The following is a 288,358-nucleotide window of genomic DNA, read 5'->3' on the forward strand; positions in this document are numbered from 1 at the left end:
ATCAGATTCATCCGAGGAAGTCATTAATGGGGCCCAAGACAGACACAATCAGATATGTGGCTGGTGTCAAACGTGTCAAACCGCATAAGAATTTGGGGCCTTTTGTGCTAGTATAGCGTTGCGAAGTGACGCTATAGTGGCACCGACAAAAAATGTGCCAAGTGACATGGTCACTATGAGGCCATTTGTGGCATGTCCAGTTGGAAGGATACTGAGGACGAGGACAAGTGAACCAGAGATGGTATGATTGCAATGGGGCACATGTGTGGGACATTGGCCCCTTCTGAAAGGGAGTGGTAGTAGTCTGTGACAGTTTGCTTTCACTCACTGTGAACATGCCATGGCAATCATGCCAAAAGACTGTCTCTGGTTGTGGTCAGTGTACCCACCATTTTTTTTTTTGTCAGATTCAAATGAAGGTACTACTCCTCAGAGTTCTGTAGCACTCTTGTTTCAATCAACTAATATGCTACATATATGTACAACATTTTCTTTTCTATTGTAAAAATGTCATCGCTGTCTCCGTTAGGTTGTCGAGATTTTCGAAATGAAACCCTTTAATATCCTTCAATATTACTCAAAACAAAACAAAAACAAATAAACAGGTATAAATAAAACAATTTAGCTAATGCTAAATGCTATTTTGGTTGCAGAGATGGCATATCCAGGTCCAGAAAGTAAAAAACCCTGCCACAGTTTGGCTTTAACCCGTCGTGCTAGCTAGCTAGTTACCTAGCAGGTAAACAAGCACCCAGGGAGCTAGCTAGCAAGCACCTATGGCTAAAGCCAAACTGTGACAGGGTTTTTACTTTCTGGACCTGGATTTGCCACCTCTGCTTGGTTGGCAGTTCAACAGCACTAAGCAAGTCAATGCACACTGCACCATCCAACTTTTTTTTTGCTCGGTCCCGGCAGCTATGCGAAGCTGCCTTTGGCGTTTACTTTGTGCGCCGCTTCCACATTAAAACATTCAAAACTTGCCGCCAAAAAAACTCAGGTTATGTTGGGTCTGATCGACGACCGCAGCATAAGGCTAGAAAGATTACATTTCATGATTCTTAAGCCCGTATCCCACTGAGGGGCGAACTTCTACAAAGCTAGCAAATGCTAATTTCTTGTCAGGGTTTGTTTAAGGTCACAACGTTTGCTAAACGTTTACCAACAGTTAAAAAAATATATATATTGTTACAATAAAACACAACAAGAAAAATCATGAAACCATTGGGCGTTTAGAGAACGTTTAGCAAACATAGCGTCGCAAACGTTAGCCCCTCAGTGGGCAGTGGGATATGGGTGTTAGACATGCAAGCAGGAAGTAACTCTAGTTCCGGTATGACGAAAATTTGCCAGTTAGCGATTAGATTATGGATTAATATGCATTTCTGATGTAAAGTTTATACTGTAAATCCATGGATTATGTAGTTAGGTTAATCGTATATGTTGCTATTATAACGGTGTGATTGGCATAAACATGGCCCAAACAATTGGCTTGCTGACTGGACAAAAAAAACAAACATATGTAAAGCAGGACAAAACAATGGGGCTGGTGAAATCCACAGGGACTCGGGACACAATGTTTAAAAAATAAATAAAAATAAAAAATAAACAAGACTGATCACCCTAATCTCCTTCTCTCTCTCACCCTTAGTAGAATTGCAAACCAAGTTTCCTGCTCAACATCACGTAGCAAGAGAACTGTGACACTTATGTGATTGTACACTCAGTTATCCAGAAATGATCAGTTATCCAGCGTGGCTATTGCAAGTCAGCTATGACTATACCAATTTCATACACAGAAGTTTCTTTTTTGCGATTCCAAAAGGGCAGTATGGACAAAGAGCGCGATTAGCACGTATCTATGCACAGTTCACACGCAACCCTAATGAGGGCAAGCACTGGATGATTCCAAAAGGTTACACATAATCTCCTATTGCTGTAAAAGTGACTAAAGGTTGCTCGTGCCTCCAAGCGTGAGCACGTGCGCCGTCAGCTCACCACACTAATGCAGTTGATGTAGTTTTGGGCGTTGCGTTGACAGCAAATGTGTCATTATGGTCATGTCTCCACTTTCACTTCTTCTGGTTCTGAGTGAAATGAACTGCTGTTTTCCTTTCAGTGACAATGCATGAAGTATAAAAACAACATGACTTCACCCTCGCTGGGAGCTTCCAAGTCAAAGAAACATAATTTGGCCCACAGCTGACATTATGAAGCATTAAACTGGATAAAGAGACTCAGGGAGAATGAGAAGATCTACGGGTGAGTGGGAAACCATTTCTTTGGAAACACAGTGTGGAAACAGTGATGTCATGACAGCCTGTTTTTTGGTGCATACGCACACTCACACAATAGCATTGTCTGTTTAAATCAGGACTATAATTGACAAACACATTTGCCAGCCCTCATTCTGACTGAGATGTTTAGACAAAAGTTCAAGACAGACTGTACAGTATGATCTGGAGTTCACAAACAACCACAAAAGCCTGTTGGACCTTTGGAAGACCCTTAAAAAAAAAAACAATATACCAAATGAACACAAACCGCGATTAACAAAATCCACCTAAAAACATTCAGCTTACAGTTGATATGACAACCAAATACAAGCCCACAACCCAATTGGCAGTCCTTCGGCGGTGTGTAACTCAAATACTCTGAAAGTTTGTGTGGCTCTGCTTTGACTAAAGTCCAACCATTGCACAAGATTCAAACCTCTGGTCCTCGTTCACGTCTTCAGCCTCGTCTTTACACATGATGGGTGAGCAACATGAACAAACCATGACGTCTTCTTCTCTTGAGAGAATCAGTCATTCCTCAACTACACGCAAAGAATCAAATGAAACTACAGATTGTCATGCACTGTGTGTATCATTTTAATCATCTTCAGACATAATCATGTTACGCTGTTGCTGTAACTGTGAAGGTCAATAAAAAGAAAATAATTAGTTGCAGTCAAAGCAATTACTGTAGTCTGACTGAAGACTATAAATCATTTAAAATTCAACAATCAAACTGAATTTTCAAGGAATTTTACCATAAACAGCCTTTTGTGAGCCTTGAGAAATTTATTTATTTTTTTTTTGGGAAAGCCATTAAAAACAAAGAGTTATCGTTGTGGTTCCTACAAACTAATAACTCTTTTACAAGTGGAATATTCCACAGAAAAGACAAGAAAATTTGTCTGAGCAGTAGTGATCGTCACTGGCTTGTGTGTATTAACAAAACAAGTGTAAGAAGTTGTCAGGAATTCGGTGTACCTGTAGGTTGCACATCTGCATTTCGATTAACGTGCCCTTTTTCAGCCTCCTAGCAATAGTTTTTTAAAAAAGTTATCATAGTTTAATATGTATTTCCCTTCACACATTTCCTCAGTTTTTTCTAAAGGCTTCATATTTCCTCAAATGTTTTTCTATTGTTTATCTTTCTTTGGATTGTTTCACTTCAGAATTTGACCTCTGTGATCCCTCTCATGTTTTATTCTCCTAATGGGTCACGCTTCTTTAAACATCCACAAACACGCACACGGAGAACTTGAGTTCTATGCTTTGTGTTAGTGACTTTCATGACATTTATACAAAAAAGTGCACAGTGTTTCTAAGCCAAGAACCGGATCATATGACAACAGATTGGCCCTAAAAAAAAAAAAAAAAAAAACCTTAGGAAGGCAAAAGAAAAAAAAGAAAAAAAACATTGCATTGTGTTACTACGGAAGCGTATCGCATTCACTTGGGGGGGGGGAAAAATAATTTTTTGGGGTTGCTTTGTTTTTTTGAGTATTGCTTTTTTCTTTCTTCTGTTTTTCTGAATTTTTTTTCAGTTTTACTGAATTTTTTTTTCTGTCAAAAAAATATTCAGAAAAACAGGAGAAAAAATTATTCAGAAAAACAGGGAAAAAAATATTTGTAAAAAAAAACAGGAAAAAAACATGTAAAAAAAATGAAAAAAAATATTTAAAAAAACAACGCTCCCCCAAAAAAATTTGTCAGAAAAGCAGGACTTTTTTTTTCAAGTGAATGCAATACGCTTCCGTATGTTACTACTTGTTTTAAAGAATTAAGTAATTTAATTACAATAAATTTCATATCAATTTAGAAATAATAGCTTTTGACCTAGCCCATCCTATTTGTATAGAATTTGTCCAGCAGGGTGTACCCTGTACATGTTGGCAGTAAATCACAGGGCAGTTTGCTAATCTGTAAGTACATGTTTAAAAATGTGGGGTCACTGTTCAAGTCCCACTGTGGACAAATTGTAAAAATGGCAATGAATTGTTGGGGAGATGCTTTGGTAGTCATGAGTCTGAACCAGTGATACAAAAAAATTGTGTCATATTTTTTCGTCACAAAACTTTTTTTTCGGACGAAATTTTAACACAAACTAAAATAGAAACCATTCATTGAGACTATAGCGATAACTAAAATTCTTGGAAACAATTAATAAAGACACTGTTGTATTAAATGTGCATTGCATGTTAAAACTACAGTAACAAATAGGTGTCTTATAATTTTCTGTATAAAAGTTAAAATGTATGCTAAAAGAAAATATCAACTAAACTGTCAATTTAGTTGACTAAAATTGTTCGTTGTTTTGTGGACTAAAATTGGATTAAAACTAAAATACAATCAGATGACTAAATTATAACTAGAACTTTAATTAATTTTAGTCAAAAGACTACAACTAAAACAAAATTATTATTTTTTTGTTAAAATTAACACTGGTCTGAGCGAACAAAATTCACATGTGAGGTTCCACAAGGGTCCATTCTTGCACCACTTTTGAAAGAAATGTTGGTTTAATTATTGACTCAGATCTGAATTTTAATTTCTAGCTTGCTTTCTGGCTACTAAAGTGCCCTTGAGCAATGTAGTACTGCACGACACCCCCAACTCAAGTAGGAGAGCACTTTTTAGCCCTTTTCACACTGCACTCACTCAGTGTGAAAGTGTCACTAGGCAATGCAAAATGACCAGTTTCCAACATGCCCATATTTGAAAGTGCTGACGTATTTTTCATTGTTGCAAAAGAAAACCCTGTCTTTGCTCATTTTAGGAAGTAGGAGGGACACAAGCTCCTCTCTAATTGGAGGCGCTTGTTTGACGTCACGACACCGCCGCTCTCGAATAGAAAATTTTCCAATTTGAGGTGCCATACCACTACGGCAGAAGACCGTGCTGCTCAGCAACGCTCCATTCCGAGGTCTCTGCACCTCACTACATACACAATCAATGGATTGAACGACGACATGCTGCACCTTGTTAAGCGCAGTGTGAAAAGGGCTTCTGTGTGTCCCTTTTACGCTGACAAGGCATCGTTACAACTTTGAAATTATGATGCCTGTTATCATGATGACTACAACTTCTACTATACCGAACAGCATTTTTTTTTTAGATATTCCTCCCAGGCCCCCCAAATTTTGCACCCCTTTCCTAAACAGGTTCTTTTTGTATTAACTGCTTGCATGCTGACCTTAAAGTGCACAACTTTCACTGTGTGTTGATGCACTGCGGCTATATGCATGCTTTGAGAGCACAGACTGTGATTGTTCTTTCTGGGTGTTAGCTTTCGGAGCAGGAAGTGCACACTCGGGTCAGGGGGGGGATCGAGGCACGCTCAGTCTGCCCACATCTGTTCAAATAGCAGAGACCCTCGAAGTCGCGCAGGAAATGTGTGTGTGTGTGTGTGTGTGCGACAGAAGCCATTCTTTGTGTGCATGATTTATAAAAGTAATTGACCTTATGCTGTAAAACAGCCGCCTACAGTAAGTAACAGAGGGAGATCTGTCGTGTATCTGCTGCAATGGGAAGCACTTGCAAGCACAACGCTGACAAGGAACATGAACCTATCAATCTACATGGCCTCTCATTACTACTTTGAACATTTGGATTCTCTAAAACAACAACAACAACAACAACAATAGGATTTTTGGTGAAACATGGAACGATAACCCTTGAATATTTTGTTTATTATTTTGGTTGCTTGACGTATGACTGTTGATTTGACCTTTGAACAGTGCCAAAGACATGAGACAATAAAAACAAAAATTGTGTCTTGGTTAAATATTTTATGTATGTATGTATAGGGGCGTGCAATTAATCAAAATTCAACTACAATTTCAATTATTACACTCACGATTACAAAATCAGCAAAATTGTCATAAAAAAAATATGAATGCTATTTTTTCATTTGATTTCTTTTAATTTACACATTTGCACCTTTTTTAAATTTTAAAATAACAAATTTAATACATTTTGTTTCAAACAAAAGGAACTTGCATGAATGCAGTGTTTAAAATATTTTTATTTGTCTTAATATTTTTTATGTTTAAACATTTTCTTGTTTTGTACCAAAAAATAAATGATCGTCCTAATTGTGATTTCAATTATTACTAAAATAATTGTGATTAATATTTTCTTCATAATCGAGCAGCCCTATTTATTTATTTATTTATTTATTTATTTATTTATTTATTTATCTTGTTTAATTTAATAAAGTTTTTCCAGTTTGCCTCATTATTTTAGCCAACAGACATGTGGTTAGAACCTTCAGCATTATTGTTAATATGACAATTCCCACACACCCCAAAACCCTTCAAAATTAAGTAAAGAATGAAAAAAATAACTCTACAACGCATGGAAACAGAAAACAGAAGACAAATAGTCAGCGTCAAAGGCGCATCTGGATATAAAATGACTACAAAGTAGACGGCTGCACGAAGAAGAAAACAGCTGGTTGCGATTCCGTTTTAGTGCTTAGTGATTCCCACATGGTTTGTCAAGTTTTACCTTTTCTCACCAACTCTCCAACGTGCATGTTATGTTATGGTCATATTAAAACATTTTGCATTGATGAATAGATCGGTCATTTTAGTTTTGAATTTGGAAATGGGATTCAGCTGCTGCTTTGTGGAAGTGCGGAATTCAGAGGTGGCAAATCCAAGTCCAGAAAGTAAAATCCATGCCACGGTTTGGCTTTAGCCCAAGGTGCTAGCTAGCTAGCTCCCTAGCTAGTTCTCAAGGTGCTTGTTTACCTGATAGGGAGCTAACCTAGCTAGCTAGCATCAGGGGCTAAAGCCAAACTGTGGCAGTTTTTTTTTTTTTTACTTTCTGGACTTGGATTTCCCTCCTCTGGTGCGGATCTATTCTAGTGGGATGCAAGGCCCCCGGCCACCCCAAAACTGAAACCTTAAAACTATTTGCCTTAACAGACTTGGTAAAGAACCAATGTCAAGAGCTGAGTATTTCAGCACACTTCCATCATCTCAGTCCAACTTTGGAAATGAATCACAAAAACAAGACGGAGAGGAATTGACTCACTTCGCATTAAATTGTCTTCATTTGGGTCTTCAAAGAGGAGCGTTGTGGTTTCATGTGGTGAATCAGTACCCGATGTTTAACGATGACAACCGGCGTACATCCAAGCTGCGTGGCACCATGTCGACATGGTAGCTGTAACTGTAACACTATTAACATAAACAGGGCCAGACATCACACACACGAAAACACATGAAGGCTGCATCATGAGATTTTGTGACGGCAATAAAAGATGTCTGCAACACGCCCCGTTGATTAATGCTCCTTCCCTGAGTCCGGTGATGGGTTCATAAGGGTGGAGGGAGCAAATGTTGAGTGAGGGAGGAAAGACAGGCTTTCAGTAAAGTCAGGGCAGGATGAAAAAAAAGAGGACATTTAAAAAAAAAAAAGAGTCAATAAACGGTACAAGATGTCATCAGTGACATGACGAAGGAGTGGCCCGGATGAAAGTGAAGGATGCTGAGTGAATCATGGCGACACCCTGCCTAATTGTGGGGAGATTTGACTTGATGGAAAACTAGGTGGAAATAAGATGAGACTGACTCCAAAATGTTCATCCACCCATCTTCCCTACCGCTTATCCTCACGAGGGTCACGGGCGTACTGGAGCCTTGATATGAGACTGATTGTACTATGCTGTACAATAATTAGCATAACATATACAAAAACAAAGTATAAAATAAAAATAAATAAAATATTAAGCAAATAAATAATACAACTAAACAGAGCTACCTGAAACAAGATGACAATTTTTTTTTAAAACAATATGAACTCGAATAACTACATTCACATCTCTCTCTCTCTCTCTCTCTCTCTCTCTCTCTCCCTCTCTCTCTCTCTCTCTCTCTCTCTCTCTCTCTCTCCTACCGCCTCTATCAACCGTCAATTGCACTTGGGGTCCCCCTAGTGGTCGAAAGGCCCTAAGCAGATGCTTATATAATAATAATGGATGGATGAATGTGATATGTTGTGAATGTTTTAGTCTCAAAACATTAATGTCATGTTTAAAAAATATACAAACATCGAAACATCTGCAGGAAATACAATTCATTGTTATTGGTGTTTTTTAATTTTCCTTTGTTGTTGTTGTTTTTTTTACTTTTATTTTTTTTTTACTTTATTTATTTATTTTTTAATCTATTGTTTTTTGGCAGTTTTGGTTGTCCATAAAACGAATGCCACCCTCAGCAGTGGAGCAAGGATGATTTTCAATTCTAGTTATTTTTATGCTACCATAATCGTCCACTAGATGATAGCATTACTCCATCCTGACTGACATAGCATTAAATTGGTTAAATCTTCACCAATTGATCTTGTCGCTTAATTGCTATTTATTTTTTTTATTCCACAACGATTTGATAGGTTTCATTCCTATGTACATAATGATGTTTCACAAATACATCTTATGCGTACATGTTTTTCGCTGCATTGATTATTTGAAATTTCACGTAATGGGGGCATAACTTCTGTAATGACCCATATACCGATTATGTGCGTCTTTATTTAATACATGTATAAAATCCAATTTAATTTATATAATCCAAGTTAATTTACCGACACATGCAAAAACAACGTCGTTTACTTTATAAAATAATCGATCCTCTGCTATGTGCCAATGAGCTCAACCTGAATGCGAATGTGGACATTGAACTATTTTTATGAATGAGTGGCACGGTCCTCGTGACGTCATTAGCCAATGAGCCGCACCTGCAGCCGACTGCAACAACAAGAGGTGCCCACGCGCTGGTCGTGCACAGCCCACAGCAATCTCAGCTGGCAGACTCCAGGTTCGCTCGCCCACGCAAGCACGCGCGCACCGACGGATCACGTCACGTCTGAACGACCTTTCGAGCACGATGGCTTTTAAAGGCAGCAACGGCGTGGCAGTGGAGAGACGCGCAGATCTGGCGTCCCTCTTCTGCATGATCGGGCGACACGGGCCGGCCGTGGCTCTGGCCGTGTTCGCCATGGTGTCCGTGCTGGCGGGTTTCGTCATCTACCGAACCGTGAGGGGGCGGAGGAAGAAGAAGAAGGCAACCGCAGGGGAGACGGGCCGAGCCGAGGGAACGAGCCCCCACACCGAGATCGTCGAGGCGCAAGCGTGTGTGGCTTCAACAGGTACGCGTACCAATTACGTCATGGTCACGGTTAGCATTGGCTGAAAGTGTTTGTTTTCCTCACAAAAATCGAATTCCAGATTCACTTAGACATGATGTACTTTTGGGGATTTGCTTGCATGGCCTTAAGCCTATTTCCCCCCCATGCAGCACGTTTTCACAATTATTTATTTAATTATATATATATATATATATATATATATATATATATATATATATATAAATGTTTATTCTTTATTTGAAGTAAATGCTTACTCTTAAATAATCCTAATTTTGTCAATTTTTAAAACATGTATTTAAACATACAAGATGACAATTTAACATAAATCCATGTCACACCACCTCAGTCTTTTCTCAACTAATGTTGCACAGGTGAGGCAATTCATCAGGAAAAAATATTTGGACTCAAAGTTTCCAACATGTCTATAAATGTGCAACATTGTTGGCAATGTTGAGCACAATAGACTCTGTGAAATGTCTTCGTCATACAGAACACAATGTAAAAATGCTTTTACTTTTGATTCCTGTCAAAAATATAAATCGTAAGTTGCGAGAAGGAGTTGGCAGAGAGGTCGGAAAAGTGATTAAATATAGCAATATATGCAACACTGACTGAGCCTTTAAAAACTATCTCCACATGTTTTTTTGTGGAAACAGTGCGCTTTTAATAGAAGCCACTGCCCCATAAAGTCTATCTAAAAATAAAATGATCCTTTAGCACGCTTGATTTAATCAATAAAATCCATTAATTTTACAGCACTGATGCAACCTGTACAAAGTCCATAAAGGCATGCTTGGATGGGTCTGGTGGGGAAAAACTAACACAGAACCCTGACATTAACCCCATCAAACATCTTTGGGAAGAACCAGAACATAAATTATGAGCCAGGCCTTCAAGTCTCTGGCCACTGACCTCACAAACGTTTATTTTATTTATTATTATTGTTATTATTATTGTTTTGTTTTGTTTTATGGTTGTTTTTTTTTGGGGGGGGGGGGGAGATTAACACAATTTGCAGAAGAGATCAGATATGTTTGTTCATATAGTGTATGAACATCCATATATGGCTTACAAATAAGCAGAAGTGCTTTTGTGCAATTTATGGGCCAAATTATTATTTACAAAGTATGTATCATATATTTGGATTTAGAGACATTATTGCCAACCAGGCATTCACCTATTTTGTCTGTTTACTAGACAAATGTTTAAGTAACAATTCATGTGGAGATGTATTAATTTAGCATTATCAGTTACTGACCATAAAGCAACGCTGTTATAGTTAATAAAACAACAAAGTAAAATTTGAAAAAAAAAATTCATAAAGTAAAAATGCTTAAATTTTTTTTAAACTGAAACTGTCTTATATTTATAAAACTAATTGTATTTATTGTAAAAATGTCCTTCATTTTCGTCAATATCATACATGAGCTTTCTGGTTTCATTTTAAACGTAGTTATTTTTGTATTGCTATAGGTCCGTACCGAAGAAGAAAGATCAAACAGTCATTTCAAAATTGTTTACCTTTCCTTATTACACAGCAGGTGACCTTTCTTTAAAAAAAGAAAAAAGATATTGCACTCAACAAATACTCCATATATTAAAAAAACTAATACTAAAACAAAGCATAAAAAAAAAAAAACTAACCTGCTCAAAAAGCTAAGTCAAAACAAAATAACTATCCCCCCAAAAATCCACAACTATTATAACCCTGTTGAGAAGACAACCATTTAAAAGCACCTTTTACTACCCATTAAAATGTTTCAGATTAAAAATTACAGCAGAGTACAAATTTAATGTTCTTTCATGTCATAGATGTTGATGATGTGGCAAAAGAGGATGATGACCCTACTAGTGGGACTCTCCTCCAAATCAGACGTCGCGCTGCTGCGAAGAGCTTGTCACCCTGCGCATCTGATGTCCAAGCACCGGTCAACCAAATGGCTCCATCGCCACACACGCAGCGAGTGGAGTCTGTGCCGTCATCTTTCACAGAAACCCAGTTGTACTTGGAGGAGCCCAGTCAGAGTCGGCAAAGTGTTGTGGCGGAAATACAGGCGGAACCTGCCACCGTTTGCCATCCATACACGACAGATGCCGCGTTTAATAAGGACGAAGGGATTTCAGAAGGCAGCTTGAAGGAGCCACAGTCTAATTGGGATCAGATTTGCCAAGAAGAAGTAAGAACTCATTTACTGGTTTGTTTGGTTGTTGTTGTTGTTTTTGAACTCGTAAAATGACACAAGTCAGATTACTATCCAATTGTTTCGAATGTTTAAGCAGATTTACTGAAAATGTGCGATAATGCGTTCTATCTGTTTTTCTTTTGCGAATGTTGAGAAGGAACTCCGCCGCTGTAGGTGGCGCTATACACCATAGTGATCCACTCAGAATTTAAAAGAAAACCAGGAAGCCGTGCGTTAACGTCGTATGAGTTTGCTTTTGTAATTCTTGATAGACCGATAGTGTTTCTTTGCTGTTTTCTATCTAAAATAGCATTAATATTCGCTTCATTCCAAAAATATTTCTGTTTCGTCGTCCCCCTAAACATACCTTTATCGTCCGACATTGCTTTGGGACTACAAACGTACATGTGACGTAATATCCGGTCAAAACGTGCGACGTTTATGCGGTTATTTGCAAAACCAATTTCTATCGCCAAAAATCACATTTTCCTTTTTTGGATACACTTCAAAATCCACCCCCTCTAACCGTAAAAACGTTTCTTTTTTTGTTGAATTTTGGGCCCTTTTTCGAATTTCTAGTGTTTTCCTCCAGTTTTAATTTCACATTTCTTGAAAATTCAAATAAAAATGGGTGGATGGAAACCCAACTACAGACTCTATAATTGTGACGTGAACTGAGCTTGTGCTGTTTCAGTAAAGAGAGGAGCAACTGACGTGTTGGTATAGTAGTAGGGTTTCCGAATTTTCAAGAAATGTGAAAATAAGACTGAATGGAAATTTAAAAAAAGGGCCCAACATTCACAATAAAAGTTTTTACAAGTAAAAAGGAAAATGCGAATTTTGGCTGTGGAAACGTGTTTTGCAAATAAACGCTGACAAAACACGTTGCACGTTTGTAGTAGGGACAGCAATGTCAGATGATAAAGTTGGTATGTTTGGGGGGGATGACGAAACAGAAATCTTTTTGGAATTAATTAAAGAAGCGAATATTAATGCTATTTTAGATGGAAAACAGCAAAGAAACGCTACGGTTTATCAAGAATTACAAAACCAAACTTGTACGACATTGCAGTCGCTTCCTGTTCTTCTTCTTCTTTAAAATTGCTGGTAGATTACATCTCTTTGGTGTATACCGCCACTTACAGCGGCGGAGTCCCTTGTCAATATTAACAAGCGAAAAACAGATGGAAACGAACATAAGTCGCATGTTCGTTTTGCACATTTTCAGTAAATTTGCTTTAAAATTTTCAAAACAATTGGATGGAAACCCTAAGCCATGAACTCCGGTTCTTGAGAGCGGTTGTTAGACATCTAAAACGGGCAGGACTGTGGCTTTCGAGGTCCGGAGTTCCCTACCTGCCCTAAGTCAGCCACTGCAGGAGAAGAGTTGATTGTGTTCTGTTTTTATCTACATTTTATGCAACATTGTCATGTTTTCCTCTTCAGGTATACGACGCAGAACACCAAGAAGACATGGCTGTGAACACAGATGAGGATAATTCTGACAAGCCAGCCAGACAAGAGGAGGAAAATGCTCAGGCTTCGTCAAGTAACCCAGTGCTTGAGCAAACCCTTCCCTTGAGAGAAGATAAAGATCATGACAAATTAGATGACGAAACTGCAGAAGAGACTGGAACAGTGGAGCACGACCTAGGAGAATATATTTCAACAGACAAGAGCCCAAAGAATGACTTGGTGGAGCTGATTCACCACCAAGATGGTGCAGATCCGAATGTGTACTCCTGTGATCAACTTGCTCCAGAAGTGGGACAGGAACACGCAGTCACCAATCAAGAGCAGGAGAAAGAGGATGACGGCCACAGTTCTCTGGCCGATGAAGCCACTGCAGAAGATTTAGATGGCTCAAGCAACACAGCTGTTTATTTAGAGGCTCAGTCACCACAGTTGGATCCAGAAATCCTGACTGATTCTAAAGACGAACACAGTCTGACAAGCGACCAAGAGATGGACCTACTTCCTTACGAAAGTGGACTGGTAGAGAGTTGCAATATTGTTGGCAGCAGTGAAAATGATGTCAGTTCAAGTGTGCCAGTTATGGTTGATAACGACATCCCAGGTATCGCCTCAGAAGCAACATCCCAAATTGACTCGAATGTTCAAGATGAAACACCAATGCCATCAGATGGCACTGATGCTGTCTATGGCATTACTGAAAAAGGTACAACCTTTACAGAAGGTGAGGCACCTGTTGATCATTTCTGTGAACCCGAAGATCAACAAAGTGTTCAAGAACTTGACAAAGATCAGTATGGTGACAACATTGAGAAGTCCAAAACTTTTGAGGAGCCAAGGTTTGACTCTGCGGGTGAGAGAGATGCCAGAGAAGACGCCTCTCATGAGGACATGGTGTCTTCCGCTCAAGACCAACGAAATGAGCAAAACGTTGATGATTTTTCCTTTGTCGTCACCGCTCCTGCTCCTGTCATGACCAAAGATACGACGAACCAACCCAAGCTTCAAATCTGCCTACCGCTCTTTGAGCCAAGCAAACTGACAGATGACAATATATCTGGTGGCGGTGAAGAAAGTGGGATTTCCAGCATGGCAGTCAGCCCTGAATTGCTCGATCCTGGGAGTAACTTTGGCACCATTGAGATACCAGCGATAGATCATGAGTCACAGGCTGAGGCTCAAACCTCCCTTTTGCCGGACGATGCAACTCGATCAGTCTTGGAGAAAGATGTGGTAGCGTATGAGCCTCACGCAGCTCCGCTGCCAAAACAGCCATGCAGTCCAATCGTAGAATGTGCCAACGTTGAGCCTTTGGCGGCAAACGAGGACATGTTTGGCCGTGTAATTGAGGAAGGCAACCAGAGAGAGACAGACAAGTTTACAGTGCCGGTCCGAAGTGATGAATGGGAAAGGCAGGCAGAAGTGAAAGTTGCTGAGGTTTCAGGTGATAGTGAGAAATTGGAATGTAAAGAAAACAAAGAGGCACCGATGGAAAAAGATGAGGACTATGTGAAGACTGAAATAAATATCATGGAGGCAACTATGGACCATAATGAATGGATCACAGACGGCAACCCCAACTTTCCCTGGATGAATCTCTCTGAGACCCACACAGCAACCCAACAGCTTCCCACTGAAGAATCTAACCACCCAGATTCAGAACCTCAAACTGCTCCTGAAGTCAAACAAACTGACAGATGTGATAACAAAAGCAAAAAAGTCAACGTGACCTTCCGCATCCACTACCTCACCCGTTCACCGTTCCAGAATTTGGCAGTAGCTGGGGACCAGCGGGAGCTTGGTAACTGGAAGGAGTTCATTCCTCTGGAGAGCGCCGAGGATGGACACTGGGCTGCCGTGGTGAGGCTTCCCGCCGGGAACCACGTCCAGTGGAAGTTTGTGGTGGTTGAAAACGGTGAGGTGTGTCGCTGGGAAGAATGTGGCAACCGGCTGCTTGATACAGGATGTGGCAAAGACCTGCTTGTGCACAAACTGTGGGGGATCCTGTGAGAAGTGATGGGGGAAATGATCACCACGACTGTTTTATGCTGATGCCAAGAAGTAAGACCTACGACATTATATTGATATGGTAACTATGTGACATCGTCTTCGTGCGAAATAGAAATTTTCCACATTTAAATATTAACACGGGCGGTTTTAAAATGGGGCTAGAGGACGAGTTATGTAATTTTGTAAGGTTAATGATCGGATCACCAGGTGGTTTCACAAACAAATGCAGTACGTCACAATGGTGCGTTCCAACTCGATGATAGTAAAATATTTTCCATTCAAATTAGATGTTGCTACCACAGCATTTACAAGTTCAAATGTGGCATTATGCACACTGGCGAAAGGGCAGTATAGCTGCTGTTCTAAGGAATGGCGGTACAAGCAGTTTATTATTTTTAGGACGGCAAGCCTGTATTGTAACAAGGCTTCCCTAAAAACTGTTTTAAACCGTCTAGATATAGTACTACTCTTGTTCAAAGGCAATATCGGATTTATGCAATTAGCAGCTTTTTAAACTGTGCAAGTATAATTAATTTGGCAATACTGTTTATGCTGCTGGAAAATACCCCGTGTGAAAACGTGCAGTTCCCTTTTTTACTACCACAATAATCAAAGCAATAACTGGTGTGCATCAATGGCCAGATATTGTAAACTAGAAGTGTGATGCTGCTTTTTGACCAAATGCATGTTTCATCGTTGCTCTAGTGCCTTGTAAAACATCAGTTTGATTTTTTTTTCCAAGTCATTTTTAATCTGTCTTGACTATTCTAAATATTATGCAATGATATGTTACTACTGAATGTACCTTAATAAATTTATATGTGGAAATATGTTTCAGTCAATGCATTTATTAAAGGCCAGTTATTTGAAAATTCCTGTGCCAGTCTTAATTTTTCAGGCAAGCATGTTTTCTGAGTGCATGTTAATGTGAGCATGGAGTTTGTTTCTTTTTTTTTATTTTGAAAAACAAAACTCAGATATCAAAATGTCTGTTTATACTTGAAAAATTCCTGACATAGCTTGCTGAACGTGCACCAACTGCGTCCCCGCCCTCTTATCCAAAAGCATATTTTTAATGGTCTATCGAAGTTATGTGTTGCCTCAGTTTTCAGTTGTAATATCACTAATCAACACTAGATGGCAGACATGACTTGAGTTTATGTTGTCCAAAACTACATGAGTAGGCCTAATGTTTTGTTTTTTTTGTGGATTTGCAATAACATGCAGGACAAACATAGTACCTTAATAACATAAATAAATAAAAAAGTTTTTATTTTGTTTGAGGGGGCACAATAAGTTATTGCACTTTGTATTTGTTTGCTGTTAAGCAGTTGTGTGCCGTCCTTGAACAAACTTTTTTTATGCATGCATTTTTGGATTACCCCCACCCCCTCCGTTTGTTTGTTTTTTTAGTTATAAAAAATGTTTTTCAGAATTTTGTTCATTTTTCCTGAATATTCTTTCTGTTTTCTAAATATTTAAAAATATATATATTTTTGGTTGTTTGTTTTTTAATTGCAGATATATGTATTTTTTTATTCTGAAAAAGGAGATTTTTTTTTTTTTTTAATAAAGACAATGTAAAAAAATACTCCAAAAAAACTTGACCCTCCCTTCTAAAAAAAGCAATGCGCTTATCTACCCCACACTTGAATCCCCCCAAAGAAAAGAAAAAAAGATCAACACCTTAACTTTGGTAATGTATCCAGATGGTTAATTTGTAGGTACTCAGAGGGAAACTTTGTGACAAGTTGTATTATGCCAGCTTGTGCTGAAGGTTAAAACACTTTATTTTATTTACTTATTTTGATGCCAAACTCTACAAATCATTAATATGCACTGCTGTGTTTGGAGGCTGTAGAAGGCTATATAAGCATATGTAACTATGTAATCTTGTAATGTAAAGACCGAATATGCAGTCTAAAAAAAAAAAAGACTATAAATTTAATGTCATTGATTCATTGGCAGCCAAGACAGAGTGAAAGCACACATGGAAAATAATTGCAGATCATGAAAGCAATCAAGTCCTGCTGAATTAAGATACAAAAAAAAGCTTCCACAATGTCCTGCTACTTTTCATATATATATTGCTCTGAACTTGAAACAGGATCCCTGTGGTGCCTCCACATTTGGAAGACCTTTCCTCTCCAGTGTGACTAATACGCACGTGAGCCTCCCCTTTGCTTTTGAACGCTGAACCTTTTGTGGGATCAACAACCTGCACCTCTTAGCCAAGCAAGGACCCTGGGACGGGTCTGACCCAGTTTAAATGACATCAGCAGGACTTTGTCCAGCAGTTTCCTTGTTTTTCAGTCCTAAACAAGCCTACATATTTATCAATATAACATGGAACAATATGCCAATATAAGGTAGAAATGAACCAATGAGGCTGCATTAGCTTCACTTTGATCAGGAGACGAGCAGTTATAATGTTGGGATCAACTGATAAAAAATGACAGGTGGCGTACTTCCAAGTGTAATCTAAATCAAGATTAGCAACTGCCAGATTTTGCTGATAAAAGTGTGGTTTAGAGATCTTCACATGATATCTTGGGTCTTCTGACATACAACGCACTCCTTCGCCTGCTAATGTGTCAGTACAGAGTGTGCGCACTTTCTAAGGTTGAGGGTAATCCTTTATTTAGACCTGAGGCTTACAACTGACACCACTTTAGTCTCTAGTTATTCGTCTCTCAATATCACACAGACACACTCATCTGTCAAACATACTGACAGTGAAGCCGCTGCCATAGTTTGATCTTAACCCAAATGACGAACACAGACCCTGACCCAAGACCTATGCAAACACCTTCGCAGCTTAGACACTCCCTAGGGCAGTGGTCCCCAACCGTCGGGTCACGGACTGCTACCGGGTGGCACATGGAGACTAAACAAAACATTTTATGGATTAACAGAGTTAGTTGTATTTTGATTTAGTAATCTTTGTAAAGCGGGACGTTCTGCACTGACTAAAACAAGAACAAAATTACGGACTAGGCGGGACATAACAGATTATTTAGCTTTTTTTTGTGTGGCTGCTATAGAAACATTTTGTCAACAAAAGTTCAGCATCTGCTCCTCCCAAAAATCCGCCAGATCCCTCCCACCTCTAACCCTAACCTCTACTCTACTACTACAACTTTCAAAAAAAATTCTTTACAATAATATGTTCTATGCAGCCCCACCAGTCTAAGTACAATGTCTTCAGTTTAACATTGCGTTTGGGGAATATGCGAATAAACGTAAATAGGTGAAATTAGGTGAGCTGTGATTGGTCGTTTTCTGATCCCTGAACAAATATATAATTTTAACCTATGGATGTTTTATTTTTATTTATTTATTTACTAGACTTGTGGGATTTGAGCCAAAAAATGGCTCTGCTTTTGAGGTGTGATAATTAAGTCACTATTTATTTTATTTTTTTTACTTTTAACAAGTGGCAAAATGGACGCTCCCTGACATGGATAAAAACAGGTGTGGATTTAACTGTTTACCTCATGAACGCAATATTAATCATAATACATAATATAATAAGAAAATTTTGGTGTTGACCTCCTCTTTAAATTCTGGTATTTATTTTACTTTTTAAAATAAACTAAACATTACATTTTACAGTGGCTGCTTGAACTGTCTTCACTGTAGTTAACATTCATTACACTATTTTGCATTATTTTTTAATTTTATTTTTATTTTTAACACTTTTAAAGTTGTTTTTTTTTGTCATTAGCAGAAGATTGCAGCCTCTTGCTGACCAATCAGCCAAAGTCCGACCGACTGCCAAGTGATTCTCCTGAAGTTGTATCAACTTCAAGAAACCAACCTGGTTGCATGTTCCACTTGACTCTTGGAAAATCTTATATGAAGGGTGGACACATTTACTTAATTCACGGAACGTTAACCTGTTATAAGCATTATTTTGCATTTGTTGCCTGATTCCTTATTCGTTGCAAAATATTTTAGGCAAGAATATCATTTCAGAAAACTATATTAGATTGGTTGGAAAAAAAAAGACACAGAATCTGTTAGTGTCATGTTTGTGGTTAGGATGGGGCTATTTATAACACATGCCGGCGCCCATTCCTCCCCCCATGCGGCAGGATCATGCGGTGACCTTCACTAAAGGATGGTGAGCCATCTGACACAGCACTGCATGGACTTCTGGGAACATGCATGCAATGTCAACTAATGTCATTGTAATTCAAATGAGAATCCAAGATTATACTGCCTTGGTTTTTCTTATGACTATTTTTGATTTTTTTTTTTACAAATTCAAACGATCATTTTATTGCCATTGCTTTAAATCAGATTACTGCAGAACATATCTCTCATGTTCGCTCTTAGCAATTGACAAGCCGACCAAAAGCTCTTCTGGATCTGTGCCATTGTGGGATTGATACTTGTTCAGTCCCACAGGACACTGCAGCTAAGCAAATAGTGTGATGCAATACACGTGCTACAGGAGGTTTGACAAGAAGATACCGTACACATCAAAAGTGATTGCATAGCTACATTGTATGAATACATACAATATTTTGCACTTGCTTTTTATTTTTCTCATTTCTATAAACAATGGATTTGTCCTTGTGACTGACGTGAATACTTTGCTAGAGTCAATATTACTTAAATATACTACAAATATTTACAACAAAGTAGGCTACGCTTCAAATATCACTTTAGCCAACTGAAGCAATAAGCAATTTACTTTTGTGAAAACCTATTTACTGGTTAAGTACTACGACAAGTACTGTTACTACAAATACTACAAGTATTGCTACTACTAGTGGGCCTACTACTACTGCTATTACTACAAGTGCTACAAGTACTGCTATTACGACTACATATACTTCTACAAGTAATACCACTACTACAAGTACTGCTACTACTACTCTAAGTACTACTGCAAGCACTATAAGTACTACTACTACAAGTACTATTCCAAGTGCTACAAGTACAAGTTCTACTGCTGCTGCTGCTCCAACTACACTAATCCATCCATAGCTTTGATACAATTTAGCCAGTTTGCGTAAAATGAGGGCCACAGATGCAGTGTTCCTTTAAAAGGTACCAATTTTACTGGCTCTGCTCTGAGAAGGTAAAATTAGTTTCAAACACAACACTGTCCCTTGGTGGTACTTTGCTTGCACTGCAACTGGTAAACATGTTTAATGTAATAGCTCCTTTTAAACAAAGTCAAATGAATATATGAATAATTACATATCAATAATTCAGAATGACAGTATATGTGAAACAATCTTGTAATTAATAATCATGTAAACAAAAATCTAACAAAATGATAGAAAAACGGAGATAACTCAAAACGCACTTAAAATTACACCTTGGAATGGTGGTAGTTCAATACAAACAAAAACAAAATAAACAATTGACATGATGTAAATTTCAAATTCATTTGCCAGCTATAAACCACAGAACGCATGACAAAATAATTTAACAAAAATACACATGCGCTTGACTGAAAAATCATATATTTATGTTGAATTGAATGATTCAATGAGAAAATGTGCAAAAACGACAAACATACATCACCTCCCTAATTAATACATGTTGCTTGTCTGCTTCGGCTCATCCCAACTGACTTTTTTTTTTTTTTTTTTTAAGAACAGCATTAGTATATGTATACATACAAATACTGTATGTCTCAGAACCCATCCATGCAGTGATTTTTCTGATGCTCATGAGCCCCCACAATGCAACCTTATTGCGTTTGTACCTTTTAACTAGTGGTGCATTGGCTGCTCTGCCTCCTCTGTGATAGTGCGGTAGTGTTGTGGCTGGTTCTGTGCTAGCGGTGAGTCTGTATGTTTGAACAAGGCGGGACGATTCTTTATAGGGCGCAGGAATCTTCTGGATGTCACCAGGTCGCCGTAGCCTTTAGCGTGAGAGAAAGCGTAGCCCGATCGCCTGGTGCTGATTCGCCTGACCGGTGGACGACGAGGAGCAGGGGCCGGCAGCGTCTCCTTACGCAACTTATGTCTCACCTGTGGAGAGATAGTAATTCCTTTGATTTTGGGATAATATGTCTACATTAGTACTAGACATTATATATATTATAGTATAGTATAGTATAGTATTAGTATTTAGCTCAGACTAGCTTTATTTTCCGTCCAAGAGTATGGAAACAGGGGGAACCCTCCTGTTTTTCTGACATTTCTTTTTATGGAGCTTTGTTTTTTCTGTGTATTTTTTTTTTTCGTTTTTTCAGATTTTTTTCCGTTTTACTGAATATGTTTTTCTATCATTAAAAAAAAATATTTATAAAAACTGGGGAATCAATTATTTATCTATATATTTTTTAAATTATTATTATTATTTTATTTTTTTTAACCTCTGAACTCCAAGGTATTTGTTGCATACTCGTCAATGGCGGACACTTTCCCGCATGCAATAAATACGCTTCCGTAAAAACTTAACTGTTAGCTTACTTAAAATCGATTGACCGATCGATTGACATGTTCGTATGCTGAGCCAGTCAGTGATAGAGTTAGGTACGCTGAAGGTATGCGGGAAAGTGTCCTCCATTAGCGAGTCTGCAACAAGTCATTTGGAGTTCAGAGGTAAAAAACAAACAAAAATAATAATAATAATAATAATAATAATAATAAAAAAAAGATAAATAATTGATTCCCCTGTTTTTCTAAATATTTTTCCCCCTGTTTTGGGCATTTTTTTTATGATAAAAAAACATATTCAGTAAAACGGAAAAAAATCAGAAAAACTGGTGGGGCGGGGGGGATAAATAAATAAATAAATAAATACACAAAAAAACAAAGCTCCATAAAAAAATGTCAGAAAAACAGGAGGGTTCTCCCTAAAATAAATAAATAATTACTCTGAAAAACAGAGCACCAGCTTCTGTTTTTCTGAGTATTTTTTAAAATTTTATTTCAGTTTTTAAAAAATGAGAATTTTTCCTCCATTATTCTCATTTTTTTTCCTGTTTTTTAGACAACCCCCCCTTTCAGAATTTTTTTTATGCCAGAAAATAATATTCAGTAAAACAGAAAAAAATATTCTGAAAAAATGAAATAAAACACACACACACACACACACACACACACACACACACACAAGCAAAGCTCCATGAAAAAAGTAGTCAGAAAAACAGGAGTTCTTTTTCCCAATTGAATGCAATACGCTTCTGTGCTGCAAAAGACATAAGAAAACAAAAACAATGACCAACAGAGGGAGACAGAACTGATGAGTCACCCAAAACAGCGCCCCGGTTTCCCGGTTTAAGCAAAAGCATAAGGGAAGGAAGGGGAAGGCAAAAACAGCCCCAAACTATGTTCCTGTAATGGAGGAGCACAGTATGGATTTGGGTGAAAAAAAACCTTCAGCAAACAGCCACATGAATACAACAGACAGCAACTTGAGTACTTACTGTACTTGCACAGCTACGCATAACGTAATAATTAAATTCAATACTTTATCAAGATCTTGAATGTGTAATGTGTGTTAACATATCCTATAACAAACTAGAAATTATGTTATTGACGTCTAATGTACGTACTGACTTAACACGTTACTGATATTGATCCCCTCAGTGTTGACATTCCTATTCTGCTCCCCGAGATGTTACATTAGTTACTGATTGATCAGGATTTTCATACCTTGTCATTTACGGTGGGACGAAGCTGAATGACAGTAAAACGGAAAGCCACCACTGGCAGACTGCAGAGGAGCGTCGTCAAGAGTATAATCAGCCACACATTCGGCTGGTTCAGAGAGTTCCTCGCTGTACCTGCGGTCCCAAACGCACGGGTGAAAATATCAGTAAATTTTTTAAAAACTGTTTTATGAGTATTTTATAACATGAACATTCTCTTTGCGTGACTTCTGTAGTGACTTACCAATGAAAGGGAATGTGGAGGTGAAGATGAGGAACATGCCGTTGCTGTACATGGTGAACGTGGTAGCAAAATACACTGCAAGGCTGCCCCACACAAAGAACTGGTTCACAGCCGTCCAGTAGTGGGTGTCTAGACACAGCTGGAACAGGTTGCAAATAAATATGAAGCAGGGGTGTCAGGCGATTATTTTTTTTTTTATTGTAATTAATCGCATGACTCCAATAGTTAAACTCACAATAAATTACAAATGTTATACTGTATCTGTTCTAAATGTACAATAAAATGTACAGTAAAATATTTTTCATTAAAGTTTTCATACTCTTGTTAATAATTGAAAAAAATGTTAAATAGAAATATGGCTGCATCTTTTAGTCATTGATACAGTAATTTCATTTTTAAAAAAAGAGTTAAAATTAAAACAATGTACTGTACTGTAAAAAACAAGTGTGATATTGATTTGTGTTGAGGTCATTTTTTCTGCCACTAGATGGCATAATTGCATTTGTAAGACGTTGGTTGGTGAGCTGAGTGAATTTTTCTTTTCATATTAGGAGCTATCTAATCTTTAACATAAAGTAAATTGTGAAATTCTGCACATTTTTAAAATGGTAAAATACAACTTGACCCCAGTCTCCACAAATATATGCATTATTATTAGAGCTGTTAAACGATTAAAATTTTTAATCAGATTAATCACATCTTAAAATTTTGATTAATGATGATTAATCGCTTAATTAAAAAGGCTTTTTTTTATCAAAAATTTTTGCCCGCCAAATTTGAAGAGCACCTGTAATGCGTTAATTCTTTTGACATTAAATGTTATGAGGACGTCTTCAACATTTTTTGATCCACTGCACACTTTCATCCTCCTCTTTTTCTAATCACTTAATTACTTGCATAATTTAAAATGAAAAAAAAATTACCCCAGTAGTTTGACATGAACAAACATTCTGAATGTCATACACAAACATTTATTAAATACTTTACTTTAATGCATGTAGTTATTTTTATTGTTCAAACACAACCTGTGCTACCTTTAACGTAACCATCCCCTGTCAAGATAAAGGATAATTTGTGGTCAAAATTAATAGTGTGATTAATCTGCGTTAATACATGATTAATGTGATATTTTGTGATTAATTAATTAGTTAATGTTTTAACGTTGACAGCATTAATTATTAGTAATTTATTACTGCTAAATTTTGACGTGGACGTGTCTGCTACGTTTCAACTGGAATTTCCCCAGTACAGGTTTGCCAAGTAAGGGGCGATCATTAATCGCGCATTTAAAAAAAAAATTGTGCCGTTAAAGGAACTTTAAATTAAGTCAAAGTTAACACACTAATTTTGACACCCCTAATATAAAGGTACAAATTTATTCATGATAATATATATTTTCAATGTGTATTTTAAGACTATATCAGAGAACAGTACTTATGATTGATGATAATTTTGTTGACAAAAAAGTACAGGATTGCCAATTAAGGGGCGATCATTAATCGCGCGTTTTAAAAAAAATAGTGGCGTTAAAGGAACTTTAAATTAAGTCAAAGTTAACACACTAATTTTGACACCCCTAATATAAAGGTACATATTTATTAATGATAATATATATTTTCAATGTGAATTTTAAGACTGTATCAGAGAACAAACAGTACTTATGATTGATGATAATTTTGTTGACAAAAAGGAGTTGAATGACTTAAATGAACTATTAAATGAAAAGTGCATTTCAAATCCTTACCTGGATGCTGACCACTATAAGCAAACACGTCTGTGCCAGTAAAGCGAAAGACTGATAATCCGCAATTTCTTTGCCGTCGTCTCGGACGGTGTCATGCATAGCCGCCCATGGGATGAAGAAGAGGACGAGGGAGCTGTAGCAACTGTGGATCATGCAGCGGACAAACACTTTCTTATTGAAGTAAATATTCAGAGGTCCCGGTGAGTAGAGGTGTGGATACTGGAAACTCCAGCGATCATTAACATCCTGCAAAAAAAAAAAAAAACATCTTGTTGTATGATGCAAGTGTACCTTATAAGGTAAAGACTGTGATTGTTGCATACCTGGTCAAAAAGACTCATGCCTAGGACTGGGAGAGCTGTGTACACTAGGTTGTACAGGGTGATGAACCACTCGTCATACACAGTCTAAGAATTATAACAGCAAAAGGTCAACAGCACAATATAAATATTTTCTGTAATTACGATTGAATGCTTTGTTTAAAACCCTTCGATAATCATCACCTCATTGTGGTGAAAGTATTGAAATGAGCCTAAGAGTCTATAATGTTGGGGCCTGAGGATGCCTTCTGGATCCCAATGGAAATTAGTAAATGATGAAGTGTGAGTCCAAAGATTTCTTTGAATAATATTACAGAGAGGAACTGTACCCCATCTGGACATGGGGCAACAAGGCCTCACACCTTTACTCGGTGGGGTCGGTAGAGTTCAGTCTGGAGAAATGCCGCTTGGTCTCACCACTGAAGAATGCAAATAGAAGTATGGTGCCATTTTGCGGAGTGGTTGAGTGGCAGGTGCCTTGCCGCTCTACTTTCAACCAGGGCTTGATTGGTAGGTTAGAAGACTATCTTTGTCTTCCACGTGTTCGTTGTTGTTCGGGTAGAGAGAATCCTGATTTTCTGAATACAGACTGGAGATCGGTGAACAGGTCCTTCGAAGGATTTATTTCTACAGAATATTCCGGACACAAGCGGGTTTACAGAAGCACAGCTGCTCCTCGCAAGTGTTTCTTTTCAGCGGACTCATATCATTATTATACTATCTTGAAAAAATATTACAACTCCTCCTTATTTACCAGATGGCTTGTACTTGCTGGATCATGGAATGTCACCTTTCAGGTGGAAAATGATCTTTAGTTTGAGTGAAGTCCCTTGGGGTACCTTGGTATGGGAGAAGGCATTCCTTCTGTGGATGCCGTCATTGAATTGGGGAACTTGAATGTCCATGTTGGCAATGATTGTAGCGAGGCATGACAGAGAAATAGCTTCCTCGACCTGAACTTGGGGTGATTTCCAAAAGTAAAAACCAGGATGCCAGAAATTCGTTGAAAATAAAATCGCTAATGCTAATGCTATATTGGTTGACAGTTCAACAGTGCTAAACAAGACATCATCACTATAATCCAATATTTTTTGTTCTGTGCCGAACTGTGCTGTTTACCTTGCGCTGGTCACACATTGGAAATATTTCCCGAGAAAGCTTATCTTAGGTTGTGTGATAGACAATTGACATATACACGGTAAAAAAGTAAACACAAAAAACGGAACGGTGGAACGGGATATACGTAATATCGGGACAAAACAATGAGGTTGGCAAAATCTGCCGGGACAAGGGACCCAAAGCCTCAAAACGGGACTGTCCCGGTCAAAACAGGATGTCTGGTCACCCTACCTGAACTTGAATACTGTTATGATACTGGACTTCCGTACAAGATTTGTCTATGGAAAATAAAAATCTTAGACTTGACTCATAGAAACCTTTGCAGTTCTACAACTCTGCAATAATGTGTACCCATCTACTGTATTATACTAAAAAGACAAAACAGTCATCAAGAAAGAACACTTAAATGTTCCTCACCTGTGCTGAGAAACCGCAGAAGAAGGCATACCAGAAATGCACGAAGGTGAAGGTAAAGTTCTTGTAAAAGAAATATTGTAGAAACTTGCACATGCGTAGATATGACCAGCGCCCGTGCACCAGCAGGAGACGCTGCAGATAGCGGAACTGGGCAAAGGAGAAGTCACTGGACAGAACAGCCTGCATGCCCTCCTGACCACTGATACCGACACCAATATGTGCAGCTGTAAATCAAACAGGAGTGAGTCAAAATGAATGCTGATCTTTTCTTAGCATTGTTGTATCGTCTGTGCAGGAGTTTACCTTTGATCATGCTGACATCATTGGCCCCATCGCCAATGGCCAGAGTGACCGCCTGTTTATATTTTTTGACCAGTTCAACAACCTGGGCTTTCTGTAGCGGAGTGACCCTACAACAGATCACTGTTTGGCACATGCATGCCGTCCTTAACAGTTCCAACTCCAAATCTTTCTCTAAGGCAAAGGCCTGAGGACCCAAAGGAAGAAGAAACCAAGAATTTCAGTTATGGGTGGCGAAATCAAGTCAAATCATCCTTCTCTGTAAAATATTCTTTGATTTAACTCATTCACTGCCAATGACGGCTCTAGACGTCAAAGATCCATTTGAACTTTTAATGGGGGATGAAAAACCTCTTACCAGACTGTGTCCATTTATGATAAGGGCGTATTCTCCCTCCACTTTGTCATCATGCACAGTTTCTTTCTTTTCAAGCCAGAAGAGGCCAGTACGAGCTTTGGTCACAGTCGGTGCATCTGCTGCTGTTGGACACATTTTCCTCCTTGCAGATCTAAAAACAGCACGGCATGGAAGTATGACTCATGTAAAACATCAAGTCCTGTTAACAGAGATTTTTTCAAATATACTTTAACTCACTTACACGAGCTCCTCTTTCACTCCTTCAGGTGTATTTGCTGCCACAATGAAAATGTCCTTCATTTCCTCTCGCAGCATGTTGCAGGAGTAGCCAATATTCTCAGCCGTCTCTGATAGAAATTTGGATTTGTGAAATGTAACAGACACATTGAGATTACGGATAAATTATGCATAAAGTAACATAATAAGATACCAACCCTGTTTATCTCCGGTCAACACCCAGATTTTGATGTCAGCTTTGGCCAGCTGCTCGATTGTCTGAGGGACACCATCCTGCAACTTGTCCTCTACAGCTGTTGCTCCCAGAAGCTAAATTTTTAAAAGTTTTGTAAAAAAAAAATGTAAGAATGTTTTTTTTTTAATCTTTTTTTTTAGCTTGAGAAAAGCCAGATTAGTCAAGCAATAGAATCAGTAAGTGTACCAACCATCAAGTCTTTTTCAATCTCTTCATACAGTTCATCGAGTTTCTCGTCTCTTCCATCAATTACAGTGCTGGCCTCATGGTGGCGCTGCATCCACTCCTTAATATAGTGCTCATCCAAATGCTTGTAAGCGAGAACCAATGTGCGGAGACCATCACCTGCATACTCCTAAGGTTAGGGTTTAAAAACATCAATGATGATCAAAGCTTGACATTTCTCTGGAGGAAATGAAAACTCACATTGAGATGACCAGTGGTGACGGCCATTAGTTTGTTACAGCAGGTGTGGAGCCTCTCGTAGATGATGGTGTCGGCTCCTTTGCAGTATATTGTAAACTTCCCCTCAGGGTTACGCACTGTAAATCATCATCATAAAATAATATATATTCACTTCTTGTGAAAACTTTGGTGTTCCACCACATGATGACACACAAAATGGTGATTCAATGGTGAAATTAATGTACATATCATATTTACCACTATCCCAGCTAACTTCGGGCAAAAGGCAGACAACCTGGACTGATCACTAGTGATCAACAAATGAAGTTTCATGAAGCACTTGTGATACTTTTTTGGACTCCTCTGGAGTCTCGGTTTAAAGATGCAGTGGAAATTTAATCCATTTCCATTGCACTAGCCTTTATATTTAAACTAGGAGCACCGTCGAGAGCAGGGTTCACCAATTCCGTTCCTCGAGGTCCAGAATCCTGCAGGTTTTAGATGTTTCTGCCCATTAGCACACCTGATTCATATACAGTAAATTCTGCCGAGTAAATTTAGAGTGGGACCAAATAGACTCAGTTTTAGACTAATATTTACACCTGGAAAAGAGTAAAATAAAAAATGGAGAGGAGGGGCGGGGGGGGGGGCTCACTCAAGGGTTGAGGAATGAACTCATGACCTTCAGCTTGGGAGACAGCCGATCTATTCCCTGAGCTACGGAGCTCCTGCTGTGTGTTAGTACATCACTCGTGTTAGCTGGAATCTTCGCAACTCAAAGAGATTGTTTTTGGTCTCTATTTTTTTTATATAAGCAAAAGGTAGGAGGGGCATAGCTCATATGTTTTTAGTCTCTTGGATACAAGCAAACAGTAGGAGGGGTAGTGAGGCAGTCTCCCAAGCTGAAGGTCGTGAGTTTGTTCCTCAACCCTTGAGTGACTTTTGTTATTACTTATTTTGAAGGGCTTTATTTTACTTTAAAACTGATCTCACCTATGACTGACATCCTCTTGCGCACATTATTGAAGTCTAAAACGGCCAAAAGTTCATATATGACTTGTTGGCCCATTTCCACAACTGTGATGGTCTCCGGTGTGCGTGAACAGAACACAAAGCCGAAGTTTCTTGCAGCAGTGACCAGAGCACCTTCATCAGGGGACTGAGCCTGGTAGTGAAGCTCCCCTGGTAGCAAAGGGAACATTTCAAAAATTGTCGGCCCATATGTTTAGTATCACACTCAAGACTGTGATAATAAAGAATCTCACCCTCTTTTTTTTCTTCGGGCATGACAGTGTGGCACAGAGCCAACAAACGGAAGAAGGCCTGAGCCTCCAAGTTGTCCTCCCTGACCGTTTCTGCCAAACTGTGGTCATGGAAAATGAACTTTGGATCGGCCAGCTTGTTCCACGAAAAGTCCACCCTTGGTGTCTTCTAAAGACAGATAGACGCTTGTCAGGAATGACAATCAGATGTGATCCAATGAAGTGAACAGTCACAGCCAATGAAGACATGAACTCACCTCTGTTATTTCCATTCTTTGCCCTGAATAGTCTAACAGTTCGCCTGAATAAAAAACAACAAACCATTAATATCTTTTTTTTGTCCTGCATGCTTTTAATCATTTTCTCACCATAGTTTTTGCCATTGATGGAACACTTATTGAATGTCATGATGTTCTGAGTCAGGGTCCCAGTCTTGTCGCTGAAGATATATTTGATCTGACCGAGCTCTTCATTGAGGGTGGTGGTCCTCGCCTGAGCAGGAGTGTCATTCTTGGGATAATACATCTTCCTATCCCAGTTAATGTAGAAACTATTCCCAAGACGGATGATCTCCACACTGACATATCAAAGTTAATCGTGAGACAGTGGACAGTGGATCCTCCAATGTTGTTGTTTTTTCATGAGCTACAATACATACCTGACATAGAGAGATATAGGAACAACCGTGTTGAGGACGATGACATAAGACCAGAAGGTGAGGAACGATGAGAGAGAAGCATCAACACCTGGTTCCCGAGGGAGGAACACAATGAACGCTGAGCCTTCCTTCATTTCCCAGATTGCATTGCCAATGGTCAGAACAGAGCACATAGCGGCTAGGAAGCCAAAGATCTGATTGGGGCGGACGTAAAGGCATACTTATTTGCAAGAAATTTCAGGAGTCAAAAAACGTGCATCATATGCAAATTCACAATGGAATGATGAAGACATGAGAAAACACAAGGTCTCTCAGAAAAACCAGAGCTGGCAAATCCAGATCCAGAAAGCTACCGGTGCTTCTACTCAACCGGTAGCTAAGAGAATGTTAACCTGCCGGTTGAGTAGAAGCATTGGGTGAAGTCGTGGTTACATTGGCTCGTTATTGACGGATGCCCACCTTTCGGCGAGAGCTTTATGACAACGAAGCCTAAAAAAACTGCACGGACTGCCCAGCTCTGCTCATTAGACTGTGCCTGTGTTCCTATTGAACAATCAAACTTTTAAGTCTAATGTATTCAAATATATTTGGTACACTCTAAAAACAGTTGGGTCAAAAATAACCCAAGTTAGGTCAAAAAGGGACTGACCCAACATTTTGATTTACTTAGCATGGGATGGCGTGGCTCAGTGGTAGAGTGGTCGACTCACAATCCAGAAGTTGTGGGTTTGATCCCATCCCATGCCATTGTGACCATGTGGAAGTATCCTTGACCAAGATACTGAACACTTAGTTGCTCCTGATGCTTCTTCATCAGTAGGTAAATATGTTGTCAAATGTAAAGCACTTAAGGTGGAAAAGCGCTATATACTGTAAATGAAGTACCATTTTCTAAAACAAAAAGTTGGGTCAAATGAATTACCCACAAAACAAACCATTTTTTGGGAGACCGACCCAACATTTTGGATAAATTATTTGAACTTAAAAAGTTGGGTCAAATGAATAACCCACAAAACAACTTATTCTTTGGGGACCGACCCAGCTCTTTGGGTTATGCGTGTAAACAAAAAAGCCGGGTGAAAAGAATAACCCAAAACCCAATTTTGGGTTGTTTGGGTTTTGGGTTGTTTTGTGGTCTATTCATGTAGACATATAAAATAAAATAAAATACAACCCAAATGTTGGGTTGTTTTATGTGTTATAAATTTCACCCAAATTTTTTGTTTAATAAATAACCCAAAACGTTGGGTTGGTCCCTTTTTGACCCAATTTAGTTTTTTTATTTTTGACCCAACTGTTTTTCCCAGTGTAGACAGTTACATAGCATTTTGTAATAAACAGAAACTCACACATAGCACCAAGACGTTCATAAGGTGATCAACGCTTGTGCGTTTGAACGTGGTCTTTCCGCTGTTCTGCATCAGTTTTGTGTCCGGACCTGACATACCCAAGATGCAAACCGTGAGAAAAATATCTTAGGGACATTTGCATCATGTGTTTTATGAATGCGAATGATGTAAGGAGGGCTATGAATGGTCAGCGCCCGACAGTAGTTTACCTCCAAAGATAACCAGCCCGAAGCACCACTCTGTGTTTCTCAAAGTGCATCCACGTAGAAGCACTTTGTCATTGTCCAAAGAGTACGTTTGTCCATTTACAGTGAGTGTCCCTTTAAATTTGTCCAGGCGGTTGTTTGGGGGTTCGCATTTGACTTCGCCTGAGAAACATCGAGGTGACGCGTCATCTTTGATGTCACGGTCACAGAAGTGTCACTCTCAAAAAACAAATCATTAAAATCTTTACCAGTGAAGCTGCCCAGGGCTTCAATGTTGTCTCCCATTTCTCCAGTGACAGTCAGTGCCTGTTTCACCTTCAGATTGGTTTCACTGGTGGAAATCATGAAGACATGAGAAGAATGATGGGGAAAGAACCAAACAACGATACATACAAATTAAATTTATATAATGTACTCACCCATCTAGTTCTGCTGTTTCCACATAGACCAAATTTAAAGGCTCACTGCTCGAGAGCAAAAGAAGGTCTGCCTGAAGAAAAAACCCATCAAAATCAAGAAGTATTAAAGTAAGAAGACAGTTAAGTACAAAAAATTATCATGTCTTGAGGTCAAAGCGTCACAATGAACACATTTGATGCAGCAATAGATATCTATGAATACCTAAAACTGTTATTGTTGTGGCACTTACTGTAACAAACTGGTTATTTTCCAGTTTAATCACATCTCCAACTTGAACATTCATCCAGGTTTCACTTTGAAGTCTGCCAAATCAAAAATAATATTCATTTACATTATTGTATGATTTAGGTATAAAAATGACATTTTTAAATTTAAGCACAACAAAAACTCACAACTCAACTTTATTGATATACCGTAAATTACAACATGCCGTGTAGTGATGAATAAAGCTCATTGTAGTTTTTGTACTCAATGTGCAATAAACAAATTTATAACAAGAAAAAGTTGAATGACTCACTCTCCATCAATGAGGACGCTCACTTTGCGGTTGTTCACTTGTTTGTCACTGTTGTGCCTGTTCTGTTTGATTTTAATGACAGAAAGAGCACAATATGTTGTATTCGTTAATTAAACACTGCTATTGCTTAAGAATAAAAAAATAATAATTATAAAGTCAACTCACAATGTCATCGGTGGCATCTTTGACCGCTGTTATAGAGAGCACCAAAATGAGAGGGACGGCTGTGGTGAACCACGAGAGCGAGGCAATTTGTGGGATGAGCTGTAAACACACACATACAGTACGCCCATTCATAAATTAGATGCATCTATGAATGCTAATGGCTAATTTTGGCTAAAGCTAATTTTGTTGGCCACCTCTGCTAAGATTAGCTACATTCTTTGTTAAAATGAATTATTAATACTTAAATATAATCAATATCTGTATCAGTTTTTTTTGTGTTTTCTGAAAGGAAAAAAAAAAACTTAGACCATTATTTCTAGGACATTATTTCGGAGAGTGGCGTTGTCCTCTGGACCTCCAAAATGGAAGACAAGCACATACAGATCATGCAATGGAAAACTATACATTATTGGCAACGACTACACTCTCATATTGTTGCGCTGCACAAAATTTTTTAATGACTATATGCTTCTTCATTAAATCCTGCAGTTGTATCTAACATTGTGGTTGTTTGCACAGATGTGTTATCTAGCTGATTAGGCCTACCTGAAGTACAAAGAGGAAAAGGAAGTAGCTGTTGGCCAGCCTTCGGAACTGCTCGAAAAGGTTAAGTGGCAGGAAGGTGAAGATGTTGTATTTGGACGTCTTGATGGCATTATTCTAAAATGGGAAGAAGTAAGACATGAGTTCCATTCCCCATGCATTATTTCTTCAATCTTGGGTACTCACAGCGTAGTGGTAGGACAGGTTCAAAGGTCTGTCATTGGCTTGCAAACGTCTTTCCTCCTCTGATGGTAAAGAAAACGGAGTGCCGTAATTTATTCCATAATAGTAAATAACGTTTTGACCAATAAAAAAATACACCTAACCCATTAAAAAAAAAAACTTATCTACCTCTCTTTTGCTGTTGCCCACACAGCTGACCAAAGTAGGATGCCACTGATCCCATTTTATCTCTGTTTCTTCATATTGTACAGCTGAGGGAAAAACAGACTTTATTATACTTGCAAAAGAGCTATGCAGAATGCTGAAAGCTGAATACTTATGGCATCCGAGATTTGCAATGTACATTGTTTGTTAAATGCAATAACCGTATCAGCAATTCTGCCTTTGTTACGGTAACTACAGCGTAACATGACAACAATGTATCCTACTTCTGTATTTTCTTGTCTTCCAATACATGAGCCAATACACCGAATTGGTGCCATTTGTGGCACCTGTCACTTACTCAAAAAGCAATAACTGCTGAATATCCTGACAGGGACAGTCAAAGGTGGCACTTTTGAGCACGATTCAAGAACAAGCATTTCAATTTATGGGGTTTTTTCAGGACCGAATGAATACAGCCACTCCCTACTCAACCCTTTGCACCGAAGTAAAATCTATATGACGGATTGTTTATAACCACAAAGATTACACACGGTGATATGGCCATGTTCATTTTCTTCCCTTAAGTCTGATTCATTTATTTTTATTGAACAAAGAACTTTTAGCATAAATTTAACAAAATTTTCCCCCATCACAACACACAACACTTAAGCTTAGCACAATTGGAATGGCACGGTTTACTTTAGATGAAACAAGAAGACATACCTTGAACAATAATAAGACTGATGTCCTTTAGGGTCTTCTACGTTTACAGAAACATGGCTGAAAGAAAGAAAAACTTACCCGGACTCAAAGGCTGGTCCTTGTGTGGACTCACTTTGGACGTCAGGCTGGTACAGAATATTGAATCAGGCGGTTCTGTTGAGTTTTCCAATAACCGGATGAAAGCCACACAGGATGGAGCAGGTGGCTTGAGAGAAGCCACCAGTCGAGGTTTCGGGTTCAAAAAGGAAGAACTAGGAGCCGGGTGAGCCTCACTGCTAACCGCTTGGGTAAACAATAAAGTGATCTTTGGACCTGGATGGCGATAGCGGACGGGCAGTAAAACAACGGTAGAGATGAACGGCTCCAGCCAATCAGAGCAGACAATGTGGGTTTGACTTGACTAAGCAGGTATGCAACACAGACTGAAATTAGCACCGAACAAAGCAATTTTCATAATTGTTTATTATGGCTGATTTTTCCATCCAGAAGGTAAAGTAAGGTTATTTGAAAAAAAGAACATTTTAATGTTGGAAAAAAAAAAAATCTAAATGTACCCATTCAAGTCTTTTCTGCATTCCAAAACTTGAGAACACTGTAAAAATAATGAAAATTAATAGATAATAGTTATCAATATGCAGCCACGGTATATATACATCTGCATGTTCCAGATCAATTGCATAGTATGTATAAAATGTGTTAATAATAATAATAATAATAATAACAATAATAATAATAATAATAACATCATAAATTTATGTAAAGTGGCACATTTTAAAGAGCGCTTACCTACACAACACTGGCCTCTGCCGGCACTTAAGCTGCGAAACGTTTAACTCAGTGGGTCAATGCAAAATGATTAAACAGGTCATTAGACGAGTGCAGATTATAAACATAGTCAGACGTTTTATTTCACAATTAAAATTAAGCTCTATACAAATGGAATCACTAAATAATGGTAACACAGTACACCACTATGAGTCAGAGTGTCAAGATAGAAATGCATTTTCATATATGGTATTATTGAATAATGCAAATACTGTGTTTGTGAACATTTATATCTATTTATCTAATTGTTCATCTCAGTTTTGAGGCTAGTTCACCTTTTTCAAGTAAAACAATTTATTGCATATTAAATCAAGTTCAAAATTAAGTCCCCAACATAGTATTCTAAGTGAATTCCATTTGTCCAAAAAGTATATGACTACAATTTTACAAGAAATGAAGCATGATACTACACAAACAAACAAATTAGTTGGCAAATTAAATCATCTTGTAACACAGTTATTTTTACACAGTTGTAATGGTCCCATACACGGCTTGAATTAGCAAATTGCTTGAAGATGTTTATCTCATCTAAATAGGTCAAAATACCTCAAATAAAACTTCCACTTGCACATCAAGATATCTTAAGCTTTCATTTATTATTCACATGTTGCATGTGGGATGGAATATGTGGCTTTAAAGACAAGTTAGACAGAAACATGACTCTTGGTTGGTACATTTATTAGCTGAAGGCCTTAATGCTATGCTAGCAGGATTTCTGTTATGTTTTCTGATACATATGCATAACTTGTTGGTGGCAAGGTATAATTAGGTCATGATGTGCAGCATAAATGTCACTGTTAGACGAGAGAGAAAACGTTATCAATGAAGTCTGTAGTCTATGTAATCATTACCTTGCCACTCGAACATGGCCTCAATAAGCTGCGCTATCTACAGTATTAGCTAGCGCTACTTTGGCTATTGCTCTGACTCCCTTGTAATTGTTCGGTAGACTTGCGGCTGATCTGTTTCTTTAAACGAGGCGTTCCGACTCTTTACAGGACGCTTCAGCAGGAATCTTCGCGATGTCACCAGGTCGCCATAACCCTGAGCATGAGAGAAGGCGTAGCTTGACCGCCGAGTGCTGACTCGCCTGGCTGGCCGATGGCGACCAGCGGGACTTGGCAGTGGCTCCTTACGCGCCTTATGTCTCACCTGTAGATAATACAGTCACACTTAATATTTTTGAACGCTCTTAGAGAGCTACAATTTGGAAATTGGAGTTGTTTTTGGGAAAATTACAGCTCATGGTGAAGATTATGAGATTATGAAGTCCAGGCAGTGAGGGACACTAACGTTAGCCGAATGCCACTGGACAAACATTTGCTAGCACCTATTAGTTCTTGTTATCATAGGGTTTTAGTGATGATATTTTTTTTCTGCTTAAATGTGAGGGGAGTGTTGAAAGCGTTACAGTGACTGTCATACCTTGTCATTGATGGTGGGCTGTAGCTGAATGGTCATGAAACGGAAAGCCAGCACGGGAAGACCACAGAGAGTGCATGTCAACAATATTGTCAGCCACACGTTGGGCTGGCTCAGAGAGTTCCTTGCTGTGCCTGAAGAGAGATACCAAAATTGGCCACTTCTGGACATACAACGAAATGCTAATTATTTTCATTAGCATGTTAATAATCACTGGGCGTGTTCTTTGAAAATAAAATGGCAACCGGTTTGTCTATAACAAAAAGAGAACAAATGCAGCAGCAACAGTTCTTGTTTCAGCTCCAAGTTACTCACCGATGAAGGGGAACACAGAAGTGAATATGGAAAACATGTCGTTGCTGTGCATGGCGAACGTGGTGGCGAAGTAGAGTACCAGGCTACCCCACATAAAGGACTGGTTCACAGCCGTCCAGTAATGCGTGTCTAGACAGAGCTGAAACATTGAAAAAAAATGTACTGTAAATATTAGGTAGGAAGTAGAAAAAACCCACAACTTTGGAGGTCTTACTTGATAAATGAATACATAAGGATAGAAATGGTATCAGTTGTGGCCTGGACAGGATGGAAACCCTATGATATGTTGAGAGTCTTCTGCCCAGATTTAGTTATAACTGTTTTAGTTTAGTCATAACTGTTTTAATTTCCTCAGTAGAGCTGGGTGAGTGTTTAAATTATGTTTGGGGGAGCTTCCTCTACTTCCACACCAATGGGCCATTTGTCTGGGGTTGAAGCAAATGTGTTAATATGATTTCTTTGTAAGTCTTATCTTATGCTAGGTGACGTCGGGTCTGAGACCTACTATATTTCCACATCAAAAGGCCATCTGTCAATGTGTATTGAATGCTGTAAAAGTCTGTCTTGGCTGGGACCTGGGGGCTGGTGGCTGGGGGGGGGGGAGAAAGGGGCTTGGGGGAAAAGGAGGAGTTGTAATACTTTTTCAAGATAGTATAAGAATGATATGAGTCCGCTGTAAAGACACACTTGCGAAAGGACTACAGCCATTTGTCTGTAAACTTGCTTGTGTCCAGAATATTCTGTAAAATAAATCCTTCGAAGGACCTGTTCACCGATCTCCAGTCTGTATTCATGAATCAACATTCTCTCTACCCAAACAACAACGAACACGCGGAAGACAAAGATAGTCTTCTAACAGATACATTATTTACTTCTTCACCTGGATATTGACTACAATGAGAAGACACGTCTGCACCACTAAAGCAAAGGACTGATAATCGGCAATGTCCTTGCCGTCGTTTCCGACTGTGTCGTGCATGGCCGCCCACGGGATGAAGAAGACAACCAGGGAGCTATAGCAGCTGTGGATCATGCACCACACCATGGCCTTCTTATTGAAGTAAATGTTCTGAGGACCCGGTGAGTAAAGCTGAGGATACTGGAAACTCCAGCGATCATTCACGTCCTGCAGAAACACAAAGGGGAAGTCAAGAAGCTCGGAAATCCATCACAAGTAACCAGTGTAATTGAATGTTTTCATTGATTTAAGAACATTAACTTAACGTCTTTTTTCTATAGAGATCATGACGTCACATGACTTTTTCTCTAAACACGCCCTCCTGCGTAAGGAAAGTATTGGCGCAGCGTTAATGGGCTACAATGGCGTGGAGGCCTAATACTAGCGTTTATCCGTCAACTTCCTGCCCAAGAGCATTGACACTCAACATGTAGGATTGCCGATGAAGTGTCAGGAAGGCTTTTTTTTTTCTCAACCTGGCAACACTGCTACATGGAATTACCTCCTCTTTTGCTTTCAAATCTGATCATACAAAGGCTTTACAAGTTTGTACAATCCGGATTTATTTACCCATTATGTGTGGTCAAAATGTCATAGAATTTGGCTGTTTGACGCAAGTGTTGCAGTGTTATTTATGTACGTTAGCAACTGCTAAATCAGCCGCGGCTGCCGTCATTTATACCATGAAAAGTTTTCTTTATCAACTGTGTAATAGCTATTAAACCGTAGCAGCACAAATGAATGAAACATTTTGCATGTGGTAACAGTTAGCATCTGCTGATTTAGCCACCATGTACAAAGTACAACATTGGCTACACATTGGTTCCTCGTTTGGTAGCCTGGAGCATGCTTGATCGTTTTTTTTTGTGTGTGTGCCTCTTCTCGTTGTTGCAGCTGGTCCACAACAGCTGCCAATTATTGTTAAAGTGTGGCGTTTGCCGTTTACTCAAAGTGGCAGATGCGTTTTGGTTGCGGATATTTTGGGACGCGTGACGTCAACGTCAGGATCTCTATTCATAGTCAGAGCGGTACTGATTGTTTTGTCATATTGGCTTTGTAATACTTTTTCAAAATAGTATAAGAATGCTATGAGTCCGCTGTAAGGACACACACTGAGGGAAATCATACTGATTGAGTGTAACTTGGCTGTGTCTCAGAAATTTCTGAAATAAATCCTTCGAAGGAAACCTGATTCACCGATCTCAACTCTGATTCTGAAAACAACATTACGAACACGCGGAAAACATAAGGATCGTTTTCCAACAGGATCTCATTAGATTATGCCATAACTAATATAGAATGAGTGCATGATGCTAAAATTGCATACCTGGTCAAAAAGACTCATGCCAAGGACTGGGAGGACGGTGTACACTACATTGTACATGCTGACAAACCACTGGTCATAAACAGTCTAGGATTTAGAAGAGATAAATGTCACAAACATGTTTATTGGACTTCTGCCGCATAACACATAATGTAGGTGATTTTTTAAAATTAATTATATAATGTTCCTCACCTGTGCTGAGAAACCACAGAAGAAGGCATACCAGACATGCACAAAGGTGAAGGTGAAGTTTTTGTAGAAGAAATAGTGTAGAAACTTGCACATGCGTAGATATGACCAGCGCCCATGTACCAAAAGGAGGCGCTGAAGATAGCGGAACTGGGCAAAGGAGAAGTCACTGGACAGAACAGCCTGCATGCCCTCCTGACCACTGATTCCGACACCAATATGTGCAGCTGAAAAACAAACAGGGGAAAAGGCCAAATGTATGCTGATCTCTGAACTTAGAATTATTGTGTCACCTGTGAGTGACTTTTTACCCTTGATCATGCTGACATCATTGGCCCCATCTCCAATGGCCAGAGTGACTGCCTGTTTGTATTTCTTGACCAATTTAACAACTTGGGCTTTTTGTAGTGGAGTGACCCTACAGCAAATTACTGTTTGGCACATGCATGCGGTCCTCAACAGTTCCAACTCCAAACCGTTTTCCAAGGCAACGGCCTGAGAACCAATTTGAAGATGAGGAAACCAGAGATTTTGGTTATGGCTGGAGAAATGAGGTCGTCCTTCTCTGAAATGTTCTCCAATTGACAAACATAAGGGCCGATTAAAACCTTCTTACCAGACTGTGTCCGTTTAAAACAAGGGCATATTCTCCATCCACTTGGTCATCATGAAGAGTTTCTGTTTTCTGCATCCATAAGAGACCTGTACGAGCTTTGGTCACATTTGGTTCATTTGCTGCTGTTTGGCACATTTTCCTTCTTGCGCTCCTAAAAAGAGAGCAATGCGGAGATGGAGATGTTGCTAACTTTTGGTTTGTGATGATGGTACTTGACTAAATATGTTATGCTCATTACAAACAAGATAGGCAACAACTTCAGAAGCTTACTGAAGCTCCTCCTTAACCCCTTCTATTGTACTGGCGGACACGATGAACACATCCTTCATCTCCTCTCGCAGCATGTTGCAAGAATAGCCAATATTTTCTGCCGTCTCTGGCGGAAAACAGATTTTGTGAACATTAATTTAGGAAACTGTAAAAAAAAATAAAAATAAAAAATTGGGCAGAAAAAAAACCTTGTTTATCGCCGGTCAACACCCAGATTTTGATGTCAGCTTTGACCAGCTGTTCTATTGTCTGTGGGACACCATCTTGCAACTTGTCCTCTACAGCTGTTGCACCCAGAAGCTAAATCAAATGGTGATAATCAGGTAAGAATATGTATATGAGACACAGAAACTTCACTCTTACTTCCTTGTCAACCTTAAGTATGACATTGCACAAAAAATCTAAAGATTAGGCTTGGTTAGAACAAAGACTGTCGAGAAAGGAAGCTAAATTAAGAAGTTTGACCTTAGCTGCTGCGAACATATTGTGTTAGGTAGAAGTCAAGGTTTAATTAAAGCATCAGTTAAACCAACCAACAAGTCATTCTCAATCTCTTCGTAGAGCTCATGAAGTTTCTCATCTCTTTCTTCAATGGTGGTGCTGGCTTCATGGTGACGCTGCATCCACTCCTTCACATAGCTCTCATCCAAATCCTTGTAAGCCAGAACCAAAGTGCGGAGACCATCACCTGCAAATCCCTAAGGTTAGGGTTAAGGACAGGAATTACAACAAAGATTGGTTTTCCATTTAGGTAAAAATAAAAACTTACATTGAGGTGTCCGGTGGTGACACCCATCCGTGTGTTACAGGATGGGTGGAGCCTCTCGTAGATGATGGTGTCTGCTCCTTTGCAGTATAGGGTTAATTTCCCTTCAGGGTTGCGCACTGCATATCATAGTGAGGATATGAAGATTAGAGTCACAGGGTGAGCTTGAGAAACTATCGCTGTCTTAGAGTGGGAGGTGGGGTACACCCTGGTTTGGTCGTCAATTGCAGGGCAAATATAAACAAACAACACATTGACACTCACAATCAGACAATTCAGTCTTCAATTAACCAAACATGCATGTTTTTGGAATGTGGGAAGGATCCATCCATCCCTGCAAAGCAAGAGGTCTCACCTATGACTGACATCCTCTTGCGCACATTATTGAAGTCTAAAACAGCCAAGAGTTCATAGACGACTAGTTTGCCCATCTCCTCGACTGTTATAGTTTCCGGTGTGCGTGAACGGAACACAAATCCAAAGTTTCTCGCAGCGGTCACCAGAGCACCTTCGTCAGGGGACTGAGCCTGGTAATAAAGCTCCCCTTGGAGGATCGGGGACAGAGCATCAAACATACTTTGGATTACAACAGTAGACTGACTATGGAGCAACGAAAAGTTTGCTGACCCTCTTGTTTTTCCTCGGGCATCACGGTGTGGCACAGTGCCAACAAACGGAAGAATGCTTGAGCATCTAAATTGCCCTCCCTGACAATTTCCACCAGATTGTGGTCGTGAAAAATGAACTTTGGATCGGCTTGCTGGTTCCACGAGAAATCGACCCTTGGTGTATTCTACAGGACAAAAAGACGTTTCAAATGAGCTGGACAGAAAAGCAGAGGTAGGCACTTCCGTCATTCGTCAATTCCCGTCAATGAAGATGCCAACCTTTCAGAGAATGCTTTAGGACGCCGTTGACAGTCTTCTGTTTTGATTTAGAAAAAGGGAAAAGGAGGCGTTGTAATACTTTTTCAAGATAGTATAAGAATGAAATGAGTCCGCTGAAAAAGACACACGAGCGGAGAGGAACTGCAGCCATTTGTCTGTAAACTTGCTGTGTCCAGAATATTCTGTAAAATAAATCCTTCGAAGGACCTGTTCACCGATCTCCAGTCTGTATTCAGAAAATCAACATTCTCTCAACCCGAACAACAACGAACACGCGGAAGACAAAGAGTGTCATTCCAACAACGCAAAGACTCATAACAATACACAGACTGAGCATTGACTGAAGCGGGTTTGCGTCTCTCGGTCGGAGTCAGTTCAGACGGTCCTTTGTGTTATAAAGCGAAAGTTGGGCATCGTCAATGACGGGAATTGATGATTGAGGGAATGCCTACCTCCGAGGGAAAGAGTATCAGCTCTGGGTGTACGAAATGATGAAATCCCTTAACCCATCTCACCTCTGTTATTTCAATCCTCTGTCCTGAAGTGTCCAAGAGCTCCCCTAAAATAACAGAAGAACACAAGCCGTTATTTATTTATTTACTTACCATAATTATGCGCGTATTTTTGAATCGTCTGCTCACCATAACTTTTGCCATCGATCGAACACTTATTGAACGTCATGATGTTCTGCGTCAAGGTACCAGTCTTGTCACTGAAGATATATTTGATCTGACCAAGTTCCTCATTCAAAGTGGTAGTCCTCGCCTGAGCTGGAGTGTCACTCTTGGGGTAATACATCTTACTGTCCCAGTCAATATAGAAACTATTCACCAGACGAATGGCTTCCACACTAACAAAAAAAAGTGAAGGGTAAGACAAACAAAGTGTCTTAATTATTCACTTATCAGTACATACCTGACAAAGAGAGACATGGGCACCACCGTGTTCAGTAAGATCACGTAAGACCAGAAGCAGAGAAATGATGAGAGAGGAGCGTAAATGCCCGGTTCTGAAGGGAGGAACGCAGTGAAACCTGGTCCCTCCCTCATCTCCCAAACTGCGTGACCAATGGCCAGAACGGAGCACATGGACAGCAGGAAAACAAAAATCTGATCGATGGAAGAAAAGAGCTCATGAAGCGAAAACTGCCCACTTGGTCGTTGTTCTGGCGGACATAATTTTTGTTAACTTTTTTGTTTCTGATGTGTACGGGTGTGACTGGAACTCACACAAAGCACCAAGATATTCATGAGGTGGTCGATGCTAGTTCTTTTGAACGTCGTCTTTCCGCTGTTCTGCATCAACTTCGAGTCTGGACCTATAAAAGGTAGGATCTTATGTTAAACTGAATCTATACAGACATTTCACATGGTCAGAAAAATTGCAACATAGGAAGTGTTGGAATGACACTCTTTGTCTTCCGCGTGTTCGTTGTTGTTCGGGTTGAGGGAATGTTGATTTTCTGAATACAGAATGGAGATCGGTGAACAGGACCTTTGAAGGATTTATTTTACAGAATATTCTGGACACAGCAAGTTTACAGACAAATGGCTGCAGTTCCTCTCCGCTCGTGTGTCTTTTTCAGCGGACTCATATCATTCTTATACTATCTTGAAAAAGTATTACAACGCCACCCTAAACTAAATCAAAACAGAAGACTGTCAACAGAAGCAAGTTCTCTTTACCTCCAAAAATAACTAGTCCAAAGCACCACTCTGTGTTTCTCACGGTGCATCCACGTAGAAGCACTCTGTCATTGTCCAAAGAAAACATTTGTCCGTCTACTGTCAGTGTCCCTTTAAAAGTCTCCAGACAATTGTTTGGTGGTTCACATTTTATTTCCCCTGGGAAACATATGAGGTCATCTTTATGAACATATTTGGAAAAGTTGAAATATTAACAAATTATCCACTGAAGTTGTCACCGTTGAACCTGGCCAGCGCTTCGGTGTTGTCTCCCATCGCTCCAGTGACAGTCAGTGCCTGTTTCACCTTCAGATTAGTTTCACTGGGGGAAAATCAGGAGGACTTTAGATTGAGATTTTAAAATATATTTAAAAAGTATATGCAAATATTTCAGAACAACAAAGGATCATAAAATTAATTTTATATTCATTAGGCTATTCAATTTCAGTATCCTAAAAAAACGAGCATCTCCCCCATACTAGAATGGTTTGACCCAAATTGTCACATGGCAATCACTTGAAAACTTTATTTAAAATTTTATTGATTTATTTTTGAGAACAGAGCTTGAGATGACACTTTATGTTGATAATAATCTGTTTGTACACAAATTTACTAATAATAAATGTATTTATTTATTTGTTTGTTTATTTATTAGTTATCTGTTTTTATTTCCAAATAGTTCAACAGACCACATAAATACAAAGAGTTCCAAAATTTTATAAATCAGACTATGATGGCACAGCACTGTTTTTTATTTTTTGGATTGTTTTTTTCCCCTCGATTACAAATGCATTGCGCTGGATAGGGGGTACTTGGCTGAAAAAAAAAAATTCACAGGGGGTACGTCACTGAAAAAAGGTTGAGAACTACTGGCCTAACTGGTGGTAAAATTCCTGTTTCCTTTTTTTTCACATGCTATGCTTTTCTGCTTGTGTTTCAACAGTTATATTGATGGGATCGATAATTTCTTTCCTTGTAGATTAGATTCCATTTTGTTTGAGTCGTCCCTCTGCTTAATTTGCTTAACTTAATTTGGATATTTTGTATCTCCGAATTATTTATTCACATCGAAATTTTGTCGTTGCTGTTTTATGTTTTGTCATATAACATATAGGACATACCCGTCTAATTCTGCTGTTTTAACATAGACTACATTGAGAGGCTCACTGCTTGAGAGCAAAAGAAGGTCTGCCTGGAAAACAAACACACATAAAAGAAAAAATCTGAACAATATTAAACCCTGGAGAACCCACGGGGTCAAATTTGGCCCCTATAAATTCTGCTACTCAAATAACAAAGATCTTTTTTTTTTTTCAGCAGTGATTTTGTCCCTGTGTTCTTGTTTCCATTGGCCAAAGTGTGTTTGTACATTCAAAATCCAGTTCTAAAATGCAACAAATAAAACAAAAAAAATATGTTGTTCAATGTAGCTGTGTATTTGATTGATTATTTTCTTAAATTCTAAATAGTTTACTGACAGTTTTTGTTATTCTGATTTTGATACCCCTAAATCCCAACGGGTCAAATTTCGCCCTAATCCTAAATTAGGGAATAAAGGGTTAAAATTGAAAAAACATATATTTTGGTGTTCAGTGAACTTATAGCAGTCATTTAATGTATGATTCATAATTTTCCAAAGAAGAAAAGGGTTCTTGGGTTCTCCAGGGTTAAATACTGAAAATGCTTCAACCACCAAGTGATTTTTGCGACATATTGTGGCACTTACTGTGACAAACTGGTTATTTTCCAGTTTAACGATATCGCCAACCTGAACTTTCATCCATTTTTCAGTTCTCAGTCTGACCAAATGAAAGTATATGAACAAAATTAGAGCAAACACTTTTTTTTGGAACATACCATGTGAAAGAGTCAAATAACTCACTCCCCATCAACGAGGACGCTCACTTCGCGGTTATTCACTTGATTGTCACTTTTGTGTCTGTTCTGTCAATGAAATGCGATTAACATATAGAACAGGATGAAGTCGCAGTTTGCTGTATAAAAACAACACTGCTCATTGTAATATTGTAACTTCTGCTTACTATGTCATCCGAAGCATCTTTAACCGCTGTAATAGAGAGCACCAAGATGAGAAGGGCAGCTGTTGTAAACCAGGCAAGCGAGGAGATTTGTGGGATGAGCTGACAAAGGACAAACAGACACACACATGTGATGAAAAGTCATAATTGCAGGAGCAACTGAAAACAATAGTAAGCCTACCTGAAGTGTAAAGAGGAAGAGGAAGAAGCAATTGGCGAGTCTCCTGAACTGCTCGAAAAGGTTAAGTGGCAGGAAGGTGAAGATGTTGTATTTGGACGTCTTGATGGCATTATTCTGAAGAAGGACAAAGTGACAAATGAGTTCCGGCGCTGCTATGTCGTTTCTTCCATTTCACTCACAGGATAGCGGTAAGAAAGGTTGAACGGTCTGTCATTGGCTCGCAAGCGTCTCTCCGACTCTGTTGATGAGGAAACATAAAAAAGATTTTTCGTAAAAACAAAACAACTTCAAGAAATGTCATAGTTAGTATTTGAACAATTACTGGAGAACCCACGGGGTCAAATTTGGCCCCTATAAATTCTGCTACTCAAATAACAAAGACCTATTTTTTTTTTCCAGCAGTGATTTTGTCCCTGTGTTCTTGTTTCCATTGGCCAAAGTGTGTTTGTACATTCAAAATCCAGTTCTAAAATGCAACAAATAAAACAAAAAAATTATATTGTTCAATGTAGCTGTGTATTTGATTGATTCTTTTCTTAAATTCTAAATAGTTTACTGACAGTTTTTGTTATTCAGATTTTTTGAAATGATACCCTTAAATCCCAAAAGGGTCAAATTTCGCCCTAATCCTAAATTAGGCAATAAAGGGTTAAAATTGAAAAAACATATATTTTGGTGTTCAGTGAATTTATAGCAGTCATTTAATGTATGAACATAATTTTCCAAAGAAGAAAAGGGTTCTTGGGTTCTCCAGGGTTAAGGAGTACTAGTTGTCCATTTTTCCTCTAAAATGGCGTTGACATAAAACAATCAACATGTGATTTTTAGTAAAGAGGTTCATCTTGGTACTTCTGTCAGCAAGAAACATACAGTCCATGTCATTGTCCAAATATTTCTGCAACAAATTTTTAGACCAACTTAATGTAGTCAATTCAAGATAGACTCACCTTGCTTAGTCTGCTGGCCGCACACCTGACCCAAGCAGGACACTACTGATCCCATCTTATCTGTTTCTCTGTATTAAATATGTGGAGGAACATGATTATTGTTAATATTTATTAACTCATGTTATTGCTAGATAATAAATAAAAAAGTGAATGAGGATACGGAAGCGTATTGCATTCACTTGGGAAAAAAAAACTCCTGTTTTTCTGGCTTTTTTGGGGGGCTTTTTATGTTTGTAATTTTTCTGTTGTTTTCTGAATATTCTCCCATTTTCTGAATATATTTTAATGACAGAAAAAAATATATGTTTTTAACAGAAACATATTTTATTAATTTATTTTTAAAGAATACAAAAATCATGAAAATATATATTTTTAATGAAACAAAAATATTTAAAAAACTGAAATAAAATATTCAGAAAGACATAAAAACAGAAAAACTGAAAAAAAAAATTCAGAAAAACTGAAAAATATTTAATAAAACAGAAAAAATGCTCTATAAAAACAACAAAATCAAAGCCCCCCTCAAAAATTTACTCTGAAAAAATACACAATTTTTTTGTGAAAAAAGTGAAAACAATATGCTTCTGTATGAGGAGAGCATCAAACTATTACCTGAGAACTTGAAGATAGAAAAGACTAATGTTGGGCAACTCCCTGCTCAAGCCTTTGTACCAAAGTTAAATCTTTGACTCATGATTTATAACGAGAAAGATAATGGTGGTGATATGATTACAGGTTTTTCACTCCTTGTGTCAGAAACTTTTACATCAATGCAATTGTTCACACAAGTGCTCACAGACGTCATTGTCATTTTCTGAAAAGAAAATACCGTAATAACTCGTAATTTAAAAAAAATCCAGTGCAATACCTGCAGAAACAGTTAATGTTCATTATTATTTAGAACTGACAATGAGTTTATATTATTTTTCTAAATATTAACAATTAGAAGTAAATATTTTAATTATTAAATTTAATTTATTATGTATAATTTAAACCATGGGTATAAAAAGTGTCGAAGCCTGCATTTCGATTAGTTCGATTTCCAAAGAGATCACAAGTCTGAATAAATCAGTGTCATTTTCTGTACTTGCATGATATCATGATGAGCGGGTTCTGCTGGGGCTCCCAGCTGGATGAAAGGCACGCAGGATGGAAAGGAGGTGATGAGGTTTTTGGTTGGAAAATTAGGAGCTGCAATCCCAGAGAAGCCTCCCTGCTAAGAGAGCGAGTAAACAATGAAGCAATCTTTGGACCTGGATGGTGACACAGCATGGGCAGTAAAACAACAGTTGCGTTGAATGCCGTGGTTAATTTGAAGCAACAATCTTGGCCTTGGCAGGGAGACACTTGGTGTGAGTGTGCATGCTCATAATAAAACGTATCGTTTTTTTATCAGTATCATTAAAATGTCATTTTACTTTTCTGAATTAAATGACCACGTGAGCAAGTTTGTGTATGCCATATCCACAGGCTTACTGAAGTCAGGCTATCTCAGGCATATCTTCTTTTGTGCCATTTTCTTCACATTGTGTTATTGCTGTCACTTCATGGTATATTGACGTCCAGAAAAAAAAGAAAAAAAAAAAGGTATATTGACATCCTGACATCAGAGGTACACAATTTATTTGAATTTGGAAGTTGAAGTCAAACCCAAAATTTTCTTTACAATATGTTGAACGAGGCCCCACAAATCTAAACACGGCATTCTTATTAATATTGTTTATGGACTATTAATTAAACAGTGAAATCCACCCATTTTTATCCACATCTCAGGGGGCAGCCATTTTGTCACTTTTTGTTGACTGAAAATGACATCACAGTTACCCAGGGGTCAGCTAACGATCTATTACGGCTCACCTGTTTTCTGAGTTTCAAATTCCACAAACAAGATTAATCAGAATGCCGTTTTTAAAGTAACAGGGCTGCAAAGAACATATGTTATGTAAAAATGTGAATTACAGAAATGTGCAAATGTTGTATTAAATCAGTCTTAATAATGCAATTAAGCTTTACTTTTAGAATAAATTTGTAAATAGTCCAATTAGACCCCAAAAAGCGTGAGTTCTACTGTAGATGTTAAGTTTAATATTAAACGTTTTTGCTAGTTGACGCACTGTAAACTTAAGTTGTCGTATTAACATTTTACCAGTAGAGGGTGCTAATATACATATGACTGCAGTGCTGCAAGGCTTGCGGTGCACTTGCCTTGACATGACGGGGGGAGAGGGGGGGGGGGGTGATTTCAGGGGGGTTTTGTGGAATCTCAGCGACCATAAAATTGTGACAACCACAGCTTCCCTCCAATTAGGTTAATGTAACGTTCAGTCATACAACATCCATGTACACATTTTGATTGGCAGATACTTTATAGAAAATTAATTGGAATATTTAAATGGCAACATGTACATGGTGACAAAATCTAAAAAATAAATAAAAATCAATCACTGATATACTGTACTGTACGTGTCACCTCTTGCTGTAACACAGTGGAGTTGCAAAACAAAACAATTTTAAAAAATGGCACAAGGAACATGTAGTTTATATTACATAAAATATTTAATCTATTTCGGTTTGACAGGTTATCGTTTGTTAAAAAGTGATTGAGGTTCCCATATTGCAAAAACATCCTTCATTACGAGTGACATTTTGAACATTTCTCGATCAGTAATAAAACACTTTGATGGCACACATGGATTAGTGTTAGCATCAAATGAAAAAACATATCTCACAGTCACATTGTTGTCAAATAATTAAAAACACAATACACGCACATACAAAATACCATCCAGAGACAAAAAAATATTTAGATACAGCATTTGTAGAAACAAAGACAAAAAGTAGAAAAAAAAAAAGAATATCACTTGGAATTCAGGAACGGGCCAAGAGGTAGAAAACCTCACAGTGGATAGGCAAAAAAAAAAGAGCGTGATTTATTAAGGGTTTAAAATACAAACAATCACAGTAAGGCAACTGAACGCATGAGCAGACGACAACAAGATATCAGAGTGGGCGACAAATCTATACCGATTCTTCACATTTTTGGAAACCGAGAAGCTTTCCAACGTTTTTCCTTTCTTTACTATAAAATTGTCTGAAAGCGGTGGACTGTGAAAGTTAAAGACGACATCTCCTAAATATTTCCTGTATGGAAGCATCATCATTTATTGTTTACGCACTCAGGCTGTAACTTAATATGCCGCCCGTCCACATGTAAACCATCATCAAGTAAACACTTAAAATAAACTCTGAAGTTGTGCTGCCAAAAGTTTACGATAAAGGTTTATATATATATTAGTGATGGGAAAATGAAGCTTCATGAACCACTTGCGCTATTTTATTAATCACCGAGATGGTGCTCTTGGTTTAAAGACGCACTAGTCTTCATCTTTATATCAAAACCACCATGAAGCTTCATTATCCCATCACTAATATATGTGTGTGTGTGTGTGTGTGTGTGTAAATAAAATCATAGCGTGTAAAGAAGTTATTCCCTTTACAATTTGTAACACTGCCACAGCAACAACTGTGCAAATACATCCTTAAAATAAATAATTGTTTAAAAAAATAAATAAATAAAATGTCTTCCCTACCATGGCTGCGCTTTGCAAATCTATAGGAATGGTGTATTCATAAGGACTTTTTTTTAATATCATTTATGTGTTTCTACACTTACTGAAGGAACCGGGAATCTTTCACATTGTGTTATAAAAACCTCCAAATGGCACAAAGCACATATTCAACTCACCCAGTGCTAAAAGACACCTAAAAGAGCTTTTCTTCAAATTTGATCACCTTAGACACTGTATGAGACAAAATTGATTGTCATCTTCACATTACTCAAAAGACCGGCGTGGATCTTTTGAGCATTTCAATCGACTTCATTTGACACATTCACAGTTTTGACTTTGCGTGTAAGGCATCAAACTCGGTGGCCAAGGTCGCAGGAGGCCTGGGTGGGTTATGACAACACTATGGAGGAGGGGGTCCTTGAGGATATGGTGTTTGTGCAAATTAAAAGAATAAAGTGAAAGAAAAAAAAAAAAAGCTGACGAAGGGCCAAGTAAAATTTGTGGGGTCAAGCGTGATAGTGTGTGTAAGTGATTCTAATAAGGTGCTACCAAACTTCAGTTATGTTGAAGATCGAGAAAAGTCCGTTTCCTTCCCCCCAGCTCATCTGCCTTCTTCGGCGGATCTAGTTTCCGACTTGAGCCGCACGAATTCCTTGGCCACGTCATCGCTTGAGCGCTGCGACAAGATCCGCATGGCGGTGAGGCCTGTGTCGTCCATGTGGATGCACTGAGCCAGCGGGCACCAGCAGGCGCAGTTGCCCTTCTCCATGATGTCTCTTAACTGGATCACAGACAAGCCCACCACCCGGTCGGCTCGACCGAAGCAGTAGTCCTTGACGCACACTTGCAGCTCGTAGCATTCAAAGCCATCCTGGTTTCCCAGGACGCTGGAGAGAGGGAGGGAGGGAGGGAAAGAGAGTGAGAGAGAGAGATGTGAATTGTTGGTTCAAGTGACATATTTCCGATGTTTTTTTATTTTTTATTTTTAACCCTGGAAAACCCAAGAACCCTTTTCTTCTTTGGAAAATTATGAATTATACATTAAATGACTGCTATAAGTTCACTGAACACCAAAATATATGTTTTTTCAATTTTAACCCTTGTTTTTGAACTAGCTCAGAGTTGCTAATTTATCAAAATATATATATATAAAACATACTCCTAGGCATTCTGCAACATGATATGAAATAGATTAACAAAAAAAAACACAATTTTACCATCTGATGGTTTGCTGAGAAGATGGTTTTGTTTGGATTGATTTCCAGCTCATCTTGTCACCACCACTCTGGCTCATGTAAGTGCAATATTCATCCACTAGATGGCCCCATGCAGGGGTCAGAAGTAGCACTCTGGACTTTTGAAGTTAAATTTGTAAAAAATATATATAAAAATAAAGGTCTTTGTTATTTGAGTAGCAGAATTTATAGGGGCCAAATTTGACCCCGTGGGTTCTCCGGGGTTAAATCGAGGACTTCCTGTACATGCACGTTTTGTTTACATTTTTGGTTTCCATTACTGATACATTAATGTGTTGAGGCGGGTTCTTATTGGACAGTCCAGGGACATGCGGTCAAGGTAAGCAGTGCCTCACTTGCCTACCTGACTACATGTCACAGTCTCTCTTTACACATTTGTTACTTTTATTAATGATGAAAAAAAAAAAAAAGATTCCAGAAGTCATCTCTTCTTTATTTAAAAGCTACAACAACACCTCGGTGTTTAAACTCACAAGTGGAAGGTCTCGTTGAACTTGGGAGACCAACTGTTGTTCTTGGATTTGGTCTGGAATTTACGTTTCTTGTCACTGAGGTGCGGTCCGATCATGGTGAGCTCCACAAAGGGCCGGAACATTCCGGGTGTCTGCCATTTCAAATCGGTGGCTGCCACAACTGTAAGTGAATGCAATGGAAGAACAAGTAAGCATTAAGCTAAACTTTTTGAATTCCAAAATGCCATTCGGTGAGTACTCTGTGACCTTTGGCGGAAACTTTGCGTTCTCCACTTTTAGGATGAGTGTGGAGCTCAACTTGGACGGACACCTCGCCAATCGGGTTGGACACACCTGAACCTATTTGAATGCAACGCACACAGTGTATTAATGACTTTTGATTTTTCCCACTTCTAAAAAAATTGGATTCGAGATGATGAGATGTGGATGCTTTTAGAGGTTGTATTAGTGGTCGGATGTGGGGAGGTGGGAAAGGGTCACATGTTCTATGATGATGAAACCTACCCCTGCTGGGCTGTATTTTTTCATTGGGCGTTAACCTAATACCTTTCCCATTGTGCACTAGCACATACGCAGCACGGGAAATAAAGAAAAGACAGCAACAACTTATCAACACAGTCAAGTGTGGGGAACAACTCATAGAAAAAGCATAAAAGTATATAGGTCACAGAATATAATAGTTTGTAGGGGAAACCATCCTTCTAATTGCTTACCTTGACCATGTTGACTGGTCACAAAGGTCTTGATGAGTGTGTCAGTGGTCTGAGTGTAGAGGGAAAGGGTGTGGCGAAGGGAGGACAGCTCAGCACTCTTCTCCAGGAAGGCCTTCTTCAGACCATTGCCTCCTGCATGGAAATATTGCTGCAAAAAAACAAAACAAAACAAAAAAGCCAAATTTTCACACTGATTATTTTTGCGGGAAGCTGCATCATTGCGGTATGTGGAGTGTATTGACACAGCAATGGGCTCGTGACAAAAAGCACAGACAAATATGGGCTCTATTATTATGTTTGTCTTTATAGATTCATTTATTTTTACAATGGGTGGTCAATTTAAATGACAGAGGTGGCCACTAGGGGGCCACATAGGATCATGCATTTCCTAACCAGCTGTATGACAAATAATATACTACAGAATTTCTAAATAAATATGGACAAAATATGCACGTTTGCTTTTTCTTTTCTTTTTTAAATTATATATATATATATATATGTATATATGAAATTTTTCAACGGGTTTGAACAATCAAAATATAACCACACTGTGATTTTTTAATTTCCAGTGCAAAGGGCTCTCATGCATAAAAATGACTATTCAAGGACGGCACAAAATTGCTGAACAGCAAATTGACATTAATTACAAGGCATCATTTTGTGCTTTAAAAAAAAAAAAATCAACTAACTCAATTTTTTTTTTTAATTATTCACGTACATTGTTGGTCCTCATCAGGCCTAGTATAGGGCAGTATAAAGACCAGTGTAGGAAAGCCATGTCTGCCATCTAGTGGTGAATGGTGATATTACACCTTAAAAACATACAGTGGACCCCCGATATTTGTTGGGGGGACAGCGAAAATCTGCATATAATTGAAATGCACTGAATCCCAAAAAATAATTAATTAATCAAACCCCAAATTGTCTCTTTTTTTTTTTTTAATAAGGAAAAAAGTAATGAATAAAATGAATCAAAATGAACCGGGAGGGCAAAAAATAAATAAAAAAATCTTCAAAATGTCTTTAATTAATCAAGGAGCCACTAAGAGTGTGTTGGCGAGGGCCACATAAGAGCTGTATCAAAAATTCTGACTACAACAAAGATAATGAATTTTGAGAGACATTAATTATTATTATGTTTATTATTGTGGTTGTAGTTTGCAGTCATGAACAACTATACAGTATCATAACTTGAGCTTTTTCTAATATTTTGACTCTCTCATGACCCAGGCCTTGTCTTTGATCATCTAATGTGCCGTTTACTTAACCAGCTGTTGATACTCCACCTTAAGTCTTTGTGCCATCTGGAATATTGAATAGTGCAGGTGCTTCTGTGTGAGTTTGCTGCAGGTGTTCTCAGTTCCTCCCACATTCCAAAAGCATGGTTAGTTAATTAATTTTTATTGGGTGTGAATGAAAAAGTGAATGTTTGTTTGTTTGGCTAGAAAATAGGACAGGGTGTACTCTGTCCCTTTCTTGGCATAAAAAATGCGACGAACGGACAACAATGAAGTAATATAACCTGGGTTGGCATCTAAACCGCAATACTTGATCGAAATTCATGTCAATAAATGTTTACTTTAAGTTAAGTCTTTGTGTCATCTGGAATATTTAAATAGTGCAGGTGCTTCTGTGTGAGTTTGCTGCAGGTGTTCTCAGTTCCTCCCACATTCCAAAAGCACGGTTAGTTAATTAATTTTTATTGGGAGTGAATGAAAAAGTGAATGTTTGGCAAGAAAATAGGCCAGGGCGTAGGCAACTGACGGGTGGCTTCACTGTTGATACTGTAACATGATTTATCTTAAGTGCACTCAGTTTAAGTCATCTGACCTTAATCGTGTCCAGTGCAACATCCATAACAGCACACTGCCTCGGAGACAGGCTCTTCGCCTCCCCTGCCATGTGATCCTACACAAAAAGCCGAGTTAGACTACCATAGACAAATTATTCACATTGAGTCAATATATTTACTTACTTTGAGTTTGGAAAGTTGCCCAAGCTCTTTTGCAGCCGAGAGTATCTGGGCACCCTAAAAAATGTGCACCGATAAATGTGCCATTTTTGCAACTCAAATCGATCGCAAAAAAATAAAATAAATAAAGCTTACAAATGTGTCATTGCCCTGGGGGAGGACAATAGTCTTCTCCAGGTTGGTCATCACAATCCTCCACAGCTCCTTGAGCACACGCTTCAAAACAGTCTTCTCACATATGGTTGCAAACAGCGTCAACCTGCAGAATCAAGCACATGAAAGAAAATATGCTTGAATTTCTTGGTCCATTACGCTGATCACACAGTTGAACGGGCACATCATCACACACTGAATTCTTGAGTTGGAGCACTTACTTCCCATCCAGGAAATCCATAAGTGGCCGTAGCATGTTATCCGAGTCGGCCTCCACCTGGTTTTTGGTGTTGGCGTTGAGCGGACCTTTTATCTGATATAGCAGAGATGCCATCTGACGCATGCAGTCATTGATGCGGCTCTGGAAACTGGAAGTTCACGGAAGTCGGCATGAATGCGTGTGGAATTAAGTGGCCTAGGTATGCACTTTGAAATGCGGGCAGGGGCTCGACCTGTTTCCAAATGTACTGCTGAGCTCATCCAGCACGCTGTTCAGCTTCACCTGCAGGTTGTTCAGCAGATCACTTGCCTCGGTGTCCATCTGCAGAAAGAATACACACACAAAAAAAAACCCAAGTATTATCACAATGGAGATAAAATAGAGAGAATGTAAACACATGCAAAGTAAAGTGGCAAATGAATCAGATAAAAATTAAAATATCTCTTTATTTCACAAAATGCTTTATAATGAAAGGTGTTTGTTCTAAAATAAAACGTAATGCTCTAAAATCAAGTGGTACTGAAATTTGATGTAAGCACTTTAAAAAATTTTTTTTATACAATATTCAAATTAACAATAGCGTAAGCTTGTTTTTTTTTCCAGGCCAATACCCTTACAAGTACTCAACTCTTGAGTAGTCACCGATACCAAGTATCGATAATACTAGTACTCTTGATACATAAAAAAATAAAAATAAATGACAGATGATATTAAAGAATTAACTGAATATCCTAAAAAAATCCATTAAATTTATGTCAATTTTCTATTCTTCTCATTTCTAGTTCCTGATCAGCCGCCATCGATAGTACCGATACCTTAAAAAAAAAACAAGTACATGTTCTATTCATATTTGTAACACAGCGCTGACAATTCAGAAATAAATTGACAAAAGGCACAGTGTAATTTCAAGTAAAATAAAAATACATGATTACAGTTGTAAAAATTCCTCATTTTAACATATGAGACAATGCGTACCAATAAATCATGGTAATACTATAATAAAATAATAAGAAGGGAAAAGGAAAAGGAAAATGCTATTACAGCAAGGCTCAAATCATTTTTTTATATATTTTTATTTTTATTTGTGAATCAATAACTTCATTTTTTTTCAAGTTCTGGTGTAATAGAAATGTATTCAATAAAATGTATTAAAATTATTCCTTTACTTGCTCTACATTAATTTCTGGACTAGAAGCCGCAACTTTTTTCACTTGCATTCAACCCTGCGGCTAATACAAAGGTGCGGCTTATCCATCAGGTCACAAGGGGGCGCACTATAAAGGAAGCGCAAGAGCGTTAGGCAGAGCAAAACAAACCAAGTGAGCCCAAATACAATAGGAGAGACAGAACGAGAGCTAGACAATTTGCACCATCATTATGGAAAATAAAGTAGCGGGAACCCGGTGCGGTAACATTAAAAAGACCTGCAGCTCACAATCGGTAGTGAGTAAAAAAAAAAAAATATATATATATAAATATATATATATATATATACTATTTAAAAACCTTAAAATGTAACTTTTAATAATTTAGGCTTTACTGTCGCGACAGACAGACACATCACCACTTTTGACAGCCGTCTCGGTGTTTGATTCTCAGTTTTGCTCTTCATTGCGTACTAATGAGGTACAAAATACAAAATTTGACCTGCAAACTGATGTGAAACTGCGTTTTTCGAGCCTTGCCTTACTATTAACCCAGGCATACAAAGGCGTTATCTTAATAAATATGGTGATGTATGCTCAGATCAGTGATCTTTCATTCTTGTTTTTTTTTAATTATTTTTTTTATTTTTTTTAATCATGATCTCAGCCTTGCAAGAGTTAGGTAGAGTCATAAAAGGAATATTGAATTTGTTTTGCCAGGTGGCACTGAGGGAAGGCTTTAGGGGAGGACTGGCAGTGACAACTAGATTGTTGTGCTTCTTACCTTCTCTACTGGAGTATCCAGCTTAAAGTGGTAGGAATGTTAGACAATGTTTCAGTAAATAATCACATTAAAAGATAGACTGTAAGTTCATATATAATATTGATACCCACCTTCTCCCCATCAGTCTATTGCAGAATAGATTTGAGGAGGGAAAAGGACACATATTAAGAAAAAGGCAAAACCAGTCAGCAAAGGCTGTTACAGAGGAAATGAGTGAACAGATTTTGGGAAAGGCCTTGGAACGGACTGACTGATGACTGTTAGCACCAGAAATGAAAGTTATTACACACCCTATGAAATTCCATAGGGGTTTAGCTGACAATGCATTATGTTTCCGGGAGAAGAAAAAGGATGGAAACGATTCACATGGATGATTTGGGCTACAATTATGACTGCAACAAACCTCAACTTGAATTTTGTCCCCTTCCTCCCTTCCTCCCTCTTCCTCTTCCTCACTCTCCTCAAACTAACAGAGGCGGTAAAAAGATGATGTTAAGTCTTGTTGCCAAAACCAGAATCAAATATTAAGGTGCTTGAAAAAAAAAGTATGTAATTCAATGTTTGCAAATAACTTGCCTGACGTGCTAGTATTCTATTGTTGCACTGGGGGAAAAAAAGAAAAAAACAAAACATCATGACGTCTCCGAAGAAGTGAAATTAATACAAATTCTGGATATTAAAATGACGAAAGCTTAAATAATATGGACAGATTATACGAGGTTTGGGTGTTATTGTAAAATCCAACAAAACATTCCAAATTAATCAAATCATTAGACTCAACCAAAAACAAAAAAAATTGCACAAATTGCAAAATGTCATTCGATACATTATTATATTATGACATCCAATGACATTATGACATCCAATACAAGAGCGATATCAAACCAGAATATTGTTGAATAATTATTTTGAATTTACAGTTACATAGATACACAAACATACATAATTGAAAAGTACAACAACAACGATAAACAAATTGTTAAATTTAACTCCGTGTCAATTAAAAAATAGCAAAAAAGGATGCCTTTTCCTTTCTTTGTTTTTTTTTTAATTTTTTTAAATACAGCCCTTGCATTTGATTTCATAAGACTGAGCATGTGTACCTAATGAAGTGGCTAGCATGTGCCTATCTAGACACAAAGTAACAGCTAACTAGTTATTAATCTAACCACAGTACGCACCGGAGCCAATGCGTCCTCTTTACACGTCATCACCTGTTGTTTAAGCAAGGCAGGGCATGATTCAATATAAACAGTGAGGGAGTGTCACAGGTAACCGTTTAATTTAATTGGCATTTTTTCAGCCAGCCACATGGTGCTTAAAACCTACCTCTTCTGCTTCTTCCTCTTCCTCTTCCATCAACTCATTTTGCTTTAAAAATGTACATTGAACACAATGGTTGAAATTGAAGTTATAATGCCCAACCAACTCACTTCAAACTAACCATGCAAAACCACAAGAAGCTGTACATTTGGGAACAACGCTTTCTAGGGATTGGAAAACGGTAAACTATACGGGAGTACATCAGAGTCCTTCCTACAGCTACTGTACATGTGGAACTCAAATGCAGAAAAATAGTCTCGCTATCTTGTATCACAGGGTCAATTCCGAAAACAACATCAATATATCACAACTATCTAATCCAAGTCAAATGTATACGAAGGTTTACCTGTTTGGCACCCATATACTCAAACATCTTTTCCAACAAGATTCGCAACTGCTGCACATTATTCATCAGGACGCAGGGCTGTACAGAAGCATATACAAGGAGAGAGTGAGATTAGAATAACGGACTAAGAAGATTATTATAGTAACAATTTGGTTTAGTTCAGTAAAAAGTCCACTTACGATCTTTTCCTTGTCAACGTATGAAGGAAAACTCATGCTAAGAATGGCACTGTACTTCAGAAGAACTTTGGCAATAGTCTGGGAAGATGAGAGAGGAAAAAAGTAAACCTTTGGGAAATTGAAATAACAGTATATAAAACACAGTTAAAGTCTTCCTAGTTTATCTAAAAAATTAAATAATTCCCACAAGTCCTAAAATGTTCTCCTTCATGCAACAAACCCCCCCCAAAAATGCTGCATTTTCTTTCACCAACTGAAAAGCTGTTTGAAAAATCATTATGTGCAATAATCTGTTGTCTAGTTGAAATGCAGCATTTTATAATTACCTAGATTAAACAATTTCTGGAGAAATTGTGTGTGAATGCTGAAATGCTGAATGAAAATATATAGAAATGCAGAATCATATTGAATGAGGATGAATGTTTTTGAAAGATATATTATGTGAAATGGTATTGAATTATTTGCAATGAGATATTGATCAATAAAGAATGATCTTGAATGGCAGTGACAAGCATTGAATGATGTGGAATGATATTATATGAATCAGGTAAAATATTTTTGGTGGAAATTGGTAATATGTGAGTGAAAAATATGTGAGTGGAAAATGTAAAATTTTGAGATATGTAAAGTTTTGGAACATTGAAAATTTGTCACAAGGTTAAATGAATGAGCAGAATGATTTGGATTTCAAATGGGAAGTATTTGAATCTGTTATTTTGAATGTCAACAGTATATGTTATGGGGTAAGTTCAGCTCAAACCTTAAATCCTAAACCTAACCCTGATTTTTGCAATATAGGAATTGGGGAAGTGTCGACCATTGATCACAAGGTGAATTGAATGAGCTGAACATTTTGAATTTCAAATGAATTGTTGAATGTCTCATTCGGAATAAATGGGGATTTCTGGGGAGAAAAATGTCGAATTATGGAAAAAAACGGTAAAAGTTTCTGACTGAGAAAAGTAATAGCTAGCGAACCGTGAATTTTTGGAGCAAGTTGAAATTGGAATGGTTTGAATCGGTCGAGAAATGTAGAAGTAGTAGCACGCCAATAAATGGCAAAATTAAAAAATATAATAATAAATATAACGGTAGATTCACACAAAAAAATGTTTTTACAGGGTTACCTTGGAGAAGCGGCGACTGTACTGTGCCATAACATTAGGGTCGGGGCATTCCAGTTTCTTGATGATCTCGAAGCTTTGGTTGAGCTGGGTAAAGATGTCCACCACGGAGCAGGAGAAGAGTGCGTGCTCAGACGTTTGCTGGAACTGCATTGGCACGGGTTCCCGCATGATTATTAAAGCGCAACCTCAAATGTTCAGAAATGGTTCTCCACCCTCTTACCCCATCTTTTTTGTCTCTCTCTAAGGCTCCATGCATAAATTCCATCGATACATCCTCATTTTCATCCAACCACTGCAGCACAAATTGCAAGAACCATCTACGGCAAAAAAAATTACACAATAAGCATTTATAAAAGATTTTTCTCGGATAAATTGTTGGTATTCGTGAATTAGCTCAACGATTACTTACGAAGGGTAGTCCGGAATAACATCCTTAAAGTTAGGTAGCTCCTTGACATATTCATCATGAAGCCATTTCACTTTGAAGTGCAGGTTCATGTAGTCAGTACTTTTACACAGTCTGTGTTTTTCATGTTCTAGAGGAGGAAAAGACACAAAGTGTACAAAAGTCTAATATGTTGGCGTGTGAATTCAAGGGCTAAATAACAAATGTAAAGTAGTAGGTGAGTAGGGTATTCATATAACCAGTAGCTTGCTGTATCTTTTCAAACTTGATGGGAAATGTATTTGCAAAAAAAAGAAAAAAAAGAAAAACACTTTGAAAGTAACTATAGTGCGCCTGAAACATTTTATCCATCAACCAATTTTATTTTCAACTTCTTCCGTTTGGGGTCATGGGGAAAAGGAACCAAAAAAAAAAAACCCAAGGGAGCAGTTTTTTGGTTATTTAATTTTGTGAGATAGATATTCTCCTGTGGTGGTCCACATGGGAATTTATCTTGGGGACATGAGCTAAATTACTATATACTGCAATAGCTGTCACACTTTGGAAAATGGTGTGACTTTGCTATACAAGAGAAATGTGCAAGGACACTCCTGGGAAATATGAGAATCATTTAGATGCCTGCACAACTACATTCGTTATTTCTATGATTCTCTCGAAACTTGCTAATAAACCACAGAGTCACGTACCTTCCATAGCATACTTTATGTCTTGAGCAAACAATGTCCACATGACCTCCGCTGACACCTTCCCTACATTCAATTCTTGAGGAAACCTAGAAAAAAATATATAAAGAAATGCGAAAGATGAATAGAGGAATTTGAGACCAAATAAACACACGGGTTGTACAAAAATACAATGAACCCAATTTAGAAATGTAAAGCTAAGAGGGACGTTACTTATTATACTTAGTACCGATACCTTTAAGTACTTTTGATAAATAGAATTAAAAAACATAATTTTAAAGAAAGACTTATACTTCCCAATATTAATCGCATTTTTTTTTTCTAGTTCCTAATCTCATTTCTAGTTTCTAATCGTAAAATGGCCACAAGAGGGCCATGCCACCGCGGTGGTATTGGCACTGATACCGATACCTGGTATTGGTACTCGCCTATCCCCAAAAGCTAACAATACTAACTGGTTCAGCACGGGTGTGTAGGAGTTCCTGTCCTCATCAATGATGGAGACGATGAGCATAATGAGTTTGGGCCAGAAGTCCAAGTTCTTGATACTTGGGCCATGATCCTCTAAAGAGAGCTCTTCCTTGTTCTAAATTAAATACATAAAAATAAGTCAAAAATAGCCATTCCAGATATTTACATTACAACTGACTAATCATTGCGTGACTCACCATTTCCACAGGCTGGTACTGTTGGCTGTATAAATCATGGCAGTTATTGAAGATGTAATCATAGGTGGAGTTGAGGCAGGCCTTGACACAGTCTCTCACAACTTGGCTGGCTCGAGGTGGAGATTGTAACTCCTGGACCTGAACACCAAATGGGGTAAGTAGCACTGACAGTGACAAGGCCTCACACAATGCCATATTCAGTTTGCCTTTTTTTCCAGGATATATTTATTGGCAAATCAAATAAATCCAAGTTTTTGCCTATACGTTTTATCAACATCATGTGCATGCATGTGTGTGTGGGCTACCTTCATTCTGAAGAATGTGATGCTAGTTAAAAGATCTACAGTGGATTTTAAATCCTGGAGGCGATCCTTGTTGCTGGCAGGGAAGTGGTTCTGTAAAATAAATTAATTTTTATAGTTTAATGTACATAAGTACTGTATGTGTAGAATAAAATGATATGGAGGTAAAAGCAAGAGTATAAAACACACACACATATATACATACATGTACATATAAACAATTTATTTAAATTTAATAAAAATAAAAATAAACATTAAATGAGTAAGTAAAACAAACAAATAAAAGATAAATACAAGTAAAATCAATTCAAAACAATAAAAACAAAGAAATCAGCCAAACGCAAAACTAAAATATTAAAAATATCGGTATTCTCTGCAGTCCTGAGGTTCTCCGGCAGGCCATTCAATAAACGGGGGCCATAAAACTGTAATGCTGCCTTGCTGTGGGTTTTGTTTCTAATCACTGGTATTGTTAAAAGGTCAGTGCCAGAGGACCTCAGGGTCCGCGAGGGTCTCTATGGTAAAAGCAGATCAAATACATATAAAGGATCCAGACCATTAAGAGCTTTATAGATTTGGATAGAGGAGATAATGTACTGAATATCAATTTAGGCCTTATTTGGTACGGTTTCAAACAAATGTTGTCGACTGTAAAATGCATTGCTTTGACAGTTTGGACATGCAGACAGTTGACATACAGTAAATGGTGGAAAAGAGCCATGATGGTATATGATAATATCTTACCCTGTAGGTCGAGAGATCAATACGCAAGGAGTTGTGCAACTGGTCTAGAAGCTTAACAAAGCGTTCTTTCTGTGAAGGACATAATATTGACGTTGTTATATTAAAAAAAATAAAGTACTGGAAAAACTGTAAAACAATACTGTATACAATTGAAACAGAATAGGGAGTTAAAATGTGTGTCATATGGCAGAACAAACCCCAAAATTGGAGGCAGCAAAACGGTCGGAGGCGGACACATTGGTGGAGGCAGTCGTGTGGGCGTAGAAGGCATTGATATTGGCGAGCAGCGTGCTCATCACCGCAGGAACTCCGGGACACATGTATTTAGAAGAGAGGCAAGCAAAGTGCCTGAAAATAGCAACATAGGAATTTTAATGAAAAATTACAAGTTAAAGCATTTTACTATGATTTATGCTCAAGGTGCGTGCTTGTCAGATGCCCATCAGGCCTGATGACCATTTGTGATCTCAAACGTACGTCATGGCCTGGTAGATTGATTCGATTCCGTAACGCATGGCAAACTCATCGACGATGTCTTGCGGCACTTCGTCAAAATAAACCTTCCATGCGTCATCTCCACGTGCTTCTGGGATTTTCACCACACCATGCCCATGGATATCTGTAGAGTGGTGGAACAGGTTCTGGGATGGAATGAAAAAGGTTTAGTCTATTAGTCATAAATTGTCGGCGCGTTGGATGGTAATGTTTCATTCTAGGGAAAAATAGCAAAGACCTTTTAGAGCATTTAAATGTACAAGCCAAAGGTAATCATCATAATCAGTCATCTGACAAAAAGGAGAATGTTAACTTGCTCAAGGGTGGAATGTTGAAAACACCTACAGTAATTTCTGGACTATAAGGCGCACCTGACCATAAACCCGCGCAAGCTAAATTAGGGGAATACTAGAGTTTGTTACACATATAAACCGCACCCGACTGTAAGCCGCAGGTGTTTTAATGTTACCGCACCGGGTTCCCGCTACTTTCTTTTCTATAACGAGGGCGGCGCAAATTGTCTCGCTCTTGTTCTGTCTCTTTTACTATATTTGGGCTCACTTGGTTTGTTTTTGCTCTGCCTGACGCTCTTCCGCTTCCTTAATAGTGCGCTCCCTTGTAATCTGATGGATAAGCCGCACCTTTGTATTAGCCGCAGGGTCGAATGCAAGTGAAAAAAGCACTTATACGATTTTTATGTTTTTTTTTTTTTTAATGCTAGTGCATACAGAACACTTTGATGCAGTCTCTGACCTATGCTCAAAGCAATGGTAGTTAAAACAAAAAAACAAAGAAGGCCAGCAGGTGGCAGCAGAGTATAAGAGATCAACCTGGGCCATGTTGCAAAAAAGCTATTTTCCCCAGTGTTTTAAACTGATTTGTGAATAATGATGTAACTTAGCTATATTCTAATGATAATTGCTGCAAAACGGAAACAGATACAAACATACATTTTTTTCCTGATGAAAGAAAAGACTCAAATCTTTCTTTTGGTTGGTTCCGTGTTTTTATAGCAATATAACGCAATATTTTGTGGGCCTTGCAAAATCAGTCAAAATCCAGTAAAACAGGAGGGAGCGAAGGGGGTTTGCTTCAGTGAAAATGGCTGAGAGTGAATGAGTTAAATCATTTAAATTTGCTTGCATGATATATAAAATACTCCACCCCTACTAAGGTAATTTGTAAAGCTGAAATCTACCAATGGCAGAGCCACCAGGTCTGTGATTAGAGGAGACTTAAGTGCTCTACGGACAGTATCCACTTGGTCATTTATATATCATTTAAAATGATTTGATGCCTAGTTAATTAATTGCTACATTACCTCATGCAAACAGGTATACTGCACATGGTATGGAGCCACCTTCTCTTCCCCCTTGATCTCCACATTGATTTGGAGGCGGATGGCCCCTGACACGGCTGACTTGTCCGTCCTTTTCTCTGTAATTTAACACAAACTCGGTCATACAAACACATATGTGGTGTCAGGGTCAGACAAAACCTGGTTAACACTCTGCTGCTCAGTCTATTTGCATGACATGTCAGTATCTCAGCTTTGATGGATTTGTTGAGCACGTAGCTACTAATAAAAGCTCTCAAATGTGAGGGTGGGGGATACAGAGGCAGTAGGTTGTATGGATCTGTGTCTGTTCACTGAAGACATTGTAGGCGGAGCGCCTTGCGATTCACCCCTGCTATTTGCTCTGACAGGCTTACTATTAGGGGTAATTCATACATGTCGGTTGAACAGTCCATTTCTAACTCGAGCAGTGCTACTTGATAATCACACATAAGGAGGAGAAGCAACAAGGGTGTGGCGTACTTTGGAGCAGATGATGGAGAAAAAGAAGGGACACTGAAAAACCTACCAGTATTTTAATAACTTGATTTCTTCCTTTTCCAAAGCTTTAATAAGCACTCAATAATGCAGATGAAATGGCATCATAGAAACAGTGCCCTGCTATTGTAGGTTGGCTGAGTATGTTCATTTCAAAGCTCTATAGAATGCCTGCTTTCTTGATAGCACATGAGAGTCGAATTCCCCTTTTCCATTGTACTGGTTCTTACTCAATACAGCCTGGTTTCACCCTGTGTGGTCGCTTTTTCAGAATTAGAGCCTTGTCTGATTTGAAATACAACTCCCGAAGAGACCATGTTGCAGAGTGCTAGTTGCTGTTTTTTTTTAAAGAGCAAAACTGTCTGCAAGCACAATAAAGACTCTTTAAGTTTAAAAAGCCAAGGAAAGGCAGCAATTATGCAGAATAATGTGGAACTTGAGGGACAATCCTTCCTTGGGTGTATAAAAAGGTTCCCCAGTCAACTGAGATGTGCAATGAGGTTCAACAAATTAAGGTGGTAAGGTGGAGAAGGTAGCAAGAAGGAAAAAAAAAATAATGTCGGTACGAAGGGTCCATTACAGTATATCTCTTTGCAAATCCATTAGATTATACTGTAGCTTTGTTGCCAGCATTAATATAATGCCAAAAATATGCTATGCGATATACAGTATAATGCACTATTAACTCATTTGCGCCCAAAAACGTATAAACATGTTCTATTTTAATTATTGTCATGGCGTTTTGTTTTTAATGCAAGAGCATACAAAAGGCTTTGATTCAGCCTCTGACCTGAATAGGTCGCTTAAAGCAATGGTAGTTATTGCAAAAAAAGGCCAGCAGGTGGCAGCAGAGTATAATAGATCAACCAGGGCCATGTTGCAACAAGCTCTTTTCCCCAGTGTTTTCAACAGGTTTCTGAATAATGATGAAACTTAGCTATATTCTAATGAAAATTGCTGCAAAACTGAAACATACAAATATACTTTTTTTCCTGATGAAAGAAGAGACTTTAATCTTTCTTTTGGTAGGTTACATGTTTTTATAGCAATAGAACACAACGTTCGGTGTGACTTCAAAATCAGTCAAAATCCAGTAACACAGCCGAGAGCAAAGGGGTTTGCTTCAGTGAAAAATGGCTGGGATGAATACATCGAAATGTCATTCATGTTCTTGTTATGTGTAGTAAACAAACTGACCTAGATTGTACCAGACATCCATTTCTCCACTCAGTGTTCGGACTTCAATGATACTCTGGCCAAGGAAATCATCAGATTCCCTCTTAAGACGCTGCTTGACTCTTGACTTGATGTCATCATCCTCATCCCACACGCGCACCTTGATTCTGTCTGACGAGTTGTGGCATTCACTAATAAAAGGTAAATATATAATACATAAATGTTTTTTTCTGTTCTTTTAAAACCTCAAATTCTCTTATTTGGCCTGACATCAGATATAATAGCTACTCACAAGTGATACTTCTCCTCCCACACTGGATTAAGGTTACCATAGATAGTCTTGGTTCTCTTCTTTGTCTTGCCCACCTGCACGGTGACATACGGATCACTAGATCCTGTCTTATCCTTTGCCTGAAGTCCTTGGGCACAAACAACTAGGATATTGGAGAAAAAGACAGGTAGCCAAGAAAATAATTCAGTATCACTTATTTCTATTGCATGAAATCATTTCTGGTTCAAGTATTTATGGGCATACCTGTGATGGTGACCTTGGCAGACCACTTTGACGTACCATCCAGTACGCTCTGTTTGATTGCCTTCATCTGCTGAGAATGGAGAGTTTTGCTGATAATGAAGACTTCCCTGATAAGTTCAAAAATTTCCGGTTTGTTCCTTTCCCTGATCTTCATTCTGTCCTTCATTGCCATGATGATATTCTGAGTGCGATCCTCAGCTCCATGTTTGGAACTTTTCTCGGCAGCACCTAATCATGACCCAGTTGAAGAATCTGTGAGGTTCCTGCTACTTAAGTGTAACCATAGTACAAGTAATGGAAACTGTACTCACGTTGTAGACAGTCAGCATTCAGCAGTTCGTGACACTTTTCATGACACTTGACACCACACTCCGAACAGCGGACACCTTGCCGTGCAATTCCCCACAGCAGCCCCTCACACTCATAACAGTATGTGGGTGTCGTGGCAGTCCACACCTCAAAGTTATGCGGCGTGGTGCATGATATTGGATAGATCAGCGCTTGAAGGGTCTTCTTGTACACGTGGTTTTTCTGTTTTGATCCAGTTTTATGAAGGAGGTTAGAAAGAGAAAATAGTCTTGTTAACAAAATCATCGCGTGATTCCTTCACATCAATCACATTTTTGCAGCGCTCACCAGCTCCTCATCTTTGATGGAAGATCGTGCAGCCATCGCAGATGCGATACCCGCCTTACGAGCTTGTACAAGGGACTGGAGAACAGGTAGCAACAGTTATATTTATAAATACATACATCAATAACCCACAACCAAGCCAAACTGTGAGATTTTACTAAAATGTTTTGAGTGATGGGGAAGGTTTAAAAGGGTTGTCAGGAGGTTTGCTTTGTGATTTTCCCAAGGACTTTCCCAATGGTCAAAAAGCCCAAGTGAGGAACATTAGTTTAAAGGAACAACTTAAAAGAGGATTACAACAAAGTGTTAAGTTGGATATATAAAACAAACAGCCGCAAGAGTGTTAGTTTGTCCAATGTCAGTAAAATTTGAGGAAAGATGCAAGCTCATAAACACATTGGCAAAATTGTTGATATGCCATTACAGGGAAAAAATGGTCACTGAAATAACTCAAACTGATAAAAGTAAACTACAAATGTACTAAAAATTTACTTATATTCTGGCATTGCACGTTAGATCTGTTCTAAATTTACAATAAAATATATATTTTTCCCCCCAGTTTTTCATACTCCTGTTAACATAAAAGTGAACAAATGTGGTTACCAAATACAAATGTGATTGTATCTTTTACTACATTGATACAATAATTTTATAGTAAGAAAATAATGAAGTTATTTGAAGTTAAAATATATATAGTAAACTGTTAAATCAACAAACATCAAGTCATAGATTTGTGTTCAGGTAATTTCATGCCACTAGGTAGTATTAGTGTTTCATGTTGAACATTAATGACGGAAACAGTGTATTTTCTTTTCAAATACAAAGCAATTGGTATTTGGGACATGAAGCAACTTGTGGACTACAGAGCATTTTGTTAATTGGAAATTACAACTAGTCATCAGTCCCCACAAATGCATCTTTTAAATCCCTTTTATTGTTGCTAAATTGTGTTATAGTGGCTTATATAGCATGACACATGCTGTGAATTTTGAGCTATTATACTCACCTGTTGCTGAGACCGAGCTTTCTGACATTAGGAACATTAGAAATTATTTTTATTTTTTAACATAAGGCTACCAACAAGTTTGCATATGTGCGGAGGAGTGGAATTATTTGTAGAAAAACCTTTAGATATAAGAAAGATGCATGCATTAAAAAAAAAATATATATATATATATATACTTAAAAAATCTCCAATTAAAGAGAAAAAAAAACATGCTGCAGTTATTATAGTTTGAGGCAAGTAGTGTTTTGTTTATCCAACTTGATATTTTACTGGATTCTAAGAACTTACCATAGCCTGACCAGGCAGAGAGAATGCATTCAAGAGAGTTGTGGGGAATAGTTTCAGGTTTAAGAGAGGAGGGAGAGAACAATTAGCAGCTTGCTTTCATATGCGTTTCAATGTTAACACTCTAATCAATCCCAAAACCCCACCACTTAAGTCGCAGCTATTTAAGTTGTGACAAAAGTGGTGGTTTCCCAAATAGAAAGATGAACTCACAAAAACCATGCACTCAAAAGAACAACATGTACAGCATATATACACAACATATACATACATAAAACAGAAATATGCTTCTACTCACCACATCGCTAACCAAGGCGATTGGCTTCTTTTTACGAAGGTCTGGCATGCTGTCAATCCCATAAAGCCCTGGTACACCACTGCTTTCAGACAAATAAATAAATAATGAAATAAATAAATAAATAAATAAATAAAAACAATTTTACCAATATATAGTTTTTTTTGTATAGAAATACAGCAAAACAATTTTTTTTTATATATTTAAATAAATTATATAAATAAAATTCACAGAAAAGTATGTGAAGAAACCACAATTTTCCATCACTGTTTGACTTACCCTGGTTTTACCCAGGCCTGTCTTACACTGGGTTCATCATGACAAACCTGCAAGATTTAAAAAAAAAATTTGAAATTAGACTATTTACGAAGGGCCACAGCATCCAATTAATTTCTGAGGTGAGAAGAGTAATGAAACGTGGATAAGGTTGAGTTTCACCTTTCTGATTTTAGCAGGAATATCATGAAAAAAAGAAATGCAACTGAGTTTAAGCATGACATTTTTTTTTGTTTTCCCACACAGGGATACGTTTAATGATGAAATAAATAATGAAAGACATCTACACAAACTAGACATTTATTGAAAAATTTTATCAAACATAAATGAATCCCTCACAGTCACCAAAATGATTCCACACTTTCAATTCAACATAACGACCTTGTACAGTGTTATGCATCCATCTTTGCAGAGACAAAAGTTAATGGTAAAAACAGAGGTAGGCATTTTACAAAATTTTGCTAGTCTGTCATTCGTCAGCGCTTTGTGCAACCCTCCGTCATCGTCGTCAGTCTGTAATTTTTTTAAGCCAATCCAAAGTGTAATTGTCTGTCAGTTCATCATTTGACTTTAACCGCACTTCTGTCATCACTTCGTCATCACTATTTCAGGACCGACAGACAAAGGTGGGCATTCAGGCAATACTCTCCATCAGTCCGTCAGTCCACCACTCATCAGAAAAACAGGCATCAGTCACTGACGAACGAAAATCCACTTCCGTCAGTGCTTAGGCCGTCTTTTTTATTTTTTTTATTTTTAAAGCTTCTGGCCATTTGTCAGAAAGACGGGCATCTGTCAGTGACGGACAGTCTGTCAGTAGTGACGGAATGCCCACCTCTGTGTAAAAATAAAAACATACAGCGCACAAACAAAAAATCCTTTAATTTTAATACGGAGGTGATAGAACTGGAGTAACCTGATGCTCTTCTTCCACCGCCTCTGTGAAGAAAGCAATGAAAATCCCATTATAATTATTTAAAATCAATATTGGTGAGAGTGTAGATAGATAGATACCTATAATACACTTCTCCTGAGATCGGAATCCTTGAGAACCTTGAGATCCAGAAGACCCCTGAGAACCTTGAGTAGACTGGGACAGCCTCTGCTGAGTCTGCTTCTTTTCTCTAAGAATGAGCTGGAAATTAGCTATGCGTGCTTTGTGATTGGCATCAATAGGTTTTCCAATCTCCTCAACAATGTTGTTTTCACTAGGAGAATTGAAGGAGACTTCATCTGAACTGGGCAATGCATCCAATGGACTTTCAACCTGCACCACTGGGCTATAATGTGGCTTAAGATAAAGCCCAGGCGTTTCCGAATTAGTTTGGCAGTCTTCTTTGCTTGGTAAAATGTCTGTATCACTTCTGTTAGTTACAGTTGACAGAGAGTGGTCAGCCTCTTGATGTAATGCTTGAGCTGAACATGACTGTTTCTCAAATCTCTCGCCATAATCCATGCAGGCTGAGGCCCCACTGTCATCCTTGGTGGGGACACATGGAGTGTGATTGCTGGACACTCCCTCTGTATGACAGGCAGTGATGATCGCCTCTGTCGCTTCATCTGTGTGTGTAATCAGGGACGGAGATGCTTCAGTGATATCACTTTGAAAATCGTCAGGTTTGCACCCATCGAAGTTTTTCAAAGCCCCCTTTAAAGAAGACCTGAAACTGAGTACAGCCTTGCTAAAAGTTGTAATATCAAAACCTACTCTGGAAGAAATTTCTACAGAATGTTGTGACATAGATTCTCCTCCATCATCTCTTGAGATGCTGTGATCTGTCCAGTCCCTATCCAAACTCTCTGCTGATCCCAGTTCAAGAGTGCCACCAGATGATGGATCATCATCGCACAGTGAATAAGGATCCAGGCAGCTACCATCACAGTCTGTCAGCAATACAGTGGAGTAACTCCCACTTACGGAGGAACACATGCCCTCTGCATTTGCACAGGGATCCATGTTGTCATACCCAGAACTCCGTGAGTAGGGGTACTTAACGGGACACACACATGCCAAATCTTTTTCATCCTTCTGTAGTCTTTGGCTTCTGTTGTCCAAACTAGGAGAACATGACAGAGAGTTGTAAGGAATTCCGAAAAGTAATGAGAGGTGTTCGGAACTAGTGTGTGAAGAATGAACTGGTGTGCTGCTTTGTGTCTCTGTACAACAGTAGTCCCAAACATGTAGTTCACTGTTTGCACAGGAGATTTCACCCTCACTCCAACCTCCCTCTCCACACATACTGAACTGTTGATAATCAGAAGGCCACCTGCCCTTCTCCGGGTCAAGACAAAGAATTCCTGTATCTGAGCAGTGACATGATGACAAAGAGTGGTTGCTTTGGTAGTCTTCTTGGGTTTGATGAAGACACGAAAGCTCTTCTTTTGAAGCACAAACCACCCGTACATTTGAGCTTTGCATTGCATTCTCTTGGATTGGCTGTTGGGTAATTTGACTGACAGTCAATTGCTTGGAAACTCCGTGAGATGGTATACCCTCAGAAATATATCCATGTTTATTCCAATCAGACAGTTGAGAAATGTTTCTCATGAGAGGTGATGTTACAGCGTTCTGTCTTCCCAGGCTTCCTCGCCTGATTGTGTGAGTTTGAGGAATTGGATTACAGTGAGGTGCAGCTGAAGCTCCAGAGTATAACTCTCCAATTTCGGTTAGCGCTGCATCAACACAACAAGACACTTCATCCACTGAGCCTCGTACAGATGTTAGATACTGCCTCAGGTCTGATATTTCCTCCTGGATCTTATTTATGCCTTTAAGCTCTTTCAGGATATGATCCACTACGTTATTAGAGCCTTGCTCCTCATCCTGTTTAGCATCTTCATTATGGATCATTTTAATTATCTGGGGTTTAGCATGCTCCACAGCAGAAAACCCAGATTCACAATCAGAACAGTTGTTTAGTTGATTGGACTCCAGTCTATAGTTTTCTTGCGCTATGTGCAATTCTTGTTGCACCATGGTTGATTGCGGAAGTACATAAACTTCCTGTATGTGCTCATCTTGTCCATCGAGGCGTCCTTTGGGGAACATCTCAAAGTAACACTCTTGATTAGATATTTCCATTTGTAGGAAAAAATACGTTGATTCCCCAGTAATAAACCCTCAGATTGGTGAAACCAAACATCTTCTGGTACCTGGCAATATCAGACAAAAGAGAATTAGTTTTATGATTATTGGCAAAAATAGTAGACTCTGAATCACTTGATGTTAGCAAAAATAAAATTACTTTTCCTTAAGAAAATATAAATTAAAGCCATTCTTTTTTCTTTTAAATGTAATGATATAATTGGTATATTGGACTGCATAGAACAGGATTCCCAAACTTAAGATCATGAATCAAAATTAGTCAATGTAATTGTGTCGTCAAATTAAGTCAGATGCTGTTAGTTGTTTTGTTCATCATCAACAAGCTACATAATTACTTAAATAGCTTTACCAAATTACCAAATTCGGGTCATGACATTTAAACAAACTAACAAAAGAAACCCTAGTGCAGACAATATACAATATTCTTCCCTGCAGCGTACAGCTACTCTATCTATAAGGCTAACAACTTGCATGCAGCTGCTTTGATCGCTGTAATTGCAACACTTTGGGAAGACAGCAATTAGATGAAGGGTAATCTCTGTTCTTTTTGCCATGTCCTGTTTCAACTAAACCAGCTGCTCTACCGGATTGCTCTGTTCCAACCCTTTCTAGATACCACAGTTAACACCGATCAGCACAAAAGTAAAAAAATATATATATATTTGACTGCATTATATATTTATTTTCAATTAGCAAACTTACTTAAGCATATCAAATTTTGAATGCTAATTAATGTACATGTCCATTGATTCATGTTCTGCTAACCAATGTTCTGTCTACAGCCTAAAAATAACAGCTTACACTGTATTAAACAGTAACAATTAACATGTTACAGATAATAAATAAAACTTGTCTCATTCAGTAATACATATCTTCTATTACTGAATTTAGCTATATAGCTGTAGTTGATCTACAATTTAAAAAAATACATATATATATATATATAAAATAAATACAAAATCTTACCTTGTAGTAGGAGAGGGAAAATAAAACGAAGAAGAATCACAATCAGCATCGTCACGCCTGATTCATTTAATTGATGTGACTGTATCCTCCACAGGTGTACAATGAATCTGTGCTGTGCCTGATTTAAAGGAAATTCTTTAACTTGTTGATGATTGAGGTTCTTCATTGGTACCACTTGAGTGTTAAGTTAGACAAATGAGGAGAAGCATCACATGATAATGTCGCTATCCCAACCCCCGCTTTTGCATGCTCTCTCTGCTTTCTCACTCCCTCTGGCAGCGCAATTCACCACAAAGATGATTTGAGGCGGTAAGTGTGTGTCGATCCTTAGCTTCATCATGTTTCTCTGTATTATTTGTAAATTATGTATGATGATGCCATAATTGGAGTACAATACAATCTATTTATATACTGTCGTTTTTTTTTTTTTACCTGTCAAGTCACAACCCAGATTTATTCAAGTTATATAAAAGTGCATTGTTCAAAAACGGCCTTGGCAAAGATGTATGTAATAATATTTTTAAACATACTACTATGTATGCCCAAACGTTCACAATGCATTTCAGATCACATCATTAAGAAACTGATGACAACTTCTTATAGTGAAATGAAATAACAAAATTGAAGCCAAAATTTAGTTATCTTGGCACTGATCTCTTCTAAGGAAAGCAATAGTTTGTCTTTTCAGTAAATAAACAAAATCAACGATGCAGACAACAGTGCAACAGTATCAGTATGAACATTCTGAATTACTATAATATTAAAACAAGAAGATCACTTTTGAGTGTTTTTGCTCTCGAAAGGAAGTTGCACTGTGGTATATATATTTTTTTAATTTATATGCCCGTGCTGCACTGATATTCATGTTGACCTGCATTTGACACACTATGAAAAGCATATCATTAGCCATGACACCCGCTAGCCAGAGGCTGAGCTGCACTGTATTTGTTTACAGAGATGTGTGGCTATATAGAAAAGTGAGTGCTTGAATTTTCCCTTGAGAGATTATGAGTAATATATGTAATATATATTCATATTTGTATATAAGTATAGAAAATGGATTAAAGAAAAACTATAACCTACTTCCAGTATGAATAATGACGTAAGGATGGTAACATACTGATAACTTTAAGGAGAACATGAGGGAAAAAAACTGCATACCTCTCGTAGCTGAACTCTGACTTTATTGATAGCCTTCAGCCAACGAACTCTGGATGGAGAAAATGGTAAAGGTGGCCCTTCATCATGAAACCTGGGACACATGAATTTATGAGCATCACTGAGAGATATTACAAAACAAGTATGTTTTTTAGGTATTCGTAAGACATTTTTCTTAAAGGAATCTGTACCTTTGGAGCTTAGACATGTTCTCTGTTGGAGTTTCATTTTGCAAGCTTTGTCTTGTGTCGAAGGACGGCTGAGGGGTAACCTTCTCACCAACAAGAGACTGTCGATTTGTTGTGAAATGTCCATTTATGGAGGGATAGAGGCTCGTGCTGTGATAGGAGTGGAAGGATTCTTCGATTTCTGACCCTCCAGTGCTTTCGTGACCGATCTCACTCAGTTGAGAGCTGGTCTGACTCAGGTTTCCTGATGACCCAAGGTGACTACTTTCTGCTGGACTAAATGGGTAAAGAGAGAGAAATAATGAGTTTCAGAATTATTTTGATCAAATCAAAACTATATAAATAATTATTTCTAAATAATAATTTGCAATTTCTGCATATTTTGAATCTAGCTTTTCTAGCTGAGTTAGATAAGTGGGGATTTTTTATTTTTATTTTCCAAGCATGTTAAGTACAGATTTCCAATGTTGTTCAAACAATGGCCAAATAAATGAATTTGGAAGAAAGTTGTGATGAGTGAGCCCCACTGATCTACTAACAATTATTTGATATACTACCTTATCATGGTCTATTTTGCTTGGCTTGCTCAATAATCTTTCTAAATACTAAAACATGTGTTGTGTATATACGCACAACACACAACCTAAAAAGATACCAAACCTTGAAGGGAGATAGTGGCATGTTGGAAAATATTGAAATATGAAAATTAAAGATACATTAGCACATGCATCTAAGTTTGATCTTACATATGTAGATGTCATGCAGTAGATGTAATGTTCAAATCCTAGAATATTCTATAACTCATACTTAAGTAATCATGATTAATTCATTGAGAATGAAATATGCATATGTGCAATTTATCATTTGTACATGTCTGTGTAATTATAAATCTGAACTTGAGAGTTAATTATTAATATTTACGAGTATATTATATTTATACACAAGTGGTATAAACAAAAAATGCACAAAAATGAAATATGAAAATACAAAACAATGCACATATACTATGGATTATGAATATGAAAAACAAAACACATTTCCATGCTCAAACACATTTTATGTAAAGAAGCAGCAAGCAAGACAGACACCTTTTGTTTGCGTAAGCAATTCTATAGAAGCCCATAAAAAGATGAACGTCAGTTTATAATAAATGATAACAAACAATTGCAATAGAAAATGTATGTAAATTCATGGTTGATTTTGTCCTCTAATATTTTCAAGCAATAAACACAATTCATGAAACATGTATCAATACACAGTGCTTCAAATGTTTTTTAACTACTAATTTTATAGTGTTGCAAAGTAACATATGCTAATACTATTAGAAAATGGTACCCAAATTAAGGCCCAAAGTAGCCGATTATTCATAAACCTTGCTGAATCAATGCGACAAAATTCACGGGCTAGTAACACTAGTAAACAATTAAAATGTAAAATTAAACAAACTAAATAACAAGTAACTGTAGCCTATTATAAATAGGTAACAGAATATTTTATACTAACCCTAAGGTGACAGGAAATAATTAAAATAGAAGAAGATAGTTACCTCTGGGGCTCATATTCTACTGCTCACAAACACTAAATGAAGTAAAATGTGTTTGAACTTGGAATCATGTTTTATAATGATATGAATGGATATTTACTGTACAATGAAACAAAGGCTAGTAACATTTAAATGATAAGTAGGGAGGGTTGGAAAGCTGAATCTTTTTTTTCGGTGGGGGGGGGTGTAATTGCATCATAAATGGTAAGGAACAATGGCATTTATAATGCTTTTACTAGCCTTTTTGTATTCAATAGATCCCTCTTAGATGGGTTGTCCAACGGTTCTTCATTGGTAGTACCTGCAGAAGGGTTTGTTTCTACAACCATTTTGGTATCTTTAAAGGTCAAGGAGGCTGAGGAATCTAGTTCAGGGGTGGAAATGCATATCTGGGGTTTGGCTACCTCGTCTTTGGAACCTACCAAATCAGTTTTTGAGGCATCAGATGTGGAAACATTTTGCACCTGGTGTGTTTCACCACTTGTTGGCTTGCTAATATTCTTTGGTTGAGATGTTATTACTTGGGGAGCAGCTTGCTTTTGTGGCTCTGTTTGCCAGGGAAATCCCATCTTTGTCCGAAATATTGAAGGCGTAGTAGTTTTTTCCTCTTGAAATAAGCCTCCAGATAATGTTTTTAATCCTGAAAAAAGAGAACTGCATGCTTCTGTTTGAGGACCTGCTGAAGCAGCAGATGTCATTGCTGGCGAAAATAACGATCCGAGTGATTTTCCTGCATCACTCGGTGTTGATATGAAACCGAACAATGTTGTAGTTTGAGATGGTTCTGCTTCTTTTTGCAAATTGTCAACAGGAAGAGCTGTATTATTTTTTGGGACAGATTTGTCATCTTCACATGTAGCCTGTTCCTTAGTGAGGATGGGTTTTTCAAGAATGACATTTTCCTCAACAGTTGACATTTCCTTTTTAGTGCCATCTATTTGAGCAATGAGATCACCTTTGCTTGTGGTAATATTTGTGTCCGGAAGAGCAGTCTCATGTGACACTACACTATTACTTGTCATGATGCTAGATTTATCCTGAGTACAGTCTGTTTTATTGGAGTCCACCACTTTATTTGAATCTGTCAGGGTACCATTTGGTGCCAAATTGTCGCGTGTGACATGCGGTTGTGGGGTAGTAATAGTTTTTGGCTCCTGTTCACTTGGCAGTGATTCAGGTGGCTTTGGTTGCTGTCCCATTCCTCTTAATGTAGCCCCACCATTACCCCCAGGAGTTGCCGTTGTCTGTGATCCTGCAGTCTGGACAGTGAGCCCGCCAAACATTCCTCCGAGGAAAGAACCACCTGACTGAGCTGCTGTGGCAGTCCCTCCAAATAGCCCGCCCAGTAGTGGCCCACCAGTCTTTGGAGCATTTGGCTTTGCAGTGGATTGTCCTCCGAACATTCCAAAAAGTGACCCTCCAGGAGAGTGTACAGACTGAGGATCAGCCCCCTTGTTTAAATTTCCGAATAAATTTCCACCTGAGTGGGGAGGTCCTGACTGAGTGTTAGAACCTCCAAAAATACTCCCGAGTAGTGAAGCTCCGGGTTGGCTAGCAGCAGATTGGGATGCTGATCCTCCCAGTCCAAAAAGTGAGCTTCTCTCTTGAGGCTGAGGAGCTGCATCGGTGGACACTATTGGTTTAAAAAGTGAGGACATAAAGCCTGTGACTGTATCTGTTGATGAATTACCAACATATTTGTCCGCCGCCGGTGTTTTTTGTTGTACCTCAACAACGGATGTGGGTACCATCTCTTTTTCATTATTAGGTGGTGATTTATCTTGAGTAGACTTATCTATTGTAATTGTTGTTCCTGCAGGTTCTTGCACTGGAATAGTAGTTTCATATTCAGCATCATTGTCTGCTACGACTGGTTTGACTGTTTTATCACAATGGTCATCTATGTTGCTTTCTACTGGAAGCAGGCCTGTACTGGCAGCTTTCTGTAATGTTTCTGGCTGTTCTTCGCTTTGAGGGACAATGGCAATTGTAGAAGATTCTTGACCAGCTGGAGCCGAGACTGTGTTATTGTCATGAAATGTTTTTTGTACGAAAGATGCACTTAAAGTAGGTTCAGAAAGAATAGTGGTTTTATTGCTATCATTTAAATTTGGTGTAGCTGTGGGTGTGGATGACGCAGGTAAAACAGAATCTTTAAACGCTGAAAGCAAACTTTTATCAGGCAATTCAGCTGGGATTAAGGCTTCAGGTAAATTTTGAGGTGTCTGTGCAGTAGCTGATGTTCCCAGAATACCTCCCACTACAGAGCTACTCCTTTCAGGTACAATCGTTTGTGTGCTAGCCCCACCAAATAATCCACCTAATACCCCACTAGCCTGTGTTGCTGTGGTTGACGCTGCTGGAGCTCCGAATATGCCAGCTAAAATAGACCCTCCAGTCTGAGATCCACCTGTCCGAGTAGCAGACCCACCAAATAAGCCTCCAATTAAGGATTCCCCTGCTTGAGTTCCTGCTGTCTGAGGAACAGAACCCCCATTCTTCGTGGGTGCAGTCTGCACAGTAAACTGCTGACTAGGCCCTCCAAATAAACCACCTAGTAATGATCCTACAGGTTGAGGACTAGATGTTTGGGGTGAAGAGCCTCCAAACATAGCCCCTAATAGAGAACCTCCAGACTGAGATCCGGGTTGAGGCGAGGAAGTTCCAAACACAGAAAATATACTTTTAGCTTGCGCATCTTTAGGCCCTGTTGGCGTTTTCAACGTAGGAGATGGACCTTTTTGGCTGTCACTAGTAGTTTCACTACTAGGCCCTGAAAATAATGAAAGCAAGCCTTTTACTGGATTGTCTGAAATGAATTCTGTTTTTGAAGATGCCTGATCTGGTTCCTTGACCATAGACAAATGGTCTATAGCTGTTGGTTTCTCAAGGGGAGCAAGAGCTTCAAGTGTACTATTTGTGGTTATTTTTGTTGGGACAGCTATACATTCAGAATTTGGTTCTGTTGGTGAAATATCGGTGCATTTAACTTCAGAAGCAGAACTTGAAGTGGTTTGATGCAAAGTTGTATTCCTAGTAACAGACTGGCGTTCTCTTGTGTCCATTGTTTCATTCCTTCCTGAATGTTCATTTGAAACTTCACTAATATGTTCTTGAATGACAATGCTGGACACAGATGTGCTTTGGGAAGACTGCGGTGGCTCTTTGCTAGCAGAAGTAACGGTAGGTGACAATTTAGGAGTTGACTGTGTAGGTGCTCGAAAGTCTGAAACAACAGAGGGTATGGTTTTACGAGGTTCTTTGGATGGTGTTTGCGAGGAATTGGGGGAACTAAACATGGAGAACAATGATTTTCTGGGACCTTCACTTGAGGTAGACAACCCACCCAATATCCCACCCAGAACAGATGTGGCATGTTGCTCTTGTGTTTGAGGCTGGTGTTTTGACTGTGTTTGGGCACCTTTTTGTTGTTGGGCTTGTGGTTGAGCTATTTTTTGATGTGCAGATGAGGTCGTTGGGGACTGGGCTGGAGGGGGACTAGGATCGCTAAATATTGAAAACAGACCCTTCACTGGGTTTTCGGTTGAGCTTGACGATCCAGAAATTATTCCCCCTAGAAGAGAGGTTTGAGATTGAGACTGTTGAGTATTTGTACCACCAAACAATGAAAAGAACCCTGATGTCTGCTGATCTTTCGGAAAATCATTTTTCTGTTGTGGCATGTCATCCTTGGTCTCTGTTTGAGACGGAGGGGATGAGGAGTGTGAGCCTCCAAACATTGTTAATAAACCTTTACCAGATTGTTCGATTTGCGGATAATGTGGAGTGGTGTTTGGTGTATTTGCTTGAGAAGGCCCAGTGCTAGGTGTAGATTGTGCTGGATTTGAGCCAGTTAACACTGAGAATAAACTTTTACTGAATGACTCTTCTTGTGGCGCTGTAGATGATTTGGTTGTTTGAGTTGTAGGTCCAGAATGTGTTGCTGCTGTTGTTCCTGTTAGAATTTCTCCAATTGAAAATCCAAACAGTCCACCAGAGGATTTTGTTTTGTTTTCTTGTGTCCGTCCAGCAATTGATGCAGGTTCCGACTGGGTTACAACAGTGCCCTTGGCAGTGGAACATAATGCTTCAGATTTTTGGGAAAGCCCTTTTTCTGGCCCAGGTGTACCACTTTGGTTCAGTGTTTGTTGTCTCTGTATACCCTTAGGTCTGGCTGTGGTTTGCCTGGGTATATCCTTTTTCTGTGGTGAAGAGGGGTCCGTATTAAATAAGCTGCTAATTGATCCAAATATATTTGATACTCCTGTAGGCTCTTTATCTGTGCCGGCACTTGCTTGTATAGAAACAGCATTTCCAGTTTTGTTTTGCTGATTCACAGATGTCAGAGTCTGTGAAACCTTCTGTGACTCTTGCTTGGGTTCCTCTATTCCAACTGCAGATTTTAAAAAGTTCATGAATCCTGGTTGCTCAGAGTTTTTTTCAACCGTTATATCCACTGGCTTATCAGTGACAAGTTGAGGGAGCCCCTCTTTAATTTGATATTCTTTGGATCCCAATGGCACTTTTGTAATTTCTGTTGGGGTCTGTCGTGGCAATCTAGGTTTCTGTGAATTGGTATGAGATTGTTTTGGGGGACTGGTCACTTGATTTGTTGTTGAAAATGTGGGCAGATATTTTGTGGCACTTTCAGATGTACTGTCTTCTTTAATGATCTTTGCCTTCAAACTTTGTAAGCCAGACGAAAACACATTTTTAGAATGATTATCAGATGCATTATCAGGAGCCCTTTGATTACTGGACGATAAGCTAGTTTTGATTGATTGAACTGTAGTACTTTTGCCCACAACAGATGAGATTAGGGACGAAATCTTTCTGGCCTGACGATTTGGTTGTGCTTCTCCTGGAACCACTCTCTTCCTCCAGTCTTCTTCTGACACCTCATCAACATGTTTCACAGTAACACCAGTGGATGGATGACGGTGTTGGCTAGGCTGGTAACAGTTGTAAAGTATTTGCTGATTCGTTCTTGCAGACGCAGAAGAATTCAAGGAAACGGCAACCTTTTGAGCAAGAAATGTTCTATTTACTTGGCTATTCCACTGAGGACATGATTGTCCCTGATTGTCTTTATTATGACAGGAAAGGTCAATGACATACTTGCATTGATCTTCTGACATGCAGTTGGGTTGCCTTGGATCCATACGAACTTTGTTTAATGTGTAAGATGTGAAATCTACACCTTGCTGCTCTGGTGACAAAAAGGAATTTTCAAACATTTGAGTAAACTGCTCAAGATTTAGGTTCATGATCTGATTTCCTTTTCTGTATGCAGCAGACAAATCTAAAGGGGCATTAAGAAGTTGAGATTCATTGAGATCTTGACCAGGCAACCACAGAAGCTCATCCTCATTATATAGTGGGATTTTAAAGCCACACACTAAAACCATTTCATTGAAAAGCACAGCACTGGGAAAGCTATTACATGCTTGTGCATTTTCCAAAGAATTATCTTCAGGAGCACATGCATAAACATATTCACCCGCTGAATCTGTGAGCAAGGCATAAATGTACTCATGGTCAGTATAAACAAAGTAACCACAGTCACCATCTTCAGCTGGCCACCACATTCCTTGCTCCAAAAGTGCAAGCCACTGCTGATACCATTCTGTATCTTCCAGGTATATTGAATCACCCATGTCATGATTCACATTTGAGGGATATTTTGAATACTTCAAATGACTGAAATTAGAATGACTTAGCTGGATCATGTTATTATCTATCCCATGGTGCCAGTTAGCCGAGTAAGACAAGCTCGGTGCAGTCTCCTCATAATAACCTTCATGATATGCAATTCCATTTAAGCTGTAAGTGCTGCTGTCATTACATGAATGCCATTTCCCAAGTGTTGCTGTACTGGGTTTAGTTGTTAAGTTCAAGATTGCCTGTTCACTGGATGAATGCTGTAAGTTTCCTAGCTCTTCATGGCTATTCCAGAATTTCTGTGGGTAAGAACACTCATTCCTGTTCTCACTGAAATAATACGGCTCAAATTTGTCATCATGACAAATATCCCCTTGCCAGGTGGTAGATGAAGTAAGTGGCTTATTGACCTTTGGAGGACTGTAGGCAAGAGGAACCGCTTGCAATGACAAATTTTCATAGCTCTGAGCATAACCGGAGTCCTCTCCTTGGAATTGAGAATTCAAAGATTCATTCTGAAACTGCTGCCATATTGCACTTCCATGGATCCACTGGTTTTCATCATAGGAGGGACTTATTTGATAAGGAGAAAGTTGTCCATTATAAATGTTTTGGATTGTTGGTTCACACAATGAGGGCATGCTTCCACAAACATATGGTTGAACGGTCTTTACTGAGCAATTTGCATAAGAGTGAGAGCAATATAATTGAGGTAAATTACCGGCACTCAATGATGAGTATGTTGCATGACTCTGAAGTGATCTGGCAAAAGTCATTGATGTTCTTAAGTCTAGACTATCTGAATCAATTGACACAGGTGCACATTTGAAATCGTGCCTGCTTGGTTTTGGAAATAAATAATTTGGACTATCAATTTGGCTGACATTTCTCCCAGAATGCATCGTCAATCTAGATGAGGGATAAGATTCCCCGGTACTCTGGCTTGATACATCATGCTGTGGATGGCCAATAGATTCAATGGGAACATTTTCAACTCCAGAAAAAAAGCTTTGCTGTGCATTTTGTAGTGTTTTCGTCTCACTGTTAGTATAGGTTTGTGAAGATTTCTGACAATTTTTTAAATGTGGCAGTGCCTGTGATGATGTCTTATTTTGGACTGCATATTTGTGATCCTTTTGAGGTAACAGTTGCTCTATTGAGGTATGACAGGTTGTGTCATGGCGCTTAGATGGTGTTGTTAACTTGTTAAACAAATCAGAGAGCATTCCAGATTGATTTGCTGTCTCTTTCTCTTGGCTATTTTCCACAATCGGTTGCTGTGTCACCAGCATTTTGGAATGTTGGTGAATATTTTTTTGTGTGGAGGACTTCAATGTTTTAAAAGAACCACCTGCTTGAATATTTTCTTCGAACTGATCTTGTGGTTGATTTTGTTCTGACTTTTGAATGTTTCTTTCTTGAGCTTGTTCAATGCTTGCTATACTTTGGACAATGCCATGAGGTTGGCTTGATGAGGGGTGTTGTGTGTTTATGCTATCAGCAGATGCAAATTTAAAAAGACCTGAAAAGAGACCACCTTGTTTGGATGGCAGTTGCTTAACTGGAACTGTTTGTTGTCGAGGAAACCTTGATTTACTTGTTTCCTGTTGGGCAATTTGTCTTGCTGTTTGATTCTTGAGGTCTCTTCCTTGATTTGGGCTTTGCATGTCAAGCTGGGTCAAATTGCATTGAACATAGTTTTGCTTTTGAACTGATGGGCAGCTCGAATCTCTCTCTTCTGATGCAAATGTTAGCAACCCAGCTAACGTTTTTTGCTTAGCTTCGCCAGAAGTACTGTGTTCATCTTCGGAAAGGCATGTATTTTGTGTTACGTTTTCTGTTGATGAAAACCTCAGTAAACCAGAGAGAAGCCCTCCTCTCTTTGAAGATGTTTGTTGTTGTGGGGGGATGTGAGTAGAGATCTCTGGGGATGCACTACTTTTGGTCGGTTGGATGTTACGTGAACCCTGCTGTAGCATATTGTCTGACAGGTCACGACTTGTATCAAGCATTTGTACTTTCTTCACCTGAGTACAGCTCGTAGAGGAATCTTCAAGGGTACTCCCTTTAAAAAACCCTGACAAAAAACTTTGATTTGGAGCTTGCGGTTGCATCCGATTATGTGTTTCCGTTGTTTTCAGATTTGATGCATGTTCTGGATGTGAGCTGGGTGACACATTGTGCTTCTGATATGGAGGGTTAGTATTAGTATTTGGGGTTGACCCAGGGGGTGCATAAGAAGGGCTAAAAATGCTAGAGAACCATCCTTTTTCTGTGCTTTTCTGTGGTGTGGCAGATTTTTGCGAAAGGGCATTGGAGGATACAGAAGTTGATTGTTGCCGTGATTGCTCTGGAGTCTTTGGATTTCCAGGAGTAAATACATCTTCACTGGATGCGAACTTCAAAAATCCAGAAAACACCCCTCCTTCTGTTTTTAGTTGTTCCCGAGTTGAGACATTTTCAGAGGATAGCGAAGGTGGTTTAAGCTTAGTATTTGATAATGGATCATTAAATTGTTTCTCAAGTACTGGCTCCTCAGATGATCTAAATATTGGATATACTGCCACAGGTGATGCTTGGTGAGCTGGGATGTGTGGGAAAGGCGTGATTAGTGAACTAATTGACTTTCTTAGATTGAATAAATTGGTGCTTTCTGATTGTACTTCACCATTAGGTTTTGCAGAGCCAGTAAAAGATGCACTGTCTTTGTTTGGTTTGCCTTGCATAGGAGGTTTCTCTTCATAAACAATATTCTGATCAAAATGTGAATCACTATAATAAGATGTTGGCTTTGGCTGTTCCTTATGTTCATCTGAGTTATTAACATCTCCTGATGAAAACAGCTTTAAAGGATTTAACTTTTCCAAAACCGACCTTCCTGGCGCTTGAGGTTTGGTTCCAACTCCCAGTTTGTGAGCCATTACACCAAGAGTACTTTCACAAGCTCTGTCATCTTCACTTTGTAACTTGCAGGATGGTTGTGAAGGCAAAGTGAACACATTTTCAGGGGACATTTCTACAGGAGATACAACAGCTACAGGAGCAGAGCTGTTGGATTTAGGAATAAAGGACAGCAGTTTTGTTATGCCAGACTGTGGCGGATGCACGGTAGACGGTTTAATATCAACGGCAGACTGTTTGGGTCCCCCACCAACTTTGTCTGTTAGATTAATGAATAAGGAGCTCATAGCATTTTTTACACCTGAAATTCCAGAGGGAGTGTGTGATTGACTTTCTCCTCTAGGATCCCTTAAACTGTTGTGGTCATCTCCAGTAGAATCTGTTTTGTTGCTTCCTTGAGATGATAGCCTTGATTTGCTTGATTTAGGAAGAGAACCATATTTGCTAATTTCCTCTTCTTTCTCAGCAAGATATTCGGAAACAGTTTCAACTAGACACTGTAGCTCATCCATTGGGTCAACATATTCGTCGCTAGGTTCTTCTACAGGTGAAAGCACTGCTTCAGGTACCCATCTACCAGTTTTAGGTTTTCTGCACTTTTCCTGAAGACCCTGATAATCGTCCATGTCGCTACCATAGGAGAAAGCTTTGTCTCGATTGCGTCTTGTAATTATTGTGGGCATTTCTTCTGCAGAAATAGGAACATCATCAAAATCTTGAAAAAAATCGTGATGGTCTCCAGAATACATAGAATCAAAATCACACAGTGATTGCATTCTGGTATCTTGCTCCTTTTTGTAAGCCACATAATTTTCTAAGGTGACATCCAGCTCATTTTTAGCCCACATTCTTGTCCTATAAAGAAGGCAATTTTGGTATTGCTGGGGACAGGATGTCATATGCTGCCCCTCTTCCTGCATCATGAACATATCCCCTCTTTTAACACAGAGCATCCCAAGATCTGGGGGAAAAGCCTCTTTGCCCAATTTGTGTGTCTCTCTATTGAGAAAACCTCCTGTGTCTCGGATTTTTTTCTTTCTTCGGCGATCTATCGTGTCATAGCCTTCGGGATAGATTCCAGGCACACAACCAATTTGCTGAGTATTTTGAAGGGCTGAGGTTGTTGGTTCAAGGTAAGGCTTTGCCTTTTGAGCAGTATTTTCTTGATCATCTAAAAAGTCACTCAGCTGAGGCTTTCCTCGCCTTTTGTATTTGCTTTCCCATTCGTCACAACCCATGCCAGAATCTACAGGTATAATTCTGACTCGTCCTTTTTCATTAAGTGATCTAATTTAGTTTAAAGCGATTATATTTTAACGAAAACATTAGGAAGGAGGGAAAGAGAAAAGAACAGAAAAGAAGAAGCAGAACAAGAAACAAAGCAAGCAAAGAAAATATGTTTATCAGTTTGAAAAATGAAAAACATTTCATGCAAAAGTGATGACAGGTTCTGATGCAAAAAACAAAACTACCTGTGTTAATCTTTTAAATAGAATTTGTATCGATTACATCAACTGATGTACAAGGCTGGTTTAAAGAATTGTTAGAAAAGTATTGTTATAGCACAGTAATTCAGAAGCATGGAACTGCCAATGTGGAGTAAACATTTTTGACAGGCGAGTACATTCGAACATACCGGTACTAAAAAAAAAGTATGTTCAAACATACTCGAGAGTAAGTTTGAACATATTTGTAGGCTAAATGCTACAAACTTAGCTTATTTTTCCCATAATGCCACATAGTTTTATTTGCGTATTACATTATGGGGAAACATGCAAAATCTAAATCAGGCATTGCAAATCTAATAAATAAATAATAAAAATAATAAATATAAATAATACAAGTTACGAATGATCAACGTTTTTGACTTAATTTAGGAGCGAATTGTTATAATGTGCGCCAAATGCTTTTTCACTCACAAATGTGCAAGTAATTATGGGAAAATATGCTATGTTTATAGCATGTAGCCTACCAGTACGTTCAAACGTATTTGCGAGTATGTTTGAACGTACTTGTGCATACGTTTGAACATACTTGCAGGTCAAAAATGTTTGGGCAGTTCCACGCTAATCTAGCAATTCCTTTAAAACATTTTTAACACATAAAATCAAATTAGATGCCAGTAGAAATGTGCTTGGCTTTTGTTTGGTTGAATGAGTCAAGTGTACCTGCTTCTCTGGTCTCGGTAGTCCAGTTCAAAACTGTGTAAGGAGTCAGTGCATGAGTCTAGGTGGTGGTGCGACCGAGGCCCAATGGGATACTGGTGCACGGAAGAGTTGGGTTGAGCTGTTGTATGGTAACGTGGCGGCAAACTATTACTAGTCTCACTGCGGTAGTCGCTATCCCGGTCATCTACTGCACTGTCCTGGTCATCCAAAGCTGCAACAAAAGGAAACATGATGGTATGAAGGTATCAAAGCAACACAATAACTTCAGATTGCCAACAGGTTGTATAGGCTTTAACTGCCCTCAATAAGTTTAGTGGTAGAAAATGGATGGTTAAGACAGAAATGCTATAAAACAGTAATTGCATGAATGTAATTATCTATTTAACCAGCACAAAGTAGGAAAGGTATATGACAATGATGGGAATAACGACATTGTAGTAGTAAGGAAAGGCCGGTGTAAAACGGAAATACTAACACTTACACAAGTAATCAATGTACAGTGGACATGAAAAGTCTACACACCCCTGTTTAAAAGTCAGGTTCTTGTTATATAAAACATGAGATCAAGATAAATCGTCAATAAATAAATAAATAAAAACCACTATCATTGTACGACGTATTTGGGAAATATATACAAACTTTCAAGGGGAAATAAAAATAAACAACTAAGGTGATGTGGTTGCACAAATGTGCACACCCCATTATAACTGGATGTGGCTATGTTCAGAATTAACCAATGAGGACAAGCGTATATAAAATTGATGGATGGATCATAATGTTCCACCATTTTTTAATATCACAAAATTCTAGCATTTGAGTAGTGGTGTGTACACTTTTTACATCCACTGTATATGGACAAAATGTTCACGGGGAATATGGAATTAAGGCATGCACAGGGCACTGAGGGTTGGCAAGGGGAGTTTCAATTAAGTGTTGCTTTTACATACTGAGTGAGTCAGCCCATCCAAAATAGTTGCCTGGTGAAAGTGCAAATATAACAAGTAAGGGGTGAAATCAAGGAGATGGGAAGTGAAAATGAAATATTTTGGTGTCTTTGTTTTATTTATTTATACTGAAAGCATTGTTAATACCTACCAATGGCTGTAAAGACTTCAGCTATCAAACTGACACGGAAACCTTTAACAATGTCATGAGGCTGATAGGAATGAATTGGTTTTAGTAATAAACCTTGACAAACGATTTTAAGAATAAGAACGACATTTGTCCATGAAGAAAAATAAATCCCCCAGGTAGGGAAGAACAAATGCATGTTAAAGCCTGTGGAATGAGAAAATCTGAGAAATGACTCTATCTAGAGGCTAAAAGTAGGAATTACTCACAGCACTGGGAAGCTGTGGGAGGCAATGGATGGCTGTCAATGTCGTTGTGAAGTGTGTACTGCAAGTGAGACGAACACAATAACAAGCACATTTGTCAGTACAAAAGTACACAAAAATAGTAAATAGTGATTGGCACCTGGATGACAAGCATCATGCAATTTTTTGTCATTTTCTAAAATGGACTAATTGATATTTAAACCTATTCACAATGTCCTACCTCGTCATGGATTTCCATGGAATTGATTTGTTCCAGTTTGTCTGTCCAGTACTGTGCCTCATTTTCTGGGATATCTAGTGGCAAAATGCACAAAAAAGGTAACCTTTTATTTTGAGTGGAATATTCCAGGACACCACATAATACACCAGCGTTGATTTAGTTTTATATGAGTGGTTTACAAGTCAGGAAATGAAAATGTGTTAGTTTGGGATTGTCACAATTAGTTATGAAATCACAAACGTCTCTCCTGCAGACACTGTATTTGATTTTGTACCATTTAAATTATCAGAAAAATACTCAGCTGAACAGTTAACTGTCTATGAGACGAGAAAAAATGTCATAATACAAAGATGAGACAAAGCAGTTTTTACCAGTTATCAACTAGTAGAAGCTCAAAAATTTGAATGTGATCTGAATAAGGCCGTATAAATGACTCCATCTAGATGCAAACCATCAATGCATTGTATATATTTAGTTACATTTACAAACTTTAAAATGTAACCTAAGCATTTCCCAAACTTACTAACTTATAGGGTATGATTACCTTCCATTAAGAGAAAATTATCCTCTATTATCAGACAATCTTTCAGAAGGATTCGACTTTGCTCAGCACACTAGCAGACATTAACACACCTACACATTTACACACATAGGAGAGACATTTAAAGAATTCCAGCTATTTAGGTTTAATGGCACAAAGCCATCATGTCCTCCTGCAACCTTAAAGGTGCTTCTCCCGGAGAAGAAGAGTCACCAGACAAGACCTTTGGATCAAAAGAATTGAGCCAGACAAGTTGAAATTAACCACCCATACAAAAGTAAAATATTTACTGTCAAGCCAATGGAGAGGAAACCTCCGTGGAAGAAAAAAAAGTTAATATGATGTCACTGTTTAAATGGTTACGTTAGGTTGACACTACATATTCCTGCATTAGTGAGAAGGACACCAGGCTGCATGATGACGTCCTCAATCTGTGAGTCATGCCCCAGGCAACTTCAATACCAGCTGCTGACATTTCAGTCCACTAAGATTCTGTGGGTCATGACTGATTTGCTCCAGGTTAACACGAATAGCAAGGGTTCTACCTATATTACAATAGCCACGTTCTGCAGAGTCAAAGTATTTTGGAATATCTAATAATAATAAAAAATGCCACAGAATAAATGAAGGCTGAAAAAATAAGATTAAAGAAATGTATGAAAACCAAAGTCCACAGGAAGATGACTTGAAATTGATTATCTCACCAAAAGGCAGTTCAAAGCGAGTGTCCAGTAAGAGTCGATGAGGGGTCGGGTTTTTGGTGCCGTATATCTCATCTGCTTTAATCAAGACCTCTGCATCTAGGAGAAGCCATTGACCTTGACCTTCCTGCAATTTGGGATTGAGAAGGACATTTAACAGAAATCAGTCAGAAAATTTCAAAATTCAGGAAGCATCTGAAAGCATGAATTAACCAACTCTGTGACTACCATTTACAGTTTTTGTAAACTACACGTAACCGACACAGTGTGCATCAGGGATATTGTAATTTCTCTAGCACATCTTGTACTTGTTTATATAGGTTTAGAGCTGTGTATTCCCAGTCCGACACACCCTGCAGTACAATGCAACTATGCCATCATGTCAGACAAATCTCCTGTAAGCAACACATAGTTTATTTTACATTATGACTTGGAGGCGACAGCAATTTACAGTAAGCACTTCTCTTTTTTTCACACTAGCTCTGATGGTTGCCTACCACTGAATAACTCTCCAAGATGATAAAGCAAAAAAAAAAAAAAAAAATGGAAATGACGAAAAGTGTATTTAGAAAATGAGAGCTTTGGATTTTTGAAGAGGATCTCTTAAGTCCAAAAATAAGACAACTTTATTATCTTATATTGTGTAGGTCTGACACTGCATTTGGATAATGTATTGTGTAGAGCAGACCTGGGCAAATTACGGCCCGCGGGCCACATCCGGCCCTTTGTACGTCCCTGTCCGGCCCGCGTGAGGCCAATCATAAACACCATAAATTAAACAAAAAAAATTTTAACTTTTATTTTGGAATTTTATTTTGAAAAATGTTACGTCACTACGTATGCACGTCGTAGACGTAGCACTTTTACTCGCGCCAGGTTACCCTCAAGATGTCGGAACACCCCAAGAAAAGAAAAGTTGATAACGAATTCCGTATTGTCAACAAGACATGGGTTGCCAAATATTTCTTCACAGAAATTAAAGGTAAAGCAGTGTGCTTAGTCTGTGGTAAACAGGTTGCTGTGTTTAAAGAATATAATTTGAATCGCCACTACACGACCAAGCATGAAGATAAATACAGAAATCTGTCTGGTGAAGAGCGTGCAATGGAGTCTGATGCATTGCTTGCAAAACTACAAACCCAACAAGGATTTTTCACTAAACTTCACACTCCCAGAGAATCAGCCGTCAGGACAAGTTATGTCATTTCTCACAAAATCGCCAGAAAAAGTAAGGCGTTTTCTGACGGAGAGTTTATTAAGGAGTGTTTATTGGACTCTGCTGCGCTGATGTGCCCAGAGAAAAAGGGCGTGTTTGAGAACGTGTCACTCTCCCGACGCACTGTAACGAGGCGGATTGAGGACATCGCGGGAAACTTAGAGCTTCAGCTGAAGAACAGAGCGGCCGACTTTGACTTTTTTTCTCTGGCTTTGGATGAGAGCTGCGATGTACGTGACACCGCCCAGCTGCTCATCTTCTTACGTGGGATAACCGCAGACTTTCAAATCACGGAGGAGTTGGCAGCCATGAAGTCAATAAAAGGGACAACCACAGGTAATGACTTGTTCAGAGAGGTAAATGCATGTATGGCCATGTTAGGACTGAAATGGGACAAGCTTACAGGTGTGACAACAGATGGTTGTCCAAATCTGACCAGGAAAAATGTTGGACTTTTAAAGAGAATGCAGGATAAAGTGACAGAAATGAACCCTGATCAGAAATTGACATTTTTGCATTGTATCATACATCAGGAAGTGTTGTGTAAGACAGTGTTAAAAATGAAAAATGTCGTTGATGCTGTCACTAAAATAGTTAACTTCATCAGAGCGAGAGCTTTAAATCACAGACAGTTTGTTGCTTTGTTGGAGGAAAATGAGGCTGAACATGGTGACATAAGCTATCACTGCACTGTTAGGTGGCTCAGCCTTGGCAAGGTTCTGAAAATTGTCTGGGACCTGAGAGACCAGATTCAAGACTTCTGTATTCAGAAAGGTCATGACGTCCCAGAACTTTCAGATAACGACTGGTTGGCAGACCTCGGATTCGCTGTGGATGTGACTGCACTAATGAACGAACTAAATGTCAAAATGCAGAGCAAGGGCCTTTTTGTGCATGAGATGTACAGTGCAGTGAAGGCTTTCATGAGAAAACTGCAGCTTCTCTCAAGCCAAGTGAAGGAAAAGATTCTGACCCACTTGCCAACACTTAAGGAAGCCAAAAGATCAGGTGATCATCTCCAGAAGTACTCAACCATGTTAGAAGCATTGCATGCAGAGTTTTCAAGGCGATTTCAAGATTTCAAAACTCTTGAGAGTGAAATGCACATGGTTTCTTCTCCCTTCAACTGCAGTGTGGATGATGCACCAAGTGAAGTTCAGATGGAACTCATTGATCTGCAGTCTGACACACTTCTGACAGATCACTTCAAGTCAGTCTCACTGCTGGACTTTTACTCCGCCCTCAAAGAGGAGAACTTTCCACACCTGAGGAGGCATGCTCAGAGGATCCTAGTCCTCTTTGGATCTACCTATCATTGTGAACAGACATTCTCAGTTATGAAGTTCAACAAATCCAAACACAGATCCTCTATGACTGATGACCACCTCTCAGCTGTCCTTCGCATAGCCACTTCAGACATTCCGCCAGATTTCAATGCCCTTGTTCAAGCCCAGAACAGACTGGATTATTCTCACTGAAGAGGTAACATGAGGTGGAAAACATTACAAGTTATTGTTTGTGGAGATTAACAAATTAAAAATAAATTGCACTGGTTCAATAATTGTTTTTCTTATTTAACCAATACACCACAATTTCACATAAGCTAATATAAATATTTACAGAGTGCTTTATTCTTCTGATTATCAGTACCAGCTATTCAAAATATTTAATTTGAGCATTTTACAATGAAAGAAAGTTGGTGGCCCTCTGACACAATTCAGGTTTCTCATGCGGCCCCCGATAAAAATTAATTGCCCACCCCTGGTGTAGAGTATGTAGACTATGTTTAACCAAAAATATGTGAAATGTCTTTTATTATGTATGGCTATTCTAGCCATTCTAACCTCCTCTGATTGTTGAATACGTTTCAAAGGGATCCAGGCTGTCCCCACCATGGTGTCCCAGATGAGGCCTTTGTTCCACACCTCAACAATGAGCCCAAGATCCAACCGGTTGATCTCACTGTGGAAAAAAATATATAATAATTTCAATATCCACAAAATTAGCTGCACTAAGGGAAACAAATATCAGAAGAAAGTGTAGCCTGACAAGAATCACTACAAGGAGATGGTTCCTGCTTTTGTTAAATATAAGTCCAGTGGTTCTTAACCTGGGTTCGAATGAACCTCAAGGGGTTCGGAGGAGGTCAAGAGACCCACGCGACTTAAAGGATTTGTGATGATATGTCTCGATTGGCCATCATTGGCTGCAGGTGGTTGTGCTACATTGCTTGGCCTATCTGTGCTGCAGGAAATTTGGTGGGGTCAGTAGTCGACTTGTGGCTGTTGTGATGGTACGTCGTGTGATTTCTTTATTATTGTGATCCCTTTATACCAACTCTGTCCAGAAAAAAAGAGAGAGTGATCGGACGTATATATGCAATATGAACTCACATATGTAACAGAAGATATGGTGTTCCGCAGGGTTCATTTCTGGGGCCTTTGCTGTTTTCATTGTATCTGCTGCCCCTGGGTTCTATCTTAAGAAAACAGTGGTGGTTGTTTTAAAGTGCTCTCTAAATATAGAGTTCAATGCTGGGAGTCAGTGTCCTAACTGCATGATTTGCAATGCCAAGTTGAGCAATTCGAGTCCAGCACAACTAGCTAGCTAGTAAAAAGCTGCATAGAGATAGGGAATCGAAGAACATAATGTTTTCTGAATTTAAGGAAATGAAAGCCAGATTCGATGAAAAGGCTACTCTCCCTGTTTGTTTTGTTCACCTGTAAAGTCTATACCTGTCTTGAATTTGAAGGGGGGGAAAAAATCATACCGGCATTTTATTTTTCAATAAAGAAGGGTTCAGTGAATAAACACAGGAAACTGGTGGGGTTCAATACCTCCAACAAGGTTAAGAACCACTGTATTAGTCAAATCCATTCCTGCCTTGTTTTACATTCACCTCACTATTCAAAGGGTTCAAATATAGCCTGATGGCTGCAATGAAATTGGACATTAATTTTCAAAAGGGAGCCGCATAACAAGAGCATTTACATACTCTCATCTGTGGTAGTTTACAATTCGCTCTGGTCCAATCAAAAGAAAGATGAGAGGGATAATAAAAATGAACAGCTAATTGACAAAAAGCACAGGGTTGGGTTGGGGGGGGGGGGGGTATCCATGGTGTCCAGGTGCAGAGATAAAGGCTTTTTGTATCATGTGCTCAAACAAGATAGCGGAATAAATCAGTCATGCAAGGATATGAATTTGAACTAGCAGGCTCTCGTTTAAATTCGCTATACAAATCTTCTGCAATCAGTATTTGGCCAAGTAAACACAATCAACAACCAAACTATTATGATTCATGATAAATATTGATATAAAATTATCATCCATCCCTATGACGTGTGCAACACATGACATCCGAGTTCTGTATATCTGACATCATCATGTATTTGATTTTATATGAGTCAGGTCTTCACGTGTTGGATTTCAATGAACACAGACTCCGGTTACTGGTATTAGAGAGTCTGGAACAACAAACACTGGCACAATGTTGGTGTTCACAAAAGACAAACACCCTCAAATAGCTCTCTGATCACTATGGGTACCTTTCACGATGTACGATGAGGAAAGTAAACAGTTGAATAAACAAGGAGGAATACCACAGTCACAGTTTACTCAAAATACACAGAAGACTGCAATTTTGAGTATGCATACAGCATAAAACATAACGTTGAATATCTTCCAAGTTCATGTACTTACAACATGAAATCTTGTTCCCAGGAAGGCTGATCCCCTCGCACGGTGATTGTCGTGCTTTTGACATTCTGCACCTTCAGAGTCACATAAGTGTTGAATTTGTCTGTAACAACAAGGATGAAATAATACAGTTGGACTCAAAAACAATTCTTAAAAGACCACAAAGAATTTTCTCAACCATTCAAAGGCCCATTTATTGAAGTCAGTCAGGCCATGTGATATTACTGGAATATTTAAAATTACTACTATTACAGTAATTTATGGACTATAAGGCGCACCTGACTATAAGCTGCACTAGCTAAATTTGGGTGAATACTCGAGTTTGTTACACATATATGCGACTGTAAGTCGCAGGTGTTTTAATGTTACTGCACCGGGTCCCCGCTACTTTCTTTTCCATAACGAGGGCACAAATTGCCTCGCTCTCGTTCTGTCTCTCCTAGTGTATTTGGACTCACTTGGTCTGTTTTGCTCTGCCTTTATAGTGCGCCCCCTTGTGATTTGATGGATAAGACGCACCTTTGTATTAGCCGCAGGGTTGAATGCAAGTGAAAAAGGTAGCGGCTTATAGTCCAGAAATTACTGTAAGTATATGCTCATGACTTATGAGCTAGAGATAAAAAAAACTAAATTCCATTGTTCTCATTTTGACATTGCAGCAGGATGCAAAAAAATGCACATACAATTTTCACACCCAGAGATTGCGGTCACACTCAGGTAGTATTACCGAAAGGCAACGAAAGCCTGCCCGTGCTGTTTACACTGAGCGGAATCAAACTTTAAAAAGACAAAAACAAACAAAAAGGAGGTGCACATTTTGTCCTGTTCATAAAGTGTTCACATCAGTATTTTTTCATTGGACTTCATTGGCTGTGCAGTACAATAGATATGTATGCGCGTTTATTTATGAATATAAAAAAACTGAGATATCATGAAAACCTTTAGCAACATATTTCAAACAGCGCTGGTGGCTGCAAAACTCAATTCTCCCATAAACACACACCCAGCCATCCTTTCAGGAACTCTGTTTAAAAAAGCTAAAAGCATAACTAAACTAACCTCCTTGATGGAATTTAAAAAATATATATTTAGAGTAGACACACCCACGCATGGCGTGCACGCACACACACATACATGTACACACATGTGCGCACACTCACACACAAACTATGGGAAAAACTAAGCAAGGGATCAGCTGCTTGGTTGCAGTCTTGTGACACTTTCAGGTTACCCCAGAAACACAATCAAAACATTTACCCTGCCTTCAACAAAGCAGCCAGCAAATAATGGATTTCAAAGACCCATAACAGGTATCTGTTTTTCTTTTATTACTGCCTGAAACAAAAGAAACGACACTGAGGACACCCTGGCAGCAGTCTAAAAGTGCTGTCGTGTCTACAAGAGCAAAAGTGACAGAGCACAGACCTAATCACTGTCTCAAGGGGACAGAAGCCAAAGAAAATACATTATTATAAAAGGAGCCAGGGGGATGCTCGAACCATTCTCTAATTAGATTTATATCATTAGCCTAGGATGTGCCACACTTGGGTTGGCTACCATGAATAGAAGAGATAAGGAAGAGGTTGTATGGATTAGATCAACACCACTTAGAACTGCAGCTGTGGGGCCTTTGCAGCAGATACTGTCTTCTATAGGCTGCCTGCCACAATTAGAAGCGACGCTGACCTAGCACAATGGGGAATGGCAAAAGCATCCAACAAAGTTTATTTTAGTTCACAAAGACACTATATTTTCTCAAAAGTGAAAGCTCAATGTTGCCGAAATGAAATGCTCGACAGAATTAAACTAACTATAACCCTGGTCAATAATAAGGAAGACATATCAATAAATAAATTGACTGTAGGTGATTGTCAAGAAATGTGCTGACTGTGGTGAAATCATTGTTGATGGCAACTAATTGACTGCGCAGGTGACATTTGAGGCACTTTTGATTCAACTCCCGCTTAGGTGTGTTCGGCACCCACGGCATTTACCTACTTGCTGATTTTTTTCTTCTCAATAAAAAAAAAAAGTTATTATTTTGGATTTTTTTTGGTGGAACTAACATCTATTCTTCATGGAAAACACTTGGAGTTTTTATCACTGTTTTATTCAATAATTGTTGGGGTATAAAATGTATCTATCTATTTTTCTTCCTTCCCCATTGGATGGATAGAACAGTATTGCTGGCATTATTAAAGATGGCAAGATGTTGGATTTACTCCCAAAGTTTGTTTTTTTGCTTTTGAGATACTTGGGGTCCTGAGACTGTCCACTTATCCAAGTCATGCATCTCCATCCACTATTGATGGATGCTGTTTTCCCCGCCTTCATAAATTAGTCAGGAAAACTCAGGCAGTCGAAAGACTGACATTTTGAATTCCGACCTCTTATTGACAACGCATTCAACAGAAAACATATCCAGGACGGATTTCAACCTTTGCTGGTCAATTCATCATTCTCCAGTCTGGTTCTGAGTTGAAAACATGTACTAACCCAACAAAACAAATCTCTTATCAAGTTCAAGCTTCCTGAGGTAGTGAGTGGAAAACCAGGCAGTGGCATATCCAAGGTTATTTTAAGTTGGACACATTCATCCAGAAAGCTAATGTTCCAAATTAAAGCCTAAATGAAGGTGTGGGGGAAAATACAAAGCAAACACGTCACACACAAGCCCTGTGTACACAAAGAGGGAGAAAGGTCACAAGTGTTCTGTACTTACGCAGAAACGACAGGACTGCCGGTAATAATGAATTCAGCCTTATTGCTGAATGATTGCTGGACAATAAAAATACAGGTAAATGTATTTCTTTTATCATAGTAGGCTTTAAATAATTTGCCTTAACCGCTGCTTTTGGACCAAAAAACACTAAATATTACATGCTGAATGTACAGTTAAGACCGTATAGTCATATAATGAAAATGTTTAAACGTTTAAAAATACAGGTATATACATTTAAAATACTATAACTGTCAATAAGGTCAGTTACAGACAGAAAGCAGCCCAAGAACATAAACAGGTATATGAAAAGTCTACACACCCTGATGTCAAAAAAAAAAAAAAAAAAAAGATTAAGGTGAATCATCTCAAAACTTTTTCCACCATTAATGGAATCTATAACCTGCACAACTCAATTGAAACAATAAATCTTTAGAGAGTCAGAATAACAATACAAAAGAATTGCCAAGGCATTAAATAATATACTCTAGAACATAGTGAAGAAAGTAGTTAAGCAGAGAAAATATAGAAAAAGAAAGAAAATAGAAAAAGAATTGGACATACCTTCAAAGCTAATGAAAAGACGAGAGAAAAAAATTATCAGGGAGGCTGCCAAAAGGCCAACAACAAGGAGGGAGATGAAGGAATTTCTGGAACGTCTGGCTATTTAGTACAACAATCTCCATCCTTCTTCAATATGTGTGAGCAACGGGGCAGTGTGGTGCAATAGGAACTTGAGCTCACAAAGAAGAGAGCCACTTGAAATTTACCAAAAGCATACGGTGAGAATCTTTTATGGTTCGGGTAAAACATCTTGGCCATAATTGCAAAAAGGTGTAAACAACATTGCTCATCACTAAAACAACATTATACCTGTGTATGTTGTGTGGTATTGTTTTTCTTCAGCTGTAACTGGGGCATGGAGGGAATTCTAGTTAAGCCTGTCTCACTGAACGGCGCAGCATTGTGAGGGTGCGCACATGTAGCGAATGTTGCTTTTTCAGCAGGCTTCCTTCAGTTTTGCAAAACGTTGCAAACACACATTATGTCAGTTTGTTGTATTTTTTTACTTGGCCTCTAGAAAATATTCAATGTTTTCTTTCCAACTAATATCTACAGGTTGTAGTTCACATTAATGGTGGAAAAAAACTCCCATCCTAGTCTAATTTTTTTATACTACAAAAACCTGCCATTCGAAAGTGGGTGTGAAGAGTTTTTTCTATCCATTGCATGTTTACAAAGACAAAAGGATTAAGTGAATTATCCATGATGTTTGCTTTGGGGCAGGTGTTACACGAGGTGTGGCCCAGAGGAGGGAAGAGCCTCATAAAATACACACAAGAAAGACTTACACAGGGTAATTATCAAAAATAAATATCCTTGGCAACAGAGACTGTTCGCTTTAACAAAAGGCAGAGGTCAGTTTGTGATTGAATGTAAAATGAATGTAAAATAATATCACTGTCACATCTGAAGTCGCTGTGACTCTGTCGCTGCTGTTGGATTCTTTGGCAAGACACGTCACAAGGCTTAAAAGATGGGTGTGAGGTTAAACGAGGGATTGGCATAGGTGGAGAGCAGAGGGATTTGGTCTGAGAAGACAACGATCTTAAGTCACATGCTGGCATCGAAGGACGCAAAGGTTACATCATGTCAAACAAAACCTTGACTATAAACACAGCTAATCTTTGCAATAACGAACAGTTTTTATATATAAATACTGTAAATACATAGAGAGAGAGAGAGAATTTTAAATACGTTCTAAACACTGACGGCCACTTGAATTAAAGGGTGCTCTTTACCTTAATGTCTTTAGAGCGACACTCTTCAATAAATTTTCCAAATTACCTATACTAAAATAAGTGCTATACTATGCTAATAGATCAACAAACCAGCTATATATATATATATATATATATAAATAGCATGTACAAATTCCAAGTCTCTATTACAGTTAGTGTGATACAAGCTTCTCAGCAAGGGCTAATCCAGCTCGGACGATTTTACCCTACCTGGCTCACATTTCATCTGAAACCCGCCTGCAAACAAAGCGTTCAGCCTAAAGTGAACATTGTAAATGTGTGACCATGCGGGAAAAAAACAACGTTTGTGAAAGCACTCACCAGAAGGTCCGTGGAGCTTGGCTTTTTTCACTGCAAATAAAGAATGCAGAACAGTTTTAGTTAAGAGACCCATATATAGTGTAAAAATCATTCAAATTCAGCCATCTTGACAAGAGTCAGAAACATAGCTTGAGTCATGGTTACACACGGGTAAGGACTTCAAAAAATAGAAAGGCCCGTTTACAAACTTTACAGTGGAAAAGTACACTTTTATATCGAGGTTAGAGTAGTGGGGCTGCATAGAGCATATTATTGTAAAGAAATGTTTTCTGTTAACTTCCCCTTTAACAACACTTCTGATTGAATACTCATTTGTTTATATTATAGTAGAGCTATAATGTTAGAAATGCCTACTATTGGTCTTGTACTTACTACTGTTTTAATTCGACATCTCGCTAGACTCCCAGACAAAAAGCTACCACACATGCGTATAAACAAAAAGGTATCCACATTTAACTTTTTCTAATGAACAGTGCAGAGAAAGCTGGAAGCCGCAGTCAAAAATATGAATGGTTACGACAAAATAACAACAAAAAGTCAACATGTAGATATGTCCTCATAAAAATAAAAATGAACTCAAAAGAAATCATAAATGCCTTCAGAGCAGGAAAAAGAATTATAATACAAGTTCCTCCACATATTTGTGATTCACAAATTCGCGTATTTGTTGCTCTAAAAGCATTGTTGATTGGTAGTTGTGGTAATTTGTGCGCGTATCGGCCTATATTTAGGCATGAATAACATCTTGACTCAGGAGCAATTGTTATTGAAGCCTGACAACGTCGTTAATATGCAAACAAAGGTTCCATGACCCGGGACACATGATTACATACACACAGCCTTGCAGACAGATGAACAAGCCAGGCTCATGACGTCACCGCAAGCATCATCACCATTCAATATGAAGCTTCATAAAAAATAGAACTGAGGTGAGATGCTTCTTTAAAATGTATCATTATTATAAGCACAAGTCCTCTCGAATCAAAAAGTAGGTTTAATAGAAAAATTAACTTAAGCTAATTTTAGGATCATGATCATTACAAGTAGGCTACATTAAATGCTAGGTATTTTCCAATATGTTACCACAGAGGTTTGTTGGTACTTATCATTTCCTGATACCATGCTATTTTTAGACAATGTAACCTTAAGGTATTACAAAACCAATTTGGACTGTTATCAAAAAATTTTTGGAGAGTTACTGCATGTACTAACATGTATTGATGGAATTAGTGGCCAACATACATTTTTTGGGTGTGGTATAGTTGGGAGAAAAAAAAAGATTTACATATAGCTTTCATTAAACTAGAGCAAGAAGTTGCCCTAATTACTCTGAACATATATTAATATTTAGATCTGCATTTGATTACAATTGAAATACTGTACACTTTTTGCATATCCCTTAACACCAACCTTTTTACTATCAGGATAGACCTGAACAGCTGTGTCACACAACAAACAACTGTTTAACAAACAGACAGCTAACAATGGCACATTAAATAGTGGGGAGTGGATAAGAAGCACATTAGGAAAGGTAACAAAAGCTACAAAAAAAAAAAACTCCTGAAAGTGGTAAAAATGTTGCTTTGGTTTATTTTTAGAATGCCCATCTTTATTCTCTTGATGCAGCGACATTACAATGTTTGGGATTGAAGTGCTTTAGCGGGGATTACTAGTGATTGCTGTGGCAGTGTTCAGGCATATAACCTACTAAACCTCTGGAGCCTTAGATGGCAGATGGGCCGAAACAGGATGATGGAGGCACAAATGACACTTACATATTTGAATGCAACATCTCCTGCTCAGTCAGCGCACACTACTTCTGTTTCCTCATAACTGGGTGGTTCGATTCTTTAGGATTTGATTGGAAATGGTCCCAAAAATAAACATTTTTTTCTTCATCTTTCAATAAATAAATTGAATGAGGGGAAAAGTGTTTTTTTTAGTTTAAGTAATGATGTGATATATCATTATTTATGAAATTCTATAAGAAAAATGCAATTTCTACCAGCAAGGTATTTCCTAACTCGTTAATTCCTTGTGAGTGAAGAGGTGGAAAGGGTTGGGGGACTTTCCACTAAACACTTTCCGTTTTACTCTGAGACACAGCAGGACGAATGAACAGTAGCCACATACTCTGATTTGCATGACGTTATTTCACAGGCCTGAGGGCAATATAGTGGAAACTGATGTTTATCAAGGTCCGTAAATCTATTAAGGTCACAAACCATTTCCCCCTCTTTTTTGTAATACTTCTTCCTTTCATTATATCATAAAATGGAATGTATTTATTTTGTTAACAAGACTCCATTTGGGGTGTTTGCATTGGAGATGTCAAAGAAGGCAGTAGACTGTCAACACCCTTTTGTTTCACTTTCACTTAAGTACTTGCTTCCCTTGACAATACATATTCCAATTAAAACCACATTTGAACAATATTCGGAGCCACTACCAGGGACACTCACACTACAGCAGAGGGAAAAACAAAACAACATTGTGCTGTATTTGCAGGAAAACGGGAACAGGAAGTGACACTATGCTCTCCTAATGCTGCTGGCAGCAGTGCACTTCCGCTGGTGCCGGCGGCTATGATCAGGTGGAGAGAAACAGAGAGCACGAGAGAGAGAGAGAGAGAGAGATAGAGAGAGAGAGAGAGCAACAGATGGTCAAGGGATTACATCCACAATCTCTAAGCGCTCTCCCTGTCTCTGCCTCGTTCTCGCATAATTCCACTACGCTGCTGCTGTTGCTCGACACACTAAACCTCTTCCTGTGCAGTTGTATTATTTCAAGTCTTGCAGGGAGTCAAATTCTTGTCAGAATCATTTTCTTACGTATTACTTATCTGGGCTCACACTCATTAAACACAATGTTTTTCTGACGGAAAACAAAAAAAATTGCTTTTGCATGTTGCACATATACTGTACAGTAAATACATAAGCAAGCAGGCAAATCAAGCAACAGGTACAGTGCTTGACTTGGCAGATTGAAGATACACACATCTTAAATTAAAAAGTTAAAACCTTATGAATATTGTCAGCTCACCAATATAATATACATCACTGGCATTTTGTAGTGAGATCTTTAATGCATGAAATTTTACTTTGGTTTTTGCTATTTGTATTTACAATCCGCAATACTATATAGTACAAACCGTGTGGTTGCTGATGTTATCCTTTTATATATTCAAAATTATTAAATATATTGCAATGTTTTTAGAGATTTCTTTTAGTAATATCATAGAATATGTGATAATTTTGGTCATGATAATGATGGTTGGAAATTTTCACAAATGCTACTCTCAGCAATGCAAGTCATTTCTTATTTTAACTACATGCTAGTCTGTGAGATGATTAAATATTTTTTTGCTTTCAATGGGAATTCATACTGAGCTGGCATTTCCATATTGTGGCGCCAACTAAGCTTTATAAAATAATCTTGATGATGATGATGATGATAATAATAATAATGATAATAATAATGATGATAATGATAACGATAATGATAATAACAATAATAATACAAAACCTGTAATTTAGATTTTAAAATACTACTAATTACTGTAATATGGGGGACGGGTGTGATGTTTAGTCTGGCGGTGCGGGCCAGAAAATTCTGGCTGCCCACCAGCCCTGTAAAGCACTGGGGGAAACCCTGTTTGTCTGTCAGCTGAAAGAGGCTTTAACTGCTTGAAAATAGAAACTAAGATTTACCCCCCAAAACTGTGATGCAATTTGATCATAAAATTTTCTTTTTTTTTGGGTCAACAAACAAAAACCCACAACCATAATTATGCATCATCATCATCATCATCATCATCATCACAGCCACAGCTAATACAGTCTAGCATGTCGCCCCCCAAGTAACCACAACTAAAATTCAACATTAATTGCAGCTGACCTGACAATACAGTACCCACTCGAAACCTCTCACAACAAATAAGTGTATTGTGAAGTGCTCACCACTGAGACAGAATCCAGACACAACCTATAACAATATGCGTCCAATCAGCCCTGTCCTTGATTAACTGTCAGTCTCACCCACATGTCCACATGTTATGTTAAACCACTTGTGTGTTAAGTAAGACATTGCCATGGAGATGAAGCTTCTTGACTAGCAATAAATAAGCGACATTGTCCAGCTGTTATCAGGGGATGAGTCACCACATCAACTCAAGCTACATCTTTCAGTTTATCTTGATCAGCATAACACCTCCCGCCTTTCATTTGCTGAAACAATAAATCAATGGGTGATATAATATATCAAATACAAAAATTGGTTCCATTACAGACAATGGCTCGAGGATTCACTTGTAGCATGTTGCATAAACACTGATCCTAGCTGAAAGTCTACCAAACGTCACATCATGAATGGCCAATGGGGTGAAACATGGCGACCTTTATATGGTTCACCCTGTAAGGAAGTCTATTCTGACTAATGCTATCAACCAGATGAGTGCATATGGATCCAATATAATACTGCCGCACTGCAATTCCTTGTCCAATTCAATGCAGACTCCTAGAATAGTTTTTGACACAACTTTGAAATATTTTTCACAAACTTTCACCTAATAGAATCTGGATTTGTGATTGTGAAGTGGGTTATGTTTGAACAAATGTTATTTCATTTGCACAGGTACAAGGACGTCAATTTGAATCGGATTGACACATTAATATTACTCATCTATATACAAAAGTATTTTGAGGAGGACTGGATTGCACAGGTACAAGGACGTCAATTTGAATCGGATTGACACATAAATATTACACATCTATATATAAAACTATTTTGAGGAGGACTGGATTGTATATTTACTTTTGTTACCATTTTTTAACCTAATTTCACTTTCTCAATACAAATACAGAGGGTTCCGTTTCAAATCAACATAATGTGGACGCTTGTCTATAAAAACAACAATCAATAAAATGTAACAATAATATTTGTAAACACTAAAAATACCATTCTAGCTTTTCTTACGCATGTTTTACACAATCTGTACAGTTTTCGTCGGCATTTAAAGATTCATGCAATGAAGCACAGTGCCCCTCCAAGACATACAGCAGGTTTTAAACCTGTTTAACTTAGAAATAAATAAAACAAAACTTACCTCTTACACAAAGTAACGACATTAGCGCTTCCAACAACAATCCAGTAGTTTCACTCACTTCGGAAAGAAAGCAGACGCTTGAAAGTAATTAAGCGAGTGTGGTATCATGGTACCCGCTAATTAATTAATTGTCATAGTCATAAACCCTTTCGTTTATGGAAACTACAGGTGCAGTACTTTTCCGACAAAGTAAAGCAAATTGCAGAGCAGGACGATTAAAACTACCATAAAAGCAGCCGCCTCAGTGCCAATTGGTGCAAACAGTGGCAGGGGACAGGCGAAATAGAACATGTGATTAGCGTCTTTTTTAGCCAATAGGAACTCAATATTTTCTAAAAAGGCGTGGTTTGACAAATTACTCTGACCAATCGGACTAGGGATGATTAGAGAAGAGACAGGTGACGCAGGCTAAACCAAGATCTGAATAAATCTGTCTTTATATACAATTACACACTATTGAAACGTATTTTTGAATAAAAAATGCTTCAAGTACGATACACAGAAGTCGTAAATGAAAATACATTTTCAAAATATTAACTCTCGAGAAGTCTGAAAACTCGGATGTATCAAAAATAAACTCAATCTCGCCACTCAGTGCATCTAGCCATGTACTACATTCATCTGAGGCACTAACAAAAGAAGAATAAAAACACTTTTCCAGGCGGGGATGGTTACTTACATATTGTACTTCACTTACAATTGAAATATTTTGTTGTCATTACATGTATTTATTTATTTTTAAATAAATGGGTGTTTATGTGCATTTTATTTACCCCCCACCCCCATAACAAGTACACCGAACGTTGTATTGTTGCTTCAAAAGAACAAAAATTACACGTATAAAAGTATTTTTTGTAGGCTGACAAATTAAAATATACTTTTTGCAGCAATCTATCAATATTATTTTATTTTTCATTGATTGCTGCGGGGTAACGGAACAAAAGTTGCCACCTTGTTGTTTCCCGTTGTGGCGGACTTTCTACCATTGCACCCATGATGTAACTTCCATGATAGGTCACAGATGAGTGGGGAGTTCTTGTGAATGGAGTCTAGTTTTATTTAGAAACTCAAATTACATATCATCGTTCATTCAATTTTACTTTACATGATGATACGAACACTGTTCCGCAGTGGCGGGTCACTTCTCCAGGTACATTCAAATAATAGTGCATTTGCTGTTTACTGTGCATTTATCTGACGCGAACGCGTGCACAATTCAAACTCATCGGTTGTCGTACAGGAGAGATGGACTACTTATCCATGAGTAAATTCACTCATTTTGTGACCATTTTCACGACCGAATTGGGCTGGACCGTTAGGATTCTAATTGATAATTTGGTCTTTACCTGATTTGCCGCTCAGTTTGCAGTCAACACGTATCGCCATTGAAATAAAACTTGTCGAACCAACTTGAATGTGCAATTATTCTGCAATCTAAAGTAATATGTATGTGTGCGTGTTTTATAGCAAAGTGGACGAACAGTTCCAAGGTTGTGGGTGTCCCCAGTTCAGCAGCGATGGGCGTCCAGTCTGCCTATGAACACGGTGGTCCTGTTTGTACCCCAGCAGGAAGCGTGGGTGGTGGAGAGAATGGGTCGCTTCCATCGCATCCTAGAACCGGTATTTTTCCACTTTTTTTTTTTTAATTACATTTTCAATCAATTCAGTGTGTGATCAGTGAGTGATATTTTAAGATTGAAACCTCGTAGATTAAGCACTTTGGCAACAAACGCAAAGCAGCCTAAAGCAGAACCCACTTAATGTGTGGTGCAGCTAAAAAAAATGGATTATTGGCTGTGGTAATGGAGCACTGATTACTACAAAATGTATTTGCTTGCAACATGCATGTCTTAGCCAGGGGTATAGTATAAATTCAAAAGATACAGAAACATTTTTGCATCACGTTTGCTTAATACTCTCCTTGTTGACCTTCTGTAGGGGTTAAATTTCCTCATACCAGTACTTGACCGAATCCGCTATGTGCAAAGCCTCAAAGAAATAGTCATCGATGTCCCAGAGCAGTCTGCAGTATCTTTAGGTAAGTAATTTTGACATGTATTTTATGCTGTGCAAACTGTTTACCCCTCGAGCACACACGTTTGACTCAATAAAATATGTTTGGATATCTTTTGCAATTGTATTCCTAATTTGTTTTACAGATAATGTAACTCTACAGATTGACGGAGTTCTGTATTTAAGGATCCTGGACCCTTTCAAAGTAAGATTTTAAAATGAATGTGTCGATTTAATTTTCTGCTCCTCTGTCAATGATTTTTATTTTTTAATGCACATTGTCCACCCCAGGCTAGTTATGGTGTTGAGGATCCTGAATACGCTGTCACACAGCTGGCACAGACCACCATGCGTTCAGAACTGGGCAAACTCACACTGGACAAAGTGTTTCGGGTAATGAGTCAGGACATGCTCTTACATCTAACCTCCTTAACAACAATATAAGAATTATATATATATTGTTTCCTCTCAAGGAAAGAGAGTCCCTTAACTCCAACATTGTTCACTCCATCAACCAAGCTTCAGATGACTGGGGAATCCGTTGCTTGCGGTATGAAATTAAAGATATAAACGTCCCGCCTCGTGTGAAGGAATCAATGCAAATGCAGGTGAGGTTTCAAGGAGATTCCTGAAGTTACCCAAAGTGCTAATATACATCTACATATGTTAGATTTTCTTAAAACATTTTTTTTCTTGAGGGTAAAAAGAATTAAACAACCCTTAATAGAAAAATGGCAAACTTATGTCATATTTTTATTCACATTTCTTCTAACACATTTGCTTGTGAACATGCTGTAATTTGACAAATACAAACATACAGAGACAATCATTAGTGAGTGACCATCATTTTTGCTGTATTTGTTGACCATGTGCAATGTTTTGCCATACAATATTCTACAGGTAGAGGCTGAACGTAAGAAGAGAGCCACGGTGCTAGAGTCTGAAGGAACAAGGGAATCGGACATTAATGTTGCGGAAGGACGTAAACAAGCTCAGATTCTTGCCTCCGAGGGTGAAAAACAGGAACAGATCAACAAAGCGGCCGGTAGGTGCATTCAATAAATCATCTTCCATACTAGCGTTATGGCTATAAGCGCAATGTCAATTACTGTCTATTACTGAAAATATTTGCCTCCAGGTGAAGCCCAAGCAGTCATGGCCAAAGCTGAGGCCAAAGCCAAGGCCATCCGTGTTCTATCTGATGCCCTAGCTGAACAGGTGAAGAGTAGTTTTATCAAGTCTCCTTTAAATGGGTTCAGGAAAATTTTAAACTTCTCCTTGTTCATTTTCTCATGCAGAATGGAAATGCGGCAGCCTCACTTAGCGTGGCCGAGCAGTATGTGTCTGCGTTTTCCAACCTTGCCAAAGAGTCCAATACTGTCCTTCTCCCATCAAATACAGGGGACATTAGCAGCATGGTTGCTCAGGTATGCATGTGAAAACAGACAAGATGTTTCCAGATTTAATTTGATGACTTATGATATTTCCCTGCCTTCAGGCCATGACCATTTATGGTACATTAGCAAAGACAAGTCCGAAGATCCAACCAGGAGAAATGGAGAAGAGTGAAGATGTTTTGAATGAACCGGACTGTAAATAGCGCAGAACACAATCAGTAAACTTAAACAGAACACAAAGCAGAATCAGATGAAGCATAATTCCAAGTATGATGACAAACTATTCTTGCCTGGAGTTGCAGGAGTGGAATTTTCACGGACTCTACTTTTCCAATCATTACTGTCACATCAGCAATTATTCTGATTGCAATGACTTTTGGATGCTGCCCGTGTTTAGATTTACTCTGCATCCCAGCTTCGTTTTCTGGAAATTAAGGCCTCTAGTAATCATTTTCAAGCTATTTTGGTTCATCAATGCGGAAATGTGATTTGTTAAAACTGGGGCAAGACAATTTTAATTAACTCCTTCATAGAAATATAAGTGACAAAGACATTTTTTCTACTGCAGTAGCTTTGAGTTGCAACATGTCCCGAAGTCTCAGCAAGTGGGAGTGTGTGTTTCTGTGGAGTAAATTCAGTTGATCATATTAAAGTACAGTAGTAAGCACCAACATAATACCAAACCATTTAAAGAGGTAAACTTTTTTTTTTTTAAATCGGAAATACTTTCCCTTTATTCTGTAGTTAGTCAATAAACGCTGTGCCCAACATTCACATTTTTATTCAGCCCTTGTCTATGGATGTATTTATTAAATTTCAAATATACTGTATAGTTTTTTGCTTTTTCTCAAATTGTGTTTATACATCAGTATAAGTACTGTGTGGAGTAATTTAAACAAAAAAATATGAAGTGAATGTGAGTGTGCGTGTGCCACTCATGAATGATTAAATGAACACTGAATGCATAATTTGTTTGAAATGCATTTTCAAAATGTTTTGGGGAAAAATATTACTGTAAATAACCCAGATTTACTACTGTTGCCTTTATTCTTAAAATAAGCATGACTGGGTGAAAGTACTCCACATTTCAATACGTTATAGACTAATGCTTCAAATGATCCCTAATTTTTATTCTTGATGTATCCAGGCAAGTGAGAACAGATTATTTTGCAATGTCCACATTGTTTCAAATAGCATAGCAAAAAGGAAAAAAACGTTATAAAAATAATACAATACAGTAAAAGCAAAAACACATCTGTATTTATTCCCTCTTGTTGCACGTGCTGTTTATGACATTCATCAGATGATAGAGGAGCAAAACATATTTTTTTTTACATTGAAAACATTCAAATGGCAAATGGGAACTTCAGTGTTTTAACATCTTACTTTTAGAATCAGTTACTGAAGTCACAAAGTTTGAAGTTCTATTTCGTCCCTCCCGACCGCCAGGTGGCGGTACTGAAACAGCACGGAAATCCCCCACGCGCATGCGTCACTCGAGAAAGAATTCTTAAAAGGACATTGCCAGGGTTCCGATAGTTGTGATCCTCATGCATACAACCAGATCTGAAAGAGAACCAGTTACCCAGCTTCTTTGACCTTCTCACCCGGTTACCTACGGCGTTTACTGCTGTTCTTTGTCGCCGTCGCTGGTGGCCTGTCATCTTGTGGATCGGGGCAGCGGGAGAAATAAATGTATGGACGTTGGAGCTCCCCTTCCATCTTTGCATGATCTCCGCGCCTTATCGCTGAGTGCGGCTTCAAGTTCGTGAGTATGTATGTATGTATGTATGGTGGATGTCAGCAACTGTTGCCGTTGTTCTGTCGGTTCAGCATACGTCGTCAGATCAGATCTGACAGCTGCCGCTATCGGGCTATCTATACGTTGTCCGAATAGCATTCCTACATTACAATGTTCCCGTAAATGATAATAATAATAATAATACACTGCATTAGGCCTACTAGATCCACATTAAAGCTGCATTAATAGAGTATGAAACTTTTTACACTCAACTGTCACCTCTGGACTAAAGTGTTAATGCAACCTCGTTGATGCTCGTATGTGATTAGTGTGTAAGTGCTCTGACCTCATCAGACAGCCGCTTCTTTCCAGACAGGCTTCGGAATGAGCAGTCATACAATTTATATGGTACGACAATGGCTTCAACTTGTCCGGAATCTTATAGAGACCATAGTTTGTGCACTGTAGTACATACTTTTTTTTATATTATTATGTTTTTTTACTCTCGATAAGTAACAAACATGACTACGTCATCACACATCAATGGCTCAAAACCCATGAGCAACACAGTGTCCCCTCGCTATAACGCGGCTCACCCGAGAATAGGTCAGTGCACAGGCATGCAAAGAAATGACCAACAAGTCTGTTATACATCCCTGCAAGACACAATGAAGGGCAAAAACAAAGATTCATATCACTACCACACGATAAAATGTTCATACGGATCTTCCACCAAAGGTTTCATGCGCTCTAAAGTCTACCGTCTTGGCTGTCCTAACCGGAGTCCCGTAGTGTGTGTGCCTGAGGCACCTGAATCCTCCTGTGCCAACCCAACGGCCTTCAAGTCCGCCCCTGGTCCAACGAGGGGGGCAGATTGACTTCCACAAGGTCAGTGTTTTAAACAGCGAGGCGCACTTATACTATAGCGAACATCAACTGCAATATACGCACAAGAATGTCATTTATTAATGATGACATGTCGTTTACAGTGGTTTTATGATGTTCATGCACTTTTCCAATGATAAAAGTGATTTTACGTCACACTGTTGTCATTTTAGGATGAACGGGCTTCCAGTACTATCCCTTCTCTGGATCTGTGCAGTATATTTTGTGGGAATTCACCTGTTTTTGGGTGGTTTCCTGCTGGTTCGGCTGGAGTTGAACCGCACCAGCACCTGCGGAGACATACTGGAGCCTATGGAAGAATCGAGAGACTTTTGTAGGGTACAGCCACGTTTCCGCAGGGCTGTCATCATCATTATCGATGCCCTGAAGATCGACTTCGCCCGTTTTGACCCCAACAACACGTCGCCCCGGCCTTTTGAAAACAAGATGCGTGTGTTTGAGGAGACAACCTCGTCCAGGCCTGCCCAGTGCCGCTTGTACCCCTTTCGTGCTGACCCACCCACGACCACCATGCAGAGAATCAAGGGGTTTACTACCGGATCTTTGCCCACCTTTGTGGATATCAGTAACAACTTTGCATCTAGTGCCATCTCGGAAGACAACCTCATCCAGCAGTTTGGTCAAGTGGGTGAGTATTGGGGATGTTCGATACCACTTATTTTGAGACCGATACGATACTCAAATCTTCAGTACTCACCGATACCATTAGTACATTTGACCTCTCGGCCGAGCCGCCACCACCTGCTCGCTGCAAGCGCCACTGCCGGCCTTCTCACAGCTTCGGGTCGGCTGGGCTCCCGCGAGTCTGCCGCACCGCCGGCCTCGCTCTCTCCGGTAATGATCCTTCCGCAGGTTCACTTACGGAAACCTTTTGTTCATCGTCGTCGCCGCCATTTTTGCATTCCGTGCGCCCCTTCGATTTGTCTTTAATTCCTTCATTCCCGCTGCTTGAATCAAATAAGTAACATCCGCTTCTTCTTCCTTCCCTTGCGGCTAAATTAAAAGTAGCCCGTGCTTCCGCTACGCTAAAGCCTTAAATAAACGAGTACTCTAAGCAAGAAAAAACCCTCGGATTTTTTGTACTCGAGGTGCCTGTGGCGGGTAATAAATGCAAAATAACCATTTAAGCCGTTAGTTCCTAACCGAAAAACGGCCACAAGAGCGTGACCGATACCGGTATTGATATCCATCACGAGCACTGATACCATGAAACCTTGTAACGGTACTCGCCCATTCCTAGTAAGTATTGTGTCAGTATGAATAGTGAGATCCAATACAAGAGGCTTTAGCTCTTTTAGGAGCATGGGTGGGCCAACGTATGTACTGGCCAGTTTCTACTTTTGTGCACCATTTTTAAGATATCAGGTATCTGTGCCTTCTGTCATAATGCTCGTCTCAGTCACATGAAACAAGATTAACCCCACAATCTAGCAGAAATTAGAGAAAAAAACAAAAACTGGCACATACCATAAAAGTTTTGCAAACCGGACCACATATAAAAAGAGTACAAAAGTTTATACACGTTTTATTTATATATATATATATATATATACAGTTTTTCAGTTAATAAAGGAGAATAGGTTAAATATGTGAATAGGTGAGGAATTACTTTATAGCTTCTATACATGACAGTTTCCAATCCCTGCATTCTCTTTTACAGGCAAACGAGTGGTGTTCATGGGCGACAGCACGTGGGAGAATCTTTTTCCCAGGAAATTCTACCGTTCTCTGCCCTTCCCTTCTTTTAACGTGCACGACCTGCACACTGTGGACAACGGCATCCTCCAGAATATCTACACAACAAGTATGTTTTTCTAATACAAACAAACAGCTGTAGGAAGTAGTTGTCTGTTCGGTGCTGTTGCGTTATGTACATGCTTTTATATCTTTCAATTTGTAAATTTGTTGGTTTTGACAGTGATGGGCGATGACTGGGATGTACTGGTTGCTCATTTCCTCGGGGTGGACCACTGTGGTCACAGGTTTGGTCCGGACCACCCGGCGATGGCTGACAAGCTCACCCAGCTGGATGGAGTCATCAGGTCAGACAACGGTGCTACATGCCTGTCATAACAACAAACACTATTATTTTCATTTTCATTTTCATATCCTTTGGTCACATTTTATGGGATTGTTTTTTTGGGGGGCGGTTTGGACATATCTCAAAATAAGCCTTTGTAAATATTACTTTTGTTCCCATTTTGTTTTTCACCTTGTCATCAGACATTACTAATCATGTCTAGAAACATTGAGTTTTTGCCATAGTGAGAATCATTCTTACTGTGATCGTTGCCTGCAGGTCTGTGATTGATCGTATCCAAAATGACACACTCTTGGTGGTGATAGGCGATCACGGGATGACAGATACTGGTGATCATGGAGGAGAAAGTCAGAAGGAGACTGATGCAGCCCTCTTCCTTTACAGTCCTGTTTCGCTCTTTCCTGGACCCCCATCGCAGGTCTGCAGAAATGATAAATGTTTTTAAACCCAAGTGCCGTATTTGATTTTCAATTTGCCACTGAAGGTTTTTGGTTTTATGCAATAAGAAAAAGGTTTTTCCAATATTCATTTAGCTTATTTAGAAACATAAGAGGCAAACATAGCAGTTTCTTAGAGCAGAGACATAACTAGCATACAGCTGGGATTTTCACGTTTTTTTTTTTTGTTTTTGTTTTTTTCAAATCATCTGATCTCAATGATCACATTTTCATATTGCATCAGTGTGGTAAATGAAATATACTACAGTCGTTCAACATTTTATTAACAAGTCAATTTTAAAACTAAATGAAGAAAATGCAGAACTATATAAAATAGCACAGCGACCTAGTTTACGGTCTTGAGTGTAAATAACAAGTATGCAAGACCCAAAATACACTAAACAAAACATTGGAGACAAAAGTGGATTATTTCGTCTCATATGTAATGAAACCGTTTGAGAATGGAAAATTGCTGTTTATGATTTGAATAGATGCTGGTAGGCAGTCTTTCCACTGTCGGCAATTAATAAAGTGCAACTCCCGCCAAAGTGTTAAAATACAGCACTAATTTACATAATTGCTTTTTAAATGGAGCATCACATACTGTAATATACACTGTGCAAAGTTGCTAATTTCTTTAGTAAACAGATTATGTCCTCAAGACAATCAGAGGAGATAATCTGATATCTGTTGTGTTGGACACAAAGACAAATCAATTTAATTGATCAGGAGCCTTTCAGGACATTAAATAGTATTATTGTAATGCTGTTTTGGACATTATTCATTATTTTATTACTGTTTAGGCAAGTGGTTCTTCTGTAAAATTTAAGCTATATGCTTCTGATGTTGCATCTGTCTTCTATCCCTACCTGTAGGATGAACCAGATGTGGTGCCCCAAATAGACCTGGTTCCCACACTGGCCCTGCTGCTTGGTGTGCCTATCCCATTTAGCAATGTGGGCCAGGTTCTCCTGCCTTTGTTTCATCGCCCCGCAAAAGGTGCAGTTGCAAGTCTCAGCCAGCTTGAGGCGCTGTGGATCAATGCAAAACAGGTTCAGTAGACAGTGTGGAGAATGTTGCAACACAAAAAAATTGTTTTCCTTTATTAGAATGTGAGCATTCTGTCTCTGAAGGTCAACCGTTTCCTGATGGTGTATTCTGCCAAGGCCAAAGATATACCACGTGAGAATATGACTCTGCTTAAGGATCAATTTGACAAGCTCTCTTCTGAATACCTCACAGTCGTCAAAGAGGGACGCTCATCCTCCCCCGAGTGGTTGTCCGCACTGCGAGCCTACCTGACCTCTGCCCAAGACGTGTGCCGAGCCACCTGGGCACGCTTCAACCCGCTTAAAATGGCGGTCGGTTTAATCATCTTGGCGCTCGCCTGCCTGACGTGTTTCACCGTGTCTGAAATGTCATCTACGCTTGTCAGAGAGAATCATTTCCGGCTGAAGGCAGCTGTTGTCGCGGCGCTGCTTGTCGGGGTTTGCGCGGCTGCCGTTCAGCTGCTCTCACGGGGCTACATCGAGCTAGCGTGGTGCATGGCTGCTACCGCCTTCACCTCTGAGCTGTTATTCCTCCGCCAAGCCTGTCAGGCCAAGATGTCAGCCGTGGTTAAGAATGACGCTAAAGCCTCAAAGAACGCAAGCTGGAGGATCCCACGATATCTTCTCTCTCCACCTCTGGTGGTGGCACTAATTCGCTTTGCTTCCATGCTCTCTAATAGCTATGTGATCGCTGAGGGTCGAGTCGTGACCTTCTTGGCGTTCTCCCTGGCTCTCTGCATTCCACTCTGTCTCAACTGGAATGGCCTCCTCCTGCCCGCCAACCAAGATCTTTTGAAGCCCACCTCGCTCCTACCTTCACCTGCCTCTGCCCCATCCACAGTGAGAAAAGAAAGTAGCACTCTCTTAGCCTTCTTCGCGCTCCTCGTCGGAAGCCTCTACTTCTCACTTTTCTTCCACGGCTGTCGAGAGGGGCAGGATCATTGTCAGCCGACACCCTTCCTTTCTTCCCTCGCTCGAGTGAACGACAATCAACTGAAGAACCTTTTCTATATCCTCTCAGTTTTCTCCCTAGCCATGTGGACGTATCTGTTGAGAAGATGTCTCCGCCACTATGGGAACCTTAACTCCTCAGGTGGAACTGTATTCACAGCCCGCTGGATCCTACCCTTGTTTTCTGTGTGTCTGGGACTCCACTGGGCCGTTAGTGCCTCACCAGAGGACGGCTTCAAGAATTTGGCTGAGCTTATCAAACTGGCCCAGTTGGTCATACCCAGGGTTGCCTATTGTCTCCTTGGACTGGGGCTAGCCTTGATCTGGCTGGATCCGCTAACTGTGTTTGTGAAGATCAGACCGACAAATATGACGAAGAATGTACCCGCGCCGCCGCCACGCTACCGTGCCAGCACCGGTATCAGCCCCCAAGCCGAGCTTTGTCACCTCATTCCGCAAATCTACCAGCGCATGCGCCGCTCACTCGATGATGGAGAGACCAGCGGGAGCAACGAGGTGGACAATAGACCTGCTGTGGAGGCCTACGGTTTAGGAACGGTGTACTCGGCCCCGCTGCTTCTGTTCTGTGGGCTGCTGGGATTGGGTTTGCTGCAACTGCATCCAGAGGGGATGGCGCTGTCATTCCTCCTGCTACTGTTTGAAATGGGGGCTCTGCTGCACATTCATGCCTCCTCCATAACCCTCCGTGACCTGCAAGGACTATCTTCAGGTGAGTTGGGAATGTTTTCATTAGGGGTGTCAGGCGATTAAATTTGTTTAATCGTAATTAACTAAATGACTTCAATAGTTAACGTTTATTATGTCTGTTCTAAATGAACAATAAAATATTTTGTTCTATGTTTTCATACTCTTAATATAAAAGTGGGGGGAAAAATGTTTAACTAATAGAAATATGGCTGAATCTTTTAGTCATCAATACAGTAATTTAATAATAATTCATGAAATTGCGCTAAAATTAAAGAGATGGTACTGTTAAAAAAAAAAAGTGGGATATTAATTTGTGTTGTCATATTTCTGCCACTAGATGGCATAATTGCATTTGTAAGATGTTGGTGACAACATTCTTTAATAATAAGAGCTATCTTTTATTTAACATGAAGGAACTTGTGAAATTCTGCATATTTTAAAAATTGTAAAATACAACTTTCCCCAGTCTCCACAAATATATGCATTATTATTAAATTTATTACCGTTAAATTTTGACATGGACTTCTCTGCTGCATTGCGACTGGAATTCCCCCAGTACAGTAAGGGGCTGTCAATAAATTTAGAATTAGTGGCGTTAATGGAACTTTAAATTAACACACAAATTTTGACACCCCTAGTTTTCTTTTTCTTTTTTGTGTATCATTAAATATGACACCGTCTGTCACTGTTTTCCTCAGTTGGCTTCAATGTGCCCTGGACTCCTGTCGTGCTGTGGTCCCTGGCAGCCACCCAGTTTTTCCACGCAACGGGTCACCTGCCCACCTTCCCTTCCATTCAGTGGGGAGCAGCTTTTGTGGGATTCCCCGACGGGCACACAGGCACCTTACTGCCGGCCTCATTGGTTACCCTCAACACCTTCGCTTCACATATCCTGTTTGCGGGTACATCAGAAAACATGATTTTGATAGACATTGAATATTGGACAAATTAGGTAATTTGTTATCTAGGGGATGTGATCAATTTACGTTTTGATGTTGGACAATCTGTTTATTTGTAATGGCTGAAAAATTGGACGTTTGAGGTGTCTTATTGTTATCCTGCCAATCGGCACTTTGTTGTCCCCAGTGGGATGTCCGTTGCTGCTGTTTTGGCCCCTGGTATGCGAGGTCCGTGGAAGCAGAGCAGGAAAAGCCAAAGGAGAAGGAAGAGAGGACGCTGTGATGGAGATGAGACTGAGGGAGAATCCTCATCTGTTTAGCATTGCTCTCCTGCAACTCTCAACACGCTACCTCTTTATTCTAGGAGTGCAGGTACCACTATAAACTACTTACAGATCTACATAGTAGAAAAATCATAAGTATTGAATGTAAATGACAAAGTCAAACGAAGTGCACGAGGTATACTATTCTGTGATAAATTGGGACTGTTTGGCCTTGGGTGTGGACTGCACTCTATCTTGTTTATTAGCAAAATTATGCATAAAGGCTATAACAATTTTCACAAAACTGTATTGGCATGATCCTATATCAGGGGTGAGCAAACTTGGTCCTCGAGGGCCAGAGTCCTGCAAGTTTTGGAAGTGACCCTCTTCCAACACAAGCTGATTCCAATCAACAGGATCGTTATCAGGCTTTATGCAGAGCTTGCTGATGAGCTGATTATATACCAACTAACTACTGTAACTAAAATTAAAATCAAATAAATACTTTTGTTCACGAAGTAAAAACAAAGATGCTTTAAAAAAAAAAATAATAATTGTCAATCACTTTAAAAAATGGTACTAGGGTTTTTGTGTATGTTGTAGCCTCATGACAAAAAAAAATAAAATCTACAGTATTCCTTGACTAAAATTGCTTTTGAAATTGTAAACGACACAAAACATTGTTTGTGTCAAATATTTAACATTTTATTGGATTAAAATGAAAATAGTGGATTACAAAGTTTAAACCTCTAAGTAATTAGAGCCATTATTAAACATATCAGTCATACTGTAGTAGTACAAAATGTAGCAGATTTTTTTTGTTTGTTTTATGTTTTGATCACATGTACTTAAGTATTAACATTTACATATTTACATTCAATATTGGGATTAAAGTATACTGATAAATGTGGTCATAATCATCGTGATCTGAAATTTTTATCATTATTTCAAGATCCAAATCCGGATTGTTCGGCCTTGGCAGGTGCGCGTTATGTCATTCCATATTTTCTGCAAATGTCTGTTTTCCTGCTTTCCAGCTCTTTGCTTCAGTGTGTGCAGCTGCCATCCTCAGGAGACACCTAATGGTGTGGCCTATCTTCGCACCCAAGTAAGTGCCTGACTACAATTTCCCGCTCACACAGACCCACTGGTTGTAAAGGCTTTTCGGGATATGGACTCAGTGGAAAGGCCTGGCACTTACACAGGTTTCCACTGTGCACACATTAGAGCACGCAGATTCACCTTGCAGTAATGGACCGCTGTGATACATACATTGGTAGTTACAGATAGTGCTGTTTCCCCAGAGTGACACTTCCAATCGGCATCCATGCTCTGTCTCCTTTCAGGTTGATGTTTGAGGCCTCGGGGTTCCTGGTGAGCTCCATATGTTTGCTGCTTGGTGTCTCATTGGTGCTGAGAGTCGACATGGCTGTCGGACATTGGTTCAAGAAACTCATCCCTGATGTGTCCAGGTAGCGAAAGACACACTGCTGCTTTACCAGTGCAGCCCACTAGAGCACACTGTGCCATAAAAGGAATATGGACAAGGTGGTTAAGTTGTGATGATGTTTTTTTTTTTGGGGGGGGGGTAAATGTTCCTGGTAGAAGTGACATGATAAACACACCTTTGTGGGTAATGTAAAATTACTGAGCCAATACTGCGCACATGGAATGTGTCACTTTTGAGCCAGGAGTGTGACAGGCAGTTCTCTTTTGTGGTCATACAAAGAACACTCCACGTTTTTTTTTCTTCTTTTTTTTTTTTTTTTTAAATATACTTTCAGGATAAGACTGAAGTCAGTCTGGTCACTGCCAATTTTGAACCTTTATTTTAATCTCAAGCGCTCATTGACTTTCTTCTTCTTTTTTTAAATCCATGATATGGAAAGGACAAGAAAACATGGATACTTAAACTACTTTTTGTGAGTTTTCGTTAATTAACTTGACCTGTTTTATGTATTAATCATTTAAATGTTTTCCTAATCAAACATTTTAATTTAACAATGAAATTAAATTATATGTTTAATGTCTTAAATTAATTCATTTTCTTTTCTAATGATGTCATTAAGGGTCATTGACTCCACAACCTTCTAAGTAACTTATTTTCTAAAGGATGTCTTGAATCAGGGTGAAGGGTGACAATGTGTTATGTGCTGCTAAAAGTTCATTAAGCTAATGCACAATAGAGTATTGAAGGCATGTAGAGCTCAGGTTGATCCAAAGAACCAACACTTCATTGCTCAAGCCAATGTATACAGGAATGCTCAGTTTTTTAGAGCACCTATTTGTTGTCACCTGTTATACATTATTATGGGACTGCTGAAAGCAGCACATATTACTCTCCACCCTAGAAAATCCCGAGATTTTTCCGCAAAAATGCAGCCCGTACCGTAGATCGCACCGGGACAAATGAGGTATCAAATGATGCGGCTCGATCTGACTCGATGCGGCATTACTTTTCTAGGAATTCCGAGTTACCATGGCGACGCAATTCCCCAAAAACTCCCAAAAAACTCCCATAGGAAATGAATGGAGAAAGGGGGAACAAATTACAGATCAAGCACCTTTTTCCAAGACACGCTGCGCACGCATACGTTATCCGACCGATACGAATTTTAGCTCATTTTGTAGGAATTTTTCCCATCTTTAGCTCAGTGTCAAAATCTTTTTTAAGGAATGAAAGCTCTCCCCCCTGTGCGGGTTCAAAGACAGTGAGTGAATTAGGCTTCTACCGCACTCTGTTGACCAATTAACTTTAGAGTGGCGGGAAAAAAGAAAAGTCTACTTCTATTTGCAAAAGTTTCACTTCAACTCGTCACCATGGCCACAATGTTTGCTCACTAGACATCAAATTCTCACATTTTGTAGTCACGAGTGTCTTCTTTCAGACAAACTAACTTTTATTTGGCTAAGGTGTCATTTAGTACCTTTATTTTCACTTTAAGCGAGGACAAGTCGGACGAACTCGCCTATCTCTTCCATGTTAAATTCAGGTGCCTTTCGCTCTTCATTTCTGATAAATCATAAGTTTTCAACCTGCTCTCATTTGGTCATTTTTCATCCGATTAAAAAAATGAGAACATGCTCGTGTTCCCCAAACCCTTGCCGTTCTAACGAGCCATTTCTTGAATCTGTATATTGAACCGTTAAGTCGTGAGAGGCTTTTGTTCAAGGGGTGCGTCTCTCATACAATCTCAATGGAATGTGGGGCGCGTGATGGCTCCAAGTAAAAAATGGGTGTGCGTTCTTAAAGCGACAGTGAGATATTTTTAGTTTCTGTTGATTATGGTTAACTTCCACATTTCTTGACCGATTTTTGTCGTTTGAATTTTAAACTGTTCAGCTCATTTACATTTTTTTAAATACATTTTCAGGGACAGTGAAATACTTTTAGTTGATGTTGATTATGGTTAACTTCCACATTTCTTGAGCGATTCCAGTCGTTTAAATTTTAAACTGTTCAGCTCATTTACAAAGTCAAATGACTGTGCGTCAAAGTGCATTTTTCTTAAAGGGACAGTGAGATATTTTTAGTTGATGTTGATTATGGTTAACTTCCACATTTCTTGAGCGATTCCAGTCGTTTAAATTTTAAACTGTTCAGCTCATTTACAAGAGTCAGCAGTCCCATTCAAAATTTCCGCGGGAATTTTTCTAGTTAACATTTTTAATTCTTTATTTCATATATTAACCATGTTAAAATGTTTTATAGATGTGAAGTAGGTGAAATAGTGTTGAACTCAGTATAATTTGACCTTAACCTAAGCTGGCAAGTTGTTTGGTCTAAAATTCCTTCTCAGTGTTCTGTGCGAAAACACATTCTGTTCATGAGAGAGAGCGCGCACTCCCACAACTCTACTACATTAGGAGCTGTCCAGTTCAACTTGTTTGTGAGATCTTGTTATGGGAGAAAGTACGAGAAGTGCCCTGAAAGTATATTTTGTCTAGAGATGAATACAGCTGCAACTGTGTGCTGAGAATTCTGTTTTTCAATCTGTTTTTTTTGTTATATAACATATTTACTTATTCATGAGGGGAGGAGAAAGAGGCATTGTTCTTTCAAATTTGATTGTAATAAAAAGCTCACTCTTCGAAGGAGGAGGGGGCATTATTGACATGAAACTGCTTGGGTTCTATTCAATGATGTGACTGGAGATCTCCGGAATAAATCATCCTTGAGCAGGGACTCTGTTCATGTCTTATCTCATCATTTGATTTATTGGACACACAAAAGTATGGATTTTTAAGATACTTCTTCACACCCCAAATGATGATTTAATCATTTTGCTTGTTGTTGGCTTACTTGTAAATGTTTTTTTGGAGTACAATGCATAATATGAAGTATGAAGAACTAAAATGAGTGACCGATAACAAATCTTTTCTATGTCTTGTTCATGTTTTGTTAGTTTTCATTCCAAGTTGATAAATATTGAATTTCAACTTAGACTTTATGTACTGATATTTATATTTGAAAGGTGCTTTAAAATATGTTTATTGATCAGATGATGAAAGATTTTACTACCCATCAGTCAATGTGATTCATTCATTATTCACAGGGGACTTCCACATTTCCAACTTCAATAATGTCTCATGCACTTATGCACATTAGTGAAGTACAGGTTCTGTCAGAAATTTCATTATTCCTTACAATTAATTCATAGTTTAAAATGTGAAATGCTGAAATTTCCTCTTTCAGAAATTGTTGTGAAAATAGGAAAAACAGGTTCTTATTTCAGCCAAGCAAGCCAAAATGATGGATTAAAACATTTACATAAAAAAAAAAGGATTTACAAATGCACACAGGGACAAAGACCGTAATCCTTGAGAGACAAGTCTGAGAGTGGCAACACTCAAATTTAACTGATTAGTCATATTGAGTATTGTTACATCTGGATAAAAAAAAAGGGTGAAGCTTGCAAGAACACCATCCCAACTGTAAAATACGGGTTTGACAGCATGGTATTGAAGGGTTGTTCTGCTGCGGGACAGACTGGTACACTTCACTAACTACAGATGTCATTATGAGCAAAGAATCTTAAGATGTCAGCCAGGAAGTTAAAAGCTTGGGTGAAAATGGGTCTTCCAAATGGACAATGACCTGAAGCATCCTGCCCAACTGATGATGTGAAGTTTTGTCCGTCTTTATACTGCATATTCCCTGGCTGTGTGTGGCCTGCCTCGTCTTACTATTAATACTAGGGATAGACCGATTGTATATCAATTAAAAAATGGGTCAACTTTAGGAAAGCATTTATTTAAAATTTCAGTTAGTTGTAAGAGATGCTGTTGACCCTGGGAACTCTCTGCACCTTTTGTTTTTGTTAGAAATTATAACTAAAATAAGTAATACTGTACTGAAAGATATTTTGGAAAACTGTAGCAAACAATAGGGAGCTATTGTTTATGTTTTTATTTGACTTTTGAAGACGTGCTACTGGCCCTTGGGAGATCCCTGAACTTTTTGTTAGAATTTTAAAACAAAGATTTTTTATTTATTTTTTACTCCAATATTTTACAAATCCTAAAAGTTCATGCTTAAAAATCAACAATTCTAAGAGCTGGAGTTTGTATTTCTTTGTAAATTTTGATGCCAATATGAAAATAAATATTGGCTCCAAATATCGGTTATTGGTGTCCTTGACTACCAATAATCAGTATCGGTCTATCTCTAATTAATACTAATTAACTCATGTGGTACAATGGTTATTATGCACGATCTTAAAAAGTGAAATGCCAACTCTGCACCAAATGGGAGCTGGATGCTTAGCCGTGTGATGATGTGGCTGATGGTAAACACAGATGGACTGTAACACCAGTGCTTTGCATGCACATTTGGCACACACACAAAGTCACTGAGCTGCTTAAAAATTAGGCTGAGTTTTCTTTCTGAGGCTTGTTGAAAGCACTGAAAGAATGTGCTTCGTTACACATTTCTTCTTTAAAAAAAAAAAAAAAAAATTATTGTGAGAATAGAGACTGCAGTAAATATCACCTCAGTATAAGCAGTGTTATCTTGCACCAAACATCCAAGTCGACAGATTGTAGGCGGTTAGCATGTGAAGTAAGAAATAATTGGTACTGATAAGAAAAAAGATCTCACCTTATTCAGCATGTTTGTGTAAATATAAGATTATTTAATTGCTGCTTTTATGGGCTGTTTGAGGTTTGCATACATGTAGAAGACCACAGCTAGTATAAAACAGGTGCTAATGAGAAGAACCCAGAGCGGCTCTGAAAGGAACTGATGGAGTCATTTGAATATCTGAAGGGAACTAATGGAATCATTTTTGATCAATGGATGACTGGATTTGTGTCTTGTATCCCCAAAATGTTTGGATTATTTCCCAATTAATGTATTGTATATGGTAACCATTTGCTGTTTAAATCCCCATACATCTGAAGACACACCTCTCATCAGAACTGGATTAAAAAATATATATGTTTTTTTTTTTTTTAGTAAAATATTCCCAACAAAATAATTGAGGCTACGAAACTGCAGATGTTAGCCATTAAGCTTTTTCTTAATACTCATAAATTATAAACATAACATAGATGAATGCCGAAGTGGCCCTTGCGTCTTTCGATTTTCTGTTTCCAGGCCTCAAAGGGGGGAAAAAAAAAAGTTTGGATAGCCCTCCCTTATTTGAAGGGTAATCCTTTAAATCAGCCCCAGCTGTTCCTTCAGCTTTCCGGGGAACACTTTTATGCTTGGCATCTCCCATAATTCCAAGGAGCACACTTCACACATGCACACTCCAGATGCCTTCTCATCATGGGTAAAACGGCAACAACAACGCAAATTAGTTCCTTAATCTTCCAGAGGTATTCCAACTTGGTCGTCATTATGTAATGTGTTTACTAATATGTAGTAAATATTGAGCTGATTAATGAAGGAAATTAAAAGAAAAAATGCAGAGGGAAAACCACTCAAACACATCGGCAAAAGCACTGTTAGATCAATGTCAACAGGACCTGCTGTTTTAGCACAGATTAGCTACCAGCATTACCTTTTTAAAAACCATCCAATCTTTCTTCCCAGTCTAAAATAATTGAGCGTATTGTTGCGGCTCAACTCCAAACCCATTTCATCTCTTTAAAAAATCCAATCCAGACTCTAGAAACTACACAGCACAGTGACAGCCCCACACCCCCCACCCACCACCCCCCCTCCTCAAATGTATGCGTGACCTCCTTGTCCTCCGACTCCGGCCATGTTAATATTCTCATCATGTTCGACCTTACTGCTGTGTTTGATTCCATAAACCAATACATCCCTTCTCCTGTCTGGAGATCATTTCATTTTAATATCACTGGTCCAACTCTCTTCTGGTTCGTATAACAACAAACATTTCTTCAGTAACAACTGTTACTCCTCTTTCAACACTACTATGTCTTTGATATCCCACAGGGTTTAGTATTTGGTCCTCTTTTGTTTAGCCATCTTATCCTACCACTCAATAATATTGTTACAAATAAGACCTCTTTTTCACTGCTATCAAGATGTGTTTCAAGGCCACAGACTTTAATGAAAATGGACTAGCAATGCCGCTTGCTTGCCGTCGCAAGAAGTAAAGCCACTGGCGGCCATCTTGCGCTACCACTCGCCAAGGCTGCCTAACTTGAATACATTGATTTTGCCGCGGACCAAAACTGCCAACATTAAAAATAAATAAATGACTAACTAAATAAATAAATGACAAAGCAAAAATAAAAACGGATATGAAAAATACAATTCAAAAATTAAATGCAAAAAAATTAATATAAATGCAAATAAAAACAACAAAATATATATCCCTAAATAAATGAATAGAAGTAAAAATAAATACAAAAAGGAGATAAAAAAATAATAAATATAAAAAAATAAATACAAATACCACAACTTGCGACTTGAGTTGGCATGTCTGCTGCATAAAGTAAATAAATGTGAGAGCTGTGCGTTTTTATTTATTGACTGATATTTCATTCTATTTATACATTTAGTTTTTGTATTTATTTCGAGATTTATTAATTATTATTAATCTTGTTTTTTATTTTTGTATTTACTTTTACTTCAATTTATTTATTTATGGATATATATTATTTTAATTTCCATTTATATTCATTTTTGGGGGATTTAATTTTTCAAGGATATATTTTTGTATTCATATTTATTTTCACTGTCTTTTTATTTATTTTTTTTTGGGGTAGTTTTGGTCCTCCATAGTTTTCTACCTCTACAGCGAAAATGCTACCCTATATGGCATACGGTTTTACTAATAAGACTGGGAGAAGCGCTACATGCTGCACTTGGTCAGACTCAAAATATGCAGGAAGCGCGCCCACAAGTCGCTTTTATAACGTCACGCTTTTTGAAATAGTTCTTTCCACTGCCTGTTTGGTCAGGTTTGCCCCGGTCTCAGACATGCGCTTGATTGCGACTGTGATCACACTCATTTGCTGATACAGCAATGAGTCTGGTTTCCAGGCTAGTTTTTGATTTTCACAGCTCAAACACATACACGAGATCTAACCCTCGTGTCCCATGTTTACATATTTACAGCACATAGAAATGAGTTCTGGAGCTCTCAGCACCACTGACAGCTGTGAGTTTTACCCTTCTGGAGATGCACCAGATGTTCTCTGCACAGTCACAACTGTTGTAAGAATGAGTTTGAGTGCATTAGGACACACTTCAACCTATTCAGTCATCTATGCTTTCTTGCTACAGCAAAAAAAATGTAATGTTGCATTTAAGGATTTAATCTGTTATGCACTGTGAGGCATAAATAATGTGCTAAAGAAATGTGTCCCATTTTGAGCAACTACAAGCGAAGCTCACCTGCAGAATACTATGCGATCTCCTCTGTTTTACCTCTTAAAGCGCACCAAAGAGGTGAAAGGGGAAGCGCATGCGGCACAGCAGCAATCAGGGCATTGCTGGGGATTTGCCACGGCATGGAAGAAGAACACATTAAGCTAATGGATCATTGTGCAATCTGGTGGGCTCTTCAACTTCCTCCCACCCTCCAAGCTTCCAAACACCCATCTTCAACCTCCTCTCGCTAATGTATCACATCCAAGGCTTCCTGAACAATTGCAATAGTCCCTAAGAGATTGTAATGCTTTTTATAACTGTATTTTGGAATCACTTTTCACAAGGTGCTCACATTCGGAAAAAAAATTCATCTTTGAAGATTAGCTGGGGGGGGAAACAAGTACTGTTGATCCTTTCACTGTGGAAGATCATTTCTCTTATCTACTGTTGTTTGGGGCTTTTCTTTGTGTGTGTGTGTGTGTGTGGGGGGGAGTTATAACAATAATTTAAAAATAAATATACGCATAAGAACAAAGACCAAAAGGTGTAGACTGAAGCCAAAGTTTTATACTGTCTATCCTTTTCGCATAATACATTAAAGTAACAGAATTACTACTTAATTGAGTTACAAAGTTTCAATTCAAAATTAAAATTATTCTACAAGTTAACTCCTTTCACTGTTTTTGTTTTCTTAAACATCAATGGTCCTCTCGGCTCATAATTGCTAAGAGTGTTGAAAGAGCTTCTGAACACGTTATTTATTTTAAACATAAATTAGGCGGTTTTAAAATCCACCAGATTGTTAAATTTAAGTATATGTAATTTTATAAATAGTTTATGAGTAGGTGCACAATAATCAGCCAGATTAATTATTCTGATTGGTCCATGTTTGTTAAGTAATTTGAATTTTTGTCAACAGCAGGAATGTAGGTGATGACTCAGACTCAAACTTAGATTATCATTGCATTTAGTTCATAAACATACAATAAATAACTAAGGAATAATACAGGTATTCATCCTACCAAACAAAATAACCATATGATAGAAGCTAAGCTAAAATAGACTAGCATAGTTCCAGGTTATCACTTTTGCAGGCCACATGGTACTTAGCATTGACAATTAGCTATGAGCTGTTATTAGCTAATAGCAAACAGCTAGAGTAGCGTGAAACTCAAATTTTAACATTAGAAAGATCATAAAGTGTAATCATCTGAGGCACATTAGCATGAAAGCTAAGCCAATAGCTAAGTCACCATTCAGCAAGCTAAACTTGACTGTTGACTGTTGTATTTTGTAAAGTGGTACTAAAAGGTTTAAGAATGGCTGCCTGACAAAAACACACAATTTGAATGGAATGACCAAATACCTTCTTTTGCTGTGCTTTATCCCGCAGAATTGTCAGTGAACTACAGGTTTAGCTATAAAAAAAAAAATGTATATATTACTTACACCTTCATTTCTACCAGACTACTTCCTTTATGTGCACTTGAGGAGCCATGGCACTAATACTGGTGTTTGCCTCACATGCACTCGAGAGACATGTAAACATTCAATGAGTGGCGGATAGAGACAACATGGCCGAAAGCAGTCCATCACATTTATGTTGTTGTTGCTGCTCGAGCTGTTTGCTGCCAACAGACAACACGGGAGGATGAGAGTGCAAAACAATAAGCCGGGGGGTTCTCTCACCTCAACTACTCACTTGCAGATGGGATAGCGATCAATACAGTTAGTGAGCTTTAAAAGAGCCAAGAGAGGAAAGACATTTACTGGTGAAGGAATGTAGAGTTTCACTTTCATTTCTTGCAAAATGAATATTATTCCGAATTTATTTTTAAGCTTTAAATTGGATCCTTTTGGTTATTATTTGGGTATGTGACGATTTGTAATCGTTTTCTAATAAAATTATGATTCTTCTTTTCTTCAAGTTACAAAATCCAGACGTCATTTACGTCAGTGTTGAGAAACCATCTTGAAAAAAAAGGGGGGGGGGGGGTGCAGACCCGATAGCAAGTGTCAATATTAGGCCAATATCCGGCTTTATTTCAAGGTATCGTCGGTATCCTAGTGATGGAAAAATGAAGCTTCATGAGGTATCATGAAGCACTTGAAATGCGTTTTTGTTTTATTTTTACTCCTCTAGATGGTGTTGTTGATTTAAATATAAAGGCTACTTCAATGGAAATTGATTTAGGAGAGTATATATATACAGTATATATATATATATATATATATATATACTGTATATGATTACTATGGTACTCATGACAGCGGCCGATATCAGTACCTTTATGGCCATTTTATGATCGGGAACTACAAATTAGAAAAATAGAAAATTGCTATTAATTTCATGCAATTTGAAGGTAAAATGTTATATCGGGATATATACGTCCTTCTTTGTTGACTAACAAATGAATATAGTGTAATTGTGTTGCAAATTGCTGCCTCTGACAGCTGCTCAGTGATTAGACGAAGGCAGAATGTTGTGGGCCAGAAAACAGATTTAGTTCAAGACAATCTGCATATAGAGACAATGTGGGTAAGTCGTTCATAATTACATCAAACCCTCCCTCTTGCAAATATGCCGCCCTATTTATAAACGGCCCCCGCTGATCCTTTTGACGTCTGATCACGTGTCAGATTGTCTTCACCCAACAAAACAAGACATCCATAACGGTGCATTTGCGATAAGTGGCAGTCCATTTCCTTTCACATTAGACACTGGCCAAAGGGAAATGTTTTTTCCGCCTCTCGTTCTACACAACACTGTACTGTGTTTGTCTTTCATCTGCCAGTGACTTAATCATGCATGCAAGCCAAATATGTATGTCTTGCTCAAACAGCATCACGTTTTTATATAGAGAGGCACCTTGCTGGTTGATTAAAAATGAAATGATGTCAGAGCTAATTTTATTTTCACCCTTGAGAACCCTGACATTTCTAATAGTTGTTTTAGTTTAATCTGTAAAATCTGTGGTTCTTTAATACATTCGGTAAAAATAATACATTTTAATATTGTATTTGGTTTTTCCTTCTTTGTGTTCAATCTCTACATCTGGAGCCTCACATTTATCATGTGGGTTATGATTTTTACTTCAATATTTTTATTACTCACTGGAACATCTACTGTCAAATACTCCTGAATTTAGATTATTCACCGTTTCATTAAAATCTGGTGAGTTGGAGCCTTTTCCAGCTCACCTTGGGCTAGTTGCTAGAGTTTTATCAGTCACAGGCCACACATTTAAACACCCACACTCACATTCACACATTCTATACGACACCAAACAATTAAAGTCAAGGTTTGTTATCTACGGGTGAGTGTTTTGTTGATTTACGTCTATGCTTGTTTCACATGTGCTAAGAATGTAAAAAAAAAAATAATAATAATTAGCATTACATTATGCCTTCATGAGTTTTTTTTTCTAAACATCTTAATGTGGTTTACAGTTTGAACATTACATATTAAAACAGCTTTAAATGTATGCAAAAAAAAATATTTTATGTGAAGACACTGGCTAATGATATTTCACAATAATTAATCATTTAACAAGATAGGAAACCGATGAAGCTCAACATCACGGTTTTGTGATGTGGAGGCAAAAGGTGGACACAGCATGTGTTATTATCAAAATTCTATATTTTTTAAATCAAAAAGAGGCAAGTTTCAAAGTAACAAAGAGCCCAGGAAATAAACTGAAAACTACATGAAACATAAAACAACTTGGTTCGCTTTACTACCAACAAGGTCCAACAATAACCCTACAAAGACCGAAAGAAACCAGAGAACTAAATACAAGCAAACTTATGAGGCACACCTGGACAGGGGCTAACGAGAACAGGTGGAAACGAAAACCTAATAAGTAGACCTGGAAAAAGGGAAAAACTTGAAACAAAACGAGGCTATTTTCACACAGTAGGTCTTATGCTCAATTCAGATTTTTGTTTAACCCCTAGGCGTTATTGTGACCATTTTTTGGCTTTTTGTTGGTTCTGACCAAGCCATTTCAAAATAAAATACTGCCCTGGTAAGCGTTCACATTACCTAATAATTGCGACCTCAGTCTGCTGTGTGACCCGCATGCGCAGAAGAAGATACAACCTTACTCACTACGCTTGCGAAATACATATGGTCCAGCGTGCCAGGGCCACGGACTTTATCAATCTAAAAGTCAACAAAAGCACTGATCATGACAATCAAAATGCAACACAATCATTTCTATAAATCTTTGCAAATGTATAAAGGTGTTTTTTTTTTCCCTCTCAAATGATGACTACTATAACATTCCGAGTGCTCATCACTGCTGATCTATATTTAAAACAGTCTCACCGGCTACTCATGGCGTCCTTGGGGGGGACCGTGTTGGTGACCCCTGAGGTCCTATGAACTTCATGATTGTGTATAATCATGCACGGAGCTGACCTGGAGTCAAGAGAGAGTGTGAGGGCTGGATGTCCATAGACCCAGCCTGGGAAAATGGAGAGAAAATACATCATCACAATGCGCTGTAAGACTATTTTGTATGGCGTGTTGAAATGCATTATCTGATTTATATACAAATGGTTTTATCTATGTTCATTTCCTCTCAGTGGGATTAATAAAGGATTGAAGTTATTGCTGTTGTTGTTTTTGTCTTCCATTGCAGCATTTATTATCTTTCAGAAATATGTCACACAAACATGACTCCCCAATTATATCGAGTTATGGGTTGGTATTGATACATATGAGGCTTATTGTTTGAAATCAGTACTTTTATGTTATCTTTTTCAATAAGTTTCAAAAAGCTTTTATGTTTGGGTTTTAAAGCAGCTTAATGCTTGGTCACATTCCAATTTTTGTACTGTATAGTCAGTCTGTCCTTTTTTTGTGTTTGATTTGTTTAGAATACGGAAATTAAAGATTCAAACCTGATTTATTATTTGTTATTAAAATTGTCATTTCTTTTTACCCAGACAAATAAATAGCATGTTCTGAGAATATAATCAACTTTTCATTAAATTCAAAGTCAGTTCTTATACATTGGAACATTCAAAGTAGTGCACAATCCGTATTCAGCTCACTATTAATAGATGAATTAGCAAACATTTGAAAAGTGCCATTATGGAATTGTGAGTCATCTCTTTAGAGAATTGACGGCAAGAGGGAAGAAGCTATTGGAATGTCTGTTGGTTTTAGTGTGCATAGCTCCATGGCATCTACCTGAGGGAACTAGCTGAAAGAGGTGGTGACCCGGATGTGGAGGGTACGAGGTTCTTGCAGCGTGCTATTGGAATGTCTGATGGTTTTAGTGTGCATAGCTCCACAGCATCTACCTGAGGGAACTAGTTGGGAGAGGTGGTGACCCGGATGTGGAGGGTACGAGATTCTTGCAGCGTGCTATTGGAATGTCAGTTGGTTTTAGTGTGCATAGCTCCACGGCATCTACCTGAGGGAACTAGCTGGAAGAGGTGGTGACCCGGATGTGGAGGGTATGGGATTCTTGCAGCGTGCTATTGGAATGTCACTTGGGTTTAGTGTGCATAGCTCCACAGCATCTACCTGAGGGAACTAGCTGGAAGAGGTAGTGACGCGGATGTGGAGGGTACGAGATTCTTGCAGCGTGCTATTGGAATGTCACTTGGGTTTAGTGTGCATAGCTCCACGGCATCTACCTGAGGGAACTAGCTGAAAGAGGTGGTGACCCGGATGTGGAGGGTACGAGATTCTTGCAGCGTGCTATTGGAATGTCAGTTGGTTTTAGTGTGCATAGCTCCACAGCATCTACCTGAGGGAACTAGCTGGAAGAGGTGGTGACCCGGATGTGGAGGGTATGAGATTCTCGCAGCGTGCTATTTGAATGTCTGTTGGTTTTATTCTGCATAGCACCATAGCTTATACCTGAGGGAACTAGTTGTAAGAGGTGGTGACCCGGATGTGGAGTGTATGAGATTCTTGCAGCGTGCTATTGGAATGTCTATTGGCTTTAGTGTGCATAGCTCCATGGCATCTACCTGAGGGAACTAGCTGAAAGAGGTGGTGACCCGGATGTGGAGGGTACGAGATTCTTGCAGCGTGCTATTGGAATGTCAGTTGGTTTTAGTGTGCATAGCTCCACAGCATCTACCTGAGGGAACTAGCTGGAAGAGGTGATGACCCGGATGTGGAGGGTATGAGATTCTCGCAGCGTGCTATTTGAATGTCTGTTGGTTTTATTCTGCATAGCACCATAGCTTATACCTGAGGGAACTAGTTGTAAGAGGTGGTGACCCGGATGTGGAGTGTATGAGATTCTTGCAGCGTGCTATTGGAATGTCTATTGGCTTTAGTGTGCATAGCTCCATGGCATCTACCTGAGGGAACTAGCTGAAAGAGGTGGTGACCCGGATGTGGAGGGTATGAGATTCTTGCAGCGTGCTATTGGAATGTCTATTGGCTTTAGTGTGCATAGCACCATAGCTTCTACCTGAGGGAACTAGTTGGAAGAGGTGGTGACCTGGATGTGGAGGGTACGAGATTCTTGCAGTGTGCAAGTCCTCAAGAGTGGGTAACGATTTTTTCAGCAGCCCTAACTGTCCGTTGTAGTTGGATTTTGTCTTTTTTTTTGTTTGTTTTTTGTGGTCGCACCTAACTATATTGTGAATTAGGAATTTAGGACTGATTCGGTTACTGCTGTATAGAACTGTCCCAACATCTCCTGTGGCAGGCACAAGTATTTACAAATCAGACTTTGAATGTCAGAATTAATCCTAATTACCGTGAAGGCCAGAACCTGTTGCATTCATTTCGTTTTGGGCCCAGCCATCCCTTACGTGATGACAGTTTGACAGCTGGAGTAATGAAATGTTGCACAATAAAGTTATTTACTTTGGAAAAGTTTTCTTCAAGCTCATTTTCAGCAAGGATACTTCCCCCATCATGATTATGTCAAACACACGTTTCCATTACAGGAAGGGGTCCTATCAAATATTAAATTGCGCTAATACACTACGTTGGGCCATTGCCATGGAAATATGGACTGCCGTTCATACTCAAAACATTACGTCAAATGACTTGTAATCTCTGGGTAACTGCTGGTAATAAGGCCGTGTGGTTATGATATTCACAGCTAATGGCTTTTCCTTTCATTACCGTCTTCCTGAGTGCACAGAAATTAACTTGTACTTTCTATACAGGATGCGGATGTCAGGTGTGGAGGTGAATGCTTCTCCCAATAAACAAGAGAAAAGGGAAACAGGAAAGTTAGAATATCTTGTTTCAGAGTTGGAATTAAAAGGCTGGATCCCCTGTCATCGCTCTCGGTCTCAGATGTTGCTTCTGTTTCCGCCACCTCATGTCTTATCAATTAACCCTGCCAGGTTCTCTCCGAGTCCTCGGTGGCGGCAGCGGGTTACTTTGGCTGACATTGCTTACACTCTTGTGTGAAGAAGCAAGAAGGAATATTCAGGCCAATTATTTTGCCATTATTAGTATAAGTCATAAAAATGGTAATACAATGGGGATAAAGTCCCAATATTTTACCTTACGTGTATGTATTGATGTGAAATAACTGTATGGATTAATGACAATAATAATGAAATTGCACATCCTTTAATTCAAATTCTATTCAACATCCTTTGGGGTGGGATGAATTCAAATTCATTCATTAAATTGAAATTGAATTAAATTCAGAATTCTGCCCAGTCCCTGCTACCTGTGGACGATACATGCACTTGACTGAGGCCAACAGGCTAATAATAAACAAGGAAAAAAAGAAAAATATATTATTTGTGAGATTATGCCTTGCTTTTCACCTTGATGCAGTTTCAAACAATGTATTGTACACGTTTGATATCTTGTTAAAGCTCCAATTTAGTATCCTTGCACAGCAGGAGAAAAATGAGAGCGAATACCTGCTGTGTATGAGCAAGTTCATTTTCCATGCACACATAGTTCAAGAGTCAAGAATATCCTCGTAATAATCATATAAATCAAATTATAAATTACAGAGCATTTCAAAATGTATGATTAGACTGTCTGGAATTAATGAATGGACGATTAATCCTCAATCATTGTTTTAGAGCAAAGGGGAAGCGTATTTTTGCAGGTCGTGTACCAATTGATTTTGCAGGTGCGGATCTCACACGTGTATCAAGGCATCGTCTGATCTCTGTATGACTTTGGTTGGTTATGTTTGGAATGTATGATCATGCCTATCAAAATCCCCCGTGACACTTCAAAGACCCAACAAGTGCATGTCTCTGCGGGAGCCGGTGCAAATGTTGTGGAAACAGGAGGTTCTCAGTTTATCAATTTTTTTTCTTTTTGAACACTATTCGTGCTGTCATTATTGAATATTTTTAGAATCGATTAATTGACTAATTGCATTCATTGTAATTTTGCATACAATTTATTACCTCTTTGACTGCCAAAAAAGTTAAATAACGTTTAGTAAAATCCTATGGAGGAGTGCCAAAGACGTTAAAAGACGTTTGTTTCAAAACAGAGGTGAAACTAACCATTTTTTATTGTTGATTACTCAGAAACGGAATAAGGTAGAAACAAACTTTTTTTTCTGATTAAAGATGAGAGTCCAATCTTTCATTTGGTAGTATGTGTGTTTCCATAGTCCAAACACATAATTTTCTGTGGACCTTGAAAGATCAGTCAAAATGCTTAAATCGGCTGGCACTGGCGACATCCCTTTTCTGAAAACGTCTGGCAGTCAAGAGCTTTTTTTTCTGATTACTGTTTATTAATGCATTCACTCCTAGCCATTTTCACTGAAGCAATCCCCTTCGCTCCCGGCTGTTTTACTGGATTTTGACTGATTTTGCAAGGCCCACAGAATATTGTGTTCTATTGCTATATTAAAAAAAAAAAAAAGAACCTACCAAAAGAAAGATTAGAGTCTCTTCTTTCATCAGGAATTTTTTTTTTATATTTCTATCAATTTCCGTTTTGCAGCAATTAGCATTAGAATATAGCTAAATTTCATCAATATTCACAATTCTGGTTTTGAAAATGTGAGGAAAACAGCTTGTTTGTAACATTGCCCTGGTTGGTCTCTTATACTCTGCTGCCACCTGCTTATAATATTTAAAATAGAACATGATATGTTTTTGGGAGCAAATTAGTTAAACAGTTATCTGTGTTTATTTCGTACTTCGTACTCGTTTCGTGATTTAAAAAAAAAAGGGGGGGGGGGCTGATGTTACCGGTTCAGTCATTGTTTACCAAAGTAAAAACAGATGGTTGCAAGTGTTGTATTTTGATTGAAATGCTTTTTTGCTCGGCAATGGGATAGGCGAGTCATGCAGGATGGAAGAAACGATCGTCATCTCATCAAAATGTAACCGACACACGATCAGACAATTACTCCATCTACAAACCACTCAAACTGCTTAGTCTTGTCAGCCCAACCAAGTTGATGATAAATTGAGGTTTTGCTAAATTCTAGACTTAATTCAATAGCTTGATCAGCATCACTTGGCTGATGACATCTGCAAAACATGGCGCCAGCTGACTGAACGTCACACTGTGACAAAGTGCAACTGTGTTACAGTGGATGCGCTGCTGCTTGTTGATTACAGAATGGCCTGCATCTCGATTTTGACACTCAGCAAAGTTGCGATAGACTGGTAGATAAGATCTAAGCCTTCGGCGACAGTCTATCTGATTTTGAAAAAGAAATCCAATTACCACTTCATATTGCACTGGGACTTGAGAATGTGTCACCTAAGCCTCGCCACAACAGGGACAGTTTGAGGTGTCATGAACGGCACAAATACACTTTATAAGGCTAATAACAAAACGTGATTGTACATAAATACTGTCTGCAAGGTGTAACTTCCATTGTGACTGTAAAATGATACCAAAGTACCCTATATGGCATAAGTGGTTAAAGGACAAGTTCAATAATTCATGTGATTTATTTTGAGGGCTGCAAGCGTGTCAAGGATTTAAAAAATTTGAAACCAGGACACTACAGTTTCCCTGAAAATCACACATACAATACATTTTTACCATTTATCCGATATCCAACTATTTTGGATAGCTATTGGAAGCTGCCTGTGGCGTTTATCTTGCGCCAGCCCCGAATTGTAACATTGGAAATATGCCACTAGAAAAGCTCAGCTTGCGTTGGTTCTGATCGGCGACCACGGCATTAGGCTAGTAGGACTACATTTCCCATGATGCTTAGACACAGAAGCAGGAAGTAGTCATGGTTCAATTAGATCTTTGTTGTATGCCTCAATATGATAACTGGGTGTTTGATTATACACATGGCCCAAACAAGTGACTTGCTGACTGGAAAAAAAATAAATAAAAAATGTGATGCCGGGACGGGACCTGCGTACAAGTAGAACAAAACAATGGGGCTGGCGAAATAGGCTCAAAATTGGACCGTCCCCATTAAATGGGATTGCCAGTCACCAAATTTGTCATAATGCAGTACAGACTTACTGTAAATATGATTGCTTTTCAGATTCACCCTGGATTGGCTGGCAACATTAAGAAAAAATTAAAACGTTAAAACAACTTTGATGTTGTTTTTCAATATATATATATTTTTTAATAAATTAGCATTGAGACAAAATGCTAAAGGATGTTTGCCTTTCCATTGGAAGCCAACTGGAAGCTGTAATTTATTTTTTTTATATATGAATCAGTACAGTCCTACTGATTCAGTATGCTAGCATTCAAGCTAACAGTGAACATAGCATAAGAGCTGCCAGTTCTCATGATTCAAAACCCAAATGTTGTACTTTTATGATAGGAGGTTATACCTCTGATCTAATTTGAAAAAAAAAAATCTATTTTTATATAATATTTTATATTAAGTGTTTAATACAGCATGTTCACTATGTTTGTTGAGCATGTAGCAAGAAAGCTCGTCATTATGTTTAAGTGTCTTAGAGTAGAGCTTTTGCACATGGAAAATACAGAGAATAAATCCAATCCAATTTTCCAACAGTTTAATTTTATTTTTTACTTTAGTGAAGCAGTTTGTCATGCTGTAATTCATTCAGATATGTGCTTATCTTAAGATAATGAAAACAAGATGAGATGATACACATTCAATATCTGACTCATGTTTTGGCAGATAATAATAAAAAAACAAAATTATGGTTAATTCATCATTTGTCATCTATTTCAGTTGAGTTGAATCATTCTAACATGTTAAGCAGACCACAAATGTGATGGTTTGTTATGAACAAATGATTTTACAAAATGAGGTATATAGGTTATTAGCTGGACTTCTGTATCATTCCTCGTACCTTGAAATCTCCCAATGCTTCCTCCCTTCTTTTCACCATTGACGTTTTGGTGATTATTTTATTTTTATAAGTATACTCTTCTATTTCCTAATCTACATTTGGTTGCAAATCTGGTTGCTTTCTCAATTCTGATAAAGCTGTGACATCAAACAAAGAGTTCCATTAATACCAATAGGCCCCTTGGCCATAATCTTGCCATAAAAAAATATTCAAATTATTGGATCACTCATGACTCCTTATTATCACTTAACTTAAAATTATTTTTGCAATTAAATGCTATCTTTGTGGGGTGTTGGTGTAAGATTGATCAAAGGCCAAAGTGTCTAATTTTGGTTCCTTTTTTAAATGAGACACAAGCAGAAATGATTGATGATTAAAACAAAATCAAGAGTATGAGAGCTGAATAGAAAAAAAAAACAGTACAGAGAACATGGCCTTGGACTTATCGCTGTACGTAAGCCTCTGTTGCCATGCCTACTTGCTTTCATTTCTTCCTGCATCACATACCAGTGTCATTTCCTGACAACATTTTGAGAACGATGCAACTTCAACACAATGCCCTACAAGAAATATAATGATTTCTCTCATCCCTTTAATACAAGAAATATCAAACTCCCACTCCTGCCTTAAAGGCACAATTCTTTGGTCTGTCATGTGTTTGCAACCTGCGACTCTGGAACCACATGTGGCTCTTTAGTACCTCTCCTGTAACTGTAAAAAAAAAAATGTTTTGTAGAAAATTAATGTTTAAAAAAACAAACATATTTATTTGTATTTTTTAAATTAAATATTCTTCAAATGAATTAATCATTTAATTTTTTTAATAAATAATGAACTATTCCAAAAAATGTCAAAGTCAAATTTTTTAAGTTGCTAAAAAAAGATGAACAAAAAATATGTTTTTTTAATTACCTAAAAATATATAAAAAAAGTGACCATAAAATGTCCAAAAAAGAAGAGGAAAATCTGAAATTTCAGAGAAAAAAAAAAAAAAATTTCAGAGAATTGAATAAAACAGGCAAAAAATAATATGTCCAAAAGCAACCTAAAATGTCCAAAAAAGAAAAGAAAGGCAGAAAATTAACATAAAATATTTTTGGAATTACAAAAAAAAAAAAAAGAACACTAATTTAAAAAAAAGGCAGACAAGAAAACATTCAATAAGTAACTATAAAATGTCCAAAACTTGAAGAAGAAATCCCAAATATGACCATAAAATGTATAAATAATTACCCCAAAAAAGTCAGATTTTTTTTAAAAAGCAGAAAAAAAAATGTTTAAAAACTAACTATAAAATTTCCACAAAATTGCCAAAAATTATCAGAAATTTAACATAAAGGCAGAACATTGTAAAAATGTATGTCTTGTAAAACCCTGAATCAGTTCGATTTACTTTTAGGAACTGTTTACGATAATTTAATATATGGTTTGCAGTTGTGCTTATTAATCCTAATGAGACTGACATTTAAATGAGTGAGTCCTGATTAATGCAAAGTACCTCAGTGTTTGGCCAAGATCAATAAAATCTATCCTTATAAACATGAAAAGGTGTATTATGCTCTCTCAGTGCCCAAGTCTCAAAGAATAAAAATAACATTGTTCCCTTCCGTCCATGCTAGTAACATAATTAGCCTCCTTTCATGTGAAACAACGGGATTCAAAGATACCTTTGAGGACAAAACCACCTGATGTTTGATCTGTCTCATTGGCTGCGATGGCCGATTTTGTTGGGCCAGGGCCATCGGTTATAACATCGTTTTCAATGAGACAGACATTCAGTACAGTACGTTCAAAATGATGTATACAGTATGTCAGTAATATGTTTAAGCCTTTTTGCATAAAGAACTATACATGATGAATAATTCATAAGAAAACATAATGAAACAAAGATGTCTTTAGGGTGGAATATGATAATTGTGTTCTTAAAGCTGCGGTGGGCGACAGGAAGAAACAGGCAGGATACATGACGTATGAAACAAAATAAAAATCATGCATTTGAAATCTACAATTACCTGTACTGGATGCAATCAAGCAAAGACAACGTATAGAAAAGCCGTTAAAAAAAAATAATCATGCAACGTGTCATTAGCATTGTTATTTGAGGCGTTACATGGCACTGCGCGTAGGGCTGTAGAAAAAAAAAAATATATAGATATAATAAAAAAATATATAATTATTATTTCAAATAAGCAAAATTATCTGCCAACAGAACAAGAAAATGTTACTTAAATTTACCTGTAAGATTTTGAAAAATGAGAAAATAATACTAGGCCCATATCAACTACTGCGGACTTGAAAACAGTATTTTCAGACTAAAAACAAGTAATGTCGACTTTTTTCAAGCTGTAATAAATAAAACTATTTTCTTAAAATACGAAAGTATTTTTTATTTTTTTTAAATTTATTTTATTTATTTATTTATTTTTTTACATTTGGATAAGAGCCTGAGTGTCAAGCAAGGAGGTAACAGGTCCCATTTTCTTTGTCATGACCTAGCCGGGAATTGAACTCACAACCTTCAAGTTTGAGGGTAGGCACTAGAGCTAGTACTGAAAGAAGGAAAAATTTGCTTAGTAAATATAACTAAATGAATCATATTGCACTTGTCTGTTTTCATACTTATAGTATTTTTTTCCATTTATCTTTTTTACTAGATTATGCAAAATCTTAAAATAAGAAAACTCATGAAATCCCAGTTCAGGGCCTTTGATGTTGGTTAGTTGTGGGAAATGTTTGTTTTAATCCTCACAGTATTTAAAACTGGCTGTTAACACACAATGCCAAGACTGCTTGATCAAATAAGATAATTAAATAATAAGTATCTTAAAATAAGCACAATGATCTTGCCTGCCAATTTCATTTTAAGTGAAAATAATTTGTCAAATCAAAATAAGCACAATTAGGGTAAATTTAAGAAATTATATCTTACTTAAGATTTTAGTTTTTGAAGTGCGTTCTTCTTACTTTCCCTGTATTTTTTAGCTAAATGCACAAGAAACACATCTTAATATGATACAAGCATTTATAACTATATCTCACAGATTTAAACCCAAATTAGTCAAAAAATCGGCAAAATCTATTTAATAAAAGCCAGAAACTGTCCAAGGCTAACATAAGGTAATACTGGGAATGGATGGCCTGGTTAACAACATGGCGTCCATAAATCATGTGACATTGATTAACCAATGACAGAGAGTGTCAAGACAGAACAAACATTCTCGTTCACTCATATGGAATTTAGAGTTTGAAATAACCTGACAAAAGTGAAATGTTCTCCCTACACTCACTTTTTTTTGTATTCACACAGAATGATTTTGTGTTCCATTAAAAAAGGAAAGCTGTCCTTGGCAGCTTATTGGCTGCTCTGTTTTATGGCGGGTTGGCAGCAGCAATTTGTGGTAAACAAAATCCTGTTAATTCACACCTTTGTACCCAGCATGTGACATCCAAAAGCGGTGTCCAACATTGTCAATAATCGGCGAACTTTAGCGGCTATGACTGGTTGTTTTAGCCCATTTTCCAGTCAATTACGCGGCTGCTACTTTGTATTCTTTTTCTTTCATGCTCTGATTAGTTTTCCAAATACCATTGACCAGAATGCAGTCTGTATTTTAAGACCCATTTGATTTGTTCACTTATGCTTTTTAGTCATACTTAGTAAACAATCACGACTAATCTGAAACAGAGTGGCGCAAGCTAATCGACATGTTGCTACCAGTTAGACGCACCCTTACATCAGTGCTTAAAACAAAGTTTGATCGGCAGTCGCTTCCGAACAGTAAGCCGCGCAAAACAGAATACAAAGTGAAAAGTACAATTGCTGCTTCATTGAACATAACAATCAGGCACGGTTATTTATTGTATTTTTTTTTTGTCCCGCCCCTAAGTGACTCTGAGCTGAAAGGACAATGATTGCAGCGCTCCAAGTCCATGGGAACGCTATTAAGCGTGCAGCTGGGCTGTGAACAGCCCGTTAATGGTGACCGACTATTCCGCTGATAGCCTTCAAATATCTCTGAATGAAGGCTGCTGCTGCTTTTGTTCTTCTTTCCAAGCTTGGCTTTACATGTCTCATTATTCTTCATTTGGAGGCATTTGACCTCATATAACACAGTGTGCAAAAATACATCGTCATGTTTCTGATGCATCCGCGGGGACTAGCGTCTTCAGCAAAGGTCGGAGTTGAAGGTCATTGAATCGGTGGAGGCTGGTGTCTGTGGATCTCACTCTGCTTCATCTGTCCTTCCTTTCCTCAGCCTCTCCTTTGGTCTCTTGAGGTCTCCCTGATTTGTTGGAATTTAGATGTCTCTGGGGTTGGTGAAGGACTCTGGTTGGTGGCCCGGTGGGTGGTGTCTAGTCGGTGCTGGATTTCACTTTCCTTTCTTTGGTCCTTCCTCGGGTCTCCTGACAGCCTCACGATTCTGGCCGGAAGTGTTCGGTTTAGGTGAACGGTATGGGATTTTTTAATATGTTTTAGGTGAACTAATGAATACACACACACTCGCACGCACGCACGCACACATGCACATACGCACATACACATGTTCACCCACATACAAAAAAAAAGAAAAAAGAGAGCAATGATGATGACATGTCAAATCGGTAAAATTACGGAATGAACAATACTGAGCTCTCCATAAAAATAAAAATAAAAAATAAATAAAAATAAAAGCAAAGGTCGGAGTTCACAATGGACCATTTCTTCCTCCTCCCTCCATCCTGCTGCGGAAGGAGGAAAGAACCTCAAGACTTGGCGGGTCAGCGTGCACTTACGTCTTTATCAATAATTCAAGGTGCCTCCATTTGAACCAGCAAGCTTCGGAATGACACAGTGGGGCTCCGTACATGGAGCTGTTCATACATAAACCATAGCATGCGGTGGCTGGGGAGGGGTTGGAGTAGCTGCTGTCTGAATCAATGTGTGGATGCTAACTCTGTTGTTGTCATGAGTTGAGTCATCGCGTTTGCAGCATGAAAAGGAACAGCAAAACCGGCACATGTAAAATTTAAAGGCACCTGCAAAATATTAGGTTCTCGTGATGTGAGGAAAACAAAAAAATTATTGTTTGATTTCATTGTTGCATTCAGCATAGAATACCGTGACGGCCGAAGTTTTGCCTCAATTTTTGCCTTATTTCAAAAACGGGCCAAAATAGCAGGAATGTAAATGATACATTTGACCCATCCCCTGAGGGAGCGGTGAGCAGCAGCAAGGGCTGCGTTCAAGGAATCATTTGATGATCAAACCTCCCAATTCCAACCCATAATGCTGAGTGTCAAGCAGGGAGGCAAATGGGTCCCATTTTCACAGTTTTTGGAATGAGTGACCCAGCCAGGGATTGAACCAACAACCTCTCATTTTCAGGGCAGACACTCTACCACTAGCCACTGAACTGGTCATGTCTTGTGATCTATCTAAATACACATTTCCATTTTTAAACACTGTAGTATATAATGTAATCACTCATAATAATTAACAAATACATTTAGAATATAATAATTTTATACATTAAATATATTTCTAATTAATATATCTAGACTTACTTTTAATTGTAACCAATTTCATTGGTTGTTTGGCTAACCAATAAAATTGTTATTCCCATAACCACCGAAATGGTCAATGTCTGACCAATTTGTTATTTAATCAAGCCAATGTGGCTTAACCTACTAGATTGGTATTTTTTTAATTTAATTGTATTTATTTTTTTAACCCTGGAGAACCCAAGAACCCTTTTCTTCTTTGGAAAATTATGAAAATTAAGTGAACACCAAAATATATGTTTTAAAAAAAATTTTGAACTAGCTCAGAGTTGCTAATTTATCAAAATATATATATATATATAAAACATACTCCTAGGCATCCTGCAACATGATATGAAATAGATTAACCAAAAAAAAAACACAATTTTACCATCTGATGGTTTGCTGAGAAGATGGCTTTGTTTGGATTGATTTCCAGCTCAACAAAACCGCATGTTGCCAGCCATCTTGTCACCACCACTCTGGCTCATGTAAGTGCAATATTAATCCCCTAGATGGCCCCATGCAGTGGTCAGAAGTGGCACTCTGGACTTTTGAAGTTAAATTTGTAAAAAAAATAAATAAAAAAAAAGCTCTTTGTTATTTGAGTAGCAGAATTTATAGGGGCCAAATTTGACCCTGTGGGTTCTCCAGGGTTAAACCAATCATTTTTTAGAGTGTAGGGCCAGCCTGCTGATGTAGACTAATACGGTTACAAACATAAAAACGGACTAAATCCAAATAAAAATGTAACTTACTTTTTTACTTTTTACTTGACTTTGCACATAATGTGCAAAAAGGAACGCACCTCAGTTCCCCGTTATGATTAAAAAAAAAAAGGCTAAAAACGAGTAAAGTAAAGAAGTATGAAAGTGAAAGTCACAGTCTGACCCGTCACGCTCTGAATGTGATAAGAGTTAATTGGCTGCTGAGGACGCATCTTCCCTAACGTCATTAGTTTGTCGCAGTCGCGCGCTTCGGTCCAATCAGGGCGTCCCTCAACTTTATTAACCTCAGTGGTCGCTTGACTTTCTCTCTGAGGTGGAGGGAGGGAGGGATGGCGGGCTAGGGGAGGTGGCTCCGATGGCTGCGATGCTTATAAATCCGAGATGGAACGTGATTGGCTGCCTGTGAGTCAGCAGCGCCAAGGTCTCTCCTCTTGACGCGAGCGGCGGCGCGCTGCGTGGCCGCTCACACGCACTGGCGGAGCAGCCCACGGAAGGAGGCCAAGTCCTTTTCAGCACCGGAGCTGTCCATCGCTACTCCAAGTCGAGTGTCTGTCCCCCATCCACCTCTACCTCCCCCACCCCCTCGTTTTCGTCAAGGCGAGAAGCTGCTTATCTTCTGTCGGGGGTGTGGGAGACGAAGGAATAATAATAATAATAATAATAATTAAAAACAAACAAACAACAGCTGTCATTTATCCCGCGGAGGCACGCAGACTTCATCCGAGCCAAAGTCCTGCCATGCTGAACGGCCCAGTTTGAGGGCACCGGAGTGATCAAGTCCTTTTTTGAACGTCATTCTTTTCTCCTTAACGGTGAGTCGGGTCGGGGCTGCTCAAGATCACACACACATACGCACACCTTTTTGAATTATGTTATATAACAAATTGTCGTGCAGGGGGTGCTAGTTGTGCTCGGGAGAGTCATTTTGTCGAGGATCTGGCAGTTGGGGCTCCATTTATTTATTTATTATTTACATCAGGAAGGTCAGTTATCAAACTGTACATTTTTAGGACCAAAAAAAAAGTGTCCATGCAGATTCCTTAGTTGTAAAAGGCAAGTTTTGAGGCAGTATGCCTTTTACCTCTACTTTGGTTCATAGAGAGCAAAAAGACTCTAAACATATTTAGGTCAGCATGCACTTGGGTGTGGATAGTTTGGCTTTGCACCCACTGCGATTACATGTCACACTCATATAGTTGTACAAATGGATTGTTTGAGTGGATTCCGCAGCCCTTGTTTACTTTTTTATTTTTTGCCATCAGTCTTCCTTCTCAACGCTGTTATTGTTATCTTGTTGCCCACATTGATGCACAAACGAGCCAATTTCAAGTCCTGCCTCAGCGTGTGACAGATCCCCACAGTCTGAGCCGCCTTCGCTGCAGTTTATTGTCCGACTCTCTGCGAGCTGGCACACAAGCCTGCTTGGCTCTGGCAGCGCCTGAATGCCAATGTGATGTCTTTTAGGACTAAGCATGCATTGAGATTTAAATTCCTCAGCCATTCTTGGGTTTGATTTCAGTTGCTGTTTTAAAAAAAAGTGTATGTTTTGAGTAGGTCGAACCAAAGTGTTCAAACCCTTATCGTGCGTGGCATCATGCATGTGACTTCAACTCTGAGCACTGAGCTCAACACGTGCCACTTTTTCTTTGGCTTTTTTGTTTTGCTTTGTGAATACGAGGAAATGTATAACACAGTTTTTTTTTTTCGCAATTGACCCAGCCGCAGCTTAAAGGGAACCCTGTGAACTACAAACTTTTAAGCTAGGTTCCAAAAACAATACCTGAACTTCTTTTCTGGATTCATAGAAAATACTGTATCGGCTAAACCACTGATCCCCAAACACCAATCCACCTTTTATTTATTATCCTAGGCAAAAAAATATTAACTCATTCACTGCCATTGACGGCTATAGACCTAAAAAATACATTAAAGCTATTTATTATACCATTAGTTAATTGTTTTTCTACTTTTGTTAACAAGAGTATGAAAACCTATGTTTTTTTATTGTCCGTTTAGAACAGATATAAAATGTGTGATTAATTGTAAGTTAACTAGCGAAGTCATGCGATTAATTACGATAAAAAAAAATAAAATCGCCTGACGCCCCGAATTTTTAATAATCTTTAAGTTACGTCAGGCGATTAAAATTTTTAATTGTAATTAATCGCATGACTTCAATAGTTAACTCACGATTAATCACACATTTTTTTTATCTGCATTTCTAAAAAAAAATAAATCTAGGTTTTCATACTCTTGTTAACAAAAGTGGGGAAAAAATGTTAAACTAATAGAAAGAGTTCAAATGAATTTTTGACGTCTTTCGCCGTCAATGGCAGTGAATGAGTTAAATGTTGAAAAGTGACTCTGCACAATATGCAGCGAGCGTCTCTTGGTTAGTGTTTTTTTTTTTTTACATTTATTCTTACAGTATCAACAAAATACAGTATCCCGGTTTTTGTGTTAACGTGCGTTACCATGGTGACCGCTGTCGTTACCCTTTTTTGGTGTTTGTGTTGCTAGTACAGGTACATATAATTAGGGATGTCAAAATGAGTACATTTATTTTGAGTTAATTTAAAGTTCCTTTAACGCCACAATTTTTAAAAAAAATTAATGACCGCCAATTACTTGGAAAGCCTCTACTGGAGGGATTCCATTCGCAACGCAGCAGACACCTCCAAATCAAAATTTTGCAGTAATAAATGTAGTAATAATACATATATTTGTGGAGACTGGGGTCAAGTTGTATTTTACAATTAAAAAATGTTTTTTACAAGTTACTTCATGTTAAAGATTAGATAGTTCTGAAAAGAAAAATGCACTGAGCTGTCACCAATGTCTTACAAATGCAAGTATGAAATTATAATTAGCAGAAAAATAACCTCAACACTAAACAGTATCACATTTGTTTTTTACAGTGCCGCGCATCTTTTTAATTTTAACTCACTTTTATGAATTATTATGAAATGACTGTATCAAATTTCCACTATGCTAACAAGAGTATGAAAACATAAAATATTTTATTGTACATTTAGATAAGGTATAATATTAAAACTATTTAATAAAAATACACAACGGATTTGCATTTGTTGTTGTAGCATCTTATTAATCAGCCCACATTTCCCCCCCTAATGCGGAAAGTTTATTTTGAAATGGGAGCATGGATGTCAACCAGTGTCACGGAACAGATTGAACTCGATTTTGGAGGTTCAGCTGTAATTATACTTTTTTTTGTGTGTGTGAATCTGATGAGTGAACAATGTAGAAGCATCTTTAATTCAATCCATTAAACTCTTCATGTTGAACAGAACGTATAACTGCATGTTTGAAATGTTCGGGAATGATTCCACTTACTCATTCCCTGGAAGGTTCTGGCTAAACTCATTAGTGTAATTAGTTCCAGGTCTCCGCTTCCCTGATCCGTGGGTCACTTCTGTGGCTAAAGGGGGCGGATTCGTTCCCATGAAAAGCTCCGCTTTGTGGGGATTCCATTAAAAAAAAAAAAAGAAGAAAAAAAGCCCCCCTCCCTCTCAGGCAAGGAATGAAAGGAAGCGCTGGTTGGGATTCTAATCAGCACATACCAGTGACATCCAACAGCTTTGGGAAAGGAGTCATGACCATAGAGCCAGAGTATCAGAGCCCACTATGCCCCTAAGCAAAATTGCAGATTTTTTAAATCCATTTGACAGAGATGCATGCTCAACTGTGCTTTGTGTAGGGTATGGCATGAAAAGAAGACCAAAAATATATATATAGATTTTTTTTTTTTGCATGTTACAACGCCCCCAATATATTGCACTTCAAGTTTACAAACGGGACGCAATTAACTAGCAAGAAGATTATCATCACACGGCACAAAAACGCTTAGCTACAACCAAATAGTTTTTCATAGGATTGATTGGCAATATTAAAAAAACGCTGATTAACATTACATATAACATGTATTGTCTTATTTGGCTGCGCTGATTAATGACATCATTGACCGATTGGGCAAATTAAAACATTACAGCCGATCCCGATCCAGTCGATCAGATCGGTGTAAAGTTACACAGGATTGCACAAGATTACAGCACAGGAGAATAAATATGTCGACACAAGGCACACAACGGCACGCTCAATTTGAATGTCGTTACGGATTTGCTTGTATGTTACAGAAGTGATTTTCATATAACTAATTAGCATAATACTGTGTTAGCGTATTTTTATGATATATTGACTATGCTGCATTTTGACTTACATTTTAAGTAACGTTGCCGTTATGACAACGGAACTCTGTTTTATAATGAGGACCTTTTATAATTTAATTTTAATCTGAGTATGTATGTTTCAGATAAAAAGAATCAAAACATTTTTTGGCTGGTTATGATATTTATTTGACGATATGAATCGTGTCAATATTCTGACTGTAAACTATTTTGTTATAGGACAAAATCGTCATAATACACAAGCTCTGGTACTGTTCCAACGGGAGAGTGTGGAGAGACTAGAAAAATATCTGTTAGAAGATCAGAAAAATAAATGAGAGGGATTTGAAGAGTTCTTTGGTCTCACCTCCCTTTTTAATTTATCAATAATTAATCAAACCAATCTTCTCCTGAAAGCACCGTTGCCATCAATTGCTGACAGGACTCAAGAGGCTTAAATGAGTATTGAACGCCCCCTCTCTCACTTGTACTTTACCTTGTCACTAAGGTTTGTCAGAGAAAAAGACAGCCTATTTTCAAAAACAGTATTTATTTCTCAGGAAAGTGTTGATCCTGTGTCTGAATTGCAGCTTTGAAAATAACATTTCCAAGTCAGGATATGTCACAATCTATCAGCCTTAAGGAGCGGTCCTATCTTCCTTCCCTCCTTTAGATCTTTTTATAACCCGAGGCCTGTAAATCATTCAGATGCATCTGGGATGGGGAGGAGAACACATGTCAAGTTTGAGAAAGATCGAAGATGTCCTCTCAAATCTTTTCTAAATGGTGATTTTAGATAACTCGAGTGCCAACAGTGTCACTTTTTAAAAGCTCAATTATGATGATTTGGAGCATTGCATCTATTAGTTATGGAGCCGGTGTGTCTTTGTTGTGTGAGTACGGCAATTTTTAATTCAATTACACTTTTGCCCTTTCCCATTTTACTTTGCAAACCCACTAGTCTAAACATGACATTCTGATTAATACTACATTTGTGGAATATGATTTATGGAGCAGCTTCAGAAAACAAGTAAGCTGTGATTGGCCGTTGCCTGAGCAACATTGATGTCACCTTCAGTCGACAGCAAGTGGCAAAATGGCCGCCCCCTGAGATGGATAAAAATGGCTGGATTTTACTTCATAAAACATATTCCACATATAGTATTAATCAGAATGTCATGTTTAGACTAGTGAGGTCACATATAACATATTATTGTCAAGAAATGTATAAGGTTGACTTCCCCTTTAATGATATGACATATCTCTCGATTCGTATTCAGTTTGTAAACCGGATGATCAGTTCTCTGCAAATAGCAAAATCAGGTCTGTGAGACGCTAAATCCTAATAAAAGGTTGATATTTAATTGTAATTTTCAGCTAAAAATAAAGCCTAATAGCTCTTCAGCTATTCAGATCTTTAGAATGACACCATCCATGTTTACATAATATCAGCTGTGCAGTTTTTGCGATCAAAACAATACTTCTGGCATTCACGTTTGGCCGGTGGATTCAAATAACACAAACTGTATCAAGTTTTTTTTGTTTTGTCTTTTAGTTTGATCATCCAAAATCATATAAATTCAATGAGATTTGACATACACAATTCCAGCAACAGGACAAAATCAAGTGCTCAGTATTAATCAACTACTTTTTCCTCCAGGTTCTTGAACGCAACCGTTTTAATTCACCCACCAATCACCATATTTTGTACTTAGTGACACATTATTCTTTGATATATGGCATAGCCAATAGTGATACCGACCCAAATTGCAAATGGATTGCTGTAAATAGCTGTTTTGGAGCAATTCCTGCAATAGCACAAACTTGCTGTCACTTGAGCATCGAAAGGCTTAAGAATGTCACGCTTGAGAGGTGACAAATCGTCAGGAAACTGAACTCGAGCAAACGAAGGTATCAAAGCCAGGCATTGGCCCATTTGTGTCAAAATAGACTTTGCATGGGGTAGGGGGCAAACACAGAGGTCCTATTTAATATTCAGAAGTTAACCTGAAAATGACAAGGTTCTGTTTGTTCAGCAGATACTTCCGCCATCGTCTCACCTGCGGAGAATATAAATGTTGTCTAACTTCTGAGTTGATATCATTCCTGCTACACACTTTACACATACAAAGGACAAATAGTGATAATATTTCAAAATAAAAATGTTGATGCGTGGAATTATATCATGTAGAACATGCAAAGGCCGATTTATTTGGTAAATAAATTATTATATATTTTGTTGTGAGAGTACAATGCACCCAAATAGTACAGCAGATATATAATTTTTAAAGTGTGACATTTAAGAGCAAAAGCATGGCAGGCATCTCTATTGTCTCTTTTCAATAAAGCCACATACAAAAAAAATCGAAGGATGCAGGTGTGCCTGACCTCAGCAACCACGATGACAGTGGCCAGACACACCTGGATTAATCAGTTTGTCCAATCATGAAAGACAGGAAATGAAGGCGTGGCACTGAGTTCAGGAATTAGTGGATTTGAACTCATTGACAACCAGAAGCAAGCAACTACTGAGCACATGGAAGCAGGCAAGTGAATGGTTTGACATTTGCTCTTGCCGCAAGCAGCTGCACCTAAAAAGCAGCTGATTGTCAAATCATGACAGGTGCGCCACAGGAAGCACCGCCCACGGACACTCACCCAGGCAATAAAACAGAAAAACACAAACTAAAAACAGAGACATGACACGGTGTTTAGATTGCACGCTAGCTAACAATAACAAATGAGATGCAAAGTATTCTTGCTTGAAGCTGTTTATTGTCATAAATGTTGATTAGCCCAACAAAAGTCCACTGTTGGGATTCTAACTTACAGTACAATGGAGTATGGGTGGAACTCAGCGCTGTCAGTCATTTTATACCATCAAATATTTTTAATTTAGTGGGACCAAATGTCTACTTTCTTACATCCTTTTTTTTAATTTTTAAAATGAATACATGAAACTGTCAATTTGTCATTGCATGACAAATGTGAAGCATATTGCACCGTGCTGTTACCACAACTGGTAGACCGTCGGCTGCTTCCAAGGCAGTAAATTCTGTCGCATAAATTTGACTCTATTTAGATAGGGACCAAATAGATTCAGTTTTAGAGACGGAAGATAATCAAATAAAGAATTGGAAATAAATAAAAGTCACTCAAGGGTTGAGGAACAAACTCACAACCTTCAGTTTGGGAGACTGCCACACTACCACCTGAGCTATGTCTTCCTGTTTGCTTATTTCCAAGAGACCAAAGACATCGTTTTTGGTCTCTTTGAGTTAGAAAGATTCCAGCTGACATGAGTGATATACTAAGGAGCTGCGTGGCTGAGGGAGGAGATCAGCTGTCTCCTAAGCTGAAGGTTGTGAGTTCGTTCCTTCACCCTTGAGTGACTTTTTTCCCCCTCCAATTCTTTATTTTACTCTCTCTCTCTGTAAATATTACTCTAAAACTGAGTCTATTTGGTTCCACTCTAAATAGACTCAAATTTACTGTACTGTGTAGGGAAAAAAGTTAGTGCTTTTTGTGGGTGTGCACGTTGTTGTTGTTTTATATTACAAAAGTATTTTTAAAAGAAGAAAAAAAAGTCAGCATTTTACTTACCTCTCCTAAGCATTCACCTGAGCTGTATGGACAGCCCAGAATTTTACCTCACTGGTAGCGCTCTCAAACCGGAAATGTGATTATGGCGCCGGTTCAATACCCGCCCCCATTAAAAAAAAAAGAAGAAGAAAAGGAAAAAAAAAGGTCGGACTTAGAACATTATGTCGTTAAGTATAATTTATTCATTTGTCATCATGCTCAATTGTTATGGAAGAATGTACAGAAATATTTATATGGAATCCGTAACAGCTATCTCCTTATTTTAGTCTGATGGAGTTCATCCCAACCACAATGAGTGGCTGACTTCTTTCGGGAGGGTTTGACCTTGAAGATGATAAGAAATGTGTCAGACTGCACGACGTGTGACTTGGCAGGAAGTTTAGGATCAAGCAAAAAGAGGGGACCTGAGTCCCGAATGATGCAAGAAAGAAAAGATAATAATAATTTACGTTTATCTGTAAAGGTGCGACATTCACAACAAGGTGCTAAAACATATATAAAAAAAGTTTTGGCAAAATATAAATGAAGCGTTTTTTTTTCTTCCTGGAAACCAAAGTTTGTGATATAGATGGGTGTTGCCTCCTCTGTAGTCTATAAAGTACAAGAGTTCACCGGCAGCCCGGGACCAAATGAGGGGCTTGTAGGCTATTAGAGCAGCCCAGGAGGAAGAGAGCCAGAATGACTCCCATTTCACTCTTGATAGATGATATTGAATTTCATACAAGCACTTATGTGGAGGGAAGATGGATAGGATAGAATGTCAGAGCAAAGAAACACGTCCTACAAGAAGCATGTAATCAACTTCAATCCATGACGGCGCCTTTTTGTTGAATAATACATTTCATTGTCTCACAGAAGTAGAAATTAGAGCAAAGTATGTGCACTTTGCTCAGCATTATTCAATAATCAAGTCTACCTGAAAACACATGTGTCCTCCATTCCTCTCATTCACTGCAAGGTCATCGTGATCTGGATAGAGCTATGTAAGAAACGGGCAATAGTTTGTGCAAATATGTGACCATGAATCTGAATACAGGGACATTACATGTTGGGTACCGCAGGGGTCAATATTAGGGCCAAAAATATTTTAATTGTTCATCAATAACATGCAAAATGGTAGAAGTTCATCTTGTTTGCTGATTATGCAAAGATTCTCTCTTCTGGGGAGAATTTGCAGTAGATTTTTAAAGCTGATTAAAACTGAAATGAGCATGCTAAAGCAAAGATGTACAATATGTACAATTTAAGGCGTGTTGAGCTATGTGTCTTATCTGTATTCTGCAAGATTCAATAATCACAAGGGCAAACGTTTTTTTTCCTCTCCTGGGATTTATTTAACTCAGATTAAAAAGCTGACTTCAGCAGGTAAGTCAATTTACCAATTCTGACCTGCAGGTTAAAGATAGTTGAGAAGAAGGGAACACCAATAAATGACTTTGAGGAGCAAACACATCAATTTAACCTCCTCCAGACTGTTTAAAGGTGTCACTTTGTTTATGAGAAATGGAAACATTGTCTTGTATAAATAATGGATTTAAATCTTGGCTTCTTAAAGTTGAGATTGTGTCGTAATTGAATCAGAATATAAACGTACAAAAGGGAATAGATGTGTGCTGTTATTTGTATTGACAGATGACTGATGCAGTGTAAAGTACATATTAATTGACAAAGTACTTAACTAAATGCACAGTAATACAAATTGAACCATTTCCTCATGGTCATATGAGGCAACTGCTGACACGATCTTATCAAAGAAAGATTAAAGGTAGGGATGTCCAGATCAGATTCTTTTGGAAATTTTTTGAGGACCTGCTGTTAGTTTTTTGTTTGTTTTGACACAACTAATTATCCTTTCATATGGTTAGCGGAGCAGTGGTTTTGAGTAAAGCATTTAAAACCTTTTTTTCAGGTGGCGTATCAAATTAGTGGTTCTAAACGCCGCCGTGCCAAATGCTCAATTTACACACATTGCAAGTCGCTGCTGCACTGTTTACGCTTTCCATATTTTAATTTATTACTGCAGCCAATAACATTACTACATGACGCTAGCTTTATGTTAGCTTCCAGTGACATCTAGCAGAACGATCCCTCTCTGGCTTGTTTACTTCCACTGTTTTGAGATGTTGTGTAGAAAAAAAAATATATATATACATATACATATACATATATATATATATATATATATATATATATATATATATATATATATATACTGGCATTTTTTTTTGGGGGGGGGGTCGGTGTACCTTAGGTTTATTTAAAAAAGAAAAATCCTAAAAGTATTGATTTAAACCCGATCTTCCCCCACACACCTCCACATCCAGCCCTGACATAATTATAATTTCTGATTAATAATTACTCTCCATGAGGATTTTGTAGAGTGAGAAGATTGAACCAAGGCAATTAGCAGAAAACTCACATCAAAACATGCTCTAATTATGCCAAAATATAGCAAAGCTGGCTGTGATACTGAGGTGACTGAAAATAATATAAATAACATCACCTTTTTATGCAATTCCTGACTGAAATCTTGTGACAACACCTTACTCTGTTTGTTGAGAACAACACAATTCCTGATAAATTTGTTTGATTACAAATTGTACAATCCAAACACGTCGTGGTATTCTTTCACTCTTTTAAGTCATTTTTGAAATGAAAGAAGCAATCTAGGACAGACTTCTGCAAGAAACTCTAGGCTACGGAGTATTTTTCTTTAGTTTTTAAAGACAGGAAATGAAAAAGATCAGATACTACTGTGTGGGGAAAGCGTAGTGAAATAGTGCAGAGATGATGTGTAAGTTTTTTTCTTTTTTTTTGAACGGCTAACAGATGGATTTACTATGTGAGCCCCCTCCGGCTTTGTCAGAGTACTCATGCAAGTGTCCCCTGTCCCTTCCTCTCTCCATCTGTGTGCAGCCATGGGTGTGCTCATGTCAAAGAAGCAGCCGGTGGACAAGGTGCAGAGGTGCACCGCTGTGGTCTCAGCCTTCCAGTCGGGCATCAAGGACCGCCCGGCATTTGTTAAGCAGCCGGAGGGAGACACGGAGGATGGTGACGTGCCGGCGAAAACCTCAACTGAGGACAAGAACACCGAGGAAGGGGAAGGCGGGGAAACAGAAAGCGGCACCGGCCCGCCCGCAGCCCAGCAGGCCTCCATCTCGGTCAACCAGGAGGCCTGGTCCAGGTTACGAGACGGGAAAGGAGTAGAGCCTGAAGATCTGGAAAAGAGTCATCAGCTCACACCGCCTGCTTATGTGCGGCCCAAAAGGGAAGCAGATGACGATCAGCCTTTAGAAGTAGAGCTGGCAAAAAAAGAGCAGGTAACACTGAAGTGGCGACAGCATAATCAATATGTCAATTATAATCATTGGCAAAGTGCATGAAAGTACAATACGTAGGAAGTGACTTTGTTTACACACATATTAAATCCCCAAGGCATAGGATTAAAGAGGTATGTCAGTCTCCATGGCAACAGCAGCAAAAGGTCTGGTTTCCTCGTCTAACTTGAAGCCATCCAGTGAGGAAATCTTAATCTCTTCTCATTCTTTGAGAATATAAGAAAGTTGTAAAGTTCAAAAAGATCATTACATTCCAAACATGCCGTGTGACTTGTGTGCTCGCACAAGGGCACTTTCACACAGAGCCGTTCGTCTCGGCAAAGTGATCTGCATGAAAGAACGTGCCCGGTAACACGGTGGAGTTCACAGGTTCACTGACACCTTTAAGTATTGGCTTTTCAAGACTAAACACATAAATTGGCAAGTTATGTAGAATGGATGCTGCTTTCATCGTGCCAGTATTTTATCAGAATGCAGTGTTCCCTCGCGATAACGCGGTTTTCGCGGCCTCGCTGTTTTGTGAATTTTTTTAGTGCAATTTTGCGTGCATTTTGTTTTTTACAGTAATGTATTTATTTTATCAAATTTATGAAGGCTTAAACATTGAGAATGTTTTAACGAGAGAGACGTGAACAAATATAAATCCCTCGATGAGAAAAGTGTATAAACTGTATGGTGAGGGGTTTTAGAGCCTTAAACATTTATAATAAATGTAAAACATTAAGCTAACTACTTTGCGGATTGTATTTATTGCGGGTATGTTTTGGAAACTAACCCCCGTGAAAAACAAGGGAACACTGTATTGCCTCCCTTTTAAGAGGAATTGTTCAATATTATGATGCAATAAAGGTTTTAACGAAATGGGTTAAGGTTAGCATAATTTTTGTGGCCACTTCCATACTTGTTGGACTTTAAAATTTATATACTGGGACCTCTAACAATCCACTCTGAAATGGTTCATAACTTTCAATTTGTTAAATTGAAACTATTATTTTCCTATTTGAAATGTTAAGTACAATTGAAAAAAATATATGTATATTTTAATTGTGTGCTAATTGTCAGTTTGGTTAGCTTATTTATTATTTATTTATTTAGTCATTCATTTATTTTTTAATTTTGGCGGTTTCGGTCCTCAGGCAGTTTGCAACTGCGTAGCCAAACCCAAGACAGGCTTAGGACGACAACCTCATTTGAATAACATTTCGTCCTGATAGAGCGTCTGCAGCATTAAATAAATAAATGTGAGAGCAGAGCGTTTTTATATATTGATTGATATTTCATTCTACTATATATTTATTATGTATTTATTTCAACATTTATTTTTATATTTATTTTTACTTTTTGAATGTAATTTTTATTTTGGTATTTATTTATTTTTATTTAGGGATATATATTTCGTTGTTTTATTACCATTTATATTTATTTTTTGGATTTAATTTTTGAATTATATTTTTATATCTGTTTTTTATTTTCACATTATTCATTTATTTATTTAGTCATTTATAAATTTTTAGTTTTGACAGTTTTAGTCCTCCATAAGCTTAAATCCCAAACCGAAACAGAAAATATAAGGTACTCTCATTTTTAGCCCATAAAGCTACCTGTTAAGTAAACTCTTCATTGTCAGTTTGACCAATAACACAATTTCTCTGCATTTAATTAGTAGAGATCCCCTTTTAGCTTTGGTCTACTTTCGTTTTATTCGAGGACTGTGTTTGTCACAGTCGAAGGTTTGGACAGATCGACACATACAAGATCCAATGATATGCATGTGGCTGCGCCAAATGTGACGCTTGAAAATTTGGCGCTTCGCTCAGTGGCACCTCAACAGCGGGAATGGAATTGATAGAATCTCTCCAGCAAATAGGTTCCGCCCCTTTTTTAGTAGTGAATCTTAAAGTCACAGTGGCAACATCCAGTCTTCAAAGCTATTCCTCAAGTCCAAACAGACTATCACTCAATTTGGCGTATTTGTATTATTCTGCCGCAGCTCAGTTACCCAAAGGATTACTGAGGGAAAATCATCTAACAGCCAATGTTCCTGTATCAGAAGCCAAACCGCAACACCCTTCAGCAGCAGCTTGACTGGCTCATAACTCAACAGAAATCCCAGCACTCACATATTGACGGGCATGTGTGTTCCCATAGTTACCAAATTATATTTGCATAAATGTTTCTTAAATATGCTCTTGTACAATTAGAGTCTCCCAGTAAAATATTAGATGTCATTTTAATGAGAACAGCGGCGGCATTTTTTTAGTGTAAGGTCACCACAAGAGTCATAAGTGATGTGGCCAAAGCCCTAAAAGTAGTGCTATGGCGTTGAAGGAGAGATAAAACAGGTTTGGAGCTTTATTATGGGTGTTATATAGCCAAGCGTCATGTGGTTATTTTCATTAGTGAGACAGCCCAATGGCTTCTGCATGTTAATAGGCAGCAAGAAATGGGCGAAGGAAAAAAACATTCCTCTAATTAGCCAGCTACGAACAGTATTAATTTTTATTTAAGTAATCTTTTCCACATACTTGTTTGTGGACTGAAGAAGATTAATAACAAGAATCTAGTGCTACATCAGGGGTGGGTAAAATGGGCAGCTTCATTCTTTAATTTAGCCCACAGAGGATTTTTTTTTAATTTTTATTTTTAGTTAAATTGCTGACCTAAACCCGATCTAAATTATATAAAATGGCAAAGCAGTGTTAATGGCTCAACAAGCAGGATTTTTTTTGGAGGGCTGTGGGTCTTGAAAAGTGATAGTTGTGACCGATGCCTGTAATATACATTTAACATTTTTTTGCATTGGTTTTATTAGGGGTGTTCAATACGACTTTTTTCAGACAAATACCAGTACAAGTACATACAATTCCCATAAAAAACAATTACAAGTAATATTTTTTTTAAATCCTACAGTATACACTGTATAGCATTTTTCCTAAAAATTGCATGGCAATTTTCTATTCTTCTCAATTCTAGTTCCTGATAATAAAGCGGTAACAAGAGGGTGGCTGCATCGCGAGTACCGATACCTTAAAATAACGAATTTTACGACTTACCTGGCTCATCTGTTCATTTTAAAACCTTTTCTCAACCCTGGGCTACAGCACACACCTTCTGCGGGCAGTATTAATCTGCTCAATACAACACTGGCATGGAAAGAGAAATTCAGGACATTCAGATATAATGGCTCGGAAGGAAATAGATTTAAAATGTAGGCTGTAATCACAATATTGCAAAAGTAGTTAATCCTAAAATGTATTATAATTGAGTATGCATTTCTTTCTTTATTTAAGTTCCTTTCTCCACTACAGACAAAAATATAAAATACATGACTATTTACTAGTGAGATGACAGTTTGCTTGTGCCAATTTAGCAGGTTTTCAAATTCAAGTCACAATTTCACAACCCGTTTTTCCTTCACCCTCAGCCGCCAAGTGATGAGATGTGTGACGTATGTGAAGTCTGGACTGCCGATGACCTCTACCCGTGCAGGATCTGCACCCGAGTGTTCCATGACGGCTGCCTGAGGGAGTTGGGCTACCTGCGTGCTGAAGCCTTGCAGGAGATGAGAGACACAGCTCACACAGTTACCGGCTGGAGTTGCTACTATTGTGTAAGCGCCATTATTTGTTGTTCTGAAAAGGGTTTCGCTGAAGGAGGACACTAAGAATAGATGGAATTCATTTGCGGTGTGTTGTTTGTGCCCTTGCTGACCATACAGGCACACTCTGTAATATTTCCTATATAGTTGACACATCTGTGTAAAAGGGGGTGAAAAAAATGCAACTGTAGCTGATATTTAATTCCACAATTTAAAAACTAGAGGGGCTGCTTGACCACAGACAGACTTTCTGTGGGTCATTACAAAGCATTGAAAGTTATTAAATGGATTTTGCTAAAATTAAATTCTTAAATGGCATTAAGAAGCATTAAATATGATGTTGGGAGGCATTAAAAAAATGACATACTTACTCGTGCTTTATTTTACATACGTTGTGTAAAGGAGTCACATTAACACAATTTAGCAGTAATTAATGTGATAAAAAAATATATGCATTTGGGGGGACTGGTGACTAGTTGTAATTTAGGATTAACAAAATGGCCTGGAGTAGTACATGAGTTGCTTCATGTTCCAAATACCAATTGCTCTGAATTTGAAAAGAAATATGTAGTGTTCCTGTCACCAATGTCCAACATGAAAGCCTAATGCCACCTAGTGGCAGATAATTACCTCAACACAAATCTATGACTCAATGTGTAGCAGTCCTTTTGACCGTAACTGTTAACTGTAACTATATGAATTACTTACCATAAAGTTACTGTGTCAATGAGCTAAACATTTGTATTTGGTAACCACATTTGTCCATTTTTATGTTATAATTAACATGAGCATGCGTAATGTATTTTTAGTGTACTATTAGAACAGATACAACGTGCGATTAATTTACGAATAATTGTGAGTTAACTATGAAAATCACAATAATTATGATAATTGTAATGAGCTGATAGCCTAAATATATAAACAGTATATGGATATACTGTATGTTAATAGGTACAGTATACATAAGCCTTCCATTATTCTTGATATAAAAAATATGAAAAGAGACTATGCCAGTGCTCTTGTTATGGCTTAAAATGTTCAAATTCAGAATTATGTTGATCATATTTGGATAATTATTTCTTGCCTTGTGTTTGCACGAGTGATCCAGTGATGGAAATGTGTTCTCTCTTCCCCCCCCCCCCCTAAAACAGAGGCTGAAAAGAATGATTAAAAACAGCACACTGCAAATTCAGAGCATATTGCTAAGCTGTTTTGATTAGTCAGCCTTGGAACTAAACAGAGTTACTCCTCTTCTATCTACATTTTTCAGTTTTATTTCATTGAATCTTGAGTGATAAACGGTTATATATTATAATGTAGGGGGTCAAACTGCTCCACTCCAATCCTATAGGTGGCGGTAGTGCATATTATAATGTGTGCAAGCTTCTTCTGCTGGGTCACTATTACACTTGACCCTAATACAGTCACACTGAACATTGAAAGTAAAGTTTTGAAGGGCTTTCAGGTGTGTTTTTTATTTCTTTTTTTCGCAGTAAAACAAATATTCAGGCTGTGCGCAGTAAGCAGTTTCTTTGCTGATCATGCCCCCTGCTAGAAAAATAACATAGTCTGTTTAAATTCCTGCAAAGAGGCCGAAGAGTGTTTTTGCTCGAGTACCCTTCACTGTGAAGTAGAGGCTTTGCTGTGCTCCATCAGCACTAGGAAAATTAAACCAAATGCCAAACACACTCTGAGAGGCGGTTTAGGGGGGCTTTCAGCCACTGTGAGAAAGGACCCTGAAAGGTCCTCTGTCTTTTGTTGGATACTTCTCTGCGAGAGGAATGAAGACAGGAAGACATTTGTGTCTCGGTGACAGAGAGTGAGGAAGCTCTTAAATGTCACTGGGAAAAAAGTATGTGCAGCATTTATTCCTTTAGATTGGATTTCCTTACATGTGAATTTACAACAAGGCCCCAAAGCACACTGCTGGTTGTTTGGATGAATGGCAGTCAGTAAAAAAAATCATACCTCTTTCTATGGCTGTGGGCAAAGAGCTATCAAGTCCCAATTCTGGGGCTGCAGCCTTGGGAGAGTCTAGTATTCAAGAGAGGTTTAAGACTATACGAAGGTTAACCTATCAGGCATAAGATGCTCAAATGAGTAAAAAAAACACACACACACACAAAAAAGCATTTGTGATGCCAACATCCATGTCTTGTCTGTGTTACGCCTAAAAACCTCACCTCACTTGACATAGCGTTCATTTGGGAGACAAATAATTTTAAAAAACAAACAAACAAACATCACATGGAATAACTTCTTGCTCAAAGATGAACGTACTAACTACTACCTGTTGTCAACGAAAACTAAACAAAAATATTTTTAGCAACACACATTTTTTACCGGACTAAAACTGGACTAGACTAGACTAAAAACCCATTAATAGACAATCAGTATGCATTTTTGCCGACTAATGAAGACAAGACGAAAATGTACTGCACTTAAAAACTGGACTGAAATCTATGGGCATTTTAGTTCATGAACAAAAACGAGACGAAAATGATTTATGTAAAATCCCTGTCTCTGCTAATCTGTATCTGTGACACTGTCATGTGACACCGCTTTCAAATCTGCAGCTAACAAGTGCAACATGCACAAAAACATGGTACAGACAGGAGGTGGATTCACAGTGAAAGCTTAAAAAAAGAAAGAAAGTAAATTATAGTTATAACGTAACATTAATCCAACAGCGATAACATTCCAACAATAATGCTAACTAATGCTGGCTAACTTGCTAGCTCATAGCATGGAGCTTCATCAAAAAGATGAGAGAACATTTTATGTGAAATAGTTTTTGAAGGGAAATGTTCAACATAATCTGCTGAGAAAAACATACAGCCTACAGGGGTAAAATTGTTGTGCTGACTAAAATTTGACCAAAACATTGACAGTTTTTGTTAAAACTAGATGAATAAAATTATGATTTCTTGGACTAAAATGCTAGATTTATAGCCGACTAAAAGTTGACTAAAAACGGGATGAGGTTAACTATGTGATTGAAACTGGACTAAAACTGGGACTAAATTTAAAAATGGTATGCCAGTAAAGTACATCATATTTAAAAAAACAAAACAAAACAAAAAAAAAACTTTATTCCTATATAATGATTTGTGGAATCAGAATTGTCTAAAATCTATGTAACAGATATTTCTTGCAGAGCTTCCATTGTTGCAATTCACAATCATTTCTCCAAAGGTTACAATCAAGTTGAAAGTCCCACAGGGATTAATTCCAAGCACACTGTCTTTTAATCAATATGTTCCATGTAAGTGTCAACCGATTGCTTGCATTTGCCTGAAAAAAGCTCATTGCTGAAAATGTATCAAGGATTGACCTGGACTCCGTATCGCAATTTGAGGCTAATGGAGGTTATGTTAGCAATTCTTTTCATGGTCTTAAAAATACAGCTCAAGTAGTGCATTCATTACTCTCTGTGACACTTTCATTTGCTGCTTCACAAGCTTTTTTCAGTCCAATCTTCTGAATAATGTCACCTATACTGCATTTAGAGCTCAAGTAGAGACTTCAACCACAAGACGAGACCACGTTACTCATTGTTCCTTTGTATTTATATTGTCTTCCTGTTAGTCATTTTTTTAAAGTCTTTTTTTCCCTGACACTGGATTTTGATGCATCTAAATATAACTTACACCTCTTTTTCCTTTGACTAGTGCTTTATTATTAGCCCCTTGTCTAACTATATCCTATTTTGAGTAACGTTTAAAGCACTTTCAATGGCTATGATGTGTAAAAGAGACGATCCGATTTGCCAATTAACCACCTCCCTGCCTCTCGTTTTCTTGCAGGATAATTTGAACCTACTGTTAACAGATGAAGAAATGTACAGCCTTATGGAGACATTTAAGCAGTGTAAGATCATTCCAGGTGAGTCCCAGGATAACCCTGAAAAAAACTGTGCTACGTACATGTGACAACAATTTATAGGGGTGATGTCAGTTGCGACTTTTAATAAGACTGAGGAGAATTTTATTTACTTTTATGGGAATGAGGAAGATTTCTCATAACATAGTATTTACTGCGATAACTTTTTACAGTCAAAGCGCAATAATCGCCCTCAGTCTCATTCTCCTTAAAGACCTGTGGTATTCTTTTATAGACCAGCAGGGGAGAGAGACCGTTCCTTTGCCTGAAATGTGTCAACAGATTGTTCATTTTAATCGGAGAAATGTTCTCAGTGACTAATGAAGGTTTTAAGTAATTGTTCCTTGTCACTATAGAGTCGTGCCTGGTGTCAGACGAGTTGCTGCAGTACCACCACTTTGTATCCAAGCAGCAGTTCGAAAAGGATCTGACCGATGAGCAAGAGGAAGAAATCCTTGCCCAGTTTGCTGCACTGGACCCCGAGAAGAAGGGTCACATCGAGTGGCCGGACTTTCTCTACTTTGAATCGTTGGCGGTTTTAAGAAAATTTCGCACTGAGGTAAAGAAAATGAAATCCATTTGGGATTTGTTAATTTGATAAATATGGTTACTTGTTGCACTTTTCAACACAATGTCCACTCCAGGTTTCCTAATTCCTAGTGAAATCAATTCAAATGGCATATGAAGTGACTATTTTGCAAAACATTTCACACCATGTTACGATAACACTTGAATGTTTAAAACAACAACACTGAAGTCTGAGCCAAGACTGGTACGATTGTGACGCCAAAGGCTCCAAAGACAGATTTCATCCAACATTTCAGGATGTCAAGGCAGGGATTTGCATACATTTGCCTTGCCTGAAGACTCTCATGGAGGAAATTGTAGCTGTTGGGTGAAATGTGAACTGTTAAGACAAAAAAACTGATCCAGTATGTATACGATACTTGGGGCGTCAGGCGAATAAAATTTTAAATCGAAAATTAATCACATGACTTTAGTAGTTAACTCAGGATTAATCACAAATCTGTTCTAAATATACATTACAATAAAATGTACAACACATTTTTTATACTCTCGGTAACATAAAAGAGGAAACAAATGTTAAATTAAAAGAAATATGGCCCCTTATTTTAGTCATTGATAAAGAAATTTCATAATAATTCACACAAATGAGTTGAAATTAAAAAGATGCACTGTACTATAAGAAAAAACGAGTCTGACATTGATTTGTGTTGAGGTCATTTTTCTGCCACTAGATGGCATAATTGCATTCATTTGTAAGACATTGGCGAAAGCTCAGTGCATTTTTACTTTCATATTAAGAGCAATCTAATCTTTAACAGGAATTAACTTGTGAAATTCTGCACATTTTTAAAATTGTAGAATACAACTTGACCCCGGTCTCCACAAATATATGCATTATTATTAAATTTATTACTGCTAAATTTTGAAGTGACTGCTGCGTTGTGACTGCAATTCCCCCAGCACATGCTTTACAAGGGACGGGCATTAATACTCATTTGCTCCCAAAAACGTATAAATGCGTTCTATTTTAAATATTACCATCCTCCCAAAGACGTAGTTATACGCTAGAGCATACAGAAGGCTTTGATGCAGCCTCTTAACTGAAGAGAATGCTTGAAGCAATGATAGTTATTACAAAAAACGGCCAGCAGGTGGCCGTAGAGTATAAGAGGTCAACCAGGGCCATGTTGTAACAAAGCTCATTTACCCTATATTCTAATGCTAGTTACAGCATAACGGAAACAGATAGAAATATATTTTTTTCCTGATGAAAGAAGAGACTATTATTTCTTTTGGTAGATTGTTTTTATAGCATTATAACACAATATTCTGTGGGCCTTGTAAAATCAATCAAAATCCAGTAAAACAGTCGGGAGCAAAGGGGGTTGCTTCGGTAAAAATGGCTGGGAGTGAATGAGTTAATCACGTGTTAAAAAAAGAGTGACGTTAAAAGAACTTTAAATTAACTCAAAATGAACACACTAATTCTGACACCCCAATGGGCTACATATAAATATTCACTATTTTAGGAAATATAAGGATAATTCAATAATGATGATTCAATGGTAGTGTAGTTGTGTAGTATTCAAATCCATCTGAATATCTGTAGGTGTGAGTATGAGATGTGAATGGCCTAGTGGAATGTTTTTGGAATGCTGCCCATTGATTGACTGCAAGTTTGCAAGTCCGTTCGGATAAACTCCAGTTTACACACAGTCGAGAAAATGGAGGGAAGCTTCACTGGATGGATTTTTCTTTTGCTCGTGAATGCCCGACCTGGATCAGACCTTGTTTTCAGATTCCAACGTAAATGGCTTCTTTTAGAATTCACTTGTGCGCCTGCTGACTGCGAAGGAAAGAGACACTGCTCGGTTAGTGTTCCTGGGTCTGGATTTGGATGAGGACGGCTTGATCACAAGAGCAGAATGTCGCCAGGCCCAGCAGTCCTGGTTCAACAAGCTCAGTAAAGACTCGCAGTCCTGCAACGTGAGGTGAGTGCATTAACTGAGAGTTATCACGCAGCCAATATGTTCGAAATGATTCATTTTAAATGCCAACTTTCTCATAATTTGTGATTTGTGTTCCAGTATAATATGTCCGGCGATGACTACCGATAACTAATATGCGGTGTTCTTATCATACTACTTCTAACAAGCAATGCTATTTATATGTCATCCCTCTCCGGCCCCATTTTATGCCTCTAGTTTTATTTTAATGGCACACTGCGCCTGGACTAGAATAGACTATCAAAGACTGAGAGACAGAAGGCGTGACCGAGGGGTGTCGGTGTCTTGTTGCTGTGCACACGCCTGCGCATGTCGCATCCTCGCTGTGTCGTCAGGGACGCAGCCTCGGTTTTCTTTCCCGGATTATTTCCTTCCGGTCAGCAACAAAAGTTCAAAAGAAGTCACTGGACAGCTCTTGAGACACAACACGGGTCCAAGTTAGGGATGTTCGATACCACTTTTTTTCCAGACTGATACTGTATGGTACCAGTCACAGATACTGACACCACTAGTACCTAAAATTCCACAAAAAAGCAATGACGGATAATTAAAAAAACAAAGCAAAAAAGACCTTTATATATCCCAAGCGTTTTCCTTGCATGAAATTAACTCATTGACTGCCATTGACGGGTATAGACGTCAAAAATTCATTAGAACTATTTCTACTAGTTTAACATTTTTTTCCCACTTTTGTTAACTAGAGTATGAAAAACCTAGAATTCTTTATTGTACATTTAGAACAGATATAACATTTGTGATTAATCGTGAGTTAACTACTGAAGTCATGCAAATAATTACAATTAAAAATCTTAACCGCCTGATGCCCCTAATTTTTTCCTTTTTTTTTTTTAAATCGTGTCAGGCGATAATTTTTGTAAAAATTTTAATTAATCGCTTGATTTCAATAGTTAACTCACGATTAATCACAAATGTTATATCTGTTGTAAATGTACAATATTTTTTTCTGTGTTTTCACACTCTTGTTAACAAATGTGGAGAAAAAATTTTAACTAATAGAAATAGTTTAAATGAATTTTTGACGTCTATACCCGTCAATGGCAGTCAATGAGTTAATTAAAATTTTATATTTTTCTTGTTTCTAGTTCCTGATCAAAAAATGGTCAGAAGAGGCATCTGCCGCCATCGTGACTACTATTATCTAGAAAATCAGGCCTGGTATCAGTACTCGCACATCCCTACTAATAGTACTTAAATGTTCAACAAATATGTATTATACCCAGCCTTACTTCAAGTTATCAGTATCAAAATGGCAGCTGAGCCCTCTTCTAGCAGTTTTACGATCAGGAACTGGAAATGACAAGAATATAAAATTGCCTTTAATGTCATGCTATTTTAAGGCAAAATGCTATATTGGGATTCTGTAAAGGTCTTTAAAATTGTAATTATTGTTTTTGTTTTGGGGGGGGGCTACTAGTACCCGTAAAAAATAAATAATAATAAAAATAACAATTATTATTATTATTATCCATCCATCCATCCATTTTCTTAACCGCTTGTCCTCACAAGGGTCGCGGGGGGCGCTGGACTCTATCCCAGCTGGCTTCGGGCAGTAGGCGGGGTACACCCCGAACTGGTTGGCAGCCAATCGCAGTATTATTATTATTATTTCATTATTATTATTATATAAAATGTGAACATCCTCGTCTTCGTTATGCAGTGGCATTGAAGAATGCACATTAACACCAGCTAACTTATTAAGAAATTGGACTATAAGGGAAATATAGCAGATAATTCAAACTTGTCTAATGAAGCTGTATTAATACATATTTCAATGCATAGAGCACATTACCTCTTTGACTGCCAAAAACGTTAAATAACGTTTAGTAAAATCCTATGGAGGAGTGCCAAAGACGTTAAAAGACGTTTTTTTTCAAAACAGATGAAACTAACCATTTTCTATTGTTGATTACTGAAAAACGGAATACGGTAGAAACAAACTTTTTTTTCTGATGAAAGATGAGAGTCCAATCTTTCATTTGGTAGTATGTGTGTTTCCATAGTCCAAACCCATAATTTTCTGTGAACCTTGAAAGATCAGTCAAAAATGCTTAAATCGGCTGGCACCCACGGCATCCCTTTTCTGAAAACGTCTGGCAGTCAAAGAGTTACAACATAGGCCAATGCTACAAAGCCACAAAGCAGCCTACACATTCTTTCTTTTTTTTTTTCATTATTATTATTATTTCTTTTAAATGTGCATGTAATGAATACATTGACTGGACTGGCCACTGTAGTAGTACAGATGTGCTCTATTGCATTCGTCCCCTGCTGTATTGATTCTTCATTCATTTGGCTCGAGGCGCTTTCAGTAAACACGCTCGATATTGCGCAATATGATCTCTGTATTTGTGGCTGATGACTGCACATTTATCACACTAATATCCACGGGGACATTATATGACAGCTGAGCATATGTATGAGTATGACATCTGACAGTCTCTAATTGGATGATACTCACTGTTTGCCATTTTATTGTTCGTGTGTCAGTGGTGGAAAAAAAAATATATACATTACTAGTTCTCCAATATGAATTATCAACAACGTATAAAATATCTACTATATTACCCTAAGAAGTATTCACTTTCAAGAAGGATCCTCTTGGATTATCTTTACAAGTCATGATCCTTCCGCCACTGAGACACACTTGCATGTGCTTCATCCGCATCTTCTGATGTCTTATTTCACATGCGCCATTCCACCCTGCTTACCTGTTCATCATGCGACATACCAACCGCACAGACTCATGGGACTCTGCGCTCCGATAAATTGCGGGTGAGTGTGACTCAGCAACGCGCACGGCTCATCGCCTTCCTATCACTTCGACACCCCATAAGTACACTCTGCGATACTTATCACGCGTGCTCAGACAACCTATCCATTTAGACTCTCGACAAGAATGCGGCAATAAAGGACTCAAGCAAGCGCCGGAATGAAGTTGATTGTGAGGAGTGTGAGCCCTTCACATGATGAGCTCCTCTTATCTTAAGATTCATAGCTGGCCTGTAAACATGTGGATTAAAAGCCCCATAATAAAAGTGGATATTCTAAATGGAGCGAGCGTGAGTGCACATTGGTTCAACGCGTAACAGTAAAGTGCAACATAATTCAAACTCATTCAAACCCAAAAACGTATAAATACGTTTTTAATACTTTGTCCTTCACTTCCAAAAACATATTTATACGTTGTTGTTTTTTATTTATGTTTTTTTTATGCTAGAGCATATAGAAGGCTTTGATACAGCTTCTGACCTGAAGAGGTTGCAGGTTGCTTAAAGCAATGGCAGTTAATACAAAAAATTGGCCAGCAGGTGGCAGCACAGTATAAGAGATCAGCCAGGGCCATGTTGCAAAAAGCTATTTTTTGCCAGTGTTTTCAACAGTTTCGTGAATAATTATGAAACTTAGCTATATTATAATGCTAACGAAACGGAAGCAGATACAAATATACTTTTTTTCTGATGAAAGAAGAGACTCTAATCTTTCTTTTGGTAGGTTCCATGATTTTATAGCAATAGAACAGAATATTCTGTGGAACTTGCAAAATCAGTCAAAATCCAGTAAAACAGCCGGGAGCAAAGGGGGTTGCTTCAGTGAAAATTGATGGGAGTGAATGAGTTAAAGCTCATTAATTACCAAATTGCAAAAAAGTATCATCGCTGCTGACAGCAGATGTGCTCTATGCGATATTTATTCAATTCTGTTTTTTTTTTAAAGGTCAGACGATTCAAACAAAAAAAAATATTGTAGTGATGACTCATACTGAAGATATGGGAGACTGTTTGGGTACTCAGTGAAAAGTAAGAGATCTTGTGTTTATATAATCTGGTTTAACATAGTGAGAAAACATCTTTGACTTTGGAAACATAACATTGAATTACTCAATACAAGTCAAAGTGAAAAATAAGGCAGGTAAACACTTTACAAACACAGCACAAAAGGCACCTTCAGTTACCTTCAGTTGTTGTTTTTTTAGCAACTGTAAATTCGACTTTACTAATGCATCAGCGAAGGTTAGTGGTAGACTATGGCACGTTCCAACTATTTGCTGGTCTAAAATCGACTTTTAGTCACCAAATTGCCAGATATGCCAGGCACGATTATTAAGATGTGCTCATTTGTATGCATTTCTATGAAAATAAGGCTCCATCCTTAATATGTTAGTTTACCACATTCATTACAAGTCAAGTATTTCTGCTTGTGATTTAAAATTGTTTCCCACAAATGTCACACAGAATTAATGAAATGACATTTTTAAACAATTTGATCGCAACAAAACCGTTGACATGAAATGACGCTGCATTTACTTATTTTTCTTCTACTTGTTTCAGTGTAAAGCAATTCTGTCACTGTGCTAATGAATAATCACTTTTCGGTGTGTGTTTTTGTGTCTTGTTTTTCTTGTGTCCACATTAGTATAAGTCACGTCGGGCCCATTTGTGAGAGCAGCCCGGCCAGCTCCAGCAGTGAACAAAGCAAGACTGATGACATTCGGTTTGTACTCTTTTACTGTGTGGACTTTACAAAATGCTTAATCGTGCACATACAGATAAAGACACCTCGTAAAACGATATTTTAACACCAATAAGATCCAAACCGTCATTTAGCAATGTTTATTAATAATGTTGCATCATACTGAAAGTGTTTCTAAATTTTGCCCCGCTCATAAATCTTATTAATGCCACCAAAATATCATACAGAATGTCTCTCAGTGGGATGGAGCAGAGCTCTAAACTGTTCTACAAGTTGTCAAGTTAAATATTTATCAGAGAACATTCTGACACGCAGTCAAAATCAGACTTCTAACTGGTGCCATGTGACAAATCCCGAATGAAAAAGAGGGCAGACACGTCACAATGATCTTGACAAAGCCAAAAATAACCACCCTAAAATAATGAAGAGGTTTTTTTTATTAGTTTTTTTAAACTGATTTATTTTTATTCAGTGATGGATGTTTAAAAAGGGCTCAAGGATCAACTATTTTGTTTTTATACACCAGGCTAGGCTTTTTACTTTATTACTCTGTAGCACTTTGAGATTGTTGAAATATAAAGTGCATTACAAATCAAATTTATTATTATTATTATTATTATTATTACCACTTAAATTTCATTAAAAAATATTTATATTACATTTAAATATTAATAAAATTCATATTAAATTTAATTAAAAAAATAAAATAAAATAACGCTTAATACCAAATCATGTATATAATTTGAGAAATACAAATAAATACATTTATTTAATACAAAATTAAATTAATTAAAAAATAATTAATTACAATTAATTTTGCTGAAACAAATTACACAATTTTTTTTTAGTTTAGTCCAAAATATCTTTATTATTTATTATTATTATGATTATTATTATTATTATCACCATTTAAATTTCCTTTAAAAATTATATTAAATTTAAATAAATTAATATTAAATTGAAAATTATGCTTTTAACAAAATCATGAATATAATTTGAGAAATAAAATTTAATACATTAAACATTTATTCAATAAAATAAAATTTATTATTAATTATTAATTATTAACATACAATATAATTATATGTAATTATAGTTTTATTTTATTTTTTTGGGGTCCAAATCACTTACTGTACTTGAATAAAAAGTCTTGTCTAGACTACCAGAAATCAATCATATATATTTTTTAAACTTTTAAAGCTGACACATTTCAACAACATCCTTAGTTTTTATTGCATTCATGTGTAAATCATAACTTTAGTGTATAGCAGATTCATGAAACGATTAATTTTCCAATTTAGACTTTAATCCACTGTAATGACCTGTAAATGAAGGAGCATGTCATTGATTAAAGCAGTGGGCCAGTAATGTGTTTTTAATATTGTCTGTCTTCAATAGGCCAACATCATGGGCCGACTTCCTCAGGGAAAGTTCCATCTACATCTTGGCCGCGCGTCCCAATAGTTCGGCCATGCACATCCGTCTTCCCTTATAGTCCAGGACCCTGCGCCATACAAAAAGTGGGAGGGGCAGGGGGAGGATGTACCTTATAGTGTGCGAAGACGAGCAAAACCTGATGACACCGTGAAGAACGCTGCTGGATGAAGCAAGAAGAGACAGCGGTTCAACCGTCTGTCCTCCTCAGTGTGATCTGGAAGCCGACAAAAACAACAACAACATGAATGCTGACTGGTGTGAAGTGAGTGACAGTAGGAGGGAAAAATGAGGAGAGGTGTTGAAAACCCACAGAGTGAAGAAGTAGACTGGCTGCTGGCGCTATTTAAATGACCGACACTCGACTCAACGGCTTTCCGGCTCGAACTAACCTCTCTGTGCGGGTACATTACTTTGACAGGCTGTCAAGCATTAATTCCTTTGGGTCTTGTTATGTCCTTATGAGAGTTCCTTGCTACTGTAATGGCCTTGTGTTGATTTGCTATCACATTGTTAATCACATCACTCAGAGGCACATGCAAAATTCCGTTTTTGGCACACTTCGTGGATAAGCATCTTTGAGGATGTTTACCTTTGCGGGCAAGAGAACATATATCAAACAGAAATAAATGTAATAGAGCTGCTATACAAACTAGTCTAATTTATTATAAATGCATTACAAATCTGTATTTATTTGTGTATCCTCAGATGTACACTGTTTTTTATTCACTCTAATCCAGTGGTTCTTAACCTTGTTGTTGGAGGTACTGAACCGCACTAGTTTCCTGTGCGCATTCACAGAACCCTTGATCTGATTTTTTTGTTTTTTATTCAAGGCATAGGGATAGGGTTTACCTTTTCATTGAATCTGGCTCTCTTTACCTTGAATTCGAAAAGTGTTGTGTTCTTGTATTCCCCATCTACATGTAGCTAAAGGAAGTGTTCTTTTAGTTTAGCTAGATGGCTAGTTTTGGACTAGAATTGCTCAACTTGGTAATAAAAAAATCATGGCGTTAGGTTGCTGACTCCCATCACTCAACTCAATTCTATATTTATAGAGCACTTTAAAACAGCCACCATTGTTTTCTTAAGGGTAGCAGATAGAATGAAAACAGAAAGGGGGCCAACATTAAACCCTGTGGAACACCATACATTCCGTTATATTTGTGAATTCATATTGCACGTATTTGTCTGACCACTCTCTTTTTTTGCTCAACAGTTAATATGAAGGGATTAGAAATTATAAACAAATCACACGACGTACCATCACAACAGTCACAAGTCGACTACTAAGTGCACTAAATTCCCTGACTCACTGAACCCTATGGTTGGATTCAACCCAGGTTAAGAACCACTGCTCTGATCCATAAATCTTTGTTTTTTCAAGGTAGTTTAAATATGGATGTGACCCAGTTTGTGACATTTATATATTGCCATTAATTACATGTGTTCCTTGTTGTGCTGAGCGACATTTTGACACGGTGGCAACATCTGCCATGAAATGCACCTTGAGAGACATTTATGCTGATAAGGTGCCAGGGCTGTTAAATGGGGAACTGTTACAAATGTTTCTATGAAGGTTTAAATGGACAAAAGATGGCTGATGAGCGACTAGAATAACAACTAGAGCTTCATGTATGTGTGAATGCCCTGTAATTAAGTTTTAAAGCTAGTTCTGCTTTGTGAATAAATTATGATTGACATGAAATGTTGGTTATGTGAGGGATGTCACACTGCTAAGAATAAATGCATGGCATTAACTCTCCTGGGGGGTCTTGTCTTTCTGTCTTATCTCCCTAAATATGAATAAAATAAAGGATACAAGTGCATGGAGTGCAGGGTTTAAAATGAAAATCATGTGTCATAATTTCAACAAGTCAAAAATCGGAGTAATTGCAGTTTTTTAGAGCCATGGTGAGTTAATAAAGGATTTATCTGGCGCAAGATACTCCCCTGTAATTGTGGGCAGTTGGGGGTGGGGGGTATAAAACATCAATAAAATAAGCACAGGGATTTTTTGTTATTACATTCGTTATCTTTGCACCTGTGGGACGACTGGCTGACTACACGTGCTGCAAAATCTGTTATAGTTGGAAAACGACTGAAGGACGGATCACAGAGCAATCTCCACAAACGATGAGCAAACAGTAGGCTTTATTGAACTAAAAGTGCACGCTAACATGAAGTACAAAAAAAAAAAGAAAATATTGATATTCAAAAACGATGACTAAAAGTAGAAGCAATTGGCATGAGTACAACTAACAAATAAACACATCTAGTCTACTCAAGGTAGAAACACAGAAAAGTGAAAAATGACTATAGTAATTACATGAAAACCAAACAAACGGCAAGTAAAAACGGCAGGAACAAGATGACACAATACTGGTAACTAGCAAAGCAAAAAAAGTGGCAATGGCAAAGTAATTATCGCAAAGCTGTTCCGGTTTACAATACTTACGTTTTTAGGACGACCATACTTGGCGAGTTTACGAGACCGTGCTTTGCGTTCTGCATATTGAGAAACAACCACTGAGTAAATTGCTAAGGAGGTTACACCTACCGACATTCCAGAAAAGAACCGTGGAGATAAGAAGTCAGGAAGACTGAATGTGACACAAAAAAATATTGATGAAACTTTGTGGGAGGAAGAAGAACAATAGATGAATTCTGGTAACAACACTAAATCTAGACAAAGGAGTTATGTTATTGCCACTTAAGTCACAAATATTTCCGCCCACCCCACAATGCAAATGCTATCCAAATCCGTCTTCTTACATCATTCTCCATAAACCATGAGAAATAGGTTCTGGCTCAAGCGCAGTAAACGCATAGCGATGTTTATTTTTATTTATTTATTTCCATATCTTAACACATTTTTAAAATGTGAGAGACCCCACGCATGACGAGGCAAAACATTAGCCAAGTGTGTGCTTACTGTTTTCATAATATGTGGTGTCCTTGAGGTGACCAACACCGTCACTGCACACATAATGTTACTGTGTATATCTCCACCATAGAAACTTTAGCGCGACTGATATCTGAACTAAGCAGTGATTGCAAAAATATGGGAGATAATTGAGGGTGGCAGCTGCTCTTTCAGCTCCCCTTTGTGCTCTACAGCACCAAGAGAGTGAGTGTGTATGTGCGCGCCATTCCTATTGGGATAAATTGTTTGGTTTTATAGCTCGCAATTTACTGGAGTGGACAAATGTCAGTTTCTATGACCCAATTACTAGAGTTCTGGCTACTGCTGATTTTGCCCCCCCCCCCTTTTTTTTTTTTATAAATCATTTTTGTAGATGGTTAAATAGTTTTTTTAACGTTAGTTTAGCTTATTTTTCAGTAAGAAAGGTCGTTATTGTCGGCTGAGAACAAAATTCTGCTTGGGAATATTCTAACCTATTCATCGTTCGTTGACGGGGAATTGGTGGGACAATAATGGTGCATTCCATGAAGGTGGGAAGTCGGAGTTTTACAACTCCAACTTCAACACCCCTTTGAACTCTTGAACGAGTTGAAAGGACCGCGACTTTACCGACCGGTTAAAATATAAACGTCATTCGACAATGGCGAACCCTATAGAGACAAAGTCCGTGAATGGCAAAACATAATTTACACATTTATAAGCATATAAATCTATCAATTTATTATACCATTAATTTAGTTTTTCGTAAAAAGCTTAACTTTACGTAACCTAACGTGATGAACAATTTTTCAGAATCAGCCATCTTTGTTGTTTACAGTTCGAACACTTTCAGGTCGAAACTGTCAGATTCCAATTTCCAAGTGGGATATGTCCGACTTCCCACCTTCCTCGAATGCAGCATTAGAACAAAAAATCTAAATTGGGAATTTGTACTAGCAGCGTAAATCCGGCATTTGTGTGTGGCAAATGTTTTAGAGTGGCCTTTCATTGTGACCAAAGCAAGCACAGCTGTGCAATAATCCTTCACTCTGATTAACATCACCTGTCAGCTGTATTTGCTAATGCTGGAGCAGAAATGACATATACCTAAATGGCATCAATCTTGATTGTGCAGATTATACATGCAGGGTATGTACTGCACAGACTAAGGAAAAGTGGGACTTTCTATTATTAATGTGTTTTGGGTTTAAATTAAACAGTTTAACCACAAAAATAACAATAAGGCAAAAAAAAAAAGGTACTTGGAATAATCCAAAAATCTTAATTCACAAAAAAAAAAAAACGGGGTTCAAAGTAATTAGGATGAAGAAGACTCAACCTACAAGACTAAAACCAAGGGTTGAACTGACAAAGACTGAAGGAAAGCAGGGAACTGATGCTGCATTCGAGGATGGTCGGAAGTCGGATATAGCCGAGTCGTTTTTTCCCAGTTCCGACCTGAAAGCGTTTGAGGCAAAAGTAAACAGCCAAAATGGTGGATAGTGATAAATTGTTTTTTATTTTGGTCCTCAAAACTCATTTTGACCCCCAACAAACTTGCCTTCTCGCAATCTTGCTTCATTTATTGTTTTTATTTATATTATTTCATAAGCATTTCATACAGTTCAGTAGTTCACCGTATAATTTCATGCAGGGAGATAGCGGCATACTGTCGCGTACGTTGTGTTACGTCACGTGGAGTTAAAGCTATCTAGATTTATACTCGAGTTTTACAATTCACGGTCTGTGACGTCACATTGTAGTCTATTGGTGAAGTCGGGGTCCTTTTTTTCCCTTCCCGACTTCACAAGTGGGATTTCCGAGTTCAAGGGGCGTTCCCATACACACTTCCTGGTTTGAACTCGGAAAAATCAGACTTCCGACCATCCTCGAATGCAGCATTAATACAAACAAACTGACAAGACCACGAGAGATACCGGGACAAGACACGCGCAATTGAGGGAGCTAGTGATGGGCATGACAGTTATTTTAAGTGAACTGAATCTTTAGAATCAGTTCATTAAAAATAACCGTTCAAAAGATTCGTTCATCGAATCGTTCGTCTACCCCCCGTAACACCCCCCCCACCCCAATATAACCCTAAATTGAATAAATCCCATGTATAATTTCAAATGATACTTCTTTTTGCTCGACCCTTATGGCTTTTTGCGTACTTGCAATTGGAACAGTACTTGGGCCGCGACTGATGATGTGTCAAGACATCACAAGGATGTAAGAGCAGACAAGAATGCAGATTAAGAAACGGCCATAAAATCGCTTGAAGTCGATCAAAAGCACTTGCCTGCTCTTTTGCAACGGTACAGACAATAATCGAGACACAACAGAAAAACGGAGCTTAAAAGAAGAAAATAAAACATTTAGAGGTCATGTGTGGGAGGCGAAATCATTTTGTTGAGGATGTTACGCAATTATTTCATAACACATTCAATAACATTCTTCACAGGTCTTTTTCTGAATTAAATGCAGTCATTTAATTGAAGTGGAGACTGGGTCTCATCATGGGAAAAACTTCTACATTTTGTCATTACCGGTCACAAATGCACATTTCAAAAGGATATTATTTTGAAATACTTTACCTTACATTTGGATGCAATGTTTTACTGCATATTTAAAAATATACATTTCCTGATAAATACACATTAATTCAAATTGTTGCCATACTCTACAATTTTACCATGATACACATGCTGTATTTGGTAAAAAAAATTGCAATCAATGTATTTTTTTATTATTAGTGCTTAAATGTTGTCTGATCTTTTAAAATTTGCTGGTCTACTTTTACACAAGCAAATTCAAACATAATTTTGTAGAAAGTGTCGTTAAAAAGAATCGTATGAGATATTGCACATTAAATGGGTGTTGTTGCACAAATATCCTTAGATTCCTGCATCTTTTTTTAAAAAAATTTTTGGCACTTTGGGCCGAAGACAGAAACTCAAGAATCACAAGAAAAACATAACACGTACAGCGGCAAAACCTGAAAAACAACATACAATCTAAATCCGGTCATCTAGACAATAATTTTAATGACACAGATGAGACATAGTGGTGCATAACGGAATTGCAATCGTGAAGCTGATTGGTTAAAAGAGAGGAAAGAGGCGGGGTTGTAAACAACTAAATGACATCACAGATGACTAATTACTGCTTTATCAAATGACTGGAAAATACAACATGAAATAGTTGATGTATAAACCTAATAAAACACACAATCATCCGAATTCGGATCGTTTTTGTTGATACATTTTAGTAGAGCCCTAAGAACTCAGTCTTGGGTGTTTTTCAACATATTATTGACACCAACACTATATTTTCAGAACCACCTCCACAAGAAAAAATGTCACTTTCAGAACAACCATTTGCCCGTCGCATGCTGTGTCTGTGCAGGCAATTATGGCAGCCTTCTAACAAGCTGACGTTTATTCTTTGGATGACAAAAAAAACAACAACAAAAAAACGCCTCTCTCATACATGCGGAGTCCGAGCTGTTGTGCTGCTTCACATTAAATTACATGAACAATAGAGTCTAACAAGGAATAAATGCTGGGAAGAGAGAAGAAATATTTATGAACTGCTTGTAAATGTCATCTCCTGAGACATTCTAAGTAACAGGGCCTTGTTATGTGTACTTTCATTTGTAGTCCAGTGAAGCTTAACTTTCTTCCCGCCCCCTTTCGCTGCCCTGCTGGACTCTTCTTTTAATTTAGCGCCTCATTATGAGCCAAAGCTACCAGCTTCCCCTTGGGTCTGGGGGATGTTGGAGTTCTGAGTAGGGGGTCATCATTAGGTCCATTACATGCCAGTGTTGAGGGGGGGAAATTGGTATATATGGAGCAAAACATTTTTTTTCTTTTAACACACCTTCTTCTGAAAAAAAAAGGAGGCTGAGCTCTGCACCCTATTAGATGGACAAAACAATTCATCAACAGCTACAGTATATTTACATTTTCTGCCTTAAATGTTCATCCATGTCGTGTACATGGACCTCTATACGTTTTAGATGCATCCACTCCTTGGGGAGGATAAAGAATGCATGACTGCAAGTTGCTTAATGATGCGTCTACAATTATTTGTAAGCATTAAGCCAGCATACTAAGTTTGAACTCATGTCAAAACACAAACTCATATTTTAAATACTTGTAAGTCGGGTCGCTCGTATCATGGGGGACCATTGTACTGTTTACAGTGCAGTATAGCACAAAATTAATTTGAAGCAATAATTTACAAACTGTTGCCATTCAAACATTTTCATTGACCAATGGTGTTGTTATGATTAAGTGGTACAGACTCTGCTTAGCAACAAGTAGCTTTGCAAACATTTAATGTGACCAATTCTGTTGACATACTTTTCAGCATTCAAAGGATATGTTTCATTTTAGTTATGTTGATATTTCTTGTTTGTGTGATGTGTGACAAGGAAGAGGAATTGGAAGTATATGTCCATCTATTTGTTCAACTGTACTACTAGAGTCTACATACACACTCACACTCAAATCTATAAAAAAAAAAAATGAAATTCAATTTAGAATAAAAACAAGCAAAAAACATTATAGTTGTAGTTTTCCTGCTACACAGAACTTAATTGGTAGCATGTATTTCGGCTTACACCCAGAACTGTATGAATATCAGGAGCAAAAACTGTCCGTTTTTTATCTGCATTGTTAAGTGTCATCAACACATAAAGTCAGTTATGACCAAATTTATGAGGTCTAGTTGGTTCCATTTTCGAGCAAAAGCAATTTGTGGAGCAATATAACAAACAAGCACCTGGAGACCCTTTTCAAAGGTTACAATATCAATTGTGGTTTAAACGGTATACAAAACATGAGTAGGAAATTCCATCAAAAGTGAAGTCACTCAAACAGAGATTTGAACCTTTGACCCTGGAAAGTATGATGCTCTATTAAACAGGGCACTTGAGACGTACAATGCATTTCCATGTTTTTAATTTTCTGCATCATGTACGTTACTGAGCCTATTGTTTTTGTATTGACCAATTATAGTTTTATATTGTGTTACTGTTGTTACTTCCTCAAAATGAGTTTAGGTTTGTATGCTGTTCAAAGGTGCCTACATTTTAAATTAAAGGCTGGCGCAATTCAGAATGCCACTTGCATTATGCTGCCATCTAGTGTCAAAATTATATATAACATGTTTGCCATACGTTTTGATATTTTAGACCTACGGAATAGTAAATAGTTCTATTCGTACACAAATGTTCAAAAACATTTACGTGATAATCACACGCGTGTTGGTAAACACCGCAACGCTGTTGCTTGTACGGCCTACTGCGCATGCGCAAGATGCAGGTGGCGCAGTTTGAATGTTTATGTTTTTGGTGCCCGGAGGAAATGGGACTGGAGAACTGATCTATCATCAAAGTCATCCATCACCGTCGTAACTCTGCAGGTAAATGAGCATATGCATTGACAGGCCCACGTATTATTCGGTGGAATTCAGCCGCTGTTATCATTTGGAGAGATAACAGAACTAACCAATGAAACGTACAAGGTAGCGCTAATCTTAGCCGCTAGCTTGCAGCCGTTTAGTAGACAAACATAACGGTACCGTTTATCGCTCATGTAACCTTACCATTACGGTCAGTTTGTTTCGGTAAACGCTCGATTGCAATGATAATGCAGTAAAGGACTATTTGTTTTATCCCACGTCACACCGCTGCTGTATGGCAATTAGAAATGGAAATTTGTTTATATCGGCTTGCAGCACGCTTGGAATACGTCATCATTCCCTGAAAAACGCTGCACAGTATTTAGTTTGACACGATTGTTAATGCATTCGGAAAAAAAGGCAGTCGTGGTGGTAAAAGAAGTAGTACTAATTCATGATTAAACTCCTGTACTTCATGTAAAAAAGAAAACAAACAAAAAGTACATAAGTGCATAAGTAAAATAAATGTCACTATATCAAATGCACAATAAAAATAATCACTGGATTAGTTAACAATTTAAACAACAACTTGTTTTTGCTTTGACCCCCAAGCCACATCTATTAATCATTGATTAACTAATTTATTTAAGGTCAGGGGTTGCTCATGTCCTTGCATCTTGCAGTAAGCCACCTTGAAGCAGAACACCCAGAAACAACGCAATGGGGAACACAAGCAGTGAGAGGGCTGCGATGGGCCACGGGGACAAGGCCCAGCGGAGGGACAGCAGGGGCACCAAGGATGGCGAGAGGCCCAAAATTCTCATGGACAGCCCTGAGGATGCCGATATTTTTCACGGCGAAGACATGAAAGTAGGTCATAATTTTTCCATCCAAATTGACTGAGCAAGGTCTTGAAAGTCATTTGGATGAATTTGATATAAGGTTAGAGGTGTTGATAGATTAAAAACATTTTTTTAACCCAGTTTTCAATGCTTAGTAATGGGAAAGTATCCCAAAGCTTTTGTTCCATGTACAAATGCATCTCAATAAATTAAAACACAGTGTACTTTGACCTACAATTGACCTGACTTATAAGTTGTTTTTTCTTGATTTAAGCGGTCATTCTGCCAAGTTGTGTATTTTTTGCTTTGACTTGTGAGCAAAAATGTGTTATATATGAACCACCATATCGTGTAACTTTGCCTTAGGAAATTCTGCTAGCTTAATGCTAACAAATAATGTTGGTGTTGTGGTGATATAACAATTTAAGCAAGGATATTTGAACACAAATTGTAGAGCACACATACAGATAGACATACTCACAGACACTCTTTATCCTCTGAAAAAATTACCACAGCTTACTTTTTTAATGTATAGCTATGTCTGTATATCCTTTTTTAATTCTTTACTTTCTATCTACATGGTATTTGTTGTTGTTTTAAGGTAACATATCATTTGAGATGTAAGCGTGGTAATGGAACAAATTAAGCTCATAAATCAATGCACCACTGCATCGTGGAAAAGTAGTTCAGTTGAAAAAGTAAAATGTATAAATTTGTTACACGCAAGCTGAAATATGTAATGATTTAATTTGGTCATTTTGATTATTATAGCTTGCATCGAACAAAAACCCAAACTTCACCATCTCAAGAAATTACAACAGTACATAAGTAAGGGAAAACTATTTTTAAATTAGAAATCAGGTGGGAATTTGTTTTCTGAAAAATATTTTTTCACTGTTCAATTAATCTCTAAAATATTAATTTCCCTTTTTCCATATAATGACTCAAAATTGGGAAATTGCCATTTATCATTTTATTTATTTATTCACAGATTTAATCAGATGTACTATTTGTTGTAGCTCAATAGTAAATAAATGTCATATCATGGTTTTATGCTCACTGCAGGCTCCTTTAGAGAAAGAAGAGTTCCTTGCATGGAGGCAAGATTTAGAAGCGGAAGACAAAGACCCAACTTTAGACCGACCAACCGTGTTTCGCTGGAAAGGCGATGGCAAAGAGGTCTACCTCTCTGGATCCTTTAACAATTGGGCCAATAAGATTCCCCTGATTCGAAGGTGAGGAGAGTGAGAGTTATTTGGAGTATGTGCCTCTCTGTTTTGATTGTCTACTAACATTTTTGTTGATGCCCTCATTTCTTATCAAAGTCAAAACACATTTGTGACCATTGTGGAGCTACCTGAAGGGGAACATCAGTACAAATTCTACGTAGATGGGCAATGGACTCATGACCCAGCCGAGGTGTGCAATAAATAAGTAGTTTTAGTTTTTGTGATCTTTTTTTTTTTTTTATTGACGTGCTTATTTTTCCTTGGCAGCCTGTTGTTACAAGTCAGCTGGGTACAGTCAATAACATCATCCAGGTGAAGAAAACAGACTTTGAGGTGTTTGACGCTCTCATGGTGGACTCACAGAAGTGCTCAGACATGTCAGGTGAGTTTTAACAAATGGTCACATACCGAGACAGAGCTGTGCTTATCAACCTGCAGTTTCACTTTGCTGCCCCTGCGGTCCACTCTCTGAAAAATGGATGTTGTCATTATTGAGTCATAGAATTTCCACAGCCTCCTCAGTAGATATTGTAGAGCGTACTTGAAGCAGTCCCAGTCAGACATTTTCTTTCTGTTTTTATTTTTTTCCCCTCTTTTCCCCCCTGGTTTTTCTGTTTTTGGTTTGCAATCCAAATTAAAAAAAAAATCAGGTTTTTGATGATGAAAAAAGAGACGTAAAAAAAACATCAAGAAACAGAAGCTGGTGCTGTTTTTCAGAATATTTTTTCCCATTTAAAAAAATAAATAAAAATAATTTTCCCCGTTTTTCTGATTATTTTTGCCTCCTGTCCCCCCATTTTTCAGAATATTTTTTGACAGAAAAAAAACCTAAAAACTAAATCAGAAAAACAGGGGCGGGATTACACAAAAAACAAAGGTCCCCCCCAAAAATTTGTTAAAAAAAACGGGAGGTTTTTTTTCTAAGTCAATGCAATATGCTTCCGTAGGCATTCTACTATAATTTGAGAATATTTGAGATGTCCCGATCTGTCTTAGACCTCTCCAGCTCTCCCCCTGGGCCGTATCACCAGGATGCTTACGTTCCAAAACAAGAGGAAAAGTTCAAGTCTCCACCCATACTTCCACCTCATCTGCTACAGGTCATCCTCAATAAAGACACTGGAATATCTGTAAGTAGAAATGCAAATCAGTCAGTTTTAATGACTCCATTTGTAAAGTGGTAATGCATTGATTTCCAGTTTTGACCTAAGCACGGCATAATAGTAGTACGTAGTTAGCATAGGAAAGACTCCAAATTGGCCATTTGCGTGAATGTGAGTGTGAATGGTTGTTTATCTATCATTTGTGCTCTCCGTTTGGCTGCTGAAAATGGATGGATGGATAGATTGATAATCACTTACGGCCATTATTAAATATATTGTAAATTTGTCGAATTCCAAAATTGATAAGCTAAACTTCTTAGGGTGTATTTCCATACGCAGAACTATGTCGAGGAAAAGCAAAACAAGAACAAAACGGCGGTCGTACGAATATGTCCAATATGAATTCACATGTATAACGGAACATATGGTGTTCCACAGGGTTCAATTGTGGGGCCTCTTGTTTTTCTTTGTTCAGTACATCCGAAGAAATCTACAAGTGCAATGATTTACCATTGAAATGGTTGTTTTTGTGCCTAGTGTGATCCTGCACTCCTGCCAGAACCAAACCACGTCATGCTCAACCACCTCTACGCGCTCTCCATCAAGGTATGGTCTACTTCCTGTGGTGACCACTGGAAAGGGTTACATTGTTTTTGTTTTCACCGGAAACTATGAGCACTGCCTTCAACTGCCACAGCTGATGTGTTGATCGGTGGATGAGAAAATGCAAGCGATGATAACAAGCTGCAGTCTGAAGGAGAGATAATGCTGTTTTTTTCTCAGCGTGACCGGAAAAATAAACTGAACACTCATGCCAAGATAGACATAGAAAACACATGGTGGGTTAAATACGGGAAAGGGGGGGGGGGGGGGGCATACACTTGTGGCATGCTCGTACCTTCCCAGCTGAGTCACACTTAGTACTTTCCATATCAGTAGACAGCTGCTCAGACAGGCACTTTTTCCACTTGGATATGTCTGTACCAGAAGTGTGAGTTCTCTGTGTGTGTTCTTCAAAGCAACACAGGTGTTTGACTGCAGATATGCAACTGTGGTCAAACATACGAGCAAGTAAAACGCTAAATTATATATGAAAGCAATGATGAAAATGCTGGACAAGCTCTACATGCTGTCTGTCATGAGGCTCTTTGATGCTGTTTCACTTTTATTTTTTAAATGTTGTTCCGTGGGTGTTTTCTTTAAAAAAAAAAAAAAAAGGTTTCGGAACCTGAGCCGTGATTGGTCGTTACCCGAGTCCCGAGCAACTGTGATGTCATTTTAAGCGGACGGCAAGTGGCAAAATGGCCGCCTCCTGAAATGGATACAAACTGATTTTGCTACTGAACTCATATTCCACAAACACATTATTAATCAGAATGTCGTGTTTAGACTAGTTAGGGGCACATACAATATTTTTATTGTAAAATATATATTTTGATTGAATTCCACTTAAAAAAATAATTACAATCATTACCTTGCATTTTATACACAAAGCAAGAAGGACAAATTTTATGTCACAGGCACAGATTTCTTTTTATTTCTTTCACAGGATGGGGTGATGGTGCTTAGTGCAACACATCGCTACAAGAAGAAGTACGTCACCACCTTACTTTATAAACCAATCTGACGGAAGATCGGGACAGTATTAACTGTGAACCAATGTGAAGTAGCAATACCCAAGGATGGATCTACCTTTTACCTGTTAAATCTGTGGAGCTTTGTAGAAAAATATTGATTTAAAAAATAATATATATTATTACATTAATATGCTAACTCTGTTGAGTTATGTAGTGTCGTACACAAGATGACTTGAGAAAAACAAAATAATGAAACCCGCAATTCATATAATGTTCTTGATGAGCTGTGTAGAAACTCGTTAGGGCAGAAGTATCCACGTATACACACCTTGCACAAAGCTTTTAACCTTTGGTGTGTATCATTTCTATTCCATGCAAATATTTTTTGTTGAAAACACGTCGCACGTCACAATCATGGCTGCTTTGTAAACAACAACAAAAAAAAACAACCCAAGCTAATGTTTTGTAGTCGTCTTCAATCTTACACAAACAAATCTCATACCAAGATGCAATATATTGACAGACCAATTGTCACCACTGTTGTGTGGTATCAAAATTATTGACGACAGACATGTTGGCAAACATCAAAGTATAGTTGACATTCCAATGCACTTGTCAAAGTTTGAAATTTGTGACTTCCTAGGAAGTCACAAATGCAACAAAATGCGTGGAATGCAACAATAGAGTATATAGAGAACAATAGCTAGCTAGCTCCCTAGCAGGTAACCAAGCACCCGGGGAGCTAGCAAGGGAGCTTGCTAGCTAGCACCAGGGGCTAAAGCTAAACCATGGCAGGGTTTTTACTTTCTGGGCCTGGATTGTCACCTCTGCTTATTTTACATAGCACTGACATTTGTATTGTTTTGCATGACAACATTGAATGTAGACTGTGTGTTCTGTGAAGTCATTGAAATTTAATCCATACTAATTAGTTGAAAAAATATATATATATTTAGTTTTTCCTATTATGCCCTCATTGCCTATTAGTGCTGGCAATATTTGTCATTTTGTGGCAAAAATAGTGTTTATAACACAAAATGCCCGTATCTTTTGTAAAGTTTATATAACGGCCCCAAAACTTAATAACGTCAGACAAAATTCCCGTAACATCACATTATTTTGTGACATGTCTAAAATACAATCCTTCCAAGATACAATCCTGCATTCAGAACTACTCTTGCACAACAGAGTTAATAGTACCATCATATTTCGTCAACCACAAAATACAAATACATTCCAGAATTTTAAACATGCAAAAGTTACAATAAAAACTGCTCTAGTGATCACCGTAAGTGGCCCCTTAAAAACTTCTACAGTGTATTAAGGATTATTTGTAAAGGTTTCTGGATAAATTATAAAAAAATGTACCACAGTTGAATAACTGTGTGTGTGTGTATATATAAATATACTGAATCCAGATCTACCCTAACAGAGTTGCTCTTGACATTTAAGCAGGGCTGGTTGAACAAATAGACAATCAATCAACATCAGCGTTTATGAAGCACTGTCTGAGATCAATATATTATTTATGGTAAAGTCGAATATATTTTGTTTCCGGCGATAAAGGGACACATGGATTTTTTTCCCATATTTCATGAAGATTGATGGCTTGAAATGTGCTCACTATTAGATAGCATCTGATTTGTGAGTCATTATTATAACTGCCACTATTTTATTTATGGTTATTTATTCACATATTTATGTTCAACACTCTTGGCCAGTAAGCAATCTTTCTAATGATTTATTAGAATAAAGATTGACATTTGTTCTGTACTAAAAATGTTGCTGTTTTTCACTCCTTTATTAAAGAGCAGCATAAGATTGACATTGTTTCATTTTTTTCCACCCCCACCTTCCAGGTAGTCACAGATCACTATGTAGTTCACTTCTGTTTTTTTCAGGCTTTATTAGTCAAATTGTACAAATTAGCCACTGCTGAAATTCCACGTGTCTTTTCACATAGGAGGTGACATCTCTTTGGAATCACCTCCCACTAAATGTTGGGCAAGCCCCCTCGAACTTTAACTCTTTGACCGCCAAAAACGTTTAATAACGTTTAGTAAAATCCAAATGAGTGCCGCCAAAAACGTTAAAAGACGTCAACTATGTTTTTTGTTTTTTTTTATAAACGGGTGGAGGAAAGCCTTGGCCAGCTGTGCTCAAAGTATCAAGCAGATCGAGTTAGTATAATGACTATTTATGGGCACTAGATGGCAGCGATGACTCTCTTTGGACAAGATCGGGTAGGAGTCAGTAGTAGAAGATGTGAGGTGGAGCTAGAGTGTTGAGGGGAGAATGGCTGAGGAAGCGAAAATGGCGACCGGTTGCAAGCAGCTCACGCGTGAGCATTTTTTTCAAAGACGAAAAGCATCGACCAGTGCTAAAGAGCACATTGATGATGATGATGATGACTCCGAGGTTGACGCCGAAGTTGAAGCGTTGACGTGGCGGCTTCAACCACGTCGTAAAGCCTCACCGGCTAGCGATGCTAACGCCGCAAAACGTGCACAACCGAGCACTTCTGCACAGGCGGACGTTCAATCGGACGATGAAGAGTACCCCGAGTCCAATGCATATTCATCGGAGGAGTGGGTACAGTGTGATCATGGAGAAGACACTGGGGGTCTCGCAGCAGTGGCCGGAAACGGCGTTGGTGTGTGATTTAAGTCGGAAGGCCGTGGCAGCTACCGAATTGAAATCTGCTGTGGAGATTCCTCAGGTGGGATTCCATCATATTTTGATTGTAAATGGCATATTTTAAGGTTTCCATTACTATGAATAAAATAGTTTTCTTCCATCACTCTTGGTTTTATTGGCTTGTTAAAAAGTTTTTTGTGTCACTCTGTATTATACTGTAGATCTGCAATGCATTATACTGAGAGATGTATCTTAATATATGGTAAATAAGATTGATCACATCACTATAAGCCATTCAACTAACAATTTTCTATATGTCTTTCCTCATGAGGGTCACGGGTTACCCGGAGCCTATCCCGGCTGGATACACCCTGACTAATCGCCAGATAATCGCAGACTGTACATTATAGCAAGAATATTGCTTAAAAAGTGAGAATAAATAGCTATATAAAAAGCATACCATTGATATAGCTTGGATTGAATTCCTCTGTTGTGTTTCGGGTCTAAATTAGGGGTGTCAAACTTGCGACTCGGGGGCCATTTGCAGCCCCGTACTTGAAGTCAAAGATAAATTTTAGTGCGGACCCGACGTTTATTGCCACCTTCTTTCCCTGGGTGTTTGTGTTTTTATTCTTTCTTTTTTATCAATTACCATAGCTCAGGCTCTTGAAAGCTGTCGGCGAAGCCCTACTTCTAACCATTTGAAGTCCATACAGTACATCGTACACATATGAACAAGTTCAGCGAGTTGGCACGGTGTGAGTCACGACCTTCCCATCCATATGTTGAACTCATTGTGCATTGTGAGGCGTGCGACCCTGTGCAGTATGAACAGCTGACGTTGCCGATACCAAGGTCCCTGAATACCTATATAAAGGTGGTCTGATGATTGCAAGTCTGCCACTAACCTTTAGGCTCTTAGGATGAAGACCCTCAACACTCTGCTTCTCTTGGCTTTAAGCCTCGCTGTTGGTAAGTCGCTGCGAGACGGCCGTGCGATTTGCGATTTAATCCTGTACATCAATGAGGACACCGTGACCAAGCTTTGTTCCTTCTTGTTATGTCCTGCAGCTCAATCCATAGATTACAGGGCTCTTAGCCAGTTCAGAAAAATGATCCTGTGTGTGATGCCTGATAGCTGGCCCATCTGGGACTACGCCGACTATGGCTGCTTCTGTGGAAAGGGTGGCTCAGGCACACCTGTGGATCAGCTGGATAGGTCCATCTTTATTTTTGACTTCAAATTTGGACCACAGCTAATTTATACCTATATCTGCCTCATGTTTTTGTTTTCCCTTGGCAGGTGCTGCTATGTGCACGATCGGTGTTATAGCGACGCTATGCAGCATCCCGATTGTTGGCCCGTCTTTGACAACCCTTACACAAAGCACTATGACTACAGCTGTGATAAGGAGCAGAAGGTCACCTGTGGCAGTGAGTAGAGCAACACACTCAAGTAGATGGAGTCGTATTTTAACATCAGGCTAATACTGATTGTTACACCCCACATTGTAATAATTTTCGGAAAATGTATTACATTTTGCCCTTACCTCAATCAAAAATGGAATAAAACCCAATAATGTAATTTTCACCAGTAATGTAAAAAAAAAAAAAAAATCTTATTGTAATATGTTATTATTATGCCTTTTTTTTTTCTTAATAATGATTTAACAGACATTGTAATATATATGTTCATTTTTAATCTAAAGTTCTCCATTTTGTGTTTTGAGAATCTAAAACACTTACAGTATATACATTCAAAGCAAAAATTGGAGGGTTAACATTTTGGTGTTAACACTATCTGATTTAAAAGGAGGTCAGTGTTTGAATTATTTATTTATTTAAATGTATTTATTTCATTTATAGAATTATTTTACAGATTTTTTTTTTTTAATACGGTATTAAGTTCTAAGAGCTGCTCTCCTGTAAAGACCTCTGGCATAAAATGACCCTTTCAACATGTGCAATTAATTGTCTTATCTATTCAACTTCCTAGGTACTTAGACCTCTGATAGTAATGCCACCTGTGGAGTCTCGCAGGGATCAGTACTTGGCCCTCTAAAGTTCAGCGTCTACATGCTTTTGCTTGGTGATCTTATACATCAATATAATAAGGCATTACATTATAGGTAAAAAAATTATTACACTATCAGTCAGGATTTTTTTTTTATTACATTATTAGTGAAATTATTACATTATTGGATAGGACATTTTTGATTGAATGAAGTGCAAATTTTATTACATTTGCAAGCATCATTACAAGGAGTCCGAGTTGGTGTGTGAGGCAGAGAAATTCCAACTAGATATAGTCGGACTCTCCTCCACATGGTTTGGGCTCCGGTACCAATCCTTACAAGAGGGGTTGGACTCTCTTCCACTCTGGAGTTCTCCATGGTGAGAGGCGCAGAGCAGGTGTGGGCATACTTATTGCCCCTCCTTTGTAAGAAGGGTGTGCTCAAACTATAGAGGGATCACACTCCTAAGCCTCCCTGGTAAGGTCTAATCAGGAGTGCTGGAGAGGGGGGTCCGTCGGGAAGTTGAATCTCTGGACCAGCTCTACACCCTTGGCAGGGTCCTCAAGGGTGCATGGGAGTTCACCCAACTGATACAGATGTGTTTTGTGGATTTGGAGAAGGCGTTTGACCGTGTACCTCGGAGAGTCCTTTGGGGGGTGTCATTTGGGAGTTCGGGGTACGAACCCCCTGATACGGGCTGTTCGGTCTCTAGACGACCGGTGTCAGATTTTGGTCCGCATTGCTGGCAGTCAGTCGGATTCATTCCCAATGAGGGTTGGACTCCGTCAAGGCTGCCCATTGTCACAGATTCTGTTCATAACTTTTATGGGCAGAATTTCTAGGCACAGTCAAGGCGTTGAGGAGGTCCAGGTTGGTCGCCTCAGAATTGCATCTTTGCTTTTTGCAGATGATGTGGTGCTGTTGGCTTCATCAAGCTGTGAGCTCCAACTCTCACTGGAGCGGTTCGCAGCCGAGTGTAAAGCAGTTGGGATGAAGATCAGCACTTCCAAATCCGAGGCCATGGTCCCCGGTCAGAAAATGGTGGCGTGCCCTCTCCGGCTCGGAGATGAGATCCTGCTCCAAGTGTAGGAGTTCAAGTATCTTTGGGTCTTGTTCACAAGTGAGGGTAGGATGGAGTGGTACAGCATCTGCAGTGATGCGGACTCAGTATCGGTCCATTGTGGTGACGAAGCAGCTGAGCCGAGAGTTGAAGCTCTCGATTTACCAGTTGATATACGTTCCTACCCTCACCTATGGTCACGAGCTGTGGGTCGCGACCAAAAGAACAAGATCCTTGAATACAAGGGACCGAAATGAGTTTTCTCCGCAGGGTGTCCGGGCTCTCCCATAGAGATAGGGTGAGAAGCTCGGTCATCCGGGAGGGACTCAGGGTCGAGCCGCCGCTCCTCCACTTTGAGAGGAGCCAGCTAAAGTGGCTTGGGCATCTGGTTCGGATGTTCTGGGCATGTCCTACCGGCGGGAGGCCCCGGGGACTACCCAGGACACGCCGGAGAGACTACAGTATGTCTCTAAGTTGGCCTGGGAACGCGCCGGGCGAGCTGGTTTAAGTGGCTGTCCTCCTGGAGCTGCTGCCCCCGCGACCCGACCTCAGATAAGCGGTAAAAGATGGATGGATAGATGATTACATTATAGGGTGCTTAAATTTTTTGTTCAATCTTGAAATCACTAACATAAAAAAATATTTGTCTTTTCTCTCCCTAGACAAAAACAACAAATGCGAGATGTTCATTTGTGAGTGTGACCGAAAGGCCGCAGAGTGTTTTGCCCAGTCGCCATGGAACCCTGAGCACGAGCACCTGCCCAGCCACATGTGCAAGTGAAGACCCGTGCATGCAAACTTGAGTCAAGCCATGTGTCCACATGACTCACACAGAAAATGTAGCTATATAACTGGAATGTTTGGAGTCACTAAGCAGCCATTGTGATCTTGTGCTGTATTGTTTAAACACCAGCCTTACCTCAAATCAAACATTTCATTAAAACCAGTGTCATCCATGACTATAAATGATATTGGTGGCATTTATTTAACAGTAATGAAAAGTGAATGAAATCAACTACGATGGGTTAATAGTGTGTTTTAATAGCATACATATTAACCTCCCAGCCATTTTCACTGAAGGAACCTCCTTCGCTCCCGGCTGTTTTACTGGATTTTGACTGTTTTTGCAAGGTCCACCGAATAGTATGTTCTATTGCTATAAAAACATGGAACTTACCAAAAGAAAGATTAGTCTCTTCTTTCAACAGGGAAAAAAAAGTATATTTCCATCTGTTTCCGTTTTGCAGCAATTAGCATTAAAATATAGCTAAGTTTCATCATTATTCACAAACCTGTTAAAAACACTGGCAAAAAAAGCTTGTTGCAACATGGCCCTGGTTGATCTCTTATACTCCGCTGCCACCTGCTGGCCGTTTTTTGTAGTACCTACCATTGCTTTCATGTGCTGTTCAGCTGTATCAAGCATAAACTACGATGGGTTAATAGTGTTTTTGTAATGGGCCATGTTGCAACAACCTCTTTTTGCCATGTTTTCAACAGGTTTGTGAATAATGATGAAACTTAGCTATATTCTAATGCTAATTGCTGCAAAACGGAAACAGATGGAAATCTTTTTTTTTTTTTATGAAAGAAGACAATTTAGTTAATATAGAGATATATAAAATAATCAGTTCATGGTTTTATGAATTATGAATTGATATGGGCAGTGCCGTAGCAACATTGCCCAAGGGCCCCAAGCAAGAAGGAATTGGACGCCCCGGTGGCCGTTCCTAGTATATATAGTATGTCATTTTAAAATTGTGCATCATTCAAGTGACAGGAAAATAAATCTACTAATCGGATGGTCTTTTTAAAATAAAGGGAAAAAAAGCCTTACTATATATGGTTGTTTAAAAACGCCTTTTTATACATGTGCATTGTGAGGCGTGTGACCAACTGCAGTATGAACAGCTGACGTTGCCGATACCAAGGTCCCTGACTATATAAAGGTGGTCTGATGGTAGAGTGATTGCAACTCTGCCACTAACCTTTAGGCTCTTAGGATGAAGACCCTCAACACTCTGCTTCTCTTGGCTTTAAGCCTCGCTGTTGGTAAGTCGCTGCGAGACGGCCGTGCGGTTTGCGATTTAATCCTGTACATCAATGAGGACACCGTGACCTAGCTTTGTTCCTTCTTGTTATGTCCTGCAGCTCAATCCATAGATTACAAGGCTCTTAGCCAGTTTAGGAAAATGATCCTGTGTTTGATGCCTGATAGCTGGCCCCTCTTTGACTACGCCGACTATGGCTGCTTCTGTGGAAAGGGTGGCTCAGGCACACCTGTGGATCAGCTGGATAGGTCCATCTTTATTTTGACTTCAAATTTGGACCGTAGCTAATTTATACCTATATCTGCCTATATGTTTTTGTTTTACGTTGGCAGGTGCTGCTACGTGCATGATCGGTGTTATAATGCAGCTATGCAGCATCCCGATTGTTGGCTCATCTTTGACAACCCTTACACAGAGTACTATGGCTACAGCTGCGATAAGGAGCAGAAGAAGGTCACCTGTGGCAGTGAGTAGGGCAACATGGATGGAGTCGTATTTTATCATTTTAGCAGGCTAATACTGATTGTAGCAACCTATTAAGAAATAATTTCCTGAAAATATATTGCAATTTGCACTTAACTTGATCAAAGAAGTAAACCCAATAATGTAATTATTTCACCAATACTGTAAAAAATAAATCCCAATTGATATTGTACAAACATGATTATGACAATGTATATAATATGTTATTACATCTTTGGAAATTATTAGATTTCTAGGTGGGACTTTTTTTTCTTCTTAAAACTGATCAGACAATGTACAATACAATGTTCATTTTCAGTCTAAAATGCTCCATTTTGTGTTTTGAGTATCTAAGACAGATATACGTCCACCCATCCATTCTTTTTTTTTACCCGCTTATTCCTACAGATATACTTTCAAAGCAAAAATTGAACTGTTAAAATGTTGGTGTTATCACAGTCTGATTTAAATGGAGGTCAGTGTTATTATATAAATGTATTTATTTATTTATTATGTAATTATTTGACAGAGTTGATTTATTCAAAGTAAGCTCCGCCCACTTGATTAGAACTGCTCTGCCATAAAAACCTCTGGGATAATGAAATAATATATATGATATAATATAGAACAATGTCAATGAAGACCTACATTACATCTGAAGCTATGAACTTAGGCTGTGAACAAATTGTTAAACTATTATCAGTGTGAGGAAATATTCATGTTTGAACTTCTTATCTAATCTTAAAGTTTTTTTAGGTATTAAATGACCCTTTCAACATGTGCAATTGTCTCATCTATTCAACTTCTTGGCACTTAGACCTCTGATATTGTAATGTCACTTGTGGAGTCCCGCAGGGATCAGTACTCGGCCCTCTCAAGTTTAGCATCTACATGCTTCCAAACTTTGGAAATATTGCTTCCTGTCAGGTTCAATCAACCTAGAACATTTAATAAACAACAGAAAAGGAAGGAAGACAAGAGATTTAAATTATTTTTGCTCGCGAGGAGAACAGACAGAGAGTGCACCCAGATTACAATCTCCTACCCGTTTTGGACACACTTCGCCGGGCCTCCTCTTTTTATTGGGTATTCACTAGTTACTTAGCGGTCGCCGCTCTAAAGGGGAGGGGGACACACAACAGCAGCCATCACGAATATGAGTCATTGTGGCGGCATTGTGTTTTTCTTCGGCGCTGAAGGTTTCATCAGTAAAAGTTCAACAGTTCATCCGCAAAGTGTTTCAGCCGCTATTTTGTGATAAGGCACAGTTTCTGCAGCTGCAGGAGTATCCCACAAAGCTTTGCTCTCTTCACAGATAACTCAAACTTGCATGATTCAAAACAAGGTCATACCGCTGAATAAATGCTTTAGTCAAGTCAAGTAATCTTTGTTTATATAGCGCTTTACATAAAGGCTTTGCAATACTATGAGAGTAAATATGGGATAACTTATGTACATTTAGTCTAACACTTCTACTTGGTAATATTATATATGAATATAATAAGGCATTAAATCGGCACTAAAATGTTATTACAATATCAGTCATAACATTCTATGGGAATTATTACATTAGAATGTGCTTACAATTTTGTTTTTCATCATGCAAGCACTAACATAGGAAATAATTTGTCTTTTCTTTCCCTAGACAATAACGACAAATGCGAGATGTTCATTTGTGAGTGTGACCGAAAGGCCGCCGAGTGCTTTGCCCAGTCGCCATGGAACCCTGAGCACGAGCACCTGCCCAGCCACATGTGCAAGTGAAGACCCGTGCATGCAAACTTGAGTCAAGCCATGTGTCCACATGACTCACACAGAAAGTGGAGCTGTAAAACTGGAATGTTTGGAGTCACTAAGCATCCCTTATGATCTTGTGCTGTATTGTTTAAACACCAGCCTTGCCTCAAATCAAACATGTTTGCCATTAAAACCAGTGTCATACATGATTATAAATGATATTGGTGGCATTTATTTAACAGTAATAAAAAGTGAATGAAATCAACTACGATGGGTTAATAGTGTGTTTTAATAGCGTACATATTAACCTCCCAGACATTTTTACTGAAGGAACCTCCTTCGCTCCCGGCTGTTTTACTGGATTTTGACTGTTTTTGCAAGGTCCACCGAATAGTATGTTCTATTGCTATAAAAACATGGAACTTACCAAAAGAAAGATTAGTCTCTTCTTTCATCAGGGAAAAAAAAGTATATTTCCATCTGTTTCCGTTTTGCAGCAATTAGCATTAAAATATAGCTAAGTTTCATCATTATTCACAAACCTGTTAAAAACACTGGCAAAAAAAGCTTGTTGCAACATGGCCCTGGTTGATCTCTTATACTCCGCTGCCACCTGCTGGCCGTTTTTTGTAATACCTACATAAATGCTCTAGCATAAAAAAAACATAAAAATGTATAAATACATGTGTGAAGAACAAAGTGTTAAAAAACGTATTTATATGTTTTGGGGTTTGAATGAGTTGAACTGAAATCACTTATTTTGTTGGGTTTCAACCAGAGGTATTTTGAAATATATGACACGATCAATATATCATATTTTTTTTGGGTGGTTTCTGATCTCCGACTATTTACGTTCATGATGCGAAAACCTATATGTGTTTGGCAAACAAAATAGTTTAAAACCTGTTGATACTAGTGATTGTGGTTGATTCTATTGGATGTTGGCAAAAAAAACAACATCTTCCTGACTCTTCTGAGCTTTATAATTATATGTGGAGCTTTAGGTTGTATTCTTTAACTTTTTCATGTGAAAAACTGCTCCTGACTTTATTTATGCAAGGAAGACAAAAGAAAGACATCTAACAGACAGCTGACAAAACATTATTCCGACAAAGGAACTAGGGAGAGACACTCTCACTGTTACAATATCTCACAATTACTCCATTCTTGCATGTGAGAACAGGCCAGCATAGTTAAAAAAAAAAAAAAAAAAGTTCCAATTCCAGCACATACACTAGATTATTACTGCAAATTATGAACACTAGACACTTTAAACGTTCTTTATTGTTCACTGCAGTTTGGGAGTGCCTAGAACAAGCTCACCCTTGCAGAGCGTAAGTGACTTTTCCTGTCAGGAATGCAATGCGTGATGCATCACATGGAACAGACACGTCAAGCAACCTTGCGTGTACTTGCGTGTTTTTACATGAAGAGCATTATTTATTTTTTTTGTTCTGTGCTGGGAGACAATGCGTTGGTTGGTACATGTAAGTATCTCACAAAAAAATATATATTTTCATTATAAAACACAAGAGAAGGACACAATGAAAAGTAGTCATTGTAATAGCTAAACCCCTGGCAACAAAAGTGAGCACACCCCTAAGTGAAAATATCCACATTCAGGACAGTTAATCATTTTCCCTCTCCAGTGTCATCTATCTGTTAGTGTTAAAATCTATCTGGTGAACTCCAACTCCTAGAGAGTTAAGGCAGTGCTGGAAAATTTCGACACTTTGGACATTTTCACTTAGGGGTGTACTCACTTTTGTTGCAGAAGTTTAGCTATTATTGGCTGTATTTTGACTTATTTTGATGGCACAGTACATCAACACCGTTATGTAAGCGGTCACCAGTCACTGGGAAGGGAAAAGGACTAACTGGTTAATTTGGCCATTTTCACTTAGGGGTGTACTCACTTTTGTTGCAGAAGTTTAGCTATTATTGGCTGTATTTTGACTTATTTTGATAGAATAATACATCAACATTGTTATATAAGCTGTCACTATACTAGGAAGGGAAAAGGACTAACTCTGGTCAATTTGGACATTTTCACTTAGGGGTGTACTCACTTTTGTTGCCAGGAGTTTGTATTTTGAGTTATTTTGAAGCCCCCTTTGTATGACCTCACATTGAGTCTCATTGCTCATAATTCAGTTAATTATCTGATATTCTGAAGTAACTTTACTTTTCACCTCAACTTCAGTCCACCTGTGATATTCCCCTTTACTGTGATCGCTGTTTGTTTTTTAACGGTGAATTTCCCAGCAAATTACTTATTTCTGGTCTAAAATGGATTTACGATTAAGGACAATTGCACCAATTGTTGCTTTTCAAGTGGACTGAGATTGGATCAAATGCTTCCCAGAAGAGGTGAAATATATTCATCCGTTTCCTAAAAAGCTTTTAAGGTCAATTATGTAAGAATCAGTGAGCTGGATCTCAACAGAATTTGGGCAGGATTATTTATTTATGAAATATTTGTGGTTAATGAAACAAGTCAATCCATCAATTTCTTGAACTATAGTGTTCATTTTACAGTCTGAAGTCAGAAAACAAATGGACAAAATAAAACGTTTTTATGTTCATCGTTATTGTTTGCACATAAAACACGTTTGTATTATAATTGGGTAAGAGGACAAAATCAGACCACCCCTTATAATATTGTATGAATGCTTTAAAGGGATACTTGACTCATTGAGCCATTTTCATCAGTAAAAAGTTAAAATTGTGTCTATAATTAATGTCAATGACAGTTAATTCCTTTAAAAACTAAATTTTCTACTTGCTGTCGACTGAACAAACCCAGAAAACAGGTGAGCCATGATTGGTCGTTTCCTACTTCCTCAGCACAGGTGATGTCATCTTCAGTCGAGTGGAAAAAATAGTTTTTAAGGCATTAATTGTGCATTAAGTTTTCAAATAAATTCTAGACAAAATATTAACTTTTCACTGCTGAAAATGGCTCAAGGAGTAAAGTATCTCTTAAAAGACTTATTGTTGAAAAGTGTGCTAGAGATCTACTGATGACAAAAGCTTCATTATAAATTCAACATGTTAAAATATTCACATTCCAGCGACGGCACTTTAAAACATCCAACAGCGGAGATTTCACAAAGCGTATTCCATATTTCCATTATTTATATGTCCTCGTAGCTTTTTTGACTGGACTACTGTCAGCTGGTCTATTTATTTGAGCAGAGGGATCTCCATTCCGCTCAGACTCAACATGCGAATCTCCTGTGAAGAAGCTTGGATCCGCTTGGTTCTGCGTACTGAGGGACACATAAGAAGGCCAAGATGGCGGCCGGTGATTGCGAGGCGAAGGAGATTGCCCAGCATCTTTTTCCAAGTACACCTTGTAATTCTTTCCTCTGTTGTTGTCCCAGTGCATTGACGTGCCGCACCCGGGCCTGAATGACACACAAAACTCTATTCCCTCAATTGGGTTGACATTCTGAGGTAAATTCAAATCAAAGGTGAAAACGTCCACGTCGAAATTCCCACACCGCTGCTGTTGCGAGAACACGCATGGGATGTCGTAGTGGTGCTGCCAGGAGTCAAAGGTGAGCCTCAAGCGGACGGCCTTGTCAGCGCTCGCGTGGCAGACGTGCACTCTCCCGCTCAGGGAGCATTCGGAAACGTTGCAGCTTTCCAACTGTACGTTTGTGTCTCGTAGGCGCGCGAGAAACGCTTTGCAGTCGAGAGTCGGCTGAGGAAAGCCGAAACGGTACTCGCGGTTTTGATTTTTTGGGGGGTCAGGCGGTTTGTTTGGGCAGGACTCTAACAGATGTGTCTCAGGAGAGGAGGAGGTACCAGGCATAAATAGATGCACCACAGTCAGGGCCAGTCCTTTGGTGTCTGCAAACACCACGCGCTTCTTCCCGTGGCCGCCGGCTTTCCTGAGGAGGCAGCTTGGAACTTCTGAGGGCGAAGAGAGACTCAATGCAGAGGAATGGGAAGACGAGGGTTGATGGGAAGAGTGAAAGCTGGTTCTCTGTTGACCGCCGGTGGGCGGATAATGACGTAAAGTAGGTTTCGTGGATAGAAGTTGATAAAGTCGCCGGCGCTGGCTCAGGCTCAAGCACATGGCGAGGTCGACTGGCATCGCAGTTGGCTGAGGGTGACTGCCAAAGGTCGGCAGTACTCTGAGGGGTCAAAACAAGATTGGATTGATTTCATGTTTTACATATATAAATTCTCTCCCTCTCTCTCTCTCCCTCTCTCTGACTAATTGTGTCTGTCAATATAGAGATAACTGAATCTAGCTAGCTTCATCATGCAGCAAGATGACGACCCAAAACACAACAAAGGTCTTCAACAGAGGTTGGCCAGGTCAACCACCAGACCTTAACCCAACGAAGTATGATTTTTTTTACCTCCTGAAGGAAGAACCCCCTGAATCAAACAAGAACTGAAAGAGGCTGCAGTAAAGGCCTGGAAAAGCATTTCGCATGGAGAATGCAAAACAGTGTGGTGAAGTCAGTCCACTCTAAATACAACTGGGTAAAAAAATAACCCAGTTATGGGTCAAAAATGGACCGATCTTCTACTTGGGTCAATTTGACCCAACTTTGAGTCAAAAAATTGGTCAACTCATGAATATTGGTCAGATCCTTTACTTGGGTAAAAAAAAAAAAAAGTTAGTTTGTATAAAACAACCCAGAAAGTGGGTCAAATTGACCCATAAAGTGGATCGTTCCATTTTTGATCCATAATTGGGTTACTTTTGACCCAACTGTTTTTAGAGTATAGGTTGCAGACTTGATGCAGTTTTTACAAATAAGGCTTAGGCACCAAACATGAAATGTTATTCACTTTAAAACCCTATATTGCCAAACGTATCATATTAAATACAAGACATTTTGAGCCCTCTATTTCATGAGTATAATTTATTTCCCCATTAAAACCCTGACGTATATTATCTGACACATGCATTGCACAGATAATCCATTAGAGGGCAGTATTACCCATCTGATAGCTTTTACAGTGACTTTGCAAGATTGCCCCAATTAAATTATTATTGGGGAAATGTTGTTTCTGATTTATGGAAATACTAGTATGTTTGTGATATGTCTGTTTATTATTATATTTTTGACAGCTATAAATGTACAAATTTAAAGCATTGTGACCAGATATTGTCCGTTCAAAAGGACCAATAAATACTCTGTTTACAAAGAATCTGAATTTTCTCTCATATATTTCATGGTTCATGCTTTATAGGGTTAAATTAATGGAATAACGTCCACTTCAATACTTTTGTTCACTTGAAAAGCTAGATGTAAATACATGAAATAAAATCTACAATTCTGAACTTTTGTCTGTCTCATGTTCATCTATTGATCTGAAATCCAAACGTCTTCAGTAAACAACAAAAACTGCTTACCTTGTGCAATTCATTTCCAAACTATAGTCGCCAACTGTGTCGTAAGAATTCTCACAATTCCAACTACCCCCAAGCAGAAATCAAACACAAAAACACACACTTTTGAAATTTGTCACATATGGACCAAATAAGACAACTTCACTTTTAATAGCTGCTAAACTTTGCATCATATCCAAGGAGGAAAAAAAGCATGTTAAGATTCTACATTAGCAAAACTGCCAACTGACACAAATAAGTGTCCAAACATGCTTAGTCGGATCGTCTATGCTTAGATTTGAACTGCTGCCAAACGCTTGGTTTGGAGCAGATCTGGATGACACCTCATTAGAAATGATAATTACATTTTCTGGATATCACCACGATTAGGAGAAAGTGCCTTAGAAAAATACCTGTCCATCAGTTAAAAAATTACTAAAGTATTAGTAATTATCAGAAGAAAATTCAAAACAATAACTACAAACAAAACACATCAAATGAAGGTTAAAGTTCAACACATGCACATTTTTAGAAATGCATTCTCATAACAATAAAAACAAAACTATACTCACTTGTGTTTCATCAATAAATGCCAAAAGAAGTCACAGACCAAGACAAAACTCTGCTCTCTCACCTTAGCTTATGTGAGAAGTTTGCAGAGAAATGAGGCTGAACCTTCTGCGCCAGCTGGTTTGCATATGGGTAGAGGTGAGCCAATGACGCGGCTTTATTCATGTCCTGCCCCTAAACTGCATCTGAAGAGAGCTGTTCTTATGACCAGTCGGCAAAAACTTCAACATTATTAAAGCTTGGGAAACATTTCACCTTTTCTTCTCCATAGTCTTGGTCACACATTTCTAAGCCGACAGACATGTCAAGGTGCTTCATGATGACTGTACAGTGTGTCATCACTTTGACGACAGGTGGGTGGGGGGGCCCATGCAGACTTTCACTAGGGACATCTTGCCTCATGTATGAGGTCACACAAAGACCATACGCTATGTGCATACCTTTTATGGCAGTCGTTTCATCTTCTAAAGATGTCACCACATGTATTTGCTTCCAAACTATCTGAGCAAATCTTTTTTTTTTTTTTAGGTAACAAGAAAACCCCAATGTGACAAAAAAAAATCACTTTAAAACCCTGGAGAACCCACGGGGTCAAATTTGGCCCCTATAAATTCTGCTACTCAAATAACAAAGACCTTTTTTTTTTTTTTTTTTACAAATTTAACTTCAAAAGTCCAGAGTGCCACTTCTGACCCCTGCATGGGGCCATCTAGTGGATGAATATTGCACTTACATGAGCCAGAGTGGTGGTGACAAGATGGCTGGCAACATGCTGTTTTGTTGAGCTGGAAATCAATCCAAACAAAACCATCTTCTCAGCAAACCATCAGATGGTAAAATATATATATTTTTTTGTTAATCTATTTCATATCATGTTGCAGAATGCCTAGGAGTATGTTTTATATATATATTTTGATAAATTAGCAACTCTGAGCTAGTTAAAAAAAAAGGGTTAAAATTGAAAAAAACATATATTTTGGTGTTCAGTGAACTTACAGCAGTCATTTAATGTATAATTCATAATTTTCCAAAGAAGAAAAGGGTTCTTGGGTTCTCCAGGGCTAAATTACATAAATTGCATTTTTTTTTTTTGAAAATTTAAATTATTACGCTTTAAAATGGTTAAGAATTTGAAATGTTTTTCAAAAGTTTATACATAATTATAAGATGTTTGGATATGTACATTAGCACAGAGTACAAATGTATATATATTTTGAACACGGTGAACCAAAAACTAATAAACAACTGGCAACATCATGATCAGTAGTTATGGTGAGTCTATTCTGACTAAGACTTTCAGGTCTATGTGTAATGTGTCATGCATAAAAAAATCTTCAGACTCTGTCCTGTGTGTGTCTGTCTACCTGTTTAGATCACTTCCTGTGACGTGTCAATGCAGGTAATGTCTAGGAGGAAACATCCATGCCACCGCAGGTATTTATTGAATACTTGGGAATCTGTGTAGACACGACAACCAGAATGGCTTTTTCATCATCTGCATTTCCAACAAATAAATACAACAAATACACGAAAGAGGAAGAAACACCCCAGCACACAACCTGGCGGATTAAAAGGAAAAGAAGGGATGGAAGTAAGTTCAAAGCCCAAACTATTCCAAGACGGGGTTAAACCAAAATCGTCAAAGTCCCTCAAATTGTATTTCCACCAGCAAAACGATTAGGTTTCCACTCAGAGGAGGAATGATGAGAGAAGCTGATGTAAGCTTGCAGGAGGAGAGCAATGAATTGCAGACTGTAACCCCTATTACCACTCAGCGAGGGCACTCCCCAGCAGGCCCTCCATCAATGTCTTATAACGGGGAATGGCGCCCTCCTGTGGCGATAGAAGGTCATCGCTGGTAAGTCAGGTTTGTCACTGAAAGGCCACTTATAAAACGAAGTCATGAAAATAAAAAATTAAAAATTAAAAATTAAAAATTAAAAATTAAAAATTAAAAATTAAAAATTAAAAATTAAAAATTAAAAATTAAAAATTAATAAATTAATAAATTAATAAATAATAATAGACATACTGTATTATTTCTTTATTGAAATGTATTATCTCTTACATAGCTATGTCTTTATAACACAAACAAAGACAAAACACTCCCTGCACTAAAAAAAGAAGCGATCGCTACAAAGTGATACAAAATGTCCATTGCTAGTGTCTTTAAAGCGTGACGATATCATTCTTCCTAATGCAAGCACTACAGTGCAATGATAATATTATAAAAGATTATTCTGTATTTGTGTATGCAGTCTGTTGATCTCCCAGTGTCATACATTATATAAGAAACATAGGTCGAGCCACAGCTTCCTACATCAACTTTTCTCCAAATTTTTTTTAATTGAGTCCATCAGGAAATGACATTAAGTGAAGAAAATATGCTGAAGAAAATATGCTTTGCTCCAGGGCCTAGAATCTAGTTCATGCCAAAAATACAGTACAGGGGAAATTTAAACTCACATGCATATCACAATCCAACTGTTGGGGCTGCTTGATTCTTCATGACCTGGATGAATTGCTACCATAGAGGGATAAAAAGAAGAAAGTATTCCTTCTGGAATGGCTCAGTCAAAGTTGTGGTGTCATAACTGAATTACATTAAAAATGTTATCCATTGTATTTGAGTCAAGAACATACTTATTTTGTTTGTAAAAGCATACAGTATTTTAGGAAACTATTACCCCAAACACATGACTTTTTCATGCAGGCTATCTCATAATCGAACTTGGTACAACATTGTCCAATGTAATATATTGATTAACATTTTGCACTCTTATTTGTCATATACCCGGATTTGCATGTGCAGCATACACTTCTGTAAATAGGTTGTACCCCAAAAGCAGATATTGGTAAGATCTAAATCTGGAACACCGCAGGCATCAAAACATAATTTTTGGAGCGAGAGACGTGCCATATTTTACCCTGCAGGCTCCTATTTGAAGACTAAAAAAAGGAATGAAGTTGGGTCAAAAGCAGCCAGAAGTCGAAGGCTTCAAAATCCGTCATATTTTTTTTTCCTCACAAAGCACAATCAATAATCATGTCCAGCAGGTCAAGTTGTTCAGCTTTCTTGCTTGGATATCATAATACCTTCCTGACTCCTTCACCGAACGTGACAGGCATTGCTGTCAGCATCATCACTAAACCATATATGACGTGCTTCGCCTACCAAACACATAATAGCTTTGCAAGAACAACAAGGAATCTGTCACTTTAACAAGCAATTTTACTTTTCAAAAAAGTAACAAAGAATTGATGTTTAAAACATTTTTTTTAATGAATACCTGTCAGTCTCAATCAAAGCTTTGAGTTATTTTGGTAAAGCAAGCTGAAACTCATTAGACTGTTCATGTGGAGTGCAGCTAATGTTCTGATGGTGAGTTTCTACAACAGAAATACTTCATGTTGAAGGAAAGAATATTTTCCTCTGCGTGTTCGTTTTCTTTCGGGTAGTGAAAATGTTGGTTAATCCGAATGCAGGCTGGAGATCGATGAACAGTCACTTCAAAGCTTTTATTTCTACAGAATATTCCGGACACAAGCAAGTTTACAGAACACAGCTGCAGCTTCTCGCAAGTGCGTAGTTACAGCGGACTCACAGCATTCTTATACTATCTTGAAAGGCAGTATCCCAAAACCCCCAAACCCCCAGGAAACAGCCCCCCAGCCATGAGTTAAGACCTTTACAGCATTCAATACACATGACGACAGCCGGAAGTAGATAAGACTTTTACAGCATATCATCCAATACACATTGACGTAAACAGACGAGGTCCTTCAGACATGACGACACGAGCAGAAATTGCGACAGCACTTACAAAGACACATCCACAGATAAAAGTTCTACTGAGGAAATAAATAAATTAAAACAGTTATGACTAAATCTGGGCAGAAGACCCTCAACATTCACAAGCTTTAACATCTAGTGATGCTTTCAAATAGACAATAATATTTTCAATTTGCTGCAGTGACGTGGTAACGCTCTAAGTGGTATTTTTTATTTTTTATTTTTTTTCACCAGTGCTCCAAATCCCTGGCGGCACCCTTTCCTATAATATATTTACATATTCTTTTCATATTCTGTGCATATTATTGTGCGGACAGCAGTGTATAAGTGGAACTGAGTGATGCATGACATCAAAATCCCGCGAGGAATAACCTATACGTGTGATGTATAATGCACGGCGTGTGTCGTATGATTTATAATTGATTCGCCTCAGTTCTGAAATCTGTAACTTTTCTGACCTCAGCATATCCCACCGTGGGTCACGCTATAATAGCATACGGTCTGGCTATAATATGCATGGAGAAAAGTATTGTGTAATGTATTCATTCATGTCTCATTCCAATTAAAGCATTAAAATATGGAATAGAGCACCGTGGCATTGTGAGTATAAGATGGGGAGTGCTGCACTAAAAAAATAAAATAAAATAAATAAATAAAGGGATTGAACCACTACCTGTTTTAGTTTGACCCATCTTTTTGGGTTGTTTTATATAAAACCTTTACCTACCTACCTACCTTTAAAAAATCAAAAATAAAGAAAAATATATATTTTTAATACAAACTGACCTTTTTCCTTTTTCTTTTTTCTTTGTTGTTGTTGTAATGTTTCATGCAAAGCAACTCAGACAATTGGATCAAATTGACCCAAATAGTGGATCTGTCCGTTTAAAAAAAAAAAGAAAGAAAGAAAGAAAATATTTTATTTTTTTGCCCAAATTGGGCTATTTTTGATGGGTTGATCAATGATAGCAATAGCTTACAGAAAATAAAGTTTTTAATTTTGGGTAAATATCAGGCCGATATATATAAGTATTGCCATTTCTGGTACCCATAAATGTCTGACAGATGTTTTTTTAATTTTATTCTGGCCACTTGATTATTTGTTTCATTAATTGTTATTTATTTATTCATGTATTTCTTTATTTCTTTATTTACATATTTATGTGTTTATTTATTTATGTACTTATTTATTTCTTTATTAAAATGTATTTTATTGTGTGTTCTTTACATATGTTTTTTTTAAGAATTGCAAAAAAAAGATAATAGAAAGTTGCCATTAATTTCATGTAATTTTAAGGGAAAATGCTATATTTGGATGTATAGGGCTTTCCTTAAAGTTATCTTTGAATGTTTTTATTTTAATTTCATGCATCAAAGGTACTAGTTGTACTTTGCTAATTTGTGGCATTTCTGCCCAAATGACAGCATATTCATTGAATTTGCCGTGCTACTAACAAGCCTATGTTCCCTCATTCATTCTCTTGGCCCTTCAAAAGACTTTTTCACTACTGTACTAGTGTATTTTAAATGTGTCAACTTAGAGAGAATTCTGCGCTACTACAAAAGCAGATGTGTCCTAATATTCACATTACACTCACATTTCACTCACCAGCTGTGAACAACGTTTGATTTCTTTTTGGTTTGTGTGTTCACACAGCTGGAGAGTAAACGGACCGGTCATGTGAATCCAGGTGAAAGTGGCCAATATTGCAGCTCTCAGCAATCATTCTCCAAGTGAATCATGAAAAAAAAAGAAGAAAAGGCAACGGCAGGAAATGAATGCTGATCATATGCATCAAATACTCTGCAGCCATGCAACACAAGACACCTGGATTTATGCAGTAACCCACTGAGCCGTGCATGTGGAATTGGTGTCTTGTGTGTCTTATTCACTTGATGGCAGTAGAGTACCAGCCATAGTATCGGACTAGCCTCCCTTCCCTGTGTTGTGATGGAGTCACAAAAACAAAAACAAGAAAAGGTGCAGAAAAAGTCAATGACACTCGTCTGTTGAGTTTTGACATGTTTCCCTCCCATTCACTTCCTGCTTTGACTAATTGGGGCTGACGTATGTCATCTTCCCTCACTGGTCACTTCATTAAGTACCCCTGCAGGTTGATCATCCAGTAAATGCAGTGGTCTTAACCTTGTTGGAGGTACTGAACCCCACCAGTTTCCTATGCACATTCACTGAACCCTTCTTAATTGAAAATAACAACAAATGGGTGTTAGGCGATTTATTAAAAAAAAATAAAAATCATAATTAATCGCATGACTTCAATAGTAATGACTTTAACTCACAATTAATCGTACATTTTATATCTGTTCTAAATGTACAATAAAATGAAGTTTTCATACTCTACTTAACATAAAAGTGAAAAAATATTAAACTAATAGAAATATGGCTGCATATTGTAGTCATTGATACAGTAATTTCATAAAATGGAGTTACAATTAAAAATATGTACTGTACAATAAAAAACGAGTGTAAAATAGATTTGTGTTGAGGTCATTTTTCTGCCACTAGATGGCATAATTATTTGTAAGACATTGATGACAGTTCAGTGCATTTTTCTTTTCATATTAAGATACTAATCTTTAACATGAAGCGCATGTTTTTTTCCCTTCAAATTCAAGACATAGGTGTACGGTGTTTACGGGTGAACAAAATGTACAGGCAACGTAGCCTTTTCATCGAACCCGACTCAAATTCAAAAAGTGTTATGTTCTTGTATTCCCCATCTCCATTCGTCTTAAGGAAGCATTACTTTAGTTTTGCTAGTTAGCTAGTTGTGCCGGACTAGATTTCCATCACTCAACTCAACTTTATACTTATAGAGCACTTAAAAACAATCACCGCTATTTTTCTTAATTTAAGATGGAACCCAGGAAAACAGCAGAGGCCCTACAATTAAACCCTGTGGAACACCTTACCATATTGCACATATTCGTCTGATCACGTTCTTGTTTCTTTTTTTGCTCGACATAGTATGAAGGTAAATAAAGGAATCACATTATTATTATTATTATTATTATTTTATTTTTTTATTTTTATTATTAGTAGTAGTTTTAAGTGGTGTGTAGGTGCCCTGCACGCACTCAATAAAGCAGATGTATTATTCTGCTGTGTCATGTAGTTTATTTTACATACGTACCAGAGTGCATTTTTTGCTGGCTCTGTGACATTTAAAACACGTGTAGTAAATTGAAAGCAAGCAAACATTATGTTAATGGGAACTCATTCACCCACGAGCACATCTCACACAGGCAAGGAAAAGGTCCTTGTGCGCCGATGTCGTTCAGTGCACACGTATGAAGGGGAATGGGAAGGCACTGCTGCACTACTGTATTTACTGCATGAATTCATGCAAGTTCCCATGTGGTTTATACAAATGATTGCGGGTAAATAATGGATTCACATCTCATGGAGCACCTAAAGGCACACAAGCGCTGTTGTTCAATGTGACTCATTTTGCAATCACATGCTGGAATGTATTGACCTTGGGGCAGAGAAATTGGGAAAGCCTTTTTTTTCCCCTCTCCAAATAATGCCTCTAATGATCCCTAAAGCATTGCATGGCTGAGTGTTGAAGTGATCCGGTGAATTTCTGCTTTATTAAAACACTCCAGAGTCCGATGGTAAGTGAACTCTGTTAATGAAATGCTGCAGTTTCCCTCGGAGGATGTGCATTTTGAGAAATGCAATGTTTTACCTGTAGCTGTTTAGCACTTTAATAGTGTGGACGGCAAATATAAAGGAGGGGAATAGTATAATAGTTTGGGTTAACAATCACAAACTCATAAGACACAAAAAGAGATTGCAGTTTCACTAATTGAACTGACAAAATGAGACAACAAAACAATTTACCGTAAAATCCCGTGACTAACACACATGTATAATAATTGGAACACATAAACATAAATATACAATATTTACTGTTTTCCTTGTCGGTGTAAGTTGTCGTTTGATGATTTTCATTAGCCCTGAGCTCAGAATGGTAGAAAGTAAATTAACCATGCAGGCTGGCAAGCAAGCAGCAGCATTGCATTAAAATTCCTTCTAAATGCATCATTCCCTCTGATGCTTTTTGATCCCCTTCTTTAATTTTTTTTTTCATTCCGTCATTCATCACTTCAAATCACTTTCATTTTTGTGTTGTCACCTGGAAAAAAAAAACATCTTGGAACTCATAAAATTGTTCAGTCTAGCATAGTTTTTCATTTTTATTTTATTTTTTTATCGTTCAAAGACAACCTCTCAGAGGTGAAATTCTCTTGGAACATTGTTCCTGTTGTCAGGTAATGCAAAGGTAATCCATTTGCCCTATGACAAATGACGGCCCTGAATGCAAGATTTTAAGAGAGCGGTGAGGCTGATTGCAGCATATGACCTTAGAATTCTATTAAAAACAAAGGAAAGCTACCCTAGTATGCGACAATGGGGCTACTGCGCATGTAGCGTTCCAAAAATATTAATTAATTAGAAATTAGAGTTGGGCGTCCACACATCCCAAATTGACGGGATAGTCCTGTTTTTGAGCTTTGAGTCCAGCATCCTGCCAGATTTCGCCATTGTTTTGTCGCAGGTCCTGTCCTGGGGTAAATTTCACAAAGCAGGTATAGAGAGAACTCTGGGTCAAGAAACCCTGAAATGTGGAAAACTTTTCCGTTTCCGAAAGCGAGGTAACTGAAACCAGAGAAAAAGAGGCAACTCTAGCCTGTTTCGTAAAAAGAGTTAATTTAAGCTCAAAGTCAGTTACCGTAGTAACCAAACCTGGTTGCAGGTTTTTCACAATGAACCTTGAGGTTTTCTCTGTCCCTGCCTCCTTTCAGCCACACACGGCATTTCATTTCCTCCTTCATAAAGTCCGCTGTAGCAAGTTTTTGCGTAAATACGCCTATAGTCTATAGCGTAAAGTCACGAACATGGCATGTCCTTTTTGACAGCATTTCTGGACAGTTATCTTTTTGAGCGGTACCGTTTCACATCACAGTCCATCATCTACACACACAACTTAATCTGTCCTTACATTTGCAACATTACCAGCCGTAGTCATGCGCTCACATCACAGTATATATTGTGTGTTGCGCTCTTTTTTTTTTGTTATAACCGTTTGAATAATGTTTTTATATTTCATCTTAAGTCAAGTGCGCTTCTCCCCCGCAGGATTGCACCTAAATGAAATCAATTAATGAGATACCATTCAACAGGTTTCCCCTGTAATATTATTGTATAGGCGTTTTCAGTTTAGAGGGCTAAAAAACAACAACGCGGAAGCAGAGGGCGGCGCCGCGCTCTGCGCTTCCCCGTTGCCATGGTGACTCGACGAATCAGGGTTCCATTGATGTGGACTTTTTCGTGTTTCAGTCACCTTTTCAAAGTAACAGTGGCAACACTGGTGAAAACATACAATATGTGGTAAAAGGAGCAAAGGGGCACATCAAAGGCAGGACAAAAAGTGGGGGACTCATGCACCCAGTGCCCCCCTGATAGCGCTGCCTCTGATATTACGCATGACTGAAAGCCACACAAAAATATACCGTTATGATTCTGAATAGAGCTGCATACATAGAATGAAATGAGAATAAGCCAGCATGAGTGAAATATTATCTTATTGTGTTTGAATGGTTTAGATCTTTTTTTTTAACCCTGGAGAACCCACGGGGTCAAATTTGGCTCCTATAAATTCTGCTACTCAAATAACAAAGACCTTTTTTTTTTCCAGCAGTGATTTTGTCCCTGTGTTCTTGTTTCCTTTGGCCAAAGTGTGTTTGTACATTCAAAATCCAGTTCTAAAATGCAACAAATAAAACAAAAAAATTATATTGTTCAATGTAGCTGTGTATTTGATTGCTTCTTTTCTTAAATTCTAAATAGTTTACTGACAGTTTTTGTTATTCTGATTTTTCGAAATGATGCCCCTAAATCCCAAAAGGGTCAAATTTCGCCCTAATCCTAAATTAGGGAATAAAGGGTTAAAATTGAAAAAACATATATTTTGGTGTTCAGTGAACTTATAGCAGTCATTTAATGTATAATTCATAATTTTCCAAAGGAGAAAAGGGTTCTTGGGTTCTCCAGGGTTAATTACATTTTTAATTTACCCCTTTGTAAATTCGAATCAATAATCCATGCCTCTCCTCCAGTCACCACATTAACAATAGTTGGGATTATGATAACACTAATATACATATATAATTTATTATTCGGTTGGGATTAACAATAGTTGGGATATGATAACACTAATATACATATATAACTTACTATTCGGTTGTGCGCCGCTCACGAGGAGGAGCCCGTCTAAGCCAAGAATGCCACTGCCATTTTTTTTCTCCCAGCCCTGCTGATGTTGCAGCCATCACCGGCTGCATTGGAGGAAGGTTTAGGGACTTTGACACCTGCTGACTAACTACCTGAAGCGCTACACCTCAAATACCAAAGAGCTCGGGTAAGCACAAGAAAAAAGGAGACCCCCCTGGTGATGGTGGCCGAAAAGAAGCTGACACTCAACAAACATTTTGCAGTACCAGCCGTCCTCTGCACACCGTCATTTGCAACCAGAGGAGAGAGTGTGCAGTGACAGGCTGCTGCTCCCGAGGAGTGACACAAACAGAAGAAAGAATTCCTTTGTCTCCAATGCCATCATCCTACAGTATACAACCTCAAGTTAGCAAAGAGAATTGGCTGTTTCAAGCAGCCGGCAACAAAAGTGAGTACACCACTAAGTGAAATTGTCCACATGGACCGCAGTTGGTCATTTTCCATTCCAAGTGACTAAAATAAGAAAAAGATTTGTAAATGATGTATTCTGTTGTGTAAAATGCAATCTAAAATCTTAATTTACTCCTAATGTGCATTATTATTATTATTATTATGTTGCTTCAAGTAGCAAATGGAATAAATATAACCTGAAAATTACCCTGGATCAGACTCAATATTTGATCAGGGCATCAAATTTTCCACGCTATCGTCAAAGTTAATTCCACGCCTCCTTCTTTTCACCATCTGATTTCAACATGTCTGCCTAATCAACCACAAGCAGAAGTGATCTGCTAACATTTCATATTTCCATGAATATTTGATTGTCGAAAATTGCCTTAAGGGAATGCACTGGGCTAGAGGTTTGGTTTTGATTTGCGATTAAACTATCAAGAAATCAATTTCATGTGCTTTGAATAATTCAGGGTTTAATGGAATGAGAAATAGCAAAAGGGGGCATGGGTTATGAAATGGTCTGAAGGCTGCGCGTCTGCGTGCTTGTGTGTTGGGGAATGAAAGATGTGTGTGTGTGTGTGTGTGTTAGAATGAAAACAGGCACCGAGTGGCTGGGGAGCTATTGTCAATTCACCTGTACCACTGGTGAAGCATGTCAATTGGGTGCCTGTGTCAATACCACAATAGTGAGAGGAAATCTGACTCCTGATTTGTGCTACTTTTTCTTTAGCAACCAATACAAAAAAAAATATATATATTTTTTTTTCTATGATTGAATTGTTTTGATTTTTAGAAACCCAAAAAGCCAAAAAGCAAACCATCACTTTTGATTGACAACATCCGAAATGAATTAGTAAAAAACAAACAAAAAAAACTGTGTTTTTTTGTTTGAAATGCATCATAATGATGTGCTAAAAATAGAGAGCTAAACTAACATATTGGTTTGATTCAGTGAAGCTCTACACTAAAGATTCCAGTACTGGAGTGAGCTATAGGCCATGAAAGCACTTGGTGTAGCAATGGCAAATGACCACATTCATTTTTGTTCATACTTTTTTGTAAATCAAATAAGATTGTTGATTGTTTTTTTATTTTTGTTTTTTTGGAATATTTGTGTGAGTGCGCTCTTTTGCGTTTCATTCCACATAGTCTTCACTAGCAATAGATGGGAGACACTGAAGGTGCACGGGCTAATAATTAGCTTCTATGTGGCAGTGTTGTTACCCACACATTTTAACAGCACATGTAGACTTAATAACACAAAATTTGAGTTAGGTCTGACAACTGTTTTAACTCATTTTTGGGTGCGGTATCCAAAACTGATCTAGTGTTTCACATTCAGGTCAAGTTTCTTAACAATAGATCACCCGGTTCCTAAAAAAAAAAAATGTGAAGACTACTGTACCTGACAGATATGTGATTGTTCCATGAAAAAAAGTCAAATATTGACATACAATAAAATATGAAAGCAAGTTGCTATGTAGTTTAGATGAGTCAAATTGTATGACCAGCTCTTCTTACTACAGTCTTTCTACAGCGCATCAGTTGAATTTTGCTTATCTGGTGACAAAGGTGTGGTCTGTGGATCCCAAAATCGCATACCAAAAAAAAAAAAAACTACAATGAAAAAATGTGAAAAATAGCAAAGTGTAAACGGAAAATGCTTACCGAATGGCAAGGAGCAAAAATTAACAGAAAGCGCAAGCAAAAACATGAAAATGATTACTAAAAAAGGGGCAAAGATAATTAAACCACAAAATGTAAAATCTGAGAAACAAGTTAAGGCAAAGCAAGGTATCAAGGATCGGAGTCAAGGCTAACAGTTGGAACACAGAGGTGAGCAAGCAAAGTCTGACAAGTGAAGGGTAGGAGAAGAAACTTGAATTGCTAAAAGAAAAAAAAAACGGACTGCAATTCTGGAATAAGTGTGCCAATTTTAGTTTTAATCAGCATAAAAATCTAACTCAACAGATTTTTTTTCAAATTGTTGCCCAGTGTAATATAAGAACACTCACGGGTATATAGTCTTTATCCTCTGTGAAGAACGGTTAAAAAACCTGCTGCTGCGACAGGCCGAGTGGATTTGAGCCTATATGGAAATGTCTGTCTTAAAATCGTACACGTTTTTTCAAACTTCACTACAGTGACACATTTACATTATTTTCACTGTCACAGAGTTCACTGTCCAATATTGGAGGAGCACAAAAAAATGGGTAAATGGAGTACACTTATGCAGCATTTTATCTACATCTGCTCAAAGGGCTTTACAGAAGCTCACATTAATACTCTAATGGGTATCTTATCTTATCGAAACTCAGACACAATCTGCTTCTTCCTCAGGTCATTGAATCGGTGGAGGCTGGTGTCTGTGGATCTCATTCTGCTTCGTCTGTCCTTCCTTCCTTTCCTCAGCCTCTCCTTTGGTCTCTTGAGGTCTCCCTGATTTGTTGGAATTTAGATGTCTCTGGGGTTGGTGAAGGACTCTGGTTTGTGGCCTGGTGGGTGGTGTCTGGTCGGTGCTGGATTTCACTTTCCTTTGGTCCTTCCTCGGGTCTCCTGATGGCCTCACGACTCCGGCTGGAGGTGTTTGTCCCAATATTACGCAGGTCCTGTCCTGGGGTATATTTCACAAAGCAGATTTAGAGAGAACTCTGGGTCAAGAAACCCTAAAATGTGGGAAACTAGCCGTTTTCCGTTTCAGAAAGCGAGGTAACTGAAACCAGAGAAAAAGAGGCAACTCTAGCCTGTTTCGTAAAAAGAGTTAATTTAAGCTCAAAGTCAGTTACCGTAGTAACGTTTTTCACAATGAACCTCGAGGTTTTCGCTGTCCCCGCCTCCTTTCAGCCACACACTGCATTTCATTTCCTCATTCACAAAGTCCGCTGCAGAAGTGGAAGTGTTCGGTTTAGGTGAACGGTATGGGATTTTTTTAATAGGTTTTAGGTGAACTAATGAATACACACACACTCACACGCACGCACACATACAAAAAAAGAAGAAGAAAAAAAAAGAGAGCAATGATGATGACATGTCAAATCGGTAAAATTACCGAATGAACAATACTGAGCTCTCCAGAATTTTTTTTTAATAAATAATGATAATGATACTCTAATGGGTGGCCGCTGCCATGTAAGGTTCCACTGGCACCAAATAAGGGTTCAGTTATTGTCCAAGAACACTTCAACGGCAAATCTGGATCTTAACAATAAAAACAAAAGCAACACACATAGAAGATGAGCCTCAATAGACGGCATGTAGTCGATCTCAAGCATACTGCAGTGACTTGCAGGAAGGTGTCATTGTCTGCCTTCGTCAGCTCCAAACAAACAGTGGCGCTGGTGTTTCTTGACAGCACACAAATAAGTGGAGCAGCACTGACTGTGCACTTGCTGACCGACCTGACACTTGGCGAATATGAGTGGTGGCTGTGTTGTCAACGAGCTGAGACCATACCCGGCAGCCATGAAACTCTGTTGGAGCTTGTCAAAAATGTTTGATAGTTTCAATTACAAACAAAAGTTAGCCAGCTAGTTTATCAATCCGCTGAGCATTTGATTGACATTTGCCTTATTTCGCATGATACACCAGGCAGGGAATGCTTAGATGTGAAAGTTGGGAATATTTCCGAAGCGTTCTATCTTTGGGCTACATCATTTCCTTGCAAGACGTGAACTTGAAATGGCTTAGGAATATTTTGGAAGCATCGTCACTGGAGTCTATCACATGAATCGTACTTCAATGTGTAAGAAGCGTATGTTTAACAAGGACCTGTTGACAGGAAACACATTTATCACAGCAAAGCAGAGAGAAGATCAGATGAGGTCAAAAGTGTCTCATCATCAAAGTTGTCAGCATACATCAAGGGCGTCATGAGCTTAAGAGGAATTTGTATATCGGCTTACCACTGACAGGAATAAAAACTTTTGGAGAAGTTGACGCTAAGATATGCCAAAATTGTACAATTGTGGCTCACATATTATAAAAACTAATTCCTATGAGTTTGAAGAGGATAGGGCTATGACTTGACGGTGCCTTGCGATTGGCTGACAGCCATTAGAGGGTGTAGCTCATTTCTTGTCCAAAGTCAGAGGACCCTCATGAGGACAAGGTGTATAGCAAATAGATGGTGCTTTACGTCATTGATTTTTTTAATTTGTCATTTAAAAAAAAAAAAAAAATCCTGGAAAAAAAAAAAAATAAAATAAAATTTTTATTTTTTTTCTAACAAATGTTCTTTTTTTTGAAAGAAAGATAAACACCAACAAACCCAGAGAAAAAAAGAAAAGAAAAAAACAATCGGACAGACAAGCTAAGACAAGGACTATGCAAACAAAACAAATATAATTCTGTCACAACACACAAAAAAAACGGACATTACAGACATGACCAAAAAAGTCAAAACAATACGGTACTTGTTAGAAACATACATATTCACATAACCTACAGATATATACATGTACACATACCCTACTCCACACTCACACATATACTGTATTCCTTGTGCTACTTTCAACATAGTCAGTATGGAAGAAAGAGAAAAAAAACACTCAGAAGACCCCCCCCCCCCCCACCCCAAAAAAAGGAAATAAATAAGACAATAATTTATAGAAATGGTAAGTAAATATATATCGAATACATTAAATTAACTTAATAATAGTATTGGGCAAATTACAAGGCATCAAATATTTGCTTTCAAACTAAATCAAACTTTTTTTTTTTTTTTTTTCGCTGATATAGTTCTCTCAATATTTAAATAAAAGTCGGAAAAGTTGAAAGGTCACGGATTTTAGGTCATTTTCACCACAATGGCATCTGACAGATGACACAGTAACAAGTCTCTAAAAATAGAACGAAACCACCTTGTATATGGTCGAGTGGTTTTGATAAATTAAGGTTCGAGTGCTTTTCTTTGGTCCTCGTCAAGCACTCTTGAAATAAGAGGAAAAGTTCGACCACTTCTGAGAAATTAAGGCTCGGACACTTTTGTTTGGGAATTAGCAAGTGTCTTTGAATAAGAAAAAAGGGAAGGCCTATGGGAAACTGGTACCTAATAAAAATAATAATAATAATAAATAATAATAATAAATAAATAAATAAATAAGGAAGTAAGTAAATAAATAAATCAATAAATAAAACAAGATAAAGGGAAAATTTCATAGGGACATAATATCTCCTGCAAACAAGGTCCTTACAATTTGCTTTTAATACTGTTCACTAAAACTTTTCTGAACTTTCTTTGAATCTTCCACGTCATTGTGCTTTGAGTTTGAATGTCCTCACAGACATCCGTGGCTATTTAATGGATGAAACACTTTTTCACAACACCCTTTGCTACAATTATTTAAAGAGTGAAGTTATGCCTCTGTGTCAAGGCCAGAAAAAAAAAATGGTGTAGCTGAACTCTGGCAATTGTTTTGTGCTTCAGTTATATTGTCAGCACTAATCTTTACAGCAGGCTCAGGAGAATCACACATTAACAGCAACAAGTTTTGGGGGAAAAAAAACTGGTTTACTGGCAGGCTGTCAACGTCTTCTTACAAAAAGTCACTGTTAATTCCAAATTGGTTGAACAGAAGCCAAGAATCTTTTGAAACTGGATCACCCGGCCGACTTGTATTAAGCGCATTTGTCAGAAAGTTAAGCTTTCTGTACCCTACGTCAATCAGCTCCAAGGTGATCAAAGATGGTCTGAAGTTACCTGTGAGTAGTGTGACACTTAGAAAAGGCCTGTGCAAATCTAATCTATTGGCAAGATGCCCCTGCAAAGCCCCTCACATCGACTGGCCGAACGAGAATTGCAGAAACATTTTGTGGACTGTAGAAGTGAGATTGTGTTTTAAATTCAGCACTCAATTCAAGGCCAATTTTTATACGGTCATTTAAATATGATGGAAATATCTTGATGTTTTTGGTGTTGATGTTGATGGTGTCTGGTCGGTGCTGGATTTCACTTTCCTTTCTTTTCTTTGGTCCTTCCTCGGGTCTCCTGACGGCCTCACGACTTTGGCTGGAAGTGTTCGGTTTAGGTGAACAGTATGGGATTTTTTAGGTTTTTTAGGTGAACTAATGAATACACACAGACTCGCACGCACACACACACACATACTCACCCACATACAAAAAAAAAGAAAAAAAAAGAGCAATGATAATGACGACATGTCAAAATAGTAAAATTACCGAATGAATAATACTGAGCTCTCCAGAAAAAAAAAAAAAAAAGGAAATATCTTGATGTTATGATTTGGAATATAATGCGCAGTGTTACCAATGTATTGAAATAATTAAGGATTTCAAATTTTAGCTTTTATTTTGAACACAACTGTTAATATTGATTGTGGTTGCTAAAGTAATAAAAGTAATGTATGAACCCAGCATATTACTTTTTAATTTGACCCTCGTGAATTGGTACCTTTTAAAGGGGCTCTTTAAAAAAAAAAAGAGAGAGCAATGATGATGACATGTCAAATCGGTAAAATTACCGAATGAACAATACTAAGCTCTCCAGAAAAGAAGAAAAATAAATTAAAAATAAATTAAAAAATAAAAACTAAAGGAGCTCTTTGATCAATTTACGTTAATAAAGAAAAAAATATTAAATTGTTTGCCTGTTTGGCAACAAAGAAGGAATATGTACTTAGAAGTAATAGTTTTGACACTTTCTAAACTAAACGTAAAAATAGGCTTTTTTTTTTTTGCGTCCAAAAGTTAAAAAATAAATTAAATGCTTTTATAACTGCAGGGGCTGTATTTTAATTCAGTCAACATTTTCTTCCAAAAATAATTTAATATCATAAAATCTACAATCTCAGAAAGCATGAAAATCAAGGAACAGGAAAACATACCAAATATTCATTTAAATGAGCCCAAAGAACAAAAGTTGATCTTAGTGAGACACACAATTATGCCTTCATTTGCTCAAATGCATTTTAATAATTTCTGCCCTGGCTTTAAATTGCTCTGTCATTTCACCTGTTGTGATGAAACGGTCATTTGCATTTAAGAAGCCCTTTGTAGACATTTAAATGGGATGGTGATGGATAATGAGCTGTGCTTCATTTAAATTCACTTTTTTTTCTTCTAGATTTTCTCGACCCGACACCTGACCTTGTCGACAGTTTCTTCGCTCTTGATTGCCAAGGCTCGTGCGATTTAAATTGAGTAGAGAGTGCAAACTTTTTATGAATGGGAAAAATTAGCAGATGTAGCTCAAGAGCTGTTTGGGAAATGGGAGTGACGAGTAGTGTTGACACACCATCAAACTGAAACTGATTGCTTGAATAATTGGTTTGTGCCTAATTATATTAAAGTGCCCTCCAGGGTGTGTGTAGGATTATGTGTGTTGCGCTTACAGTGGGATAAAGACTAGCCAGAGGAGCTTTGCTGCGAGGAAACGGGCAGATTTGTTTCCTAGTGGGGACTTCGATCAGATTCATAGAGCAATTCCCCACAACCACAATTACATTTTGTAACTTTACAATCACGTTAGGGAACGGAAGGGAGAATGAGGGAAGCGCTGAAAAGGACCACGAGTGTTTGTTCTGTGGCTGTGATAAGAAGACCGCCGCTAAGTGAGTTAAATCAGGAATAGCATTGGCACAGCTGTTGTTCCATTAAAGCCCGCCCCAAAGGAGACTTGAAGAGGGTGGTCTGAGAGGATCTTGTTTGGGCAACGTGCCAGCAGTTCTCGCTGGATCCTTTACTGTTACTCACATGCTCTGATTGAGCATGAGGACCACCCTACCTTCATTTTAGACAAACAAAACACAAACAAACACTTTTTTTAGAGATGTATTTATTTTTGTTATTTTAACTACCCAAACATTGTAGCTACTATTATCAAATGATAGTTTTTCTGTTCCATGTCCATTTTGTTGTCGTGCGTTAAATGATGTCTTCATTTGATCAGCAAGAAAAAAAAAAACACTTTACAGGATAGCGCCACCTGCTGCTTCGGCATGTACATAACATCCTTTTAGTGTTTTTTTTTTAAATAATGTTTTTTTAAGTCATTGGTGTTGCTAGACTTTAAAATACAGTGACCTGACTTACACGTTTAGTTTGCTATTAGTGCTGTAGTACCAAACAAAACAAACAAAACACAAACAAACACTTTTTTTAGAGACGTATTTATTTTTGTTATTTTAACTACCCAACCATTGTAGCTACTATTATCAAATGATAGCTTTTCTGTTCCATGTCCATTTTGTTGCCGTGCGTTAAATGATGTCTTCATTTGATCAGCAAGAAAAAAAAAAACACTTTACAGGATAGCGCCACCTGCTGCTTCGGCATGTACATAACATCCTTTTAGTGTTTTTTTTTTAAATAATGTTTTTTTAAGTCATTGGTGTTGCTAGACTTTAAAATACAGTGACCTGACTTACACGTTTAGTTTGCTATTAGTGCTGTAGTACCAAACAAAACAAACAAAACACAAACAAACACTTTTTTTTAGAGATGTATTTATTTTTGTTATTTTAACTACCCAACCATTGTAGCTACTATTATCAAATGATAGCTTTTCTGTTCCATGTCCATTTTGTTGTCGTGCGTTAAATGATGTCTTCATTTGATTAGCAAGAAAAAAAAAAACACTTTACAGGAAAGCGCCACCTGCTGCTTTGGCATGTACATAACATCCTTTTAGTGTTATTTTATATAATGTTATTTTAAGTCATTGGTGTTGCTAGACTTTAAAATACAGTGAACTGACTTACAAGTTTAGTTTACTATTAGTGCTTGCTGTAGTACCAAACAAAACAAACAAAACACAAACAAACACTTTTTTTAGAGACGTATTTATTTTTGTTATTTTAACTACCCAACCATTGTAGCTACTATTATCAAATGATAGCTTTTCTGTTCCATGTCCATTTTGTTGTCGTGCGTTAAATGATGTCTTCATTTGATCAGCAAAAAAAAAAAAACACTTTACAGGATAGCGCCACCTGCTGCTTTGTCATGTACATAACATCCTTTTAGTGTTTTTTTTTTTTAAATAATCTTTTTTAAGTCATTGGTGTTGCTAGACTTTAAAATACAGTGAACTGACTTACAAGTTTAGTTTACTATTAGTGCTGTAGTACCAAACAAAACACAAACAAACACTTTTTTTTGAGATGTATTTATTTTTGTTATTTTAACTACCCAAACATTGTAGCTACTATTATCAAATGATAGCTTTTCTGTTCCATGTCCATTTTGTTGTCGTGCGTTAAATGATGTCTTCATTTGATCAGCAAGAAAAAAAAAACACTTTACAGGATAGCGCCACCTGCTGCTTTGGCATGTACATAACATCCTTTTAGTGTTATTTTATATAATGTTTTTTTTTAAGTCATTGGTGTTGCAAGACTTTAAAATACAGTGACCTGACTTACAAGTTTAGTTTATAATTAGTGCTGTAGTACCAACCAATAGCTGGGTTTCCATCCGATTGTTTCGAATTTACTGAAAATGCACAAAACGGACATGCGACTTATGCCCGTTTCCATCTGTTCTTCTTTTGCGAATATTGAGAGGGGACTTTGCCGCTGTAGGTGGCGGTTAAACCATAGAGATGTGAACCACGAGTAATTTAAAAGAAGACCAGGAAGCGACTGCACCGTGTAATGACGTCGTATGAGTTTGCTTTTGTAATTCTTGATAAGCGTAGCGTTTCTTTGTTGTTTTTCTTTTTTTTTCTTTTAGCATTAATTTTAACTTCTTTAATTAATTCCAAAAATATTTCTGTTTCGTCGTCCCCCCAAACATATACTTTATCGTCCGCCATTGTTTTGTGACTACAAACGTACGTGTGACGTAATATCCGGTCCAAACCGGTCTTGTTGGCGTTTTTTCGCAAAAACGGTTACCATAGCCAAAATTTGCATTTCTCTTTTTTCAATACACTTCAAAATCCACTACGTCCAAGCATTAAAGTTTTGTTTCCAAATTTTGGGCTCTTTTTCAAATTTTTAGCATTTCCATTCAGTTAAATTTTTTTTAATATGACGATGAACTGATGCGTTTCAACTGCCCTTATTCAACTCTGATGAAATTTAATTAATTTCTTTATTTTTTTGTGGACTTAAAAACCTTTGCCCGATGAACTCTTTTAGCCCATTTATTAATAAGTCAGTAAAAATGAGAGGAGTGATTTTTTTTCCCCGCAAGTTGACTAACAGTCTGTACCCCTAAAAAAAAAAAGTATTGAGACCTGACTCAAGACTTTTTTTTTGAGGTTTTTAACAATGATAATATTAATAATATTAATAATATTAACAATAATAATAATAATTGTAATTATAAAATAATAATTTTGAATTTAATAATAATAATAATAACTCACAAATACAATGTTAAGAACAACATACAATAGAATAAAATATAAATTAAAAAAGACGATGCAGTTATGTCTTAGACTGGCTAAGTCAGTTTCCAGACTTAAACCCTATGGAGCATGCATTTTACCTACTAAAGAGGTGACTGACAGATACAACCATAAAAATGAACAAAAACTGAAAGAGCATTCATTGCAGTTTAATTTTACATAATTAGCTTATGATAACCAACCCAAATATTTTCAACTATTTCAATTATTTACCATATATACCACACATTACTCTTATTTTCTTCTTCTTTTTTTCCCCCCAAAGTGTCCCCCAAATGTTACACCCGAATAAGCAGGCAGGAAAAGCTAATAGATATTGCAGGAGCACTAAAAACAAATCAAACTTAGAGATTACTATCAGATGCATTGCATTACATTACAAGTGGATCTTGTCTCTTTGTCTGTTGTACGATCACTGATCTTATATAAGTGCAAAGTCCTGCAGGAAGATGGGGAGCTTTGCATTGCTTAAGTGAGAGTTACACAGCTGCACATGTCCTGAATGCTGATTGTGGAATCCATCTCGCCTACACAGTATACGATACCCCATACTAAATCCTAGAATAGTTTACAAATCACCATGCAGCCTCTTCTGTTTTTCCTCAGCTCTACTGAGCAATTTAGAAACATAAGCTCATTATGGGCAGCACTATTGCCAGTTTACTCTCACTGTTGCGGGAATTTATCTTACAGTTACAACAAATGATGATGGGGGGAAAAAAAGCTCTTAATTGACTTCCAGCACAAGATTGATAAAAAATAAACAAAACAAAAAGTTAACGCAAATTACATTTAGTGGCAAGAAAGTTAATAAACAGTGTATTACTAAGAAAATGCAGTATATGTCAAAGGTTTACACACCCCTGTTAAAATTAATAGTTAAAAAATAGATTTTAAAAAATCAAGTGAAGGCGAAAATAAGCAATTGAAATAATGTGGTACAAAATTAACCAATCACATTTAAACAAAAAGTGCAAGAAGTTTTTGTTTGTGGTTGGGACGACCGCTCGTGACTAGATTACTGAATTCAATTCGATTATTACTTTTATAAGTATCGGTAAAGCGTTGTGTTAATTAGTCTGGCTGGAAGCCAACGCTGGCTTAAAGCATGAGAAAGAGTAAAAATATTGTTTGACAGTGGCAGTTTAAATACATTAGATGTTATATTGTACATTTAATGCATTATATTATTTCCAGGTATTGGTGTCTTATGACGGTGACTGATACCATTTTATGATCATGAACTAAAAATTACAATATAAAATTGCCATTAATTTCATACAGTTTTAAGGAAAAGTCTTTTATTGGGGTAGAGAGGTGTTTTTTTTAATTATCTGTCATATTTTTATGTATTTTTTGGCAGGGTTGGGGGTGGGGGGATTTAACAATTTATCAAAAGTATTAGTAATATTGGAATTTGGTATCATATTGGAATATATATATATATACAAACCCAATTCCAAAAAAGTTGGGACACTATACAAATTGTGAATAAAAACTGAATGCAATTATGTGGAAGTGCCAAATTTCAACATTTTGTTCAGAATAGAACATAGATGACAGATCAAAAGTTTAAACTGAGAAAATGTATAATTTTAAGGAAAAAATATGTTGATTGCAAATTTCATGGTGCCAACAAATCCCCCCAAAAAATTGGGACAGGTAGCAATAAGAGACTGGAAAAGTCAATTGCACTTAAAATAAAAACAGATGGAAGACCACTTACCACTAATGAGGTCCATTGGCAACTTGATTGGAGTATAAAAAGTGGCAGTGTCTCTCAGAAGCGAAGGTCGGTAGAGAATCATCAATTCCTCCAATGTTGTGCAGAAAGATAGTGGAGAAATATCAGAAAGGTGTTTACCAGTGAAAAAAAAAAAAGTTAGCATCATCTACAGTGCATAACATCATCCAAAGATTCTGAGAATCTGGAACAATCTCTTTGTATATATATTTCGGTACCGTTAAAAACAACAAAAACAACAACCTTGAATTAATGTGTATTTATGGCCTCCCCTTGTGTCGGTCGCAATGTAGCATCTGCAACACATTTAAATGGCCATAAAAAGTCTGTGATCCAGACGGTGTTTGTCTTTGAAAAGTTAGTCCTCCTACTTTTGTTCTTTGCTCATGCACATGCAGCCTCCCCTGGGGTCATCTCTACTCAGAGAGCCTTAAATCCTCGCTCTCGCACAGACGGCTGAAGATATCTATGTCAGGAGACACATTTATTTCCCCCGCATACACATTCGTATCTTGAGCCCCTGCGACCATAAAAATTCTCTGGCATGTAACAGCAATCTCTCCTCAAGAGTAATTTCTTTGTTGGCTACTTATCTTGATTTCCTCTCATGTCGGACTAGGAAACTGAGCCTTTTAGTGTAGAACATATCCTAACTGTAAAAATGATATCTGACTTAGCAGCCTCCCCTCTTATCCTTAAGCCATTTTCATGAGACTGATATAACTATATACATATATAGATATTTCTTCCATTTCGGTTTCATTTTCATTACTTAAATTTTGCTTTCCTTAGTTCAAACTCCCCCATTGCTTTTGACATCACGACTGCACGCTGACCAAATACTTTCCTCCGCCTTTCATGTGCCGGGCTTATTTTCAGCCTCTGCAAGTCACTGCTTCTTGTGCATTTCATCTCTGTTCCAGTATCCATTTGGATGTCTGCAAAAAAAAAAGAATCAGGCTGACATCAAGCGTGCTTTCTAACATCACTGCTTCCTCCCTCCCGCTATTCTTATCCGCCCTGTCAACAACACAATAACTTTCACCTTCAAGATTATCATGCTTTCATCATAATGTTTGCTTGTCCGTACTTTGCTCCCACCCACGTGCGCTGAGCATCTGGTGCCGCACGTGCCGTCCTACTGTTCTGTGAAGCAACGCAAACAAGCAAAACTGAGCCCGTCTGTCTTTGAGGGGCAAACGTGTAACCCCAAGACCCGAGAAAACAATGGCGGAAAAACAGAAGCCGTACTCCCAAATATTCGACACAAAAAGGGATATTTGCATGGGGCTCAGTGGAAATTAAATTACTCCGTTTCGCCGTCGTGTCTCTGAGAGGACGCAGGGTAGAGTGTGTACGGCTGAGGATTAGAGTATATAATGGGGTTTTGAGGATTGTTGGGATTTCAGATCTGGAGCGATATGGTGCCAGGGGTAAACACTCGGCTGGAGACCGAGGGATTTAGCCAGCAAGAATTCGCCTCCATGTGGACCTTGTATCACTGTGTTTTCAAATCCATCCATTTCCCACGGTCATTTACTCAAGCATCTCCTGTGGGGATTTGATTATCCTATCTGAAAGGTCACGGTGGTCTTCTAATACCGGCCCCGTACGAGCTGGGTGAAGCAGACATTGGTAGGGACAGAGTGACAGAGAGGCCAGGGTTCGAACAAAAAAGGGGTTGAACCCAAATGTGGTTTGTGTGGATTAGATTTTATTTTTCCTTTACGCTGTATATTTGATTAATTTAGCAAGGGTATACAAAAGGTACTTTAAAGGAGCATATTTCCCCCCTCAACAATTTAAAAAAATGTCTGTGGTCAGAATACACAAAGGAACTAATGAATACACACACACACACACACACACATTCTCACCCACATAAAAAAAATAAAATAATAAAAAAAGAGAGCAATGATGATGACATGTCAAATCGGTAAAATTACCGAATGAACAATGCTGAGGTCTCCAGAAAGAAAAGAAAAAAAGAAAAAAAGAATGAACAAAGGTTGAAGAATTATAGACATACATTACACTGAATATTTCTTGCCGATCAAATTCACAAACTACCTACGCCAATATTTTGATGTGTTCCAGCAGGCCTACAATTAAAGGGGAAGTCAACCCAAAAATCCAGTCCAGTCTTTATTAAGTGAACTGAATTTTTGTCTTGTCTTTATTAGTCGACGAAAATGCATACTGATTTAGTCCCAATTATTGTTTATTAATGGTGGTTTTAGTCTAGTCTGGTCTAATTTTCATCCAGTGAAAATATTGTGTTGACGAAAATATTTGTATTTAGTATTCGTCAACAAAATTAAACCTATTTGACAATCTTGCAAAATTAATGCTAAAATATTGTGTTGACTAAAATATTTGTATTTAGTATTCGTCAGCAAAATTAAACCTATTTGACAATCTTGCGAGATTAATGCCAACCGTTAATTAATTTACTGAATCTTCATATTGCAATGCAACATACTGTGCAGTATATTGACGATGGAATCATGTGAATCTCGGGTTCTAAATGATTAGCCCACCTCAGGTTGATAATGGCCGTGAGGTGAGAACTTCACTAAGTGGTGGTTTATGTGCTTTGAAAAGAAAAGAAACAAGTCAGAGGAAATGGAAAATGGGCTGACAGTAAACAGAGTAGAAGTTTGCGTACACCATTAGACATTAGCGTTAGCTTTCACCAGCTAGCATGGCTACGGCACACCTCTAATTGACTCCAAACATAGAAATCTTCTACCTGCATATGACCTCCATCGTCTTTGTGTTCTGCATGACGGGATGTTATTCGTTTGAACAACACTTGCAACTTTATTCTGCGGTAGATAAAAAAAATGTTCACATGCTCCTGTTGACCCATGAAGTATTTTCAACAGGGGGGCCCGGACCCACCCTTAGACTTATCCTTTGATCGGCTCAAGATCACTAAAACCAGAAGCCCTCTTCCAGCGCGATACTGCGAGCAGACGTGTTCGGAGACAGATGGAGTCAGCGAGCGTGTCGGGACTGCCGGAGAGGAGCTTCACATCTGCCGCTCACAAGGAATCAGGCCACAGACGGTCAGGGATTACATGGTGGAAAAGAGTGAGTCAGTAAGAGTCTAAATTCAACTTTCACCTTCCTGACCTGAGGTGGGCGCGAGCTGAGCAGACAGGGCGGAAAAGCTGCACGGGCAGTCTGAGTTTGGAAAATTAGCAGATTTAACCATGCAGGAAAGGACGGATTAAATTTGCACAGGTGAAAATGGGGGCAAATGAACTCTGCAGTCGTCTCTCGTAAGCATGTATTTAGTTAATTAAATCAATGAAAACACACTCAACCATTGTAAACGACATATTCTTTTCTAAACTCATCTAATTACATTTAATGAACGCACTGCACTTGATTAATTGTCAAGTGCGGTGCTCAGAAAAGCATTCGAGCAAATACACTTTGCATGTTTTATATAATGAGGTGTGTTCATCAACACAAAATCATTCTCCAATCAGCTTGGACCCTGTGGCCAAAAGTTAAACTTATTTGCGCACAACCCATGCAAGGGTTTTAGAGAGAACACATTTGAATGACGATGATTCTAATTAGCAAATTAGGGCTACTGCACTGTGAAGTGTTTAATTCTGGAAAATGTGAACACACAGGAATTTAAATAGATAATTTCCGCAAATTTAGCATTAGAATTTCTGCACCTAAAAAAGAACTTGGGACAGAATGTGTTTATATCAGAGATGGGCAACATGCTGAAGGTGGCCAAATTTTTTCGTCAGTGCTATTGGGGGCCACACAAACATGTACTTCCTAACCAGATGTATGAAAAAAAATATATACAATTTTAGATATGGATAAAATAAGTGCATATGTGCAAAATACATGCTCTTAATTCATTTTTCATAATGTATCACTCAATGCATGTGTAAAAGATCCCCCCACAAAGATCAACTCACTCAAAATGTTAATATTATTATGATACCGTCCGTCCTGTACGGAAGAGGATTAGGGCCTGTGAAGAGATAGAAAAAAAGTTTGGCAGGATTCTCACTTTAAAGTGGGAATTCTGAGAATAAAGTGAGAATTCTCACTTTAGTCAGAATTCTAAGAAAAAAGTCAGAATCCTGACTTAACTTAACTTTACTTAAAAGTGAGAATTCTGACTTTTTTCTTAGAATTTTGACTAAAGTGAGAATTCTCACTTTATTCTCAGAATTCTCACTTTAAAGTGAAAATATAGTAGCACTAATAAAGTCAGAATTTTGACGTTATTCTCAGAATCCTCACTTTCGTCAGAATTCTAATAAAAAAGCAAGAATTCTCATTTTTTAGGTAAAGTTAAGTTAAGTAAAGTCAGGATTCTGACTTTAAAGTGAGAATTCAGAAAATATATGCCAAACTTGCTGTAAGACTGCAAGGGCATCTTACCTTCCCCTGAATGCCCCCCCCCCCCAAAAAAAAAAAAACAACGTGAGGAAATATGCACTGCTGTGTTTACAATTTATGCGCTATATTATCAACAACTTCCTTCTAATTCATCCCTGCCGATCCACGGCACTTTTATTTATTAATTTATTTACACAGTCGGACGCTGCTTCGTAGAGTGGGTTGTTCCACTGTGCAAAACTTGACTGTCATTGGATAAATGCTGGGCTTTTTCCCGCCCATCGGATGCCCAGCATCTCTGGGGATTTATTAAAAGGTAAAATTTTATGTTACCTCTATTTTAGTTGTGTGCGTATTTTGGAATTAATCTTTAAAGCACAATTTTGAGACTCATGTTTTTAAGCCTGACTTCATCAAGGTTCTTTTTTTTTCTTCTGAATCCTCACCAGACTAGGCTCCACTTTTGCCATCTCTCTACAAACTTTGAGAAAAATCAGTGTGTGAGTGCTTTTCTTGCATAACGCTGCTAACTAATGAACCAGTTACCTCCCGCTCACCTTTGAACTTGAAATAACAACAAACCACTCACATATCCCCAAATCTATTTTGAATCTGATATACGTACCTTTAAAAAAAAAAAAAAAGAAAAAAAAACAGCTGCAGGTATGATTTAAAGTTTGAAAAAGATGCATATATTAGCATATATTCTGTATCTTTATTAAAAACACAAAGAACCAAACTAAAGGCTTTTCCTTATGTAAATGAAGCTGTAAAACATTTTATTTCAGGCCACTGTGTTAAATGCAATTTGATAGTGGCAATTTATTGTGCATAAGTGCCTGTATGAGTAGGCTGAAGGAAAACATTATCCATTTTTTTTAAATTATTTTTTTCCTTTCAGACACATTATTACAGGCTACATCGATCACATCATATCATTTGCAACATTGACATCCGAAAGAAGAACTGACGGGTAGAAGCCACAGCTTATTAGTTACCCGTCCCCATCGATTCTTACTATACGCATCAGTCAAATACATCGATTATCAAGGTCATTGATTCTTATCGTTATGAATACCAGACTTAAGTCTGCACGCTCCTCGCTCAGTTCATCTTGAGTAATGCAGGAGTGAGTACGGATGTGTCCTTCCTCGACAGATGCGTCCTTGAGTTTTCTTTTGGTCAGAAGCAAGAGAAGCCAAACCAATGAATATGTGAGTCATACTTTTAAAACTTGTCTCTACGATAACATCATGTCTTGAAATAAGCACTGTATAATCATTTTATAATGTAACTTTTAATCACATAACAGTCATCATAACATGGAGGCTATTAGAGGTACGTTTTTCGTTTCGTGTTCTTATTACTGATATTCATTATGCAAATACTTGCCCTTAGATTTTTCTCTGATTGTGATGTGAGATACCCCTTGATAAATTAATATCTTAATAATAACCCTAAGCCCAGATATTCAGAATGTGGCCTGTGACTAAATGCTTGATTCCCACAATCCTCCCAATCTCCCTCGGAAACCTGCCCAAAATTGATTGTCTTCAAATGTACTGCAAAAAGTGTCGTCATGATGAATAAATAAATAAATATCAAACTCAATAAAATAGGCACAAAACACCTTCCATAGCCACATACATCTGCAATATATACAGACCTCTGTTCAAATGTCAAGCTTTTGTGATATAGAAAATGACATGACGTGGAATCTATAAGCTCAATTAAAAGAAAGTAAAGTAAACAAACAACCATCATATGAGTGAGGATGTGGTTGTGTTCAAAATAAGCCAATTTGTTGTGATTGTATTTTGGGTTGGACCATGGGGTCATTTTGTTGTTATAATTCTGAATTTGTCACTCTTAGGTCCTGTCACTATTCTTTTGTCATATAGGCCTTTATTCTATCATATAGAATTGATAATGGTCCTAGCTGGAGTTAATGAGTGACACTTCTGTCAGTATGTCAGATATTATTTTTGTATTTTGTTTTTTAGGCCATCTGAATCCAGCCCTGTTCTCTGTTGTTACTTTGTATTTTTGTTTATAAAAGGCTCTGTTTTTTTTCAACTTCCCTGTGCTGTCAGCTTTTGGGTCCAAATTCCACACGTCTGTATCACTCCTCACAGTCACACAGCTGCTATGATTTAAAGTGCCTGTGGTTAACCTTAAATAAACTGGCTTTTCCTGCCATTTGTTTTTATTTCATTATATTTTATTTATTCATAATTCCCTTCACCTTAACTAATGCCCCAGTTTCATCAGCCCCAAAGCTTAACTGGAGGTATGGTGTGCATACATGCATACATTTTGGAATTATTGCCAAAAAGTTTAACCTTGGTTTCATCAGACCATAACACATTTTCCAACATTGGCTTGGAAGATTTCAATTATCGTTTTTGCCATCTTTCCACCCCTACCACACAGCCCAGACATACGAAGCACACCGAGGATTTTTGTCACATATACTAAAGTAAAGAGCCAGAACTGGCCAGGAAATTCTGCAGCTGCTTCACAGTTGCTGTCGGACTGTTGGCAGCCTCCCTGACCAGTTTTCTTCTCATTCTTTCATCAATTTTGGAGGGACATCCAGTTCTTGGTAATTGTACCGTTGTGCCACTTTTTTTCTTCTTCACTGTGTCCCAAAGTATAGTTACGGCCTTGGAATTTCATGTGTACCCATCTTTTGACTGATGCCTTTGAGATCCCTCTGATGCTCTGGAAGCTCTCTCTGGACCACGGCCTGTGCTGTAATATGCGGCCACAAAGATGTCAGAAAAAGCCTACTAGAAGATCAGAACTTTTTTTGTGATAAATCAGAGGCACTTTAATTATTGGCAGGTGTGTGCTGATTTTCACTTGACATGAGTTTGAATTAATTTGGTTTATTCTGGACCCACCCCCATTCCCATTTCTGAGATGTGTACACTTTTGCAACCACATTATCTCAGTATTTCATTTTTATTACCCCTCTCTAAAAATATATCCTTTTCTTTTTAAATGAGTTATTCTGGTTATTATTGAAAGCCTAGTTATTATTCTGATATCATAGTGATGCTGGAAGTTTTTAAGTGATTTCTTGGCCTCATTTTGTTATATTGGAAAACCTGGATTTAGAACAGTGTGTGTGTGTGTTCCAACATTTTATATCCACTGTATATAAATGGAGTCCATTAATTCTGTGCCTGCAACTCAGAACTAACTGGCTATAATATTTACACAGTGTATGCACATTATTGCACCAGTAATTATATTCAGTGCGAAATATTATGCTCCATATCATTACCTAAAGAGGTTAATTATCGCAATGCAACTTTGTAGCACCCACTCTGTGGCCTAAGTGTTACATGTCACAATAATGACTGGATGTTTTTAAAGGATAGACAACCTTAAGATACCGAGTGGTCTTAATTAGTGATTGTGTTATGAGCAAAGCATATCGTACTATTACACTTGATTGGTGCTAAATATATTTACAAATGGTGAAAAAACAAAAAACTCATAGCAAGCAGTAAGTGATGTCTTGAACACTGAGCTGAAATTTCAGATAAAAACAAACAAACAAACAAACCATCATTTGCTACTGATGAATATCAGGAATATGTTGGTCATGCTCCCTCCATCCATCCATTCGGCTCCTACAGAATGTTCAGTTGGAACCATTTACATGCATGATGTCAGTGAACTGGTGAACTTAAAACAAACTAGACGTTATGGCGCTATTTGTCAAAACACTGTGTTTTGACCTTTTTAAGGCTACCCTACTTCTTACTGAAGTGAGGCTAAAAAGTTAGTCTTGAAATGAAAATGACCTAGAATACTACCTGTTTTTGATGATCTGGCTATTCTTGGTTGAATATTGACTATGAGGCGAGGAAAGTAGGACCCAAACTCAGACAAGGCAGGGGAGTTGGGAAACACGGACTCTTTAAATACAAAGTAACAAAAGAGGGCGGGGCTGGATTAAGATGGCCACAAAGAAAACACTTAAAACCTTGACTGAGAAAGCATGGCCGGATACATGAAAGCAATCTCGAACACATGTTAGAAAAGTGATAAAGTGACTAGACAAACTACGAGTGGCTAATACATCAACATAACTATCATAAGGGATATAACAATTGTCAACATCAAAATACTGGCTATCCTTGGTAGAGTTTGGAAGACAAATGAGGCAATGCAATAAAACCAAAAGGCAGGGAAGCAGAGGGGCAGGGTGGGAGTATCTTTAAAAACAACGACAATTCGTTAACCAAAATAGGTAAATAAGGCGCATGAAATGATCAAGAACACTAAATTAACAAAAATCCCAAAAACGAGGTTCAAGGTAACAAACACATGGAACAGACACAAGAGAACTGAGAACATGACATGACAAGTGTACTTGAGAACAGACAGCAACGTTAACAGAAACAACAGAGAGCCAACAGTAAGACTTAGTTCCTGTTCACACGGAAGCAAAGCCGGCTTTGTTCCTCAAAAAGAATCGTGTACACACAGAAACGTTTGAAGACATGTGTGTGTCCAAAAGAAGAAGCTGAGGACGTTTAACGGCTGTAATGTATTTGCCAAGCCTGTAGTGGCGCTGTAGCGCAGCCACAGGGCATTAACGTAAAGTTTAGAAGAAGAATCAGCGAAGAACATGAACCACTGATTTGAATAGCCGATCGGCCAAGAGTTTTGAAGCCGTGAGGCCGCCATATTACTCCTCTCAAGAAACGTTTCTCGTCATTCAATCCTATACATTTACAGTATCGAAAAAATAAATAAAAATAATAATTATATATATATATATATATATATATATATATATATACACATATACTGTATATATATACTAGCCTACGAGCTGTACGTATGCGTATTGTTAATACAGCAGTCTGCTCGCGAGATGGGAGGAGTAAGATGGCCGCCCTGTCGCGTCAACGGCTTGCACGGGCATGCATGGACTATCGGCTATCCAGTAGTAGATACAGATCAGTGAGACGAACACAGGAGAAGTGAGAATGGCGGGTGATTTCAGTACAACAACATCACGCAAAAATATTTATCTATAAAAGCTAAGAAGGTTGCGCAAAACGACTACGACACGGCTATCCGCCATTGTTGACAGACTGGCGGTTCGCGTGTAGTCACGCGAGAATTGGAGCATACCTCATCAAACTGGAGGAGTATCCCGTATATGGTGTCCACATTGGAGCGTTTTGAAATCTTTCCACTCTGAAGCCTGATTTCAAAAGTGATCGGTTTTAAGCTCCAAAAATGGCTGTGGACGAACAGCCCAAACGGTAAGAAACTTATGCAAATACATTGAAACGGGCTTTGGTGTGGACGGGGCCTGAGTGAAACCAGGGAACTAAATACATGCAAAGTGATGAGACAACGAGGAACACCTTGACAAGATGTGTTGCTGAGAGAGCTGATTGGTAGACACAAGTGACCGGGCTGATGAGAACAGGTGGACACAAAAACCTAACAAGACCGACAAGACATGAATAGGGGCACTAGGATTCATGATAAAAAATAATCAATCAATGCCAATCTACACTCCTTGAAAAGAAAAACAACTAACATGGACACTGGGAAAAATGAGGGTCAATGGGAGGAAAACGCAAACACCATTCAAAGACAAATACGAGGGAGGGCAGTCGGGGGACACAGAAAATCTTCAGACAATGACAAAGATAGAAGTGGAAACGAATTAGTGCAGACAGTCTGTGAGTTGTCTGACCAAGAGGACCGGCGACCATCTTGCACATGCTGTCAGTGCATGGGAGGACATGCCTGATGGATTTCTATGATAGATGTGTGAACGCGAGAAGCCGCGGCCCCAGCTGCTGGGATTAATGAAATGTGTCCCACTACAAGATCGAGCGCTCTGATTTAAACACATCCCGCCACGCTATTTCTCTTCTCCCTAATGCCGCCAACGCCACTGCAGGGCACCTCTGTTTGTCTTCCCATTTGGGAGGCTGCTTTTTTTTTGCAACCGATTCACCGTTGCCCGCCTTACCCAATAATGAATCATGTGACTCGGATATAGTAGGCCCCAGCCTTTATTGATATTTTCTTTTGGATATGTTCCTGCACTGCCATGATTAGTGCCTCCGTGTTGTCTTTCAATCTAGCCTTTTCCAGCCACTGGTATGTTTTCTCGGTGTCAGCCACTTCGTCAATTTGACAGTCCATCTGGCTCCTTCTACTTATTGGGCTTCTTTCATGGAGGACCAAAACTGCCAAAATTAAAACTAAATAAATGACTATATAAATAAATAAATGAATAAATAAATAAAAGTGAAAATAAAAATGGATAGAAAAAATATATTTCAAAAATTAAATAAAAAAACAAATATAAATGGAAATTCAAAACGCTCTCTCTCTCTCCCCATATATATATATATATCATAAATACATTAAAGTGAAACTAAATAGAAAAATAAATATATAAATAGAATTAAATATCAATCAATCAATAAAAACTTTCTGCTCTCACATTTATTTATTTCATGCTGCAGATGCTCTGTCAGGTCGAAATGTTATTCAAATGACCTGGCGGTCCTAAGTCTTGGGTTGGGCTCTGCTGTTGCAAACTACAAAATAAATGCAAATGACAAACATTTCCAGGATAAAAGGCCGGTATATCATTCTTTTATGCTTATGTGACAAAAGAACACGGCCGTTTTCCAGTTTTATTGACTCCAATCCCTTGCCAGCCTTGGCATCCACCTTTTTGCTTCCTGTCTTTCCTTGGTCACGTTTTTCTCTAACACCACTCGCTATCTCTACCTGCCTTCTTTTCTTTGTCTATCTACCTCCCTCGAGGCTCAGTAGTTCTCTTTTTCTGTGGGAGTTTGGGGCATGAGGCCAAGGAGAGTCCTCGTCAGCCAAGCGTTTACAAAAGCTTGCTGCCATGTCAACAAGGACAAACTGTTATTCTCTCTCCCTCGCCCATTTCCCAAATCCCTAAATTCCGCCACTACTGTTCACATTCTTACTTGTAGGCACAGCATCATTGTGATGATCAATGTGCTTTTCTGTATTTTTGCTGTGAACATGTCATTTGTGTGAGTTCGTATACTTGTGCACACGTGTGTGAGGGTGTGTGCGTGTTCATGGGGCATGCTGACAAAAAGCCCTGCTTCCTACCCGGAATAATTGATTTAACAAATTGCCGGCCATGTTTCATTCCGGGGAAGTGACAGGAGCAAAACGGGGAGATGGAGCCAGGAGATTAATTAGGAAACAAAGTCATCTTTATGGAAATTAAATGCATCCTCTGATGATAGCCTTGCTTTTCTATCAGTCTGCAGGGGTTTGTCCCTCGTGCATAATAAAAGACTGGGAGGCCTCCAGAACATCACAGCAATGTCTGTCAACTCCGGAGCTGAGTACCCTACGGCACTGCCAGAGCCAGCCCCCATTTTCATGGGTGATGTGTTTTGGGCTACATCATTGGAAGGCAATGAACCCAGAAAATACAGCTGCTCCCGCAAACAATGTCGAATCCTCTCTCCCTCTGAAAAAAAAATAGTGGCAACACAGGGGTCTTCATCAAATTCAACTCATAAGAATATTTAGTTGAGTTGTTGACAGCATTTGCGTGTGGAAATTTTTCAGATTGTTTGGGGTCTACCGACATGAATTTTAAAGTAGAAGAACCAGAAACCAATTCAAACAATCGCTATGTTACAGCCCATTAAAAGTAATGAATTGGAGATTACATCAATTAAAATAAATTTGCCAATTGCCTGTTATGTCCATCAAATTTGAAGATAGAGGCTATGAATTGATTCCCACATGCAGTTTCGCCCCAAAATAATTCATTCTATGCCAATTTTCTCACAAAGCTGTACCGTGCCTCAACTATGACCCTAAATAGCATCAGCAGTAGGAAATGGGTGAGTCGAATTGCAGTATGACAGTTTTTATGCAGCTGTGGCAAGATAACACACAGTTATCTCATTCCTCCGTGCCATTTTGAAAATCAATCTTACAACACATCTTATCAGACATTTTTATTTTTTTAAAGGATTCTGATAACTTTTAGCACGCTAGTGTGGTGTGAGACATCATCAGAGTGCTATGGAAAAACATCCAAATTCAATTACAAATATTTTGCTAATAAATTAATCAAAGGTAAGTATTTACTGCCCTTTTGTGTAATGATCCACACACTCGTTACACTTCCGCACTCTCAACTGCTTAAAGCTGTACGCACATCTGGCAGACCTCTGCAGCTGTTATTTACGGGTCAGTGTAACACGCAGGTTCCTTGAGTTGATGTGGGGATGGGGCACAAACCTCAGGGCTGTTCACATGGGGACCAATTGACACTCTGATAAATCTTTTTTCAAAGAAGGAGGTGAGGAAGCGAGGCGCAGACAGTGTGACAAGCGTATTCCCAAGAAACCTTCCGGTCACACTCGAGTCTCATGCTTGTATGCCTGCACAAATCCAGCTCAGCTTTCACAAAATTTAATTCCAGGAGCTATCTCACTTTTGTGAATACTGAGAGAGTTCGACTTTTAAAGAGATCATAATTTGGTGATATATGTAGACTTGAGTGCTTTAGGTTTCTCACTTGATGTGAGAGCAGGAAGTGTTTCTTGTGAAAGACTCTGACGACATTTACATGCAGGCAAAAAGGAATAGCCATGTAAACACGCGCAATAACCCAAATATTGTCTTATTCGAGTTTTTAAAAACCCGAATAAGACCCCTAGGTTACCCCTTTCATAACCGGAATTCTTGCTCAAATAAACGCATTCGGAATACCTCGATGGATCGGGGCATTGTTTTTTTGCCGTGCACATGCTTATGTTATTTTTTTCTTCTTCTTCTTCGCTTATTTGATCTTCCTTTTTAGCGCTAAATATAAGGACCGCTGAGATCCATAGTGATGACGTATTTTCCTTTTTTGTGTGAAAAAGGTCCATTACAAAAATGGCAATGATGGCCTTCATAATAAAAGGCTTAATGTAGCCTCTGTTTGAATTAGAAAGTTGGTACCTATTTCCTTTCTTTTCTTTGGTCCTTCCTCGGGTCTCCTGACGGCCTCACGACTCTGGTTGGAAGTGTTTGGTTTAGGTGAACGGTATGGGATTTTTTTTTATAGCTGTTAGGTGCACTAATGAATACACACTCACTTGACTTGAGTGCTTTAGGTTTCTCACTTGATGTGAGAGCAGGAAGTGTTTCTTGTGAAAGACTCTGACTACGTTTACATGCAGGCAAAAAGGCCATGTAAACACTCGCAATAACCCAAATATTGTCTTATTCGAGTTTTTAAAAACCCGAATAAGACCCCTAGGTTACCCCTTTCATAACCGGAATTCTTGCTCAAATAAACGCATTCGGAATACCTCGATGGATCGGGGTATTGTTTTTTGCCGTGCACATGCTTGTTATTTTTTTTCTTCTTCTTCTTCGCTTATTTGATCTTCCTTTTTAGCGCTAAATATAAGGACCGCTGAGATCCATAGTGATGACGTATTTTCCTTTTTTGTGTGAAAAAGGTCCATTACAAAAATGGCCTTCATAATAAAAGGCTTAATGTAGCCTCTGTTTGAATTAGAAAGTTGGTACCTCTTTCCTTTCTTTTCTTTGGTCCTTCCTCGGGTCTCCTGACGGCCTCACGACTGGAAGTGTTCGGTTTAGGTGAACGGTATGGGATTTTTTTTTATAGGTTTTAGGTGCACTAATGAATACACACTCACACGCACACACATACAAAAAAAATATTATAATAAAAAAAAAAAAGAGAGAGCAATGATGATGACATGTCAAATCGGCAAAATTACAGAATGAACAATACTGGGCTCTCCAGAAAAAAAAAAGTTGGTACTCTAAATGAAAATGTTTTGTAAAATAAATGTAAACCAACTGGAGCTTATCACTGATGCCTGTATACTAAAAGAAAACATATTTTTGTGAGTATAATCTATGCCAAGCTCTCATTTGTGCGTGTTTGTAAATGTTGCCTGGAGTCCATGATCAGGCAAAAGTGGAGAATCACAGGGCCCATTAGTAAAACCATCATTACTCCCAAATCATCTGGGGTTGCACACCGAGAAATTAAAATGACGATGACACAGAGTTTACCAATCCCCAGGGGTCTTGCGGCATCTTCTGCTGCACTGCCTTCCAAGCTGTTAGTGTTGCACCGTGCCGTTTCGGCGCCTGGTGCTATTCCACCCATGCATCCTTTTCTCATTGTTCGGTATCTATTTCAGTTTTAACACCCCTCTTTATGGCCCTTGCACACCCATAACTGCTCAGGGGTCTTGTTTCGCAAGAGCTGTCAAATGCACTTCCTCCTCAGGTAAATGTAAAGTTGTGATATCCAAAGACTTGGTGCGACACGGAACCCAATGTGGAAATATGTGTCTGACTTCCTCCTGCAGTCGTGTCCCATGATGGCTTGTGTGTGTGTGTGCTTCTGACTTTCTGAGAAAAAAAAGACCAATTAGGGACAACTACAGTGCCCCCAATTCAAAATAAGCTGATTTAGATTCTGTGAAACTGAAAATGCTAGAACATTATAAACTCAACTTGGGGAACAGAAGAAATGCTGTCACTATAATAGGTCAAATTAATAATTTAAAAACACAAACAAGTCACAAATAGATTAAAATCACATTGCCAACGCAGAAACTCAATCCATCCATTATTATAAGCCAGACATGGAGAGGTTTTTCCTTGTGATATTTTCAGAGGTTGAAGTGGGCATAAGTACACAGTATACATTTGACTCTATTTTAGAGTAAATTTGACTCTATTTAGATAGGGACCAAATAGACTCAGTTTTAGGCTAGGCTAAGATTTACACTGGGAAGAGAGTAAAATAAAAAAATAAAAAAATAAAATAAAAGTCACTCAAGGATTGAGGAATGAACTTACGACCTTCAGCTTGGGAGACGGGCAGGCTACCACCTGAGCTATACCCCTCTTTATTGTTTGCTTTTCTCCGAGAGACCAAATACATTGTTTTTTGTCTTGGAGTTGGATGCAATCGTGGAATCAGCTGCAGCTGACATGAGCGATATACTAGCAGAGAGGAGGAGCTGCGTGACTCAGGGAGTAGATTTCCTGTGCCTGTCTCCCAAGCTGAAGGTCGTGAGTTTGTTCCTACCTTGAGTCACTTTTATTTTTTCCAATTCTTCATTTTACTCTCTTCCAAGTGTAAATATTACTCTACAGAATTTACTGTGTAGAAATTATATTATTATAATTATATATAATTATATATAATGACTTTGAATGGAGCAATTATGTCCGGTTCCTGCTTTGACTCCCATCAAGACATGGGAAAAGTGAAGGGGGCATGGCGGTATTATAAAGGGGTGTTTTACGATTAATTAGTTATTTACTGATTTCTCCAAAACAAATTGATGAAATTGAAAATATAATTTTCCTCATCAAAAAATAGAGAGAGTTTATGAGTGCAAAATGGTTCATCTTGAATCTTTTAAAGCAGCAGTAGAATCAGGATTTGACCACCGTTTTTTTTTGTTTTTTTGGGGGGTGGGGGGGGGGTGTTATTCATGCATTAAAAAAAAACCTTATGTATTTAAAAACAATTTTTATATTTATTACAGCTTGAAAAATGTCCACATTACTTGTTTTTAGTCTGAAAATACTATTTTCAAGACCGCAGTGTATGGGTCTAGTATTATTTTCTTATTTTTCAAAATCTTACAAGTAAATTTAAGTAAAATTCTCTTGTACTGTTGGCAGACAATTTAGCTTTTTTGAACCAATTCTTTTCTTATTTTACTATATATTTTTTCTTAAATTTTCTACAGTCCTTGCAGTGTAAATGTGTTACTGTGCCCCTATGCACTGCCCCAAAGAATAACTTTTTTAATGTTAAACTTAAATGTGTGTAAATCTAGTTTCTTAAGCCAGTAGCAGTTTGATATATATATTATATATATATATATATATATATATATATATATATATATATATATATATATATATATATATATATATATATATATATAGAATCAAAACAAAGTAAAACAAAAATGGTGTGGCTCCTTTGTGTATGGTCTTGCCACATCCTGTCAAAGTATGTACACACACATCTGATATCGATGTCGAGTGAGCTGACTGCTTTCAAACTTTGCCGAACTTTGGTGCATGGCAATGTGTGTGCGAGAATTCTCCACTCTGACAGAAAAAAATAAAATAAAAGGCCCAGCTTGTTCAGCTGGCATTTGAAAGACGCAACCCAAAAATGCACAAACGAGTAGAAGGAAGTCGCATACAAAAATATGCCCGCCCTTGTCGCCTCGACTCTTTTAAAGCTAAGCCATATTTTTAATTGACCCATTGCCTCCATGGCATAGTCCTACTTGTTTATAATGCAGAGTGAGTGAGTGTCACGATCAAAACCTTGATCGTTTTGGTGCACATATTATCACTGCATTTTCTGTGGAGGTTGGCACATTTGAAATTCAGCATGCTCATTAAAGACATCCTTTTCTCAGAAACAATATGCCACATAGAGTCTTGAACAGTCCAATGGTAACGTTAAGAAAATAAAAGCCCGTTAAATTTGCTTCCCTAGGCAGAATGTGCGATTTCACTTTTACTTTGAAGTCTAAGAAGAAAACATCTCAGCAAGGGGGAGACACAAACGTTTCGGCAACAAGAACATTCAGTCATGGAATAATAGAAAAGAAACAGAATGAAAGGCAACCTTTAGTGAATAGCAGAGGCTCCAATGCACACACTCAAGCATGCAAGCACGCCGTGGGAGGGAGATAAAGAGACGGGGGGAGATGGACAGATGCTGAATCAGAAACAAACTAAATAAGTCATGAAATGGACTGCTCGCAGAGAGGAGATGGGAAAATGTGCACGGCTGCAGACTTCAGACGCTCCAAACATAACAACAAATGGTCATCGCAGTACGCTTTCATTTAATGAAAGCTAATGACTTCCTCTGCTGGTTAGCTTGTGTCCACAGCAAGCATGTCAGTCAAATTTTGTATTAGGGTTAACACACAAGTTATGAAATCAGCGGATCAATTTATTAACAAAGGATAATAATTTAGGATTCTTGCAAATCTCATATTCACGGTCTTGTTTTTATACATTTGGTATTTAGTTCAAGTTTGTGAAGTGAGTAGGCCTATAGAAAAAATTTACAAGGGCAACAAATATTTAAATTGGTTGCCAGTAGGGGTGTAACGGTACACAAAATCCTTTTTTTTTTTTGAGAGAGAGCTCAGTATTGTTCATTCGGTAATTTTACCGATTCGACTTGTCATCATCATTGCTCTCTCTCTTTATTTTTAATTTTTATTTTGTATGTGTGTATGTGTGTGTGTATGTGTGTGAGTGTGTACTCATTAGTTCACCTAAAACCTATTAAAAATTCCATACCGTTCACCTAAACTAAATACTTCAGAATCCAGCTGGAGTCGCGAGGTTGTCAGGAGACCCGAGGAAGGATCAAAGTAAATAAATACTACCCACTGGGTTACCAACCAGAGTCTTTCACCAAAAGATACACAAAATCCTGTTTCGCTTCGATTCGATTCCTTGGAGTCTTCGATTGGGTATATTTTTGGTACAAAAATTATTATTATTATTATTTTTTGATTGGTTTATGTAAACGGTACATTTTTATAAACAAATAAACAAAGCGACCCATTTGGGTCATATTCAAATAAATTACTCTAGTCGTAATTTATACTAAGTGCAGATGTGAAGGGATGTTGTAAGAGGGCTCCAAAACTTTGAGAAAATATTTAAAGCCTGCGCATTCAACAACTGAGTATGGCCGTAATCCCGTTGCTATAAAAACACCAATGCCGTGTGTTATTATTTTGGACCAGTCTGAATTATTAGCAATAGGCTGTTGAAATGCTGTTGCTATCTTCGGTCGTACTAGGCTACTATTCTTTCTTGTTGGTGAGACATTCACAGTCATGTGATGTCGTTTTGAATGCGCTAGCATGTTTGAGGTGCTGCCTGCAACATTGCTGCCGATTTCCGTGTAGCAATGTCGACAAACAATTTTGGATTTATCGACGCAACTTTCATCATCTGCAATTTTGACCGGAAAGCCAAAATGTTCCCACACAGGAGACTGCAGTGTATGGGGGGGACCTTCGAGCTCCAGCTTATTCGCTTTTGCCATAACGATACTATTTGTGTGCTGTGATGTCTTCCTCTCTCTTCTAGGTGGCGACACTCAACATCTTCTTCTTCTGGAGAGCTCAGTATTGTTCATTCGGTAATTTTACCGATTTGACATGTCATCATCATTGCTCTCTTTTTTTTTTTTTGTATGTGGGTGAGTATTTGTATGTGCGTGCGTGCGTGTGAGTGTATTCATTAGTTCACCTAAAACCTATTAAAAAATCCCATACCGTTCACCTAAACCGAACACTTCCAGCCACAGTCGTGAGGCCGTCAGGAGACCCGAGGAAGGACCAAAGAAAAGAACGGAAAGTGAAATCCAGCACCGACCAGACACCACCCACCAGGCCACCAACCAGCCTCTCTCTTCTAGGTGGCGACGCTCAACATCTTCTTCTTCTACTTTAATTTCCGGCAGACTAGGCAAGGCATGTGCATTGCTGCCCCCACCAGTCAATAACATCCATGTGAAACCTTGCTTACTAGCTTCAGCTCATAACATTAATGAGGGGAAAATAAAAAAGTATTCAAAATAAACTTATTGTTCTTCAAATCCAGGTAATCCACTCACATATGTAGTATAGTAAAGAACCTTAGTCTTCTAATATTAAGGGTTAGAGGGACTACGACTCAATATGCATATAAAACTCTCGACAAAATTGTGACACTTTGCTAATGAGAATTCTGCGGGACATATCAGTGAGAAGGAATTGGATCAAATAATTTAATCTTGCTCCCTCTTTATTGGTCCGCCCACAGAACCAAATGAAATAAGTGTCAGGTCTAATTATGTAAGGACATTGCTCTTCCAGCACAAAAGGACACACACCTGTACGAGCGATGCAAAACAATATAGATTTATAGTTGGCATTTCTGCTACATTTCATTGCATCACTGCTTAATCTACAGCGAAAGCTGTGAATACCAAAAATAAATTTGATTAACTATTGATTGAGGTTAGTGATTCAATAAATATTTTAAACAACATAAACTCGGTTTTGCTTACCTATGTACATAAGCAGCGCTCTTTTGCTCCAGGCATACTTCTATAATTAAGTTTGGTATACCTGCACATTTTAAATTAAAAATGCACAGAGGTAAACACGGGTAGTTATTGCATATATGTCCCGTAACTTCAACAGCATTATAACTAATTATATAAATTATAAAACTAATGAGAAGGAAATAAGAACTGGATACACAACTGCATGAAGTGATTTAGTTCTCATGCAACTGAACATTTACATTTACTGACAACAACAAAGACTATGTTTAATTATTATGTTTTATATACTGCGGTTCCAGAGACAGAAGGTCCATCAATCCGTCTATGAAGGATGCCCGTGTTGTTGATGATTGATGGGAAACTCGTAAGTTGACACACTAAGCATTGCCGGAAGTGTATGTTGGTCTGTCAATAAAATTGTCAATAACCGGGTCAGTACTGACTGACAGAATTTTGCATTTATTGGCACATCTGTAGCATGCCACACATTGTGGCATTTTCGCTGTAGAGACAGGAAATAACAAAAACGCCACGGATAAATCAAAGTATTCAAGTTAGGCGAGCTTAGCGAGCAGCAACGTAAAATGGGCGTGGTTTAACTTCTCACTGCAGCAGAATTAGCATTCCAGGTTATTATATACATCTGTAACTACGTAGACGGTCCGCATGGAGACAAACCAAAAATTACAATTGTTTTTTTCTACTCCAATTGTGGTAAAGTGTTATACATATGCCTTCAATGCTCTTCACTGCCTCCTCTGGTCTGGGAGAATATTGACTACTGCAGAGTATCAAAGGCTACAATCTGCAAGAAGATTTATTTACTGTATTACTAGCAAGTCAGCTAACAAAACATTACAAACAACAACTTACAACAAAATCACATGTATGCATATAAAAAAAAAAAAAAACATCATTTAAGCAGACAAAGCCAAACAAGTAAATTGACGAATAGGGACTGAGGTGCGCCATTGTCCGGTCTCTCAACCTCAACCCCAAAATTAATCTTAAACTAAAACTTAAACTAATGATAGTTGAGCCACACGTCTTTGAACACTTGCCAGTTAACTCATTTACTCCCGGCCATTTTAACTGAAGCAAGCCCCTTTGCTCCCGGCTGTTTTACTGGATTTTTGACTGATTTTGCAAGGAGAAGAAGAAGAAGATTTTTTGGGGGATTTTGAAAAATGACATTTATTTGCCGCACCTATTTACATTCTTTTCATAACACACAGCTCGGCAAGAGCATTTAAATAAATAGATTAAAAAGAATAAAATAAAATGCTTTTACATCAGAAGAAGAAGGAGATTTTTGATTGATTTTGAAAAAATACATTTATTTGCCGCTCTTATTTACATTCTTTTACAACACACAGCTCGGCAAGAGCAATTCAATAAATAGATAAAAAAAAATAATAATAAAAAAAATAAAATATATATATATATATATATATATATATTTTTTTTTTTACATCAGAAGAAGATTTGATTTTGAAAAAATACATTTATTTGCCGCTCTTATTTACATTATTTTCCTAAACACACCGGTCGGCAAGAGCAATTTCATAAATAGATAAAAAAATAAAATGCTTTCACAGCAGAACATCGCTAAAACACAACACCTCTTTATTCACGTCGCACAGTGCCCCGTTAACAGTTCACATGTCAAAAAAAGGAGGAGAAGAAGAAGAAGTGCGACATGTAAGAAAACCTCATTTTTAATTCATCCGAGCTGGTTGCGTCACTTTATAATAACGTTTGTTAAGAAGAATATTTCAATGATAACGTTGACGGAGTGATAGACTGACAGACTATTTACTAATAGTCCTAAAATAGAGGCTATCATTTAGCAATGACAGAAGTGTGGTAAAATAACAATTACAATTTAGTTTGGCTTGAAATAATGACGGATTAAATTACCATCTCAGCATTTTATGTGCTCCGGTGTTATTGTTTAGTTCACTCCAAGCTCCTTGTGTTTGAGTGACGCATGACACGAAACGCCATTGAGTGATGAGCCGTGTTATCACGACACAAATAACATCAGCATCCTCAAGCCTGTAACTTCCCCTCCACATTAGAATGAGGGCAGTAAATAATATTATTAGCAAAGTAACACCATCTTTTGTAAATCCCAGGAGTGGCCGCAATGTCTCATTTGGGCATCTTACGTGTGTTGCTGTAGCAGGACAGACAGGAAGGTAAGGAGAGGGAAACTAGGTCAGATGGGAGACTGTACGGAAAATGTTGTTCTTCTCCTGTAGCACAATGATGTCAAATGTTAGACTCCATTTATATCCCAGGATGTATTTTCCTCTCCGCATAGCCTGTTCTCATGAGAATTAAGCAGAATTTGTCAAAAAAAAAAAAAAAAAAACTACCACATCCAATGAAAACTAACTGGCCCTGACGTACCGAAATATATATTTGGTTGCTTGGAATTAAAGCGAGGCAAAACCGCTTTATTTATATTGCATATTTTATGCACAAAGGCAACCCAATGTGCTTCACACAAGCAAATATATAACACTTAAAAGCATTAAAAACAGAACATCATGACCACATTAGACACATTAACAGAAAACTTAAAAAACATTTTTAACTAAAGAGATACCAAAAAAAAACATCCTGTGAAATTGACCGTACTGTGTGCAGCATAACAGCTAAATGCAGCTTCACCATGTTTGCTTTGAAATTTGAGTTCTACTAATTGACTTAGTGACAGACCTCAGAGATCTACTGTGTTTATAATTAAGAGACGCCATTTTTTCCTCTGTGGATTGTGCATCCTGTTTGTCTAAAAAAAGGTTCAAATGCTAACGTGAAAGAGAAACGTGTTGCCGTCCTGTGTGAAAAGGAAGTTAATGTGCTTCACTATCTTCTCTTTTTTTCAGGATCTGCTTCATCTTAATGAGGGTTGATAATATTTCTATAATTCACATTCCGATTGTTCTCTCTCATTTGATGTTATCGTTGCGCCTCCCGTGTTTAAAGGTTCCTTTTGAACACAGCGGCTCACTGGTTTCTGCCATCCTGGAAATTTGCCGCTTATTTGACTCAGCATCTGTTTGACAGGCACTGTGCGACGCTAGAGTCAATGTTAAAACACACGGCCCCATTCAGACTCCGGCACGGAAGGTCCATAAATGACTGCAAGCTCAGGCTAAACTTGCGCTCCCTCATAAAATCTCATTAAAGTTTGATTATCTCAAATTGCGTCCTCAAAGAGCCTTAAGCGGTCTTCCCTAAAATAACAGGGAGTAGTAATCATTTTATCCCATTAATGATGAAAAGATTCTTTCATGTTCTTGCACACTCACTCTTCAACAACAAATGTTTTTTTTTTTGGTTTCTTGTGAATCTTGTATTTTTTTTAGAGCTTTCTTTCTTGACTGCATTTCTTAAATTATTGTTTTGGGTCGGGCCATGTCAGTCCAGTGTGACACCAGCACTTTACAAACAGCCTGAATGTGTGTGTGGGGAAAAAGCCTTTTTGTCTTTGCACCACTCTCCATGGTGCTAGAAGAGTCTCGCTGTGCTTGGCCCACTTTCTCATTGTGTTGCTGTCCATGGTGCTGAAAGTCAAATCCCCTTCTCTGCGAGGATTGCCGTTTCTACTGTGTTTTAAATGAAGACTAACAGCCTTGTAAAACACAAAATGTATGTATATACAGTACAGACCATTGTTTATGCTTGTGGCACAGTGCCGTTGAAGGACTACATTCTTTGAGGTGATATAATAATGATTTCACTGTTCCATTATTCTGTCTTCCAACTGATGTTCATGAGCCACGGAAACAGTGGGTCAATTATTTTGCACGGTTACACTTCGTTTTTAATGTTGAACACATTCGCAAGGTGAGAATCGGGCATATGAAGTCTGCGCTGATGTTTGAAAATTTTTTTAAAAAAAGTTTTAAAAAAAATGCACTGCGTCCCTAAGCTAAGAAAAACAATTTTTTTCATCATTCATAACATTTTGTTTGGTGCATAAACAGCATACACACAGCGTAAAGCAAGACAGGGGATGGCTTGTGCTTCGAGGTCATTTTTCCTCAGATGGAACCAAGTGGGATGATTTATGAACCGCTTCGACTATTAAATTTTTGTCACAAAATCTTTCGGCATTTGCTTGAAAGCTCAAAAGGTTGAGAAATGTCATCCTTCAGCATAACATGGACCAAAAGAATACATTCAAATCAACAAATGCTTGCCTTCAACCAAAGAAGAAGATCCTGGATGCTAAAAAACTAGAAAAGGGCTACAATATATGACATTGAGAGATTTTGCAAAGAAGATTGGACACGTCAAGAGGTGCCATTTTAATAGAAGCCGGTGAACTGATAAATCTTGATAAAATGTCTATGGTTACAACAACCATGTCAAATTTTAAATATTGTCATTAACATATTTATTCTAAATATTTCACTGTTGGTGCTTCCAAAAATGCATAAATATGTTCTATTTTAATTATTACTATGCTCCCAAAGACATATCCATACGTTTTTTTTTAAATGTTTTTTTATGCTAGAGCATGCAGAAGGCTTTGATGTAGCCTCTGAACTAAAGAGAATGGTTGAAGCAATGGTAGTTGTTACAAAAACGGCCGGCAGATGGCAGCAGAGTATAAGAGATCAACCAGGGCCATGTTGCAAAAAGCTCTTTCACCACTGTTTTAAACAGATTTGTGAATAATGATGAAACCTAGCTATATTACAATGCTAATTGCTGCAAAACAGAAATCGATATAAATATATATATTTTTTTCCAAATGAAAGAAGAGATTCTAATTTTTCTTTTGGTAGGTTCTGTGTTTTTATAGCAATAGAACAAGCCTAATGTGGAGAGTAATACTTGATATTAGGATTTATTGTAATAAGCCTGTAGTGTTTTGACAAGGACAATATTTTGTTTCACTTGGAGTTAGCTCGCCAACAATCTCATTCATCCAGGTCATTTTATTCTCAGGGTAGAGAACTTATCCCAAGTGGACTGTTCTGATTGTCTCAGATGTTCTGCCTGTCATCCAAGCAGGCTTCATCAATTCCAGCACATAGGCTAGAAAGGACAACTGTAACCTGATACCCATCTTTTGTGCTTGTGTGCTGTGCTCCCATACCTAAATATTAGCATTAAATAATACAATGATCTAAATCAAGGGAAATGGATCCACACTGTGAACCTCATTTAACTATGTTGGTATATCTAAATATCATTTGAGCCAAAGTTTATATCATCCAAAAAGATACATAAAGAAAAACAGACTGCCCAGCTCATCCTGCCGGCCTACAATGATGTAAGAAAAAAGAAAACAACACGCTCATTGATCAGTGATCATAAACTCCAAAAAAGTCAGTTGTTGTCAGAATGCAAAATCAATGCATAAGCTGCTGCTTCCTTTCAATTCAATAACAGTTGAGCCTTGATGTAAGTCGCTCCACTACGTACATATACAACTGCAACTCAAGATACTTGAAAATACTTGTCCTAAGTGACTCTATGACCGCTCCCAGTCATGCTAATAAGCAGTCTTCAGCTCCTCCCAGTTAACCTCCAGGTGTCTTCTTCAAACTTGGATGACTTTTCAGTTTTACATTCTGCCCATGTGCGACTGAAGTGCCACTTGTACCTTGATGAATAAATTCAGCAATCACTCAGCACAGACACGGTCGGAATTGCCCTGCCTGCCACTTTGAGCGCAGGGTGTAATTGACTTGCACTGAGTCAGCATTGCTGAAAAGCATCCGAGTATGGATTTGCTTCCTGACTGGATGTGAGTGCTGCCACTTTTTCATAATGAACATTGGTGTTGCCCCTCAGACGCTGTCTGCTAACATGCCTCTTAGCTTGTTGTGAAGACAAAAGACTAATGTGGTAACAGATCATTGCAACAGCTTGTTTGCTTACGACAACATGTACATACTGTAATCTGTCATTGTAACAGTGTCTAAATCCACACACTTACACTGGTGATTTTAAAAACATATATCATGATTTAAAAAGGCATTTATGTCCACAGGAAAATGTATTTTCGGTGCTTCCTTAATCAGTACCAGCCTGGTAAAACAAAAAAACCTTCTTGTTTGCACATTATGACACCTGGCACATTTGTGGGTGTACATACTGCATATATACAGTACACTTATGCATATGTACATATTTAATGATACAAAATGATACTTTTCTTTTTCAAATTTAAGATGGTGTAGTGTTTTTTGATGCTACGCTAAACTATAATTGCTCAACTTGGCATTGCCAATTACTCAATTGAGCTCAATATTTATAGAGCACTTTAAAACAACCACTGCTGTTTTCTTAACTCATTCAAACCCAAAAACGTGTAAATGCGTTTTTCATAATTTGTCATTCACTCCCAAAAACATGTTTAGACATTTGTTTGTTTTTTTAAATGTTTTTTTTTTTCCTGCAAGAGCATACCGAGCATACAAGGCTTTGGTGCAACTTCTGACACGAAGAAATGGCTTAAAGCAATTGTAGTTACAAAAAAAAATGACCAGCATCTGGCAGCAGAGTATAAGAGATGAGCCAGGGCCATGTTGCAACAAACTCTTTTTGACAGTGTTTTTAACAGGAATGTGAATAATGATGAAACTTAGCTATACAGTATTCTAATGCAAATTTTTGCAAAATGGAAACAGTTACAAATATACTTTCTTTTCCTGATGAAAGGAGAGACTCTAATCTGTCTTTTGGTTGGTTCCATGTTTTTATAGCAATAAAGCACAATATTCTGTGGGACTTGCCAAATCAGTCAAAATCCAGTAAAACAGCCGGGAGCGAAGGGGGTTGCTTCAGTGAAAATGGCTGGGAGTGAATTGAGATGAAACCTTGGGGTGGCAGATACATTAAAAACAGCAAATGTCTAAGAATTAAACCTTGTGGAACGCCATTCTTTCTGTTTTGCATGTGAATTTACATGGCACATATTTGTCCGTGCACTCTTTTTTTTTTTTTTTTGCTCGACATACTATGAAGGGATTACAATTGTGAAGAAATCACACGACGTTCCGTCACAACAGCTACAAGTCGACTACTGAATGCACCAAAGGCCAAGCAATGTAACATGATCAGCTGCAGCCAATGATAGTCAAGGGGCCGTATCGTCACGAATCATTTGAGTCGGCTGCGTGTGTCAAACCTCTGAGACTGATTCACCGAAACCAGGTTAAGAACTACTGATTTCAACATTTTTACTATAAATAATGTCATATTTAATCAACATAAAAAAAAAGCATTTGGAGTGTGGTCCCTTGTCAGGTCATTGAAGTCCAAGTGTAAACAGTATCAAACACAAGTCAAGCAAAGGAGCAGATGGGACACGCTAAGAAAAGGCGCATTCATCCTATGAAACAATCAGAATGAATAAACAAAGGGTTTGGGGGTGATGCAACGCCGCTGGAACACTTGACTCTCAAAAAGACAAACTGGGACAGACAAATGAGGGCGCTGAATAAAAAGATCAGGCAAGGTGAGATAATGGGACGCAGGTGAAGCCCCTCGGGGAGGGGCAGGTCAACACAATGGGGGGGGGCTGAAGGACAAGCAAGGCACAAGATGGGTGTATTTCCAAATAACACACAGGATTCAGTCATAGAATGTGGGAGGGTTGCATGTTTGAGTAGGAAACTGTTTTTCTACCCATGCTTGTTTTGGGTTATAAGATCCATAAAAATGTTTACACAAGACAGCATTATCACCGCAACAACCTGCCACCACTCGACATGATCCCAACTCAATTTGATATCAACTGAAGCTCTTCTTCCAGAGTCAAGTTTGTAGTGTTTGATAAATGTCACTTGATGCAGTGTATTCTTCCCCCACTTTAAGGTCAATATCAAAACTGACAGGAAGTAATTGCAGGTGATTGTGAGTCACCCTTAAAAAATGTTTTAATAAAATCCAAGCGTCTTGGAGCCCGCGTTTACAATCAATCACTTTAAGGTTAAGCGTTCCTCATAAATGGCAAGATTTAAAAAAAAAATATATATATATATATATATATATATATATCCTTCAGAAAAATCAATATTAGCACAGTCATTTTTGACTCTATAGCTGGAGTTACTTTACAACTTTCAGTGAATTACAAAAAGTGAAGAAAACACAAATACATGGTTCCAAAGAGATGCTATAACAGTCGAAACACATAAAGGGACATTTCAATTTAAAAACCAAAATTACTCAATTCAACATTATTTTGACAGCACATTCACAACAGTTACTTCCAGAACACGACATAAAACATAATTGTCAAAACAAACCAATAAAAAAAAAAATTGCTATTCTCAAACAATGTGCTAGCCATGTTTTACATGAGGTGTGTCCAAACTATGGCCCGGGGGCCATTTGTGGTCCACCATCCAATGTTTAAGCTGTCCACTGTTTAAGCTGTCCACTGTTGACATTTTCTACTAATACATTCGTTTTAGACACTGTAGAGATTTTGTAAATTTGAAGGAAAAAACTATTTTTAATTCAACAAGCAACTGGGTTTGGGTTAGGCTGGACAAAGACCAAGTTTATGCATGTTGGTGATAGACCAGATCCACCCTCTCTCGAGCTTGGTAATGATTTCTATGAGTTATCTATTGCATAAAGAGACTTACAGTATCATGAGAGTGCCATCGTAATAACATTTCATGACAGCTCAGCAGATATTCCTGCTTGTGGCTTTGATGACGTCAGTGGTTAAATAAACATCACCCTTGACTATTCTAAACATTGCTTGGAATCAATCAAATGATCTATTAAGATAAATTAGTGTACTGTGACAATTAGTACGTCAACAACACTTACATAATTGCAATTATGCAATGAATTATCAACAAGTCTAGATAGAAGTAATTTAAATTCAGATATGATAATTAATTAGTCACGGAATGTGCCAGAGAAAAATGAAATGATTAAAGTGGAGGGATTTTCTACTCTAATTGCTTTAAATTACAGGGGACAATATGCATCCTTCATTACCATAATGGCACAAACAATTTTAATCTTTGAACATTGAATTTAAAGCTCCTTGTGCATTTATTTGGTTTAAAGTGTTTGTGCATGTGTATTTGTGACAAGTCTAGGACATTTATGCATGTGCAGTGACAGTACCGTGCACAGTATGAACAGGAATTAGATCAGTCGCACATGTTTATTACTAACCATAATTTAGCAACAAATGCCCGGTGGCCCGCCAAGCCTTTAAAAGATGTGGACATTCTGTCTGTACTGACAGACTGTCCGTCAGTCCACCGCTGATGCATGACAAATAATGAGAAACATTAAAAAAAAAAAAATTATGTTCTGGCTCTGGAGCCACATGTGGCTCTTTCTCCTGTGGATCCCTAAAAAAAAAATATTTATAGAAATTAAGATTTTTTTTCTACATTTATTAAACTTTTTGAGAAAATTTTCTTTAAATTAATTAATGACTTAGATAAAAAAATAAAGAATAATTAAATATTTTAAAAAATGTCGGCTCCAAATGTGTAAGTTGTTAGAAAAAGAGAAAGTTACGTGAAAAAGTTTTTTTTATAATACCTAAACGTCAAAAAAGTGACCATAAAATGTTCAAAGAGGAAAAGTAGAAAATTACCATATAATGGACACAAAATTGCCCCAAAAAAGTTATTTTTAAATTGGTAGAAAAGAAAACGTTCAAAAAGTAACCATAAAATGTCCCTTAAAGAAAGAAGAAAGTCAGAAAAATACCATAAAATGCCTTTGCGATTGCTCAAAAAGTCCCTAAATTCATTAACAGGCAGAAAAGAAAATGTTCTAACTGTTAAGTAAAAAGTGACTATAAAATGTCCAAAAACAAAAGAAGAAATACCAAAAATTACCATATGATTTTCACAAAATTGATAGCAAAATGTCAGAAACAAATGTCAACATAAAATGTGAAAAAAAAAAAAAAGAGAGGAATAATCACCATAAAATTGCCCAAAACGTCAGAGTCAAAAAAGTGTTGACAAAGACTGAAGCGTGGTTAAAATAAAATGACAGACTGACGATTACAGTTTGGTCTGCCTTAAAAAAAAAAAAAAAAGAGACTGAATGTCTTTGTTGTCATGGACACATGGAAGTCTTGAAAATGTGTCTTTTTGCGTGAGCATAGGCAAGAAAAGACCGATTATAACATTCAACTATAATTATAATAGAAATATGTTCAATCGCAATGTCTACCTGTACAAAGTTAGCATTTTTATTATCGTGGTGGTCGCTCACACAAGGATTTCTTCATTTCTGTTGCTGTGACAGTGTGAAGATCCATTTCTTGTGTGTCTTGTTTGTGCTGGCGGAATTGGCCACCCCTGACGTAGCTGATCAAAGTGTTTACCAGAGTGTCATTTGTCATATTTGACAGCTACGATGAAAAGTGTGAGAGTGAAAGAAACAATTGGGAAGTGTCCGTCCAACAGGAAGGGGTGAGAGTCTCTCCAAAACCCAAGCTGTTGAGTGTCAGACAATAATGCCTGCAGACTCTCGGGTATTAACTCAAACATGAACGACTAATGCCACGGGATAAAGCGTTCAGCCTCACTTACAGGGGCACAGTCACTCCCACAGGATCATCGAGGCTGGGCGCCATGCAGTAAATTAACACAGACTTGTGTGTGCCTGTGCCAAGGGATAAAGACGAGCTTCAAACACTATACTGAACCTTGATAGTTTATTTATTTTTGATGAATGGCAATTGCAAATACTACACATCACTAGGAAATACCCTGCATTTTTAATACCGGTGAGCTCTGTGACCAATCACACGATTCGATTCCAATTTTTAGGTCCGCGATTCGATTCCGAATCGATTTTCGATCAGGAACGATTTTTTATTCAAAATGATTTTTGCTTCAATCTATAGATGTGCAAGGAATTGGAACGATCTACTCCAGTCTGACTCGCTAATGATAATTAGCGCGCTACTTGCGGCACTTTTATCACTCAAAAAGACGCCACGCTGAAAAACTTATTGGAATAACTTGATCGTGACTTTTTCCTTCTACTCACTCTTCTATGTGGCTACAACTCAACAGTGTATTAGACCGCGTGGAACCACACTGCCCCTCAGTGGCCAAATTGGGTACATTATGAACAGCGCTCCAAATAAAGGCACGCACAGACAAAGGCAAGACATTATAAAAAAAAAAAAAATACTTTTTTTTCTGGAGAGCTCAGTATTGTTCATTCTGTAATTTTACCGATTTGACATGTCATCATCATTGCTCTCTTTTTTAAATTATAATAATAATTATACATTAAAAATTGATTCTGAATCATACTAAATGAGAATCGATTTTTTTGGCACACTCCTAATTTTATATACACACACACATACAAATACATACACATATATATACATACATACATACACATATATATACATACATACATACACATATATATACATACATACATATATATACATACATACATACATACACATATATATACATATACATATATATACATATATATACACATACATATATACACACACACACACAAACACACACACACACACAAATACATAGCTAACATTGTAAAATAGCCTGCATGTTTTTTTTTCTAGTAATTTAATAATTTGATGAGCAACTTCCTCAATAAGACAATATATCTAAATAAAAAAATACTGGAGCGATTTGAAGGATTTCAAACAAGTCATTTCAGCAAAGTCAAAATCTGTTGATGTGGATGAAGTGGCTGTTCTCATGAGATTTTCGCATATACGTCACCAGACCATGCAGTGTACCGCAATTAGAAGAATACTGACATTTTATGAGTTAACTGCATGACCTTTATTTTCTGTTCTGGGTAACAAACAATAACCACTTTCACATTTTTGTATTTATTTTTTTGCCAGATACAGCATTCATTTTTGAACAGATTCCTATGAAATGTAATTCATTGAGACAACACTGTCCAATGTTTATGCAAAATAAATCACAAATACTCAATCAAAGGATACGAGTCGCCCAGTGCTTCTCAATTATTTTTGTTACGCTTCCCCAGGAAAAAGAAAAGCCATTTTAAAATCATCGCCACTGAACTGAACCAAAATGATATATTGCGGTCATATTGGTGGGGGTCCGGAAGATATACTAAGTTTTCTTCTGTTGATGATTATGCTCTTTATAAAAGTCATTTTGAGGTGTCTAGCAATAATATCTTGGTGAAATTATTGTTCTTATAAGTCTTCTTTGAATCTACATACAAGACATGTATTACTAATATAATTATTCAGCCCATTCTTTTTTTGCGCAACCTATTTAAATGAAATTCTAAAATATTGCACCAAATTGTTCCGCCTCTTTACCGATAGTTCCTTGCTATCATGATTGAACACCACTTCCCTTTTCATTTGCATATAAACCACTGGCGGCTCTTTCTCAAGGTTTCTAATTAAATCTTTAGAACATATATTCCACTGCGACATCAATGGTACCTTCAGCCGGTCCTTATAGTCTACGGCTTTTCTTTTTCCCGCATGGACTTTCACTAACACACCATCAATTTTCACAAGAGTGCTGACAGCAACGTTATGCGTGCCTATAAAAACCCAAGGCTCCAAAAGCTGCACATGGCTGAAAAACAGAGAAATCTCTATTTAAAAAAAAAAAAAAAAAACACAAAAGGAGTAATGAATGTCACATAATGTTGTGCTACAACATGAAACCACTTTAAAAAGTTATTTTTCTCAAATTCCATTTAATAGATCTCCAAAGTGAGGCCAGTACCAATTAAGGTAGGTGTAATCTGTTCTGACGCAAAGATGAGCTTTGATGTTCCATTCCCATGCGGCTTTCAAATGTAGAATATTCCCGAACCATTTTCATCCTCGTTGCCGCATCAAAAAAATAAAAAATACTATTGAGGTTTTGATGTACTACTCCCACAGCCCAAAAGTCCTGTTAAATGCAGCAGAACCAGAACAACATCAATCACTTCATTGCATTAGGACTGTTTTATGAGATCTGAAATTTGCACAGGAAAATGGGAAATGGAGTGTAGACCAAAAGGAAAGACATATAGGTTGTACTTACGTAATAAATAGATTCTAATGCACTACTTGAACCATTTACACACATCTTAGTTCATTTAATTGAAATGAGTCAGTGCTACTTTTTAACTGATCACCAAGCAGTATTCTATAGTTATATGACCCAAAGGCAGACAGGCTGGATTTATGAATAAATAAATAACAATGAATCCCTCACGGCCCCCACAGTGGGTAAATTCACACCATCAACACAACGTCAGGAGCAACGGGGGGTTCACTGCCTTCCTGAAGGATAACGGCTTCCTGCAAGGTGCTTGGAATTCTTGAAAAGGCATCCATTTTAATGCTGACTTCTCAAGCTTCGAAAAGTATTTCAAGTGCTTGAAATGGTAACCGTTGTAACGACCAAGCGCAAAGGTCATCCTTTGTTGGGTGGTTTGCTAGGCTTTACCACACAGGAAAGGAAAATCGGATTTGTTACTGGAATACACTGAATCCCACTTGCAAATGATCAGGTTGGATTTGTTTTGTCTTCATGTCAACAGACTCTAGTGACCTACATGTGCAAATTCCGATATGAATGCTGGCAGCAAACGTCAATCAACTATTATTAAATACTGTAAAAATCCCATGAATAAGAAGTGTTTTTTTTCCCCCATTAAAAAAATGATCCAAAATTGTCTCACCGTACTATACAATAAAAAATATTTTGAAAATTAACATTTTATAGCACAGTTGAAATTTAAATGTTTAAATTAAAAATGTTGGTCATGTAAATATGAAAACCAGTTGATAATTGATTATTAACTCATTCACTGCCATTGACGGCTATAGACGTCAAAAATTCATTTGAACTATTTCTATTAGATTAACATTTTTTGCACTTTTGTTAACAAAAGCATGAAAACCTAGAAATTTTTTATTGTACATTTAGAGCAGATATAAAATTTGTGATTAATAGTGAGTTAACTAGTGAAGTAATGCGATTAATTACGATTAAAAAAGTATTTTATTTTTTGGAGAGCTCAGTATTGTTCATTCGGTAATTTTACCGATTCGACATGTCATCATCATTGCTCTCTCTTTTTTTGTTTTTATTTTGTATGTGATGTGTATGTGTGAGAATGTGTGTGTGGATGTGCGTGTGCGTGCGTGTGAGTGTGTACTCATTAGTTCACCTAAAATCGAAAACTTCAGAATCCAGCTAGAGTCGTGAGGTTGTCAGGCGAACCGAGGAAGGATCAAAGAAAAGAAAGGAAAGTGAAATCCAGCACCGACTATCCATTACCTACTACCCACCAGGTTACCAACCAGTCTTTCACCAACCCCAGTAACTAGATTCCAACAAATTAGGGAGACCTCAAGAGACCAAAGGAGAGTAATACAATAAAATTAACAAAACATGTTACAAGTATTGTCTTAACTTTAATATGAGTGTATATATATATTTGTATTACTGTACGATAACACACAATTTTTGTTCAAAACCAGTCCAGACCAGACCAGTACTACTGTGATCAGTGGTAAACGCAGAATGCAGGTGCTGTACTGCCTTCCCGGTGTCGCCTAGAGAGCCAAGGCCCCTCAAGTTGATTTTTTTTTCATTGAACTTTTTTCTTGCATTTCAAACACAGCACAGCAACATTTGTTTTTGTTGCAACCGTAAAGGAAAAAAGGTACGAGTCATTTTTTTTGTTTGTTTTTCTTGTCTCATTCTTATGTCTTGGTCTTGGTCTCAGTTGTATTGGTCTTGACTACTACCTCATTGTGGGACTGATATATGTTCTCTTATCATATCTAGAAAGTCTTTCCACCGAAAATTATTTAACAATAAATTTGTGATTGACCTGAAAAAAAAGATATTGCATACAAGTGTTATATAACAAGATTACATACTGTAATGGTCCCCCCCATTCAGCCCTCTAATCCCTGATGATGGGATTAGAGACACCCCGTCTAGATTGTTTAAAAGCAAAATGAGCCAGGGAGGATTGAGACTCTTTGTGCAGGTTGATATGTAGAGTAGAGCTACAGTATTCTCCTTTCTCACTGGTTCCATCCAGATAAGTGGGCTGTCTTCACGTCACAGTGTGTTGGCCAAACACCACTTAAGGCCGACTCAGAGACGAGATCACAATAAAAGCACTTGGATAAATGTTTGGCTTTTCCTCATTTACTTAGTTTTTTTTTCTGTTCAATTTATCCTATCTCTTCTTGCATATATTTGTACAGTTTTGTGGTTGTGAGAGTGGATGACACGCTAGCCAAAGCACAAACATTAATAGTCGGGTTTCCATCCAATTGTTTTGAACATTTTAAGCGAATTTTGTGCAAAACGGACATGCGACTTATGCCCGTTTCTATCTGTTCTTCTTTTGCGAACATTCAGAGGGGACTACGCCGCTGTATGTGGCGGTATACACCATAGAGATCTGATTCACCAGTAATATAAAGAAGAAGAAAAACAGGAAGCGACTGCGCTGTGCGATGACGTCGTATGAGTTTGCTTTTGTAATTCTTGATAAACCTTAGCATTTCTTTGCTGTTTTCCATCTAAAATTGCATTAATATTCGCTTCTTTAATTAATTCCAATAAGATTTCTGTTTCGTTGTCTCCCAAACATACCTTACTTTATCGTGTGCCAATGCTTTGTGACTACAAACGTTTGTGTGATGTCATATCCGGTCAAAACGTGCGACGTGCATCCGGTCTTGTCAGCGTTTATTCGCGAAACCTGTTTCCATAACCCAAATTTGCATTTTCCTTTTTTTCGATACGCTTCAAAATCCACCCCCTCTAAGTGTAAAAACTTATATGCGAATTTTGGCCCCTTTTTCAAATTTCTAGCGTATTCATCCGGTTTTATTTTTGCATTTCTTGAAAATTTGAATAAAAAATGGGTGGATGGAAACCCAACTAGTGCTTCAAGCCAGAATATTTGCTCCACAATGGTTGAGTCTAAACTACCTCAACGTGTTGCAGGTATCACTTCTCATTGCTTTCATGCCATCTGGTCCGAAAGTCAATCCACTACTCAGTGATTTCAATGCCATTGGGATTTCAGAGTGGAGTCTTCCAGTGAAAAATTCACTCTTGTAAGCTCTCTGAAACTGATCCTTTGTATTTTAATGCCTTGAAGATGAACTCTGAATGTTTCACTCCAAGCGCAAATCTCTCAAACATTGGTACTGTTCAATCTCCTGTACCAGCAGTTCCACTGATTTTGCATTGTGCAACATCGGTCCCAAGCAGTGGTGTAGTCGTCCCTGGAGAATTTCTGTATTCCCCCCCTTTTTTTCCCGTTCTTCTTTTTTCCCCTTTTTTTTCTAAGGAGCCCAGAAAACAGACCTGTTTTAGAAACGGGGACATGTAAGAAAAATTCACAATTTTTGCATACTCACAATAATAAAAGTATCATTACTTTATTACGTACAATTTTTAGTTATTAACGCTAACACAAAAAGCCTGAATTAATGTGATATATATTTGTCATGAGCAGGGCTGAACTGGCACCAAAAAATCGGCCGTGGCATTTTGACTTAGACCAGGCAGCCCGCTGGTTCAGTTTGCTGTCTATGTTATAAATTGAATAATGGTCTTCTCCCTCTCTTGGTGTAAAAAAGATAGAAAATACTAATTAAACAGGACCGTATCGGCCCTAAAAGGTGTCGGCCCACCGGGCATCTGCCCTCTAGACCAGAAGGCCAGTCCAGCCCTGTACCTTACTGACAATTCCGAGATGACGTCACAAGTCAAGATGGCCGTCAATTTGTATATTACTATATTTGTCTCATGACTCATGAGACAAATATACTAATTGTCACCAGTTACACACTAGTGGTTAATTTTAAAGCAAGATTCCGTAAAATGTTCTTTAATTAATTGGAGCAGGGTTGTAGTACTAAATTGAAGTTCAGCCAATTTCCCAAATTGAATTCCGTTTCAAGTTTAATGCACTTTAATGAAGAACACTTTTAATTCCTTTCTCGCTAGTCAAGGCAAAAAAAAAAAAAAGAATCAGCCAAGCGATTGCTTGTATCTCGAAAGTTGATAAGTTGCCACTGTATTGTCTGATTGGCAAGCGGGTCTGAGCTGTTGGGTATTTGAGCCCATTTTCTGGCCAACGAGAGTGTTTTCAAATTGTTTGACGTATTCAGTCACTGCCAACTTCATGCAATGATTACGAAACAATTTCCATGTCTATGTAATGTTGGGAAGTTTGAATCCGATTCAGACAAAATGGACACAACTGAGTCTTTTGTACTTATTCTAGTCCAGCGCCAGGTAAACTTCCCAGCTCATCTGAGTTTCTGGAATGCAGCATGAAGGCATGAAATTAGGAAACAAGAACGCTGCAGAAACTTGTTCCTTTTGGCATGATAGACTGATCCTCCATAGAGCTGACAGGAGAAGTTGGATGTGGAGTCTGGGGAAATGTCTCTTGTATAACAGACAGATGGGAGATAGAAAAAGCAATTTTACTTTGTAATTATCTGTGTCCATGTGTTGGATTTCCTCAGATTGAAAATAATGCATGCATCACATTTGGCTGTTGTGGGTGGACTCTAAATGGTGGTAATGCGTTATATTCGTAAGATAATATGAAAATAAGAATACACACAAGCATCTGTGGCTGAGAACACCACCTGACGTAGTGGTGACCCCAGTTCATATCCATATGTGGGGGGCTGTTGAGCAAAGCACAGATGTTTCCCGACTCTCAGGTCACCATGGCAGTAGTAAGGAAACAGACTCTTTTTTTTCTTTTTACCTGTCCTGTTCAGCTGCATGGTCATGCAAAATGGTGGCTTGTATGCAAAGGGCGCCCACCCACGTTGTTGACTGGCTGCCACCTGTGTGGGCGACAGCACATAACCGGGGAGCCAGGCACACATGCCAGCTGGAAATGAGGGCAGGCGGGGGCACAAAGTGCGCCACTGTGCGGCAGATGTAGGGCGGAGTTGGGATTTCCCCAATAAACAATCAATCCCCGGTCACATATAGAGACAGACAAACAGGTCGACAGCTCCCCTCTTTGGTGGAGGTCCTCATGCATGGCAGATCCACCACATCAACATCTACTGAAACTCAGAAAGAATTTGCTTCTCCCACTGGTCACTGAATCAGACAATCAGACCATCTATCCTTCCTTCCTTTAGTCCTTCCTCTGGTCTCTTGATGTCTCCCTATCCTGTTGGAATTCAGATGTATCTGGGGTTGGTTAAAGATTCTGGATTTGTAACTGTGGGTGGAGGGTGAAGCCTGGTTGGTGGGACTTTGAAGTATCCGGTTAATGTGAAGGGTTTCAGGTGACACACGCATGCACACACAAAAAGAGCGAGAGGATGAGGACATGTTGACTCGGGAAGGCTGCCGAATGAATAATACTGAGCTCTCTCTCTCAAAAAAAAGAGACAGCCAACCATTCAGACTCACATCAACATCATCACTTCAGATGGCGTTGGCACTAAGCGTCTGTGGCCGCCTGTTTGCTATTTCATTTTTATTTGGTGTATTTGTTGTTATTAACCCTTGGCACTACACAGATTGAGTTTCTGCTGGCGTACACTTGTCGATTGATGTATTTGACACAGTGTCGGGGATTTATATCTGTTTGAGCATGGTGGACAGCATGCCGCCACTCCTGGCAACGATCCCGACTCAACGTGTTCAGGGTTTTGGCTGTCCCTCCTCAGATGAAATATTCCCATCGCCGTGGAAAACGCGGCTGTCATCTGGTGTAGCCCAAACAGCTAACATGCTCTTTTTCCATTTCCAGGACAACCATCTATCCTTTCTCTGAACTGTTTATCCACACGATGGTCGCAGGTGTGCTGGAGCCGATCCCAGCGGGGTACACCCCGGACTGGTTGCCAGCCAATCACAGATTTTCAGGACATGACATGGATTTATCTGTGCCATGGCGCTTCCTGGATCCCTTCAATGCCAGCCTGGTGTCTTGTCGCCAGCTTTTACGTAGAACTCCTCTCTTATGGCTTGCCAGTTTATAACCTGGAACTCTCTGACAACGAGATTTCTAATCACTGTACAGTTGGAGGTCATTTTTTCTCCTGTGCTGCCCAGCTGCTCCTGGATCTTTAACGCTCTCATTACCGGTCAGTTCTGTGTTCCTTTGTTCGGCTACTCCTGTTGCTAAAGTCTCTATCAGTGAAAAGTTTCTTTAAATGATTTGGTCGTTGTTGTCTTTATACATAAACAAGTTTGAAATTTTACCAGATCAAAAAGTTTAAGGAGGCAGGCATTTATAAATAAAGATCATGCGTACACATGAGCCACTGGAATGCAGGGGCATAACAATCAGAGTAAGTATTTGTAGGCGTTACCCCAAGCTTCTTCACAGTAGTTCAAATATCGCAAAACAAGTGAAGAACATAAAATATGTAGAGCTTTGCCATTCAGGCAATATTTTTGCTTTGCTCAGGACCGAAAAACTTCAGATTATTTTGGCTTGAATATTTTTTATGTGAGGTTTCTAGCAGATCTTGCAGACAATAATCACACCCAAAAACTGAATGTCTTCAACTCTCTCCAAATTAATACCCTTGATCATATTTTTTTTTATTATCATTTCCGTTACATTTTTCAAACATTTTGGAGGCAGCCAGTCTTACTTTGAACATTTCTAATTGGCAAAAAATGCTGCTGCCTGGCTCATACCTGGAAAGAGCTCATAGGCCTCCCTCTCTGATTGCTTGTGCACTTTATAGATCATTCTAAGACTATTTTATTTGTTTTTAAATTCTTTGAGCTACAACATCATAATGTTCCTCCCTCATGTCAGCTGACCCGTTGATTTGGGAGGTCCAAAGGTCCAAGTTACAGGTCAGAGAGGATAGAAATGAATTTTAATTTATTTATCATGGGATGCCAAATATTTCTTTTTTTGACTGCTTATTAGAAGCTGTTGTTTTAATGTTAAATGTAACTGTATTATGCCCTTTGAAACACATATCAAAGTTTCTTTTCTGGCTCATCATGGCAAACAGATCAAGCTGAAAGTCATGCTTAATTCTGTTAGTCCTCTGCACTCTCTTCGGGGGAATGGTATGATAAAAACTAGGGTAGAAATATTGGAATTCCTTTTCCTTAGCGAGTACTGGCACCAAGCCTACATTTTATTATAAATAAAATATATATTTTTTTGATTTTCATAAGATGCTCCATTGAATCTATTCCTAAACTGAAACGCACACATTTTTAATGTTAAGATAAGCGATTACGAGATGCTAATGGGCACTTGTGTTCCCCACACCTTATTTGCTGCCACTTTAGTTGTCATAAATTCAGTATCTTCCCCCTGTCTCCTTCTCTTTGCCGTCTGTCGACCGCCACCGTGCCTGCGGGACACCAGAGGACACTGCCGGCATCGTCAATGAGGACGGAAGCGGACCTTTACTTCATGCTCCAGCGCCGTGGAGGGGATGGAAGTAAGAATGGAAGGTGTAGGTGACAGGCTGAAGCATCTTATTCAGTGCACGCAAACATGTGAACCCATAAAGACATTGGCAAGTGTGTACAAGAAGAAGTTCAGAAGTTGGTTTGTTTCATTGGGGGATATGAAAGCAGTATCCAGTATATATTGTTTGCACACTAAAGTGTTTTTTTTTTCTTTTCTTTTTTTGGGCAGTGGGGAGGATGTGGGAGGAAGCAAATTGTAAGAAGCATTGAGAGTAGAAACCAAACAATGGATGCAGAACATATGACAGTTTCGATATTAACCTGCTATAGAAAGCGGCTTTTCAAAGTCTCCGTTTGGATGCTACAATATTTTTACATTTTAATTCCGTTTGATCGTTAGAAACCAAGCTGTGCGAGAATACAGAGGAAATAAAAGCAGAGGGAAAAAATAGCTTTTTCAGCAGCAGCATAGGGAAATTTGAAGAGTACCACAATTTTTTTTTTTTTTTTTTTTAAGCAAAGCAACATCAGGTGTATTTTTTTTATTATTATTATTTTTTTAGACAACAGCTTCATTAAATCAGGTGCATGTATATGATAGTCTTTGGGTGTGACATGAATGTTCAGTTTTCGCACAATCCGACACTTTTCACCACAAAATTAATTCCCAATGGCAGATTCAACCTTACAGGTTTACATTGTTTTCATTCAAAATTCTAGATTCATTATTTGACTCCACCTTGGGAATAATGGTCAGCATTCCAGAATTCCCACATACCAAAGTGTTCACATATTCCAAAACATCTGGCACATTTCTCTATCAATATCATTCTCCATAATTCCAATTAATTCAATATAATTTCACATGATTCCATGTCTTTTAATATCTTTCCACATTTTTCAGTTTTCACTAATATGATTCCACAATTCACATCATTCCATATCACTCAATGTCATTACACCTCATTCCATATTTTCAATATCATTCCACATAATTTCATCTCGTTTAATATCACTCCACAACATTTCATATCTTTTTACATTTTTCACTTTTCACCAATATAATGCCACATGGTTCCATATCCTTCATCGTCATTGCATCTCATTCCATATCTTCAATATAAATCCACATCATTCCATGTATTTGACTATCATTCCTCAAAATTCCATATTTTTTACATTTTTCACTTTTTACCAATATCATTCCATAGCATTCAATGTAATTGCAGCTCATTCCATATCTTTCAATAACATTAAATGCCATTCAAAATCATCCACCATTTACTTTTTTTTTTTACTTTTTTTTTTTTTTATCTTTCAGCATTTCAACATTCATAGGCAACATTCACAGGCAATTTAACCAGAAATTGCAATTAAAAGACGACATGATTCTTCTTTCATTATCATGCCTGCTGATTGTGAAATGTTTCTAATCAAATGACCACTGCCTCACAGGCTACTCTTGTTTTGATGTTAGTTCCTTTCTCCTTCTGGAACTGTCAAAAGGGTCATAACAGGTGTTTATTGATTATGTGACAGCTGACCAAAAAAATAATTGTGAGCTGCATCGAGCTATACTGTGTTCACATTTAGCCTTTTGCTACAAAACCGATGGTTCTTGTCAGAGAATACAATAATGACCTACTAGCACGAAAAACAACAGAATACTTTCTGATTGCAGATGAATTGGATATTTGGCATTAACCTCATCATAACTGAAAAGAACATGCTTTCCAGTCACTGAAGACAAAATTGAAGTGAGAACAACCCACATATGACCAGCAAGGAGAGGAAGGGATTAAATCCAGATTTTGTTCAAGTTCATGGACATGAGCCTTCAGTTACTGGCTGCCAAGGATTTCCATCCTTACAGTTATATACACTAGATTTGAGATTTCTAGGAAATGGTAAACCTGAATCCTGATGACTTAGCAGCTACAAAAATGTGTGACGTAAGTCTAGTGTGAAACCAAGTGTAAATTGCAAATTAAATCAAAAAGGAAAAAAACTGTAAAAAAAAAAAAAAGCACATAAGAAGAAATTGTAAAATTTAGGTCATAAATGCATATTGATTATTATTAATTTTGTCAACGTGTTTCCAGCTCAACTCTCGCTTGGTAACAGAAATACAGTCAGGCCGTTATTTTGCTAAAGTCGCTGCATTCTTTTTACTGCACAAATGACATCACCATATTTCGTATCAGCAGTTGAAATATAGACACTAACTGGCCTGGTGGGTGGTGTCTGGTCGGTGCTGGATTTCACTTTCCTTTCTTTTCTTTGGTCCTTCCTCGGGTCTCCTGACGGCCTCACGACTCTGGCTGGAAGTGTTCGGTTTAGGTGAACGGTATGGGATTTTTTAATAGGTTTTAGGTGAACTAATGAATACACACACACTCGCACGCACGCACATAAACATACTTACCCACATTAAAAAAATAAAAATAAAAATAAATGAGAGCAATGATGATGACATGTCAAATCGGTAAAATTACTGAATGAACAATACTGAGCTCTCCAGAGAGAGAGAGAGAGAAAAAAAAAGAAGAAATATAGACACTAACCAACTCACGAACACTATAGCTATGAACATTCACACATATGACCAGATTGTCATCAGAAAATATTTTGCTTGCAATACTTTTCTTGCAAACAATTGCATTTGATTAAAATGGAAATGAAAAGAAAATATTTCCTTGACTTTCTGTGAGATCAACCATTAGTTTTGTTTGCTTCTTCCTCCTTTTCCTGAATGACGTCAGCCATCTTTCACTCAATTCTCCTTTATGCTTGTGCCAATGTGCTACCTCCCTCCACTCTTTTGTAAGAATATGCAGTCCCCTTTCGTGTATTTATTTTTATTTATTTATTTATTTCCCAACCTCCGTCTTACTTCTCTCCGTCAGCCCCTATTAAATCAGACAGATTGTAGGTGCCTCCTCCGAGTGGGAGGATTCACTGCCGCTGCAATGCCTGCCTCCTCTCAGCTTGACAAACTCCTCTGCACAATTCACCGTACTCTAATTTATCCCTACATGTTCGTAAAGCTCATATATGCAAGCGAGCCTCGTGGTTAGCCTATTTATCACGCACCTTTACCTCCGCATTAACTCAGCGTCGTGATTAACTGCAGGCACTGCCACAAAGTTGATCATTAAACTGACCGGTTTTCATCCACTGCCTGTGCAGTCATGGCGAGATTACTCAACCAAGGCAATATGTGGATATTTTGAATTCATTTACCTCAGGCGTTTCACATTTGTTGCAAGAGCCTCCATGTTTAATATATTTGCATATTACTGCCGCAGTGTTTTCTCAAATGTTTTTTTTTTCTGCTCTCATCCGCAAACTGGCAGCTGCTATCAGTAAATGGCACCAGCCTCTATGAGCGGTGCTAAAATGACTGCCTTACTCAGTAAATTTTGCACTTGCTCCCAAGATGGTGGTTAAAGGGAAAAAGGGAAAAGGAAAAATTGTTGACCTATGTGGGACCTCCCTACTGTATATATCAGCCAGAACAGCATGCAGGAAATAATCCCTGGAGTTTTGAATTATTATGTGTCGGGAGGTCCTTAAATGGATTTTCTTGGAAGCGATGCAAAGCCATACAGGCCGACATCAGGCTATTTTGCTGTGGTGGTGTTTTTTCCCCTCCTTCTTGTATTGATTTTAATATTACCTAGACTTCCATAATCCCACTTATACAATTAGATTTATCTTCGCTCTTCCACTGAGGCAGAACAGCACTGATTAATTGAGTCTCCATTGACAGGCCTCAATCCATCGAATAAAGCATTGCATTCTAACAACACCAAAATGCAGAAACTGCCTTCCTGAGAAGAAGGATATACGTAACAGTGATGGATGGCCATGATATCTGGCCTTTTAAGATTGCAAAAGTAAACAATCTCCTTGAGAAAACCATGACATTTCCCAGCTTTCTTTTTTTTATTTTTCATTTCCGTTGTGTTAAAGGAAAACATACTCTTTCTGCCCTGTCCTCTCAAACCCTCAAAGGTCAGCCTGGACAACAGCCAAGTGCTCTAATTATGTTTTACTGTGATGGGGGGAGGGGGGTGTCCAGGGAGCACATGACTACAGCCGCATTGGCGCAATAAAGGTTTTTGTCTGCATGAAGGTGAAGGTTCAGTCTAAAATTGCTTTCATTTCATTGGGAGATCTCTCGGCTTTGACCCTCCCAAGACAGACGCTTGTTTATAAGTTGCTGATTGCTCTCATTTCGTGCTTTATTGCTTCCCCCTCTCTTACACTTTTACTGTGACACTTAAGTTGCAACGAAATAGGAGGTGACATTTTGTCGCATCGCAATACCCCCCTCGTCATCCCATGCCGCCTGTTTCGGGTGATGGAAATGAGAGTGATAGAAGGCAGGAACAGAAATCAATATAACACACACTCGCACGCACGCACATACACGTACTCACCCACATACAAAAAAAAAGAAAAAAAGGAGAGCAATGATGATGACATGTCAAATCAGTAAAATTACCGAATGAACAATACTGAGCTCTCCAGAAAAAAATAAAAATAAATCAATATGACAATCTTGAAAATGGCTCAAGAAAAAAAAGGAGATGCTCAGTTTTGAAGATGCGAAAGGAGGAACTTCCCACAACCTTCAGGCTAAATTCAGTTTGATATGCTGTAAAAGACAGCATAAGCAGCTATTCCACCAACTCTTCTGTTTGTTGCGTAGTTCAATATCTAAACTTATGGTTGAAAACACATCACTGTATTGTTGCTGCTATTCATTCCGTTACAAAACTGAAGGTGACCCCAGTGGAGCAGGTATCTTGGTCGTTTTCTTTGCCACCCGGGCCACGGGAAAGCCAGACTCAAAACCACTTTCCTAAATTGCTTCCATTTAATGGAACACCTTGACCTGTCTTCTTCTCCCAGCCAAATATAAATAAAGAAATTTGTGGTTGAAAGGCCTTCCAACTTAAGAGGAGATGCCTGAGAAAATGGAAGGCATCAAACATCACTTTCGCTCAGCTTGCTGACAGGTACTTTGCTTTAAGAGGTCTCAAGTGGGTTAAATACAGGAGTGTTTTTTTTTAATGGCTCGTTTTAGCGACTCGATACACGTCACAGTTACAGTTACCTCCCTCAAGGTGGTTACGGTTCCATCCAAGTGGGTCTCTTTATTTAACGGCTTATTGAGTAGCATGCATCCCGTCAACAATATTTGATATATCAACATGTATTTTTTATTTTTTTGTATTGTTCTCAGCATTCTTGTTGACAATTAAATGTGTGCCGGTTAAGATTTTTAATCGTGTTTAATCGCATGACTTCAATAATTAACTCTCAATTAATTGCTAATTAATCGCACATTTTATATATCTCAATTTATAATAAAATGTAAAAAAAATTCCCAATTTTTCATACTTTTGTTAACATAAAAGTGGGAATAAATGGTAACATAATAGAAATATGGTTGCATTTTTTAGTCATTGAATCAGTAATTTCATAACAATTCATTAAAAAAAATATTAAAAATAGGTACTGTACTGTAAAAAAACTAGTGTGACATTGATTTGTGTTGGTCATGGTGCATTTTTCTTTTCATATTAAGAGCTGACAATTTTTTATAATGAAGTAACTTGTGAAATTCTGCACATTCTAAAATCCCTACTGTAGCGACAATAAATAATAAATAAATAAATAATAATAAATTTGCTCCACAGAAATGGTGGTTCAGTCAGGTTTCTTTGTGAGAGACCCATGTTTCTTTTATTTATCTGATCTTATAATTACTTGGTAATCATCAGTGAAGTACAGTCCTTTTAAAATATTAGCAGTTTTAATTTTGTTTACTTTAAACTCAAGGTTTGGCACATCACTGGAATTTGGTGAGAATGTAAATGTAAATCACTAAACCTCTTGCATGTTAAATTGAGAGCTGTCTAATTAGTGGTGACTGCTGGTCTGAGTGACAACTTGTTTGTGCAATGTGTCGATAAGGGAAGGATGTTTGCCAAAAGCAAAGGAAATAGACAAAATAGCTTTTCTTGTGGCTCAGTGGCTAAAGCCAAGCTGATCGTTTATGAAAGTAACTGAATTAAGTTGCCATGGTACTTAATTAGTACTGTTTTTCATAATTTGTGGAGTGGAAAGCACATTGTCTGTTTTGTCTCAAAGAAAACAAACCACATGAATCTAATCTTAAAAATGTGTTAAAAGGCGATTTATCTAACTTGCAGTCCTAATGCATTTTGGTGCATCGGATATTGAAACAGACAAGATTAATTGCAACAACATTTGTTCAAACGCTCACTGGTCACTCCAAGTTCTGTAACGTGGTGGGTGAAAAAAAAAAATTAGATTTCACTTCCATCTGCACCCGAGGAGGCCTTTTGATCCTGGCAGGAACCCCGCTTACCTGCAGGCTAGACTTAGAAGTTAAACTTAAAGCATGCTGAGGATCTGTACGACATCTTAACCTTCAATTGGTGCAGGGAAAAACTGTTTGAAGACATTTACATCATAGTCCTGGTGGAAGCACGTGTGATGTTAAATAAAAAAAAAATTAAAAAGTTACATATATGCTTATTGAATTGATCTGTACAGCATGACATTGTTGTTGTTTGATTGGAATTTTGTTTTAAACAAAAGTTTTTTCTCTCTCAAATTTCATGTCATTTTCTCACTTATAGGGTAGTGTTTATTCAATTCGAGAACAAAACCTTTTAGTGATTGGGTGTTTTCTCAATAATAATAATAATTATTATTATTATAATAATCATAATTTTATATATATATATATATATATATATATATATAATTTTTACGTGTGTGTTTTTTTGCTGCTTGGTTAAAAATATATATTACACCACAGGCTGATTGAAACTGGAATTTAAGACATAATCAAAGAACTGTTATCGAGAAAATCGAAAAAAACAGACGTTTGGCAGGCTGGGCAGACGCAGACTCGGAGAAACTAATCTCAAGGCATGTAGCCCTACGGAACTCTACAGCATCCAAGTGACAGCAAATTAGTCCTACATTCTTTAATCTGAGGGATTGTTTACAGAAGATGCTGTTTTTTTCTTTTCTTTTCTTTTCTTCTTTTTTGTGTTAACACCAGAGTTAGCAAATCAGCTCAAACAGCCTTTGGCAGTTCACTTTTTAATGTCTGTATGAACAATAGCGCTATCATCATTATTATTGTTACCAAAAGCAGCTACCACCCACATTTTACTCACAAAATGGGGAAATATTGTTGTTTAAATATTATTGTTTATTTATGTACAAAAATGATATTAATGCTTTTGGTCTTTCTTTTGCTTATATGGAAGCATGCAACTGCCAATGTGGAGTAAACCCTTTTGACTGGGCTGTGTTGTTCAAATGTACTGGAAAGCCGTTCAAACATTTTGATGAAGTCGTTTGAATGAATGCTAAAAACATTTAATTTTCTCCCCATAATGCCACAATGATGTATGCGCAAGTCAATAGTAATACCCCATGGCATTATGGGAATTCTTTTTTAATGTTTCAGCATTTAGCCTATGTTTCACCAATACGTTTGCCAGTTAGCCCAGTCAAAACTTTTGACTCCAGTTCTATGCGTGAGTAAGTTTATTGTGTAAATTATACACATTCAACAATACTGTCACTTATATTTAATTTTGCTAGAGCCTGTACTAGAAATTCTTTAGATATTTTCTAGGGATGTTCAATACCACTTTTTTTTAGACCGATAGCGATACTAAAATCTTCAGTACTCACAGATACCGGTATCAAGTGCCGATACCATTAGTACTTATGACACATAAAATTCCCCCCAAAAAATGACAGATTTTTTTTTTTTATGACATAGGCCTATATATCCCAACTATATCAGATTTATTTAAAATTTAATGAAATGAATGGCAATTATATACAGTACATAATAAAATATTTTATTTGAATCCATAAATATGATGAAACAAATAATCCAGTGGCCAAAAAAAAAAGCTCCAATCAAAATATGTGGTTCAAGCAATTTAATGTGAGATGTTTAATTATATATTTTTGAAATCCGTGCTTTTAATTTGGAAGGCTGCTCTGTATAGGAATTAGTATACATAAAACCCAAAGGGAAACGAAAAAGCCACATTACAGATATAATATAATGCATATAAGAGCTAGAATTACCGTCTGCAGGGCCGAACGGCACCGTTCTTTTTTTAGCACCGCAGCTCCGATGACGTTAACGAGGTAAAAGTAACGAGGCAATTAAACACGGCAAGGTTATGTTAGTTACAAAAATATACAACACACATTGAACCACAGATATCGGTGATATTACTCACAACAAGAGTACTTGTAATGCAAACCGAACTGGCGCTGCCGGAAGTAATTAAATGAACAAGTGTTACCTCATAAGGAGCCACACAGGAAACGAACGAGACGGAACAAAACTTTTGTTCCCCCGACAAAAGTGAGAGTTGATATCAAGCAAAAGAAAATGATGGCTGGATGGGTTTTTACAATGGCTGTTTGTTGTAGCTGGATGTGGAAAAAACATCATTTACTTCCAGCAGCAGCACAAACAGCCTAATTTTCAAGTCATATTAAAATATCAATATATAGTTGTCGATTAAGCGTGAGTAAACGTGCACCAATCCCATGTAAAAGCAATAATCAAGGGAGGGGAATGGCTGCCAAATGAATGTCCAACTGACAGCAAATGTTCAAGAGCTGGGGGAGAAAAAAAACGTTCTCTGTCTTATAGGACCAAAATCAATAGCAAGCCCCTTTTCATTATTGTTTTCCTCCTCTGGTCTCATCCACCAATGCCTATCTGGTAAGCACCAAATAATTTGTCACAGAATGGCATTTTTTTTTCTCCCTCGAGATCCAACTTACCGGGCTAATGGATTACTGCTGGTTATTTAAGACAACAGCAGATAAAGGAAAGTCTTTAGTCAATATTGAATAAATATAAGGAAGACAGAAGAGGCTAAGGCCAGCAGAATGATATGATATCTTTCATATTTGTGTTTAATGGAATAAATGGTCTGGTCATGGATTTTGACGATTATTGGTGTTACTGAGACTGCTGTGTATGGTATATTTATCTATAACCAGCTCACTAGATACTCGTAGTGGACAATAGATAATAGATTGTAAATACTGACAGCTTTGTAAATGTGTTCAGCATTGTGTCAAATCGCACACAGTGAGCTGTTTGTATTAAAATAACTCCCCCACAAAAAGGCGAGTCCCAAAAAATATTGCAGAGTTGTAGGATTCCTGAAATTCTTGACACTTACTGCTGCGATGTGAGGCTTATCAGTAATATAGGATTAATTCTGGGAAAAAATAAGGGTCATTTTCATATGATTCGATTAATACTGATTGAAACATGTTTTTTTTCTATGTATCTTTTTTTTTTTAATGACACCTTGGTTTTATAAGTAAATATCTCACATGCTGAAACAGCAATGTTTGAAATCCTATTTTAAAAGTTATTGATTATTTAAAATTTTAGGCGATGATGGTAAAAAATAATCAAGAGATATATATACGTTTCATGGCAGTCCGGTTCAAATGTAATTTGAAGCAACAGGATTTCTTAAACTTGTTTGGGAAAACTCTTAAACAAGGATTACACCTTACATTGTGAATTGATTCTAAAAATAAAATTCAGTTGGATATGTCTTTGCTGTTATTGGTTGAATAATACATATAGATAGATAGATAGATAGATAGATAGATAGATAGATAGATAGATAGATAGATAGATAGATAGATAGATAGATAGATAGATAGATAGATAGAAAATAACTAGCTCTGAAAAGTAGCTAGCAAGAGAGAGCGAGAGAGATAGAAGCTAGCTAGCGCTGATAAGTAACTAGTAAGAGAGAGATAGATATATAGATAGCATTATGAAACATTATTTCTCTATACTGCTGACATATTTCCTTGACTCTTAAAATGTTTAAAGTAAGCACAAAAATGCAGTGACACAGCAAAAATGATGACATAAACAAGAATGTCTGAGGGAGCATAAGAGGTCGCCAAGCGGCAGCCACTAGCTTAAATGTTTGTTGCTGCAAAGTCGTTTGTTGTACTGGGACTGCATGGAGCCTGGGAGCGGCGTGATAAACAACACTACAGTCACCATCAGCGTACACCGTTCGGCTCTCGTTATTTGTAGTTACAAAAAAATATTTTACAGACGTGTCATGTCATTACACATGACAATCTGTATAGGGGCCTTGCTGCCTTGCGCAACCACACATTGATGTGATACTCATATGCTGTGTTTGCCTCAAGTTTTATTTTATCGTATTAAAGAAAATCTGGCAACAGCAACAAATTAATGCTGAGTCCCCTTTCTTGGTATGTTTTTAGCAGGGACATAAATGAACCCAGACTTGCCCCGTGTGTCTGATAGATGGAGCAGGAAATGGATCACTTGCTTTGATTAAAGTACAGCGCTTGGCTGGCTTTCCACATCATAATCTAAGAATGGATTACGCCGCAGTAATGTGGGTCACAATATTTAGCAACGGTGACGCTACAGACACATACAGCCCTGCATGAGAAACAATACTGGAGAGCCATCCAGAATCGTAAACCGTTTACAGCAACACTCTGTTCTCTATTAAAATGGGATTTCCCCCCTTGCGACCAACCAGATCGCTCCTTTGAAAAGGTGAATGCGATGGTGACTATGATATAGAGGCGTGTGTATCCATGCAAAGTGTGCTTGCAGATGCGATGGAGTGTTCCGAATTATTGAACTACAGCCGGGGGAGGAGCATTAATGTCCAGCGTGCCGTGAAACCAACCTCCACCCATGTCCAAGGTGACTGGCACTGCCCATTCCCATGGCGCAATTCTTCCTCTGATGGATTGACTAGGCCTCGGAAAAAGACTTCTCGCAGTCATCTATGACTTCTCAGCTGTGTGTGTGTGAGAGAGAGAGTGCAAAACCCCAAACTTTTAATTGTCTACAGAATACAAGTTTTGTTTTAGTATCTTCCTCCATCACTTGTAAAGCAGGTTGTTCTCTTAGTAGCTCCTTAGAGCCATTCATCAAGACTCTCTACTTGCCTCATGCTAATGAATCCCTGCACATTTTCTCTCTCTAATGATCCCTCTTGTTTCGCTCTTATCACTATCTCCCATGCTTCTTTCACTTACAGAAGGCAGCCTTTCATATAAGTAACAGATAAATGAAATGTGCCTGCAACATTTTCATCCCATCATGTTCTCCTTATCTCCCCGCCTTCTTTTTCGCTCAGTTCCCTACTTGTGATTGAGTGGATGAGCTGAACACCCGCAGGACGGTGCTAAACTCCTACACTAAACTGTATTGTACACGCCAGTTCCATTTAGAGGATGAGTTATAGATTTTTCCTGCATCAGATGCAAGAGGGGGAGAATGTGAGAAAGCTGCAAACGACATACCTGAGGTTGAGAGTTCATTTAGATGCTGACACTTTTGTGGTTTGCCGGGACATATTGATTTTAGTTACCCTGGACAAACAAGTGGGGACACATAGGACTAGAAAAAGCATTTGATTGAAAACCGTGAAATGAATTCAAAGCTTACAGGACACAAAGGGCTCTATTTTCGTAGACAGGCGCGTGTGCACTCGGCGTAAGTACGGCCGCGTGGTCATTTTCATGCCAGGGGGTAAGTCTATTTTACCGTGTTTGTTGATTTTGGTAGACATGCTACACATTGCTGGGAGTTCCGGTGGACCGAGCTGCTGCTTCCCCAGGTACACCCCCGCATTTGGTGTCAACTACATTTTAGACTCAAAAAACAGGTCTAACTTGTGGTGCAGATGGTGTAACATAATTTTGGGGCACTCTAAAAACAGTTGGGTCAAAATTAACCCAAATATGGGTAAAAAAAAAAATGGACCAATCCACTTTATGGGTCAATTTGACGTAGCTTTTCTGGGTCATTTTATACAAAATGACCTACTAACCCTAACCCGAGTGGTTTTACTCTAAAAGACCCATTTCTTGATTCAAAGTTGGGTTAAATAGACTCAATTAGAGGATCGGTCCATTTTTGACCCATAGTTGGGTTATTTTTGACCCAACTGTTTTTATAGTGTTGATTTGATCGAGACGCAGGCAGGCAGATTCAACACACTGCAAATGTGTGTGGCGAATGTCATCGTATTTCATTTGTAAATACAACTGCATGGGACAATCCCTCTGAATCATTTTAGAAATAAATTCATTGAATGATTGATTATAATTATTATCTTAACTCGTTCACTCCCAGCCATTTTCACTGAAGCAACTGCCTTCGTTCCCGGCTGTTTTGCTGGATTTTGACTGATTTGCAAGGTCCACAGAATATTGTGTTCTATTGCTATAAAAACATGGAACCTACCAAAAAAAAGGGTCTCTTCTTTCATCAGAAAAAAAGTAATATTTGTATCTGTTTCCGTTTTGCAGCAATTAGCATTAGAATATAGCTAAGTTTATTATTCACAAATCTGTTGCAAACGCTGGGAAAAAGAGCTTGTTGCAACATGACGATGGCTGACCTCTTATACTCTGCTGCCACCTGCTGGCCGTTTTTTGTAATAACTACTATTGCTTTAAGCGACCTCTTCATGTCAGAAGCTGTATCAAAGCTTTCTGTATGCTATAGCTTAAAAAAAGTGAGTGAAGGACAAAGTAATAAAAAAACGTAAAATATATCAAATATTTTCATAAGCACCTACCCGACCATGCAGCTCAACTGGAGGCAGGGTGGGGCGTCTGGGATCACACGCAGATGGGCAGCGCAAGGTGGTCTCCGATTGCCCGTGTCACATGCTCGGTTGACTACATCATCCGCAAGGGGAGATCTTGTAGTTTACCTCTTTTCTTTTTCTTTCTACGTTAAAGAAGCGCAACATGTTGTATTCTATCTACGCTAGTCAAGGAAAATACCAAACAAAAGAAAACTACACCCATGCACACAGTTAGACTGCACTGCTAGACTCAAGCTGGGTACGATGTAAATGTGAATGATTTTGTTTGCCTACAAACCAATTATGTGCCCTGCGATTACCTGCCAACCAGTCTAGTGTGAACTCAGACTCTAGCTCACCCACAATCCTGATGAGGATTAGTGGCATAAAAAAATTAATGGATTGGGCAGCAAGACTTCAGTGGTTCAACATGGACAACAAATAATTAATTTAATTGTATATGAACTCTTTCGTCAACTCTGCATAACGTATCAAGGTGCTAGCCTACCACTGGAGGAATTCCGCAGCAAGACCAATTTTCAGCGGTGCAGGTGTAATGATTTCCAGTGGGGGATTTGGTAATCATAGTAATAGAGTGGGAGGTGGGTAGCCACCAGGCTCATATGGCATAACTACTGGGGCCTGACCCTCTTCTGGTCGACTGCCTGAGGTAGGGGTGGAAGGTGCCCCCATGGCACACGTTTCTATTTATTAACAGGGGTTATTAACACTCCATAACCAGTCCCACTATTTGCTAGTAGCACTGCCTGGCTCCTGTCCTGCCTTCCGCTGCCCTTATTTGGTACTCATTGCATCCTACCCTCACAGTGACTAGGTTTATATGCAGTCAATATTCTGGTTAAAGTCAAAATTGTGGTTTCTGAAACATTCGGGATAAACCATTTACATGCGTGAGAGGACAACGTTACTCGCATACGTATAACCCGATCGAAATCATGATGCATGACCGTCGTTAAGCAAATATTTATCATTTCCGCTTTCTGCGCGTAGCCCTGTTAATTTGGCTCACTATGATTTGATGTAAGAGATTGTATAAGTTTGCTTCACAGTTTTGCCACTAGGTGGGAGTTAGGAATGCACTAGGCGGGAACAATTTTCCTAGCGTCATCATTTTTCATTTTGCTTTGTGTCTTCACAGAAGTAAACGCCGATGCTACGAGGTTGAACCGAACGAGAGTTACAACTGTAAAGAAAAGACGTTTTAGCAACCTAACTCACTCTTAAAACAACTTTAGACACACTTAGAAGCATACGTGAAGATCTTTGGTCATTAATTACGCTGGACTTGGATCTAAATACTCGCGAACCGTGGTTATCTCAACTGTTTATTCTTATTTTTATTGAGGCTTCTTCGGACCTGGATTCCTGGTGTTGTAGCCCGTCAACCGTGCCCTTGGATGTCGAACACTGAGTATTAAAGGGGCGGTAGTAGCTTACAATTTTGGTTATTTTTTGAGTGCGCTCGGCGGGTGTTACACATTTTGTTTGAACTTTGAACCGAGTTTGAATATTTTTTTTCCGTTTTGTTTTCTCGTTTCTATTTGCACATTCTGAGTTCAAACACAATTGTTGTTCTGTGCTTCATTTGTGGTGTATTCTATAATAGGATTTAGTGACAGACAACCATTAATCGATTAACCAAAATGTTTTATTTTTTGAAATTCCATTCAATCTCTAAATTCAAGATTAAGGGAAGCAAAGCTGGCATTTGAGGCTGAGAGCTTTGACCTACATGCCAGCAGTTCCTGAGGACTTTAATCTATTTCATAATATTTTATGTTAAGTTAAGTTTGCTCAATGAATATATAAATTTTCAAGATCAATGACAAACAATTTCTATAGCTGTAAAAAAAAAAAAGGAGAAAATTGATAATTTTGTCCTTGTTTTTTTATCTTATTAGTTGCAGGGGTAAAACAATAGTAATCATTATTTTGCATTGAATCTTTTGCATCTACTTTAACTCCTTTATGTTGACGCTTACAATTCATCTGACATACATATTTTATGGCTTAAAATTAGAATGACATTAATCATAATCCTTTCCAATACACTAGAGACAATGTTTGTGCCTGCTGTATATTAAAGAGACAAATAGATTTGTCTCCCACAACTCCTGTGACCTCAATACATCTATGCCTTAAAGAATTACTGCAATTTTTTTTCTTCTTTTTGTTGCTAAGATGGCTATGTATATTTATAGCAACAGTTTTTAAGTTAGTCACAGTCAAGTCAGGTGGGACAGTTTAAGTGTCTTAGTAGTTGCTTCATGCACTATATGTAAATATATAGCTGACTAGACTATAAAAGCCTGGACTCGATCGCATATTTACATCTATGGATTTGAAATTTAGAATATTCAATTCACTTAAGAAGTATGTTTTTGTAATGTATGAAGAACCTGGAAAACTAGCAAGGGAGAGAACCTGCAATTTGCACACGGCCGTATTCAAATCACAAACCTCATAACTGGGACGCAGACATGTTAACTAGTGATGGGAAAATGAAGCATCATGAACCACTCTAGATGGCGTTGTTGGTTTAAAGTTAAAGGCTAGTGCAATGGAAATTGATTACATTTCCACTGCATCTTTAAACCAAGAACACCATCTAGAGGAGTATAAAAATATTCCAAGTGTTTCATGAAGCTTCATTTTCCCATCACTAATGTTAACCACTCACCACCGTGCTCCCAAATGTTACAGAGTGAGTGCACAAATCTTTTTTTTTTTTTTTCTGGAGAGTGAGTGCACAAATCTTGATTACCCTGCGATGAGTCGAGGATTTACTGCACCCTTCATATTAAGAAAGCTGGGACAGACTCCAGTTCCTCTCTCACCCTGAAAAGGATAAGCCGTCTAAGATGTGAAAGGATGTATATATCAAAATATGTACGTGGTGTTGATTTATCACTGCATTTCTTCACATACTGTAAAAATACATTTCCCAACCATGTGAACATGTTTCAAGTGAATCTCCTTGTGATAAATGGAACATCTCATCTTCTTCATCTATCCCTTTGACTGTCTATTCTGATTGATGGGATACTTTGACCCCGAGTGTCCACATTCCTGCGGTCGATGTAGATGATGATCAATGTTTCAAGTGACTTTTTGCGGCTAATAACCTCTTATCCCATTGATTCCCTGGCCAGATACCGCTCTTTGTTCTCTTTCAACAAATGAAATTTGTCCCCTGCTGTCCTTTCCTCACCACGTATTCCCTCCAGTTACTGCATTTCAAATAATATCTCACATGCCGCAGCACACTCTCCTAGCTAACCTCTTCGAGAAGTTCAAGGCAAATACCATCATTTTTGAGTGTCTCACTTCAAAAGTTTGCCTGTAGGTTTTATTTTTCTGCAGATTGTCTGATCCGTTGGAAAGGGCAAAAACTGAAAGGATCCGAGACGGAGCCTTGAGAAGTGTCTCGTCACACAGAGATTACAAAGATAGGCACAGCAAACACTAATTAAAAGTTCTGCCAAATTTATAGTGATCAAATGGTCAATATTTTTATTATGAGTTTTATATCATCTGTTTAACACTCATACAGCTCATGAACTGTATAAATCAAATTTTAGTACAGGGTTGATCAGACAGCTATTTGTAAATAAAAGATATCACATCATTTCATGAGCCTTTTAACCACATAATTTGGAGGTCCCAGTAATTTAATCAAGTTTATCTCAACATGCTCTTTGCCTGCGGCAGTTCTTGAGATTTAATTTTCTGAATGCTTTTAAAGATTTTATTTCTGAGTTTTTCTGCATGTTATTTAGTGCTTACTTATATTACACTTCCATTCAGGTTGCAGACAACTGCGATATACTTCCGTCACTGTATTCCTGTGCAAATGTTAATTATGGCTAATCAAGCAAAACAAGCCTCAGTTCTGACAGACCATCTTATGATTAATTACCCCGTGTTTTGTTTTTGCTGAATAACGACGGTAGGTCTCCTGCTGCTCCCAAATAAGTGCGTTAACTTGTACATGTACTTTCTTAATTTCGGGGTAGCTACTAATAACATCAATCAATCAAAGTGGACATGATGAAAGAACAAACACTTAAAGAAGCACAACAAAGTTATTACCTGCCTCTGAGTCAGTTCCGGTAACTTTCATCAAATCTTGCTCTCTTGACCTTAAAAGTTTTGTGTTCTTGTATTGTCCATCCCCATGCAGCTTAACAAAGTAGTTTTGCTCTATAGCTAATTATGCTGGACTAGAGTTTGTCAACTTGGCATTGCAAATCAAGCAGTTAGGACTCTGACTGGGAACCCGGGAGCTGCAAATACAATGAAAACAGCAGAGGCTCAAGAAATGAACCTTGTGGAACGCCATACGTTTTGTTATACGTGTGAATTCATGTTGCACATATTTGTCTGACCGCTTTCTTTTTTATTTTGCTTGACATAGTACTATGGAGAGATTACAATAATAATGAAATCACATGACCTACAATCACAACAGTCACAAGAAAACTATTGAACACGCCATGATAGGCCTACAATGAAGTGTGATCATCTGCAGTCAATGATGGCCAAGTGGGGCGTGTCATCATGAAACATTTGTGACCGATTCACCGAACTCCTGGGGTTGTCACCATCATCAACCTGTATGCCCTCAAAGGTTGCATATTATGTATGTTTAGACAAAAAATAATAATGTGTATCAGTTTGATAATTAGCCATAAATATTTCTGAGATTAGTTTACAAGGTCAACAGGAGGGAGGTCTACTTTTCGAAAGTTTTACCAAGAGGACATACACCTTTTATAAAACTTTTCCAAGGCTTTAAAATTCCATAATTGAGTTAGAACAGATGAAGGTCTTTATAGGAGAAGTACATTTAGAATACAAATAAGTCATCATAATTTGAAAATGTCTTAGTAACACTGTATTGAGTTCATGGTTTCTATTAGTGTCTGTGTATTTTACCAGTCAGTTAATTTTATCCAAATTCACATTTGGGTGTCATTCCTAATATTTGATTAACGCAAATTCGTTCATCTTATTTCTTCTGCAAAGTTCCTCTTGCAAACTTTTAATAGCAGGAATTCCTTTCATACTATAACACTTTCTCATTAAATAAATAAAAGAATGACTGGGAAATGTGAAAGTGTCTGGCACTGCTAAGTGTCGCACACTGAAAGGCACACCATGTTGCATTAGAGATTGCAAGTAGAAGAGAAATAATGCAAATAATGAGTAAATAAACACCGCATGCCATATTTAGATGATAGTTGATGAAATTGCATCAAGCAAACCAAGCGCCTCTAAAAATGTTTTAATGCCTTTCATGTTATGCACTTGCTTAATTCATGATAGCAGATAATCTTTGCGGTGCCAAGCGGGGGGAAAAAATCGGGGACCACAACTTGTGAGCTGTGAAACACCAGAAAGATGCTTTGTCAAATAATGCGGCTGGAACTGATTACAACCTATTCATCAAAATATGATTTGCTTAACCAGCAGTCACTGTCTACCACTCTTGCAAACTCTTTAGTTTTCCAAGTTCCCTTGCACACGTTGCACACACACTCAAGTTTGTGTATGTAGCATACAGATTGTTTCAAATTTGTTGGCCCATGACAGGAAGAAGCAATTATAGGGACACAGGAAATGAAGGCCTATAAATCCACAAAACAAACAAAGACCCCCCCCCCCCCCAAAAAAAAAAAAGTCACAGAAATAGGAAGTTTCCTCATGCAAGTCATCCCTCTGCTTCCATTAACCTCAGCAATGACGGCGGTCTAAAAAACTAATACATACATACTTGAGACGTATCTAGCACCTTGTTCAACTCACTCATAGTAAAAGTAGGATCAAGTCCAAGTAAAAAGTAACATTTTGCTGATCTTAAAAGGTAGTCCTCTAGTTACGAATATTCAACTTATGAAGATTCACAGATATGAACAAAGTCTGACTGATGTCCATAAAATGTCTTAAGTTCATATTTATATACAAAAAAAAAAATTGAAAAAAAAAAAGGAGAGCAATGATGATGACATGTCAAATCGGTAAAATTACCGAATGAACAATACTGAGCTCTCCAGAAAAAAAATAAAAATAAAATTAAAATTAAAAAAAGTTCATATTTATAGGTACGCCAGCACATCATACATTACGGTAACGCTCCATGTGCATATTTGATCTCTATCTGTCCCTCTTTATGTCTCTCTTTCTCTCCGTCTCACTCACTTGCCTAATTTGTTGTAGCCCAGTGGGCATCTGTCCTGTGCCAGATGGTCATTCCAGCCCTGGTCATGCCCAATGCGAGATATCTCAAACTCGCTTCCATGTAAGACATTTGGGAGTCTATCATGACACTTAAAACAAACACGACAACAAAAAACGACTCACAACACTGTGTTGAGACAGTCAGCGGTCAGAATAACTATTTATGCTGTGTTGAGCCTAAAAAAAATGCAGTACTTTTTTCTTTTTGTTCTGGTGCATGATGCATTCCGATCTTATCTAAGCTTGAGAATATATTGTCGTAAACTTTCTCGTTTCAGACTGCCTCTTAATATTGTCCTCTGGGGGGAAAAAAGGCCAACATAATCTGATATTCGCTGTGGTAGGCTTTTTTTGGGCTGCCTTTTGTCCCGGGAGTCTTCCATCTCGTTGCACGCCTACATTTGGAAGTAAAAGTTTGCAGTTGAACAGCTGCGGACTTTTTCAACATGACGGGCGAAATAAAATGTGGTGAGCAGTCAATCAATACGATATGTTCAGCACTGCTTACCTCAACTCAACAGTTCTGTAACTTTTCACAAGTAACACAACCGTGCAGGGACCTTTTTTAAAACATTTGGCCATGGTCCACACTATTGCTGCTATCGTAAAGTGCCTTAAATTTCCTTTTTCCACACTTTATCAACCATGCTTCAAGGAATTAATGTTCTTAAAGTTTTGATCAGCGACTCGGTGGTCTTTGGGTCCACCAGGGTGAGACGGATTTGACTGGTATTTGTAATTGCTGATAATTCACTCAATCCTTGACTAAATCCCCAGTTGGAGCTGAAACATAAAAGCTCGACTGCTCGAAATGTTTTATTTTTTGAAATTCCATTCAATCTCTAATTTCAAGATTAAGGGAAGCAAAACTGGCATTTGAGGCTGTGAGCTTTGACCTACATGCCAGCAGTTCCTGAGGACTTTAATCTATTTCATAATATTTTATGTTAAGTTAAGTTTGCTCAATGAATATATACATTTTCAAGATCAATGACAAACAATTTCTATAGCTGTAAAAAAAAAAAAAAAAAAAAAAAGCAGAAAATTGATAATTTTGTCCTTGTTTTATCTTATTAGTTGCAGGGGTAAAAAAAAATAGTAATAATTATTTGACTAAATCCCCAGTTGGAGCTGAAACATAAAAGCTCGACTGCTCGAAATGTTTTATTTTTTGAAATTCCATTCAATCTCTAATTTCAAGATTAAGGGAAGCAAAACTGGCATTTGAGGCTGTGAGCTTTGACCTACATGCCAGCAGTTCCTGAGGACTTTAATCTATTTCATAATATTTTATGTTAAGTTAAGTTTGCTCAATGAATATACTGTATACATTTTCAATTTCTATAGCTGTAAAAAAAAAAAGAGAAAAAAAAGGAGAAAATTGATAATAATGTCCTTGTTTTATCTTATTAGTTGCAGGGGTAAAAAAAATAGTAATAATTATTTGACTAAATCCCCAGTTGGAGCTGAAACATAAAAGCTCGACAAACTGTACAGTGTTCTGGGAAAGGGGGAAGTTAGAGAGTACCTCCTTGTTCGAGCCCTCTTAACCACATTTGTTATTCAGTTGAAGTTTTCTGTGACACTCACAAAGTCTAGCAACTCACACTTCTAAAAAAAAAAAAAAAAAAAAGTTTGTATGTCTTGTTATATTTTGAATGTAGACACCAGAGGTTCCTTCATGTTCTCGCCTTCTGTTCTTGTTATTTCACTTGACACTTTTTCCATCTGCTTTGGCCTATGCTTCCTCCAGTCGCTCATCCTAAGCACGAACTGAGTCACATTGACCTCTTATCTTTCAAGTACACAAGTGAAGTGACCTGACAGAACAGAATGCATTTTTGTGCAGCCTGGCACTTTCTTTTCATTGCACGGACAACATTTTGTTTACCATTTTTATCTGCAGCACTTAAATGGAGTCTCAGAAAAAAACACTTTCATTTTAGATGCGAGTGGCATTCTCCTTTTTTTAGGCTCTGCTTTGACGCTGAGCCAAGCAAAAAAGAAATAAATAATAATGCTAGAATAGTAAATTGGTTGACCTCAACACAGAGAACATTTACTTTTTACATGAAACGAGGTAAGATCTGATATGCCCAATGTCCCGTAAATGTAACTAGTCAATACATTAAATATATGTTTGTTGTAAAAGTAAAGCACGTATTTATTCTTTTTATTTCTTGTCTAATTTGGTTCACTGAGGTTCTGCCTTTTAAAATCAGCACTGTGAAATGAGCCTGTGAGGACATGAGTAAAATTAATTGAGCCAACATGCCAAATGGATGCAGAAATTATGGAACTATTACCCAATTCCTACTATTGTAACCCACAGAATAACCAGACACTGTTGAACTTAAATTTGTTAGTCTGGTGTAAAAGAATACAAGATAATAACTAATAATAATTTGAGAATAGGGGCTTTTCCACCTCCGGAACCTTTGGAGAACTTTTCAATTTACCTTGGCAAAATTCAGTTTGCGCGTTTTTCCACCACCAACAATTTCCAGGGTAATTAAATTCCCCAGGGGGGGCATCCGAATGCTATCTTGGCAGCAGGGTCTTGCTGAGCCAGGCTGGTGTTTGGATTTGAAATAATAATTTTGTGAGACCAATTCTGGAGCTTTTCTGATAATAGCAGTTGATAGCTAGTGGAGTAATGCATACATATGCACCCGGTACGTTCCTTTACTAAATGTCAGTAAGCTATTCTTTATTTGTGTACTTTATGTTTAATTAAATATTTTTAACTCTTGTTTTTAAGTGCTTACTTTTAATCTTGTAAAACATGTTGAGTTACCTCGATGATTAAATGCGCTTTATAAATAAAGTGGCCTTGAACTACAGTATTGTGTGCCTATAGCTTCTGAAAGTAATTATTTTGTTAAAGATCAAGATGAATGTAAATCATAAAAGCCAACAAGTGTTTTATGACATTGAGGTCAGATAAGTATAATGATTAAACGAAACATAACACATTTCTCTCCCTATAAAAACATTTTGAAATCATTTAAAGTGTCTATTGTATCCTGCTTCTTACTTGACTCCAGTTACTCACAACTCAATTGAGGACACAAGGAATAGAAAATGGATGGTTGGAAATCACACAACAGACGTAGTCTTAGTGATGTCTAAACCTATTTAATTAGATGCAGTCAGTAAAGATAATGTAGAGTCGCTTCAAAGATTCAATTGCCGACAAAATCAATTGTTATGCAGTGATTGGTGAACGCAGCACATGCACAATTAAACACATAACATCGTGAATTTTAATTAATTAAAAGACTTGCATTATACGCATCTCATGTGATTGTTACTTATTCTTTAAAAAAAGCTAAGCTGGGTAAATGCCAATATTGCTGAAAGTTCAAGCAAAGTTCATTAAACCAGAAGATGCTCATTAGCTTAACGAGATCCAGTCATTGTTCAACGGGGTAGGAGAGCAGTTAAAATCAGCCATGCGCACACACACACACTTTGAGAAGCTTCATAAACGCTCTGCTTTCAATTCCAAGACTACCAACTGCAGGACAACATGCAAAAACATTGATGGTGGATGGAATGCTTGGAGCTGCATGATATTTTGTACTTGTCAGGTTCCATGATCAAATTTATGAAATACAATTTTGGCTGTCCTGGTTGGTTGAGGATGAGCTGGGGCCTACCCGAAGGTAGCCAGCCACTTGCAAGTGTGTGATAATTTGGTCCAAAAGCCTGGAGGGTGCACTCCAGCCTTCTTTGACTGGCCTTACATTTGGAGGTGTTGATTTACATGCAAGTGTCACAGTGGAGTGTGAACCATCACAGAAAATGCTGAAGGCCACAATTTGATGAGGCCATATGAACCATATCATCTGCAAATAGAGATGAACTCATAAGGTCACAGAAATGGACACACTCTATACATTGCATGTGCCTAGAAATTATTTCCATAAAGATAATAAATAACACCAGTGGCAAAGGGCAAGCTTGACCGACTCATTATGCGTAATGTGAACAACTATACTGCAAATGGATTACAATCATTGGCCACAGAACTCATGCGGTTAAATGGTTTTTCATGAAGAGTGACCATCATAAGATGGCGACCACTTCATTATATGATCTAGGTCTGGTCTCAAGTGAACTCTATTGTCTGTATTATTATGAACTCCAATATGACAGCAGAATATATAGAGAAATGACAAAGACAATAAAGAGTAGTGCCGGTTTCAGAAGTCAGAAAAGCCCTTTGGAAAACACACTTCAGATGAACTGAGTCCAACCGCACCAGAGTTTATTTGGAAATGGAGTGAGACCCACCTCTTGGAGTAGGGGAGTTATTTTATGAGGATTGGAAGTTTGGTATCGGATTAATTAGCAATGTCGTGGGGTTCCTCAAGGGTCAGTTCTTGAACCCTTTTAATTCACTTTGTATGTTACCATTGGGTCAAAAGAGATCCAGACGTCACCTGACTATTGCTCTGAACACGCCCCCTCTGACAGGAAAGTAGCAGCGCTGCGTTAATGGACGACAATGACGAGGAGGGATAAAACTCGCGTTTATCCGTCGACTTTACGTCCAAAAGAATAGACACTCACTTTGATGAAAAGGACATGATATACATGCGCGAGCTGGACAGGTTGGATAATATTACCATTGCCGATATGAAGTGATAGGAGTGCTAGCTTCAGGAAAGTTAGCATCTGCTGATTCAGCCATGTACAAAGTGCCCGATCACGTCTTTCGTCTTCATTTAATAACTAAACAATCAAGCTACGTCTACACGACTAACTGATTCAATAATTGACTCGCCTGATGTGAATATGAGGAGGATCCCAAATCTTCTGTCTTGTTGTTCACCCTTTTTATGGCTGCTGTGATGCATTGGCTACACATTGGTTCCTCTTTTGGTAACCTGGAGAATGCTCAATCCTTTTTTTTTTTTTTTTCTCGTTGTGGCAGCAGGTCCACAACAGCTGTCAATCATTGTTCAAGTGTGGCATGTGCCGTTTACTCAAAGTGGCAGGCGCGTTTTCTATGCTGCCAAAATGGCTACGCTAACGCCCATTTTGGAACGCGTGACATCAATGTCTGGATCTCCATCGGTTTAGAACGCCAGTGCTGGCTATCTTGGCTATGCTAATAACGAGCAGCTACTTTCTGTGTTCCAGATACTATTCAGTTGATATTCCACACTTTATCCCGTGGGCAGTATTTTATTTTGAAATGGCTTGGTCAGAACCAACAAAAAGCCAAAAAATGGTCACAATAACGCCTAGGGGTTAAATAATGCTGTCAACAAATCAGTAGAAAGTCTGTAGTTTTCCATGAAATGTTTTGCACAGCCACTTAATCGACAGGGGGCCAGTGAGAGCTGCACTACACAACACAGCATGTATGGTGATTAATCATGCTATGACTTTGCGTCTTTCGGGTCTGCCAGCTTCTTCTTCGGGGCCGCATGAGGTCCGGCAACATCTGGGGATGTCTGCAGAGATCAGGCGGAAGGCGGATGAGATGGTGCCGGGTTGGAAGTAGCACCTATTTGTCTCTGCGGGACAATGACCAGACGTACCGCCTCAATCTCATGTCACCTCCTTCATCCTTTAGCTTCAGGGTCCCAGCTGACCCTGTTTGGACAAAAGGTGCACGGTCTTGTTACGTGACACATAACACTCTGAAGAACTGTGAACACAGGAAGTCTTGGGGCTGCACATAGGTGACAATAACAACCGGGCCTGTTAATATGCCTGTTGGTGAGCTATCAACAAGAATAACAACCTGCTCGGTGTGTTGGAATAACAGTTGACAGAAAGTGTTAGCGGGAACGGCTTAAGACGGGGACGGGGTTTAAAAATAGCAACAAACATGGTGTAGGAATGGACAAATAAATCGAAGCAATGTTTGCTTGAAGCAATCCACTGGTCTAAAAGTGGTGGGAAAGTTTCAGATGACAAACAGTAAAAGCTGCAGAAACAATGAACAATATAAAGCGGTGTCTGTAGTGTATCTTCCCTTGCAGGGCTGCAGATCAGTGTAGCTGGAAATAACTACATATATGGCTTGTGCAATACAAACAAACAAGGTCTGTCCCAAAAAAAAACATTTTTTCTTACTGGATCTCTATTTAGAACTCAGTTGCATATATAATTGCCTTTAGAACTAGATTTTATTCCTTGTATATAAACTATACCCCGTGGGTTTCATTAAACACCCGATCCCAGCTGCAGTGACTCAATTTAAAATGTATACACCCACACTATTAAGATAACGGATTATGCATTATTTACAGCTCTCTGTTAATTGTAGCAGTAAGTGGTTGCGCAAAAAAACACATCCACATTTAATGCTCCCTCTACAAGTGACCCAAATATTAGATTACAAGACGCAAAACAAGATTGCGGGAACAAATACAATACAAGACTCAACAATAATTTTATAATTTGCTCAAGTAGCACTGCATTCAGTGTACTAAAATGTTTCACAGAAATGCGTCGTGCACTCGATTTATTGTGCGAAGAGCCTGATATGATCTGTGGCACAATCCATGCGATTCGCGGTAAATCATTTCATTGGAGATAAGATAAATCACATGCAATGAACTTCATGCAGATGAGATATTTTGGGGGCATAAAAGAACCAGCTGATTATGCACTGGCCCTTGTGCCTGTTCCAGGAGGCAGCTGCACAGCAGAGATACATGAGCCGTGCTCCCCCCTTCTCTCTCGTCCTCGCTCGTGACGGCATGATGAATGATCACCAGTAGGGAGCACGGAGAATGTAGCCAGGGCAGGTCTGACATGAGGGAGTCACGGGATGTACTGTACACGCGCTGGCTTTGCTCACAAGTCTATTTCCATTTTCAGTTATCCTGCATGTCCCCGCGGCTGGGAGCTGGAGCATGAGACCTTTTAGGAAGAATGGCAGATTGGAGGCTTCCCTCCAGTGCGATGTTTCACAGGTGTCAGCTTAGGTTGCTTATCAGCTGTGACAGTTTGATGTTTGGTGACCTTTCCAGGGACACGTGAGGACAAAAACAGCCAACCAATGATATCAACATGGATTTTGGCAAAATTCAATAATCTGTTTATGGATTGTCCACAATGGCAAAAATTAACTGTCAGACATCCATCCGTCCATTTTCTTAACCGCTTGTCCTCACAAAGGTGGCCAATCGCAGGGCACACAGAGATAAACAACCATCCACAATCACACTTTTTTTTTTTTTTTCTGGAGAGCTCAGTATTGTTCATTCGGTAATTTTACCGATTTGACATGTAATCAAACTCACAATCACACCTATATACAACTCGGAGTGTTCAATTAACCTGCATGTCTTTGGAATGTGGGAGGAAACCGGAGTACCCGGAGAAAACCCACGCAAGCACGGGAAGAACATGCAAACTCCACCCAGGAAGGCCGAAGCCCGGACTCGACTGTAT

General features: G+C 38.1%; 12 protein-coding genes and 2 long non-coding RNA genes across 32 annotated transcripts; 8 read left to right on the plus strand and 6 right to left on the minus strand.

Moving 5' to 3' along the window:
- Positions 1–9,009: 9,009 nt before the first annotated feature.
- Positions 9,010–15,919, plus strand: stbd1 (starch binding domain 1). Its single transcript, XM_077542592.1, has 3 exons — positions 9,010–9,425; positions 11,238–11,602; positions 13,055–15,919. The coding sequence occupies exons 1-3, from the start codon at positions 9,164–9,166 to the stop codon at positions 15,089–15,091; spliced, it is 2,664 nt and encodes an 887-aa protein (XP_077398718.1). The 5' UTR covers positions 9,010–9,163; the 3' UTR covers positions 15,092–15,919.
- A 3,659-nt stretch (positions 15,920–19,578) lies between these two features.
- On the minus strand, positions 19,579–34,527 carry LOC144033996 (phospholipid-transporting ATPase ID-like). Its single transcript, XM_077542486.1, has 28 exons — positions 34,343–34,527; positions 33,566–33,648; positions 33,401–33,459; positions 33,218–33,331; positions 32,672–32,770; positions 32,507–32,568; positions 32,219–32,291; positions 31,989–32,059; positions 31,818–31,900; positions 31,573–31,731; positions 31,364–31,452; positions 30,015–30,208; positions 29,725–29,933; positions 29,614–29,657; positions 29,360–29,525; positions 29,088–29,276; positions 28,116–28,231; positions 27,880–28,044; positions 27,652–27,763; positions 27,459–27,564; positions 27,218–27,368; positions 26,863–27,046; positions 26,560–26,783; positions 25,027–25,110; positions 24,704–24,949; positions 22,960–23,098; positions 22,720–22,850; positions 19,579–21,087 (listed from the first exon to the last, which is right to left on the minus strand). The coding sequence occupies exons 2-28, from the start codon at positions 33,618–33,620 to the stop codon at positions 20,827–20,829; spliced, it is 3,585 nt and encodes a 1,194-aa protein (XP_077398612.1). The 5' UTR covers positions 33,621–33,648; positions 34,343–34,527; the 3' UTR covers positions 19,579–20,826.
- Positions 34,528–35,143: 616 nt separating this feature from the next.
- Positions 35,144–47,894, minus strand: LOC144034043 (phospholipid-transporting ATPase ID-like). The gene is made up of 28 exons (XM_077542561.1): positions 47,780–47,894; positions 46,689–46,756; positions 45,921–45,979; positions 45,742–45,855; positions 45,564–45,662; positions 45,404–45,465; positions 45,248–45,320; positions 44,643–44,713; positions 43,761–43,843; positions 43,522–43,680; positions 43,066–43,154; positions 42,752–42,945; positions 42,478–42,686; positions 42,352–42,395; positions 41,577–41,742; positions 41,305–41,493; positions 40,953–41,068; positions 40,717–40,881; positions 40,372–40,483; positions 40,184–40,289; positions 39,914–40,064; positions 39,609–39,792; positions 39,301–39,524; positions 39,112–39,195; positions 37,707–37,952; positions 36,827–36,965; positions 36,515–36,645; positions 35,144–36,241 (listed from the first exon to the last, which is right to left on the minus strand). Exons 2-28 carry the CDS (start codon positions 46,741–46,743, stop codon positions 36,005–36,007), a joined length of 3,561 nt encoding a protein of 1,186 aa, XP_077398687.1. The 5' UTR covers positions 46,744–46,756; positions 47,780–47,894; the 3' UTR covers positions 35,144–36,004.
- A 1,135-nt stretch (positions 47,895–49,029) lies between these two features.
- On the minus strand, positions 49,030–104,879 carry unc13bb (unc-13 homolog Bb (C. elegans)). Of its 12 annotated transcripts, XM_077585504.1 has the most exons (48): positions 104,638–104,879; positions 99,534–99,563; positions 94,695–94,794; positions 92,837–92,954; positions 89,780–89,903; positions 88,535–88,608; positions 88,318–88,375; positions 87,925–87,954; positions 86,978–87,188; positions 76,488–86,096; positions 74,708–74,980; positions 74,520–74,610; positions 69,290–69,336; positions 69,014–69,092; positions 67,428–67,502; positions 67,103–67,322; positions 66,792–67,019; positions 66,549–66,690; positions 66,278–66,447; positions 64,568–64,683; positions 63,229–63,392; positions 62,949–63,099; positions 62,752–62,820; positions 62,011–62,100; positions 61,706–61,843; positions 61,493–61,623; positions 61,041–61,126; positions 60,358–60,484; positions 60,169–60,265; positions 59,949–60,092; positions 58,822–58,899; positions 58,643–58,720; positions 58,303–58,344; positions 58,155–58,187; positions 57,550–57,576; positions 57,377–57,439; positions 57,084–57,098; positions 56,974–56,994; positions 55,277–55,365; positions 55,046–55,192; positions 54,807–54,930; positions 54,675–54,728; positions 54,530–54,607; positions 52,700–52,847; positions 52,491–52,547; positions 52,233–52,325; positions 51,987–52,146; positions 49,030–51,144 (listed from the first exon to the last, which is right to left on the minus strand). In XM_077585504.1, the coding sequence occupies exons 1-48, from the start codon at positions 104,657–104,659 to the stop codon at positions 50,859–50,861; spliced, it is 14,607 nt and encodes a 4,868-aa protein (XP_077441630.1). In that variant the 5' UTR covers positions 104,660–104,879; the 3' UTR covers positions 49,030–50,858. The 12 variants fall into 12 exon arrangements, with proteins under 12 accessions (XP_077441630.1, XP_077441631.1, XP_077441640.1 ...); XM_077585505.1 differs by lacking the exon at positions 87,925–87,954; XM_077585514.1 differs by lacking the exon at positions 76,488–86,096.
- Positions 90,665–92,470, plus strand: LOC144063987 (general transcription factor II-I repeat domain-containing protein 2A-like). Its single transcript, XM_077586092.1, has one exon. The coding sequence runs from the start codon at positions 90,665–90,667 to the stop codon at positions 92,468–92,470; it is 1,806 nt and encodes a 601-aa protein (XP_077442218.1).
- A 739-nt stretch (positions 104,880–105,618) lies between the features above and the next one.
- On the plus strand, positions 105,619–108,877 carry stoml2 (stomatin (EPB72)-like 2). Its single transcript, XM_077586382.1, has 10 exons — positions 105,619–105,787; positions 106,105–106,257; positions 106,576–106,675; positions 106,797–106,855; positions 106,942–107,043; positions 107,124–107,258; positions 107,551–107,695; positions 107,789–107,868; positions 107,949–108,077; positions 108,149–108,877. The coding sequence occupies exons 1-10, from the start codon at positions 105,743–105,745 to the stop codon at positions 108,248–108,250; spliced, it is 1,050 nt and encodes a 349-aa protein (XP_077442508.1). The 5' UTR covers positions 105,619–105,742; the 3' UTR covers positions 108,251–108,877.
- Positions 108,878–109,576: 699 nt separating this feature from the next.
- On the plus strand, positions 109,577–130,270 carry pigo (phosphatidylinositol glycan anchor biosynthesis, class O). Of its 4 annotated transcripts, none has more exons than XM_077542856.1 (13): positions 109,577–109,819; positions 110,527–110,676; positions 110,847–111,322; positions 112,355–112,498; positions 112,613–112,736; positions 112,994–113,153; positions 114,048–114,224; positions 114,306–115,902; positions 116,579–116,782; positions 116,967–117,151; positions 118,080–118,150; positions 118,389–118,514; positions 130,161–130,270. In XM_077542856.1, the coding sequence occupies exons 3-13, from the start codon at positions 110,848–110,850 to the stop codon at positions 130,204–130,206; spliced, it is 3,309 nt and encodes a 1,102-aa protein (XP_077398982.1). In that variant the 5' UTR covers positions 109,577–109,819; positions 110,527–110,676; position 110,847; the 3' UTR covers positions 130,207–130,270. The 4 variants fall into 4 exon arrangements, with proteins under 4 accessions (XP_077398982.1, XP_077398983.1, XP_077398984.1 ...); XM_077542857.1 differs by having other exon boundaries at positions 109,577–109,815; XM_077542858.1 differs by lacking the exon at positions 130,161–130,270 and adding an exon at positions 125,903–126,103.
- LOC144034238 (uncharacterized) lies at positions 112,317–114,544 on the minus strand. The gene is made up of 4 exons (XR_013288184.1): positions 114,408–114,544; positions 114,042–114,330; positions 112,976–113,155; positions 112,317–112,758 (listed from the first exon to the last, which is right to left on the minus strand). It is a non-coding gene; the product is annotated as an uncharacterized LOC144034238 (long non-coding RNA).
- Positions 130,271–143,717: 13,447 nt separating the features above from the next.
- Positions 143,718–172,151, plus strand: phf24 (PHD finger protein 24). Of its 3 annotated transcripts, none has more exons than XM_077543006.1 (9): positions 143,718–144,134; positions 154,026–154,429; positions 157,872–158,057; positions 161,852–161,930; positions 162,284–162,486; positions 164,280–164,446; positions 167,222–167,254; positions 168,896–168,973; positions 170,351–172,151. In XM_077543006.1, exons 2-9 carry the CDS (start codon positions 154,028–154,030, stop codon positions 170,445–170,447), a joined length of 1,245 nt encoding a protein of 414 aa, XP_077399132.1. In that variant the 5' UTR covers positions 143,718–144,134; positions 154,026–154,027; the 3' UTR covers positions 170,448–172,151. The 3 variants fall into 3 exon arrangements, with proteins under 3 accessions (XP_077399132.1, XP_077399131.1, XP_077399133.1); XM_077543005.1 differs by lacking the exon at positions 143,718–144,134 and adding an exon at positions 149,958–150,052; XM_077543007.1 differs by lacking the exons at positions 143,718–144,134; positions 167,222–167,254 and adding an exon at positions 149,958–150,052.
- A 6,457-nt stretch (positions 172,152–178,608) lies between these two features.
- Positions 178,609–185,276, plus strand: prkab1a (protein kinase, AMP-activated, beta 1 non-catalytic subunit, a). Its single transcript, XM_077542408.1, has 8 exons — positions 178,609–178,721; positions 179,384–179,570; positions 180,608–180,777; positions 180,868–180,961; positions 181,039–181,153; positions 181,768–181,901; positions 182,412–182,480; positions 183,424–185,276. The coding sequence occupies exons 2-8, from the start codon at positions 179,421–179,423 to the stop codon at positions 183,499–183,501; spliced, it is 810 nt and encodes a 269-aa protein (XP_077398534.1). The 5' UTR covers positions 178,609–178,721; positions 179,384–179,420; the 3' UTR covers positions 183,502–185,276.
- Positions 185,277–185,391: 115 nt separating this feature from the next.
- LOC144033969 (phospholipase A2, minor isoenzyme-like) lies at positions 185,392–189,967 on the plus strand. Of its 2 annotated transcripts, XM_077542411.1 has the most exons (4): positions 185,392–187,060; positions 187,160–187,307; positions 187,392–187,522; positions 189,826–189,967. In XM_077542411.1, the coding sequence occupies exons 1-4, from the start codon at positions 187,012–187,014 to the stop codon at positions 189,942–189,944; spliced, it is 447 nt and encodes a 148-aa protein (XP_077398537.1). In that variant the 5' UTR covers positions 185,392–187,011; the 3' UTR covers positions 189,945–189,967. The 2 variants fall into 2 exon arrangements, with proteins under 2 accessions (XP_077398537.1, XP_077398535.1); XM_077542409.1 differs by having other exon boundaries at positions 185,392–187,307.
- A 1,191-nt stretch (positions 189,968–191,158) lies between these two features.
- LOC144033970 (phospholipase A2-like) lies at positions 191,159–193,627 on the plus strand. Its single transcript, XM_077542412.1, has 4 exons — positions 191,159–191,215; positions 191,315–191,462; positions 191,547–191,680; positions 193,322–193,627. The coding sequence occupies exons 1-4, from the start codon at positions 191,167–191,169 to the stop codon at positions 193,438–193,440; spliced, it is 450 nt and encodes a 149-aa protein (XP_077398538.1). The 5' UTR covers positions 191,159–191,166; the 3' UTR covers positions 193,441–193,627.
- Positions 193,628–196,350: 2,723 nt separating this feature from the next.
- Positions 196,351–199,394, minus strand: ppp1r3c2a (protein phosphatase 1 regulatory subunit 3C2, duplicate a). The gene is made up of 2 exons (XM_077542476.1): positions 199,345–199,394; positions 196,351–197,558 (listed from the first exon to the last, which is right to left on the minus strand). Exons 1-2 carry the CDS (start codon positions 199,353–199,355, stop codon positions 196,547–196,549), a joined length of 1,023 nt encoding a protein of 340 aa, XP_077398602.1. The 5' UTR covers positions 199,356–199,394; the 3' UTR covers positions 196,351–196,546.
- Positions 199,395–211,869: 12,475 nt separating this feature from the next.
- On the minus strand, positions 211,870–223,285 carry LOC144034127 (uncharacterized). 2 transcript variants are annotated; one of them, XR_013288161.1, is made up of 4 exons: positions 223,012–223,285; positions 222,338–222,904; positions 221,949–222,262; positions 211,870–212,464 (listed from the first exon to the last, which is right to left on the minus strand). It is a non-coding gene; the product is annotated as an uncharacterized LOC144034127 (long non-coding RNA). The 2 variants fall into 2 exon arrangements; XR_013288160.1 differs by having other exon boundaries at positions 221,949–222,904.
- Positions 223,286–288,358: the final 65,073 nt, after the last annotated feature.

The sequence above is a fragment of the Vanacampus margaritifer genome, chromosome 14, assembly GCF_051991255.1.
Source record: "Vanacampus margaritifer isolate UIUO_Vmar chromosome 14, RoL_Vmar_1.0, whole genome shotgun sequence".
Taxonomy (NCBI): domain Eukaryota; kingdom Metazoa; phylum Chordata; class Actinopteri; order Syngnathiformes; family Syngnathidae; genus Vanacampus; species Vanacampus margaritifer.

What these genes read in the sequence shown, in the direction of transcription:
- stbd1 (XM_077542592.1), top strand. Translation starts at nt 9,164, where the DNA reads ATGGCTTTTAAAGGCAGCAACGGCGTGGCAGTGGAGAGACGCGCAGAT. An exon ending in AGCGTGTGTGGCTTCAACAG is followed by an intron (nt 9,426 to 11,237) that starts GTACGCGTACCA and finishes TTCATGTCATAG; the next exon opens with ATGTTGATGATGTGGCAAAA. An exon ending in ATCAGATTTGCCAAGAAGAA is followed by an intron (nt 11,603 to 13,054) that starts GTAAGAACTCAT and finishes TTTCCTCTTCAG; the next exon opens with GTATACGACGCAGAACACCA.
- LOC144033996 (XM_077542486.1), bottom strand. Translation starts at nt 33,620, where the DNA reads ATGGGATCAGTGGCATCCTACTTTGGTCAGCTGTGTGGGCAACAGCAA. An exon ending in TTTTCCTCTTTGTACTTCAG is followed by an intron (nt 32,771 to 33,217) that starts GTAGGCCTAATC and finishes GTGTGTTTACAG; the next exon opens with CTCATCCCACAAATTGCCTC. An exon ending in GTCCCACCGTAAATGACAAG is followed by an intron (nt 21,088 to 22,719) that starts GTATGAAAATCC and finishes ATCTCTCCACAG; the next exon opens with GTGAGACATAAGTTGCGTAA.
- LOC144034043 (XM_077542561.1), bottom strand. Translation starts at nt 46,743, where the DNA reads ATGGGATCAGTAGTGTCCTGCTTGGGTCAGGTGTGCGGCCAGCAGACT. An exon ending in GCCCGAGGAAAAACAAGAGG is followed by an intron (nt 41,494 to 41,576) that starts GTCAGCAAACTT and finishes CGATCCTCCAAG; the next exon opens with GGGAGCTTTATTACCAGGCT. An exon ending in TGATGTCAGCATGATCAAGG is followed by an intron (nt 39,525 to 39,608) that starts GTAAAAAGTCAC and finishes TTTGTTTTTCAG; the next exon opens with CTGCACATATTGGTGTCGGA.
- LOC144063987 (XM_077586092.1), top strand. Translation starts at nt 90,665, where the DNA reads ATGTCGGAACACCCCAAGAAAAGAAAAGTTGATAACGAATTCCGTATT.
- unc13bb (XM_077585504.1), bottom strand. Translation starts at nt 104,659, where the DNA reads ATGTCGTTACTTTGTGTAAGAG. An exon ending in TCACATTCTTCAGAATGAAG is followed by an intron (nt 61,844 to 62,010) that starts GTAGCCCACACA and finishes TTTGGTGTTCAG; the next exon opens with GTCCAGGAGTTACAATCTCC. An exon ending in ACGCAAAGTTTCCGCCAAAG is followed by an intron (nt 52,147 to 52,232) that starts GTCACAGAGTAC and finishes ATTCACTTACAG; the next exon opens with TTGTGGCAGCCACCGATTTG.
- stoml2 (XM_077586382.1), top strand. Translation starts at nt 105,743, where the DNA reads ATGATGATACGAACACTGTTCCGCAGTGGCGGGTCACTTCTCCAG. An exon ending in GGATCCTGGACCCTTTCAAA is followed by an intron (nt 106,856 to 106,941) that starts GTAAGATTTTAA and finishes TGTCCACCCCAG; the next exon opens with GCTAGTTATGGTGTTGAGGA. An exon ending in TTAGCAGCATGGTTGCTCAG is followed by an intron (nt 108,078 to 108,148) that starts GTATGCATGTGA and finishes CCCTGCCTTCAG; the next exon opens with GCCATGACCATTTATGGTAC.
- pigo (XM_077542856.1), top strand. Translation starts at nt 110,848, where the DNA reads ATGAACGGGCTTCCAGTACTATCCCTTCTCTGGATCTGTGCAGTATAT. An exon ending in CAGCTGGATGGAGTCATCAG is followed by an intron (nt 112,737 to 112,993) that starts GTCAGACAACGG and finishes CGTTGCCTGCAG; the next exon opens with GTCTGTGATTGATCGTATCC. An exon ending in CCTGCAAGGACTATCTTCAG is followed by an intron (nt 115,903 to 116,578) that starts GTGAGTTGGGAA and finishes TGTTTTCCTCAG; the next exon opens with TTGGCTTCAATGTGCCCTGG.
- phf24 (XM_077543005.1), top strand. An exon ending in TCGCAGTCCTGCAACGTGAG is followed by an intron (nt 164,447 to 167,221) that starts GTGAGTGCATTA and finishes CCAACCGCACAG; the next exon opens with ACTCATGGGACTCTGCGCTC. An exon ending in TGCGCTCCGATAAATTGCGG is followed by an intron (nt 167,255 to 168,895) that starts GTGAGTGTGACT and finishes TGTCCACATTAG; the next exon opens with TATAAGTCACGTCGGGCCCA.
- prkab1a (XM_077542408.1), top strand. Translation starts at nt 179,421, where the DNA reads ATGGGGAACACAAGCAGTGAGAGGGCTGCGATGGGCCACGGGGACAAG. An exon ending in GGACTCATGACCCAGCCGAG is followed by an intron (nt 180,962 to 181,038) that starts GTGTGCAATAAA and finishes TTTCCTTGGCAG; the next exon opens with CCTGTTGTTACAAGTCAGCT. An exon ending in ATAAAGACACTGGAATATCT is followed by an intron (nt 181,902 to 182,411) that starts GTAAGTAGAAAT and finishes TTTTGTGCCTAG; the next exon opens with TGTGATCCTGCACTCCTGCC.
- LOC144033969 (XM_077542409.1), top strand. Translation starts at nt 187,012, where the DNA reads ATGAAGACCCTCAACACTCTGCTTCTCTTGGCTTTAAGCCTCGCTGTT. An exon ending in CCTGTGGATCAGCTGGATAG is followed by an intron (nt 187,308 to 187,391) that starts GTCCATCTTTAT and finishes TTCCCTTGGCAG; the next exon opens with GTGCTGCTATGTGCACGATC. An exon ending in GCAGAAGGTCACCTGTGGCA is followed by an intron (nt 187,523 to 189,825) that starts GTGAGTAGAGCA and finishes TTCTCTCCCTAG; the next exon opens with ACAAAAACAACAAATGCGAG.
- LOC144033970 (XM_077542412.1), top strand. Translation starts at nt 191,167, where the DNA reads ATGAAGACCCTCAACACTCTGCTTCTCTTGGCTTTAAGCCTCGCTGTT. An exon ending in GGCTTTAAGCCTCGCTGTTG is followed by an intron (nt 191,216 to 191,314) that starts GTAAGTCGCTGC and finishes TATGTCCTGCAG; the next exon opens with CTCAATCCATAGATTACAAG. An exon ending in CCTGTGGATCAGCTGGATAG is followed by an intron (nt 191,463 to 191,546) that starts GTCCATCTTTAT and finishes TTACGTTGGCAG; the next exon opens with GTGCTGCTACGTGCATGATC.